The 251,668-nt window shown below is 36.8% G+C and overlaps 1 protein-coding gene across 4 annotated transcripts; it reads left to right on the top strand.

Moving 5' to 3' along the window:
• Positions 1-23,001: 23,001 nt before the first annotated feature.
• On the top strand, positions 23,002-244,779 carry KCNT2 (potassium sodium-activated channel subfamily T member 2). 4 transcript variants are annotated; one of them, XM_088153970.1, is made up of 30 exons: positions 23,002-23,173; positions 91,225-91,304; positions 105,262-105,361; positions 115,411-115,467; positions 116,601-116,649; positions 121,361-121,420; positions 125,921-125,995; positions 127,068-127,151; positions 128,439-128,533; positions 142,741-142,921; positions 148,807-148,971; positions 149,570-149,706; positions 156,553-156,616; positions 165,092-165,200; positions 172,126-172,234; positions 174,307-174,456; positions 175,072-175,301; positions 177,901-178,117; positions 180,828-180,933; positions 181,832-182,004; positions 185,491-185,562; positions 188,450-188,584; positions 205,715-205,826; positions 229,692-229,793; positions 232,030-232,113; positions 232,957-233,085; positions 237,229-237,249; positions 238,353-238,653; positions 242,011-242,095; positions 242,770-244,779. In XM_088153970.1, the coding sequence occupies exons 1-30, from the start codon at positions 23,079-23,081 to the stop codon at positions 242,879-242,881; spliced, it is 3,489 nt and encodes a 1,162-aa protein (XP_088010096.1). In that variant the 5' UTR covers positions 23,002-23,078; the 3' UTR covers positions 242,882-244,779. The 4 variants fall into 4 exon arrangements, with proteins under 4 accessions (XP_088010096.1, XP_088010097.1, XP_088010099.1 ...); XM_088153971.1 differs by lacking the exons at positions 115,411-115,467; positions 237,229-237,249; XM_088153973.1 differs by lacking the exons at positions 115,411-115,467; positions 174,307-174,456; positions 185,491-185,562.
• The last annotated feature ends 6,889 nt before the right edge of the window (positions 244,780-251,668 follow it).

The following is a 251,668-nucleotide window of genomic DNA, read 5'->3' as shown; positions in this document are numbered from 1 at the left end:
GCAATCCTCTTGGCAGTATTTTCAGAACTGGTTTTGTTGTCCCAGGAACTGGGGGGGTTCTAGCCTGCCATGCAATTTTGCCCAATAAACACACCAAGGTGGAAATAATAAAGTAGTTATTCTGCGCAGAGTAAGATGGCCAGGAATAATTTCCAGAGCAGGTACAAAAGCTCTCAGATTGTTTAATATATTCTTGCAACAAGATACAAAGTGAAAAACAAAGTCATAAACTGTCATCCTTCAGCCACAAAGCAATAAGCTATGCAGAGTGTGGCATTCTCAGGCCATAGGTACGCTTGCGTTACTCTTTATACCTGTGCTTTTTATGGATACTAAAGAGACACCTGCCTGTGCCATCCTTACCATTTTCAGTTGCTTTACTCCATTTCCTGCCTGATTCTTGCTCGCGCACATTGTTAACTCTTTTGCACACTGCCTTAGTACACACTTGTTGGTAAAGCTAAAAATACAAGCTACATCCACATAATTACCTTGTGCATTTGTGCCTAAAGCTAATTATAATATTAGCTCTCCGCCCAGGGGTGGTGCAGACTGCTGAACTTTTAGTGAACCCTTACAGAGGTGTTTTTTCCTTTACTGTGCAGCTGCCAGAAACGGTTTGTTTTCCTCTGCTTACTGCACAACAGGAGCAACTGCCTTACTGCCCTATCAGTTTGCCACTGCTGTCTTCCTAAGGCTAAAAGAGTGTGTTCCTGGCCCAAAGTTGCCTTTGGGCCAAAAGCAGGACTAGGATTCACACTCTCATAGCTGCTAGTCCAGTAGCTTTAACCACTAAACCAAACTGTCTCTCTTAAATTTGACCTACAGGTCTCTATTATATTTCCCCATTAACAATCCAGGGTGATGTCAGTCCAATCACTCAAGGCCCTGTGAAAAAAGACATGGCAGTCCTCAATACCTTTTGGAATACTGAAGTGCATCTTCAACCCAGAAGGCAGTTTGCTCAAAGCCCTTCAACCATGAACCTGTCCAAACAAGTAACTTTAAACATTTGGGAAGTAAGCAAAGAGCAGGGCTAGGCTTGCTTGATGATTTTTGGGTTGAATCCAATGCTATTGTTACACTAATAGAGAGTTTTTTGATTCATCAGATTCTAATACATTTTATTTGATTTGTAGACTGCTTTTCTGATTAACAGTAAAAACAGATGGTTTCCAGAATAAATAAAGCTAAGAACAACAAAAGTCATAGTCTCATAAAACAATGAAAGTCAATTATTAATTCAAACTAAAAAGCCCTGGCTAAAGAGGAACTCCTTTCCAAAAAGCAGAAAGGGTGTGGCTGGACCATTCCATAGCACAGCAGTAATACAAGATAGGGCCCTTTCCCATAGGCCAGTGATGGCGAACCTTTTGGGCTTGGTGTGTCAAAAAGTCAGAAAATGCCTAACTTGCCTTTGCTGGTATGTCACCTCCCTTCCTGAACAAAAGAGAAACAATTCTTTACATATTCATGTATTTAAAAAAATACAGTCCAATCAGGTGTGGTGCTATGTATTATATAAAGAAATGTCACATAATTGCAAAAATGAAATACGGGTAAAACAAACTCAGTTTCTTTGGTAACTCAAATGGAGAATAGTTGTTGGGTGTTACTGAACACAGGTGTGTCACCCAAAACATTGTGGCATGTCACCTTTGACACATGTGTCATAGGTTTGCCATCACTGCCATAGAGACTTTAACCTATGCAAAATAGGAAAGAAGAAATACTGTCAGGATCTACACAAGCAACTATCAAAAGACTATTAGAAAGTTATTAGAAAATTTGTAATGTTGACAGGCATGTACTAATTAGCTAGTAAGTGCAAATGTTAGTTTAGGCAGGAATCATAACTTGTGTAGATGCTTGCTTGTTCCTGCCATACAGGGAAAGAGGGGCGATGGAGAATAAACAACAAAGGCCAGGTGTGGTGTTATCTCGCCTCGAGGTGCCAGCAAGGCTGAACAACCATGAGACCAAAGAAGAGCCGCGAAGGAATCAAGCGGGAAAATAGAGTAGGGGGGGTTAAAAGGAGAGCCCTGGCTGGGGAGGGTTAGTCTCAGCAATCTATGGAATGCTATATGCTGCTTCTCAATAAAGAAATCTTTACTGGAAACAAATAGGCTCCGGAGGATTAACTAGAATTGGGAACTGAATGTGTAGACTCTGACAAATACTGATAATGTAACTGTGCAGCATATCTATACTTATTAATCATTGCCAGTAGTTTTCCTTGTTTAATGTTGATGGAATTCTTTTCACTGAAAGGGAATAGTTACAATAATTTCCTTAATGTCTTGAATAGGAGAGCCAAATCTTGAAAGGTAACACACATTGTTTTATTATCTACTTGTTGTTTATATTTGACCAAGGTTCCTCACATATAGATTGGCAACACAGCAGATCGAGCTTTTGAAGCCTTGCTTATTTCTGTCTAGGATTTCTAACTGGCAGATCTTAAGCTGAGTTATTTGCTTAAAGTGGGCAGCTGTATAAATTTTCTAAATAAAAAAAGAAATAATCCTGGCAAATATAGAGACATTTGAAGGAAACAATGTTAATTGTCTTCAGTTTTAGATTCTTTGAAGGAGTTGTTCAGTTAAGCTGATTGATGAGAGTTTAAGCAAAGGTCAAACTAGTGCATTCACTACCACAAAATGTAGTGGAGGTATTAGCCCATTGCAGGAAGTCATCATTAGAGAAAGTCATGAAATATAAGGCTATCGGTGACTATTAAGTCATGATTTCTATGTACTACAGTAGCAAGCCTGTAAATTCCATTTGCTAGGGCTCATCAAAGAATGATTCTATCTCAATTATTTATTTAATTTATTTATTTAAGAAATTTGTATGGCTACTCATCTTGAAAATCAGACTCCGGGCAGCTTGTAATCAGAACATCTGGTCCTCTTTGTGCATTTTCATTAGCACCCAGTTGGCTGTGTGAGAACAAAATGTTGGATTGGGTGGGTCTTTGGCTTGATCCACTACAACAATTCTGCAGTTTGTACTCATTGATAATAGGTATGTATAATTATAATTCATTTTTACTCTGCAATATAATTTTTATAAGTACATCTCTACCCCAAAGAAACAAATCTATGTTTAATATCTATGCTATTAAAAGGCATAATTACCAAAGCATAAGTACCAATTGCCATAATGATGATGGCTTTTAGCCCATAACAGATTATTTCAGCAAAAGAGATATCTTCCAATCATCAGACGGAAATGAGATATTTCCAGTCAGCTGTCAGGCTCATTTATGGAATAACATGTCCTGGAAGGTACAGTTCAAGCAGTCCTTTCTGAAAGTTTGTATGACATCATTAAATCAGAACAATGACCCATTTCATTATTTTTATTTACTTAAAAGATGCGTATTTTTAAAAAATTATAGACACTTTGTAATAAACAGAATATTAATAAGACGAATGGTAAAAAAGCAGTGAAATCAAAATTAGCCACTAGAAACAAACACCATGCACAGCATAGCTTGACTTGTGTAATTCAGTTGTAAGCCAAGGCATTCAGGACCACTTGATGGCCTGCAATGATGGGATCCAATAGATGTCAATTAGAACTTGGTTCCACAAATGCCCTTATTAGTGAGAAGACTCTTTCAGTTGGGGCTGTCTCAGTAGTGGCCTTCTGAGCTGAATCAAAACGCAGAGAGCCCTTCAAAGAGCTTAGATCCAAACCATTTAGGGTTTAGAACCAACTCCAAGACTTTAAACTGAAGGAAAAACAGTGGCAACCTGTGCAGTCTCAGAATCTATCGGTACTCAGAGAGTACATTTTGTACCCACCCAACTTATATTTAAAGGCGCATCTATATGGAGTGTTTGATAATAAGAGAGTATAGATATCCCTAGAAAATGAATAACTGTAACAAGGACTAGTCTCCTCAAACAGCATCACAACTGATGTACCTTCCTATGGTGATAGAAAACATTCCTGACCACACCCATTCTGTGATTAACACTGAGTCTAGGAGAATTTCCAAACTGGATTGCGTGCACAATGCAAACTTATGCATGCTCCTGCCCATGCTATAGTAACTTTGCCTGTTCACGCTCATCCAGCCCATAATTATAACCACACAGTAGTTTATGCATTCCGCAGTATCTTTCGGAGTAGGAAATAGTGTCATCTTCAAATTGATTCACCTCAACTGAGATCTCTAAATGACTTCCTTCATCTACAAATGTTCAATTTCATACAAGTGCTAATATGCTGATAAAAGCTTCTGGCAACTGTATGCACAAAAGCATTTGCTAAATCATGCACTCTTTCCAGTCAGAACATTCAGATCAGAATCCTATTTTCTAGCTGGTCCTATGCTTTCAGGATAGCATACAAAATCAAAGCTTGCTAAGCTTATTGTCACATTTAGCATTACTTTTGAATGCAGGCTTTAAGAGAACTGCCTCTTAGAAATTCAGTTCTAGGGTGATTACTCTGACCCAAATTCGACTGAGTCTAATGAGACATATTCCAACATCATAGAATTTGCAGAAATCAAAGCAAGAAAAGTTATTTCCACTTCTAGTAATGGTTACTCAGAAATTCAGTAGGACTAGTGAACAAACCTGTGCATATTCACTCAAGTAATTCTCATTGCAGCCAACATCTAGTCTTGCAATAGCCAAGTGTTTTCTTAATCGCTATAACTTTGGATGGAGCAGGGATAAGTCTTCCCAGTTGCAATGCTCTTTCATTCTTTGTAATGAATAGAAGAGGTGAGAAATAGCAAAAAGTTAGTTTGATATCATTGGCTGTAATAGGAATTTGAATTTCTGCTATTATGTTCTTTAAATGCACAGTGTTATGATAAAGGCTTTTCTTTATGACAAGTTATTTTTCTGAAAGCAATTTAAAACATCATTCCTAACTTATTTGGAATCAAATTCCACTGAGTTCAAGGGGCATATTTCCAAACAATGTGTGCATAACACTATAGCAGGAGGTATATGTTGCCCATTGCTTACTGAGAAATAAATTCTACAAGACTCGACATAATGTCCTTTCTAGTTATCAGATGTATAATTACAAAAATAAGACTTTTTGGGGGGATGGGTGGGAATTATCTATGTATGATAATCTGTAATAATACATTCTCTAATGGCAGACTGTGTCATTAGGAAGAACATGGCAACCACCTCAGGCAGGAAAGGACAGCCCATTCTGGCTGAATCAGTGGTTGTTCTGACATTTTTGATGTTTATTTGGTGAATCACACTATGTTTCACCTACTTAGTTTCTCCCAAGGTATCCTTAATAGCGCAACCGGGGAAAGTCCCAGGTTGAATGAATGGGCAGAAAGATAGCCAGTTGGTTAAACATTCCAGGAACTGGACTACAGAGTTGCATGTGCTCTACAATGTTCCCTGAGCACCCCCAGCTAATCTTCTGCTCTCAGGTGTGGTAGGTGTCAGTTGTGTCACTACCAGATCAGTTGATGTCTATAAATGGAATGGGATAGGGAATATTGGCTATCCAGTTAGTGAATATAGTTGGAAAATGTGTATATAAAAACAACATTGCTGGCTTTCCAGATGTTGATGTCCTGACTAAAGGAGTATTCTACCACCACTCACATACATAATAGTAAATCTGTTGTCCAAAAGTAAGATGTGCATTCTCTTCTTATTCTAAGTTTAACATTTTTGTTTTTTCCAGTCACAGGATATGGTTCCTTTAGAGGATGGGACAAAAGGTAGTAACTGCATCATAATAAAAGCAAACAAACAAATGAAAAAATGGTAATAATTCTGAAGTAGAGAAAGAGTAATAATCTTAGTGATCTTTTTAAAAGATTAGCAAGGGTCTAAGAGTTGCTCTGTGGTGAGATAGGCGGTGACAAATTTGAAATATGAATGAATGAATGAATGAATGAATGAATGAATGAATGAATGAATGAATGAGGGGTTGGTTACATCACTCTTCTTCTGACTGGTGCACCCCAACCTCTTAAATTTCTTGAGTGGGAGAGTTTGAGTGGCATCATTTTTGCTTTGTCATCTAAGAGATGTTGAGAATATTTCAACCTTTATATTACAAAACTTAAACATATGGGCACTAGTCAACCTCACTGCTAAATTTGCATTGGTTAAAAACATTCAAATTCACTGTATTAATTCTGCTCAGGCGATTGAATCTGCAGCCATACAGATAGAAAATGTATCAGAGAGAACAGGGTTAATCCTCCTATTCCCACACCCCTGACAGGGTCCCAATTCATAGCATGCTAGAAATTGGTAAAACGAACAAAACCCCATGCAATGAAGTCCAGAAATATACAGGAAGTGTAACATGTTGCTAGGATGCATGAAACTGAAATATCTACTTGTTCTGCTTCCAAATTTTGGAATCCTCTGTACTATGTATTTGATGTTTTCTTCAGCTTCTTTCCCCCACTCCCAACCCTCACTTTTCGTTAGTAATACCCTCCTATTTCAGATGGTCTATTGCTTCATTCTCTTTTAAACTTTGTCCAGCTCAAATGAAGTTTATGGTTGGTTTTGGCCGAAGGACTGCCTGTGGGAGTCTCTTCTCGGAACAGAGTGTAAATAATCTCTCTGCAATATTTGCCAGTCAAACATTGCAACATGGTAAAAGTAGCAGGGATATCAAACAATACAGTGGAAAGTAAAAGCAGGTCTTGAAAGGAAGTCTGGTTTCATATTTGGTGTGACACTTTGTCCATTAAAAGCAGCTCCCAGATTTTAAAGTGTGGATGTGGTATATCCATCACAACTGAATAGGTGTGTACTTGGAAAGGCTTCATTGATTTCAGTGGTGCTTACTTCAAAAGTAAAAGGACACAGGATTGCAGTATTAATTCCTATAGGGAAGAAAATAACTCTCTCTTGCTTCTAGAAGTTATTATACAAATAATTCAATAATCATATTAATGCAAAGAATTCTTTAATATTTTTAGTTTGTGGGCATAAAAAAATAACAATTCTTCCTAAGAATATTTTTTTCCAGGAGTCTTAGAGTTCTAAAGAAGGAGAAAGAACAAAACACATAGAAGCACCACATAGTTTTGAATCTGGCACATGAACATGCAAACTCCTTTTTTTCTGACAGTAACTAGAACTGGACTCTAGTAATTTGTATTAACAGGGAAGTTTCAAATGGAACATATGATGTAATGCGTTTCCTGTTATGCTCTTGGTATTAAAAATTATATTAAAAGCAAAGCAGGTTAATATAAGACATGAGTGTATCCTTCACTGCACAGCAAGTTCTTGATCTATCCATGCATTTGGTCTTAAACCTGCTGCGAATGCTATAGCAGATTTCCTTGCAGAAATGTCAATGAAATCCACATAGCAAAAGTAATCAGCTGATGGGAGTGGGTTTCCTTGAATTTTGCAAATGTGTTCTTTCTAATTTTTTTCACCATATATTCTGAGCTCCCAAGAGTTTATTAACTCCCATAACAAGAGTTGTCTGTGGTACAATGCATCACCAATTAAAGCACATTGTGTATGTGTATATATGTGTATGTGCATGGATGTGGATGGATGGATGGATAAATACACACACACACACACACATTAAAAAGACCAAAAAGAACATAAAAGGAGTTGAGTCTAATGAAGAACTGAGGTGGGGTCTGTCCACCTTGACTGATTGCTCTGATTTTCCAACAGCAGTTTCTGTGGATGGACAGAAGCTGCTGTTTCCAAGCAAAATGAAGGATATGCTGTGCTTTCTCTGCAATGCAAGGAAGGATACTGTTTTGCAACTGGCTTGAAAGGAGACTTCAGGTTAAGACTCTGTGAACCATCCTTTTGAAGTTCTCCATAGCCATACCAGTTACTTGCTGTCTTCCTCCAAAAATACACCCCAATTTCCACACTCCAAATTAGACTAAATTACACCAATTTCTGTGCCATGTTAGGCATATGTTATCCCTTCTGTTCGCTCAACCCTTGAGTTGCTCATGCACAATTTCTACAATGTATCTAGATAGTGGTATATAACAGTACAAAGCAATTTTAATTTAAGATTGGTTTATTAATTGCCAAGTTTACACTATGTTTAATGAGTGAGGAAAAATTGTTTGAAATGTCTCTTTATTCTGCATGAACCAAGATAAATTGACTCAGAGATTATATTGTCTTTAGTAGGCCTTCTTAATCAGTATTTTTGGCTTGTAGGAATGCAGAAGAGGTCGTGCTGCAACCTCTAGTTAAATCTAAATCTAATCTTACGTTGCCCTTGCAGTCCTTGCTCTATTCTCTTTAAAGTTAAATTTTTCAGCAGCATTAGAAAATATACACTAAAGTATCACCCCATATAAAAAAGCCTTCATGTGATAAGACAATAATTATAATCATAATAATGTGATTCAGGGGAAAAAAAAGACATTAAATTGACCATGACAAAAAGTATGCACTCACTGCATTTATGGGTGTGTGAGTAATAAAAAAAAATGGAAATAAAATTTGGAGAACACCAACATGTGGAAAGTGCAAATACAAACTACTAAAACACAGTGACTTTACTACAAAGTGCTTGACATGGGCTGTAGTTTGACCTGTGCGGGGGAGAGTAACACATCTAGTTTAACTTCTGAACTCATCCACACATCCCCCTAACTGCATCTTAAAGATGTCTTCCTAACTTTAAGGACATGTCCTCATCTCCAGTGTATAGGTGAGACTAAGTTTGTATTTGAACTACTGTTAAAAGTGGTTTTCCCATCTTCTCTTGACACAAGTCTTGCTTTATACACAATTTGTGTTGCTTCAGCAGTGACCGTGGGGATGATATAGCAGGGGCTGGGATCTTTCCAGCTTGTTTTGGCTGCTGGGAGCATTCCTCTTCCTCCAGTCCCTTTTGTGACTTCCTTCTATTAATATGTTGCTTGGGTAGTAGGTGTGATCAGGCACTGGACATCTGATGCAAAGCACCAATCAGGCATTATGTGGGCTCCTTATCTACATGTCCCAATTAACATGCAACTTGTGTGGTGCACTAGCGTTGGCTGAAGTAGAAGAATCCAGAAGAATCAGTATTTCATAACAGACCGCACCACCAGCAGGTTTTTTTTTTTACACCGAGAGATCAAGATACAACAACAGAGCCAGCAAGTGAGAGGATGAGTAAGGGAAAAAGGTGAGTGAGAATGCAAGAGAGACAGATAATCATGAGACAGTAAGAAGTAGAGTTAATGATGGAGGAAGGAGGAGACAAGAGAGCAGGTGATCTCCAAACAATACAGAAAATGGGAGAAGAACATGTGAGGAAGAAGGACAAATGGGTGATGGTGTGAGTGATACAACAGATGATTGAAGAATGAATAAAATTGCAAGGGATTTTAGAGCAAGCAATGGAACAGGTGAGTGGAGTGAATGTATGACAGAGTGAACAGGTGATAGCATGAGAGAATGCAAGAGAGAAAGATTAGTGAGGAAGTGAGAAAGGTGGGAATGACAAATGAGCATGAGAAAGACCAGCGAGGTAAGGAGGGCACAAGAGAGCAAGAAATATGCTGTGGACCATCCGACTGGTGGCATCTAAGTAAAGGAAGATAGGCAGAAAGCCCCCTCCTACCCCATGGATGAAATTCTGACAGATGGCTGAACACACTGGCCTATCAGCTCATCTACACCCCCAGTCCTAGTTCTACTAGAGTGAATGTTTTGCTTGCTGGTAGGAATCCACTGATCACTTTCCATAATTTATCCTACATTAAAGCTATCAGGACAGCCCCACAGACTGGCCTCATTTCCAAAGCAAAATAGACAGGATATTGGAACAGAATAAATTACGCTGGCATATTTCTATGCCATTTTATGGACTGGAGAAAAACATGTTAAACTGGTTGCCCCTACAGTGATCCTTTGCACTGCTAGAAAGGTCATATTCTGGTTGCTTGATGCCTTAAAACAAGCCTTTTAACCATGGTAACTTATTTATGACCCAGTTAATTCACCATGAACTGAATAGTTTGGTAAAAGAGTTTGCCATGGGGTAAAAATCAAGACATTACACATAATTCAACAGACAAAAACCTTGATTTTATTAACATTTCTGAAAAGCAGCTATGAAAAAAGTAAATTATTGACATGAGGGAAGGAAGCGGAAGCATAAATTACTAGAACAGTTAACCATAATAGGAATTAGAATCTGAAAATGACACTTCTATCTAAACCCAGTCTCCTTTATTTCTCTCCTTTAATCAAGGTTTAGAATATAACAACAATTTCAGCTCATCCTGGTTTATTGATAGTACAGGTTTCTTTTAACTTCTACTTACAGTATATCTAACACCATATTTTGCAATTCTCTCCAGCAGGGCTTCTTCAGATTCATCCTTTTGCCTTTTTTATTCTCCACCAACTACTGCCTGCTGGCCAACCTTCCTGATATTTATAATTGTTGTTCTTGTTACTTTCATAAGGTTTCTTTCTGACTTCCCCCTGAAGGGATTTTTTACAATTGTTTTCACCTTCTGAACTTCCTGGGAAAAAAAGACTCAAAAGCAACGATTTTACCTAAGAACACAGCAGAAAATGACTAAGCATAACAGTAACACAGCAACACAATTAACAGATATTGTTTTATATGTTTTTCATGAAGGGTTGAACTTTGCTTATTTCAACAAACCTCAGTTAGGAATAATCATTATGCCCATCGCTCCTACATGAGCTGTGTTGGTTGCCACTTGGCTTCCAGGTACAATTCAAGGCATCGCTTGTCACCTATAAAGCCCTTCATGGCATAGGGCTTATTTATCTGTGGGACCACCTATCTCCAGTCATTTCTGCCTCCCCAGTATATTTGGCCAGAGTAGGTGCACTCCAGGTCTGCTCAATTAAATATTGTCATCTTGTGGGACAGAGGAAATGTGTCTTTTATGTCACTGCCCCTACCCTCTGGATCACCATCTTCCCAGAGATGGTGCCCACTCTTCTGGGGTTCTGGAAAGCTCTTAAGACCTGGCTTTGTTCCCAGGCCTGGGGTTAGTGTGTTTGTGGGGTCCCTGTTGTGTTGTCGTTGTTATGGTTTTAACTATTTTAATTGTATATGCTGATATTGTAAGCCACCCACAGTCTTTTGGAGTGGGCGGCCAGGATAAATCTAAACCACCACCACCAACTCCACCACCTATTTTCTGGGTAAGCACATAAAAATTAACATGTAAATAAATATTTTCAATCTCATGAAGTCATCAGAAGAAAGGGAAAAAGGAAGCATAATAAACTATGCTTTGAAAATAGTTAACAAGCATTGTTAACAATTGCAGTTTTTCTGGATTCAGACAACATAGCAAGTTGTGGTTTAATTTAAACTGAAGCAAAAGTATTCATTGTATTGATAGGGATCTCTCTCTCTCTCTGTCCGACAGACTAGCATACTTGAAGGTCTCCCCTAATTTTCTTTCTGCATAATAATCATGTAAGGTAGATTGGGCTGAGAGTAACTGGCCCAAAGTCACCTATTTAGCTCTGCAGTTAAACAGGGATTTGAACTAGGGTCTACCTGATAAAATCCAACAACTGAACCTCTACAGTACCCTGTAATGTAGATTTCAAACTTCTCATGACTACATTAGAAGGGTGGAGTATCATGTAAGCTTGAGAAAGGGAAGGTTGGATTCATTTTCATATTGCTCAACTACTATCTTCATCAACTCGATGATTTAAGATAAAATGTCTGTGATCTTTTTCCAAATAAATTTTATAGTTCACCTACAAAACCATAGTAGGGGATTTATAATATATTAGTGTCTAGACAAGATGATGGAGGTCATGATAAGATTGCCCATCTGTTTACATTTTAAGAAATAGTGGATGCATGAAAAGGGGGAATGATTTGGATCAACCCTTTGTCACTACAACTACAGTAGAGTTGTAATTTATTCATGCCTTTTTCACCTTGTACTTGGATTACTTCAATTTGTTTTACATTGGGCTGTCCTTGAAGACAATTCAGAAGCTACAGTGGATGCAAAATACAGACAGATAATATCTATGTTGCAGGAGCTGCATTGGCTGTCAGTTTGCTTTTGGATGAAATTCAAGTTGCTGGTTATTATCAATAAAGCACTTGGGCCCTGGATTCCTTCCAGACTGTATGTTCCAAATGGAATCTGCTCACCCAGTCAGGTTGGGACAGCATACTGTGGATCCCAGCCCTTGGGGAGATAAGGATTGGGAAGTTCATAGCAGGCCTTCTTAACCATGGCCACCTTGCTTTGGAACAGTCTTCTGTTGGATGGCTATAAAGATGGTGCTTTTCCATAAAGCAGTTGGGGAATAATAGTATACCACTGGGTTGAATTGTTACCTAGTGACTTGTATGGGAGCACTGACATTGATGGCTGAGGTTGTATGTTTATTATCAGAACGTGTGCTGTTCCTTTGCTTGTTTTATGGTTGTTCTACTGTATTGTTTTGTTGTATTGTAAATTGCCTAGAGCCTAGGCTTGAGGTAGCATACAACTCTTAGTAAATAAAAATAATTCTTTCCTTTATGTTGTTGTCTTATGAAAATGGGGAAAACTTCCCTATAATTGCTAGTTGCCTCATTAATGGCAAATTAGATAAGTACCTTTAAGGGCTACAGTTCTTATGCAAACTGTTCCATTTCAGTTTTTGTCTAAGTTCATATCTCAACACAATTTTTATCCTGTGGAAGAAAATATAATGAAAAGAAAAGGAAACTAAGCAAATGGAAAGTTGACTCTGCTATTAACTTAATGAGTATATTTTTCACTGGCCAATATATCACTCATGTTGGCATATTGTGCCAGAGGAAGTAAAAACATTTTTCAGGTTCAATATAATTATCAGTGAATAATATCTGGATAGCTAGTTACCATGCTTATATTAAATCTTTCAATAAAAAGTTCCCAAAACAAGCTATGTAATAAAATCGGGAATAACAAGAATTCTAGAATCAGTTTTTCTTCAAGCTGTTCTATGGAACCTAGGATTCTATGACAACTTGATGAGAATTTTGTGAGAGATTAATTGCAATAATAAATAAAACAGAATTTAAAAAAATCATTCTACAGCAGCCAATTTTCTATCACTAGAACTTTGCTTTTTGTTAAGGGTTTTTGGATTTTGTTTTTAAGGAACAAGTTTCACAGTCTGGAAAAGCTCCTGTCCTAGAACATCTGATGTGTTGATTCTTAATAGAAGATTCTATTGAAGGGCTGTAGAAAGATCTCTCCTCAGCTCTCCTGTTGCTCTTATTGACGCAGCAGGTGTGTATTGCCCATATGAAATAGCCCACATCCTTAGTCCTAGAGCTGTGTAGCAGATTGGTGTTTATATGGGTTATTAAGGCCATATAATTTTAAAAGGCCAATTTAAAAATAAACTTTTAGTGAAAAATGATCAGCCTGGTACTAAAGCACATAGTAGAGGTAGTTCTTGCATACTGACTGCCTCGTGCAGCAACCATTCAAGGTTACAATGGTGCTAAAAAAACAACTTTGTGAAGAATCCTCACATTTATGACTGTTGCAGCATCCCACAGTCAGGTGATCACCATTCACATGCTTCACAACCAACTTGCAACAACCAGTGTTAATACAGAAGGCAGAAGTAAAATTGTAAGTTGCGGTCATGTGATTTTCCACTTAGTGACGGTGTCGCTTTGCTTAATGACCAGAGGAAGTAAGGTCATAAGCTAACGGCCACTTGATTTTCTGCTTAGCGACATCGCTTAGCGACCACACTGCCGGTCCCAGTTGTGGTTGCTAAGCGAGGACTACCTATACAGCATAAGTGGGATCACTGGCATCTGCAAGGTAGATATATAAGTTCAACTTATACTGACTGGAGAATCATTGGCTTTTCCCTGGAAACTCTGAGTATTATAGTCAAGTTAAAAAATAATACCTTTTACCTCACTTGACCACAGTTCCTACAGTTCTTTGATATACTGCCTTCTACTGATCTATTTGATATGTGGATCAATTCACTTTGGCAAACACCTGGTTGTGGTAACCACACTGTATGCCTACCTTGTTCTATATGCTAACATTCCTGGATGAATTAATACTAAATACATATTGTTTGATTTTGATTTTACATGATGTTCAAACCCAGTCTTTATGGTTTATAAACCAGAATTCATGCTTTAGTGCTTTTAATCAGCTGACATCTTGTTTAAAACCATTTTTTTCTCTTCCAGGGATATGTCTGGAAAATGACATAAATTGGTAAGATACATATGAGTATTTAAAAATTAAGATCTCACGAACTGTTTATGTTTTAATAAAATTTGTTTTACATAGAATCTGTGAACTGCGTTGTTTATTGTTAAAACATAGAGCAAGGCATTAATCAACCTAACAACACTTGCTGTATATAAGTTTGGTTAAGAACTATCAGGGCAGAATTAACAATCTAAACCTAGATGTGACTTTACGAAAGCAAGTCTCAATGAGTTTGATAGGATTATTCTTAGGTGGGTACAGGACTGCAGGCTTAAATGCGCTCATTTTCTTCCTTCATGCTAAAAGGGCCTCAGTAAATTATAGTAGAATCACCAAGCAAAGCTGTTCCACTGTGGCCTGCAATGTTTGTAATTGTTATGCCCATCTCTAACTGAGGTAATCCTTGTAGTCCCAGATGCTGCATTTGCTCAAAAACAACTCAGAACTGAATCATGCTTGTTGTCTGTTTAGATTCCTACCAAAGCAGTTAAAATAGCAAGTCAGGATGTCAACAATTAGGGTTCTGAGTCTGGCAGATTCATTAATTACCTCATCTAAATGTACCTCATGTACATTTATCTTGGTTCTGGCCCCGCAAAAATAGTCAAGAACCAATTATAGATGTTGTATTTATAGATTGCCAAGCACTGCCTGTCTCTAAGTTAATGCTATAAACACACACATGGACACAATTAGGACAAACATCACACCTTCTGTCATTTCTTCAAACTTAATCCTCATAATTTAATTAAAAAAAACATTTTGTTTATATTCTGTATATCCTAAGTAACCAGAAGTAACCAGAAGTAACCAGAAGGCATACCCCACCTAACAACAATAAACTACATCCAAACTTGCAACAGCTATTCAGCAGTTTGAGCTGGAAGGGATAGTTGTGGAACCAGAAGGACTAGACTTCCATACTAATTTATTCTGGTATCAGGGTACGAGGAAAAAAGCCACACACTCTCATTATCTACAGCCTACATTATTATTGTAGTAATGATTCTAAAGTTGGCTAAGTCCAGACTAATGTAGAGATGTATTTACTTGACAATCAATACTGTTCGTTTCTTCTGTGGTTTCAGTAATAAGTTCATCTCTCAGGAAGGAAAAGTAAAGTAAGATTCCAGTTTCCCATTTTCATTTTTTTTTTCAAGAAGTATGTTCAGAAACACAATTTTATTCAATTATAAAAAATATTTAATAGCTTTAGATGATTTTAAATTACATACTTTTTGTGAACTGCAAATATTTAAACTGCTTTGCACGGGAAATGCCCACTTTTGATAGACCAGACAAAAATACAACAGTTGAAATACGTCTTAGCCAAATTAACACATTATAAGAAATTAAGCAAAATGTCATATCCAAACCGATTAATTGGGAAATGGCATTGGAGTGATGTATCAGAAGATGGTTATTTTCCTTTTAGGAATACATTTTGGAACCTGGTTCCAAAAAAAGTTATTTGCCAACCTTAAATGGCCTATGACATGAATCCCACTGCAGTGTAACAGATGTGCGTCATAAAACTTGAAATTTCCATTGCTAGTTATACTTTGGCAGCAAAGAATTTACAAATAAGAAATATATTTCCCAGACATCTTTGCTATCCTTTCTGAAATATGTGAAATTGAGGAAGATATTTGGTGGCAACAAAAGGGGGCAAACCCACCAGTAGTCTTTCCTACAGTTTTGGTAGCTGGAGGCTGCCATTTCTAACTGCAGACTATAGTTACATGAAATGAGGGCAGGAAGCATCGCACTCACTCTGATGGACTTCATACAAGAACAATGTAGAATCATTTTAAAGTACATCAAACTTAGATTAATACCTCCTTGCCTGTATTCTAGGGCATATATGGGCAGCAGATACCCAAATTCATTTGAAGGAGACTTTAACCTATTAGGGTTAGATAAACAGCACATGGTGCTGCAAGCAAGTAGAAACAGCAAAAATACTAAATCAGAGATGAGGAATGGCAGTTTTGGGAAAGCCCCCTGCCTGGTTAGCTTCTTTCAATCAACATAATTTGCATAAATGGGGATTAAAAATGAGACTAAGAGGTTGGAGAAAATTTTAAAATGATAATTACTCAATAGAAAGAAGGGTGGAAAGGACAATTGTATGTTTTCTCTTTCTTTTCTTTTTCAATTTCTTTCTTGTACTGTATCTCTATTTCTTATTTTCTATCTTTGGTCTTGTAAAGAATTTGCATAAGAAGTTTTGAACTCAGAGAATACTTTTTCTTAATCCTGACTTTAATTTCAGGGTCATTGGTCTTGAAGAACTCTGAACTACTGAATTAGAAAGTAATTATTATTAAATATTGCCACCACAATAAGTCATTGAAAAGAAAGCTACAATTTTTCATCTTTGGTATCTGTATCGTATTTTAGCATTACAGAATGGGAAGAGATTAGAAGATTGCATCTTGGATATTGCTGATTGAACCTGAATTTCATTGTTCAGTTCTTGAATTTGAGAGAACAATAATGACTATTATTCAATCAACAGATTGCTTTTTAAAAAGTTTCATTGTTACATTGTTGTTGTTTTAACTCCACGTTGTAAATCCATCAGAAAATATTATGGTTAAAAAATAAACCACTACCACATCATAATTTTGTTTCAGTACTGATTGCATTCCAATCCGATTGCATAAGGTTGCTTCACTACCAATGCAAAATGTTATTAAGATCTAGCATAGGAATAAAAGATTAAAACACTTATCTTTCTCTGTTATTGCTAATAGAAATGAAAGTGAGGCCCAAACTGCATGCTTAATGTATGCCTGAAGAGCAAGCTAAACAGATATAAGGCAATTGCATCTAAAAGCATCACTCAATACATTTCTAATATACTTTAGATTCTCAGATAAGTCTCAAGACCAATATACAGAATAGGTCTTCTTCAGGTCATCCACTGCCTGTTTCCTCCCATCTTCTTAATTTACTGTCTTTTATGCTGCCTTTCACGACAAAGCTTTTTACCCAAGGTGGTTTGCAAATGCAATTAAAAAGATATTAAACTTAAAACAGGTTGACATTTTATTTATTTATTTGATTTCCACCCTGCCTTTGTATCCTGGCAAGCATTCAAGGCAGCTAGCAAAATTTTAAAAATAAAGACAGGTTATAAAAATTAAAAACACAGATTGAAAGCAATCATTATAACATACTCACACATTTAATAATTAAACACCTGGAGAGAAAGAAATACATCTTTACAGATTTTCTAAGGATTGAGACCTGGGTGTGGCACTCTGGTATCATTTTGAAATTGACCGTAAAGCATTCAGACTGACAAACAAAACTTTGGAGATCCTCTTAAAAGCAAACAAAAATGGGACTTTCACTACTTTCCTCCAGAAACATAGGGCCACCATTGGCAAAAAACAAACAAAAAAACCCCTCTAACATATTCTAGTCTATTAGGCTTCAGCCTTGATAAAGCTGTGGGGATATAGCAGTTATAAGTATGACTTGATTGCAATATTGCATATGAAAAATGAAAATCATAATAAGATTAATTTACTTTGTTATGTTGTTGTCAGGATTATGGAGAAAATGCACATGAAGCTTGTTAGGACTCTAAAAAATGTTGCAGCAATGCCTCATACGGATGTTTCTGGCCAAGTTCCCAGAACTAGAAGCGAATAAAGAGAATATGTCAGCTGGCAGAGATTTTGATAAGAAAAACAAAGAACAAATTATGTTATAAGGGAATGGAGCTTAGATGTAAATGGACCATGGGAGATGAGGGCTGGCCCTTAAAAGCTACATAATGACAGTGTGTTTGGGGATATCTGTATTTTAGGAAAAGCCCAGAGCCAGCCCGTGATACACCATCTCTCCTGCTTTAAGCAACTGAAGAAAACAATGAACAGGTGGACCAGAAATCAGCTGGGCAGCAATTCCACAGAATGAAAACCAATCATAAATTTTCTTTTGAGTCTTTTCAATCTACTAGAGTATTGGATAGTAGTTATGTAAAACAGCTTGGGACTAGGCCTGATCTGCATGACCAGGTTGTCCCAGAATGTGTTCAAGCCACAAACCCATTACTGAGAGCCAGAATGCACAATGTCATCCTCCAGCCACCACCAGCCTACCTGTTCTTTCCTGCTATCCATCTGTAGTGTTTTTGGACTACAGCCATTTTCTCCTGAGCTGTTGACTGGTGAAACTGCAAGGAATTCCTGGGAGGGGATGAAAAAAGGGCAAAAGAAAGCATTTGTGGGCAAGGCAGTAATGGTTCTGACTTCAGTCACACCACTCTGGATTTCTACCAAAAAAAAAAATAAAAAAATTACCCACTGAAGGCAGGGTGGTGGTGGGGAGATCAATAGGCAGGAAGTGGAAAGTGACAGCTTGCTTTACTATGGTTGGGAGATCTAAAAAAATGGCCAGTATGTGATAGACTAAGCGTTGTGTACTACTGACACAAAACTGAGTTAATTTGAAGGAGGAATGTCTGTGTCTTTTTTTGGGTGCAAACAGAGCCAATCATTTGTATAGAAGTTTTAATATTTTAAGAACAGTTTCCTTTATATGGCTTTATTTGATTTTTTGGAGGCGGGTGCATCACTTTGATGGCTTCTACCACAGACATTGCAGAAACAATGATTATAAATATTGGTAAGTAAATATTCTGCTAGTCTCTGTCAGGATAAATTATGATCACCATAGAATAATTAATGAACAATTGGTTGCTGTTTCGTGATGACCAAAATCAGTTGTCTGAGATAGCTGTCTCACTCTCTCTAATGGTAGGGCTGGCCTTTTATAGCTAGAATTTTACATGAATGTTGAAACATTTGTGTTTTGGACTGTGCTATATTTCACTGTATGATTTAGCTCCAGTTTTGTGGCTCAATTTCTGGTTCCCTTGGATTATTAGTCCATTGCTCACTTGTAGTTATTTCTATCAATTATTAGTTTACAATAAGAACCAAGTATGTTCTAAACCAATCAAACATGGGTTATTTTAAGCATCTGGCATTTAACTCAAAACATTTCCTAATCTTTTCTATACAGAACAAAGTTGGATTTTTAAGCAAAGTTACAGAACTATCTGTTTCAGATACTTGGACACCATCTGGCTTGGTAAAACCACAGCATGCTGAATTAGCAAAATAACTGTTTGGTCAGCAATTTAAGGACAGAAAAATGCTTTAATCGTCCCATATAGACCTAGAACAGTTTAATGCTAAAGCTGGACCATGGCTAACTAAGCAATACTTTACTTGCCAGAGTTCACACGACATAAAGAGCCGTAAATTAATCATGTACAAACTCAATCTTAACCCTATAAATGTGTAAATGAGGGAATGTTCAGAGACTAAAGGAGATAATATAATGCTGGAATGAGGAACTGATGATGGAATAAGGAACTGATGCATACACTTGTGCTGTTTCACATTTATTGCAGAAGCCACATAATTTGAGGAAGACATTGAAGCAGTTTGATTTTTCTATTTTTTCCCCTTTCTGTAAAATGTCAAATGCATGTTCATGAGTAAAACAGTAACCCAAACAAATAATTTGATATTAGCTAAAAAAATAAGACATTACAAAAAGTACATTGCAATCCTAATTTTAATCAATTATGGAGACAAAAACCACCAGATTCACTACCACTGATAAAGCCCTGTCCCTTAATGCAGTCTCACCATGATTTCCCTGGTAGAGGAAATCAGAGAAGGACTTTCATGCACATTATTAAAATTTAGGAATGCATGTTCTTCAGATTTGTAAATCATATAATTTTTAACTGTTAGCTAGTGTATACTATATTCAGGAGTTTAAATTTGTTTTGCTCTGGTGATTTATGGAAGTACAGTCGTATCATCAGAAAGGTTCTTACACAGAAGCCTTGCTACCATGCTTTAAAGATATCACCGATTTCCTTGCCTGCTGACAGTTGCCTCCCATGTTCTGATTAACAATTGTGGTCTGACTTTGAGAGCAGCCCCAGTCTAATGCATTATGATAGTCTAGTATGGATGTGATAAGAAAGGAATGGGCATCACATATCCTGTGAGCCAGATAGAGCCCTGAGTCCTTCCTTTTTGCCAGCCCTGTTTTCCCACCAGTTTTTAGTGGAAGCCTACAGCATAATTTTTATTTTTTTGGTGGTGACTCCTGGGGACTGTCTGGACTAGTCCCTACAGTTTCCTTGGCAAGATTTTTCAGAAGTGGCTTGCCATTGCCTCCTTCCTAGGGCTGAAAAAGAGCGACTGGCCCATAGACACCCAGCTGGCTTCATGCCTAGGTGGGATTAGAACTCAAAGTCTCCCAGTTTCTAGCTTGATGCCATAACCACAGCACCAAACTGGACCCCTGATTTTACAGCCTTAAGGCTTAAAAAAAAAAGTGTGTTTTAAAGAACAAAAATGTTCCGAGGCTATATCTATCTGCATTATGGGCACAACTGTAAAGCAGCCTAAATTGGTGAAAGATGTTTTCTGTCTCAGGTGCCATCTAACCAGCTGCAGAGAAGCTATATCTGAAAGCATACCCAACTGGTCTTAACAATCTGGACAAAATTAAAATAACATTTTTGAAGCCATTGAAACATATTAAAGGCAGGCTGGTTTTATATAGATTAAAACTAGAATAATCAGCTCTAGTTAATATGGCATGCATGCATGGTCTAGCTGCTTTGCAAATGTGGAAGCATCTGTTTAAACCAAAAAGAGTGCTTTTCTTGGTTTGTTTCCGTTGGGGGGGAGGGCTCACACTGGATCATGTCACAAGACCTCATTATATGGGGAAGTGGAAGAGAACCAGGGAATAGCTTCAAAAATTGTACTTACTTCAACCTTTTTTCACTACAAGCTCATTTAGTCAGTTCGGTAAAAGCTGTGATATCAATGCTTCCTAAAATCCAATCCATTCAAGAAATCAATGGATTTGAAGCCTTTGTTCCCAGACTACCATTGAAGAGAAATAGTTTCCAAAGCACTAAAATGCAACCATTTTTTGTAAGAATACAGTGACAATTCAAAGCATCAACCCCGGTGTAGTTATTTATTTATAAGACTTATATGGCCGCCTATCTCTTATGATGGCTAGGCGGCTCACAACAATCCATAAAAAAATAGTTAAAAACCGAAGTAGTTTCTGATATGTACTGAATTTATGGAAATTGTCAGAAAGGAGAACCAAGGTTTATTACAATGAGATTGATTTTGATGACTCTACCGAGCATTTTGATTACCAATCTAGCCAAATAACAAATCCGAATACAACCTTTTCCTCCACAATTAGGACGGGAGGAACGAAAGACAGAGTTTCACTTCGAATTGCAAACTGCTATTAAGTACAGCGCAGAATCAAGTACAGGTTGTAAAAAGCTGTAATTTCCAAAACAGCCAGGAATGAACTGCATGTTCTACTAAACGCTTTTTAAAAATAAGAAATTAATAGCTGGATGGCCCAGAAGTGGGGCTTGTAGTAACCAATCCAGTCTTCTCACTACACTGCTCGTTCGCGGTCTCAGTTTGCTCACTAGAGGGCCGTGCGGGGCCTATCAAGCGTCCCCAAAGAGTCGTTCCCTCTTCCTCGCCTTCTCCCGGTAGAAGAGCCACGAAGAGGCCGTTGGCTGCTGGATCGTTACTCCGTACCGCCTACAGCAGTCTTTCCCAAACGGGTGCCCTCCACATGCGTTCGGCACAGCTTCCTCAGCCCGTATGGCCATTGAGCTGGTATGGTGGGAAAGCAGCAGTATGCGCATACACACGTTCAGAGCACAGGACGGAGAAGGCTTCGCTAGGGGAAGAAGCCGAGAGGCAGTCGCAGCGTTCGGACGGTACGCCGAGCGAGAAATGACACGTTTTAACTTAGCCTGTTGCGGTGGGTTCAGTGTGTCGTGCGAACCCAGAAAATCGGGTTACGCGAACCGCAGTTCAGCTAACCCCGGTTAAAGCGTGTTGCGCGAACAGTCGACAAAGGCGGTAGACCCTTCTGCGACCGACTTAGGCGGCGCAGAAGCTATACGAAGCACCAGAGGAAGCGGCGCCCGCCTTGTCTTGCTTGTACTGTTCCCTCGCCCGCTGAGACGAGAGATGCCGCCTCAGACTGGGAGCTCCGAGGGTCTTTCTGGGCGAAGGGCGCGTGGCCCTTCTATTCCCCGCCCCCACCAGCCTGCGTTGCAAGGCAGAAGGAAGGAGGGGAATACTATTCACTTGTTTCGATACCTGGCCGCGAAAGCAACAGTTGCCGACCAGTTGCGTTTGTTAAACAATGGAAGCCGCAGCACTAAGCGCAGTTCAGGACGGGTCACCTGTCACTCATCTCCTGGGGTTACCTCCATTCACCCAACCGCACCCCTTCCCTGGCCTGGGAGAGAACCCTCTTCTAGCCTGCTAATATTAATGAGCAGGAAAGGCTATTGGTGGAGAAGGCGAGGTTCCCGGTACGTCACCTTATTGTGCTCCTGAGGGCCAATCCCGATTGGCTGAGCTCTCAGCGGCAGCTCCAAACGACATTTGCATGGCCGGGGAAGGATGGCAAGGAAGGCGGCAGGCAACCCTTTGTTGTCGATCCCGGCAGGCTGAGAGACCTGCGCGTGCATCTGGAGACGCTGGCCAGTTGGCTGCGGTGCGTGTGCGCGCACGCCCTCCCTCCTCTGCCTCCTGTTGCGATATAGGTTGCAAAGAAGGAAGGGGGGGTTCAAATAACTTTCCCAGCAGGTGCAGCAGATTTGCACGCTCACTTATGCGAAAAGCGAGAGCCTAGTCGCATCGGTATCCTGGGTCCTCCTCTAAGCACGGGCTAAGTCTCTCTTTTGGTCCCCGTGTTGTCTGCTTGTTATTGCTGCTGCTGGTAGTAACCTTGTGAGGAGTGCTTTTACCCTCTCCTTTTCAGGATGGTAGACCTGGAGAATGAGGTTCCTCCGCTTCCTCCAAGATACAGGTTCCGGGATTTGCTACTGGGAGATCAGGGATGGCAGAACGATGATAGGTGAGTAGGCGAGGTGAAGCATTTGTGCAAAGAAAGATACAGAAAGGGGAGGGGGAGTGATGATGCGTTTAGTATGGGATGTTCCTAGAAATAAGGAACGTGTGGCTCTATTTCTTCTATCTTGCCATTGCTCGAGAAGGAATATAATTCTGGAGTCTAGGAATAATACATCTAGGCACCTGCCATTTGCACGTGCCTCGTATAATATCCATACTGTATATGCCTAAGGATGAATTCTGGTGATATATTTCCTAACCTTTCTTGGTCCCCTTGTTCCTCGGCCATTTGCACACAAAGCACATGCTACTTCTACATATTTGTATAGGTTATCAGTTCATACATATGCTGTGGGTATTCATGTGCACAGAAGTATGTATGACATGAATACACCTGAACAAGTACCATTTTGGCTAAACAGTGTGTATGTATTATGTTGCTACTAACATGGGATTATGTAGGGAGTGCATATGGTCCAGCAGCGAGATAGCCCTCTTCTTATCCAGTGTTCTTCTTTATTTATCCAATTGCCATGTCCTCTTATACCTCACTTTTGTCTTGGGTGTTTCCTGCCTCTCCACATTCTGTTATGTCTGAAGACAGATTGATGCTCATCAGTCCTTTAATTCGTGGAGAAGACATCAATATCAGTTAACTTTCCTGTTTGATGGAAAAGGTTAATCTGCTAGTAATGATTCTCTCCCTATCTGTATAGGCTTTCTGAAATACACGACCTTGGTAAGCATGCTGCTTCTGCATCACGTGCCCCTTCTCTGAGAAAAATAATAAACATTTATATAAGTAATGCATTACTAAAAAAATAAAAGTCGGTTTAGAAGCCTCTCTTAAACGTCTTATTAGGCTTTGGTGATCTTCCAAGCAGAGGCTGGAAATAAATATGGAGAAATTACATCTACTTAGCTTTATCAGTGCTGAAGCATCAGGTCTTTCCTGACCATTCATTGGGACCGTTGGACAATTTTCCTACAGTTGCCTGATGGAGCTAAATAATGTTCATCCACACTTTCTTCCATTTTGCTATTTTTATATATTAATTAGGCTACAATTCAGTGCTATGGCTGAATCTTTTTTGCTGGTAAAAGCTGGAGCTCATAATTGCTTGAATGTATGGGCAGTTTAGTGTATTTTCCTTGAAATAAACATTGACTCCTTTTTGCTTCAAGCAGAATAGATAAGGAACTGTCCTCAATTCTCTCAGTGGGCTGCTAGGTTTAAACACATGCACCCTTTTACCTTGCCTTTTATATTATGTTAAGAATGTATATTATTTCTGTGTTTTGAATATATTTTAATACATTACCCATATAACATAAAATAATCACACACATGTTTTCTAGAAATCATGCTTACTGCATAAGTGCAGCTTGTTCCAGGGTAAGCGTGTAAAGAATTGCGTCTCAGGGAGAATTGCTATTGTAGTATTCGTCATCATCTGTAGAATATCAGTGTAGTAGTGACAGGTAGCCAATGTTGTGAGGTGGTTCTTCTGGCCTTCCTCAGTTTTTGACTTCAGGAAAATCATAATTATGTCAGACCTTTTTTTTTCTGAATGTGTTGGTTGTTGCATTTGCTAAGAGAGAAATTGATATACCAGGGCATTCAAAGCAAACTACAAAGCTTAAAGGATGGTTCTGTGACATCTCATGAAGATTATCTAATGTTTGAGTGACATGAAGTGCCCCTACGATATGCTTTTGTCTCCTGTATTCTTCATAATATCTTGATGAAGACAATAATTGCCTTTCCTCTGTTTGTTGGAGTACAAACAGCGCCTCGTGTCATGGCCAGGGACCTAAATTAACACTCACTGTGTTGAATGCCTCAACCCCTCTAGTAAGTGTGACAAGTCCCAATTTTCTTCCTGGCTTTGAAGTTGGAGGTGGCCTCTGAGCAACTTTTAAGTCCAAGCTTTGAACAGAAAATTGTTCCTGCAGTTCTACAGAATTCTGGTAACAATTCCTTCATTTTTAAAAAAAGCTATTTAAATTTAGAAAAATGCAAAATATAAACCCAACTTTAAAAAAAAATGATAGAAACCAGAAAAAAGAGAAAGGAAAAAATGCAACAGAATAAACATAAAAATAAAAATGTACCTTATACTTTAAACTTATCACTAGTCACTGGTTTACTAATAAATACCATATGGGTAATCAAATACAAAACATTATTGTAAAATATCATACAATCTCTGCCAATGTATTACATGTTGCTTTGTCCTTTGATTAGTAGAGAATATTGCCTTTTCCAAGAAGGCAACCTTTTACACATTCCCAAAAGCCATCCCTTAACCTCTGTAATAATATCATTTTTCCAATTTCTCAACATAATTCTTTTAAACAACCCTGTACATGATACAACCCTATTTCCTGATATGCAGTCAGATTCCCAGGCTTTGGTATATAATTCAAGATCACACTAACATCTTTTAACATTTAAAGGTTTTCCTATCAATTTATTTATATAAATACCATACCAAGAAAGTACCGACTGGTCATAGGACCATATCATTTAGGTCAGTGAACCCTCAATTTTTTTACACCTCCAGCTACAAAAATCTGATGTCTGTCCTTTCAAGAATTCTGGTAGCCATACGTTTAGGAGTGGTTACCAAATCCAGGTAAAAGAACTGACCCTTGTGTCACTCATCGGTTGAGTTTATACACTGCACCATGGTTTATTAAAAAGATGGTTAAGCATGGTTAGGCTTAGCTGTGTGAACTAGAGGGTTATATCATACACTGAGTTTTCTGAGGAAGAAGATATATAATTACAAAAACTCCATGTCTCTTAATTTCCTTTTGCGTACTGAAATAGGAGTCCTGAAGTGATAAAAAGCAAATTATTTGCTATTAAACAGAAGAACACTAAGGGAGGCCACTTTTTTTTTTCTTTTTTCAGTTTTGATGGTTTATGGTGAGCAAGCCACTTGAATTACAGAAAGGGCACAAATGATTCTGGTTGCATCATTAAAAGTCAGTACTGGGAAATGAGAATGGTATAAAAACAATGTTAATTTAAGGAGCTTTTACTGATGTTTATCCTATTTAAATTGTGATATATTATTGTTAGCGACACATGATCAAATGCTCTAATAGATATACTCGGTGCTTTCTTTTTTTATAGTAATTTTATTAAAAATTACAGTTAAAAAGATAAAAACTAATACAAAGTAAAAAATAAAAAAAAATAGGAAGTGCAGAAAAAGAAAAAAATAGAAAAAGAAAAAATAATATAGTAAAGAAAAAGAAAAGAAATATATAAAGAAATGACTTGGCCCTTCATCACAACAAGTATAAACAATTTTAGTAACTTATCACCTTCTCGTAAAATAAAACAAATGATCTCTTCTTCCCATCTCTTATCTATAAACAAATCCATAAAGCCTCATCATTCAGTTCTGATCAGCAAAAATCCATTAAGGGTTACCAGATGACCAATAACACATCTAGTTTAACCTTGATCAAATAAACCAACTGTATATTCCTTCCTTTTACTTTAACAATCTTGATATTAATCCCATCAAAAAATGTCCTAGAACTTGCTTTCTTTTCATTTTTCCTTTGTCCCTTCTCACAAAATTCTTCAAAACTTTAACAAGTCTCTTTTGTAAATCAAATATAGGAAAATTATTCAGGACATTCTTTTGGTTTGTTATTTGTATATCCCTTTTCATTATTAAAACATCAGCCGGTTTCATTTGTATATCCAGTGTAGCATCTTTTTCCATAACATTCTTGTAACCTGTCATTTTTAAATCCACTTTCAGATCAGTCTTAGTCTTGTCCGGTAAAAGTTGTTCCCTAATTTCTCTTAGACACGGTCTATCTATAGAGGTAGATGCTCATAAAATAGACACACTCTAGGTCCATTGTTCAAAAATATCCTTCAATATGTCTAATGTTTTTTGCTCCATTCTGTATTACTATTAATAATGTCAAATTTACTGTATTCGTAAGTCAGATTTAAGTGTTCTTCTCCTTTAATTGTAATCTTTAGTTCCTTCTGGTTCCCTCTAGTGTCCAACCTTCAAAGTCTCATCCTATCATTTTTTTTTTTTAGGAGAATAAAAACAAAAGCATTTTCCCTTGAGAAGGATTCTTATAATTAATTTCAGAATCTTATTTCAAATCCATCCGGACCCTTAGTCTGTTTATAACTTTCCAAAATCAAAGTTCTAATCACTCTTTTCTGTTTATTCCAAACTAATTTTTTTAAGTCTTTAAACTTGTACTTAAAACTTCTTTCGCTAAGGATTGAAGGAAACTCACCCAGTGCTGTAAAACCTGTTGATCCAAAGGTTCCTAATAGCTGAAAAGCAGTTAACAAACAATTTCCAAAAGTAATTAAAAAAGGAAGTATGTGAACCCAGTCTCCTTTTTCAAGGTGCCGACTGTGTTTTGAACAAAAAGATGGTTATTCCCTCACCTTCCAGAGCTCTAAACCCACTGGAGACCGCTGTCTTGCAACTGTCTGGAGCACTTGTGGGCAATCTCAAGTCCTCTTCTTGTCCAGAGAGGAATAATGAAGAGGGGAAAACTGGTAAATTCCTCATCCAGAGAGGAATTGCCAGCAGCCATTGTTGCCTTTCCTTCTTCCATCTGCTGGTGCCCTGTGTAAACCTGAGTCCGAGGATGTGCTTGTGATGCCAGGGTATTAGGCCTACTCACCGGCTCTTCGTTCTGCCGTAGTCGTGGCTCCACTTTTATCAGAGCCATCTTCAGTTTGCCATTTCTTCCCTGAAATGATGTATTAGGTGCTTTCAATCAAGCAATTTCTCAGTAGCCAACACCCTTTACAAAAATCAAAGCTGTTTATTATATAGAAAACAGTTTGGTCAAGTTTTCTGTTACTTATGTGAAACTTAATTAAATAGAGTTTTGAACTATTATACTCAATTGGGGGATCTTCAGATGCTTGTATTTCTCTGAGGATCTTATTTCAGGCAAAATGCAAGTACAGTTATTTTTCTTCTAATAAAATGCTTATGAGATAACCAGATAATGAATCTGAACTCAGTAAATAGCTATGAGAATATATTTTGTACATCTATTTGCTTACTGGCTGGATTCACATACAATGCCAAGTTACAAAGTGCTTAGTTTGGTTTGGCATGATATGTGAAACTACCCATCATGGATTAGTGATATGTCACTGCCAGACCATGATGACTTCAGCAAACCATGGTTAAAACCTGGCTTAATATCCATGAATCTGGTTGCTCTAATGCTTTTTCTGCTGTGTGCCTTTTCTTGAACCTTAAAGCCAACCGGTCCATCTATTTTAAAGAGGGCAGTTGGTAGCCCCTACCCTTAAAATATTCCAGGGCAAGACGATAGCCCAGATGCTGTAGGGGGCTGAGATCTGGGGGTGGGATGAGAAGGTGATTGCCCAATTGGAAGGAATCCAAAGCAACTTCATAAGAAAGATCTTGGGCTTCCCCTAGGGCACCCCTGCTGCTTATTTAAGGATGAGGGTAGGGCTACGTTCCATTGCCATTAGAATACATTTTGAATTGTTGGGGCATTAGAAGAAACTAGAAATACTTAAAGAATCCTACCTTGCCAAACTTTGTTTTCTCCATTATATAGTTGGGAATCGATCAAATTTTGAAGTGCATCCTACAAATGTATTCCTTACCACTTTGGGGAGAACTTAGCTCTTGGAACAGAGAAAATATTAGAGACAAGCTTTTTGAAAGGGATGCCAATAAAGATGCCGCTGCGGTACAATCATCCAAATTTTCATCTTGGTACCATCAGTATAAAAAACATAGAAGCTTCTCCCCGTACCTGGTTAATATTACTAGCGGCTCACTGAGAAGGGCTTTTACAGCCCTTCTCCTGCAGACCATGCCCTCCACATCTCTTGAAGGGAGATTTTGCAAGTGCCCTGTTGAACAACATCTCTGCCCTTGTGGTGTTGGTCAAATGGAGGACATTATTCATTATGTTTTCCATTGCCCCATTTACAATCAGATTATGGCCAAATTATTGACAGTAGGTGAACTCAAGGGCTTGGACCTTGAACAATTGAACTATCTTCTTGCAGACACGTCTCCAACTGTTAGCAACCAGGTTGCTACTTTTGCTCTGGTGTTATTTAAACTTAGAAAGAAATGCTTAAGTTCTTAGTTGTAGCTTTGGCTTTATCTTGTTTTAGCCTTACATCTAATACTCTTTGTATTATTTCATTTTACAATCTTACTATTCTACTGTTATTTTATTGTATTTTATGGTATGTTATATGTTATGACCTGTGGTTACAACAATAAACTCACTTAATTACTGGTCCATCTAGTTAGACTTCTAGCTGCCAGCAGCTTTCCATTCTATTATTTCACTAAATTAGGTATGTGATTTGTTTTGGCTAAAAATACCAGGTTATGTACTCCCCAAAATGTATTTGCAAACCTCCTGGCCTCATAACATATTGAGACTCCCAAAGTGATTTTAAATTACTTCTACACATGTTTTGTACTTTTACTTTCAATAATGCATGTCTTACAAAATGAAATTAGGGGATTCTGTTCTTGTGCCTTACCTTTAATATTGCTGATCACCACACAGAATTTTGGAGAGAGGTAAAAGGACTTATCCATAACGTATGGGATTTGATTCACCACCTTAGCTGCTAATTACACGCTATTAGCAGCATATCCTAAATGAAAGTTTGTGTGAAAGTTTATGTAGGCATCCCTGGCTGCTGAAGAAAGAATTTGTGTTTTTTTGTTGCTGAGAACTGAGAGCAGAATTGGAGAAGCATGGAATGTACAATATATTTTCTGAGTTGAAGAGCATACCATTGTTGAACTGTAGAAGCTCAGAAGAATTTACCAAAAAGAACACCAACACATCTATTGCCTCCATGAACGATTATGGTTGGTATTATGCTTATGGAAATGTTCGTCGTCTTTTGCTTGTAATAACTAGAGGGGTTTATAATGTAACAGTATGATGCTACAATCAATAAAATAAAAGGAGGAAATTGTGTAAAGCTGAAATCAGCTGGAATTGCAATTTAAATTGAGAATGGAAAATTGTTCATGGATCTGAATTGAAAAAGGCTGAGCCAATTAGGAAATAGCGTTTTGTTTTTGCTGTGATATTGCCACTTATGTGGATGACTGGTGTGTACATATTTTCATAGAAACATGATTGCTTTTAGGGAAAATTTGGTAACATCGCCATAGAAACTGTCAGCCCTCACTGATAGGAAATTTTTCTTCATTAAATATTTCCTAACATTGTAGTCCCTTGGGAAGCAGAGAGCTCAGCTATAGAGTGATGTCCAACATTGATTAATGGTAAGTCGCAAGCGTGTCACTGTCAGCAGTGACGCCTTTCTGTACTTTTCCTAAAGGATTATATGAACACATGGATAGAGACTTGCTTCTGCCTATCCTAAGGGAAAGCAGTGTTCACACTCACTGTGTTGCTCATGTTCATGCTTTGTTACTGCTTCTCCTGTTTTGTAAAGGGCCATGCATGTTAATGATGCTAAATTAACAATTGATTGACATCCCTCTACTTCCTAACATTTTTCTTTCAATGCTAAGACAATTCATGGCTTGTCCATTTTATGAAGGGAACAGGGTTTGGAGATCTGATCTCCTCTGTGCCACCGATGTGATCCCATTCAAATTTGAGAAGAGTTTGGTTGTAACAGCTTTACAGTTCATACATTTATATAGATGGGGTTGATATTGAAATTCTCTAGGACTACGCGGCTGGTGTTTTTGTTGGAATGTTTTTTTTTCCCTTCTTTCCGCTTCTAATAATTAACAGCCAATTAAAATGTTAGGTGAGAGGTAATTTTATAAGCATACTTGTGACTTTGGCCCCAGTACAACACAACATTTTGTGAGGGGAACGTGGTGGGAGGAGCTTCCTGGAATATTACAGTTGAAGTGAATGGGCCATGGGTGACAGAGATCGATAGGGGTTCAGCTGAATTTGGGGTAACATCTGCGTTTTCTGTATTCTACAGTGCTGTGTCTTTCAGCCTCAATTTTGGACATAGATGCTGTAATGTGCAAAAACAGCCCACCGGGGTGGGGGGTTCTTCTCTGCCTAGAGTCTGGGAAGATGGCATTGGCTGGGGAGAAGCCAGAGCCGGATAAAGGCCACTGGCTGCATTAGGCAGTTGGGTGCACTAGGAGGTACGATTGCAGAAGATGTGGAGAGCAGTGAAGTGGGGAATAGGTAGAATGTCATTCAAGCCTGGATGCAGAAACTGAGCTGCCCAGCAGAACCACAGAAAGGGAGATAGGTGGTCCCTGACACTAGAGGCTTATCAGTAGGTACCTGTGTCAGCGTTGCACTGCATTAACAGAAGAAAGCATTTTACCATTCTGGGTATGGGAGGTTGTTTCTTTAGCCTCTTAGCACCCAGGAAAGGAACATAGTGGTTGTTTATGCAATATGGGGCCCTTCTGCATGCAATTTCCCCTATCTGCCCTGGGTCAAGAAGCTACCACTAGTTACATACTAAATGCCAAATTGCAGAGTGTAGCACTCAAAGCATTGTATCAGGGCTTTGCTACATGAATTATTTGGTAGAGTTAAAGGTATATTCCAAAAATATACAAGGAATTGGGTGTGCAGTTGTTTCTTGTCTAGGGTGAAGATCATTTGTACTGAAGACATGTGCAGCTACTGCCAGCCCTATAAGGTAGACCAGACTAAGAACAGGACACCATGTGGGCCTACAGCTACTTTTATTAGAATAGCCATAGTAAAAGAACCATGCATCTCTGAATGTGCTTCCCCTCCTCCCCTTTTATCTTCATGTGAATGTGGGGGGGCTGTCTGAAACATTTTCATAAACCACTTTCTTGGTATGGGCTTAGGCCACATTGATCTGATCGTTGCCTTGGTAACGCATCTTCCCTGTGTTTGTCAAGGCCATCCTCTATATTCTGTACAGTTACGTTGGCTAATAATAAGCATATTATAAGAATTTTGAGTGGTCAGCTATTTTAAGCAAAGTGATATGAGGAGAACTGAAGAAATTCCACATTAGTGAGATTCCGCTGAGTTGAAAGCAGTCTTGTTAGCAGACTCTTCCAAAGGATGCATATGATTTAAAAAAAAAAAAAATACAGGAGAGAGAGAGAGACCCTGGTGGGGGGGAGGAGGAGGGTTTTCCATGGTATAAATAAAAGTAATTATACCATAATGAAGCAGTTTAGGAAAGGGGAGATTCTGTATGACATCTAAGGGTATTCTACTGATTATTCTGCTGGTAAAATACCCTTCCAAATTGTATCTGAGAAATTGTGGCAAATCCGGAAGCACAAAAACGCATTTTTTTTCAGTTTACATTAATGCTTTAAATGAGCTTTAAAATATTAGTTGTGACTCTTGAGTATAATGTGACTGTTTGTATGATTTCTTTGAATCACACATATATTTTGTCTTTTTATGTGACTACTTTAATATCTGTTGTCTTATTCTGGGATTTCTCCCTAGAACAGTGCGCTCTAGCTTTGGTGCACTGGGATGCTGCTGCTTCCTTGACTTACTAAATCGTTGGTATAAATCGAAGAACTGGCAAAATTCCAACCCAGAAGGGATTTATCTGGGAGTAACTCTCTTTGAGTACAATTGGATTTAATGAGTAGATATGCATCAGACTGAGTTGGAAAAATAGACTTTACTACTGGATTATAAAATAAGCAGCAATTTACTATATTGAGTCCAAGTTTGCCCACTCCTCTTCTTCGGTCCTTTGCTTTGCCCTGATGGTTAACTGAACAAAATGTTTTCTGAATTTTGCTATATTATATTACAGGAGGTATAAATGAATTACAGTACATATAATAATGGACAGCCATCCTCAACATAATTCTGTAATTCCCGTAGGTTTCACATCCAGGAAGTGTTAGAACAATGGGGGGGGGGGAAACGGGACAAAGTTCTAATAAAGCTTATAATATTCTTATAACTCTAGGGCAGGGCTAATGGGTTTATTTCACTATTGTATGATATTATAAAGGTTACGTGGTCTTGACATCTCCAACACATGCAAGAACAAATACTTACCTAATGTGTAATATACATTTCAGACTCATGCATTGGGTTTGTCCGCACTGCCTGCTTAAATTTATGTGCCCACGCTCCCCTCCTCAAATATAAATATATACCAAATAATTGTATAAATAGCCTTTACACAGTTGGTGCTATTGTAGAATATACTCAGACTTGATTAGAAATGTTCATTATGTACTAACTGTAAATATAATATAGACTTGTCTGTTTACTTTTATTATGAAAAGGTTGAAGAATAGATTTCTGTCTTTGTTTGGAGAAGCCAGGGTTTCCTTGGAAGCTCATGAGCATTGATCGATAAGATCAGTAACTGGGAAAACAGAAAGAGAACTTGAATGCTATGTAAGTGTGATTGGCAACTTGTAACATGTTCTCTCAAACTTAAAGTGTTTACCTACTCCCAGTGAGGGAGTATGTATGCATATATTTATTCATTTACAGGGCTTATAGGCCACTCCAGTCAGAGCTGATTCTGAGTGGCATACAATCCCCTCTCCATAAATTGTTTGCTTTGCTTTGCTTTTATTCCAATCTCATAACATCATCAAAAAAATACCTATTTAAGAGCCAGGAATAAAATACATTTGATAAGTCATAATTAATAATTTCAGTAACTTGAAGGAAGAAACATGCAGACTCCAGGACCTGTTTAAATAGCTATATTTCAATAGACTTCTTAAATGCCAGAAGGGAAGGGGCCATTCAAATGTCTGAGAGAATGCTGTTCTGTGGGAGGAAGGGCAACAACAGAGAAGGCATACTTCTGTGACCTCTACAGATGCCTTTCTTCAGGTAAGCAGATGTGGAGAGAGGCCATCCTATTTAGTCTTATTGGGCAGGCAGATGTTATTGAGAGAAGATGGTTCCACAGATATCCAGATCCTAAACTATGAAGGGCTTTATAAGTGACAATCAGTTCCTTGTATTGCATCCAAAAGCTGACTGGTAAGCAATAGAGCTCCCACAGCAGCAACGTTATATGAGAGCAATGAGAAGCAGCCATAACTATTCTAGGGGCTCTGCATTCTTGAACCAGTTGTAGGTTCTGAATGTTCTTCAAGTGCAGTCCCCTCTAGTCAAGGGGGCTGCGATAGGTCAGGTGAAAGGTAGTTTGAGGCGTGAGTGACTACTGTTCTAGGAGGGGTTGTAACTGATGAAAAATTGCTCTATCTTAATTCCTGATTGACTATGGAGTAAGTTGACAATCCATAAAGCCTCATCATTCATTTCTGATCAGCAAAAGTCCATTAAGGGTTACCAGAGTACCAATAACACATCTATTTTAACCTTGATCAAATAAACCAACTTTATATTCCTTCCTTTTACTTTAACAATCTTGATTTTAATCCCATCAAAAAATGTCCTAGAACTTGCTTTCTTTTCATTTTTCCTTTGTCCCTTCTCACAAAATTCTTCAAAACTTTAATAAGTCTCTTTTGTAAATCAAATATAGGAAAATTATTCAGGACATTCTTTTCGTTTGTTATTTGTATATCCCTTTTCATTATTAAAACATCAGCTGGTTTCATTTGTATATCCAGTGTAGCATCTTTTTCCATAACTTTCTTGTAACCTGTCATTTTTAAATCCACTTTCAGATCAGTCTCAGTTTTGTCCGGTAAAAGTTGTTCCATAATTTCTCTTAGACACAGTCTATCTATAGAGGTAGACGCTCATAAAACAGACACTCTGGGTCCATTGTCCACAAATATCCTTCAGTATGTCCAATGTTAAAGTATTTTGCTCCATTCTGTATTAGTAAGTCAAATTTAAGTGTTCTTCTCCTTTAATTGTAATCTTTAGTTCCTTCTGGTTCCTTCTAGTATCCAATTTCAAAGTCCCATCCTACCATTATTTTTTTTTTTAAAGAATTCAAAACAAAAGCATTTTCCCATGGGGAGGATTCATATAATTAATTTCAAAATCTTATTTCAAATCTTATTTCAAATCCATCTGGACTCCTAGTCCATTTGTAACTTTCCAAAATCAATGTTATAATCACCCTTTTGCTGTTTATTAATTTTTTAAAGATGTTAAACTTGTATTTAAAACTTCTTTCACTAAGGATTGAAGGAAACTCACCCAGTGTTGTAAAACCTATTGATCGAAAGGTTCCTAATAGCTGAAAAGCAGTTAACAAGCAATTTCTGAACATGATTAGAAAAGGAAGTATGCAAACCCAGCATCCATAAAGGTGCCGACCACAATTCGAGCAAAGATGGCGTTTCGTGTCTCAGAGCTGTAAACTGTCTTGTGGTCTCCTTGTGAGGAACAACTGTCTGGAGCACTTGTGGGTGATCTCAAGTCCTCTCCTTGTCTGAAGAGGAATTACAAAGAGCCAGTCTACTCCCTGGCTCTTCATTCTGCCGTAGTTGTTGGCTCCGCTTTTAGCGGAGCCATCTTCAATTTGCCACTTCTTCCCTGGAAGTTCTTCACTACAGTAGTCACACCTCTTTCTCCCTCAATTCCTTTTTTCTGAAAGTGTCCTTAAAGTAACATAGTTAAATCAGATAGGATGGGAGGTATGGCAATTGGCTGGCTGGCCAGCCAGTAAGCAAAACAGCCATGGAGACAGACAAGCGAGTACAGAAGGAGCAAGAAAGGGGACTGATGTAGCTTTGATGCTATCATCTCAAGAGGCTCTTTTAACATATCTTTCAACAGGGCTGTGAAATCTTTCATATGTGAAATGTTGACCAAAAGGCTGTAGTTCCTTGATAGTGAGCCTGAGATACATTGAACCCTGGCACCTTCGGATATGTTTGAAAAAGTTTTAAGTTGAAGATTTGGCATAATTTCTTGTTGAGAAAAACAATTCGATACTTAAAACCAATTAGCTAGGAGAATAATAATAATACATTTTTTTCCCTAAAATTTATATGAAGATATTGGACTACCAGCCATCTATGAAGAGGTTTAGTGTTGGATTTTCTGCACTGAGAAGGAGGTTGAGTTAGATGATCTGCTAAACTGATGCTTCCAGTTCTGTGATTATGGGCAAAAACATTAGTCCGTTATTATTTAAATTTATATAATTTTTGTCGTGACTGAACCTGTATGTTTCTAGTTTGTACCTGGGGTTTTTAATAACATAATTACTGTTAAGGAAGGACTGATAGTAAATTATTGCCACAAAATGTGCCTTGGTTTAGATGACATTAAAAGGGTTTAGAAAAGTTTACATTGACTATTAAATAGTGTAACAATAAGAAAGATTGCTTTATAGTGTTGGTATATTTCTAAATACTGATTATGAAGCCATATCAGTGCAATCTTCTTCATGCACTTCTTGGAATTTGTTCAGGTACTGGAATGGCTGGCCATTGCTGAAAATTTTATACTACATAGGGCACTAGTCCTGTCTTCAAAGCCAATTTAAATAAATAGCCTGTGATATTCTCTAGGTTTGGAAGTAGTAGTCATTTTAGATGTGGCAGATCAGATGTGGCAGATACCTACGATACCAACAAATATATTGTGACTAGCCTGATAGGAAATCCTTCTTTCTCTGGCTAAAATTCATGTCTGTGTTCCAACAGTTTGAAGAAATCTCTAGAGAGGAGATTTCAGCTGTTCACATGTTCAAAAAAACAACCCTTAGTTTTCAATCATGGGGGATCACTGGTTCAGAAAGGCATATTTGTGTTTAATTTTTGGCTGACTTGGTTGTTGTGCTATGTTTAGGCAATAATAGATGACCATTTAGATTTGTATGACCCTGTCAAAGCAAAATAGTTTAATAGTTGTTGGAGGACTGGGGAACAGAATGGTGGTTTGAGTACTCTAAAGATGGTAGAAATGAGCAATAAGCCATGGCTGTTTTATTAGTCTCTAGCTGACTTTCTACTAAGTGGAATGTCAGATCTTAAGCCTGACAAATGTCTTATTTTATCTTTTCCTTGACATGATAATTTGCCGTTGATTACTATAATAAAATGAAGTATACTGTAGTATCCCTCTTTAGCACTGTGATTTGGAGAGAGAGAGAGAGTTGTTTGCAATGGATTAAAAACTACAAAATATGCTAGAAAAACAATATAGTAGGCATCTATTTGGGCAATAAGAAACAGCAAATGGTCCTGTAAATCTTTTGGCAGCAATAAAAAAACAACAACTAGAGGTATAAGTATAACATTCTGTGGGAGAAATTACAGTAGTAGAGGTGTAGAAATAATGGAAAGGTTTTGATTGTTTTGGCACAAGGGTACAGTAAACACAGCTGGCTAGAAGAATAGCTGTAGACCTTGGAGGTTTGTTGTTTTGATAGTTGTCTAATGGTGAAAATTGCTTTCTGTTGCTGAAATTTTCACTTGGTTATCCAAGCAGTTTGGCAAAAGCTCATCTCAATTATGTCTGATGCCAGCTTAGTGTTTCCGCTGGCATTTTTACCTGGGGATTTGGCATAGGTTTTATTAAGGGAGCTACTCTGTGTTAATCCCCTGTACTTCTTTCTGTTCAGTTGGGAGAATGAAGTGAACTGCAGAGTCTGAGAAATGGCAACCCAGACATGCTTGTTTTACTGCCTGTCATGAGAACAAATTAGTAATTGTCAGGGATTTTGTGTGTGAGTGTATGGTATATTAGTTTGACTTTTTTTCTTCCTCTTCAGGGTTGGAAAGTGTCACAAGTCACAGCATTTATCTGGAAGGAAGATGATGCTGATTTTAAGACAGTAAGAATAGATACAAAGCACACATACCCAGTGCCAAAAATCCTACACAATGCAATCTCTGACTGCCAATTTCTTAGAGATGTGCCTCTTCCCAATAATACATACATGCATACACGTGTGTATGCATAGGACACACACACCCTAATCTGGCAAATGGTAAAACTATAACGTATAGGCAGTTTGGTGTTTTGGCTTGACAGTTTTTTGCAAATGGAACCTTTGGAAGAGGCAAGGAGAGTGGACATCATCTGCTGCTTGCTATGAGTGGATAGTTCTGTGTCTGGATAGCCCATCCAACAAATCTGTTATTCCAGTCTTCCTCTCCTGTATCATTTTCCATTTCACTTTTTTCCCACCATCACTGAGATGAGAGGTTGGAACAGAAATGTCCAATGGGAAAAAGAGATGTTCATGCTAGGAGGAAACCGTGGAAAACCAGATGGATTTTCAGCATGGCTGGATGCTGCAGGCAAAGTCTATAAGATGTATCTGTGCAAGTATGAGAAATGATTTAATAAACCAAGCTTCTTTTATGGCCATGTGGAGGGAAGAAATCTGGCAGAAAGTGTGATGTGATTTCCAGTGACATTGGGGAGTGGCTCTTCCTGTTGATGACAGTTAGTAGGGTGCTTGTCAGAGGCTTTAGGGATATCCAGTTGACCTTTGAGAAGGTGCTGAGCACTTTGCAAATCCTCGAAAAAGATAGAAACCCCTAGAACAGAAGAGGGTCAGGAACCATTTGGTAGCAGACAGGTGTATGTGGCCTAAAAAAGCAAAGCTGAGTAGAGCCACGTACTGAGTTGTTATGAGCAAACTGAGCCACAGGTTAAAGATTAGGCTAAGATCTTGTTGGTAGTTTAGAGCAGTAACTTCTTTACTATGTAATGTGGCATTTGTCTTCTCCATTTCTCCAAGCAACTTTGGATTGTGGCTAGAAGGCAGGTGAACATCTGGTAGTTGAAACAACCTTCGAAAATAAACCTCTCAGAAATGAGATGATTAAGCAAATAGTGATTTCAGAAAACATGTTGAATAAGTAGACAAATGGAGAGGAAGCCACAGCATGAAATGAAATGAACTATCATGGAAAAATATCAACTATCATCAGAATAGCATCTAGCCTTGATATGTGGTAGATCAATAATAGAATCCAAGGAAACTGTGCTAAAACTTCTGCTTACTTGCTATATGAGCAAAGGGTGTAAAATATATGATATTAAAATGAAAGAAAAAGTGTCTATTTGATCTGGTGGTGTAGAGTCTATGAGAAGTTTGCAAATATTCCAAATTCTTGTCAGCTGAGAGCTGCACAGAATGTTTTATACCTTCACAGAGATGGCACCAACACTGAAAGCTTCTTTGATGGCTAAAAGCTCCTTGTTAAAAATATAGTTTCATTGGTTTGGAACAACTTGCCTGGAAAAGCAGGTGCAAAGGAGGAAGGTGCCCTCAAGTAGAAGAGATGAAAGTTTCTCCCTCTTCCTGCAGTCTGATGTCAGGAGGAGGGAGGAGGGAGAAGAACCGAAAACAGAAGAAACAGTAGAAAACTCTTAAAAGATATATTTTTAGTATAGCAGATGAAGCCTCTGGGGTGCCTTGACAAATGAGTTTGTCCTGCATTTCATCTGATAGTCTCTTTTTAAACTGGTCTATTAAGCCTCTTTTATTCCAGCCCACATACTGAGCTAATAGCGGAACGTTTGTGGTATATTCCCACACTGAGCATTTACTCTCTGAGATTTGATGGATTTTCACAGTTGGCAGTCACTTGTTTGACTGGATTGTTGAAGCTATCCTTCAGGAGTGTCACAGAATTGGTGTACTTGTCCAAGTCAGGGCTGATCTGCATCAGAAAGGGGACTGCCCATTTTGCAATTATAGATATTATACAAGATGGGCCTATGGGAAAAACCTGTGGTCTTAAAGATATATATAATTCCCACTGAGTGAGGAAGGTACTAAATGGGCCAGGATTTCCCATTATACCTGTCAGGCAGGGAGGCTTGTGCTTGGCATGGAAGGGCTGTAGCCACCACAGCATCAATAGCTCTTCCTCTCTCATACACAAACCACAAGGAAACACACATATTTCCCTCCCTCCTTCCAGCAGAAATAGCATACTGGATGTGAAGAAGGGCAGCTGAACTGGAAAGGAAAGAGAAATGAAAAAACAAAACTAGATAGTGATCAGGTGATGCAAAAGAGTAATTGGACATGAAAGAAAAGAAAAACACCTGTCTAATCTTCAAAAGTATCCAAGCTTTTTAGGAGAGAGATTATTTGCACATTCTTTGTTTCAAGAATTTTTATTCTTATAGGAAGATAAATTGCTCGGTTCACAGATAATTCTAGACCAGTAGAGGTCTGGTCCTATCAGATAATTTCAGTATCTTAATAACTATGGATTGGCAGGTCAGCTAGTAAAAATGACCTCTGAATGATAGTAACTAATTGGAATTACAGACTTTTAATTTTCCAATTAATACATATTTGCATTGTGGGGAGGGAAGAGCAAGCAGCTGGATCCGACCCCTAAAATCATAGCTGAATTGAGTTGCACAGCTCTAAGCATCCTAATTTGTAACCATGTTTCAGTTAAATCAATTATTTTTACATACTGCTTAGTACCTGTTATGCTTGTACTCAGCTTCCTGTACTTTTAATTGAGAACCTTTGCACTAAGCAAGGATAGAATATGTGCTAGGAAATGGAATCAGGAATGTATTTTTCTGAAATAGTCTTGTGCTGTCACTTGGAAGCCAGTTTCACAGGTGGAACAGTCCACACTGTTCCTGTAGTATGCTGGCTGTATTTTATTTATTTATTTAGAAAACCTATATAGCTGCCTATCTTATGCATGATAATCTTAGACAGCTCCCAACAGTATTACATAAAACAAATATAAATATAAAACAACAAGCAACCTATGCCCCATCCACAGTGCCACAACATCTCACCAACTCTACATTTGCTGGCCTCACTTCCATCCTAGCCCAGTGCCTTCACAGCTCTCTGGAAGGCTAATAGGATGGGGAAGGTGGTTTTAAAGGGCTGGGGCAGCCATGGAGAAGGGGCACCTCCAAGATGGCAACATTTAAGGGTAGGGACCTGGAGTGCATAAATCTTATTTGACCTGGTAGGATGAAGAGATACTCTCAGGGAGAGGCAGTCCTGCAAATAACCTGGCCCCATGCCATTTAGGGCTTTAAAGATAATAACCAGCACCTTAAATTCCACCCAGAAAGCAACTGGAAGCCAGTGCAACTCCAACAACGGCATAGCATGGGAAAAAGGTGAAGTGTCCAGAACTGTGTGCATCACTGTATACTGGACCAATTGTAACTTTTAGGTAGTCTTCAAGGGCAGTCCCATGTAGAATGTATTATAGTAATCCACCTGAAAGGTGACTGAGGCATGAGTAATGATAAGCAAGGTATCCTGGTTAAAGAAAGGGCACAATTGGCAACATGATAAACTTGTACAAAGGTCCCGCAGCCACGGCTGCCAGCTGCACCTCAAGCAAGAGCCATGAGTCCAGGAGGACCCCTGAATTGGGCACCAACTCTGTCCAGGGGAGTGCTACTCCATCAAGAGTCAAAGATGACAACTTAATGAACCCCGGGGGGGCCAAAACCCCAAAGCCACTCTGTCTTGGCAGAGTTTAATTGAAGCCAGGTCCTTTTAATCCACACCCGCACCATCTCCAGGCACTGGGTAAGCACCTGAATGGTATCACTTGCCCAGCGTGGGATAGAGATGCATAACTGAGTATCATATGCATATTGATGATACTGCAACTCATGCCTTCAAATGACCTTACTCAGTAGCCTCAAGTAGATGTTAAATAGGAAAGGCAAGAGACCAGAGCCCTGAAGCACCCAACATAAAAGAGATGTAGGTATGGACTTCTCCCTGTTTACCAACATCAACTGGAACTGGCTGCTGAACAAGCGAGAGAACCAGTGCAAAACAGTGCCCCCTGGCCCCTGGAGCCAGTTCAGGATATCATGGTTGATGGTATTGAAAGCCTCCAAGGGAAGGAAGGCCAGCATAGACCCACCACCTCCATCCCGAGTCATCCAAAGGTCATCCGCAACTACAGCTAATGTTGTCTTAGTATTGTAATCTAGCCTGAACCCAGATTGAAAACGGTCCAAATAATCCACCTCATCCAGGCACCCCCTGAAGCTGTGATCCTACCATCCTCTCTACAACCTTCCATAAAAATTTTTCAACACAATTGGATCAAAGGATGGCCTCTTGAGAAGGGGGCACACCACCACCCCCTTGAAGGCAAGTGGAACCATCTCCTCCTGCACAGAAGTATTAACCTTCACTTGGACCCAGCCACATGCAACCTCCCAGGAGCCCTTGACCAACCAGGAGGGGCATGGGTCCAGAAATCAGGGGGCAGAACTCATAGTGACAAGGACCCTGTCCACTTCCTCAGGATCAACAACTGAAATGCTTCCCAGATAACTGGGCTCAGATGTGCCTCAGGTAGCGACTTTGTCCAACAGTTGTCTAGTATAGTCCTCACAGTAGTCCTCCTTATCCAGAACGGACCTAGTCATCCAAAACAGGGCCCTGACCAGCTTATCTGCTATTGCGATAAGCGTGAAGAAGTAACTATCAGCCTCTGCACGATAAACCTAAAGTAGAATGTCCAAGCATCTGGACTGAGGGAGTCAGCTGAGCATCAAATAGGTTCCTGTTTAGCTGTGAAGTCAGAAAATGGGGTTATGTTAATTATGAAATCATATTTGCAAACACATTGTATGTCTTCTGCTGTTTTTGAAACCTGGACTCTTGCCTTTGTCAGAAACTTCATGCTTGCAATCTTCTATACCGTCTTCATTTTTATATTTACTTCCATCTAATTCTGTCTCAGAGCACCAAAAAACAATGCTATGGAATACTGATGATGTTTTCTTTGCTACAGAGACTGCTTTACTAGTGTCGCTTGTCATACTATGTCTTTCCATTCCACTACCTGTTATAGAATTAATACCCATCAGACAGCCATTTTAAATTTTTGTGAAGAAGTGTGCCATTTCAGATATTACATAGAATACCTAAGTAACCGTTTGTGCTTTGTGTAACTTTCCTATTGAGGAAATGGCAGATTGCAATTTCTTTCAAAACATTAATTTCTGAGCTGCATTTTCAACATTGAACTAATTTTAATCACACCCTGAATGACCTTTTTTATTATGGAAACTATAGTGTTGTAGTTATCTCTTTCAAATTTTTTTACCTAGAATTTGAATTAAATCCCCCTCTGTGAAGGGGATGTAATTTAGGAATATGTTCTCCTCAAGTGATTCTGTAATCTTCTCTAAAATACACATCCCAACCTGACAGCATCCAAATGTGTGAAGTTAAAGTACTTTAATCTTCATCAGTTTTGCTTTTTATCTTTATGGATCCTTCCTTTCTGCCCTCAATGAATGGGGCAGGTGCATGAATTAATGCTGAAGTGGCTACTCCACATCAGATTTCATGCCTGCATACAGAATTATTCCTTTTGCTTGTAGTACATAATTCTAGACTGGTTCATGGTCCTATTTGTACTCCAATAATACTTATTCTTTGTAACCCACAGCGCAGTTGCCAAGCCCTGCTCTAAATGCACCAATATATGGCAAAATAAGGGACATCACTTGCATCTGGTAGAAATGTCCAGCCTACCAGTTGATTTTCTTCATGCCGATGACTTAGAGGAAAACACCTCTAAGTCTTTTAGTCTAAGTCTAAAAAAGTCTTCTTTTTAGCAGTCAAGAGCTTAGAGAACATTCTTATAACTAAGAAAGTGGGGGTGGGTGAATGCCATAATTAGAAAAAGGTATGGGTCTTTGGGGTGCTGAATTTGCCTTCCTGAATCATTGGCAAACTATGCTCATCCAGTCCTGACTTGTGTATAAAATCCCCCTCCTACAGTAATCAGGAGATTTTGTTGAGGACTGCAGCATAACCAATAGTGTGTGCATATTTATGAATTGGAGGAATAATGAACAGAGTGCACCGTTCCTCCCCACACCCAAACAGATAAGCCAGACAGACCTAATCACAGTGTGTTATAACATTACGATGAATAAATTATATTATTTGAATACAACTATGAATTTCTACAGTCATACGGGAGGCCTTTCCCTTCTTTCTGGTGATGTGCAGTTTTTAAGGTAATCTGACATCGTATTCTTACATCCAAGAGTTGTAATTTGCTTCAGTGGTTTAATGAGCAACTGCTAAATAAAAATCAGCCAACTTGCTGCCTCTAGATATAGCTAAGGAAAAAAGCTAACTCCCTTTTGGGGGATTCTTCTGAGTGCGTTTTCCTTAATAATAGTTATTCTGAGGTAGAACAATGGATATTTAGATAAATGTTTATTGTGCAAGGTGTGTTAAAGACAGAGCACAAAATCCCCAGAGTATTTTATTGTGCTGCTAGAAGAACCATAAACATCCTCAGATGTCAACTAAAAAAACATTTGCAAGGATTTTGGTGTAAACAGCACCGAGAACTTGACAAGCTATTTCATTGTTTTTGCAGGGAGGCTGTGCTGTGTAACTGAAACAAACTATACGTTGACTGTTGACTCAAGACCCAAAAGTGTATTATTTGGAAAATGAGATGACACAAAAAGCAATATCCCCCCCCCCCATTTATATTTTAGTGTGTTAGTAGGTTTTAACTAAAATGCAGCATAGAAATATGAAAGCAAGAAAGAAAATGATCACATTTTAAATAGATACTTCTGCCCTTTTTTCCTAGCCTTTTTTTTTTTTTTTTCTGAATGGCTGCTATTATAATTACAATTTGTATTTTATGAACAATCTTATGACCGCTCAGTTCACAAGTCCTTGCCCAACCTTGGAAGTATAAATATTCAAAATAAAACATACATCTGATGAAAAATGTCGTGTCATAAATGTTTTAAAATTTAAAATGCCCGTGCTTCTTATTTGTTCTTGCAGGAAAAGATTGACATGCCTACCTGTTTCAAACTAGTATGTTAATTCTGTGCTCTCGCGCTCTCTCTCTCTCCACTTACACTTACACACACATACATATATCACCTTTAAGGCTCATCTACCTGCACAGCATTCATCCCTGCACATGAACAGCCCCAAAACAAAACTGCTTTCTCGGTATTCCTCCCCAAGGAATTGGGCCTTGTGGATAATTTTACTTTGAATCTCATACAAGATAAGAGTGTTTGGGAAATCCTCTGATCTCCCACTAGTTTAGAACTGAGGAGGAAAAGTATTAGAATTCTGCTGCATTGCATGAAAAGAAAGAATTGCTCAGTTTGGTGCAAGATATTGCCTGCATTGAGTTACTGTAATACACTTATAGGATGACTTCCCTGCTGCTCACTTGTTTTCACATTAGTTTTGGCTCCAGAGGTTGCGGTCCTAAAGGCAAAATTTCTCCTAGGTCTGTGCAAATCCTTCAGAAAAGGTACTTCATAATGCACAAAAGCACTTATGAAGCATCTGTTTTCCAAAGCAGCCACACCTTTTCCTAGGTTTTCATGGCTGTGTCAGAAGCTATTTCTGGACGTGCATGCATGCAAAATTTCCATGCATGATCCAAATATCTATCTTGCAGACCTGCTCTATGCATGAATTCTTATTAATTTATTTAAAAACAATCCATTCTTTGGCAAAGTGTTGGCCAATTTCACACATGTTCTGTCATAAATATGACATTTTTTCACTTAACTTTGTCCTAAAATTGATACTTGTCCCTATAATTGAATTAGGATCCTATAGGCTAGCTAATTACTTTTTTTTTTTTTTTTGGTGCCCTTGAGTCATTGTTGATTCTCAGTGACATGGATTAGTCCCTGCAGTTTTCTTGACAAGATTTTGGACGTGGTTTGCCATTGCCTGCTTCTTCCTAAGTCTGAGAGACAGGGACTGGCCCAGGGTCACCCAGCTGGCCTTGTGCCTAAGGAGGGACTAGAACTCACGGTCTCCTGGTCTCTAGCTTGATGCCTTAACCACTATACCAAATTGGCTCTCAGCTGGTGACTATAGCACTGTAAAAATAGTATCCTCTTGCAATGAGAGATAGAGTGTATTTAGACTGGAAGAGTCAGCTAGAAGCTTTATTTTTTTCCCAGATAGGGAAATAGGCTGCAGGTTCCAAGAACTTCAAGGGCTCCAAGAGATCTTGACTGGGCCCGTGACGCAGACCTCTGCCCAAAAACGTTAGGAGAACTTGAACCAGTAAGATAAAATTATCAGGGAAGGTAAAGTAAGGTAAGGTAAGGTCAGGTCAGGTAAGGTAAGATAGATGCATCAGGGATGCTTTATTTCTTTTCAGTGCTGCTTAGTTGTATTCTGAGTTGTTTTACTCCCACTTCTGTTTCTCTGTTGATTAATTATTGCAAGCAGTTGTCTTAGACCTTCTATAACTTGGTTCAGGTATCTTGTCCCCCAAAGTGTGCATATGTATGTTATTATTTATTTGGGATCAACCCTAAAAGATTCATGGTAATTTCAAATTAAAATTAAAATGTCCATGATGCAAAAAAAGCATGCAGTTAAACATCCATAATAGATCTAAAATACACTGTTATTCAAATAAAAAGCTTTATTTGTTGTTATTCCAATGTTGGGTTTACATTAGCACCATGTACTTCAAAATCTGATCATCCTGATAACTTTGATTAAAAGGGGAAACTATAGCCATTTATTTAAAAGTTCTGTTCTGTTCCACCTAGATTGCAGGTGAAGCAGCTTGATGATCTATCAAGCTGCCACAAGCAGAACAATTTTTACCATTGTAATGCCACATTTGTTTACACCAACAGGAGACTAGCTGATTAGATATTTTCCTGCTCCACAAAGCAGTTTAAAGATTAAAACATTAACACATTCGTGGTGATGTTTTTGAAGAATTAAGAGGATCCAATCGTATTAATGTACTAATAACACATTATGTGAAGACCTAGTTCACTGGAGAAGGCTCTAATGCTGGGAAAGCCAGAAGGAAAGAGAAGAAGATAACCAGCAGCAAGGTGGATAGACTCAGTTACAGTGGTGATGAGTGCATCATTGAAAGAGCTGAAGGACCAGGTTAGGGACAGATCATCATGGAAAAAATCTACCTAGGTGGTGGCTAAGAGTTGACAATGACTTGATGGCATATAATCAAGCAAGCAAGTAAGCAAATTCTTTCACATGGAAATCACATGGGGAAGGCAGTGTCAGTAGTATAGATTAGGCTGTTGTGGCATGTGCTCCCTGTTGCACTTGGCTTCACTTTTGTCCTTGGACTTAAAAAACTTCCCATCATCCCTCTCTATCACTGTCACTGTCTCTTCACTATCACTGTCATGTCAATCACATGTATTTACATCTACTCCAACATCTAAAGAATCGCTTTAGAATTCTTGAGAGTAATCTACACATTCATGCTGTTTTTCCCCCTACTGCACACATATCAGACATGATGTGCCCCCTTGCTCTAATTAACGGGATAAACTATTTTCCATTAGCCTATTGGAGCAAGATTCAGTGAAGTCATGTTTCAGAATTGGAAATGATGTCCTGTTCAGTTCTACTTAACAACAGAAGTCTTGTAATCCTGTTCAGCAGATTAAATCATGTTTACTCAGCTGATCCTTTTCATAGCAATAGAATTACAAGTTAGGAAAAGGACATGAAGGTTCATCTTGAAATCACATTAAAATACAAAGGCTGTCAAAGTGTAGGTGTTCCATTAAGTCATGTACAGATCTGAAGAAAAAATAAAACTTAACATACTAACAGCTTTTCTTTACTGTTGCTAGTCGTCAAGCTCTGTAACTCCTTCAGATGGTAATTGGGAATGCTGGGTTGGGAGGTGTAAGGGACATCAGGTTGGGAAAGGCTGAATATTTAGTAATGCATAAATAAGCTGAAAGTGAACTGTATAATTTACATTGTAACATTGGTTGCTAGAATTAGTTAAAGTTCCATGCACTTTAAACTTTTAATGCAGAGCATCAGGTTTACCTTCATTTTGTCCAAAATAAATACATCTTTTTATGTAGTATTGCTCTTGTAACACCCCATTACTCTCCAAGGAACTCTAAGGAGTATACCAGATAAACTCTTTTTTATCTTTGCAATAAGGTTGTGATATAGGTTAAGCTGAGAAGTTGCCCAATAACATTTCACAGATTAAATTGGATTTTCAGCCAGGGTTCCAACATTACAAATCTCAACTTATTTTCCACTCTAAAGTAGAAACTCTCTGCTCTTTCAGTATTTCTTCCAAACAAAGTACTGTTATTTGGGAATGATTTATTCTGTAGCTTCCTGTCTTGAGTACTCTGGTGCTTTATTAATGCACTATCTAATGACAATGGAGTGGCAGTCTAGTTATGTTTCAGAGAAGCAAAGAAAACCAAAACAAACATTAGCTTCATAATTGATTGTAAGTATTTTGGAAATGTTTATCGATTTGTTACATCGCACATCTGTTCTCATGATGGAGGTATCAGCCAATTTTTGAAATGGGTCTGGCTTGCCTTTATACAATAAAGAATCACGCTGAGACATTAATGTCTTCCTTTAGTTACCATATTCTTTCCAAAGTAGATTGTATAAAAGTCAGACTTGCAAGCAGCCTGCAGGCTGTTAGGGTTAAGTAGAGGGAAATATACTTTTTTTCTTGATCTATATTGCAATGACCTTTTTTTGATGTGTCAAAGACTTCATTTAGCTCTTTTGATTTGAAAAGCAGTTTGGGAGTTGGTTCCTTTAAAGGAAAATGCTGGAGAAGAATACATTTGCTTTCTCTTTTAAGTAGATTCCCTGCCTAGTTCTTAAATTGCCTCTTAAAATTGGGTAAAGAGCAGTTGATGATGATAACCCTACTGAAAATAATGGGTCCTGCATGAAGGCTTATTAGAAATAATGGGAATTATTAATACCAATTAACATGACAGAACATCATTAAAATTACAAATGCTTCCTACAAAGAATGTAGTGGGTTCATAGGGACAACAAATTATATAGGGACAGGAGAAATTAGGAAGAATAGTAAAGACAAATGATTGCATTTGTAATGGGATGCAACACAAGAGATGCGGTGTCTTGGGTCCTACTGATTTCTACAATAAGTCTTCCAGCGGTCTTGCCACAACCCATCTATTATTGGGATGGTCACTTGACTCCTTTTAACACTTTCAGTGTTTGAACTACTTGAAGTGGAATTTCCCCATATTTGCTACAGCATCTCTTAATTTGGATCACGTCATAAATGGAGGGTTGGATTTGATAGACCTTTTTTATAAAATGATAGCTTGAGTCTATCTTTCAGCTTCTAAAGTTCTTGTTAGTGTTCCTTATTGCTTCTTCCTATCTGCCGTGCCAGTTTTTACCAAGATCTTGCCCTCTAGATGTACTAGAAGTACAGTTCTCAGAATTCTCAGTCAGAAAGTGATTTCTGGAAAGGCTTTCCCTTTAACTTCTTCTCAGGACAAATCCCTATTGTTCAGGCATTTCGCATTCATGTCCCCAGTTATGCCCAGTGGATTTCCCACAGTTTTCAATTGACATTTTGCTGTTCCTGTCAGTGCATCCCATTTACAGATTCTCAGTTTGAAATGGTAACAGAATACTTGTAAAGGAGAACTTTATGAAAGGATAAGTGGTGGTTTCTGAATTACTAAAGATTAATTTACGTAAGTAACAATAGAAATGCTAAAGCTGCCTGCTGCAAAACATCAAGTGCTTCCCTATTTTAGATTTCAGAATTGGTGAAAAGGGATTCATTCCCTCCCTCCCTCCCTCCCTCCCTCCCTCCTTTGTGTATTCATTTATTTTAAATTTTCTATCAAAATGCATTAAAGTACATTTTCTGCACATATAAATCCTACAGTGTTCTGAGTGTGTGTCAGTACACTGCATGTTCTTCCTAGTTGGTGGGGTACAGATAACAGCCTTATGGTTTGCAAGAAACTATCTAGATTAGGGATACTAGCTTACATAGAATAGTGCAAGCATGCTTGAGGTAAAACAGGGCTTTGGATAAATTAGACCAAACTGACTGGAATGGTCCTTAGCAGTAGCACAGAGTGCAGCATGTGGCATGGTGCAGTCAGGTTGGGTATGCTATTCAGTCCCTTCTGTCTCCTACTTAAAAGTATTATGTGAAAACCTCAATTGACCAGAGTCATGATGGGCAGAGGAGGTTGGTATGGATACATCTGGTGATGACATGGCATTTGGAAGATTGTCTTAGAATGCAGAAAGAGGAAGTAGGAAAGGGTAGGGAATATATGATGTGGGAACTACGGTTTGTTTAGAATGTGAAAACGATAATAATGTTCCAGAAGTTCTGTCAAATCCTTTTAGGTTAACCAATGTTTGGTAGAAACAAAACGTGGAACATTTTGGTTATTCTGTTTCAGCAAAAAAAAAATTCAAAACGATTTTGTGTGGTGAATAGGGTAAGGCTGCTGTGTGTCATCCACTCTCTTCCTTTCTCCTCCACATAACCTGTGCCCTCACCTCCTTCCCTTCTCTGCTTCTCCTTCAGCTGCCACAACCATTGCTGCCTGAACATCACAAAGTCCTCAGCCTTGGCTCTTTTCTGTTCTCACCCCAACCATTTCTGCCCAGAACAACCACAACTTGGTCTATTCATAGAACAAAACAAGTCTGTTTTATTCCATATATGAATTCAAACATCCAAACCCTGCAAGTTTTGGTTCAGGCATGGACCATCCAAAACCATGGTTCATGCATTCAGTGTTTTGCATATCCCTAGTAAACAGCATAAATTAACTAATAAAATGAAAGAAAAACAGATATGTTGTTTGTCTGAAACTAAGAGAAGGGGTATGAGTGAAAGTGATCTGATCTTCACATCAAGGAGATATGTGCATGGTACACTCCAATAAATGATGATAATAGAGAAGATGGGTGAGTTTTGAGGAAAACAATGGAACATTTGGAATTAATGCAATCTGGGGAACAAACACCTTGAAGTGAAAAAAGGATGAAAAAATTTGTACAGCTATTAAAGATGGAAATTATTACTACATAGTTCTCCAGAAGACATACATTTTTAATTTTTAAAATTTTATTCAGACTTATATAGTAAACCCAAGACCTTATCTGATGAAGATAGAGGCTTTTTAACCTAAAATTGACCTTCCACAATTAGATTCCTTATAACAATTATTTCTCATTCCTTTGAGTTTAGGCATTTTTAAATATCAGCTATGGTAAAACACCAGAACTGGATGGATTTCCTGTGGAATTTTATAAACATTTGTTGATATATTTGTTCCTAAACTCTATCAAATTTTTGAAAATGGTATTTTGGAATGTTTTGAGTTCAGACTATAATAGATCAGAAATATCTTTTGTTACCATCATATTGATTCAAAAGTTGTAGTATATTATTTGTGGGAAAATGCATGTTGATCCTTTTTCTTACAGAAAATTGACACTATGGGGTAATGCAGACCTTAAAATTGATTTTTTTTTTATTTTTTTTTTTACAAAAACCATTTTATGGAAGGTTTGGATGGATGCTGAGATTTTTATTTAGGTCAACTAGTAAATGATGAGTTTTTATAATTTTCAGTGTTAACATATAAATACCATTTTCCTGTTGCCACCCAATGGCACTATTTACAACTACAACATCTATTGACATCTTGATTTGGACCAGTGGCATTTTCAGGTTCGAAGATGTCCCTGTTGTTAGAAGGGATAATTAAAAAACAAGACAAAAAGCTACAATTTGTTTTTATAAATATCGGTTATCAGGAAATCAATTTCAATTTTAATTTATTACAGCCTTTAGATAGCAAATAAAATGAAAGGAAAGAAAAAAAAAAGACAAGTAGATAAATAACAAGCATATTCAGCAATCCATCTTATTTTCCACTACAGACTGCATGCTGGAGTTACCAATAAATCAATTTGATATGCAAATTTTAAAGACTGAATGGAACAAGGAATTGGAGATCCCTGTTTTGTCTAAACAATTGATAATTGTTTTAATCTCAATACTAAAATCTCGATAGATCCCAGATTCATCTTATTAAAAAAAACATTACAGACTTACTGATTTCCATTGTGTTTTTATCAACGAATAATGAATAAATCTGTTGTTGGAGATGCAGCAAAAATAATGCTTCAATAAAACATATTTTTGCAATATCTAAAGTGTTTATATTCTGAGAAGATGTAATTACATGCATTAATAGGCTCTGAGACAAAGTTTTATATTTTTGAATGCCCACATTCTTTTGACTACATACCTATAACATGAAAATTGACCGCTGGTATCTTTCTCCATGCCTCCATGCTTTATTGATAAAATACTACTCATCAACACCAGAAAGACATTTATGATCCCAGTTACTCAGTTAATTGAAGATCCAGTATTACTTTTGACTTATGAATGAGTTGTTTATAGACATAGTTTATGTTTATGCATCAATAATTACAATAAAAATGGTCATCCTTTATTGAAACTCATACATAAAACTTCATACACACACATACATAAACACACACAAACACACATGAGAAGCCTTTTGTGTATAATTTTGTTGCTATTGTTGTATTTCTTTATCTTCTTTGGTTGTTTTATTCTTTTTTTCTTGCTATGCTCTGTTTTATTAAATTTAAAAAAATAAGATGTGGAAACTGGAAAAGAATGAAAGGAAGTTGGTACAATATATCACAGATGTGTGGAATTACACTAATGGGAAATACGAAAAAATCAGAATCATGAAGTGAAAGAGGCTGTGGATGGCAAAAATGCATATAAGAGAATGTTGCAAAAAATAAGGATGAGAGAAAAATAATAGGTATATAGAGAAAAAAATAGTTGTAAAGAATATGGTCAAAGAGAAAGAAATTGTTAAGTTTAAAAGAGGCAGAGATAATGCAGAATTATTTTAATAATAATTAATTATTAATTAATTTAATAAAAAGTTGTTTTGGAAGTGGGAGAAAAGAACTAAAGAGAAAGCCTCCAGCAGAATGATTTTAGATGAAACCAAAATCATTTGAGGTGAAACTGAAATGAGGGAATGCCAGAAGGCGTATTTTAAGGATTTGTATGGGAATTATAATGGTATGTTGAAGAACTGAATTGAAACAGATGCTATAAATGTTAGCATCCAAGAGAAGAACAGAAGAAAATTATAAATGCCATGACAGTGTTCAAAAATGGTAAGGCAGAGGTGTAGATGTGTAACTGCAGAAATGTCAAATTATGAATGTGTTTTGTTTACGAATGGCTATGCAACTTCTTTAACTTGTGTGTGAAGGCTGCCTCTGTCCTGATGATTGGAAGAATGCTGTTAATTTTTTACAGAATGTCATCAAGAACGAATTTCAAAACTATGGAGGCATTTGCTAAGTGTGCTTGACAAGGTATCTGAGAGAATTGTGATTGAAAAAGCATATGAGATAACTGAGCAAAATATGGAAGAGCAGTGCAGTTTTAAGCTGGGGAGGCATGTGTGCAGATCGGATATTTGCTCTTCAGCAGTCATTGAAAAATGCCAGTGAGAAAGAAAGTTGATCATACATTTGTTCATTTAGAGAAAATATTTAATAAAGTGAATTGGCTTGAATTATGGAATGTACTAGGTAAATATGGAATACGGTTGGTTGCTAAAAGTGGTAAGAATAGTATATTATGGAGGTAAAGAACACATGAGAATCAATTGTATGCTTAGCAAATAGTTCGACACTAAGTAAGTGATGACCAGATTAAGGCAAGAATGTGTGATTTTCTGTTGTTGTTTAATGTATTTATGGGTAAATAATAAGGAATGTTTGTGGTGGGGACAGGAATGCTCAAGTACTTCTGTAAGTTGACAGTTCAGCATTCTTGAGTGAGAACCTTAAAGATTCGCTGTGAATTTTAGATTGTATGATGCAACTAGGAATATAGATCTAAAACTTGAAGTAGCAAAAATGAAGTTAGTTGTGATTGACAGATAAAACAGAATGAGTAATCACAAGTTATACATAAATATTGAAAAACCAAAGGAAATTTGAGTACCTCAGTAATATGTCTACTAAAGATGAGGAATGGATGGAAACATTTGAAGTCTGGAGGTCTTACCAATCAGTGAAGGCATGACAGATTGTGATCCCTTAATTAGCAGGAAGAATTAAATGGCTGTTCAAAGCCTAATCATATTCATTTTGGCTTCTGTGTGGTATATGTGTGGCTGCAGCCTTGAACATCCAGAAGACCTCTGGCTTTGGATTTGGAGAATGAACCTTTCATTTCTGGCTACCCACACTTTGGTCCTGATGCTGTGTTTATGTTTTTTGTTTAATGGCTTGACTGAATATTCAGTCTAGACATGTTAATGGTAGCCTTATAGAGGCTTTTTAATGGGAATGAAAGGCAGGGAAATAACTTTTTTTTTTTTTTGCTATGGTATGTTTAGAATTTAAATGAACATAATTATCTATCAGCCATGGCAAGAGATTCAGAATAGTTTTCAATGCCATCTGTTGGTCAGTTGCTGTCCTATAATTGAAAGCTACTGTTGAGCACCTCCCTTAATACAAACTTCAATATTCATTTTTTGCAATTGTTTACATTCATATAAGTAAATTACTGAATGGGATTTTCTATTTTGCCATTTAAGGCAGAAATTCTTAATCCTGATGACTCTAAAGGAAAAGAGGCCATACTTTTCTGTATCAAATCCTTTTTCACATATCAGGATGTAGTCCCTTAAAATATTCATTTTAAATTATTTTATTCTTAATAATCAGTTAATCAATTCTTTATTTAGTCTTTTTAGGGGGATGGGACAAAAAAGCGACCAGAGTGCTGGGTCCTATAATACCTTCCTGTATTTTTATGTTTATTCATTCTCTTTTTAGTTTTGCATTTTGGGGTGGGTGATGGTTGTGGAGGCAGTTGTACTATTCCGTGGCTTGCCACTAGCTATCGCTTTTGCTTGTGGAACTGGTGAATGAAGATAGCCAGTGGATTCATTCCTGAGGATGGCTGTTGCGGCTTACTTCCAAGAAAATGTGTGTAGTTTTTCTTCCCCACATCATTATGTTCTTGTCTGGTGTTGCTTACAGAGTTTCTGAGCACAGAAAGATCTTGTGAAGCAAGGAACTGCACCTGTCACTTATCTTCTCAAGCTGAGGATTATGACCAGAATGTCACCACTTACCGTGAAGGTATTATGTGGCTCATAACGCCACATAAATGGATAGATATTCCGTTCTCTAAGTGAGCAGTAGTGTTTGCCATTACAGATGTATTTAATATTCTGCCAATCTGCTTATAAAAGTGCTCAAGATGGCTTATATGATTAAAACAAAATGACAAAATATAAAACATTAAAATCAATATCAGTGAAATCAGTCAACAGTTAAATATTTTGTAAAAGGCTTGCATTTTTGCCAAATTCATGTTTCCCCATCCATAATGTCAGTGTATACTGTGTGTATTTGGTTGTTTGCAACATAAACAAGTAAATAATACTTATCTGAGTGATTGCTATGAGAGGAAGTTTTTGCCTGTACCATTGCATTCCTCTTGTATTTAAAAGCATCTTGCTATAATTTCCCCATTACTAATTGCATATTAGCAGTTTGCAACAAGGAGGTTTCCCCAGTAATTGCGCCAGTGTCTGAAGGTGGCTGCAGTAGCTGAAATGGAGGAGATAGGGAGATGTTTTCTAAACTCCAGAGAAGAACCAGCAACAGAATACTGAAATTTTGTGATTCAGGAGGTAGGAGTTCCTCTCATATAACTCACAAAACTTTGCAGAGCTGCGGGGATTCAAAAGGAAGAACATCTTTTTCTTTCTGTAGGTTCAAATAAGCTACTGAAGAATCATGAACAGGTCAACTGGGGTCAGACAGATAAGTTGTAAGATCAGACATCTGGAATAAATTCTCAAGTGATGCAAAGCCTCTTCCAGATGAAATTTATAATCTAATTACTGATTGGATCTGCACATTATGTTAAGCCCAAACCAAGCAAATATACTGTGTTTTAGCATAATATGTGAAATCTCATATTTTTTGGTTTAGTATCTAATTGAAACATCTCCAAATAATACACGCATACGCACACATACATATATATATTCACACAGACACACACACACTTTCTTTCCAACAAACAGCACAGAGACACCAGAAGCTAATTTGAATATTGGCATCAATACAGGCAAAATCAAAATCCCTTCCCTTTCCTTAGAACATAGAAAACCACCATTTACAAAATCATAAAATTCCTTGAAAGCAATAAGAATTGCAACCTCTTAATCAGTATCAGGTCATCATATTTTTTTGGTGAGACAAAAAGTTATATTTTAATAGTTGTATTTTTTTTTCCTCTTGAGTAAAATAATGACAGGCAAGATGCATTTCCCTCATTCAGTGAGGTCCTAATTTGCTCTTTCAGGAGGGGTTATGTTAGTTTATTTATTCACTTAATTTGTATATTCCTTCCTTTAAAAAAAAAGGATCATGTCAAAGTGGTTTGAAATTTGTCATTTTCTTTTTTATACTTACTGGTATTGAGTTACTCATTATTTTTGAGTTACAAGTTTTCATACAATGGGATGGATTATTGGAAACAATCATTTTGTAAGTTTCAGCCACTTTGGAAACTTAGGAAGAAACACTGCATATATATGAAGCTCAAAAATGTTTATTTGTGAGGTTAAATGTGTCATGTGCGGTACAGGAAAGTTATTTAACGTGCTGCAGAGTCCTACTGAAATTGAATGTTTCAGGTTTCTTCCACTTCACTACATTCTATAAAACTAAAGGAGTGTTTAAACTATTACCTGTCTGAGAGCAAGGATAGGAATCTAAAGCAATTTTATCTGCTGTCTTTTACCTACTTGATTGTTAATCAGAATTTTGGAAAAAAGGAACTCAGTTACATATGTAATAAAAATGGCCAGTGAATAATTCCATGCCCATTTCCTTTTCTTATTGGTATTATATTGGAAACTAGTATGATGTAATAACTAAATGTTGGCTGTGATCCAGGAAATTGTTGGCTTAAATCTAACCTAGGGCACAAGTAAGTTAAATGGCTTTATAGGAATTGCTCTTCTGTCTATGTTAACTAAATTATCAGTGAATCAAATATGCCCCACCTATTTTAATGGTAAATTGTTTAGGGAAAAGCTAATTTTCTTTCAGGTAAATTCAGCATGTGCTACTTGCTGTTAATATTTGACTGAGGAACTCCTTTGCACTAAGTAGGAAAATGTAAGGAAGCCCTTCCTCCATGTAGTTTTGCCATTGTCATAGCTTTGCCTTCCATATCGTCATGCCCTCCTGTGTCTCTCTACTGGATGTGTTGATTGTGAATGGATAAAATCAATGAACCTGAAACTGTATTTCATGTTAATTTTATGTTCTGGGCTTATTTCCTTTAGGGCTGCAATCTGCTGAGATGCTTAATAGTGTACTTTGTTATTTCCATTTCAGTCAGCTCTTCAAAGAGTGATCATGTGAAAAAACAAAGGAAACAGGCAGACTCTGAAGCACAGAAGATTCCCTTGAGTATCCCGGGGCCAGAAATCACAGTTACTTATGTTAGAACTGCTGACATAGATGTGAAGAGAAGCACTTTTTTTTTTTAAATGTCAGGCTTCCAAAATTCATTTGGAGGCTTTAATCCCACATCTGGCTTTGGGCTGCCAGTCTAACAGTATTGTCTTGCTTACTTCATTTCATTCCATTGGAGAAATCTTGGTAACTCAGTGAAAATAGAAAAGCAATCTTATATTATAAATGTTATCCCATCCTAGACTTTTTCAAACATTATTAGAGCTAGTAAAGTGCTTTTGGGGAATGCTTTTTGTGATTGTTTTTAATCTCAAAAACTTCTCTTAGGTGTGGGGGTGTGGGGAGACCAAATTTTACAGATATAACCAAATATTCTGTTGAAAACATGCATGAGAGTGATCCTATATTTGTCCTCTTTTATGTGGATGGCCTATAACTACCACTCTGTCAGCCAGTCTTTATCCATTCTTCCTCTGAACTGGCCAGAAATCATTGTCGAAATCTCTGCTGAACACTCTTTCCCATGCAGAGTTTTTCTTTTGTAAGCACGTTAGAGGTTGATTGGCCTAGATAAATCAAAAAGTCAAACATCTGTCCAGGACTGTTCCTACCTTTAGGCAGTGCAAAGCACCTGTCTCAAGTGATAGACAGTGAGGGTAGAAGAATTGAGGAGTCACCTCTGTTTTTACCTTCTCTCTGAAATGATTCCTTTGTGGTACTGACTGATTATTACTGACTGGTCTGCTTCCTCCCAGTGCATTGCCTACAGTGCTTGTGTGGTAAGACCCACAACTAAATGAAGGCAAAGACACAAAGAACCCAGGCTATCCAGCAGGCTTCAGGTATGCTTGTGTGTTGTTCTTGTGTGAAGCAAACTGTGAGCACCGTAGCATGTGTAGGTTCAGAGTACCCATAATGTGTTGGAGGGCTAAGATAAGGCTCATAGAGTTTCCCAGTCCCCCTCCCCCCTTGCCCTCGTATATGTTGGAAGTTATAATTTTGTCACCAGTTTTGTGCATTAGCTTGAGTTGTCAGGATAAAGGTGGACATAAATTATTTTACCCCTGTCCCACAGAGATGTAAAAAGTTGACCTAGATTCATAAGCTGCTACAATTAGCAATGCCTGACTCAAAAGATCAATTTCTTTAGAATGCTTTTTAAAAAATAAAATTATATTTTGTTACTGAATGTACATGCAGGTATAGTAAAATGAGCTCTGTTACTCTTCAAGATTCATTATAAATTTTCACTGTGACACAAAATCTTGCCTTGATCGCCTTAAATACTCTGTGAAGTTTCTCATTTCATTAATACCTGGTGTAGATGTTCTTGCTAAATTAAAACTTTGTTCACTTATCTATTCTGTTAATGCTACTAATTTACATATTGATTACCAGTGTTGATTATCCCACAATATATAGTTTTTAAAAAGAATAAAACTACAAGCCAATATAATTTCTGTTTCTTGTAGGATGCAGCAGAGAGATTTGAAAACTACCACTGTTCCACCAACCTGTGTTTGGCTTCCCCTCTCCTAAACTTGTTCATGTTGTTCATTACAATTATTTAACTAAACAAGTTTGCTTTTTTCAGTTTCTCTTTGGTTCTCTCTTCTATTTTGGACCAAGGCGTTTACTTCGTAAATGTGTAGGAAGGGATTATTCTCCTTTCACTTAGTTATGTGTGTATCACTAAGAAGCCTTTCAGGTGAAGATCAGGGGAAAAAGCTTTATATAAATACATTACTCTGGAAACATTTGAGGTTGATTTGGAGATCTTATGACTTGGTTTATTCTGTAATGCAATGTTTGCTGCTGTTGTAAATGAAACCTCACTTCTCAGCTCTTTTCTTTACATTTTTGAGGTTCTTGCTGATTTTAAGAAGAGCATTATCAAGCTGGATGAATGAAGTGATATTTAAACTATTTATATATTGCCTTTATCAATATTTTATAGCAGTATAAAATAAGACTGAAGATGGTCACTAAGATATATAATACAAGTCAGTTGGTTAATGTGCTATACTAGAGAAACTCAAATTTAAGTCCTCATTGAACTAAGGAGCCACTGACCTGATTTATTCAAAGTGCTAAGCCATAATATGGTTAGCTTAACCCACTTGTTATAGTTTGGCTTTACATGAGAACTTAACCACTATGACTTGTTCAGCAAACCATAGTTAAAATCATCCTGGCCCAGTGGGGAACTCAGCCCTGAATCACTGTGGTCCAAGTTTTTGTCTTTGTCTTTAGCTTGAAGGGTAGAATTGGGAGGATAAAATTAGGACAGATTCCCATGTGTGTTTTTTGAATAAAATATAAATAAAGTATAAATACACCATAATACAATAAAGTATATTTATAGTACAAATAAACAAACATAAATGGCAAGAACGTGGTATAATCTCAGTTTAGGGACACAGTAGGTGAACAATGTAAGCTTGGGAAAAGTTGATCTACACTGTTTATTCAAGCAGAGATGTTTGAAATAAGTTTATATATTTGAATAAATGTATTGTCATGTCCTTTTCATTGAAATTTCTGATGGCTATTCATTTTGCCCTGCAAGTTTAAGTTTTATCCCTACTTTATGATATCACCTATGACCTCTTGGCTTTCTTATGTAAGAGTTGGTAAGTACTTTTAACCCTTATGGAAATAAATAATGCTTGGCCTTGTCAGTGGACATTTTATTAGTTAATTTAGCTTGCTGGCTTTATTTTCAGCTTCTTGAATCTGAGATTCAGTGTTTTTCCACATCTGCCATATTTCAGAGTAACACCCATTTTAATGACTAGCAGTTGTTCCAATCTTACTACATTATGAGGCAGTAAAGTAATAGCTGGAGTTTATTAATGCTTGATAGTGCCTTCTTAGAGTTTATCATAAAAAGAACATGGAAATATCACTTATCACAGCCCATTATGTACAGTGGAAATGGTCATTTACCTTTTAATATTTATTTTTAGTTTAGTCCTCACTGTGTATGAAAAATATTTCCTATCAGCAGTAATGGCTTGTAGTAAAACTTTAAAAAAGGAAAAAAATGATACTGCCAGCAGCCTTCATGTTTTTTTGTATAATGATTTAAAGACAAGGAAACAAGTTCAAAATTTACTTTTTAAAATAAGTTAGTGTTACCTTTGCAATCTCTCTGGAGTACAATACGTAATCATTAAAGTAGTAGCATATAATGGCTACAGTGGAAATAACAAGCATTGTATTTGGATCAATTCAAAGAAAGTAGCTTTGCTTAAGACTCATTACAGTAATTGAATTGAAGCACATTTTACTGTAATCTTGCTCTCATATAAATATTCCTAATTGTCTATACTGTCTGTGAAGGTCTTTTTAAAGTAGGAGTGTGCAGATCAGCTGAAATCCAATTTGAAGTATTGCTTCTCTTTGGACAATTGGTCATGTGCTTTGCTTCACAGATCAATGGGGCATTGTTTCAATCCAGCACTTCAAAGAGAAGGCGGGTGGGTTGTATTGATCTGCCCCCAGCCCAGCAGGGTTGGGTTACAGGTTCTTTTGGATTCAGAAGCAATGACCATACAATATGAATACTTAAACTTACTTAAATTGTAAATACTTAAATTACTTAAATAAATAAATGACTTAAATTGTAAATACTTAAATTGTCTGCATAGTTTTAGTATATAACGTTATTACTTTTTTATTATTCTTTATTTCCTGATGCTATTCAAATACACTGAGAGCTCTTTGCACCAAAGTCAAATTCCTTGTATGTCAAATCATACTTGGCCAATGAAGTATTCTATTCCATTCCTTTCCTTTATTCCAAGCTATTGTAAAAAAAAAAAATAGTATAACAACACAACATGAGACAGCAATCAAGGAATATCCAAGAATACTGAGGAGTATAACATAACACAGGACAGCAATCCAATAATGTTCAAGAATACAGAAAAACAGTAAGGTAAAGATACAAAGTTCTTACAGCCCAGTTGCCATTCAGGGAACCCCAAAGAGTTGATGACAGGAGGACCCCTTCAAAGCTAACAGAAATACAGTTAGATCTGCATTTAGGTTCCATCCCATGGAGGTTTTTAACTAGTTTATGTAGACTCTAAACCATAATTAAACACACCTGCTTTTCAGTGATCTCATCTCACTGGGTTTAACGGAAGACAAGCTTGTCTTATCTTTTAATGCTTTGCCCTTCTGTCAAGAGTGAGACCATCAAGGCTCAGTCTCCCCTTGGTCTTTGCTGCGGTCATCAGCTCCACTTTTGCAGAGCTGTCTTCAGTTCACCATACCTCCCCCGAAGGTATGCTGGTGAGTAGACTAGTTCCTTGGAACCTGTCCTAATAAGGAAAGGATGGGAGATTGCCCACATGTGCTCCAAACAGCTGCTCCTTGCGAGGAGACCACAGGAGAGCAGTTTTGTGTGGGTTTGAGCACCAGGAGACAAAGGGGTTAGCTATCTTGCTCGCATCCGCAGTGGAGCCTTTTAAAGGACACTAAGTTCAGAAACCTCACTTTCTAAACAAAGCTTTAGATGATATTCTCTGCTGTTCTCCTGAAGGAATGTTTCTTCCCCAGGCCCTCTGAATTGTGTTTTTTTTTGCCTTCCATATATAGTTTAATAAACCTTGCTGTGGATGTCTTCTGGACAAGCCTGAGAGTTTCTTATATGCTAACCCTCAGAAGAAGAGGTGCAACATGTGAGAGAAAACACCCTTTGTTTCAGAGAAGGCCTAGAATCCTCTACTTGGGTTTTGATTATGCCCGTGTTGGGAGCAGGAAAGACTTCCCCTTCTTTCTCTCTTTTTGCCTCCCCACTCATCTCCTAGCATATCATGTTTCAGCATTTATCATTTGCTTTTTCTTCTGACTGCAAAGCTAATTTTCATCATTAAACTGCATTTTCCATCTCTGCTCTTCAGCTTAATTCTTTTATATATGTAATTGCATAGTTACTTATTCTGGTTTTCCAATTAACTTTTATTGGCCTCTGAGAAACATACCATTCCCCACTGCAATCATGGTAGGCTTTATCTTTTTAAATATGTATTTGCTTTCTCCTTCCTTTATGTATAGAATCCATTAACTTTTGGTACACATGTCTTCATTGGAGACATTTGGTAACTATCTTATTAAAACAAATACACATGATGCTTGCTTTACAAAATTCTCATTACCTGCATGTGTTTCCCAACTCCAACTATCTACTAATATAACTACATTCTTGTTCTATTTATATGCAGTTATATTTGTCTGATAGGTTACTTGCATGAATAATCTAGCATGTATTGTCACCTGCCAAATTTAAAGCAGATAAATCTCTCTTGGTAGGTTATTTGGTAACATCATAATGTTATGCTGTGTAATTGTCTTTTGCTGGCTAAGCATTACGGATAGCATAATTTTGCTGGACTTTCTAGCTATTCTAAGGTAACTTTTCAGTATCTGTAATTCACTGTCAAAGCAGAAAGCAGATGTTTTGCATTAACTTGTAGTAAGCCTTGCCTATATGCTGAATATAATTTAATTCTCTTGAAGCACACAATTTTGTTAGATTTGTAGGCCAACCTATCTCTAAAGGTCACAGCCAGAAACAAGAGCTGCCTCTCTCTTTTGTTTTGCAACAGATGTCTGAAGTATACTGCAGTTGTTCTTCTTTACTGATAAAATACTGAATAAAGGGTTAGATTGAGATTTACTATGCATCTCTGTTGCTTTAGGCTTGATTCCCAAACTTTGGATACATCATTAGTCATACAAAGGGATGCAATTTGTTTTGAAAAATTATTGGAGGTATCTAGTAATATACAGACATTTTTTAAAGCAACATTTAGATTCTAGAACCAATATGTGGGCAATGCAGTGTTCTGAAGCTATAGCTGAAATGCATACAAGAACATTATGACTACCTATAGGGCAGTGTTGTCCAAACTTGGCCACTTTAAGATCAGTGGACTTCAACTCCCAGAATTCCCCAGCCAAGTTTGGACAACACTGCTATGGGGCAATTTGGCAGAAGGGAATATTAATCTGGCTATTCCACAGTTGCAAGGATCATGAAGATTAGCCAAGCAGGTCGCCATGGTCTTGTGAGAAGTTAGTAATATGGTTAGTTGCCAATGGGAAATATGTTGTTGAAGCTCATAATCATCAATGAGTGTCAGTACTGGTACACTAAGATAGTTAAGAAGGGCTTGCTATTTGAAAATGTGATAAGATAGAAGTGAAATTGGAAAGTTCACCCTCTACTGTGGAAGAAATTCAAATCCACACTTTTATCTTTGCAAAAAAGAGTTTTGTTAGACAACAGATGCTAGCCAGTGGCAACAACACAAAAATTATCATTTTAGTAAACTTTCAAAACCTGAATATGTGTACTGGTTGTACCTTTTTGACTAACACGTTTTATTAAAAGGATAAGCTTTTGTGAGCTGCAGTTTTAATAAAATTTGTTAATTGAAAAGGTACTATCAGACTCCTGATTTTTTTTGCCACCATAGACTAAGATGGTTCTCTTACAAGGTATATATACTGTAATAAAATTGTGCATATACTATAATGTATACTTGCTTGCTCTGTGATTAATACACAACCAGGTCCCACTTCACTTGTTCATCCTTGCACAACTTCATCATGTATCCATATTCCTTCTCAAGAAATTCAGACAACTGAGCATGTCCTGGTATACTCACAGAGCAAGGTTGTTTCACCTGAGCATAAAAATGGTTCCACTCTAGTTCATAATTTCCACACTACTGTTTTTGGTAATTTAATATGAAAGTCATTGAATGGATATGGATTGTCTGCCCATATTTGAAGAATGGAAGAAAATATAGTAAAGACTGGCTTACTTTGGTTTATATCTTTCTTATTAGAAAAAAGGATTAATCCCAGTTACTTTCTGCCAACTGTAGGAATTTTGTTGATGACAGTTTTTTTGGCCTTAAGGCTGTGTAATTGAATCCAAGTCAGTGATAAAAATATGCTTGACCAGGTATCAATAATACGCTTTCCTTTCTCCTGTAGGTGATTTATTGTAACAATCTGCTACACTGACTTATGTCTCAAAAAGAAAGCGGATCTTATTGTTTTGATTCTTACAGGGATTTGGCAGGAAAAGCTAAGCCTTATTGATATTTAGAAAAATGCTGCCAGCTTTAATTTGTATGTAAAATTGTCCTTAGTAAGTGACTTTTTAACAATCAAAGAACAATATGCCGTTATCAAAGCAGTCTTGCAGTAATATATAATAATGTAGCTAGTGTAAGGTACTGTGTCTCAAAGCCCATTGAGCATAATCTAACAAAATGTATTTGGAATATGAATTCCATGATAAATAAAATACTGTGCAGTAAAGCATGCTCAAGTTATTGACTGAAGAAAGATATGTATAAATTATGCACACGTAATCATTGGTTTATTATATAATAGCTGATGATAATGGATTTCAAAGTTAAATATAACCATAGATCATAAAGGACTTTTTACTTCCAATAAGGAAACAGGGAGAAGCAAGAGAGAAGGGACAATTTCATTTACTGTACATGTGACATAAACCCCTCCCTCCCTCTGTTTGTTCCTTCCTTTGTTCCTTTGTTCCTTCCTTCCTCATTCCCTCTCTCCCTCCCTTCCACCTCCTTCCCTCCCTCCCTTCCTCTCTGTCTCCCTTTTCTTTCCCTCCTTCCTCCCTCTCATTTCCTTCCTTCCCGCTCTCCCTCCCTCCCTCCCTCCCTTCCTTCCTTCTTTCCTCCCTCCCTCCCTCTCACTTTTTCCTCCCTCTCTCGCATTTCCTTGCTTCCTTCCCTCTCTCCCTCCCTCCCTTCCCTCCCTCCCCCTTCCTCGCCTCCCTCTCTTTATTTCCATATATAATATAGGCTTGTGCCATTTGCCCTTCCCTCATGACCCATAGGATAGCCACAGTGAAGCTGCCTCCTCCCCTTCCCCCTCCTCCTCCTCCTTGGCCTACCACTTTGCTGGGAGGAGATGGCATCAAGGGAGCCATGTTCTGTGAGGAAAACTGCACCCCCGCTCCATATTCTGGCATGTCCCCAAGGACCCCCTCCCTTGAGGGAGGAAGAGGGCTCACCTGTCAACCACTGGCGCCCCCCAGCCAGCCCTAACTTGCCAACAGGCATCTAAGTTGCTCCCTCATTCTTCCCTCACCAACTGATTTCAAATTTCTGCCTCAGTTCCAAAACAAAACAATCACCGCACACCACACCCCAGCGGGCACAGGGGCAGAGGGAGGTGGGAAAGAGGTCAAGAATATGCCCATGACAATCACATGACCTGGGCTGACTGCTGCAAAGCATGCTGAAGCAGCCACAGATTTCCCAAATTTCAGTCCCACAGGAGTCATGGGTCCTTACATTCTGTAAGCCCATTTGAGGTACCTTTGTTGGAAGACTGTTGCCCTCCCTCATACCGTTTCACCCAGTTAAAGGTTACAGACAAGAGAGTTTTAGTAGTATATAGATAGATGCCAGATTAACTAACTTTATTAAAACTCCAATGATTGTCACTGTTTTTTTTTTCAGTTGTTCTGTGTCAAGCTGATAGTGAATCACGATACCTGTCCTGAACTGTTGTTGTAAAATTAATCTCCTAGTTGCGTTTATTTTTTGATTCCATATATCTGGAATATGTCTGGCTTTTCCCCTCTGCTGCTTCTGACATAGACTTCTTAAGATAGTTCGGAATGAATTTGATAGTTCTTTGCCAAATCGACTGCATGGCCATCTGGGTTTCTGTGAAATTAACATGAAACACATGATTTTTATTCTGCTGTTATTTCCAAGAGGCATTTAAAATTGTGGTGGATGTTTTTGTATGTCAGAATTCAAGGAGAGGTATTTCATTTTGAATAAATCCATCACAAATAACTGGTTAGAGTCTTTAATCTGATTTATGTATTGATATCCCAAAAACAAAGTGTATATTTTCCAGAATCCTAAATTATTTGCTTATATGTGATTTGGAGTTATATTGCATTTTTAATCTAATCTTTATTAAACAACCTGTTTAAAATTAGGTGCATCTGCTGTTTTGAAATGAACAATGTTGCGAGCTATATCACTTGAACTGGGGCATCTGAGGACAAGGTATATGGATACTAGTTTGTTCTCCAGGAAGCTTTTTGCAATTGTGTTAAACAGAATTAACTTCTTTCTACACTTTGAACTGAAATAATATATGGATTATTCTGCTGTTTTCCTTTCCTTTTAACATAAAAAGAGTTCCATTAGGGAATATAGAGAAGAATTGATTTCTTGAAAAATGCGAAATTCTTTTTTTCTCAGATTTTTGTTTCTCACAATACTATTCTTCCTTTCCATATGTTCTGCTTATTAGATTAGTTGCAAAGTCAATCTTAACCAATTAAAATCAGGCAGACTAGGTTAATTTCACAACAAATATAGCATGAAGTTGATTTATGAGATGGTAAGAAACATGAAGATAAACTATATACTAACATATTTCAGGCACATCTGAAACACTGGTATTTTCTTAGATGTATTCTACTTTTCGGCTCAGCCTTATGTTAAACTTGTTTTAAGGCTGTAGTATTCTTCTAATTACATCTCATTGAATCTGCTGATGAAATGGCATCTGTATTTTCCCATTCTCCCTCTCATCTGCACAAAAGGGTTCCTCTATTGGAATAGATTTGGGAACCACATGGATTGTGCAGGAGGACAAAAATCCATTCCAAATGTTGCTTGCATAACTGGATGTAGTCATATGTTCAGCATAATAGCCTGTTTATACCACCTTGCTTCCTCTTGCCCTTGTATAACTTACTAGAATTCTACAAATAATTCATGGGTTAAATATTGCATTGCATTCCAATCCAAACTCTTGCTCACTGCCATGTGAAAAAGTAAGTACACCTCAATGAAATTTTTGACCTTTTCAACATATTTCAACATATAGATATTTGATCTTCATTTCAACAATATTGGTTAATGGGATACAATATAACAAATATCATGCACTATTTACATTTTGTAGTCCATGGTGTAATTTAAGTAAACATAAATGCAAATTTAACATGTGGAAAAAATAAGTACATTTATCACTTCCTCAAATACCTGAACTTAGAAACAAGTACACCAGATCAGGTTAGAGAGGATCTGGGGGGGGGGGGGGGGACACCTGTCTTATTTAAACTTCATTTAGTTTGATTTGCTCTTTGTTGTTGAAGTGTGTGGTATTGCCACACCTAAATCAAAGAGCTCTCTGAGGCCTTCAGAAAGAAGGTTATAGACGCCTATGGGTTTGGGAAGGGATTTAAAAAGATTGCCTCACAATTGGACATCAATCATTCCACTGTCCAGAAGATCATCTATAAATGGAGAAGATTTCAGGCAACTGCCAGTTTGCACAAGCCAGGCCATCCCAGCAAGTTCAGTCTATGAACAGAACGCAAGACGAAAGAAGTCTTTAGAAAACCTCAGAATTTCATCACATGGCCTACAGGTAGCTCTCACCACTATTGATGTCAAAGTGTGTGAGTCTACCATTAGAAGCTGCACAAATTAGATCTTCATGGGAGGTGTCCTAGAAGGAAACCTTTGCTGTGCAGAAAGAACATCAGGGCAAGGATAAAGCTTGCTTGTGAATGCCTAGGCAAAGACCAAGACTTCTGAAACAAGGTGCTCTGGACAGATGAAGCAAAAAATAGAGTTATTTGGTCATAGTACCAGAAGGCATGTTTTGCAAAAACTAAAGATGGTATTTCACTGGAGGAACCTGATACCAACTGTAAAGCATGGTGGTGGAAATATTATGGATTACGGCTGCTTTTCTGCATCAGAACCTGGGCAGCTCACCATGATAGAATCCTCTACGAGTTCTTCATTGTACCAGGGGATGCTTGAGGATAATATGAGAACATCTGTTAGAAGATTGAAGCTCAAAGGAAAGTGGACCTTGCAACATGGCAGTGACCCTAACATTCCAGTAAATCCATCAAAGAATGGCTGGGAGGTGAAAAAAAAAAAAAAAAAAAAGGAAATGGAGGGTTCTGGAATGGCCAAGTCAAAGCCCAGATCTAAATCCTATCAAGATGCTGTGGGGTTATTTAAAATGGACTGTGCATGCAAGAAACCCCTCAAACATCAGACAGCTGAAAAAGTTCTGTCTGGAAGAGTGGAAAAAAATTCATCCTGGTCAATGTTAGAGACTGGTAGAGATTTGTAAGAAATACTTACTTGAGGTGGTTTCTGCCAAAGGGAGCAATACGAAGTATTAGAGCCAAGGACAGACTTACGTTTTAGATTCTAGTTGTTCAAAATGAGCTCTAAAGAAAGCTCTTCTAAGATGTTGAGACATGTAAGTTGTTAAATACTTTTCTAACTGGGAGGCTGATTTGTGCTGAGCCAGCCACTTCAAGGACTTAACACAGTTAACGGATTCAGTATAATCTTGGGCAGCAGCATACAAGACCCTTCATTTGAAGCTTTTCTTGGCCTTCAGATGTGATTGGACTGGGAATTGGATGGAGAATCCATATTGTGAAATGGTATTTGAAAGTTGGGCAGTCCAAGTGCAGGGAGGCATATTATGTACCTGCTCTTCAAAACATAGTTTGATGTGTTTAATCTTTCTGGGTCCATAAATAAGATCTTCAGCCAATAGTTGAATACTTTAATTACTGGATGACTTTGTATAGGGGATATACCCAACTCTGCTCTTACTGCTGGAGTTGGTATGGATTTGTCCACTCTAAAAGATGCATTTCAAAAAAGTGGACTGTATCTTTTCCAATAAGGGAGCGTTTATATATCCCCACAGTTCTGCATCGTATGTAATCATTGGGACTATTTTGCTGTTATATACCTTTATGATTGGAATTAGAGAAACTGGGTAGCTGTGATTGGTGAACTGCCTTATGGCATTGGCACAGGCTGTAGCCCTTAAAGAACTCCTCTTAAAATGTGGAGCCAGGAACCTGGTTTTGTAAAACCAATTCCTAAGTATAAATAGGACGATCTGTATGTTCCCTGGCCAGCCTCCAGTTATACCTAATCCGCCTCTTCCTGAAAATAATTACCTTGATCTTAGATTTATTGATGTTCAGGTAGTTGAGTGCACAGTATAAACTAAACCTATGCATCAGTCTTTTCATCCCTACCTGGGTGTATGACATCAAAACCATGTCATCTGCATAAAACAGAATATTTACATGGTTATTTTTAACTTTAGGCATATGGATGTCAGTTGATTGAAGGGACTTTGGGATATCATTAAGGTACAGATTGAACAAAATGGAAGCCAGTATACCTCCTTGTCTGACCCCTTTATTGGTGCTAATTATTCCTGTTAGGGAACTGTGCATTCTTGTGCATACCCTTAGGCATGATTTTGAATATAATGCTTAGGTAAGGAGAGGAATCTGGGCTCCATGCTCAGGGCCATACGATTCTTCCAAAGAAGGTCCTTATTTATTGAATCAAATGCTGCACAGAGGTCTATAAAAGTTGTAAACGGTTGTCTCCCTTTAGCTGTATGTTTTTCTGTTAAGTGACATAAAATGAAAGTTATCAATAATAGAGCAGCCAGGTCTAAATCCAGTTTGCTCTTCAGCTAACAAGCCCTTTTCAATTACCCAGTCCTCAATCTTATATAAAAGATATTTGGCATACAATTTTGCTACCATGTCAATTAGACTAATTGGTTTATAATTTGAGGGATCAACCCTTGTCACTCTTTTTGTAAATGGGAACCACAATAGAGAGCTCCCAACCAGCTGGAATTTGGGAGGAATGTTTTATATGAGTAAATAAACCTGGGAGTAAATTTGAGTAATTCAGGAGGTAGAAGATCTTCCCCAGGAGCCTTATTGGACTTTAGAGTCTGAATGAGTTCTCTAATCTCCCGTTCGTCACTGGAGGCCAGGTTGGGGAGGGACTACAGGCCTTTTGTAGATCATTTTGTGAGTCCACTGAAGCTTGAATCAGTGAAAAATTGACTAATTTTCCTCCCACATGAAGGCAGGTATAGGGATGTCCAGGGAGAACGTACATTCCCACAATATCCTGCAACCGAATGCCAAAAAAAAAAAAAAAAGACAGATGGTGAGACTTATTACGCTTGATAATTTTATTATACTCTTGTCTAAGCTCTAGCATGGCAGTGTGGTTATTAACTGATGAATGGTTCCATGCTAGACACATAGTTAGCCTTAATCTTTTTATCAGGGAATGACATTCTAAGTCAAACCAATGAGGGCCTAATATCTGAGACCTTCCAGGGAGGGCCTTTTCAGTTAAAAATTTTCTTAGTCCTGCACTCAGGTTTTCATGGGCTACAAGGACAGAGTCAGCATCTATGCAAGGTGAAGTAACTGTGTTTGCCAGAGTCAGGGTTTGATCAGAATTCTTAGATTCAGTCAGAGCCATCCCATCCACTCTGGTCCATTTTATCCTTCTGTCCTGGTGAACCTCTAGACAAAGTGAAACCTATCTATCATTTGCGGGATGAGGTCTGAAGTCTGAGTGCCTGTAGAAATTTACAGCAACTGGTTGGTGATCTCTATCTTCTGTTACATAAACCTGAATGTCTGAGAAAAAGGACATGTTACTATTTAGGACACATGTATAATCTAAAGTGCTTCTTGATTTCTCTTGATGGTAAGTAAAGGGGTAAACAAAACTTTGGTCCTTGCCCCCTAGAATTTGTAGGTTACACTTGCATACCAGGCTTAACAACTGTATACCAGCAACATTTTTTTTATGGTCCCTAAAAGACCATGATAGTAATAGGGAGTGGAATTCTTTGGGGGTGTTCATGTTACTAATATGATCTTGTATAGAAGGCCCCAGCCTCACACTGAAATCTCTTAAACAACTATAACTCTTTTAGGAATTTTCGAGGTTAACTCTGTCAAGGTTTGTTCTAAGTTCATCCATATTTCAGGGGAATAATATATAGATGTTTGCAGGGGCATATAAACATTTGACATCACAATCACAGGGGCCTTATATTGGAATTTGACAGCTAAGCAAAAAGGTGAAAAAGCACCTATGATCAATTTCGTGCCCTTCCATCCTAGCTCTTCCCCGATCAATATGGCCAATCCCCGTATTGCCCGGCCTTTCTTTTATTTTCCATACCAGGATGACCCAGGACTTAGCCAGGTATTGAAATCTGTTCATCTCCAGCTGTTAACCAGGTCTCTTGTACTGCAATCAGACCAAAACTGGACAGAAATTCAGGTACGTCACATAGTTTGTTATTCCATCCTGCTAGATTCCAAGTTAATATATGAATAGTTGTATCATTAATCATACCTGTAGGAGAGCAAGAAGAGAAACTAGTTGGGGCTGGGTTGTAATGTATCCCTTTCAATCATTCATCTGTGGGTATGAGATCAAGGGAACCTGAAGTATTCAAATATACATATTGATTAGTGACTTGAATTTTCCTTGAAGACTTGACATGGTGAAACAGCTTACCAGGACTCTTCACCATGTTGCCTCCCTTTTGTGGTAATATTTTGTCTGGTATCCATGCAAATCTTCACCTGACACTTCAATGCACTGGTGCTTGGGTCATCCATCTTGGGTTCTATGTACCTGGGGGTCTGGATGTCTCCAATATTTGGTTGAGTTTGCCAGGATAAAGATTTTACTGAACTGTTCATGGGGTGGGTTCATCTAAAGTGTTTAGAATTTTCTTCTGTGGAGTCCTTGTAGCCTGCAGTCCATTTGGTAAAACTGTGGCCTTAGAGAGAAGCAAAGCATTAGTATGCCATGGACCAGATCTTACATCAGGGGAGATACAGTTGTTAATTGGGTATACAACTCCAATCCCTCTTCATCTGTTAGGATTGCCAGATCGTCTTCCTTCTGGATGCTCTTCTGTTGAGAATCTTCAGGTCATGATGTATCAGAGGTGTCTGTAGATTGTTGTTATTGCAACCGTTTTTAGGAGATATTGTCACTAAATCAATCAGAGGTTCTGCTGCTATACATGTTGTTAACAGTGTCTGTTGTAAATTCCTTAATTTTCTCAATATTTCATCTTGCTCACTATTTGGCAGTGCTCCAAAAGAATGAATCAGCTGTACTGCTAGAGCTTCATCTGTAACCTTTCTTAGGTGTTTATCTGAGTTGCTTTTTGTCAAGGCCAAACTCTCAGGGCTATTTGCAATGGACAGGTTATCATTCCTAGTGTCTAGAAGGAGATCTTCAACTTACATAGATGGGTGAAAAAGTGAGCATATTTTATTATTCTGAAACACATGTAATGGGAATATTTGAAAGGTACTAAGAAAAGGCTTCATTTTGTGCAGCATACCAGGGATTCTAGAGCATTTAAATGTCAACAAAACTCTTTTACTTTCTTTTTTAGTGGGTAGCTGTTCCACTGCCTGTAAGTCTGTGAGATGGACTTGACACTCGAGGAGTTGGCTTAAAGATAAAACAACAGCTATTTTTTTTATCCCAACGACCCATGTTAGCTCTGTTAAGAAAAATATGTAGGGAGACCTGGTTTGTTCAAAGGATCCGATTATTCTTAATTCCCCTCTCCCTCTTTTCATTGCACGGTGTTGGGGAGTCCTCTCTCCTATTGGTGTTACAGTTGGAGTTCAAATGTTATTTACTATTAGGTGCAGGCTGCTCTCTCTAAGTGTTAGTTTGTGCTTCCATAAGTGCAATCAGTTTGTGTAATTGTTTCTGGATAAAAGCCTCAAAAGACTTTTTTAAGGAATCCACATTGTTGTTTATTGTTGTTAAATAATCAGAGAGTACAGTCTGTGCTGTTAAAAGGCATTGTGTAGATATAAAGTCTGTGGCACTCTTGTTTGTGAGATTCTTGACCTGTCTTTTCCTCGTGGAAGCTAAAGCTGTTAGAGGGACAGCAGCAGCTTCAGGAGAAGAGTGTGTTGTAAAAGAATTTTGGCGATCTTCTTAAAGAGAGGTAGAGAGATCTAACAGTTGTTGCTCGATTTCTGTTTGCAAATCCCACTCCAAAACATCCTGTTGATTCATGCAAGTCAAGTTTCTTCTGTTACTATTATTAGTTTTGCTTACTGGCAAATTGTTCGTTGACAATTTTCAGTTGCTTTGGAGGCTTTGAAGTGTTGGTCATTTCTGAATTCATTCTTTGTTGCTTCTTCTTTTCCCCATTCTCTTACGTGTTCCACAAAGCATTTAAAAGTGTTCACTATTGAAATGAACTGATGCAGCCTGTCCTACTGTCTTTAGTCAAAATAAATGATAAAATAAAAGAATAAAAGCAAGATAAAATAGGGTAAAATAAAAAAGAACTTTAAGAGCACATAGGCAGTGTATGTGCACTCCTGGCCATCTTGTGATAACAACTCAGTGAAGTGGATTAGGCTGAGAAGAGATGGTAAGACTAACCTGTGAATGAATGACTGCAAAGTCAATTTTTTATAGTTTTTTTGTTGTTGTTGTTCAATTACATTACCTTTAACTTTATACATTGTTTGACTGAAGATAACCTATTGATATATCTGCATATATTAAAAAAGAAAAAAACTTTACATGGGGTGTACTTACTTTTTCACATGACTGTAGGTCTCTAGTCAGTTTGGGAGAGGAGACTTGTACTGCTGTTCAGGTCATTCAGGGAACAGAGAACATGTTTCCTTTGATGGGCTACCCTATTTAGGAGTAAGAACTGCTGCTGTCCTGCATTAGTACTTCAAAACTAAGTAGCAGGGAAAGGAAAATTTTGTTGAAGTCTATTATAACACAAGATATGTATGTTACATTGCTAAGAGGTGTGAGCAAGCTCTCTTTCCCTGCCCTCTGTTGTGTGTACTGTGTATATGCACACTTACAGGCTGAGGAGAGTGCTTTCAAGCAATACATGAACAATCCTTGTCTAAAATTGATCTCAGGCATATGCCTGTAAAATAGACTTCTAAGAGCATTGTTCAGTCATTTTACTTATACAATTACAGATGTATGGCAGATGAAAGCAATGGTTTATTCTGGCATCCTACTCTTCCTTGCCTTTCTCAATATCTATGTGGAAAATAAGCATTGTGTTAACAACATATTGTTGATATCTAGAGCTGATCTGGAGAAAATCTGGCCCTTTAAATGTTGAGGCACAAGTTCCAGCATCCTTAGCTGACATGGCAAATAATGAGGGATTCTAGGAGCTAAGAACAGCAATATAGTATCCCTAATTCTTTATAAATCAATAAACTCAGTTGAGTTCCAATACAGATAAATTATCTATATATAGAAGGATTTCCTTTGCAGAAATTTAGCAAGGCAGTGTGCCTTCTTTTCATCTATTGTAGCTACTAATTCCATTAATTGGTAAATAAATTGGTAAATAAAATCCTCAATATTGTACTCAAATGTGACATTTTTCAGTAAGTTCTATGTAGGTCAGTAAGAATGTCACAATATCCAGATCCTGATATTTCATGATAATTTTGTCAGCTGTGCAATGGGTATATTTGGAAATTTTAAAAGATATCCATATGACCACAATTAGCTGCTGTAGAGGACTTGTCACAGATTGACTGCCATCGAGTACGCCCTATCACAACATTTGGAATGATTGGGATCATTAATTCATTATGTTATTAAATGCATATAGACTAATTTTGCTTGTCACTTTTATTGTTCATCATACAGAAATGCTGCTGTATTGCAGCTATAAATATAGGGGCTGGTAGTGGATATTATTTTCCCATTCAATTAAAACACCACTGAGATTTTACTAATAAGTATGGTTTCCCCTCAACCATCAATTAATCAAATTTTGATTTCAGTCATTGACCAGACCAAAATCAAGACATCCACACAAAGAACATGTTGGCAAGATCTAGATAAAATTCATGGCCTTGCTAACTCTCATATTCCCAATTCTTGGAGAGTCATTTGTGAGATTCAGTAAACTGCAGCCCCAAATTTGGTCACACTAAGAGTAATAGCTGCACCTGTACCTGGAGAGAGAGAGAAGGAAATGGAGGGAGGGGGAGAGGGAGAGAGAAAGAAAGTATAAACAGAGCAGATCTACTTGGACTTTTGGACAAAAATGAAGTGATATGAGTTGCACAGATATATTGATAAAATAAGCAATATGACAGAACATGAGTCAAGGTCTCAATCTCTACTGGGACATAAGGAGAGATAACAGTCTCCCACAGGGGTGTTACTAAATTTACCCTCCAAGACATCTGTTGGTAAAACCTTTTAAGGCAAGCCAGTGTCTCCATCAACCATGATATAATTAGTAATAACAGACTGCTTTCAGCTACTTCGTTTATGTTATGGCATCCATTTCATAATGCTGTGTTATTAAAAGACGGTATAGTCTCTGTGCTGCATAACAATAGATTCACCTTTCACTAATGTAATAAGCATAAGGACAATGCAGTTCTACTTTATCAAGCATAAAGGGAAATAAAGCAAAAAAAAGCACTGGAGAAACAACATGTTATTCTGTGACAACTTATTTAATACCAATGATTGTGCAGAACACTGCAAAATAATCTTATTAATCAGTGGACTGAGCTTCCTGTTTCAGTCTTCCTCCAGCTTAATAGTCTCTTCAGCAGTTGAATTCAAAGCTGTTGTTTTATATATACAGTATTCCACTGACTCAACAACTGAAAAGGCTGTGCTGATAAAGATATCTTATTAAACGGATAAAAGCTCTAAATTCATATTTTGGAATAAAGGGTGATATCTACTTTTCTTCAAAAACCCATGAAGAAAAGCATTAGGTCACCCAAACTGGTTTCTCATGGATCCATATTTGTACCTTTTCCAGGACAGAAATTTCCAAGACAGGATTCTGGACAGAGGTAACTTTGCTGGTTAATGTTTCTAATGCAGATGAAGAATCGGTAACTGTGCTTGTTTATGGTGTATCTAGTGTAATTTATACAGCAGTTACTCTGGTTGAATGCCTTCCTATCCTGTTCCTCCATGATAAGATTGAAAATATGCTGCTGTTGGAGATGAACAGAATAATAAAATACTGAGCTGTTTATTAAGATTTAAAAAATTAAGTATTACCTCTCAAATGTTCAGGTTCCAACAGATAAATTTTGTGTTTTTGGTGGACCATTTCCCACTTACACTTATGGTAATTACCTAGGCAATTTTTCTAAGTGATTTGAGCATCTGGCTGCTATTAAAAGTCGTTAAAAACAAATGAAAGACTGTATTTAGTTGTTGTTGTTTTTAATTTAAGCCATGTTATTTGAAACCACATTGTAAAACTCCTTAGAAATAAAATCTGATGTGGTAAAGAAAGTGAAATCTACTTTTTGTGATTCCCTGGTGCTGTAGGAACTTTAAGTTCCCTTTTATAGATTGCTATATTTTTAAAAAAATGATGTGGCCATGACATTTTAAAAGATAATTGCAATGTTAAACTATGGATACTTGACTTTATATATAAATATTATACTTTCATTGTATACACTTATGTGTTCATCTACTGTAAATGTAGTTTGTTGTTTCCACGGACATATATGATGCCAGTCTCTATAACAGAGAGGCAATTTGCTTTTCTTTGGAAGTATTTGTACTATAATTTGGATATAACCTATGAGGCTTTTGGAAATTAAGTGGTTTGCAGAAGACATATTAATGCCATTTCACGAAATAATTATTCTAATAGAAACCTCCAGAGTGATATATGGAAAAGTGCTGGGTGGAGTTCTTTTAATGAAACAAAAATCTGGGTATCATTTTATTGTGTAAGTAATAATCCTAAATGTCAATCCATGTTGATATTTATATGTGAATGTTTATCTCAGAAAAGTGTTCTGAAATAAATATATATATTTCCTGATTCTGAGGCACCAGCGAACATTGATCATCTTATTTAGAAAATAGGATAAGCTATGTTGAGTCTTTAAGAAAAAATAAATCATAGGCAATATTTTTATTAGGACTAGCCAAATATGTATAAAAACTGTAAACTAATTTTTGAGATTTTTTCAACATGATATGTGAAAACAAGAAAAATGTGATGAAGTCTTGTATGGTCAGAACTTTAAGACTGGAGAAGAAAGTAGGTTTAAATGGATTAGGTGAGTTTCATATTATATCTATGATTGTTGGGACAAATGTAGTGGCTGAATCCCTCTTAAAAAAAAAAAATAGCTGGCATACAGGTTACTCATTTGTGTTTTCTGCTAACCAAGGAACCTGTGAATTAAGTCAAATGTTGGAAAATGACCCAAGTAATAATTGGAGATTCTTATTAGGGTTTGTGAAATATATAAGCCTTCTGAAGTATATTATTATTTTACAGAAAATTTGCTTAATGCTTTATGATATTCCATCCTAAATATATGAATTTGTCTAAATAAGATGATCAATGTTCGCTGGTGCCTCAGAATTTGTCTTTTCTTTTTTGTAAGAAAACACCTCTTGCAGGGACATGCAGAGGATTTTGTTCAGCATCTGCTGGACAAGGTTGCTCGGATTTGAGCCCAAGTTTTAACTAATTTCTAAAAGAAAGGAATATGTTTCTCAACAACGGCTTTGCACAAAGAAAATGGAAGTTCACTGTCTAGATTTTATAGTTAATAGGATGGACCTGTTTATGTTTAAGTACTTTTTAAGTTTAATGTTTAAGTACTGTTTAAGTACTTTGTGTCCTGTAATATTAGCAATATACCTTTCAAACAGTAGGAAGTTTTGAAATCTGCTCTGCTTTCCACCCAGAGCTTTGTTTTTTTCTAATATGTAAGTAGGAGACTCAGTAGAGGAAGATCTGTCTACTTGTCAGTAACGACAGTGTGTAGAATGTCAAAAGCCCTCCTAGTCTATTGTCCACTGCTTCAGAAGTAGAGAAAGGGTTTGAAAGCACTTGTGTAATTTCTTCATCTATCTCCAACAGTTTGAGAATTTTTTTATCTACAGGTTTATATTTCCTTAATGCTTTTCCCCAGAACAGAATTTTTCTTTTCTTTTTTGTAAGAAAACACCTCTTGCAGGGACATGCAGAGGATTTTGTTCAGCATCTGTTGGACAAGGTTGCTCGGATTCACTTGCAGTTGGACACTCTTGTTGCAAGTCCAGAGGAGATGCCTGGGGAGGAGTCTTGCCTGGTTATCTGGGAATGGCTTGAACCTGTTGAACCTGAGGAAGTGGACAGGGTCCTTAGGACTGTGAGCTCAGCCACCTGCTCTTTAGATCCATGCCCCTCCTGGCTTGTTAAAGTGGCCTGGGGGGTGTTGTTTGAGTAGTTAATTCTCCTTTGAGTGAGGGGGTTGTTCCTTTACCTCCTAAAGAGGCTTTGGTTCACCCCATCCTCAAGAAGCCATCGCTGGATCTCACTATATTGGACAATTTTTATCCAATTTTCATCTAATCTCCCCTTTCTGGGGAAGGTGGTTGAGAAGGTAGTTGTGCAGCAGTTTCAGAGGACCTTGGAAGAAGCAGATTATCTGGATCCCTTTCAGTTGGGATTCAGGCCTGGGTATGGGATGGAAACAGCATTGGTTGTACTTTTGGATGACCTCTGGTGAGGGTGGGGGTTATGCATTTATCCTTGCCCAACTTGACACCTCTGTGGCTTTCAATACCATCAACCATGGTATCCTTCTGGACTGGCTCGGGATTGTTGGTGGGTGGCACGGTGTTGTGCTGGTTTGCCTCCTTTATCCGGGGTCAATTCCAGTCAGTGGTGATTGGGGAGGAGAGATCCACCCCCTCGGCCCCTACTATGTGGGGTGCCACAGGGTTCAGTGCTCTCCTATTTAACATCTGTATGAAGCTGCTCAGTGAGCTCATCCGTCGCCATGGGGTGAGGTATCATCAGTATGGTGATAATACCCAATTAAATATCTCTGCCCCTGGCAAATTAAGCAATGTGGTGAATGTCTTATCCTGGTGCCTTGAGACTGTGAGGGTCTGGATGGGGAACAACGGGCTTCAGCTGAACCCTGGCAAGACTGAGTGGCTGTGGGTTTTGGGGCCTTCTGGCTCTAGGACTATGCCATCTTTGGTGCTAGATGGGGTTGCACTGCCTCAGACAGACCCGGTGCGCAATCTGGAGGACCTCCTTGACTCATGACTCCTGCTTGAAAGCAGGTGGCAATTGTGGCTAGGTGGGCCTTTGCACAGCTTCGTGTTGTGCGCCAGTTGTGCCAGTTTCTATATGGCACAGTCACTCGTGCCCTAGTCACCTCCAGATTGGACTACTGTAATGCGTTGTACATGGGGCTGCCTTTGAAGAGTACCCAGAAGCTTCAGCTGGTGAAGAATGCAGCAGCACAGGCAGTTAAGTGTGCCTCCAGAACAGCATGTTACACCACTGCTCTGTGAGCTGCATTGGTTGCCAGTTTGTTTCCAGGTCCAGTTCAAGATGCTGGCTTTGACCTTTAAAGCCCTTCATGGCATGGGACTGGTTATCTGAGGGACCACCCCTCCTTGATTACATCTGCCTGTCCCATTAAATTTGGCAGAGAAGGCATGCTGCAGGTCCTGTCTGCTAGGGATTTACACTTAGCGGGTGCTAGGAGGCAGGCCTTCTCTACCGTGATACCCGCCTTATGGAATATCTCCCCCTCCCCCCAAAGTGAGGTTAGCACTATCCCTGCTAATGTTCTGGAAGCTCCTATGTCATCATACCTGGGGGTCCCAGGGGACCAGTGACATTGTAAGCTGGCTCCATCATTGCAGTTAATATTCACTCTCTTCTGTGCCTTTGTTATATTTTAATATTGTTTTTTTATTTTTATTAATAACTGTTTTACATATTTATTGTTTTATTAATTGTTGTATACCGCCCAGAGTCACTTTTTGTGAGGTGGGTGGCCATTTCAGTTTGATAGATAAATGAATAAATAAATTCTATATGATTTCTTCTTAATGTGCTTATACTCCACAAGAGAATATCTCCACATTTAATAGAGTAACAGTTGCTTCACTCAACTAACTCTTCCAGGAAATATTGCAGGCATTTTGAAATGTTGATGGCAATTTAATGCAGTCTGTTTTCCAAAAATGTATTCAACGAAATATCAAAGGAAAAAATAATGTTTTGCTGGGACACAGGGGATGAGGGGTGGAGTTTACAACCTATCCCCAGTTATCCAATGAACAGCTAGTTGAGTTGGAACTCTAACCTGATATACTCAGGAGTACATAAATTACAGAGGGCAGCTTCAAGTGTTTTGACATCCCCTTAACCAAATGAATAGGTCACTAATGTGAGCAACAGATATATTAGAATGTTGTGGCACAATGCTTCATTAACATTATATTGTTACTGTGACCATATTGTCCTGGTATTATAGTGAAAAAAACTATGGTTTAGGAACAGCCACCATCACTACAGGAAAATTATGTAATATTTATATTATTTTCCATCATATATATTTTACTTCAATTTGCTTTTGGGTTTCTTTACAAAAAGCCACTTTAGTTTCCAGGCTACTGTTTATTGGTTTTGCTATTTTCCTTTGTCTAATAGTGATGATATAAATGTCTGTTTCTTTGAAGCAAGAGATCTTTGAAAAATCCATAAATGGCTTGAAATGTAAAGGACCAAATTATGAGAACAGTACTCCAGACAACTAAATTTTCTACTTGTCTGCTTTGCATAGAAGTAGGGAAATACCGGTGCAGGAGTCCCTAAAATCTCCATAAGATTCAGAAGAACATATTCAATAAGAAATCTTGTATATAAACTTTCTCTTCTAGAACTCTTTTCTTTACATTTTAAAGTACTTTGATTTTAGCATATTCAGAACTTAACATCTATTCTTTCATTGTTGGCACCAGTTGACACTACCATTGAAACGTTTTAGTAAATTCACATCAAACATGAACAAGTCTGATAATAGAACCTTGCTGCAGGAAGATGGTTTATCAGAAAGAGTGGCCACTGATTATTTCTTGTCAACAATCAGCTTCAGTATAGAGAAAATAAACCATTCAAGCACTCCAGAAAACAAGATTAAATAATAGGCTGTTGTGTGTGATATGCTTAATGAAAAAACTGCAATCATAGAGTTGGAAGGAACTTCAAAGCTAATCTAGTACAGTTTATTCTTGTGCTATTCAGCTTCTGCTTAAAAGCGCTATCCAAGGACAATCTACTATCTTCTAAGACAAAGTGTGCTACTTTTAAACAGATCATAATGGATATTTCATTTTCTTATAATTTGAGTTCTTTTATTCAATCTTAATTTTGCAGTAGCAGCACGCAACTTTTCCCATTAACTATGACATTCCTTCAAATATTGTACTGTATGACCTTTTAATCATCTCTTTTCCAGGCTAAATATACCCAGTTTCTTCAGTGTTTCTTGACAATGCATGGTCACTTGTCTATTCACGATATTTGTCACTTTCACTTTTTGATACCTTGTTAAAGTGCATTGCCTGAAGCAGAACACTGAATCGAATGCATGCATTGTCCTTTTCGTATTAATGTTCTTATAGAATGAAATAATGTCAAAATCAGAGATTTCTGAAAAAGATTTCCAACTGGGCAATGAATAGATAATTTTACAGTGCCTTTGGAGAATGTGCAGTCATAGATCCTTTTATCCTTCCTTTGTACTCTTAAAACAAGAAATCCAGATATATTCTCATTTAGAGTGTTTCCACAGAAAATGTCCAAGTCCTGTTGATTAAACAGAATACATGTGGATTTCTTCCATTGTCTGCACCTGTCACCAGCTGTTACAGACCAGATTTTTGGTATGCCATGCAGCAGTTGAACCTGGAAAAAATGACAAAATTATGCCTCCCACACAATCCATCAATGATTGCTTCCTCTCCTGTTGTAAAAGAAATTCAAAAGTATGTTTTGATATATAGCTTGCAAGATAGCAACTACTCACATCAATATCAGTAGGGTTCTCAAAACATTAAGCTTTAAAACATACTTGATGTTAGTGCATTTTTGTAAGAATTATAGTATCAAACAATAAAGAAAGCAACCAGCTTTATAGCCAAAGAATTCAGTCAAGTCTCAGTTTTCCCTCATCTATCTCAATAGCTTTCATAAAACATACGGAGTTTAGGAAGAGCCAAGCAATTTCAGTTCTAATGATCAGCTGCCTGTTAAAGGTAGAACTTCAATCAATATGCAGATCACTAGGATAGTAATTCCTTCAACATGAATTGGACAGATCATGAGAATCCTATTTTGATCACTGGGAACAAATCAGTAGAATCTGAGTGTACAATTTTATCTCTATATGCTCTATTTTATATGTACATTATTTATTTTTTAATCCCTCATAGGTGTTAACTTTAGCTCTATCCGGGTGATATATTCATGTATGGAATGGAACAAGTGATGTGAGCAGTCCCTCTGCTCTGTAAATTCATGATCAAGATGTCAGTGAACAGCTGATAATCCACAGATACACTGTTATTGTTTGCAGTGGGGAGCTTTCACATGTGGGCAGATTCCCCATAGCAATCACACTGTATTGTGGAAACCAGCTTTTCAGTTGTGCAATCAGTATGTCTTAAGAGAGATGTTGCTTATAATTCTTCAGGTGTTGATCTACGTGCAAAAGTATCATCTGAACAGGGCTTTGGAAATGTGTGAAATGACTATGCTACACTGCCCCTTCCAGCAGTGCTCCATCTTCATTGCAGTGCTTGCAAAAGTATTGCCAGCTCATGGAGCATCATTCAGGGTGCAAAGTTAACTGTTAGGGCCTCTTCATGTATTTCAGAATAAATGTACACAAAAAACCTGGGGTATTCTGCAAATGAAGAGTCATTGCTATATTGTGTTGATGGATACCATCAGTAATGGTACTCTTTTTACAGAAATCATGCAGTGCTTATCGGAGCAGCAATTTCCTGAATGATATAACATGCTCTCTGCTTTCCAAATGTGTCTATTGGCCCAAACAACTCTTTTTCTTGAGTGTTAGATTTTAGGTACAAAAGAGTTTAAATACATTCTTAGTTGTAGTCCAGGACATTGCTGCCCAGAATAGGCCAAGAAGATGGCCCTGGTGACCATAATGGGGAGACTGAATAGGGACTAAGCTTTAAGGTTTGGAGCCCATATAATTTTGATTAAAATAAATTTAAAAATAGACAATAAAGACAATTTTCTTGAAATTTTAGACAGAAATTTCTACATATTGAAATAGCTTCAGTAGGCACTGTTTAACTATCACAATCAGTGATATTAAAAAGGGAAACTCATACATACCATACATTTTCTACCAAGCACCAAAATTGCAGTAAATGAACTGGAGCTAAAACCACATAAAGTATGTTAAGAAACTTTGAAATTAAAGTTACTGCTTTGCTAAAGAATAACATGTTCTTAGGCCAAGTAACTCTTTTTGTGAGGTAATAAATGGTTTCTGGTTTTGGAAGTAGGCTTGATATCCAGATCATGAAAAATCATGTTGCTGAGGCAGGGCTAGTTAATCTAATTCCTGGCCCAAGTATGTTGATGAGATACTTGGCTCTACTGTAATCGTAGCCCTGGGCTTTAACAGCAAAACCCTATGTATTCATAAGTATGCATTTATGGTTGAGTTGGGATTAGGGTTTAAGGCTAGGTATGTGCAACCAGGATACCATTAAAATACAATGTAGAAGAGTTTCAGAGTAAGCTGTCCATTTGGTCAATGTAGGCTGTGACTCATGCAAAGTGGGCTAAAAGGAAAGAAACTAGGTCTGAGATCAAAGCTTCTTCAGGTGCATAATCAGTTATATAAATCATGCTACCTTAAACTGCAAGTCTTCTTAAAGAAGCACTATCATGAATAGATGTATAAAGATGAATTTTAATATGAGTCTTATGTTGTGAAATGCTCTAATATGCTAACTGTGAATCTCAGTTTTAATGGCAAGTCAGGTTATTGATGAGTGAAGTGTTGACAGGCTTGCATTTTTAAGTACAGCTTTACATCACTTTTGGAATCTTTGAATTCAGGGTTGAAAGTTTGATCTATAATTTAATCATTGCTTTCATTCTGAATTTGGTTGCTGTCCAATCATGCTAGGCTCATACAAAGCTAATAATTCTAAATACTACAAGCTTTATTGATTTCTTGTACAGAGAGATACATGGATTTTATTGATTTCTTTTTATATTTTGGTTTGGCTTTTCTATGACTGGGGCTAAACTGCTAAAAATAGGAATCTTTTCTTAATAGTTCTGTAACTCAAATAAGCTTTTCTTGTATTTGATATTTAAAATCCAGAAACAATTCAGGAGACAGTAAGCTCCACCCAATTGTAAACTCATACAATCAGCTCTATATTCTTTAAACAGCTAGGTGTGAGATAGCTTGAATATATACTGTACATACATTGGATTTGTGTATGAAATTTGGATAGGTTAGGATGCTTCTGCAATGAAGATGATGCTGATGCTACATTTGTTGTTGTCCTGTGCAGTTTCAGGTAATATCAAAGCTCTTGTTTATAATCAGACATGTATAAATGTTTCTCCTTCCTGAAATAGTGTTCCATTTCACTTATAGTATAGTCTCTCCCAATTTACATCTTTATTTTTTTAAATTTATTATTATTTAATTTTAACAGATTGTACAGAAAGAAATAGAAAAAATAAAAAAGGAAAGAAATACATGAAAAACAACAAAAAACAGAAAAGGAGAAAATATCTCACATATTAATCAACCTTCAAATGGAAAATAATAATGATTGTCTAACATTACAAAATATCATAAAATTGATGTCACAGAAAAACATATTTAATCATTTTTGATTAATAGATAAAATTGCTGTTTCAAAAATAGATAAGTCATACTTCTCTTGAATCTAATACTTATTATTAAGAATATTATTACTTTTCCAATTTCTCAAAAATAATTCTCTTAACATCCCAAGACTAATATAACCATAACTTCTCAAAAACAGTTAATTCCCAAAGTTTTGGGACATAATTTAACATAACATTAACGTGTTTTACACTAAAAAAAATTCCCATCAATGTATTTATGTACATTAAAATATTATTTCAAAAGGATATTAGTGATTCACAAGTCCAAATTACATGAAAATCAATGACCCCTCAAAACTTTTACGTCACTGACAGAGAAAATCTGACATCCATCCTTTCAAATACATTCTTTGGAATGTTCAGTAAACTTGAAATACTCTCTTTTAATGAATTAGTTTTAATTTTAAATCTACTGAAGCAAATTTAGCATTTTTTTAAGACCTGCAACTATTGGTGTTCTTTGACTGGGTGTTCCAATTCTTTAATCCATGAACCATATATGTTCTTAATGTTGACTTTAAAAAAAAAAATAGTTTTTTATATAAAAAGGATGGGGTTTAATTTCAGATATTGATTCCATCAAGTGTATTAACAGCTTAGGTTTCTCAGACACAGCCAAAGCATCTGGTCCATACTGAGACATTAAGACATGCTTGAATTGATTATATCACCACTGTTGTGAATTAGGCAGAAAAATTCCACATCAAGTTGAGAAAAATCTTTAAAATACTGATTACAGAATAATTGATTTAAAATATGTACGATATTCCAGATTCTGCTCACAGCTCCAAATACAGATAGTCCTCGCTTAATGAACCTGATTGGGACTGGCAACTGCATCGCTAAGTGAAGTGGTTGTTAAGCGAAACATCATGTGGCCTTCCCGCTTAGGAACAGCAGTTCTGGCAGTCTCACTTGCGGTTGTTAAGTAAATCAGCTGAGGTCGTTAAGCAAGACATCACATGATTGTGACTTGTGACCTCCTGCTGGCTTCCCCATTGACTTTGCTTGTTGGAAGCCAGCTGGGAAAGTCGCAAATGGTGATCACATGACTTTAGATGCTGTGACTGTCATAAATGCATGATGGTTGCCTAGTGCCTGAATCGTGATCATGTGACCATGGGGATGCTCTGTTGGCTGTAAGTGTGAGGACTGGTCGTAAGACACTTTTTTCAGCACTGTCAAACAGTTGCTAAACAAATTAACAGTAACTAAGGAATACCTGTAGTACATTTTGCCCCCTATTACAGTTTTTCCATAAAGTTAAATATTCATGAACCTTACCCAACAAGGCCCAAACATATCTGGCTGCTCATAAACCCAGGATCAAAATACCCCATCTACCATATATTGACCCTAGCAATTGCCAGGTTGTTAATGGAAATACAAAAAAACCCCTTCCCAACAGGGCCCACAAAGAGTGATATGGAGAAAAGTCTTTTAAAAGTATTGGAACAATATAGATAGGCTAGAAGTATAAAGTAATTTAATTTGATTTGATTTGATTTAGGTGCTACACAACATCAGAATGACTCTGAAGCTCACAATATGACAAAGAGAATAAAATACCATACAGTTAAAAAAACAGCCAACAGAAACAAATAGGATAAGGACAAGATAGAGAACAAGATAGCAAATCTGGCCAATCACACAAGGAACACATATCAACAATTGCTGGAAATAATACTTTATTGTTTATTTCCATCGTAGACCAGCATAACGGGGACCTAGTCACTGTTACTCATGCCCTGTTCACCTCCCATTTGGATTTCTGTAATGTGCTCTACATGGGGCTGCCCTTGAAGAGTATCTGGAAGCTTCAGCTAGTGCAAAATGCAATGGTGCGGGCAGTTATGTGTGCCCCTAGGGTGGTACACATTACACCTCTGCTCTGCGAGCTGCACTGGTTGCCAGTTTGCTTCCAGGTCCAATTCAAGGTGCTGTTTTTGACCTTTAAAGCCCTTCATGGCATGGGGCCAGGTTACCTGAGGGACTGCCTCTCCCTGATTACATCTGCCCATCCCATCAGGTCTGGCAGAGAAGGCATGCTGCAGATCCCATCTGCTAGAGAATTACATTTGGCGGGTCCAGGAAGCGGGCCTTCTCTGCCGTGGTACCTGCCTTGTGGAATCTTCTCCCCACAGAAGTTAAATTAGCTCCATCCCTCTTAGCATTCCGCAAATCCCTCAGGACCTGGCTATGTGATCAGGCCTGGGGTTCCCAGGGAACCCGGGGAGATTTTACAATGGCTCCCTTATTAAATTTTTCCCCTCCTGTTTTGTGTGTTTTTACAGTTTTTTATGTGTATCTGTTTTTATGTATTTATTCTTTTTAATTGTTGTATGCCACCCGAGTCACCTTGTGTGAGATGGGCAGCTATGTAAATACAATAAATACATAAATAAACAAACAAACCGGTAATGTAACAATCACTCTAAAATAGAAATAAAAATAAAGTATATTGATAGAATAAAATAAAGTAAAAATAAAAATTATTGATGTAAAATTACAAAGTACAGGCATTAGAACTCAGGAGAGAACTATAAAATTACTATCCATAGTCTGAATGCTATTTGAAAGAATATTATGTTGGGATTTAGCCTGGGTCTTACCATGTTCCTGGACTTGGAAAGCAATTGATAAATCCTCCCCACAATATTTCCTCTTACACTTCCATGGTTTTTTTTTTAATTTGTTCTTATTTTATCATCAATCCTCTGAAAGCTGAGATCATGCTATTATGGCCAGGGATATACTGTATGAACTTCTTGTAAAGTCTAGGCTTCATAGTTAGCTAGCATGCAAGAAGGAGCAGCCTGCTTTATGCTCTTCTGCTGATGTGTTAATATTAGGACCTATTATAAGCTCACCATTTCCAACCCAATTGTGTTTTTATAGAGTCCTGATGGACTGGAGTGACATATAAGCCCCTGCGCTTACGTTCATAAGTAGCACTAAGTAATATCATCTAGACCTTGGCTGTTCTCCAAAAGCTGAGCAGACTAGGATCTGGTTAGTGCTTGGATTCCCACCAGGAAATTTTAAGGCTATATGCTAGCCTGTGAAGTTAAGAAAATATTTATTTCATTAGATTTAGATACCACCTGACTCCAAGTGACTTTGGGCGGCAAACATCCTGGAAGAAGACTATGGCAAACTGTCATGAATTTCCATGAAGACCAAGGAGGGAGACTATTCTTATACCTTAATGTGATTTGGTTGCTTTTGGCTTAGTGTGCTATATGAACCCAGCCACTCAGGTTATTCAGCATAACTGTGATTAAGCAATCATGGCTCAGAATGATGCCTGAATCGTCTCTATTTCGTTACTTACTGTCAGTCCCCCTTTTTTCGTTTTTGCTCTGTGTATTTCTTGTTACATTTTCTGGAGCTTAGAGGCAGCGAAAGGTGAAGTAGAACAATGAACAGTTCAACATATCCATGCTGAAAGGGTAGGAGAATGTTAAATGAGCTGCTTTTCACATCTTTTTTTTTTGTTGTTGAAAGCCATCACAGAGGTATGCCAATCTTGTTGGCAGCTGTGGTTGCTAAGGGATGGGAAGTAGCATAAAACATGGCAGTATTAGGCTATCAGCACCCTCATCATGGGAGTTCATAAGACAAAGATTAGCTCCTACACTCAACTCTCTTAATTAGCACTTCATATCTTCTCTTACTGGCAAGGTCCTATTCTTTTGTGTCACACGAATGCTATAATTTTGTTCCTGAAAATACAGGTATGGAGTTCAAACGATGTGAATAAAACAAAATACTGCTTCTTTTTGAAACTAAATTGCCTAAATCTTCAAACTTGTATGCTTTTATTCATTTGCTTAACATTTTCCTTAAAATGTTAAGTCTTTTGTAGTGAATGTGGCATTACATCAAACAAAGAGGATTTAAAATATTACTTTATTGTCATGCTAAGTCTAAGATATACAATAGCTTTGTACAAAATAGCATTTCTATAAGAGATGCATGACTATAGAAATCTATTATATTGATTGTTCTTCTCCACTTATCTTAAATGCTTTGAGGGATTCTCTTTAATTTATAGATGATGCTGAGATAATTTAGTTCTGAAAATATGTATGTAAGAATGCCATGTAATCAGGTTTAACAGCATGAGGCTCAAGCAACCTAGCAGCAACTAGAATCTTATAAATCTACATAATGTCTATAGCATTCAATTCTAGTATTAGGAACATTATTCTCCCTTGAAAAGGGTAATGTGTTGGAAAGGATAGAAGATCTCTACTAGTTCTGTCTAGCAGCTGATTTGTCCATCTCTTCATTTATTAGGAGACTGAGTCTGGGACTCTTATATGCATCTGTGTGAAAATGGGACCCTGATTGCACAGATGTTTAGCTCACTTGCAAGGCTTCAAGATGTTTTCTCTGTGTATATTTGCCTAATGCTTGGCTTTTCAGGGAACTGCATGAAGGGCCGAACTTCAAAGTGGGATGGGATAGGCTTTGGCTGGGACTGGGATTAAAAAAAAAAAAATTGTGATCATGTCTATTTTAGAAATTACAATTTCTTAATATGATTCTCATTTCAAAATGGCAGGAAGCTATTGGCAGTTTTCAGCAGTCATGGTCAGGGAAGACTCCAAGGATAGCAAAAAATGGGACTTAGGGTTCATTATAGATTGTCCATCCTTTACATTTATACCACTATGTGAAATAGCTTGGGCTGAGAAATAGGAACTAGCCCCAAATCATCCAGTGAACTTCCATGGCTTAATGTGGACTTCATGTTCCTTCCTTAAGACTTCTCATCATCCACTAATTGTCTTATAAATTGTCCAGAACATAGCAATCATGTCAATCAAATTTTCTAACTCAACCCCAGGTTTGCTGAAGTTCCAGGAAGTCAAGAAACAGCTGGATTGCATTCCAGTGAGTTATCAACTAATTCATTTCAATTTCCAGTCACTAGATCATGTTTTCAATTTAATACCCTGGATACGTTACATGTAAATGTGTTTAGGTATAGGTAGGTAGGTGTGTGTGTATTTTTTTCCCCTTAAACCTGCCAGGGACACATAATTTCTTTTAGGTAAAGGATCATATGTGGCCTTTGAGTAACATGGGAGCGACACTCCAAAAGGTATTGAAAATAAGAAAGAAGAAATCAAGACCAGGACAAAAACGTGGTATTATTTCAATTTAAATTGGTTGAATTTGATTTGATTCAATTCAGTATTTATATTAATTGAATATGATTATTCCCTATCAGGTATGTGCATATTATTGTGCATAATATGTGCATATTATGATTATTCCTTATTGGGTATATGCAAAACTAACAATTTGTCTTTCATTTGTCAGTCCCCCCTTCCCCCGAAAATGACAAATTTGGGCATTCTGGAGATGGTTCATGAATTTCTGGAAATGTATCTTCTGGAACAAGAAGCTGTTTGAGTATTTAGATCAGAGAAAGACTGCTCTGTTTGTATACCAGTGGGGTTTTTTTGGATTTTCTTGGAGGGGTGCCTTCAAGTCCCTGTAGTTTTCTTGGCATGATTTCAGAAGTGGCTTGCCATTGCCTTCTTCTTCCTAGGGTTGAGAGAGAGGAACTGGCCCAAGGTGACCCAGCTGGCTTTCTGCCTAAGATGAGACTAGAACTCACAGTCTCCTAGTTTCTAGCTTGATGCCTTAACCACTACACCAATATTTTTTTTTCTACCACATTAACAATTATAGTTCTACAGTAATTTTTGGAGAAGTCTGAAAGATACATCCAAGGTGTTCTTGGTTGCTTGTGGCCCTTGAGACCCTCGTTGTGCAACTTTGTACTCTCAGCTATGGAGCTCATTGGATGACTTGGCCTAGTCACTCTTTCTTAACCTAATCTATCTCACATGGTGGCTACATGTGGGTTACATCAGGAGCAAACCCCATGTTAAGTTGTCTCAGGCTTGGAAGGCAGGACAGAAAAACAATGATTACTTACATAAATAGGTAAATGCAAAAAGATATGTATGCAATTATTATGTGTTATAACCTGATTTAATTAGACTGATGTCTAATCATTTTATCTGGTTGTTTTTTAGAGTACAAATTGAATTCTACATGAATGAAAATACCTTTAAAGAGAGGCTAAAACTATTTTTCATCAAAAACCAAAGATCAAGTAAGTCCTTTCTTCCTATTAAGCATGTGCGTAACACAAATTCCTCACAATAATTAGTGCCTGATGACTGCTTGAAGTGGGTACATATTACATCTTCTGGGACTTGTGCACATCTGGGGAATTCATGGCCCAACAATCAGTGTTTGCTCTACCTATTTCTCTTCAGTGCTTTTTTTGTAGATGAAGGGAACGGCCTACTTCAAATGTTATACTGCTGATATCTTGGGTATAATTAATAGTACAATACTCTGATCTACCTCTCAAATACAATTTTTCTTTCATTTTTCTTTATAACCCTTTCTTTTCCCCTTCTCACATTACAGTATTGCCGTGACGCAGAAGTACTGTTTCTTGCCCCAAGAGTGAGGGAGCACTTCTTGGATAACTTAAATTCCCCTTTACCAGTTCATTTAGCTATATGATTTAAATTATTTCTGGCAAAGCTGAATACTCACATTCATTTGAACAGAGTACCACGTAATCTACGTTTTATTATTCGTATTTATTTGTTGGGTCATAGGAGGGATGGCAAGGGGGCTTTTCCATCCATGTTTGTTCTTTTCAGGCGATTGTGGTGATTTTAAGGGGTGAAATAGGAGGGCTTCTTTTAATGAAAACATTGGAAAAATTGCACTACTGAAATAGTTTTACCACCAAATTTGTGTTGTAATCTGGGGGGTTTCTGAGGGCCAGGGTGGGAGCCCACTTCTAATTCTACAAAGTTGTAGTAACCACAGCTTAAAACAGTGGTTTGGAGCTAAGTATGATTGATATTCACTTTGTCTAGATTTAATGCAGTTTATAGATTTGAAAATGAAGAGGATTTATGGAGAAGAAAAGAGAAGAAAAACATTATAAATTAATTTAACTATAGTTAAACAACCATAGTCCAGGGGTTCTCAAACTTTATACTACTGTGACCTGTGAAAATGATAAATGAATCTGTGCAGCCCCCCTCGTGAATAAAATAATAATTTCATTGGAACAAAACAAAATGGAAAACCCACTGAATGATACATAACACTCATTATACTTTCACGACTTTCACGAGTCCTCTCTTTGCATTAGGTGACCAAAGTATCTGAGCTTGAGCTTCATTATCAATCCTTCCAATGAGCAGTCAGGGTTGATTTCCTTTAAGATTGACTGGTTTGACCTCCTAGCAGTCCAGGGGACTCTCAAGAGTCTTCTCCAACACCACAGTTCAAAGGCATCAATTCTTCGGCGCTCCGCCTTCTTTATGGTCCAGCTCTCACAGACATACATTACTACTGGAAAAACCATAGCTTTGACTATGCGGATCTTTGTCGGCAAGGTGACGTCTCTGCTTTTTAATATGCTATCTAGGCTTGCCATAGCTTTCCTCCCAAGGAGCAAGCGTCTTTTAATTTCATGGCTGCAGTCTCCGTCTGCGGTGATCTTGGAGCCCAAATAAATGAAGTCTGTTACTGCTTCCATTTCTACCCCTTCTATTTGCCAGGAATTGATGGGTCCAGATGCCATGATCTTAGTTTTTTTAATGTTGAGTTTCAAGCCAGCTTTTGCACTCTCCTCTTTCACCCTCATCAAGAGGCTCTTTAGTTCTTCTTTACTTTCTGCCATTAGGGTGGTATCGTCTGCATATCTGAAGTTGTTGATGATTCTCCCTGCAATCTTAATTCCGGCTTGTGATTCTTCCAGCCTGGCATTTCTCATGATGTACTCTGCATATAGGTTAAATAAGCAGGGTGACAGTATACAGCCTTGTCGTACTCCTTTCCCTATTTTGAACCAATCGGTTGTTCCATGACCGGTTCTAACTGTTGCTTCTTGGCCCGCATACAGATTTCTCAGGAGACAGGTAAGGTGGTCTGGTACTCCCATCTCTTTAAGAATTTGCCACAGTTTGTTGTGATCCACACAATCAAAGGCTTTTGCATAGTCAATGAAGCAGAAGTAGATATTTTTCTGGAACTCTCGTGCTTTCTCCATGATCCAGCGAATGTTGGCAATTTGATCTCTAGTTCCTCTGCCTCTTCGAAACCCAGCTTGTAAATCCGGTAGTTCTCGGTTCATGTATTGCTGAAGCCTAGCTTGTAGGATTTTGAGCATAACTTTGCTAGCATGTGAAATGAGTGCAATTGTGCGATAGTTTGAGCATTCTTTGGCATTGCCCTTCTTTGGAATTGGAACATAAACTGACCTTTTCCAATCCCGTGGCCACTGTTGCGTTTTCCAAACTTGCTGGCATATTGAGTGCAGCACTTTAACACCATCGTCTTTTAGTATTTTAAATAACTCAGCTGGAATACTGTCATCTCCACTAGCTTTGTTGTTAGCAATGCTTCCTAAGGCCCACTTGACTTCACTCTCTAGGATGTCTGGCTCAAGGTCAGTGATCACACCAGCGTGGACATCAGGGACATTAAGATCTTTCTTGTATAGTTCTTCTGTGTATTCTTGCCACCTCTTCTTAATCTCTTCTGCCTCTGTTAGGTCCCTGCCTTTTTTGTCCTTTATCATGCCCATCTTTGCACTAAACGTTCCTTTCATATCTCCAATTTTCTTGAAGAGATATCTAGTCTTCCCCATTCTATTGTTTTCCTTGATTTCTTTGCATTGTTCATTTAAGAAGGCTTTCTTATCTCTCCTTGCTATTCTCTGGAAATCTGCATTCAGTTGCTTATATCTTTCCCTTTCACCCTTGCTTTTCGCATTCCTTCTTTCCACAGCTATTTGTAAAGCCTCATTAGACAGCCATTTTGCTTTCTTGCATTTCGTTTTCTTTGGGATGGTTTTAGTTGCTGCCTCCTGTACAATGTTACGGACCTCCGTCCATAGTTCTTCAGGCACTCTGTCTACCAAATCTAATCCTCTAAATCTATTCATCACCTTTACTGTGTACTCACAAGGAATATGATCTAAGTCATACCTGAGTGGTCTAGTGGTTTTCCCCACATTCTTCAATTTAAGCCTAAATTTTTCAGTAAGAAGCTCATGATCTGAGCCACAGTCAGCTCCTGGTCTTGTTTTTGCTGTCTGTATAGAGCTTCTCCATCTTTGGCTGCAAAGTATATAATCAATCTGGTTTCGGTATTGACCATCTGGTGATGTCCATGTGTAGAGTCGTCTCTTGTGTTGTTGGAAAAGAGTGTTTGCTATGACTAGCTTGTTCTCTTGACAGGACTCTATTAGCCTTTGCCCTGCTTCATTTTGTACTCCGAGGCCAAACTTGCCTGTTATTCCGATTACTCCTTGACTTCCTACTTTAGCATTCCAATCCCCTATGATGAAAAGGACATCTTTTTTTGGTGCTAGTTCTAGAAGGTGTTGTAGGTCTTCATAGAAGTGGTCAACCTCAGCTTCTTCAGCATCAGTGATTGGGGCATAGACTTGGATGACTGTGATATTGAATGGTTTGCCTTGGATACGCACTGAGATCATTCTGTCGTTTTTGAGGTTGTACCCCATTACTGCCTTTCCGACTCTCTTATTGACTATGAGTGCAACTCCATTTCTTCTAAGGGTTTCTTGCCCACAGTAGTAGATATAATGGTCACCCGAATTAAATTCACCCATTCCCGTCCATTTCAGTTCGCTGATTCCCAAGATGTCGATGTTCAGTCTTGTCATCTCATGCTTGACCACATCCAGCTTGCCTTGGTTCATAGATCTTACATTCCAGGTACCTATACAATATTGTTCTTTACAGCATCGGGCCTTCTTTTCGCTTCCAGATACATCCACAGCTGAACGTCCTTTCGGCTTTGGCCCAGCCGCTTCACTCTTTCTGGAGCTACTTGGAATTGCCCTCCGCTCTTCCCCAGTAGCATATTGGACACCTTCCGACCTGAGGGGCTCATCTTCCGGCGTCATATCTTTTAGCCTTTTAACATTGTCCATGGGGTTTTCTTGGCAAGGATACTGGAGTGGGTTGCCATTTCCTTCTCCAGTGGACCACATTTTGTCAGAACTCTCTGTCATGACCTGTCCGTCTTGGGTGGCCCTGCACGGTATAGCTCATGGCTTCACTGAGTTACGCAAGCCCCTTCGCCACGACAAGGCAGTGATCCATGAAGGGGCAGTCATCTTTAGCTTTTCTCTAATCACCCAACAAAAAATGCTTCCATTTTGAGAGGTCAGGAATTTAAAATAATGGTTGAAAATGATTAATGCAGTTTGCATAATATTGTTACGGCCTTGTTGGACCTGTGTTCTGATGAGGAGGAGGAGGAGGAAGAGGAGGAGCAAGTAGATCCAGGGCCATCAAGAGATGAGAGTCCTAGAGGGGGTGATTCCAGCAGTGTGGAAGCCAATGACTCCACTCTGGCTAGGGCAGATCCCACAAGCCCTCAGGACTCCCTGCCTACACTCCCTGACAGCCCCTCAGCCTCCCAGTCCTAAGCAAAGGCATGCTTTAAAGATACAACAGCAGAGGGCTGAACTCTGCAGGTTAGAGCCAAAAAGCAAGCCAGTGGGAGAGTAGACTGTGCATTTGGGTAGAGCTTGGCTTGGCTTATTTAGTGGCCTCCCTCCCTAACACTGAAAACAACTTTTCAAGCCTCAGTTCTCCCATGTTTACCTTGTCATGCCATGCTTAGAACTCTGGATTCCACCTCACCGTGTTTCTTGTTTTTTACCATGGATTCATTGCTAGTTTGTTGGATTCCTGGTCTCAGCCTGTTCAAGCCTATGACTATCTTTACGGCTGCTGTCTTAAGATATTGGTAATAAGGACTCTTTTCTTCTAGAATTTCTGCCTGAGCTTGCCTATCTCTGGACTGTGGCTGATATCCACCTTGCTGTCTTATTGGCTGGCAGCCAGCAGTGCTGGCATAGAAAAAACATAATAGAAATCACTAACTAGCATGAAACCATGCTCCAATCACTGCAGTTGTTCGATTGTTAGTCAAATGGATCCACGGATTTAGCCATTTTTCAAAACCTGTTGTTGAGTGCAGTGCTCCCACTTTCCTAGATCAGCTTTTTTTAAAAAGTTGTTCCTCCCCCTAAATTATTCACAACTCCCTGGGGAATCATATGTTGCAATTTGGGGACCCTTGCTTAGCATATTGTGAACTGGATGGAGATAATCTGCACAGCTATTTAGTCTATAACTATACTTAATGTGAACAAATTCATCTTTTAACTAGGGTTTGTAAATTAATTTCAAATGTCTGCTTTATATTGTGGTTAAACTAATCATGATATGCATTGATCATAGTGTGTTAATCCAGATGTAAGAGATAGAGAAAAGGAAAAAGAAGTGGGAGAACTGTAGGGTCTTTACTGTTCATGACAGAGTTGGCTATGGTGTTATATATTACCAAGCCTTTGAAGCATGAGGACTGAATACATGGAGAATTTTTCTCTTTTTAAAACATTCTAGGCAAGATAATTTTACTTCTATGTTTTATATATTGTGATCATATTTTCCTTCATTTTTCTTTACCTTTCTTACAAAATTATATTAATATGAAACTAAGAATTAAGATGCCCAGTTCCTCCAGAGAATTTCCTTTTTTAGTCCTTCTGCCGGTGGAAGATAATCTTTCAATCTTCAGGAATGAAATAAAGAGAACCTGTGGCATTACAGATGTCTAAGTGTAGTTTCTTCCTTAAACTGTGCCCCTCTCCCATTTAAAACATTTATTTTATCTTTTTTGTAAAATGAAGTATCATAGAAAAGGCTAAGTGGGAGAGGAGAGAAATAATGAATGGATTTGTGTATTGCTCTCTTCTTAAAACATCTTTAAATATATAAAGACAACTTGGCTAGGATTCAGATGAATGGGTAAATAAGAGTTTTCATTCTGGTCAACCAGAGAAACTGTTTATTAAAATTTTTGATGTTAAAAATATTTTGCTAATATTTAAGACATTGTCTTAGGAATGTTGTTAAATTTAGAATCTTTGGTTGGCTTTTTGGGAATCTTATACTCTTTTGGTTAAATCTCTTGAGAATATTCCTTTAGCTTATTATCATCTTGATCTGATATTCTAGAAAATGAAAAAATATGTTCATGCTCCTATCATTCAGGATTAATTTGCCCAAAATAGTGAGTTAATCCAGATTTCTCAGGCATAGAGCTGGCCAACTGAAACCTATACATTGCACACTCTAGAAAGCTACATATACTCTGTCATCTTTCTATTTTTAGAAGAGAAATTAAGGCCTATGCCTTCAGTTGGGGATGTTGTTCTTGCATGAATAATAATTATAGTTGTTCTTATAGGATTTTATTTTATTTTAGAATATTAGCTACCTTGAATGCCCTAGGTAGAAATGTTAAATATAAATTGAAAATAAATAAATAAATAAAAGTTTATTTTACTAACTCAACTAAGTTCTTGATTTCAGTGGATTCATTTTTATATGATTATAGTGTCTGCTACTTTTCCCCATTTTTTAAAATGTTATGACATAAATTAATGAAAAATGATGTGAATCTTAATCAATTAATTTATCTTTTATGAAACAGAGAAGCAGACTGTAAGCTATAATTATCACTTTTTCCTTTTTCATGACAATAAAATTACTGTATAAAATTATAATGGCAGCAAGTGGAAATTTTAGCTAATTAGGGGGAAATGAAGGTTGATTAAACTAAATAACAAATGTCACATTTTTTTTTTCTTTTCTGACAAAGGTTGATGGAGAATATTATATGAATGTACATGCTGGATAGATGGCAAGTCACATAGGAAAGTTAGAGAAAGAATGCTATTAATGTTATAAACAGTGATTTTTTTTCTCTTTCTTTTTTGATAAATGCATCAAGAGGAAACACTTTTCCACACACACAGAAAATGATGCTACTGTTGGACCCTTTGTCACTTTTTAGTGCAGATACTTCCAAACTTTACTTGACATCCTGCACAAAGCATAAAGTGGATCTTCTTTTTAAAACTACAATTAGAAAGATTTTATTTTAATCAATAAACATTATTTTATTTTCTGTGCAGAGTAACCCTGTGGGCTGAATTTAATCCTTCAATACTATGTCATATGCTTATGTTTTTCTGTTCAGTAAGTTTTAATAGTAATACTATTATAATTAGGATAGTGTTTATCTGCAGTAAAAATAAGTAGCATTCATCAATCAGTTTTTTTCACTTGTATAGATTATGCATATTAAGCAGTATTGTTTATTGTTGGTTCATTTACAAACTGATGATCATTTGAATCATTTCCCTGATTGCAAGAAATTTTACTATTTGTTTTGTTCACTTAAATTTATAGCCTACCCCATTCCTAGGATTTTGGCCAGCTATATTATTCTGCTGTGGCCCTTAAAATGTCACATTATAATAAGTGTTAAGATTCAGCTTTAATAGAACTCCCTGAAATTTGAATGCATTTTAAGCATTGATATTCTATAATGCAACTAATATTGAAAACAGCTAATAATAAAAGTAAAATAATGTATATTGAAAAAGTTAAATATAAAATAAATAAAATGTGATGATTAATGCTGTTTTAATTTTTTGTCCTGTTGATTTCCTCACGGTATGATGTTTTTATGCTGAATATGTATCGATTTTTGATTTTGCATTTTGATCTACTTTCTTTTAAATACTGGGTGCTTGAGCAATATCATGTAGGGAATGACATATAAATATTTGGTATATGAGTGAAGTTCTTCAGTTGGGTCTTTTTTAAAATTTTCACAATCACTTTTCAAATATATGGTCATGCTGACTTTAAAATTTCAAGTGCTGAACAAATTAGACACATGAGAATGAAGGATTGCTGTGCCCTTTCTCCCTGCCCCCAGCTATATTTAGCCAAACTAAAATGAGCTGAGCTATTTTGGAAGGATTTGGGGAGGATCAAGGCAATCAATCTATTCTACAGTGAAACATTTCTCAAGATGGAACTTAAAACTGTGCCAGCCTTCTGATAGAGGAAGTAGGCAGCTGCCTTTTCTGGCTGCCAAGAAGTGTGGGAACCCAACATGGATAGAGATGAATATTCCTACAAAAAGGCAAATGTGAATGAGTGAGTCAGACCAATCATCCATCTAATCCAAAGCCAATAATCACAACTAGTATTGGTTAACTGATATCTCAAATTTACACTCCCCCGGCTCTACCATCTCAATTATCTGGTATCTTTTAACTGGCATTCCTCAGCATTATGTCATGTTTGCTTAAATGCAAAATGTATAATCTACCACTAAGTTATGATCTGTTCCTCTTGAATAGCTCCCTTAATAATTTTTATATACTTGATAGCGTGATCTTTTTGCAACTGAACCTTTATAAACATAATTTCAAAAGCTACTATTTATATATTTGCACTGAGACATCAGGTGTATTATTTTCTTATTTATATTCATAAGGTATCATACAAAATGAATAAAGCGGTTAAAATAGAAATGCAAGAAATAGCCACAAAATCATAAAAGCCTTCATAATAGACAATAGAATTAAAATCTGCGCAAAGCGGTAGCTTCAGCTATAACATACTACAGTGACTTAACCAGGAAGTAGCCTAATCAACTTAAGCTAGGCCTGTGTAAGACTGGAATCCTTGAAACTAGGCCTGCAACTACCATTGTCGGCAGCCTGTGCAGAAGAATACTTAGCTGATGATAGTTAAGGCCTTTTTCTTTTAGTATAGGTGATCCCATCAGTTTCTTCCTATACAGCAGAGTTTCTTTGGCAACTTTAAGATGTCTGGACTTCAACTCCCAGAATTCTCCAGCCGGCATGCTGGCTAGGGAATTCTAGCAGTTGAAGTCCAGACATCTTAAAGTTGCTAAGGTTGAGAAACACTGCTATACAGTGTAAAAAGCAGCCAGAGTGAGAACTGAATACATGTGCAGTCAGTTACAGTTCTGTCTATCCAAGACATGTAACAACACAAAGCAAAACATGTTCTGGAGGCTTCTGCAGATTAACTTGATTCAGTTGCAGCATCTCAAGTCAAGCAGAAGTAGGAATGACTCCTCAAATTGCTTATGCAAATATGTTACATCAGATCTCTGAAAGTGCCTTAATTGTGCCAGATGAGTGAGATTCCTATAAACCCTGCCTGAGAAATCTCTGCTAGACAACACTGTGAGGACACAGTAGTGTTAGGAAACTGTTTACTTGTTGATAGCACAGGTACTGAGAACGTAGTCTTGAGCTTTCATTAGAGCTGGTTTGGATTCACTGCAGTTTTTCCACTACTTGCTGTTGTCATCTTCCTGGTGTTGTTATCTTCCTATTCCATTCATTAACCTGCTCCTCAAAATGCCAAGAAGCTCACTCAACTCCTTAACAGAAGAGGACACATGGGAGCAATTATTTCAGTTGCCCTGATCATTTCTAAGTTACACATGAAGTAAAAACAAATCATTGACAAAAAAAGAGCTTATAGTAAGAAATGTCTTAAGAGATCTTTGGAAATCTGTAGATTCTATAAGTCCCTTAGGGAGTACTATCCAAATTGGTTTCCTCATCCTTGCAGAGGGGAATAGCTATGTGAGTATAAAGTTCAACAGGAAATTGCCGAAGTGACTTAAAGGATTTGCATTTATTGAGTTGGGGTATTCTGTTTAGTTTCCTTTTTGAATTCATGTAATTATTAACTAGGGGGACGCGGTGGCGCAGCGGCTTAATGACGCTGAAAGTTGCCGGCCAGAAATGGTCGACGCTTCAGCGGTTCGAGTCCAGCCTTCGCGTTAAACAGGGTGAGATCCTGTTTCTTCCCCAGTTCCTGTCAACCCAACAGGCCGAAAACTCACGTGAGTAGATAAATGGGTACTCTCACTCCGGTGGGAGGAAAAATGCTGGCAGCGCCTTGCAAAAAGGAGTTGGGAGCAGTTGCCGGTAAGCACGAAAAACTGCACGCGCCCGAAAAGGGCGCGAAGCAACAGAAACCCGCCTCCCTGCGCTCGCCAGCTGGGCTCTGCTCTAGGAAGGAGGCTCTGGCAAACCACTTCCGAAAAACAATTGCCTTGAAAACTGCAAGGACTCATCCAAGCAGTCACTGCAGGGTCAGCAATGACTGAGCGCAGACAAAAAAAAAAAAAAATTATTAACTCCGATATTTTATTAAGTAGCAACTTAACTGTGAGTGAATTGGAACCAGATGGAGTTATAATTAGAATAGACCCATCTAAATTATTTAGATTTGAATCATCTCTGATTCAAATCCATTGAATTTCCATGGGTCTTTCTGAGAGTAGGTGACTGTTGGTCAAACTTAATACAGATCACCTTTTATTTTTATTTCAGGAAGTTAAAGTTGTTGCTACCAAGATATATTAACAGGTTAATTTTCAGCAAAGATTTTCAGGTGGGCTTATATCTTCTTTTAAAGCAAGAATTATGTGTATGTTAAAAAAAAAAAAAAAAAGTCTTACATAATCTTCCAAATATAGTATACTATAATTCAATTTTCATGAATGCCTTCAGGCTTTCCCTGAAACTTTTTTGGGGTGCTTTTTTCCAAAAATGTGGAAGCTATTCCTTAATTATGCTTGGTAACTAATCCAGAATCTCTAGGTAACAATTTACAAACTTTTCTTTAAAACTCTTTTGAAAAGCTTTTGAAAATTTTACTTTTTGGATGCCGTCTTAAGTATCTGTAATAAAGAGAATCCCATAGTGTTCTTTGTGGTATTTAACTCTCAATAATCTCCCATTCATTAAGAAAGACTGTTGTTGTTTGTAATATTAACTTGACAAAGGAAAACTTTCTGGGACTTAGGAAGGCAGAGAAAAAGAAAAGTAAAATAAAGGAGCTGCTTTTAAAGTCTGTAAAGTAGGAAGCAAAAATAAGTGAAATTCATATTTTAGCAGAGAGGCAGATTTCTGTAGCATACATCAGCAGAGAGATGCCAAAACCTTAAGACACTACACTCATTGACACCATCTGTTTACTACTTAAAGGAAAATTTAATGTTTTCATATGCTTTATAGACCTATGTTAATTTCAGATACACTCCTGGAACAAAATGATGAATGGCACATCCTGCCCTGAGATGGTCATAACGTAGCTTGTGATGCAAGAATTTTATAGGGTGCCCATTATCCCAGAAGGAGAGAGAGAATATTCCTCTGCATATTTGATGAGAAATATCAGAAATTTAAGTTTCTTTCATTTTATATTGCACGTATAATAGAAGAGATATACCCATGTAATGTAATTTGTATCCAAATAAGCTTCTGGAACTAGGTTATAACACAGAATGATAAAATATTAGCTATGTAAGATTATTTGACTATTGGATTAAGGTAAGTAAAAAAACAAAAATGAAGTATCTACTCAAATTGTTCACTGTATTTGCCTCCAAAAGTCTGAAACATTTGTTTGGTACAGCTTCATTAGACTGAAGTGACATTCAATCTAGTGGTGTCTTCATTCATCTTTGAGTTCATTCAGTTTCTTCAGCAGCAGTGGGCAGGTTCACATGAGATCTACCTATAAGAATTAGGCAAGATTTACACATTAAGAGGCCTTGTTATGGATGACTTGTTAGGAATAGGCTTCACATCAGTCATGAAACTCATTGTGTGATACTGTACAAGTTACTTTCCAGCCTAATCAACTTCATAGGGTTGATGCAAGGATAAATAAGGAATAGAACATATGCAGTGAAAGCATTCACTAGGTTTGTATGTTTCCCAGTCAAAACACATCTGAAATGGTGGCTAGTTGTAACACTAAAGACTGTGGGTTGCAATGGATAGGATTTTCATCTCCATTAGAGGATGTCAGTAATGTCAGCCATCATAGAACTTTTAATTTATAAACTTTAAGGTATTGCCTGTTACTTTAACTAAAGTGAAGAGTATTGACAACTTTCAAGTAACAGCCCCCTTCTCTCTTTTCCTTTAATTGGAATTTATTGTTATGAGAGATGCAGCCTCTGCATAACAAAGATATTAAAACACTGGTTCTAAAACATGTTGAAAAAACTATATAATTGTTCACTGCACATGTTACTAAAACTTCCAGTGCCATTAGCATTCGTCATTTGCCACTGCCAGATGGTACTCTGACAGAGTAGGAAGCAATCACTGAATAATGCAAAGAGAATAAAAATTGATGAATAATATATCAGAGAATTTCTCACCCTTGTTAGTGGTGGTGGCCAGTCAAAGGCAGGATCTGATATCCCTCAATGGGACCTTTGCTTGTTTTGGGTGGAGTTTCTTGCTGCCACAATTACTGAGATTTTTTATTTATTTATATTTCACATTTGTCACCACCCATCTCACTGGAAACAACTCTGGGTGATTTGCTCTGCTATGTTGATAATTTCTGGCTTCTTTTCAATCTTTTCTCCTTATAAGCTAAAACAGCTTTTTGATAATCTAAATGACAAAAGAGAGCCACCTGTTCAATTTTTAAGTCAGATACTACCTTGGTTATACTTGCTCCTCTTGTATTGATAGGAGCATTAATGATGGATGGATTGATTAATTGACTGGTTGCATTAATTGCATCTTTAAATTCATTTCAGCTGGTTTAGCCAAAAAGAAGTACATACTTTCATTTGCATCTCCCTCCCTCCCTCCCTCCATATTGTAACCATTTTTTGATAATATAATACATTTTGGCATGTAGTACCTTCCATGACATATAAACATACAGTGGTACCTCGGGTTATGAACACCTCTGTTGACAAACCTTTCGGGTTACGATCAGCTCTGGCCGCAAAAATTTACCTCAGTTTGCGAACTCCACCTCGGGGTACGAACAGGATACGCGGCCATTTTCCCTCCTGTGACCCGGTCCGCGGCCATTTTCCCGCCCCTGACACGTGGTCTGCAGCCATTTTCCGCCCCTGACACGTGGTCCGTGGCCATTTTTCCACCCCTGACACGTGGTCCGCGGCCATTTTTCCACCCCTGACACGTGGTCCGCGGCCATTTTCCACCCCTGACACGTGGTCGTAGGGAAGGGGACTCTCCCTCCAAGCAATAGCCGCCTCCCTGTCCTCCACGCCAGAACGGATTAACGGTAATTACATTGAACCTTATGGGGAAATTTCCTTTGGGTTGCGACCAATTCGGGATGCGACGAGAGTCACAGAACGAATTAAGTTCGTAAACCGAGGTTCCACTGTATTATACATGTAATCACAGGCTGTTTATAATAGTTAACAGTGTAGGCTATTAAAATACAGTGTTCTGCTCATTTTAAATGCATCCTGGAAACTGAACTGTTCCTAACTTGGTGTACAACAGAAGTGTTTACATTGCTTCATAAAAATGCTAGCTAACCTGTATGCATGAATACTTTTTTGTGTTGCATATATTATGAAATATACGTTAGTCAACAGTAATAAGTTTTTAAATAACTTACATTGTTCCCATAATGCTCCATAGATAATAAATTGTGCACCAAGTACCAGTAATCAGCTATCTTTCCTGGATTCTCCTCCATAGGGAAGTTGGTGTTCTTTGGCCTTGTGATGAAGGACAAGACAACTTAGCTTGAGCAACTTTATGTGGGTACCCTCATTTCCATTTTTCCATCCAAGGAGAAAACCAAGAGTGTCTGCAGTGGCAGGTACTGGCTTCAAAGTGATGGGTGCAACCAGGTAATCCAAGCCCCACACTTTTTTACAAGCATACAATGTCAGTAATGCACATTTAAAAGGGGTGTGGCTTTGATTGCCTAGTCATATCTGCCATTTTGAAACCACTGTGGATCCCCCTGCTCCTGTTTTTTTTTTTTTCTTTTCAAGTAGGAAAGTTGATTCTGCATGGATAAGAAAAAGAGTAGAGTTGGATTTCTGCTAATGTTTTCACCTGTCTTCTCTTTCCTTTTTTGGAAAGATAAAAGTCCAAAGATAAGGGGGAAGATGGTTTTGTAGAGACTGTAATCAATATATTCATTAATACTTTAACATTTTCATTATTTAAAACAATTCTTGATCGGCCTGAAGAAATAATTTTTCAGTCAATTTAGTAACTTGCAAATACTCTCTTCTTAATTTTGTTTGATTCACTTTCCTTTTTTTCCCAACAGGCCTGAGAATTCGCTTATTCAATTTTTCACTCAAACTTTTAAGCTGCATGCTATATATAGTTCGAGTCCTCCTGGATGAACCATATCAGCAACATGGATGGTAATCTTTACTTCTTTTAATTTTTCTCTCAATGTGCTTGAGAAATTCTTTTACTAAAATAGTCATGTATAATATATGATCTCCTAACCCAATTTTAATTTTAGAGGAGTCATTTGCAGTCCAATTTCAAATTTCATTATGTGCAGGTAGAGATGAGTATAGGACTACAAGCAAATCTTAATTAGCAAATTGTTTATATAGTAAAATATTAAGGAGACAAGAACATTTGTTATTGTTGCTATTGTATCTCACATAATATTTATTTATTAATTTAATTTCTATAGCTGCCCATCTCAACCAAGTGACTCTGGGTAGCAAACAATTCTAAAGCAATTAAAACAATTAAAAACAATACAAAAATATATGCAGCAGCCAAGAAAATTATCATAATAATTATCAATATAGCCGAGAGACAGGGCCCTTAACATGTTCAGAGCCCCAGAGCCAAGCACATAGCCAGGTCTTTAAAGCCTTACAAAAGGCCAACAGGATCGTGGCCATCCTAATCTGGGAGGATGTTCCAAAGGGCAGGGGCTACAGCAGAGAAGGCATGTCTCCTGGTCCCTGCCAGCCAACATTGCTTGGCTAATGGGACCCTCAGCATGCCCAACCTGCTGGACTGAATTGGACAGGTAGAAACTATTGGGAAAAGATGGTCCCTCAGGTAACTCGGTCCCAAGCCACACAGGGCCTTAAAGGTGACAACCAGCATCTTGAATTGCACCTGAAAACACACTGGCAACCAATGCAGCTCACATGGTAGGCAATTATATATGTGTCGCATATCTGACATCATTTACTACTTGTGCAGTTGCATTCTGTACCAGTTGGAGCTTCCAAATGCTCTTGAAAGGCAGCCCCATATACAGCATGTTGCAGTAGTCCAAGCAAGAGGTTATGAGGGCGTGGGTGACTGTGAGCAGAGCCTCTCAATCCAGGAATAGACTTGACTGGCATACCACCTGGAGGTGTGCAAAGGCCCTCCTAGCCACAGCTGCCACCTGCTCTTTGAGTAGGAGCCATGAGTCCAGGAGGACCCCCAGATTGCATACCAGGTCTGTCTGGGACAGTGCTACCCCATCCAGAACCAAAGGTGGAAAAGCCTTGTCTTTAGAAGGTCCAAGTCTTGAGGGACTTGCAAAAAGTTAACAGGGTTGGAGCCAGCTTTACCTTGGGAGGAATGATGTTCCATAAGGTGGGTGCCATGGCAAAAAAGACTTGTCTCTGGGGTCCCGCCAGGTGTAGCTCACTAGCAGACAGAACCCACAACATACATCTTCTGCTGGGTCTGATGGGAGAGGTAGATGTAATCAGGAAGAGGTGGTCCCTCAAAAAACCCAGCCCAATGCCATGAATATCTACCAGTTCCTCCATTTCCTGACCACAGGGGCAGTGAGGCCCCTGATGACAGCTGGGCTATGTCAGATCTTGACCATCATAACATTTTATTTATGGGATCTTTAGTTCTTTTCCCTTTGACTCAGTTCAGCTATTGCCTGTTAATATTGTTCTTGTCTGGTTTTCCCATGCCCATCTACGACAGGTTCCTTCAAACTTTGCTTTGGGTTTTTAATGTCCTTTGCTATCCTCCTCTATGTAGCATTACAGGTGTTTTTGGATATGCTTTGGTCTCCCTCAGAATTTTCACAGCTCAAGATATTTTAGCACCTAGGCTCTCAGCTCCCTGGAAGAAACAACTGATTTTAATATTTAAAAAAGATTTTTAAAACATTTTTTTCACAGGAGGTAATGGAAGAAGCTGCCCACAGCTGAGCAATATTGTAAAATTGATCTTTAGCTAGACAGCTAACAAGCTTTCAGATTGTCTTGTTGATGGAGTTGTATTTATCTGAATTGTTTTTAGTTATTTTTTTCAGTATATAGGACTTAATTAATTGGCTTTGTTACTTTGCTGATTATAAATTGTGTGTTTTTTTAGTTGGCTGTTGTGTCTTTGCAATTTTATTATATAAAGATTTGAAGTTATTGGCTGTCCTTCACATTATGGTATTTTGTGTTTTTTAAAATGATTATTGTGCATCTTGTTGAAAGGTGTTCTGTAAAATACTGTTATTGCTGCTGTTGATATTATTATTTATAAGAGTTACCTAGTTTTGTTTTATTCAAGGGACTTTTGCATGCGGTATGTACATATGTGTTCAGGCCAATATAATAAATACAGTATATTTGTTTTTAATTTTAAAAGCAAAGCAGTTTGACTATTGCCAACTACATAAAAAGTGTGCCTCTGTCCAACTTTACATTAAATTTTAACTAACAAAGTGAAAAGTTTGATTTTCAAGTGTCTGAAGCCAGCAGCCAATAGCCCTGTCTAAAAGCCCTCATAGATTGGACAAGTTCAGTGCTCACACAAAGTTGGTATTTGCAGGAGAGTTTTGCAATATGTCATTTGTAGACGCCTCAATCCAAATGCAGGAAAAATGTTTGACTTCAAAGCGCTACCCTGCGTAAATCTCTCTGCATAAGCCTTTGCTTTCCAATAAGGAAAAGAGACCAGTGCTTTGGTGCCTCAACTCCACAGTACATACATTTTCTTTGAAAGTTTAGTTTCATTTTTCATGAAAACTGGCTTCGTTAGATCTGAACAAGGCATTGCTTTAAATCACAGGTCCTAAAAAAGGGAACTTCAAATAATGGGATGTAACTTAGCTTGTTTAAATTACCAGAATTTGCTTCAAACCCTACTCTTTGATTTTAAAAAATTGACAAGCTAGCATTCATGAGAAAGAAAACTAAATGCTGCTGAAGTAGAGGGGAAAGAGTACCCAAGCTCATTGCTTTTACTGAATTCATTCAAGCCTGCACATGTACTGCTATACCATGGCTTGACACTCATTTTGTCTAGATGGGAGGCTAAACAGGCTAACATGCTCTCATCTCTGCCTCTCCTTGACTGTGTTTGCAGCATAGCATAACAAATGGACTACAGTAAATGCTACTGAAATTAATGACACTTACAGAGTAAATATGCAAAGGTTTCTATTTGCCTCACAGCCCAGCACATGTTCTGCTGTTGAGGTGTTCTCTGTTTTCAGATGGGGGGAGGGGGAAGGGAATGACTGTCTCTATTACCTCAAAGATCTCTTCCACATTTCTATTGCCTTCGTGTAGAATAAGCTGCGATAAACAGATCCGTTCCCATTATAGCAGAAACCTAAGCATTCCTACTTGGAGTAAGCACCATTAAACTTACTATAGAGTATGCATATATACATTTGCACTTGCTAAGCATAGCAAAATTGTTTTCTGTGAAAAATCTTTTGACTTTTCCCTCTTTCCCTATTTAGCTATTTCTTCCAGTTACTTTAATAGTGTCCTAGTTTGCTCCTCTACCTTTCTCTTCCTTTCTTCCCCTCACCCTTCACGAGTACATGTGAGCGTATGTGCATGTATGTAAGAAATAATGGTTTGTATTATTTTTATATGCAGTTGAGGAGGATTGAATTTATTGAAATGAGGTGCCTTTTTATCGGCAATTAATTTTATTCACTAGTTATTTATTCAAGTAAAAATAATTGACTTTTTTTGTTTGTCCTTCTTTTATTCTTAGAATGTAGCTTTGGAACAGTGTGTGTAGACATAGGCAAACACAGTTGTGCAGGGAAGTCTGTCATGGGATTTACTGAATTTATTGAAATGTGGTACCTTTTTATTGATAATTAATCTCATTCGGTAGTTATTTATTCAATTAAAATTAATTTGATTTTTTTGTCTTGTCCTTTTTTCTTGGTATGTAGCTTCAGAACAGTGTGTGTAGACATATACAAACACACAGCTGTGCATACAAGTCTGTCTCATGCATACATTTACAGTATTGGGAAGAAAAACATCTTCAGGATTGGTTTCAGCTGAAGTTCACAGCATTAGCTTGATATTGTAGAGAAATTAGGCATTGCCCAGGTGTTTTGTGCTGTTTATAATTTTACATCTAATCTCCCCTTCTTTTCCTTTTTCTAAAGATTTGCCTTAGTTTTAGTTATCTTTCAAGTAAATACAGTATACATGAAACATCGAAACTTTAGAAATTTACAATTTCTGATGAAATGTATCTCAGCTCAGTCTAAATCTTCACAAGCATCTAACTATAGTTCCGTTTCTTTTAATCATATAATTCCAACAGAATAATGGAATCATCGTTTGTACATCTTATTCTATAGAATTTTTTAAAAGTCGTAGTAAATTTAATGAAACAGGTAGCTTTAATAAATGAAGCCTTGTATTTGTTTTCCATAACTATTGTATTTCCTAGGAACATATATCTACAGAGAATGTCAGAGCTATTTATTTTAATAGCTGGAATATAAAATTAACTGTATACAATCTAATAATACTGAAAACATTATTTTAAAGTTGACAGTTACCTCCATATTGAATCTCATCTCTTGGGAGAGAATATCAGAGCAGACGACACTGGTAGGAGAAACCAGGAGTTGCTGCCAACTAGACAGTATGAATGAGTTTTCCCATTAGTAGATATCTTGGTGGTTCCCAGGGATATCATTATTATTCCTGTGGATAGTTGTGCCATCTTCCAGGTTAGCTTGGAAAATCTTTAACATTTAAATTTTGCATTGGCTTTTATATGGCTTTTAGTTTGCAGCTATTTCCAATTCATTTTTTTTTTCCAATGAAAAGTTGTAAAGTCAGGAGGATAATGTATGTTTAAATCACTATACAAAAATACTACTAATTGCATCTTTCTTTTGACATGAATGTTTTTATGTGATTGGCAGCTCAAAGGAAGATGTGGCAAGTAGTCCACAATATAAGTAGATTGCAAATAATAATTAAAAACAGGATTCTGCCCTATAATCAATTGTCAGGTTGAATTAAACAGTAAAAGACTTAGAAATTGAGATTGTTCATTTGTATTTGCCTATTTTCCTTTTGTTTTCTTATTTTATGCCTCTTTTAATATGAAACCAAGTTCAGATTCTTTTTTTTACTCCTGAAGTCCATTTAATGAGTTTGTTCTTTGGAGAAACAATGATTTTTAACAAAAGTGTGTGCATGCATTTTAATACATTATCCCTGTAGATGGCATTAATATTAAATCTTCATGTGGAAGTTTAATATCTAGCAAAGATGACACTAAAGTGGGGGAAATGGGAAAACAAGCATGGGAGCAGTGGTTCTTTCCCATGGCTTTGGCTAGGTTGACTTTCCTGTCGCCATGGTGCTTGTCAAGGAAAGGACTTAATTTTTTTTGGGGGGGGGGGTTAAATGCATTTTTATCCTGCATTTTTGTCAAAGGCATATTGGGTCATTGCTCATTTTATCCTTACAACCACCACCTTGTAAGATATATTGGGCTGAAGAAAAGAACAAAGTCATCTATGGACTGGATCACCTTGGTCTCAGTGCAATACTATCCATCCTAGTGACCTTAAGTCTCCTTGCTAGGGCTAGAGGAATAGTAACTTAACTAAGCTGGGTCATAGTTCAGAGGAATATATATTTTAGGTAAATGCTATAAATAAAATTGGGGACAACAGAACTAGAAATCTAGTTTCAACTCTATTTGCACATAATTGATTGTGACATGAAATGATGGAGTTATCAGAGCCATTTTAATGTTCACTGCAACCAACATTATACTTTTGGAATATTTACTGAAAGATTTTGCATATCCCTAAATTATTTTGTTACTGCTTTTGAGAGGGGCTCCTAATAAATTTGGCATCTCCTTACACAATGTTTATTTTTCTGTGCAGCAAGTATATCCGTGGGTTACATGCTAAGGATATATGTTTTTATACAAAATGTTGTAAGCAATTAAAAAAAAAATCTTTTAAAATGATCCACTGACTTGCATGAGGCCCATTTTAATAAACTGAATCTTTGGATTTTGTGCTCATAACATCAGAATATCATTATTATGATTAATATAACATTCTCAACAGGAAGAATAATTGTGGCTTCGGTTTCTTTGCTTGAGTAAAATGCATTAAGTCTAAGACTGAAAAAGAACATAAAAGTTTCAAATGCTAGATTTTAGTTACCATGGTCTCAACCTCCTCTTCCTGTACTATTTCCTGGACTTTTGCCATATCCTAATGTGATAGTTGTAGAAAAATCATCCCAGAGCAACTCTGTTTACTTAAAAGAGGATGGGATCTCATTACAACTTCTCCCTAAATTCATGGGCTGTACCAGTAATTTCCTGTGGAATGGAATAAATCTTCAATATTTATAGGACATTGCAAAATATAATGTACAGAAAGCAGATACCAGAAGTATGAAAATAATAATATTTTTTTTAAAAAAGAATGTCAACCAGCTGCTTGTCACTTCATTTATATCAGAGTGATGAATCTTTTAAAATGTTTCCTTCCAAAGGTCTATAGATTTATAATGTAGTGTAGTCCAGCTGGCATTTTTCAATTAGAAAAGTTACCAGACTAATTCCTAATTAATGACTTAAAGAAAGTCATTTGGATTTTAAATAATCATGTCTAAGACTTATCTATTGGGGAGTATGTATGTATGTATGTATGTATGTATGTATGTATGTATGTATATGTATATATAAAAAATAAATTCCCCTCGCACCTCTATGGGTAGTATGTGTCTTCCTCAATTTTGGGTATTCTACCAGAGGCCTGGGAGTTTGAGGGTTCTGCACAGTATCTTAGCTGTTCATAGCACTGCACTCTTCTGGACAGAGAGCTCTGATGTGGTCCCTGAGATCTGTTGGAGCCACTCTCCCAGCTTAGGAGTCACAGCCTCAAGTGCTCCTACCACCACTGGGACCACTTTGGCCTTTACTTTCCACATCCTCTCTAGTTCTTCCTTCAGGCCCTGGTACTTCTCCATCTTCTCATACTCCTTCTTCATGATGTTGCTGTCACTTGGCACTGATACATTTATCACCACTGCTGTCTTCTGGTCCTTGTCTACTACCATGATGTCTGGTTGATTGGCCAGTACCTGTCTGTCCATCTGGATCTGGAAGTCCTATAGGATCTTAGCCCTGTTATTCTCCACGACCTTCTGTGGAATCTCCCATCTGGACATGGGGAGTCTAGCCCATACACTGCGCAGATGTTCCTATACATAATGCCAGCTACTTGGTTGTGCCGCTCAGTGTATGCTGTTCCTGCCTGCATCTTACACTCTGCCACTATGTGTTGAACTGTCTCTGAGGCCTCTTTGCACAATCTGCACCTTGAGTCCTGTCTAGTGTGGTAGACCCCTGCTTCTGTAGACCTGATGCTTAGTTCCTGTTCTTGTGCTGCTATGATCTGTCTTTTAGTCCAGCCCTTTCCAGCCACTGATAGGATTTCCCAACGTCAGCCACCTCAGCTATCTGTTGATGGTACATCCCATGCAGGGGCTTGTCTTGCCATGGTACTTCCTCCACTTGAACTTCCTCCCTTGTCTGCTGCTGCCTCAGGCATTCTCTCAGCAGCTCATCTTTGGGTGCCATCTTAGTGATGTACTCCTAGATGCTCCAGGTTTCGTCCAGGACAGTGGCTTTGACACTCATCAGATACCGCCCGCCCTCTTTGCGGCTGGTGTACAATCTCTGGGTGTTGGACTTGGTGTGGAAACCTCCGTACATTGTGAGGAGCTTCCAGGTCTTCACATTGGCAGCCTCCATGTCTTCCTTTGGCCAGCTTGCTATACTGGCAAGGTATCTGATGACTGGTAGGGCGTATGTAAGGGGATGCGGTGGCGCAGCGGCTTAATGACGCTGAAAGTTGCCGGCCAGAAATGGTCGACACTTCAACAGTTCGAGCCCAGCTTTTATGCAGCAGAGTGAGGTCCTGCTTCCTCCCCAGCTCCTGTCAACCCAGCAGATCGAAAACTTACGTGAGTAGATAAATGGGTACTCTCACTCCGGTGAGAGGAAAAATGCTGGCGGCACCTTGCAAAAGGAGTCGGGAGCAGTTGCTGGTAGTGCAGAAGCCGTGCACGCCCAAAAAAGGCACGAAGCAACGGAAACCCCGCCTCCTTTGCTCGCCAGCTGGGAGGCACTGGCAAACCACTTCCGAAACACCTTGCCTTGAAAGGACTTGTACAGGCAGTCACCATAGAATCGGTAACGATTGAGTGCGGATAAAAAAAAAAAGGGCATATGTGTTGATGGCATGGATCTTGTTCTTCTCATTGAGCTGGTTCCTTAGGACCTATCTTATCCTTTGGTGGTACTTGGATGTTGCTGTCTTCCTTGCATCCTCATCGTGGTTCCCATGTGACACTGGGATACCAAGGTATTTGTAGCTGGTCTCTATGTCTGCTGTGTGACCCACTGGTAGTTCCATCCCATCAGTCTTAACTACCTTCCCTCTCTTTACTATCATTTGGCCACACTTCTCCAGTCCAAATGACATCCCAGTGTCCTCACTGTAGATCCGTGTCAGGTGGATCAGTGAGTCAATATCTTGTTCACTCTTAGCATACAGCTTGATGTAGAGGAGGTGGCTGATGGTGATTCCACTCTTGAACTTGTACCCATATCCAGTCCTTGTGATTATTTGGCTGAGGAGGTTTAAGCCTATGCAGAACAGCAGGGAGGACACACATCACCTTGGTATATGCCTCATTTGATGGCTACTTGTGTTCTTGAGGAAGGCTCTGTTGACTTTGTATAGTGCCAGGCATTCACAGATCCATGTATATGGCATTGAGTTGTAGACTGGGTAACTAGTTGTTTCTCAGTTAGTGTGGATGTAGGTCTTCTGTCTATCCATAGTTCCCTCATATGTTTCCTATATCCCCTCTCATTAGGTCTACTGTTGTAGTAGCATTCCATCAATTCCAAGTTCTCTTGTCTTGTCCATGTATGGTTTGTTCCAGTAGCCCACTTATCATCAGATTGTCCTGGTCCCCCAACATCTGACATGGACCTTGTTAATCTGGGTGACATCTGACCCGGCATGACTCTCTTAGTTCGTGTCACTCTCATATTTGAGGTAGGCAGATGAAGCATTAGGGGGCTTTGCCCAAACACCCCTACTGATAAGTAAATAAAATAAAAAATAAAAATGTGGTTGTTATGAGTTGAAAATGACTTGATAGCACATTATCTGTATCTAGATCTGTATCTAGATCATCTATATCTTTAGCTATATCTATCTATCTATCTATCTATCTATCTATCTATCTATCTATCTATCTATCTATCTATATCAATGGACATTCATAAAAAATGCTTTATGTGCCCATAACTTTGCTGTGGGCTCTGCATTGGTTAGCAATATACTTTCAGGTACAATGCAAAAGTAAATATGATTTAACCTAGAAAGCTCTCTGGCTTGGCACCCAGGTATCTTCAGGACCACCAGTTGTCTCAGTATGAGAAAACTCATATTGAGTTATCATACTGGATTTAGGGTTACTTTGTTATACCACATTATTTTCTTAAGCTGAAATTAGGAGAGGTTTTCTTCTAGCAGAAAAGCACCTTTCAGTACATCTGTGGGCATCCAGTACAAGCTACAATGACAGTGCACGCATCATAATGTTGTCGTGCAAATGACATTCTGTAATAATGCTAATTACATCAGTGGTGGGATTTGCACAGTGATAACACAGTGCATGTGATGTCCTGTGCTGCCCCCCCCCCATTGGCCTCCATGGATACATTCCCATAATTCTCAGTTAACCAGTTAATCTTCATGGTAATGCCTGTGAAATATGAGTACTTTTGTTGTTTGTTTTGTTTTGTTTTTGGTATATTAAAGAAATAAAATTAAGCAAAGATACACACTTTTATATCTTATGTTGCATAAAAATTAGTTTGGTTCTATGTTCTAAATATCCTCTGTTAACATCTTAAAATATTGTTTTAAAATACGTTATGTTTGACAATATATTTCTTCTATAAATAAACAACCCTTACTCACAATTTATCATCTTCCATTTTTAAATTTTAAGCTGCATGATATTTTACAACCCTTTCAAAATGTTAATATAACAAACTAATAATTATGTCTGGCTTTCTTTTTTTTCATAACCTATTTCGTTATGATATTATGCTGTTTTCTAAATGAAAATGGATTTTACATTTGGATGTCTGCTAGCAAGGAATTAAACCAGGGATGTTCCAGTCAAAACAACACTTCTGCAGAGATAGATTGGTAAGTTTAAGGACATTTTTACAACAGCAATGAAATGTTTTTAACTTAAATTATTAGGTTCTTTTTCTAAATAATGTACTTATTGATATAAGCAGGAGCTGTCCTTTTGCAAAATGGGTAGCTAGCTGATTGTAGTTACCCCGAATGAACCAAAATATGACACTGATAGGAAGAAAGGTTTTGAAACAAACTTCTTCAGTAATTTGAATTTAGGGCTTTCCAAATATTTTACTAATAATATGAAAGCACTCTGGATTATATATCAAGAAGGAAATTTCATTCAGTCAAACTGAAATGCTTCATATATTACACATTGGCTGTGTTTGCAAGATATATTGCACCAGTACCAACTCTGCTCTTTCCTCTGTGTTTCCAGGATCTATTAGACATTCTGTTACATTTTTTTAATTTAAAAAAAGATATTATTCTGATCATCCAGAGATCAAAGCAATTAAATAAGCTCCTCCCTTACTTTATGGCAGGCCCATGTCTCACAGTTCGAGTAATGTACAACCGTTGTCACCATTCCAGTGTGTTACAAGCAATACTGTAGATATTCCTTAAGTTTTCCTTGTGTTATAGAAATCTGACCATGCAGGGTTTCATGGACAGAAATTGCTAAGAACATGAAGAAAACTATATGAATAGGTGGTGTAGCTATCAAATGATAGCTACTCCTTGCAGAAAACAAAAAAATCCCATGGTAGTCTTTATATTACTACAGCCCAAGATGAAAACTGTTCCTGGTCAAGTTGCATTGCATGTTATTCAAATGACTAATGTGTGAAGAACAGTAATGGGTTTGACAGAAAGATAAACTAGTCACTCATGACGTTTGATGTGATTGCAGCATTTGATGTGAAGGTGGGCCATGGATTACTTCATATATTATCTGGAACATCCAATCTTTTCTTAACTTTAGAGTGTCACCCTTCCTTCCTTCCTTAGTTCCTTTTCTCATGATTTGAAATATTTTGAATCTATAAACATTGTAAGGAAAATAAAAATAATTTCAGGGTGTTAATTAGGATTACAAGGGAGAATGGCTTACTCAGGTAAGGTTTCTTCTTCCTAAATAAATAAATAAATAAATAAATTGGAAATTCATTCCTTTTGTTGCTGTAATTTTTCAGGTCACTTATTATTTGGGTGAATCGAAGCTTACCTTTGTGGGGACTACAGGTAACGTATAGTTTCATTTTTGTAGGTTTTGCAGATGTTTAATAATATTTCAGAGTAATGGATGGATACTTATTAACAGAATGGGGAATTAGTGCAGAGTTGGGGAGAAGTCTGTACCTTCCCAACAAGAATAAGAACCCATGTAATTATCCACATGGCAACTACAATTTCAGTTGCTCACTTTGCCCATCTTCAAATGTGCCCCAGCAGGCATGGTGTTGCTATTCTATTCCTCCAAACTCAGATAGAAGATTTTTGTTCCTCCTTGATTCCACCCTGTGTCAAGAAATTCCTTCCTCTGATGGATGATCTCAGATAATTTCGCTGGAGTTACACCTTTCAACATATCTCTTCACCATCAGTATATCCATATATGGATGTTGAGTTCATCTCTGAGCCCTCTGCATCTGGAGTACTTGGTAAGGCACAAACTTCTCATAATTTGGAAGGTACTCCAAGGGCCTGAAGGCTGTCCTGATGGCCAGATTTTCCAGATTATAAACATAATTCAACAGTGATCTAATACACAAAGTCCACAAAGAATGGTAATAGCATCAACAGCTTTCCTTCAAGGTATTATCCTATCTGGCTCACTGATAAACATTCAGCCGTGTTTCTCAGACACTGGGTTAGACTTGAACTCAGCTTTATGGCTAGATAAGAATCTTTATTGCATACTATTGTGGAACCCTGTCAACGTGAAGATGCAGCTCCCTCTTTGTACACACTGTAGTTTATTTATTATTTTTATACCATCACAACCATAAGAACTTTGGTGGTAAACAAAAAAATATCCACAATGCAATTCAGTATATAATACCAACAGTTCAAATGCACAATCATCTAAAACCAGAGCAACTTACAAAGTTTAATTATTACAGTATCCCTCTTTCTCCCCCTGCACTTCTCAGTCTTGAATCTGGAATGTTGCTTGTTGACACAACATGACTTCTCTGCCCTGAAAAACTCTGGCTTTTAACTTGTGAACTACTAGAGTTACACTAGGTAACAACGTGGACTCAGACCTCCACATTCATCCAGCTCTTTAAAAAGAGGAAATATTTAGACATAGTGTTCTCTCTTCAGTCATCTCCTTCAGGAAAGAAGGTTGCTACTCAGCCATGTATTTGAACCACAGATACAATGAAGAATTGGTAACTGACCCATAGCTGGTATTTATCACATAGTCATGTTTGAATTCACACAATTTACTTTATATCCCACCTGCTCTCAGGTGACTTTACTGTCGTGTTGGATCAGCTGTATCAGTTTTAGGAACTGAAGGAGTTCTGCAGAAGCCACAACTAGTTACCTAGTATGAAAGAAGGGCAGTGTCCTCCCAAATCATGGTTAGTTCTAGAAGTTTCCAAATGGGACTGTGTACAAGGGCATGATCCAAGTGTGCTAATTCAAGGAAGACTCCTCAAAAAGCTGCAGTTACAAATAAATAATCAGTTATTATCTAATCTTGTAATATGGCATTCAGGGGTTTCCTGTTACTTGTTCAGTGATGATAGAAGAGAAAACTTTTATTGTGCTGTTAAGTCACAATAGAAGCCTTAATAGATGAGAGACGAGGGAATGGAGATAGATGTGTGACTGCTATTTCTTGCAACTTCTATACTCTGAAAGTAATATTTAGCTAACCTGTAGAGCTAATTATAACACAGCTTCAATCTGGATAGTATTAGTAAAAACATAAGAAGATAAGATAAAAATAGGCTTGCTAGATCAGATCTAGGCCCAGTTTTGTGCAGCATTTTGCTCTCACAGTGGCCAACCAGATGCCTCTGCGGAGCTCAAAGCAGGAAGTGGAGATTTGCAGCTCTCCCACTGTTATACACTATTATACACTGTTATTACCACTGTAACTGATATTTGGAGGCCCACTATCCCAAACCCAGGTTGCACTGAATCATTAATAACCTTTGACAGATCTATCCTCTACGAGCCAATCAGTATTGACACAAACCAAGCTAGTGGCCATCATCCTATTTTGTAATATGGAACTCCAGATTAATTCTGGGCTGTGTGGAGAAATGTTGTTATTGTTGTTCTAAATTTAAGACTAATCAGCTTTGTTGGATGATCTCTGGTTCTGACTTTTTGAGAAATTCTCCCTGTCCATTTTGTCCATGTCATGCTTAATTTTTACACTTACATACTGCAAATTGAACTGTATTTTCCATTTGGTTGCCCATTCATCCAATTTAAATTTACTTTTTTTGGAGCTGTTCACAAACACTCGTCATTATCATCACCTTGAATAGTGTAGTATCATCTGCAAATTTAGGCAGCATAGTGTGATTACTCTAAGTCAAGATAATTTATGAATAAATTAAGAAGCCCTAATCGCAGCACAGATCTCTGTAGTACTCTACTTCTTATTCCATTGAGAAAATTGCTCATTTATTCCTACACTTCACTTTGTTTTTTCCCCCCACTCAGTTATCAGTCTATAAAGAACAGTTCCTCTTATCTCTTGACCACTGAGTTTTTCTCAGAAGCTTTTCAAAATCCAGCTATAAAGTGTTTGCATCACCTCCATCATGTGCCTGTTGTCACTCATAAACAACTTTAGAAGGTAGATTTACCATTGCTGCATCCATACTAATTTTCCTTCAACAAGGCTTTTTCTTTTGTCTGCTAATTATTTTTTTTCCTATGATTACATGTCTACCACTTTGATGTATTAGTACATTTTTATGTAGTCTGTACAATTGTACAATGCCGCTTAATGTCCCTTTAAAAGGATCTGGGAAGAAAGTTTTTTTTCCCTTATCTATCTCATTTACTTGAATTGATAGTTTTGAAATTGTTGCTGTATCAGCTTTGGAATACTTGATAACTAATAACTTTTATCAGTTTTTTCCCCTTAGAGTTTCCTCTGTTTGCCACCCTGAGTCACAATGGCAAGATGGGTGGCTATATAAATTGATATAGTAATATAATAAGTAATAAACAAATGCTAGCAATTTGTGAATTAATAAAATTATTTTAATTCTTTTATTTGGCACTGATATATAGAAAATCCCTGCAGCTTCTGCTATGATTGAGCACATTTGGAATGGAAAGGTACTTCCTATCAGAGCATATAGACATGTCATTTTTCCTTGATAGGAAGGTAGTAGTACTAATGAATTTCCTTCTACCTGTAAGGTCAAGGGAAATTCTTCAAGCCTAATTCTTTCACATCTTTTCTAGTGCATGAAGATAGGAGTGCAGGAACAACCCTGCTGAACAATGGGGAACATCCTCTTGATTGGATAGCAGTAGTAGTTTCTGTAGCTGATGTGACTTCCTGTCTTTAAAACTAGTGGTTCAGGAACACATTACCCATAATAAACTGCGCATGCAACTGTTATAAGATTTTATGGCCCTTTTAAATAATTAACGGAGAATGTTGAAATGATTAGAATTCTGAAGACTTCGTCACAAAATGAAGCATTCATTCATGCTAACCGCACCATCTGATTCACTTCAGCTAGAATCAGTGTTACTTATTTGGAGACATTTCAACATTTCCCCAATGTTGCTGATATTTCTATACTTTCATAACTTGTAATATCTGTGCTGAATCTTGATTATGCATTTGTTCGGTGTTCTGGTCATTCATTAATTTGGGATGGCTGTTTAAAATTAGAGTTGCTCATGCTAATCTTTTATTTAGAATTCCAGACTCAGTAATGATATATGTCTCCAAATACCAGTTCATAGAATATTTGGTAGTTATGCAGTTATTTTAAGCTGTTTGTTTGGTTTTTAATAGCAGTTTTGAAATTAATGGGGCAGTACTAGTTTGAAATGACAGAGTAAAATTCTTTTATAACATATTGTATTTTAAGACCTGGAAAGAGTCAAATTAATTCAGGAATCAAGTTATCAGCTTGGATGATGCAGCTTGGGACTTATAATGATTTTGTAAGTTCCATAAGTATAAGCCACCAAGGAATGCTACTCTGCAGCTACCATTAATTTCATTATGATACCTGGAAAACTTGTATAAGTTCCAAAGAAGTGAATGGATTCTGGGAAGCATTAGTATCTTGGCAGATGGCCCAGGTAGTTGATAAAACACAATTCTAACAGTTCTCTGTAATACATTAATGCCACTAATTCTCTGTAATGCTGCCTTTAGTTCATGTTAATTTATGTATGTTGTATAAAAATAGAGGATAGGTTTCTGAATACCGGATAACTGGGTTCAAACAGCAGTGGGAAGCTGTCATATTCATGCTATGTTTCTGGAGAGCCAGAGATATTTAGATGACCAGTATTGGAAAAAGAATACAGGAATAAATCAAATTCAGGGCAAAATCATTCTTAGTCTGATATGGCAAGACACTTCTGTGCACTGGCTTATTGTATGGATCAATACTCAGTCTTCACAAATTAGCTGTTCCTGAATGATTAATGTCTACAGTGCTGGGAAAAATAGGTAATGTTTATATGTATGTTGGTCAATCAACAGAACAAAGTAGAATGCATAAAACAGACTGTTGGTTTGAATAGTCAAAATGCAAAGGCATTTGTCTGCTGAATTATAAAATGAGGCACAGGTTAAGAAATTAAAGGATTTTGAAAATTTGAAGACTAAATTCTGTGCTCATTTTTCACCTAGTTTTGATTGCTTTTGAGTCCTATACATATATTTCTATGTTTGCTTAGTCCTCAAAAACTGCCAAATTTTACATGCATGTCATTCCTCTAGGTATCAGTGGCTTTAATAAGTCTGTTGGAAACTACACTTCTGAGCTATCTCAGTTATAAAGTAAGTACTTAGAATAATATTCTTCCAGAGTCAAAGTACATTGTGATCTAGTGTTTTGCAGTGTGATACTCTAGGCATAGTAGTAGAATTAGTCTTCAAGTATAATATTTAGATAATGGCAGAATTGTCTGTTTTTAAAATCGAATGCAGTAAAAACCCTAGCAATTAAATAAATGTAAATCCTGATAAATCTGTCTCTCTCTCTCCCCCTCTCCCCATACATACATACATACACTAGACAACCTGTGACTGGTTGGGTCATCATTTCAGAGATATTTCCTTACCTAAACAGAGAAACAGAATGACCAAGGGCAAAAAATCAGTGGAAATGTGAGCGACTTGAGACTTGTTGCTGGCTTCCCCATTGACTTTGCTTGTGGGAAGCTGGCAGGGTGTCAAAAATTCCTTCCTCCCTTTTCCTTCCTTCCTACATATAATATAGGCTTGTCCCATTTGCCCTCCCCTCAGAACCCTCAGGAGACCCCCGTGAAGCCGCCTCCTCCGCACCTGACCAGTGGAACTGCCTGCCACTTTGCTGGGGGAGGTGGAACAAAGGAAGCTGCAGACCATGAGGAAAATTGCACCCCTGCTCCCTATTCTGGGGTATCCCCAAGGGTTCCCTTCCTTGAGGGAGAAAGAGGGCTCACCCGTTGACCACTGGCAATCCCCAGCCAGCCCTACTTTACCAGCTGGTATCAAAGTCGCTCCCTTATCCTTCCCTCAATGCCCACAGCCATAAAAGAGATTTCAGATTTCTGCCTCATTTCCAAAGCAGGCAGTTGCCACTCACTGGGCCTTGCTGCCTGCTGATTGGGCACAGGGGACAAAGGGAGGCAGGAAAGAAGTTGGAGATATGCCCACGGCGATCACGTGACCTGGGCTGATCACGACGATGCAGCAGCACAGTAGTGCTGAAGCAGCCACACATTTCCCAAATTTCAATCCCACAGGAGTAATGGGTTCCAGATTTTGGATGCATTCTGTAACTTAGCCCATTTGAGGTACCTTTGTTCAAAAATTGTTGCCCTGTGACGTACCATTTCGTCCAGTTGAAGGTTACAGACACGAGAGTTTTAGTAGTATACAGTGGGACAAAAATGTATTTAGTCAGCCACCAATTGTGCAAGTTCTCCCACTTAAAAAGATGAGAGAGGCCTGTAATTTTCATCATAGGTAAACCTCAACTATGAGAGACAAAATGGGGAAAAAAATCCAGAAAATCACATTGTCTGATTTTTAAAGAATTTATTTGCAAATCATGGTGGAAAATAAGTATTTGGTCAATATCAAAAGTTCATCTCAATACTTTGTTATATATCCTTTGTTGGCAATGACAGAGGTCAAACGTTTTCTGTAAGTCTTCACAAGGTTTTCACACACTGTTGCTGGTATTTTGGCCCATTCCTCCATGCAGATCTCCTCTAGAGCAGTGATGTTTTGGGGCTGTCGCTGGGCAACATGGACTTTCAACTCCCTCCAAAGGTTTTCCATGGGGTTGAGATCTGCAGACTGGCTAGGCCACTCCAGGACCTTGAAATGCTTCTCCTTCGTTGCCCGGGCGGTGTGTTTGGGATCATTGTCATGCTGAAAGACCCAGCCACGTTTCATCTTCAGTGCCCTTGCTGATGGAAGGAGGTGTTCACTCAAAATCTCACGATACATGGCCCCATTCATTCTTTCCTTTACACGGATCAGTCGTCCTGGTCCCTTTGCAGAAAAACAGCCCCAAAGCATGATGTTTCCACCCCTATGCTTCACAGTAGGTATGGTGTTCTTTGGATGCAACTCAGCATTCTCTCTCCTCCAAACACAACGAGTTGAGTTTAGACCAAAACGTTCTACTTTGGTTTCATCTGACCATATGACATTCTTCCAATCCTCTTCTGGATCATCCAAATGCTCTCTAGCAAACTTCAGACGGGCCTGGACATGTACTGGCTTAAGCAGGGGGACATGTCTGGCACTGCAGGATTTGAGTCCCTGGCGGTGTAGTGTGTTACTGATGGTAGCCTTTGTTACTTTGGTCCCAGCTCTCTGCAGGTCATTCACTAGGTCCCCCCATGTGGTTCTGGGATTTTTGCTCACCGTTCTTGTGATCATTTTGACCCCACGGGGTGAGATCTTGTGTAGAGCCCCAGATCGAGGGAGATTATCAGTGGTCTTGTATGTCTTCCATTTTCTAATTATTGCTCCCACAGTTGATTTCTTCACACCAAGCTGCTTGCCTATTGCAGATTCAGTCTTCCCAGCCTGGTGCAGGTCTACAATTTTGTTTCTGGTGTCCTTCGACAGCTCTTTGGTCTTGGCCACAGTGGAGTTTGGGGTGTGACTGTTTGAGGTTGTGGACAGGTGTCTTTTATGTTGATAACAAGGTCAAACAGGTGCCATTACTACAGGTAACGAGTGGAGGACAGAGGAGCCTCTTAAAGAAGTAGTTACAGGTCTGTGAGAGCCAGACATCTTGCTTGTTTGTAGGTGACCAAATACTTATTTTCCACCATGATTTGCAAATAAATTCTTTAAAAATCAAAAAATGTGATTTTCTGGATTTTTTTTCTCATTTTGTCTCTCATAGTTGAGGTATACCTATGATGAAAATTACAGGCCTCTCTCATCTTTTTAAATGGGAGAACTTGCACAATTGGTGGCTGACTAAATACTTTTTTGTCCCACTGTATATATTTCTAAACACCATGCATGCCATTAACCTTTTTGTTCATTCCTAAATATTCATTCAGAAAGTAATATTAGTTGATGGGTACTGATTTACCTTTTCAAGCAGATTTCTGCCACCTGCTGTGACATAGTATTTCTTGAGATGCAGCATCTTCTTATTAGGAAAAAGAATGCTGCAATTATATAATTTTGTTAATCCACTCTTACTAGAAATTAAAATACAGTGTTGCTGCATTGATTAGAGTTGATTTGTAAGTGTAATTGAATGAGTCTATGATATGCATGTGTTCCTCTATATTTTAAATATAAGGAAGCATTTTATACTTTTAATAATGAGGATGAAAAATGGGAATCTTTCTTAGTGAGAAAAAGCATGAATTATCTATGCTTCTTATATTCAAACTGAATATGAGTTTTCTTCAGATTTTTTGCTAATACAGCTAACTGAAATAGTTTTTTGTAGTTATAAAGAAAATGGTTCTTTTCTGTTTCTATTTCATGTTACAAATGTAATGTATGTAGATTATTTTCCATTATTTCTTCTAAAAATTTGAGTGGATCATCTGTACCCATAATTAATAAACCATGTAATAGGGCTAAAAACACATTCACTTTAGATTAGGGCTATAAAAGTCCCATGCTTTATCACATAAGTCTAAGGTCATCTTTAGCTTCAGGCTTAACTCTGGATCAATACACATTCAGGTAGTCCTTGACTTACAATCATTTGTTTAGTGACCATCTGGTGTTATGATGGTGCTGAAAAAAGTGACTTATGACTGGTACTTGCACTTACAACCATTTTAGCTTCCCCATGGTCATCTGATTAAAATTTGGGTGCTTGGCAACCAGCATGTATTTACAACAGTTGCAGCGTCCCAGGGTCACGTGATTGCCATTTGTGACCTTCACAGCCAGCTTCCAACAACCCAATTCAATGGGAAACCATGTGATTCACTTACTGACTGCATGATTTGCTTAATGACCACATGGTTCGCTTAACGACTGCATCATGCCTCGCTTAACGATGGCACCGCTTAACAAAGAATTTTCCGGTCCCTGTTGTGTGGAATTACCTGTATTCCTTAAAATACTACAGTTTATAGACAATATAATATAGTAGACGTTTAAGTTTAAAGGGGGGGGGAGTTTCCTGTATCAGAAATTATTCCACTCAAGAAACTGATAGTCCCTTTTGTATCTCCAATGGAGATGAAATTACTGATAATAATACTTGTACTTCTAACTGCAAATAATATTCAGATGATACTGAGAATGTCTTTTGACTGAAACTTTATTCTGAACATGGTTTCATAGATTCCATTAATGCATATGCAAGTCTATATTCATAATTAATGCCTATGTATACCAAATACAGAGGCACACATATCTTGGCCATTTTTGTGTGCAACATAAACATCGGTATATTGGTTGTTTATACACATACATGAAATATATACATGAAATATGCTCACACACACACACACACACACAAATATGCATGAACAAACTCAACATAGACATCTACATGTAGATATCAAGAAATAGAACTCTTTGGAGAATATTAAGCTAAGCTGGACTGAAGACAGAGCTGATTGGTTTACATCTGGTTAAACTTTACATTACTACAACTCCTTCTAAAAAGGATTTGCTATGCATAGCTAATATACTCTATTTTGCATAATAAGAATTTTGAATTTTTCAGTGAACCATATATAAATATGTTGCTAAGTATCACCTATGATGAATCACAGTAGTTATATGAAAAAAAAAATCACTGCTGGTTGTTAGTGTTGTATTTCATTTTACTTTGATCTTTAAAAGGGAAACATATGGGAACAAGTTGTACGCATTCCTTTTCTGCTGGAAATCATCAATGCTATTCCTTTCATCATTACAGTAAGTTTCTATCCATTATTTTTATGTGAGAGGGAAAGAACGAGTAACTAAAGGACTGGAAAATTGTATTTCTGAAATGAAAAACCTTTGGAGCAAAGTTTTCTTTGAATCTGCAGAAAAACCTTGAGGTCCATTCGATTCTGGTGCTCAGTACAAATTTCTTGACTTTTGTTTTTGCTTTTTCATTTTAATCATGGACAGATGACTTGTGTTCTCTAGTCCTCAGGAAGCCTCATTCATTTTTCCCACAGAATAATTGATTACTTATTAGTTACATAGTAGAGATTGAGGCAACTCTTTGTATAAGAATCTGAGATTAGGGAGGCAGTTCCATTGCAGATAGGAATGCTGTTTTCTCATTGCTAGTAATAGCAAAAGAAAAAACATTTTTCATCCGCTAATCCCATTGCCATATAGATTGTGCCTTCCAAGCCATCTTTTATCATGTGTGATCCTTGAAGAATGAAAAGATTACTTGTGATACATGTCTCTTGCAGTTGATTCTGTTTGATGGATCTCAGAATTCAATTTAAAAGAAAGTAAGCCCTTGTAAATCTGAAATCTGCTGTTCATTTTGTACAACTCCTAGCATCAAATGTGCCGTATGGAACCTTTTTTTTAATCATCATCTTCACCAGCAGGCATGCCCACACACATACATACACCTATAGACTATAAATTTCTTGGTCCTAAGTCAAGCAAGCAAACTACAATTAAATTTAGGGAGGCACAAATAGCAGTTGTTATCCCGTTGATAATTCAGTTCTACTTATTTTGGCTTAGAAGTAAGCTTCATTTCAGAAATAAGTTTCTGGTGATGGTATCAGGACAATAACTTTAAGTAAGAATTGGGATTGTAAGAGAATATATCAAATATCAAAGTTGTCCCTGCTCAGGTGAATTTTTGCCTGTAGTTTTGCTAGCTTTGCTGTTGTCTAGCAAAAAAAAACACAGCTACATGAAATTTAATCATATTAGATGTATTTCCTCTTTTTTTTCCTTGTATTTGGATGCAATTACATTAAACGAATGTTTGGAGGATACATATAATATGTTGTGTCTTTTTCTTTAGATTTTCTGTCCTGCATTAAGAAATTTATTTATCCCAGTGTTTTTAAATTGTTGGCTTGCCAAGCATGCTTTGGAGAATATGATTGTAAGTATGACAAAGTAGATGAGATTTGTTTGAAGGGGAAAGAATTCATATTTTCTGCGTCAATGCAAAAAGAAACTGTGTGTTCTATAGTCCACTTAAACCATGGCATTTGCATTCAAGCCATTGTAAATTCATGGGAATAAATTGGCTTAACTTCAGATATGTTAGCTTATTTGCTTTTTGAACATTGAAATTGTTGTATTGTTGGGATTTTCAATCTTCTGTTTTATCTTCATGTGATATAGCTAGTTTAGGAATCCAAATGTGTTATCTATTTTGATAATAAAACTATTGGTCCAGCATTAATTCCTTTGATTCATTGGATTGTTTTTTTTCCAACCTCCAGCTGAGGATCTTTTCACGTCCCAGTTTGACAAAGACCAATTATACTTGGCTTCTATACTATGCTGTTATGCAGAACATGGGGGGGGGGGTGGGAGAAAAGAAAAGAGTGTGGGGAAATGGCCAAAGAACCATACTTATTTATGCTTAATATACTTGGCTTGGAGGCTTGCAGTCAATTTGAAAAATAAGAATGGGACTAAAAATGGGCAGCAAAAGTTCTTATTAAAAGGCATAATGCTGCTCCATTTTTAAAATATGCTGCAAATTTCAAGTTCGGTGCTGTTGTAATCTAGGCAAATGTGATACAAACATTAGCATGGGTTCAAGAATTTTCATTTGAATTGTGAATTTATTGAGAAGCCGATTAATTTTTAGGGTTGATTCTCCATCTACTAAGTAGGAATAACAGTAGTTATTATGTGCATTACAGATTTATTGTGACTCGGTCACAGATAAAACTATTGTTATCCATACAATGACTTCCTGCTAGTTGGACTGTTGTAATTTGTTCTATAGATTTTGCCCCTTGGCCCTCCAGAAGATGCAAAATATGCAGAATTTGTGCTCCATTTCCTATCATGTACAGATTGTAAAACTGAAGTTATATTACCCACTGTTTCTCATTCTGAATCAAAAGTCTTCTTGTTTATTTCTTAAGCTAGAATATAATTTTAAGGACTATGGTTTCATATATAGTTAGTTGATGTTTATTGACCCCCTTTCTGATATTCCAAATGAAAGAGCATGGCATGGTATTGTTTAATGGTAATGTTAGCCTTGATGTCACCTGGTTTCAGAAAGTCTGATTAACTTTTTCATTATTTAACTGCACTACCTTTTTAATTTTAAAAAATTGCATCCTTCTTGACTGTTGCCTCACATTTTATTTAATGAGCTGGTTTCACAGTCTTGTTTGTTGGTTGGGTTTTTCATTTTGAACAGAATGATCTTCATAGAGCCATCCAGCGCACACAGTCTGCAATGTTTAACCAAGTTCTGATTTTAATATCTACATTGCTGTGTCTTATCTTTACATGGTAAGTTCCATGTAGTTATATTATTACTGCTGTAATTCCTGAACTGTGCTATTTCAGGACAGTTCTAAGCTTGTCCTGTTTAAGAAAATAAATAATGACACTAAGAGGAAGGAATAGTAGGAAAGAATATGTAAATAATCTCCATTATATGAAAGCATTACAGTTCAGGTAATAATACATACTCTCTTAATCAAGCGGGAGATAAAACTGACTGTATATTTTCTCAAGGAATTGGTGCAGGAGGGAAGCTATTCTTTATACACCCCTAACATTGAGACAGAGGTAAATATTATAAATCACAATACTGAAAGGCTTAAGGAAACATGACAGATTTGGTTATTATATCTGTTTTTCAATATTTTAAAACTCATTTCTCCTTATGATTTAGCATAAATCCTGAAATCAAATATGAGTCTTAAAACTGATGAACTTTTAACATGCTTTCTTTTCAAACCTTTATAAAACACTGAACCACACCATTTTGCATTTCTAGTATTTAAGGGCTTTGATCTCACTCCTTTTATAGGATAATTGCCAAGGGCTGATACAATATTACAAAGCATGTCTCCTTTTCTTCCTAAGTCTTCCCTTTCTTGATTGCGGGAAACAAAAATATCCGAGAGCAATCTCAAATCTATGACTGATAAGGAAGCTAGTGCTGCTTGCAAGGGAACATTATGTTCAGGTTCAGCCTGTGTTTTGTAACTGACAGGAAAAGATGAAGAAAATGGCAAGTTGACCTACACCAATTATTGCTGCCTTCTGCATCTGCAGATACCAGCTTATTATGTGCCATTTTATTCTGGTCTTGTTCTAGCCCTTGTAGAATGGGGAAAAAATAGACTAAATACCGACAAAAATACCAATGACACACTTGTTAGCTAAGGAAATAAAGCAGTTTGCAGTTGTCTATAATGGTAATTGAAATCACATGCCTTAAAACAGTCCTCTGTTGATTTCCCTTTTGTTTATATTGCTGTTCCTTTGAATCTTTTAATTACTGCATTTATATCTTTAAATAATCACTAGTAAATATTAATATTTTGGATAATTGCTTACATATACTGATTGTTATAGTCTGCCAGGCAACTGTGAAATAATTTTTGTAAGAGCTTATATTACTTTTACTGCTTCATGCCTTAATACATGGGTAGCCCTGGATTCTTGCTTAGTGGCATGAACGTGTGCCAAGGCAACAAGGGAGAATCAGAGGTCTCAAGAGACAAGTGCCAGTGTGGTTGGGTAGCACTGTAGACTGGCAGTTGCTTGACCATATTCTAGTTTGTATTCTGATCACAGTCTAATCATCTGCATAAAAACAGAGGGAGATACTCTGTGTCAAGAGACCAAGTCTCCCCACCTTCCAGGTACCTTATATTTCACCTCTTTTCCATCAACTATTAATGAGGAAATAGAAGAGGATTCACACTCAGATACTTTTCTATGTCAGTTTGTTTGTTTGAAAATTTGTTGCAAAAAGCAGCTTAATCAAAGTGGGTTTCATGTGGACATTGTGCATTGATCTAGAAAACTCAGAGCTGTACTTAACACTCCATTTTTTCCTAAAATACAAACAAGCTAATATGTAAACAAATAAATCAATTAGAGAGCAACCTAGACTGATACGAATAGTCCTCTATTAGGCATGGAAGCCAGCTGGGTAACTGTGGGCCAGGCACTCTCTCTCACCCAAACACACCTCAAAGAATTGTTGTTGTGGGGAAAATAGGTAGAGGGAGCACTATGTGCACCATCTTAAATGGTATGAAATAAAGGAAGTATAAATCAAGCAAACACATAAATCAGAATAGTTGGAAAAATTGCCTGGAAAAAATGGCCTGGTTAAACATATTTAGCTTAAAAAAGAACTGTTCTCTGCCTGAAACATGATATAAAGACTCAAGAGTTCTGCCCAGTCATATTTTAGAAAAAAAAATAACTGCAAGTAAATAAATTAATAGCCAAGTTTAATTGATGACACTTTAGAACGACAACCTCATGTTTTAGCCATTATGAAATTCTACTTAGGACAATTTGTTTCAATGTCAATTTTCCACTGATATCTGGATCATAAATTCAGGGGCCCAGGGAGACCCCAACCTTTATCACTATATTATGCTCTCTCCCTCTCTCATCCATTACTTTGTTACAAATATATAAACATGAGAAAAATGCACATTTGGCAAAACGGCATTTTGAATGGAATGCCAGGAGCTGCTTTCCCCCAAAAACAAGCTAACAGATCTGATATTTTCTTACTATTTACTTCATTTTTTCCACTCTATGAGGTTCTGAACAGGACCGGAATATAATGGCACATAGTAAGCTGGGCCCAGGATGAAGAACTAGGCAGAGCTAAGGAAAAGATACAAGACCGAGTGTGGTGTAGAAGTTACGGTGTTCATTTAGGTTCAAGGCCAGTGATGGGAACTCACTGGACTTTGGGTCAGTAGCATACACTTAACCCAACTTACCTCACCAGGTTCTTGTTGTGAATAAAATAAAGGGGATACCTGTGTAAGCTATCTGGTATTCCTCAATTAAGAGTAGGATTTTAATCTAATAAAACATAATAAAAGCTAATTTTGATTTCATTTAAATAAATTAAAGTTTAATTTAGTTTAACCAGACAATATGGTCCATGCAGTACATGAAGTGATAAAATGTAAATCATTTTGTTCTTATGTCATGTTACAAAATACAATTTTATGATGAAAATAGTTGGACGAAGGTCTCTGAGGGAGGCATCTCAGTTGTAGCTACTTGCAGGTCACCAATTAACCTAGTTTTATTTATATGCTCCATTCTGCTGCTGTGTTCCATGTTTGAAATATTGTTTTAAAACTTTATGATATGGAATATTGGAGCTGACTAATCATTTCTCAATTATGATTCAACAATTATATAGCACTCTAAATTATTCAAAATATTTATCATATGTCATCTCAGGAATTCTGACTTGTATTTTTTCATTCCCTTATGCCTAATAGCATGCACTGAGGGAAAGGAAAGATTTATATGCGAAGACTGCAAGTTTGTTCTTCATTCATTACACTAGCATCTTTACTTTATATCTTTTCTGTACTTTCAAACATGTATATTCTAAATAATATACATTATTTCTCCAATATGTTCAAGAAAGATTAATATGACAAAATTTTCAAAGAATAACTGGGATTTAAAATGTTATCTGTTTTGTATCAGGAATGGGGTTTTATTTTACTGACAGAGAAAACTAGTTTCACTGTCTATTACGGTCTCTGATTTATTAAAGTAAATTATATGAACATCTTTCCTAACAATTTGCTTTGTGTTCACCCAATGTATTTATCACAGGTTTTGAATGAAGCAGCCTTTATTTTGGATTTCATTAAATGTGCATTGGGGATTAATATCTGTTTGAAGTCTCTTCCATCTTGCTTAGATTACTCAAATAATTGTCATTTATAACCATGCCTTATTTTTGATAATGTCACAGAGGAGTTGTGATATTTACATAATATACAATCCTTCATAGAATTATTTCAGATGGGGCTTCTTGGGTAGCAGGTAGACTATGGTTATAGAGCAGCTTGAGCTCCAGTGGTGCAAAATAGTGGCTAATTGATGTCTCTACACAGTTTCTTCTAGGAGAATGTGAGATTGCTGTTGGCTTTCCTATCTATTCAGGCTTGTGAACCAACATATTCACAAAATTCTGGTCATTTGGGAGGAAATGCTCTCATTATGACATAATTTTCCAGGCCTCCCCCTTGAGTGGGGGTGCTTAATGTTATACAGTATGACATTGTTAACACAGTTATATGTATAGTTTGATATAATAAAGTCATTAATTAGAAACTTCACAACACTTTATTTGTGCCACATTCATTGTCCAAATCTTAGCAGTCAGTGAAGTCATGTGTGACTCCACTACTCAGAAATCCAGGAGTTGTTTGTCTACTCCAAAGAGCAAACATGAGAATGACGTTGGAGTTCTGGAGATTCATTTAATTCTGCCTGATCTAGTGTCTGGTAAGTTAGGCACAGCAAGTAGTCTTTGCCTTGCTTGCCAAGCATCTCAACCCTTGCTTCCCAGAGGTTAGGCAACTTTGTACACCCACTGGTTGTCAAATCTGTAAGACATCATGTACAGCAATAAACTTCTTCATTTTTCCTCCCCTAAAACCCATAATGAGAGTCAGTTTGGTCTAGTGGTTAAGGCACCAGGCTAGAAACAGGGAGACCATGAGTTCTAGTCCCTCCTTAGGTATGAAGCCAGCTGGGTGATCTTGGGCCAGTCAGTCTCTCTCAACCCGAGTAAGGAAGCAATGGCAAACCACTTCTGAAAAACCTTGCCAAGAAAATTGCAGGGACTAGTCCGGGCAGATGCCAGGAGTCAAAAACTGTCTCGAAGATGCAAAGAAAAAAAAAAACCCACCAGCACCAAAACCCCATAATGGAGTAAGAAAAAGCTTCAGTATATATAGGCAATGCTAGAATTCAGCTGGTCTTTAAGTATTGGTTTAGAAGGAATTAATGAATGTAATATATGATTTATTAATAAGACACATGGATTTAGCGAGAAATTGTTAACATCTATGTACCGTACAACACAATTCAATGGAGAAATATGGTGTCATTCTTCAAGTATTGCTATGTAACAGATGCAAGTGCTACAGCTTAATGGTAAATAACCTGTTTTGCAAGTTTGAAGTTCTAAATAGGGCTGATAAAGTCTTCTGTAGATGGACCTTAGTGTCTGGCACACAATAAGACAACTTTTATATTCCTGTGTAGCCTAGAAACATAATCAGTAAGTGAATGCCAAGCATTCTGGAAAGGCTGTAGAATTCAATATTAGAAGATTACATTCTGTGCTCTGCAGACTACAATACAAAATCAGTTTGCAAAAGCCCAGTGAGCTTATTCACATAGTATGTCCTCCCTACAAATGATGACCTGTTACATTCCAAAGTGTGAGAACAGTTTATGATAGCATGTAGAGAAAGCATTGCCATGAAGGCTCCATCATGCCTTTGTTTGTTTGTTTGTTTGCTGAAGAAGAGCCAAGCCTGAAAAAAAAGCCATATATTTGCACACTGCTTGTTAAGTCTTTGCTAAGGGCTGCATTCTAACTTCACTTATGTAAACATAAGACTTTATATAAGACAGAATGATGATTTTCTGTGTCTTCCTCTCTGTATTTACCTGTGCTCTTTACTGTTAGTAGCTTACACGTAGGGTAATTCTCAGGAATACCATGGAGTTTTACTGATAGAGTTGAGAGAAATTACTTCCTCCCCATGTGAATGGAAGACCAACGTAGATTCCAAAGCAAGGGATTTAAGGTGGGAAGGGTCGCTTCTACTTCATAAATTTGCCAAAAGAAATACAAGATTTCCACAACAGATCCCATCAATGAAGAAACTGAACACAATATTGGACTGAATTCCCTACCAATTAAATTAGCAGAAAGAAAACTGCTGTTAACACCTTTGAATGAGATTCTGAAAATGGGACTAGGCGCATCTATGCATAACCTCCTCCTTATTGTTCATAACTATAACAGTGTGAACAACCTATTAAACTTTCACTTTCTGGTGGAATTTTTTGACCCTAGAGATGAAAATGGACATTTTCAAAATATTACTGAAGATGTATAGTTCAACATTTTTGTAGTAGAAATTGGTATCCTCCCCATAAAACCAACACAGTTAGAAGAAAGATCAAAGGCAATAAAAAAAACCTGCTTAATGTACTCACTGATAAAAAAGGGCCAAGATATGCACGGACAATTCCCAGGGTTCTGTAACCTAACACCTTACTCATTGCAATAAACATATATTCTGAATAATTGAAAATCTTGCTTTCTAGATTGTGAACAGCCAAAGGGGCATGATATAGCTGGAGAAAGTTTTGTTGTTTTTAAACCAGCTATATGGACTGCATCTGTGCTCGCAAAAGGCAAGCCGTTTTCATTAGTGTATATCTAAAAACAGCACATCATCAATAACGTCTCTTAAAAGTAGTAGTAAATACTATTATTTTGTACTTTTGCTGTTACTTAGTGCTTACTACTGCTGACAAAACCACAGAAAAACATTGAAGACTTGTATTTTGCTTTCATGAATCGTTTGCTAGGCAGTGAAACTGCAATTTCATAATAGTTTTAGGTCAAAATGACATACTGAATCCAATTTATATGTCTGATTTTTCAAGTAAAGCAGCAGGATAGGCAGGCAGAAACTTGTTCTTTGGTTAGAATAGGAGTATACACCGAGTGAACAGAAGCAAGATAATGCATGTAGGAAGATACCAGTTAAAAGTTTTGACTTCTACAGCCCCTTTTCTTTGCCAAATGTACACTGAAATAAAAATAGTACCAGAACAGAGCTTTGCTCTCTAACAAGATTGTCTTCCAACTCCATTTTATAGTATCAGAGTACCTAAATCTAGATGTTTACAGCAGTGCTTTGTTTTGCTGTGCCCATGCAGGGTTGCAAATTATCAAATTGATCGATTGATTATATGCCATCAAGTCATTGTCAACTCTCAGCGACCACATAGATAAACTTTCTCCATTCTGATCTGTCCCTAACCTGGTCTTTCAGGTCTTCCAATGGTGTACTCATTGCCACTGTAACTGAGTCTATCCGTCTTGCTGCTGGTCATCTTCTTCTAAATAGTGTCAGTCTTTTAACATTCCCAAACAGTATTGGCTTTGTAAGACATAGGTCTTCCTAAATATTTAGGATTGAGGATAGAATTATTTGGGAATGTTTTGGCAATTAATGTTCCAAAACAAATAGATCCAGATACTTGAGCAGCAAAGGTGCAAATTCCCTGCATGTCATGAAATCCGAAGATGATGAAATTAGTCCCATCAACCCCAGTAATAAAGCTGTCTTATTTTTAAAAAATGCCATTAGTAGGGGTTGGTTTCCTCTCTCCACAATATTTCTTCATACTGTACATGTTGTGAGATGCAGTTACAGGAAAGCATCATATATTGCTACTATTTGGGTTGCATTTTAAGCTCCTCTCCATGTTTACCTCCTTAAAAAAAAAACAAAAAAACCTTGTGGTCTTACCTTGCCAAAAGGTAGAGAGACAAAAAGTAGTAATGGGTGGTGTATCAAAATTTAGAACCAGCTACAGATGAAGATGCAAGTGGGACAACTGTAGTTCACTCACAAAGAGCAATATATTATGTCATATCAGATGAAAGGGTTTTTTTAGTATGATTTTTTTGTTGTTGCTTATTCATTTTTTGTGCCTGCAATGTGGTTGTTCAATTAAAAATACTAAAATTATGTTTCTGTCCCATTCATATTCCCCTTCATGGATCACTGCCTTGTCGTGGCGAAGGGGCTTGCGTAACTCAGTGAAGCCATGAGCTATACCGTGCAGGGCCACCCAAGACGGACAGGTCATGACAGAGAGTTCTGACAAAATGTGGTCCACTGGAGAAGGAAATGGCAACCCACTCCAGTATCCTTGCCAAGAAAACCCCATGAACAATGTTAAAAGGCTAAAAGATATGACGCCGGAAGATGAGCCCCTCAGGTCGGAAGGTGTCCAATATGCTACTGGGGAAGAGCGGAGGGCAATTCCAAGTAGCTCCAGAAAGAGTGAAGCGGCTGGGCCAAAGCTGAAAGGACGTTCAGCTGTGGATGTATCTGGAAGCGAAAAGAAGGTCCGATGCTGTAAAGAACAATATTGTATAGGTACCTGGAATGTAAGATCTATGAACCAAGGCAAGCTGGATGTGGTCAAACATGAGATGACAAGACTGAACATCGACATCTTGGGAATCAGCGAACTGAAATGGACGGGAATGGGTGAATTTAATTCGGGTGACCATTATATCTACTACTGTGGGCAAGAAACCCTTAGAAGAAATGGAGTTGCACTCATAGTCAATAAGAGAGTGGGAAAGGCAGTAATGGGGTACAACCTCAAAAACGACAGAATGATCTCAGTGCGTATCCAAGGCAAACCATTCAATATCACAGTCATCCAAGTCTATGCCCCAACCACTGATGCTGAAGAAGCTGAAGTTGACCGCTTCTATGAAGACCTACAACACCTTCTAGAACTAGCACCAAAAAGATGTCCTTTTCATCATAGGGGATTGGAATGCTAAAGTAGGAAGTCAAGGAGTAATCGGAATAACAGGCAAGTTTGGCCTTGGAGTACAAAATGAAGCAGGGCAAAGGCTAATAGAGTTCTGTCAAGAGAACAAGCTAGTCATAGCAAACACTCTTTTCCAACAACACAAGAGACGACTCTACACATGGACATCACCAGATGGTCAATACCGAAACCAGATTGATTATATACTTTGCAGCCAAAGATGGAGAAGCTCTATACAGACAGCAAAAACAAGACCAGGAGCTGACTGTGGCTCAGATCATGAGCTTCTTACTGCAAAATTTAGGCTTAAATTGAAGAATGTAGGGAAAACCACTAGACCACTCAGGTATGACTTAGATCATATTCCTTGTGAGTACACAGTGAAGGTGATGAATAGATTTAGAGGATTAGATTTGGTAGACAGAGCGCCTGAAGAACTATGGACGGAGGTCCGTAACATTGTACAGGAGGCAGCAACTAAAACCATCCCAAAGAAAAAGAAATGCAAGAAAGCAAAATGGCTGTCTGATGAGGCTTTACAAATAGCTGTGGAAAGAAGGAATGCGAAAAGCAAGGGTGAAAGGGAAAGATATAAGCAACTGAATGCAGATTTCCAGAGAATAGCAAGGAGAGATAAGAAGGCCTTCTTAAATGAACAATGCAAAGAAATTGAGGAAAACAATAGAATGGGGAAGACTAGAGATCTCTACAAGAAAATTGGAGATATGAAAGGAACGTTTAGTGCAAAGATGGGCATGATAAAGGACAAAAAAGGCAGGGACCTAACAGAAGCAGAAGAGATTAAGAAGAGGTGGCAAGAATACACAGAAGGACTATACAAGAAAGATCTTAATGTCCCTGATGTCCACGCTGGTGTGATCACTGACCTTGAGCCAGACATCCTAGAGAGTGAAGTCAAGTGGGCCTTAGGAAGCATTGCTAACAACAAAGCTAGTGGAGATGACAGTATTCCAGCTGAGTTATTTAAAATACTAAAAGATGATGGTGTTAAAGTGCTGCACTCAATATGCCAGCAAGTTTGGAAAACGCAACAGTGGCCACGGGATTGGAAAAGGTCAGTTTACGTTCCAATTCCAAAGAAGGGCAATGCCAAAGAATGCTCAAACTATCGCACAATTGCACTCATTTCACATGCTAGCAAGGTTATGCTCAAAATCCTACAAGCTAGGCTTCAGCAATACATGAACCGAGAACTACCGGATGTACAAGCTGGGTTTCGAAGAGGCAGAGGAACTAGAGATCAAATCGCCAACATTCGCTGGATAATGGAGAAAGCACGAGAGTTCCAGAAAAACATCTACTTCTGCTTCATTGACTATGCAAAAGCCTTTGATTGTGTGGATCACAACAAACTGTGGCAAATTCTTAAAGAGATGGGGGTACCAGACCACCTTACCTGTCTCGTGAGAAATCTGTATGCGGGCCAAGAAGCAACAGTCAGAACCGGTCATGGAACAACCGATTGGTTCAAAATAGGGAAAGGTGTACGACAAGGCTGTATACTGTCACCCTGCTTATTTAACCTATATGCAGAGTACATCATGAGAAATGCCAGGCTGGAAGAATCACAAGCTGGAATCAAGATTGCAGGGAGAATCATCAACAACCTCAGATATGCAGACGATACCACCCTAATGGCAGAAAGTGAAGAAGAACTAAAGAGCCTCTTGATGAGGGTGAAAGAGGAGAGTGCAAAAGCTGGCTTGAAACTCAACATTAAAAAAACTAAGATCATGGCATCTGGACCCATCAATTCCTGGAAAATAGAAGGGGTAGAAATGGAAGCAGTAACAGACTTCATTTATTTGGGCTCCAAGATCACCGCAGACGGAGACTGCAGCCATGAAATTAAAAGACGCTTGCTCCTTGGGAGGAAAGCTATGGCAAACCTAGACAGCATATTAAAAAGCAGAGACGTCACCTTGCCAACAAAGATCCGCATAGTCAAAGCTATGGTTTTTCCAGTAGTAATGTATGGCTGTGAGAGCTGGACCATAAAAAAGGCCGAGCGCTGAAGAATTGATGCCTTTGAACTGTGGTGCTGGAGAAGACTCTTGAGAGTCCCCTGGACTGCTAGGAGGTCAAACCAGTCAATCTTAAAGGAAATTAACCCTGATTGTTCATTGGAAGGACTGATAATGAAGCTCAAGCTCAGATACTTTGGTCACCTAATGCGAAGAGAGATCTCTTTGGAGAAGACCCTGATGCTGGGAAAGATTGAAGGCAAAAGGAGAAGAGGACGGCAGAGGATGAGATGGTTAGATAGCATCACTGAAGCAATGAGCATGAAACTGAGCAAACTCAGGGAGGCAGTGAAGGACAGGAAGGCCTGGCGCAATATGGTTCATGGGGTCACGAAGAGTCGGACACGACTTAACGACTAAACAACAACAACAACCCATTCATATTGTGCTGCATAATTGTATTTTGGAGTTTTGCTAAATAGCCATTAGCTTGCCTTCTTTACTCTGAAAAATAATATTATGGTGTAGTTGTTTACTGTATTATTTTCTGCCTCTCTGTGGGAATTGCATTCCAAGAAGCTTAAGTATTCCTTTGTCATTTTTTATTTTTTTTCCCTAATTTATTAATGCATTCATTAAGTCCAAAGGGGAGGGGGGGACAAGAAAAGAATAAAAAGAATATAGAAAAACAAAATTTACAAACATTAAAACATTAGTTTTAAAAGTTTTAAAAACATTAATATAAATCTGCATATTGGAATACCTTATATCAGTTTGAAATGTTAGATCAGTACTAAAATAAATCAATATTAAAGTCAGGTTATTATACAATAAACAACAAAATCCAAGCAAAAATGAAATAGCAGCCTGGCTCTTTGAAGTTTTCTGCCTGGATGAGTCATAGTAAAATAGACCCTGAGGCTGGAAAGATAATGAACAATCACAATGAAGACTGTCAGAGATGTCCTTTACCTTATACAGTTTCCCCAAAATTGTAAGACTTGAGGGCTTGTAGAACACCATGAATGTTCTTTTTATCAGAACATTTTTTGTTCCATATTAGGCTACAGAACATTCTACAATATTATGTCGTTCCATAATTTTAGACATTTCAAACTTGGAGTGCTGACCATGGAGAATTAAATGGGATGAAAGAGAAATTGCTGTAAGTTGTGCCTCCCACTGTAATGTTTAATGTATCTTTTCAGTTTTGAGATCTTCCACAGCTAGTTTTACCTTTTTAGAACACCCTTTTTAAAAATCAGTGCCATTGTTAGGTAAGAGGCTGTGAATAACTGCAGCTGTAAGGAAATCACTCTCCAAGTAGTATAGTGAAGGGTGAGAAGAAACATGACAGTCATTTTAAATTAGCCACTGAGAATCAAGCATTCTGAAATGAACAGATGGAACTTTGGTCAACTCCTAAAAGTGTTCAGAGATGGACCTCAAATGGATCTTGTGAAAAAGGAATTCCACAAGGATAGTGCAGCACAGAAGGGTGCATTTCTTACATGTAATGAGAGTCAAATGAACAGCTATTCTCCATCAGCTGTTCAGAAAGGCATGAATTACATGCCCCCACATATCTCTACTAAAACCCAATTCCATAGTTAACGCTACACAGAGGAAGCCAAGTTCTGTGGGTTGTACCAGAAGTAAAACAGCAGTTCTAAACAGGAAAGTTTTGCTGCTATATCCTGTGCCGTGATTTGCCCAACTTTGTAGGCAAACTTTAACCTTACATTCAGGAAATACTTTTTTTTTTTTTTTTTTTACGGGAACTACTGTAGATAAAAATCCAGCAAACAATGACTCAATATTCCAAAGTTCAGACAGTGACTAATTTTAGACATTAGGATTATTCCCTTTTTCATCCAATGCACAGTTCTCCAGCTTTCTCTGTTATTTCACTGTAGCTTATAATAATTTTACCCTTTATTAAGAGACAAAGTTTCTCTTCAAAATATAAATATTCATGGAAATTAAGAGGGTGTAAGGAGTTTTTCATGTCTTTTTAGTAAAATATTAGCCATCTGCTCTTTGGCCAGCCTGATTGCCATCCAGATCCTTCCCAGCTTGCTAGTGTTTTCTACTTATCCTTATTTCTGGTGTTTTAGTTTTTTGTGGTCTAGCAGCTCTTTTGATTCTTTTGATGGATTTATTATAATTGTATACCTAGGCTCCTCAAGATAGTACCATATATACCAGTGTGCCTGTAGATAACTCCCTGAACTTCCTCCCATATCTCTGACACCTGACTTGTTTTGGGATTGGTTATGGCACCATAGTTAATATTTTATGACTGGTCAATCTCTCTTCCAATGGCAGACATAGCACCTAAAATGCATTCTCAAAATTCCAAATTGCCCTCTGGCCAAAACAGTTGGGGACTTCTTGTAATAGGGCATATTGAGATGCTATTTTGTGCTGCTGTTTTTAGATACTTATTTTAAAATGCTTATATGATATTGATTGTAAGCCACTTGTAAAAACATTGTTTGAAAAGGCAACTCTAAATAATTCACTTATTAGTTCCAGTATGTGCATAATTTCTAAATTGCTACCTGATTATTGGAGTGGGGAAAGAAGATTTAGGATCCTTGAAAATACCCATTCCAGGCCCAGCTGTTTCAGCTCCACCATCCACTGAGCAGCTAAAGATCAATCTTTCCCTGTCATAACACAGAGATCTTCCACATCCTCCTGAAGAAAGTATTAACAAATAATACAGATGGAGAAGAGTTCATTAAATAAGAGAACAATTTTAATTATCTGTGAAAAGCTGTTCTTTTCAGCAATGAGAAATCCCAAGCAGGGTTCCATGCCGCTGAGTTCAGCATATTGCACAGGACCATTTGGGAAATGATCAAGTGGAAGATATTTGTTTGTTTTCCCCACATGTGACTGCCTTTGTTATTATAGTGTCAAAAGATTGAGTTCCCTTAGGTACTCTTCAAAGCGATCCATTCTAAGTCTGCTCAAGAGAGTTCTTTAAACAAAGGCTTATGATGTGCATTCAATCATAAGGCTGTTAAACATTACTTCAGAACTCTTTCAGAATATTACTTTCTTTGGGATTTCTCATTTCTTTCATTTCAAGAGGTTCATGTCCAATATATTAATAACACAACCTTTTTTTTCCTAAACTGTAACTCTTAAAAATATAGATTGTGAGAGTTATATGATGGGATGTTCAAGAAAACATTGATAGCTTCAGCCATGACTCATTCAAGTTGTAGAAAGGTCAGTTTGAGTAAGATAGAATGTCTGAATGGCCAAAAGAAGAAATGGCAGAACACTGAATATAAATGAATATTGTTGAAGAAAATAACAAAGGTGATTTGCATTGTAGGTATCCAACCTTGATTTATGTACAGAATCACTTCATTAAACTGTGTAGCACAGTATAACTACAAATGCAAGCCTATTACCAGGTTCAGACTTCGATTAAATGGACTTGTAACAGACCTGGGATAAGGATAAGATGTAAGATAAACAGTGATATATTTATGCTTGCAGCATATTTTAACACACTGTCTCTAAATACTGCCCAGAAGTGTTTAGTATTTGAGACTATGTGTTGAGTATGGTTGAATGCTCTAAAATCTCAGTTCAACTGTCTTCTGAGGTTCTTTACTTGAAGATGCTCAAGGGTTCCTGTATACAAATTATACTCTTTCCTATTATAGCTCCTGTAATAGGAAAGAGTATAATTTTAAGATTCTTTCTAGAAAATCAACTTTATGATCACTTAGTGAACATAATGGTGTGGCTTTTTTAAGAAAAACACCATACACAGCTTTCATATCATCTCAGATTACTCAGTTGTCAAATGAAAAAGTGCATTCCCCCCCCCCTTGTTACTTTCATTTTAACAGTTAATGAGGTCTCATATATTTGTCAGTGTTCTAGATAAAGGATAACATGGGTTCATTCATTCTGAAACATGCAGACTTTTGTGAAATACAAAACAATACTTTATTTTTTTTTACATTGATGCAAGTGTGAATATTAGATAATTAATCCCCTGACAAAGCAGAATTGTCATGCACTAACCCACCCAGTTACAGGTTTTGTTTTTGTGTTTATTCATTCTTTATATAGTATTTGTGGAATTCAGCATCTGGAACGAGCGGGAAACAAGCTGACTCTCTTTGACTCCCTCTATTTCTGCATAGTGACATTTTCCACTGTAGGCTTTGGAGATGTTACTCCCAAGATCTGGCCTTCCAAATTGCTGGTTGTCATTATGATCTGTGTTGCCCTTGTAGTCTTACCAATACAGGTAAACAATATTATATTCTCATTATGAAAAGACTTAGAATAACAGAGTTTTAATTTTGAATATTTTGTAATGACTACACTTGTATTTTACATCATTTCAAAATAGCCACATCTTCTTTTGTTCATTTATATATAAAATAATTGCTTTTTTCTCTACTTGCAATAAAGCATTAGTATACATTACTGTATATATATAATACATTTCATAATATATTTGAGAAAGTGTGTGAGAGTAAGAGGGTTAATATGTAAAGGGGTAAGAATCTAGAATTTAAGAAGCTAGAACCTAGACTTTGATTTAGGAATAAATTGTAAACTTTACCTATACTTAATACTCAGGGTTTTTTTTAGTATTTGAGTTTGAATTCAGTGTTTTTTTTTTTAATTGTAATAGACTGACTAAGGCAAAGAATCACCCTGTGGGGGAGATGGGCAGCATATACATTTAATAATTAATAAATAAATAAATAAATAAATAAATAAATAAATAAATAAAAAGAGGAGGATAATACATGTATAAACATGTTGAATTTGAAGCCAGGCCTGTGTGTTTGATACATGCACACAGTACTGGGTTTGATCTGTTGCAATAGCTAATCAAAATTCATTTCCATGCTTAGTTGTTTACATGCAGACTTACTAAATTCCCAAATGGAATATAGGTGGTGCATAATTATTAATATTAGCCATTCTTTTTGCAAATTTTACTTCATGATTAAAATAAAATATAAGTAATGTGATTCACATTTAAAAATGCAAATTGAACAAAATCCTAAAGCAACTCTACTTATCTCATGTGAACTTGTGGTGAAATCCCAAAGCAGGGCATAACTGAACTCTAGTTCATGTCTAAGTCATGGTCATTGATCAGCCATCCAGCATGTAAAACAGAAGTGATGTGTAACTGAAAGACAGTTATACATTTACTGACAAAATGTATTTATTGATAAAGTCATGGGTCTACTAATAGGAATTTCTATTATATCAGTAAAATTAAAGACTTGATACTTTTGAAGTTAGCGTGGCTCCACTTCTGATTTTTCACGTTCACTGCTCCATTCAAATTTATAAAAAGAACTGTTCTCAGACTTCTGTTTTCTGTAGTCTGAAAGGTCACTTGTTCTGCCTATAAGCTTAAGTAAAATGATTAAATTTCTCCATCTGTTGTTTGAAAAACAGATTAAATTATTCCCTACAAGTAAAATGCAACTGTTTCTATGGAATGGTAAATAATGTTGGGAAAATTTAATCATTCAACCTCATTTATTTGTTTGTTGTATAGGAGGATGATATTGATTTTCAAGGTTGATTTAGTCCTTGCTCAATAATTTACCCAACTACAATTCTTCACTTACATGTAGTAGAATAATTTCCATATAATCTTATGTGGAGGAAAAAGGGAAAAGCTGTTCAGTCAAGGTAAATTTATTAAGATTTGGTAAGAGATTGTGTCTCTCCAATGAGAATATATGTAGGCAATGTGTCTCTCTGGAGAAAATATGCATAGACGCAGAGTCTCTTCTAAGACTTTTTGCATTTTAAATCCCATATTGGGGTATTTTGCTTCAATGGTCATAGTATATGTTCATTTCTGATATTTGTTTATATAATTGCCTTAAATTACTGGCCCTGTGTAATTTTTCAGCTAGTTACTGTGGTCTAAGCCAACAACATGATAAATGCAATCTGATTAAAATGTTATCATATTTTTTCCTTTGAAAACGCATGCAGAGGAAGACCTTAAAGCAAAACTATTATTCGTAGTCAACATGCTTCACAGCATAGGTATCCTATAAAGACTAGTCTACCCATTCAGAAACCTATGTTAAGACGCTCATATATACCACTTGGGGAGGAAGGTCGGGGGGGGATCATATAAATAAATATTCCTATTTACACATATCAGAACTCTCTAGCTTTCTCAGGGCTGGCTAATCAGAATGTACCTAGTGTTATTTCTCATGGGTTTGCTTTCAAAAGAATTGTTGATGTAGCAAATGATGCTCCCAGCCAAATTAGACTAGTACCATAATAGACATTTACCTCTTAATTTCTTGCATGTGTGCAAACTTACATACCCATACAACCTTCATACCCCTTTCATAATAAGCACCATTATATAAAGCATAGAAGAGGAATAAGAAATAGTAGACAAAGTAGATTGAAGGAATGAGATAACAAAAGAAAACAGCTAAATCTAGATCAACACCATGTACTGTACTATTACATACCTTTGCATTTCTGCAAACCATCCTTACTTCCATCACATCCCTATACCAAATCATATACTTTCTTTTGTTCTTTAAATTTCTCATCTCTGTCTTTGTGAGGATCTCATGAATTCCATACCACCTTAATTTTCTTTCTCCTTCCTCTTGATCTTTTTCACCCTTTATATATTTGTTTTGTGATTCTATTCATATTCATTTTTGTTTTATGATCATTATACAGTATGTGACTTCATATTAGTCACTCACTTTAGTCTCAAACATCTCATTCCATTAATCATTTATACATTTTTAATCCTCTTCTTGTAGTACCACACACATTTCTTAAGTACTCCATTTCCACTGGATTTCACTTATTTTTATGTTTTGTTTTGGTTTTTTTGGCATAGCCAGTTCTCACTTCCAGATAACGGAGTGGGCAGAAGTATGCTCTTATACACTTTAGCTCCTTTCAATAAATATTAATTCCTCACACCAACCCACAATATTACCCACTCCGTTTCTACCAGTATTTGTACTTCTTAAATTTCTCCATCTGTTTTATCATCTTTAGTAAACATTCTACCAAGCTACACTGGTTCATCTACATATGTTCTGTCTTTTCACTATTATATATAAATATAATAGTAAAAAGGTGAAAAATTATATTTCACTAATAAATATAAATAATTGTATAACTATTATATATAAATTTGCAATTATTCTATTTCCCCTTTCAAAAGCAACTTCCTTGGTCTTTGATACATTAATTTTCAAATCCATACTCCTCCTTACAAACTTGACTGCAAATCGTTCAGGTTCTAGTCAACAATATGTCATAAACTCTGTGCAAAAGTACACACATATTCACATCCTGACTTCTAGTTGCATTTCTTATAATATGTCCATAACTACATTAAACAACCAAGGAGACATTGCATGTCCTTGTCATACTGTGTGCTTAGAATTGAACCATTAACGTAAAAAAAAAAAAAGCAAACATACAATAAACTTATCGACATTCATACATATTTCAGTAACTTGCTGAAGAGCAGAAAATTTTGTCACACACACCCTGCCAAGGAGAAAGCTGCATTGCATCTCTCATACCCTTTAAAATCCAAATTCTGCCAAACACTTCTTAACACTTCCAAAACATTGATTAATAATTCTGTCAAAATTGCTCTGCATTATCTATTGCTCTTTAATCTTAACTATTGCTTTCTCTCTTTGAGTACATTGTTTACAACTATTTTTATTCTGTGTACTAGTCACTTCATCATTACACCAAGAGTCCTTTTCATATTTCTATTTCCATAACTCCACAGACTTCTGGGGTGTTCAGTAATTTAATTATTTTGAGTCTGTTTAATGCAGTTTCCTGAACATCTTGCATCCATTTTCCATTCTATTGGCTCACCATCTAATAGCCATCTATAGCTGCGATGTCATTCTCTGAAAACGATGATTTTTTACTTTGATTTATTAATAATCAGAATTATTATGACAGTAGGAGCCACCTTTCCTTATTTAGGGGTATTCTCTGATACTGGATCTTGGCTCCCTCGTCATCAAAGTATCTCACTCAGAGTGAGGGCACGTGCAAATTTATTGCTCAAATGAATAAATCACAGCTATCCAGGTTTCTTAGCCCCAATTATTAAAGTATATAAGGCCAAAATTACTCCTGTGCTTTTATATGGAGCTGAAGTTTGGGGCTTAAAACATGTACCATTATTAGAACAAACACAGTCACAGCATCTGAGAAGTATCCTGGGTGTGAATAAAAGGATCTCAGCTGCTGCAGTTAGAGCTGAATTGGGAATTTATACAATTTATTCTTTGTCTAAAATCAGGACATATAATTATTGGTGTAAAATCAATGCTATGGAAACTGACAGACTCCCAAAACCCTGTCTGTTAGAACAGACAAAATCTCAGTTACAGACCTCTTGGATTGTACAACTGACAGATTATATCAGGAGCTGTGGTCTCCCTGTTTCTTGTCCAACTGTTTCTGGAAAGCAAGTTAAAAAGATTGCTGCACAAAGAATTTTGGATATTGAAGCTCAGAGGGATATATCCACCCTTAGTAAGGCTGGCACATTAAAACTGATGAGTTGCTATAAACATACCTTCCAAATTGGCAAATGTTTAAGCACGGAAATGCCCAAACATTTTAGGGGGATATTTACTCAAGCAAGATTTGAGCAGCTGGACACAATGGTTAAACATGGAAGGTTTAATCAAGCTCCTCATAATGAACATTCAAGCGGAGCCCCAGAGACAGAAGATATAACACATATATTATTTAAATGTCAATTGTATAAGAAAAAAATATCAGTATCTTGGACCGCAAATTAGACAAATGGCCTATTGGGATCCTTATATTAAAAAAACATATTTCATCTGTGGTCAGAATCCAAAAATTATATATAATGCGGCCCTTTATTTGAACAAAACAGTACAGTTGAGAACTGCATATATGGATCTGATTGGGGTAAATTGTAGGGGTGGCATGGAAATATGATTTGCATTTTCTTTTACTTATTTCTTTTATTCTATTTGTAACATTAGTCTTGTTCTGTGTTTTATATTTTGTATTCTGATATGGCTTAATGGCTAATCAATAAAGTATTACTATTACTACTACATATTCCATTCATTCTGTTAGATTAATCTATCTTGTAATGGTTCATAATTTGTAGTATCTCTTTCTTTAGTTATTCTACTTCCATTATAACAAATCAGTCATACTTTTAAATTAGTTCCATTACAATGCATGAAGAGACATATACTGAAACCATAGATTCAAACCATACCTCATCCCTAATTTTTCTATTATCACCATTCATTGAAGTTTAACATAGGAATATAAAGTATGCATTTTTACTTTCATCTACATTTGCAACAATCTCAGTGACATCAATTCATACTTAGTGACATTCATTTTAATCCTTTCATCCATAATTAAACTTCCACCTACTAGTTCAGTTCATTTTTATTCAGATCTATTACATCCTCCCCTTTCTATTACATCCTTCCCTTTCTCTTCTTTTCATTTTATTCATACTTTGTACTAGTTGCTCCTCTTACAATCCAAATAACAATTTTCCATATCATGGTCATCACCAAATGAGCCCATAAATAATGACCTCTGCCACCCATCATGGCTTTGATTGAGACAATCATATAATGGTATTTAGTAAGAGAGAGGAGTAGATTAGGGTGCCAGTGTTAGATATATCTTTGTTATGTAACATTTCCAGCTAATGATGAGGATCGTCAGTTTGCACACGTTAGCTAGTATGCCAAAAACACAACCAAAGCCCAGTGGATTTGCACACTGTTCTGTGGAAGCTAAGATCTTTATTGTAGAGATGACCAGGAAAGCCAACATACTGTTGCCACACCCAACTAACTAGGAGGTAAATGTAATATGCTAATACACTCAGGATTCAAGTGTGTTTTTTTGAAATATGTATTGCTAGTTTATCCTTCCTAGTTGAATTGTTATATATTCTGTATTTTAGATTTAAATTAATACAAACAAATAACTAGACATTTGGGCTACATGGTTTCTCAGCATCTTCTCAGATAACTTCTTGAGGCTTTGAAAACATACTTTATCTGTGTTCAGATAAATGTGTCATTTTTTAAACCTTTTATTTTATTGCAGTTTGAGCAACTGGCTTATTTGTGGATGGAAAGACAAAAATCAGGTGGAAATTATAGCCGACATAGAGCTCAGACGGAGAAACATGTTGTTTTGTGTGTCAGTTCTCTTAAGATTGACCTGCTTATGGATTTTCTAAATGAGTTCTATGCTCATCCTAGGCTCCAGGTAAGTCAAGCAAATCAGCATTTCAATTCAGGCAGAAATATTATGCAGACCATTTCCTAAAATTTTTAATTCATTTAAATACTCAGTAGTGCCATGGGTCACCTACTTATATCTGTAAAATTTAACTCATTTTAAAATTTATTAAAGGAGTATAAAACATCTAGCATTTCTTTTTACTAGACTTGTGTAGTTTCTTTAGTGCCAATCCTGAGGTTTTTTTTATGATTAATGAGATCTGTGTAGTAACCTCTAAAGCTTACATTTTCTGCTGTTGAACACAGATTCTTTTTCAGTGTGTGTAAAGCTTAACATTTTTTTGCCAGAGGAAGTTATTTAAATTCATCTCTGCATGAGGCTGAGCATTATACATTGATATCTGGCAGAGCAACTATGGCATCAGTAAAATCACTATTGAAATAAATAGCAGGAGAATTTTTTTCTTTAGAAAAATAAAAAGTTAAAAATAAGTTATCCTTCAACTACTCTTCTCTCAACCCTAATTTTTTCCAAGATAAATATTAGAGTAATAATCCATGAAATATAACCATGTATCATTTCTTCTTGTTCTTTTTTGTTTCTTCCAACATATATTTTATAGGACTACTATGTGGTTATATTGTGTCCCACTGAGATGGATGTTCAGGTTCGAAGAGTGCTTCAAATTCCAATGTGGTCCCAAAGGGTTATCTATTTGCAAGGTTCAGCACTGAAGGATCAAGATCTCCTGAGAGCTAAGTAGGTACCAAACCAATGGATAAGGATCTTAAAGAACATATATGCTTTTTATCATCTTAACATAAAACTAATTCAATAAAAGACTATTTTTCACATTTACTGTACATCCCAGAGAATGTTTAAAAAGGGCTGGCTATTAATTTTATCATTTTGGAAGTATTAGGTAGGAGGAAATTAACTCCTACTGTCACCTCATTTTGGTTACAGTTAGGGATAGGGTTTGATAATATGGTATTACAAAGATCAGTAGGATTTAAACATGTCAATGTATGTTTGAATTATATACCTAAAGCTAGAATTTATCATTATATAAAGAATGTGTTGAGCATGGGAGCAGTTGTAGTATTGGAAAAATAGGGTGCTTTCAGATCTACAACTTTGGAGATAGTTGGTATATATTCACTTTTAGCTCTTTATCAAGATAATGGAAAGCCTGATTAACATGGAATAATGTGATCATAATTTGCTTAAAAACTAGGTTAAATTATTTCTCATATGCAACATAACATGGTTTTCTTGGCTCTCCCTTTTGTCTCCTTTCTTTTTGGTATATTAAAACAAAAATAAAGAGCTAAGTAATTTGTGTTTCATATTTATAATACTAATTTTAATATATAAGAAGTAGATGGAGAATGCATGGCATGTGTTAGAAACCCTTTAACTCATTAAGATACTCATTCCTGTTTATAATTTGGATATTTATTCTTTTGAATTTCAAATATTAGGAATCTAGTTATTAATTTAATGAATTCAAGATTTCTGTTGTTGTTTGCTATTTCTTTCTTTTCTATGTAATACCTGGATTATGTTTCAGCTGAGTTAGTAGAAGTTAGTATTCTAGTGAAAAGTACAAATCTAGAAACATTTTATGGGCAACCGTAACTTTACAGCGAAGTGAACTACAATCAATTACAATTTTCTGCACATCTGTACTTGTATAATATAGATGCTATATATATTTAAATAAGTATAATACATTTGCTAATTACATTTGCATTGAAAATATCTTTATATCTTGATGCAAACTTTGAAGTAGCATTAAGACCCTGGGGTCAATCTCCCAGCCCATATAAGATGGGTTCGTATTTTAACATCTGCTAGCTTGTATTGTCTCTAACCATTCTTGCAATAAGTTGAAGTAGGTGTAACAATAAGAGTTCTAAAATAAGGATTCCTAAATCAATTTTGATCTTCATGCAAGTTACTATGGTGAAAAATTTGTGTTTTTAAGTTATTAAAATGAAAAGCAGCAGAAATTTTAGAGGTCTGTAATCTTGAGAACATCAATACTCTCTTTTTGCAGGGGCAAGATAAATTATATGCAGTTCTTACTTGAAGGAGTTAAATCTGCTTAATTGATATAAGTGATAATTTAACAAGAAGAGGAACCCATTAGTTGCAATAGATTTTACACAATTCTTGGGGCAAAATATTTTCTAGAGTCTTGTTTGATATTATAATGCTAAACAGATACTTAATCATAGATATTTCTTTGTGTGCTTTCTTATCAGCTATCTTAACTGCTTTGGAAATTTACTTCTGGACAGGACTGATCAGAGCTCATTTAGATCTGTCTCCTAAATCTTTGAGTTGTCGATCTCACCTTATTGAGGTTGACAAGTTCTGTTGTCAGAAATAGAGATTCACACATTATTTATAGCTGTCAAACCCTTTCCTTCGTTTTAAGTCTTTCATTGCAAAATAAAAATCTAATTCAAAAAGATAAATACAATTAATGAGCCAAAGAATGGCTATATAAATAATTTCTTTAAAGGTCTTTAGATTACATTCAGGTAGGCAGCTAAAAAAATGCAAAGCATCTTTCCCTTTTCCTATTCCTTTTCTTTCCCCATTCAGCCTCCTACTTTCTTTTTTCCCTAGTGAAATCCACTAATTTCCCTTTACACCACAACCTTACATCTCTTCCAAGGCTTCAAGCTATATTTTTATTAGAAGTCTGCTCCTTCTTTGAAACTCACTGGAGCAGGCATTGATTAGAGTTTCACTATGTTGTTTTATTTAATTGAAGCCCTTTTTGTGCACCTAGAAATTCTTCTTATAAAAAAGGAGAGTCTCAATATAAGCTAGTCATTCAACATCTTTTCCAATATGGACTCTGCCCTCCTGTCAATTCTCTGACAGTGCCAAACATAAAATATTGGAATCACTGTAAACCATGATATATGATATGGGGGCTTGGTTCACAGATTTCTCATTTTCATCTTTATTAACCTTGGAGTCACACTTTGATTTTAAAGAATTCTTAAAACTGAGACCATTTGAAAGACTCTTAGTTGCAGATGGATTAATAATTTCATAATTACCTTTACCTTCAATCTTCAGTCATTTTCAGTTTTAATTACATTAATTGATTTTTAAAATATCCTGGCCATTGCTTTAATCATTATTAAAGTTTTTAAAAAATAAATCATTGAATAATGAAGGTAGGAACTCACTTGACACCAAAAAACCAGCATTGCAATAGCTTTTATTTTTACCATATTAAGTATCACTTTATAATTTGGTTAAAATTTGTTGTCTTATGGCTTTCAGGATTTTTAGGGGCTGCAAAGTCCCCTATGGTGCAGTCACCTACATTCTACTCTGAAGTAGTCTTCAATGAAACTTACTCCCAGATATGTAGTTATGGGATTGCAGCTGCTTGAGTATATGGGAGTAAGACATAATCATTTTGCATAGGTTTTATAAAATAAATGTTCATTTTTCTATTAAGAGTGAATATTCGTTTGTTTGTTTGTTAAATCTGTATGATGCCAATGAATCTAGTTGATATAAAAATATAATATTATAGAAAATAATCAGGAAATATGTCACCTCAATGGAAATAATGTTGTATGCTATTTAATAAATAAATCATTACTTAACATATAAAAAATCAAAAGATTTCCAGTTATTATATCAATAAATCAATATTAATATTAATATTATTATATACATGGATGGATAACCCTATTTTGCTAAAAAAAAAAAAGTGATTTTCTCTGGGTTAGAAGGTAAACTTGAATGTTAAAAAGCTGTCCTTTAAACATAATACCTGTAGCATTATTTAGCCTATAGAAATTCAAAGCTAAGCAGCTATTAAAATGTACATTTCTCCTTAGAAATCATATAATTGAATGTACCCCTCTTATATTTAAACAGTATGGGAAGCAATTTAATAGACCATATTTAAGAAATGTAGCCCAAATGTGGGTTTTTAATAGACCATATTTTAAGAAATGTAGTGGAAGTTGCTAAGCAGCAGTGTGCCTCACTTTTTTTATAATAAGCATTTTATAAACTCATTACTTAGTAACCCTTCTAGTGAATGAAGTGTTTAGAATCTTTTGGCTACTATTAACCAGAAAAATAAAACTCTGAATTGTTTTTGTTCCTCAGTATCTCAGTTAGTATACTCTTCTCTAGCCCCTGTGAAAAACAAGGTATGTAAGGGGTGCAAGTTCATCTTTTGTTAATTAATCTTATGATAATTTTAAATCACTTATTTCCTTTTTGTAAAGTAACAGAGATAATTTCATGTTTGATAATTCCATAGAAAAGAGCAGTAAGAAAGCAGAGTGTGTAGAGCTGCTTTGGATGCAGCATCATTGACCCAGGGGGAAATGCTGTGAAGTTTGCCTCCACAGCTTGTGATGACTTCTGCTTTATATTGTAATGGTGGGATATCTAGTGGATGAAACAAGGTAGGATAATCCCTCCGTCTGCAAATGATTTGCAGGACTGCCTCTCCCTGAGGGTATCTGCCTATAGCATGTTCCAGGTCCCCTCTATTAAACAATGTCATCTGGGGGGGATTTAGGAGACATGTCTTTTCCATAGCAGTGCCTGCCCTATGGAATAGGCCCTGTCCTGAGATCTGGAGCATCTCTATCCTCTTAATCTGAAAAGATGTGAAGAATTGGCTTTTCCTCCAGATGTTGGGCTAGCATTGGAGTTGAACCCAGCACACGTGTTGTTTGGTACAGGATTATTATGGCTCCTTGGTGGGAGTATAATAGTTTTTTTAAAAAAATGTTGAGTAGACATGTTTTGTTTTGTTTTGAAATTGTAGTGATTTGATGGTTGTTAGCTACCCAGGGTTAACTTGTATAAGATGATTGGCCATATAAATCTTATGAATAATAAATTAGTCTGGACCAACCTTACTGTAAGTTAGTAAGTTACTTACTAAGTTACTGTAGTGCCATTGAAACTACCTCTAAAAGCTTTTAGAAACGAGACTGACATGTGCAAGCTTGTCAGAAGCTTTACTGAAATTGAGAGTTTATATTCACAGCATTTCCCTTGTCTGCTAAAGAAGAAGGAGATGAGGTCTGTCAAAGAAGGAGATGAGATCTGTCTTATACTATATATTTTTGACAAAGCCATGCTGACTTTTAGCGATCACAACATTGTCTTCAAGATGCTTATAAATGCCCTGCTTTATTATTTGCGATAACATCTTTCAGGTATTAATGGTGAAGCTCATTGGTCTATAATTACTGGTATTGTGTCTGTTGAATGCACTTTAAAAAAAGTGTCTCTTCTGGCATCTCTTCAGTTCTCCAAGACTCCTCAATGATAATTGATAGAGCTCTTCAGCTAGTTTCTTCAATATTCTAATATATCTCAGCAGGACAAAGATTGGTTCTCTTGTTTCCAAATGGAGAAATCTTAACAGATGACTACAAGAAAATAGATGAACACAACTCCTATTTTGCTTCTGTTTTTCATATCCAAAGGAAATGGTGTCTTGAGTAGCATAGAGTGAGTGTACAGTTCAATCTGTCCTAAATTTACTTCCTCACTGATATTGTTTGAGACTGCACTATTCTTAATTTCCTTTATAAGAAGCCCCAGCTGTTTGCAGCACCTTTGGCTTTAAGACTTTCCCCATGGCATTTTCCTTACTATTTATCTTAGTTTATTCAGATTGGTCTTTCTATTAGCTATGGTTTGCATTTTACTGTTTTTTTTTAAACTAGGCTTTTTATTAAAAACATGAACTCTAACAGCATGGTTACTTGCACCCAAAGTTCTTTCATATTTAATATCTTCAGTCAGCTCCTCTGTTAGTAAGGACCAAATCCAAGGTAGCAGATGTGTCTACTTCAGTCTTCTGAAGGAGAAAATTACCACTAATGCAAACCAAGAAATTTTTCTGACTTCTTGTTTCTGGCAGAATTAGTCTCTCAATAAATGTCTGGATAGTTGAAATATCTCATCACAGCTGTTTCTTGTTTTGTTTTGTTTTTGTTTTTTTGAAGATTCAGTTATCTGTTTTAATAAATCTTCCTCTACTTCTTCTGATTTGTTTCCTGTAGTAAATTTTTAACAAAAGAGGTCTTCTGTTAAATTCACCCTTTTATCTTAACCTAATTGGTTTCCACATCAGGTCAGTGGACTTCTATTCACAGAAGTTAATTGTTAATATACAAATCTATGCCAGCTTTTCTCTTGTGTTGCCTTTTCCTTTGAAACAGGGTGTACCCATTGAGAATATATTCCACTGCTGGAATTCACCCCACCATGTTTCTATAATCCCTATTATGTTTTACTTGCCTTGGTGCCATGATCCATCTGATCTTGCCTGTTACCCGTTCTGTGTGCATTAATATAGCAACGTTTAAGATAATGGATTAGACTTCCTGTGTTCAGTCTCCCTTTTCTTTTATGCTTTTATTTCCTTTATTTCTTTGTTAAACTAGTAATTTCCAAAACACTTTACTTTGCTGCTTTGTTCAATCCATTACTTGCCAATTAGTTACTTGCCAATTGTCTTACAATTCCTACCCCCTTGTATTGTAGTTTAAATAAGTAAAAAGCATCTGGACTTCTGTAATGAATCTAAATATAGTTTTGAGTAACGAACTATAGCTGGTACAGAACACAGTGAGCAGGCTGGTAAATATGCCTTCTATAATTCTTCATCGAAACAACCACAGTGGCTTCCAGGCAGCTTGTGCACCAAGTTCAAGTGGTGATAGATAATTTTAAAAGCTTCTTGTGGCTTAGGATTAAGCATTTGCAGATGAGTTTAAATCTGATTCATGTCCATGTTGTTAGGGTTTTATATATAATTTGCCATGAGGAAGGAAGGGAGGGGAGGGGAAAAGAAAAAGTGTGAATTTGTCCCAAATCAACAACATTAACAAATTATTTCTGTTCAATGGAACAAGTATTGTATACCATATTTTTTTTAAAAAGTGTCTTTACACATTTTTGTTATGTGCCATTGCATGGTGTGTGTGTGTGTGTGTGTTTATGTATACAAACACACACTCATACACACACACACATACATATACACACATACATACAAACCTTACCTTCTTGTCTCAAAATCAAAAAGTTGATGGAATCCACATTGTGATGTGTAGTTACTAGTACAGGTGAGTTTAAAATTGATATTTTCTTCTGGATGGCAGAGATATCATTGCAGAGAATGGGCAGTCTGAGAAAGAAGCTCTATTTCAGGAGAAAGAAGCTCTGTTTTTGGTTGATGACAAGTGAACATGCACAGCACGTCACATGATTTCATCTGATATAGGGATTGCACACTGATAGAGCCCTATCTGGAAAGGCTTCTATTTACTGAGAAAAACACAGCTGTATAATTTCTGTTTATATTTGATGCCATATTTTTTTCTGGTATATTTATTGGATGAATTTTTTTAACAGAAGTATATATCTTATTTAATATGGATTGCCTTTTTAAAAAAAATTAAAAATGACTTTAATTTGGCCTAAAGTTTACATTTAAAGCAAATGCTTAATTAAACTATCTTTAGAAGTTGCCTGGGCATGTTAAAAATGTTTTCCTAAAGGAATCTCTCTGATTTTTAGGATGGATAACGCGGAGGCCTGTTTTATTTTAAGCAGCCGTTGTGAAGTGGACAGAACTGCAGCGGTAGGTTCCATATATATCTATATATACGTATATAAATTTGTTTTATATGTGTCCTCTTTGTGTTTTTATTAAGATAATTGGTGAGAAATTAAAAAAAAAAGTATGTGGTCACTAAGAGTCGACGCCGATTAGACAGCACATGATTGATGTAGAGTGATGTGTTATTTTGAGCTGAATAAAAATACTGATATGTTTATATATACTGTTAAGTCTCTCTCTCTCTCTCTCTCTCTCTCTCTCTCTCTCTCTGTATATATATATATATATATATATAGAGAGAGAGAGAGAGAGAGAGAGAGAGAGGTATTATTAAGTCTTAATATATGATAAGTGGACTTATTTCAGCAAAGCTAATATTGACTTCATCCAGTCAATTTTACAATAAAATAATTAGAGTAGTAATTGCTCCCTTATAAGTAGACTATTTTTAAAACTAGGCTCCCAGGTTTAATACCCCTCACACTGTTAAACAATTCCATCAAGGGCAGCAGAATAGCTAAATCTCTCAATGAAGATCCAGGTAGTAGTCATTACTTGTCCTAAGCCAGTTTTTTTCTCTTCCCCATTTTTTTAATCTTCAGGAAATACTTTACATAATGTTTTATATATTGAACTGCATGTTGCAGAAAATTTTGTATCATATTGTTTATTTTACATTATATGTAATGTTTTAATGTGTTATATATTTTTATTTAATTGTTTAATTATTTGAATTTTATTGTAAACTAGCTTGAATTTTTAAAAAGAAGTATTTATACCCTAAATACAGCAAACAGCAAAAAGATATCAGAGGTGTGATTTAAGATACAGTAACCTCATATAGATTAGACTTTGACATATATTCTGACCTTCATGACAACACAGTCTGTTTTTCCCTGTACTAGGCATTGTACAAATATTAATAGCAGTACTTGAACAGTTTCTTAGGCTTGTTCTATGATTATTCTCAGTGAGAAGCCCTTGATAAATTTCCAGAGAATCCTACATTTCTCCAGAGCATAGTTTGAAAACCACTGTTTAGGCTATATTTACAGATGTTTTTGGAAGCCATGCTTAATTCTAATCTGATTTTGTAGAGTTTACTCTACTCCAAGCATTTCTGTGGTCCAAGTCAACTTGTAGAAGTAACAGTCTTAATGCCAATTTCACCAGTTTGGGCCACCTCCAGTCTTCAGCTCTCAGAATTCGCATTAGTATCAGTGACCTTCAAGGAATTCTGGACGTTGAAGTCTGCACACTGAAGTACACCCAATTTGGGGAAATCTGTCTTCAAGTATAAAATAGCCATGTCTGAATAACCCTATAATGTTTATTCAGCTGAATCCTTGCTATATTGAATAATTAATTTTATGAGATCAGTTCTGCACTGGTCTGGATTCTTTTTATACTGTTTAACCCTTCTTTCTTCAACTAATTCCACTCCTTTGTTATATCAAGTTTGTAGCCTCAATGTTCTGGTTGCTTATCCCTTTCCCATTCTGCTGGTTAATTTAGGTTTTCAGACCCATCTGTCTCTAGGTTTCTGGCAACATGGATACTTGTGTGGAAATGCTTACTCTTGTAATTCCTTGCACTCCATATTCCAAATTGTGTCTAGTGTTCAAAATGTGGGAGGAATGAATGACTGATTTCTATTTTGCTTATTCTGGTATTTACCCAAGTTATACATGCAATAACAAGTTTAAAAAGATTTTGCCATTCTTTCCTCAAGATTGAGGCCATCGTACTGAAATTGCAAACAGCAGATAGTTTGTTGGGCACTATAGCTATCATATTCCCTCATTAAGTGCTAAGTACTATTATGCTGTTTGTTGGGTGGGCTATGGGAGAACACTATAGACTTTCCTGTTAGAGAAAGGATCTGAGAAGGTTTTCACAATTCTGCTTAACGTAAACATTTCATACATTGCCGAGTGGCATATAATAGTTCCAGGCCTATGATCTTGTCCATTGTATCCCCAGCAACATATTGATGTATGGTTTCTGTAGCAGTCATAATTTCTGTAGGAGTTGGGTAATGCTTATACAGGAAGGAACCCTGGCATATGCCACATCCATCATAAGAAAAAATTATAAGACCAGACCTTGCTGTATCACTTGAGCCAAATATCATTTTTCAATCTTTCTTTTTTCTCCTCTATAATCAGTGCCTACGGGGAAGGGCCTTGTCGTGGCGGCACTGCTTGTACTAACGCTTCCCCCTTTTTATGGTATTAATTTGCTATATATGTCACTTCTACACTTAGGTCAGGAAAATAGAACTTCAGCTGAATTGCTGGTCATAAATTATGTCTTTCTCCCCTAGTCTTCTTTTGATTCTTCTGTGTCTCACTTGGCTGAGTACAGAAGAAATAGATGAAACCAAAAGGAAAGGTCATGGTTACACAAAAACCCATCATGATTGAAAGATGTTTCCCCCATTTGGAAAGAAATAAAAAATACTGTATTAGTGGTGAAATGACACTATATGGGTGTCATATCATTGATAACTGAGAGAAAGCATAAGGTTCACAGTAGACTTGTTATCATATCATTGCAATTTGCTTCCTGACCTAACCAAAACCCTTTGATCAACTACACTGGATTTTATTGTTGCTTTAACTGCTGCTTTTGGCTGTATTATCCATTTGATTACTATAAGTTTTATATCTATCAATTTTTCTTTGCTTATATTACTTTATCATAAGCTGCTCTGACAGTTTTATTGAAGGAAAGCATGAACATTTATATTTTAAATAATTCATTCAGTTCTCCACTAGTGACGTGTCTAATCGCTCAGTGTTATTCTGAATCAAGAGGCTAGATGCTAGAATTTAGGCTAAAGGCAGTGGTGGTGATGGTGGCAATGATGACAATATTGATGATTTATATGAAATAATATAAACAAGGAAAGCTGGATTTTTATAGTATTTATTATGCTGATCAGGAAAACAGAGAGGGCTAGATACAGATATCACAGATACATGTGGCTATGATTTCAAAGGAGAATTTCTAGTTTATTCCCATGTTAAGTATAGTGAGAATTATTAGAGTGTCATGAAAAGTAAATTAAATAATATCTAAAGAGGTAACTATTAGTCTTTTAGAGGAGAGAGATATTTGTGAAATCTTAAATACTAATTTTATTATTGTATATACTTTCATGGATCATATACTCATTGTTTGATGAATGGAATAAATGCCTGTGAGAGAGATTTTATAAGTACATACAGTTTGGGAGGATTGATGAGAATAGGTAGGATTGCTTTGGGGCCAGGAGACAGAATCAAAATTGCTCAAATAGTGATCTTAAATAAACTGGCACTGTTTGTTGTACAATTGTATACTGCAAAATCAACCAAGTCATATGGCCTTCTTGAATCCAAAGGCCCAGGCTGACTGTAAACGGTGTTTTGCACAAATTACTGTTCAGTCCCTTGCTACCTTCCAATCTGCCTCTGCTGCAGAAAAATGATTCCGTCTGTTCTGATAGGGAATTGTAGCAGAATTAGTAAATGCTGCTCTTTGCTTCTCTAAGTATGGCACTGTTCTAGGTTTGGCTTCTTCTACTAGAACTTGAATCCCATTCTTCCCCCCCCCCCCCAAATGTCAGCCACTGAAGAATGGCCCACTGTAAGTGGGCAATTTTTATTTTTACACTGTCTTAAAATATGCTGAGGTATGAGGATAAAGTAAACCTCCACTTTTAACTTTGAAGAGATAAAGTTTGGCTTGGTTAGTCAAATTTTGGAAATGGTCTACTTTTACAAGAAGACATTTTTGTTTACTGAAAAAAGAAATCATAGCTTCATGTAGAGCTCACTATCTCCCCCCTCCCCCCCAAAAAGCAACAACAACAGTAAAGATTCATTGATTAATTTGACTGAAAACAGGCCATCTTCTTTGTTAAATTTTAAAGTTTCCTTTGAAACAGAATTATTCAAAATGCATCGTGAGCATAAATGAAACATGCACAATATAGACAATAACAACATAGCAGCAGCATTGTTTTCTGTTTTGCTGAGCAGCAGTAATTTAGTATTATAAATCTTAATTAATTTCTGGGAAATCTTTAGAAACCCCATGTTGTCTAAATCAGAAAGTTACATATCCATTCAGTGAATTCAACCCACCCATTCTACTATATATATATACACACACATACATACATACAAAGAAGCTATCTTTTCTTACTTAGCACTGGGGGTGAGAGTAGAATCAAAGAAGAGCTGCATCATTCTAGTGCTATCATATAAAGCCCCAAAATCACACATTAAGAAGAAATAAATACTTCCTTAACCAGAATCAGTGCAAAATTATTGAAGAAATATGGATGATTGTGAATTGATTAAATCTTATATTTAAAGACCTTTTCAACAATGCAGCTATTTTACTCCCAGGATTTCACTTACAATATTATTTCCTTGACAAAAATCATAAACTTGAAAAGACTTCCAATTGTCAGGGTTAGCGTTTGTAAAATAACCATGGTGAAAACATTAATCTAGAAGCAGCTGGAATGCCTGATTTTCAAAGAAAAAGTGCACCATTTTTAATGTTTATCTTTGGGAATAATTTGTTGGGTGTTGAGAATAACTTTTGCAATACTAAAAAAAAAAAAAAAAATTAGAGGAGAACTGTCTAAAAGAGTAAATATATATATATTGCATACACACTGTGTATATATATTTTTTATTAAATTTATCTCAGCTTTCCCCAGGAGCTCAGTATGGCATACATTGTTCTAGTTCTTCCAATATTATCCCCACTATAACAATCCTGTAAGACTAGTTCTGTTGAAAGACAGTGACTAGCATTGTTTTACCCAGTTAGCTTCTCTGGAAGAGTATGATTTCTACCTGGGTCTCCTCAGATCTGGACTAACAGTAGTTTGTGTGTGTGTGTGTGTGTGTGTGTGTGTGTGTAAGGGAGGGAGATGTATGTCTATGCTTTATATGTTTAGAACAGGGATGTCAATTATAGGGAGAGAAAAGCCAAGCAAAATATGTATCATTTGAATAGATAAAATATCTATTCTCTCAAGCAGTGAGATAAGAGGATGATCATTTAGATATATCTGGACATAATTTCAGTATGAATTGAAGTTAACTAAAGAATAGTGCCAGCGAAGTAAAACTTTTTGATACACCATATTTTCAGGATTTGAAAATCATTAAATGTTAAATCATTGTTAATCTAAATTCTAGATAACTCTAATTTTAAAAATAGATTTCCAAAATATTGCTGGGGAAGACAATGTGTTGAGATATAAAGACCTAATCATGAAGAACAACATTTATATAGCAACTGTTTTTTTAGAAAATTGAGAGGAAACAGAGAAATTGAGAAAATAATGAAAATGAGATTTTTTTCAAATTCTCCCAATGTTATTAGGAAATGAATACAAAGGGGATGATTAAAAAATGGTAAAATGAGCATGTCATTGGAGGCAATATTCATCTGAAAATATAGGAACTTTGGGGTCATCCAGAAATAGCTTCTCTTTTTTATATGACAATTCAGAAAAATAGTTACAAAATGATGACTAAATGGTAGGTCACAAGAAATTAATAAAGAACACAGAGAATTGAAAAGCAGCTAAATTAGAATATTGGAAATTACCTAATCAATATTATTTCATGAAATCAAGGATTAAAGAGAAATTTTATACTATTTAATGCTATTTTGAAATTAATAAATTATACGTATGCATTTCCTATATTTCCTGAGGTTTTTAAGGGAATCTATAAAAATTTAAAAGGAATAGAGGAATGGAGAAGCTTGTTGGATCATGCATTTTCTTTAAATTTTTAATGCATTATTATTGATACAGCTGTGGGAATAGCGGTCTTCTATCAAATCAAATTGTTGGTCCATGTAGGCTATTGCTGACTATCAGCAGGTTTTCAAGATTTCAAGAGAAATGCTTACTGGATATTACTCTAGTAAAAGCCTGTTTGACTACAGGTATGATACTTTGTTTTCTTGAACAGTCTGAAGTTAAGTCAGCTCTGTATTCTTAGGTGAACTACATATTTCTCAGGACAAGTTGCTTGGAAGGAACTTTCTCTTCAACCAGTTAGAATAAAATGATGTTAATGTCTACTTCCACAATATCTGTCCATATAAGCTGTGGTTAGGCAGAGGAGATGCTCTGGTTTTTAAGCAACTGTACTTTAGCTCGATGCACTTATCATAATCTTCAGGGCTATTAAGCAAAAAGGTACAAAATAGGGGAAGTTTTTATACATTAATAAGATCCAAGGGCTTAAGCTATGAACAACAGAGATGTATGAGAAGTATTCCAAACCCATCTTAATACTACACTGGTAGTAAGTAACTCATTGTGGCTCAGTTCCTCCCAATACTACATGAGAAGGATAACATGAAATGCTCTGGAGGAGTTAAATGTCAGCTGTCACAGAAACTGGGCAATGTTCAGTTTCAAGCATCATTTATTTGGGCTCAGCAAGAAAATTTCAATATAAACCACCTTCTCCCCACCACTAAAGCTGTTTTGAAAACACCCCCCTCTGATTGTTTATTATTCTTTATAATTCTCAGCTGAGAATGAACAGAAGTTTACTAGTCAACCGAATCCATGATGATTTCTTGCTTGAAGACTTCAAAATCCTGGAATTTAGCCATGCTACGCTGTTTTTAATTCTAAGCCAAAATACTTTATCCTGCTTCTGTTGGAAGTAATAATGCTGTTAATTTGAAAGTATTAATTACCATCAATGTTTCAAATGAAATGTTGCTTTCTGTATCAGACCATATAAGTCTTTCTTATCTGCTGAATCACAGATATAAATGAATTATTCTATTCTTTTTGTCTCTTTTCTTACCCTAGCAATTTTATGACTAGACAATCCATTCCATTTCCTAGGATCATTAGGTCCTGTAAATTATTCTCACTTGTACTTTTCAGAAGACAATTGAAAAATATAAAAAGACTGATATGGGGCTCAAAAGAATAATGTCTTAGAAGCATTTTTTTTAAGCAACATTTTAATGTGCTGAAATTGTGTGATTTGATAATAGACCTTTTCAGTCAAGCTCTTTCTGTTTGCTAAGAGCAACTGATTTTAGGGTTCTGAAATGAAAGTTAAGATTTTTTAAAAATAAAATAAAATTAAATGAATTAATTGATCTATTAGTCTATTGATAATTCTAACAATTTCCATTTGAGTGTATGTGTGCGTGTGAAAATTATCTGTTAAAACTGTTTTGATTCCAAATACTTAGCAATGTGTTTTTATTATGCAGGTATATGTAAATCTCTCTTTGTGTGTGTGTTCCTCTGTGTGTAGATAGGTAAACCCCAAACAATAACTTTTTTCAGAGGCCAACTGTTTAAGTGTAGCTACTCATTCTTCTGAACTGAGTCTATATAAATTTGTAGTAACTAGTTCTTAAGTTCAGTGTTATGAGGCTTTAGGCATTGTGACTGAACAGCAGAAAAAATTTTCTTCCATTTTTTTTTTTAATTCCTAAGCTAACGATATATTTCCTCAGCTTATAATCATTGCTTCATGAGCATCAGATGTGTGGAGATGATGTACCAGAAAACATACAACAAAGGGATGTTTCCTCGCACACAAGAATATTTTCTGCTGAGTTTTTCAGCTATTTAGGATGGATAGGATAGGATAGGATAGGATAGGATAGGATAGGATAGGATAGGATAGGATAGGATAGGATAGGATAGGATAGGATAGGATAGGATAGGATAATAGAGTTTGGGATCAAGCCTTTGCTTTCTCACTTTCATTGGATATAACATCACTAGTAGTTGATTATATGGCAGTATGTAAAAACTGCAGAAAACTATCATTGCTTGCTGCAAATCTGGTTTGTCATTGCATTGCATTGGGATTCCTACTTGTATGAAAGCTGTGTGACTGGTTATGCAGACCAATTTCTCTTCAAAGAAGACATCATAATAAAACATTTAACAGTGTAGCCTTACATAATGGAATCTATAAGACAGTGGTTTCCAGTTCAAATCTTGTCCTATCTAAAAGTGCCCATATAGAGATAATAATGTTAAAAAATGCATTATGTAAGTTAAATATGGATAAAAAAGGAAGTTTGCAAGGGTAAGATATGTCTGATTCCCAAATTACTTTGGAAACATTCATGGTCTACCTGAGGTTCCAGAAGCCCAGATTGTAAGTCATTAAAGGCATTTAAGGGAAAATTTGGTCTGAATCATTTTGTGTTATTTTTAACAGCAATATTTACTTATGAATTCTGCTATAATTGGCACAACATCTATGGGATATTCTTATGGTGGAAAAATTGTTTAAAGTATAGAAACTAGAAACTAAAAGGGTCTTGTTCCTTGCAAAACCATATGTCCAATAAAGGTTGTTTTTACCTTTTTTTAAATGGTACATTGTCAGCTAAACATGAGCAATTATTTTAATTAATATGGTTAATTTTATATCTTATCTTAAACATTCTTATGTGGTGTTTTTTATTTTATTCTAGGACCATCAAACCATTTTAAGAGCTTGGGCACTTAAAGATTTTGCTCCAAATTGTCCACTGTATGTTCAGATATTGAAGCCTGAAAATAAGTTTCATATTAAATTTGCAGGTAAGTCTCATACCATATTGACTGTTGTTCAGATATAGAGCTGGATAATTCTTTCTGTTCTGATCAATGTCATATATATGTTTTCTACAATAAGAATGGGGTGGGCAATATATAAGCCATTTGTGGTCCATAAGACTTAATTTATTGCACAGCATCCTTAGATCATTCTAATGAAACTCATTAAAAAAAAATTCATAGTTTTATGAAATCTAAAATTATTTCAAGTATTTGCCTATTAATCAACCAGACATATAGATAGTTCAAGCAACATGTTAATTTCTTATAAGAATTATATTTGTGAAACTTCAAAAATTGGTGTAAACAGTTACCAGGATTTTAGCCCTCTAATTTTTGTGAAAGATATTTCATACAGTTGTTTCCCTTTGCATGCAAACAAAACTGTCTCCACTGGCAAAAAGACCCTGTCAAACAGCAGTAATTCAACACTGTATCTATTCAGTGTGTTTGTTAAGTGCCCCAAACATTTTACCTGCTGTGATCAAACCCAGAACCTCTCTCTGTGGCATCTGTTAAAAAGAAGTAAAGTTTCACGCCTCATTGGTTTTGGCTCTCATCCTTCTTAGATAAGGAAATCACACGCATAGCTCCACCATTTTATCAGCTGCCCTAGGACTATTTCTTTCTGCCACCAAAACCTACAGCAGAGAAGATACCACTCTACAATGTCAGGTATAAAACTGTAATGCCTTGCTAGCTGTTGGTTGAAGTAGAGAGTGATTCATTAGGTTTCTGCTGGATGCTGGAGGCTCTGCATTCTAAATTTGGCTTAGTAGAATGAGGACCTATTCCTTGCTACAAATGAGTGATGCCTTGTAGCTTATATTCTAGCTGGTTTCCCCTTTGCTTGGCACTCTAGATTGCCAGCTAACTAGTACAGAATGTTTCTAGAAGCCCATCACATGGTAGGATCCACAGGCAATTTATCGTAAACATAGGTTTCCTCATAAATTTAATTGCAGGGAATATTATTCATGTAAACCTATTTCACATTCACACTGAAGCAGTGCTTTTAGGTGGGACAGTTAGACCCATCTTCCATATTAGGAAAAGCATATAGTTCTCTCAGGCTTATCTTATGAAACTGTATTTCAATCCTGTCCTGGCATCTAAATGCTTAATTCACTCAGGAGGTCTGCAGGGAAATACTGAGGTGAAAATAAGTGGAAATTTTCTACTCTAGAATTAAATCAATCTTTGTGGTTCATGAAATGTACTAAATAAATGGTTTCTCTTTGTCGCTGATATTATTTTCATCATTACATTTTGCCAACATAAATCCCTTTTGTTCAAAACTCATGAAATTTCCATTAAAAGCAACTCGATATCTGCAGTAAACTCTTCCACCTTTGTAAATTCTCATAAAATCCTGCGATTTATTATCATATTCATATCTCACTCAAATGCTACAATAGGAACCAAACAACATATTGTCAAAAATCAACCAATGAATAAAAGTGCATAGAATGGTTTTAGTGCAAGCTGTTTCCAACATGCCATTCTTGAAACAGAAGTTTTAAAAATTGTTGCAAAAGGTTCTTTGAGAATAAAACAAAATGTGGTCATTTTTTCCCTCCTTATCCAGGACAAATGGTGGCCATTTCAGGCACTGTTTGGAGTGTGCTGAGCTGTTCTAGGCAATGTGATGGAATATTACCTTCCTTTTTGTCGTTTTTATGTTTATCTTTTATTTTTAAATCTTGCCTTGGCCTATAAAATAGTGCTGGGGAAAAGCAGAGCAGGTATGTAAGCAGAACATAAAGCTGAGGGGGAGTTATTCTGGTTCTGACTGCAGTTGGTAAAAGCAAGTTTAGGACTGTGGCAAGTGACCAGTGACTAGGCTGAATTTACCACTGCCACTGCTGCTTCTACTGCAAGAGTTGGTATGTATGAACCCGCCTGGCTTTCTCTACGCTGTTTCAATTCAAATGGGCATAGTTTGGGGATTTATTCTTAATTTTTAAGCAGCTGAATCAGGTAGGTAGTTAGAAAGAAAGAGGGAAGATTCCTCTTCCAATTTTCCTTTCAGCCCATTTGTAGTTTAAAAGGACGTGCATTTCCCCCCTATCCACTGCTGGCCTATTTCACATTCACTGGCTCACTCAAGCACATCATAATTGGGATGAGTCCCTGGTTCATGTCATGAAGAGGTGCACACCAAATAGAGGAGACTCTGGGTATTTCATGTTGGTGCTTCTCCAGTCCCTGAGGGTCACTTTAGACACTTGCATTGAGTGGATTCACCATGAAGCTCCCCTGAGTGTCTCTCCATTAGACTCTGAGCAGCACCTGATTGATGGTCATGCTGGATGAAGAACCTGTAAGACTCACCTGGATGACTCTCCAATTTCTGAGCAACATCTCAGTAATGCTCACACTAAAGGGAGTTCTGCATGTCTCTTTATTAGTAACTTATACCTGTGCATTGTAGTGGGAATCAGCCATCCCCTTTTCCTTTACCCCACCTTTAGCTTTTTGGCCAAGGCCTGTCTACCTTCATACACATCCCATGTCGTTGCTGGCTACCTGCATTCCTATTGTTTCCTAAAGCTAGAATACTCAAAATATTTCAAATTTTGAGCTGTTTTGAATGTTGTTTCATTGCATCATAGCCAATTCAGAACATTTTGATGAACTGTTCTAACTGGGGTCCTTTCTTCCAAACTCAGAACATATTTTCCATTTCATGAACATTCCTAGGATTAGTATTCCAGAAATGAGTTCTGCCTTCCAACTGATGTAGCCTAATATAATGTTTAACTTATTTGTTATCCTATGGGAGGATTCTAAAATATCAATCAGATGGTTCTTCATTTGTAGTCCACCTGTAGAGACTCACACCTATGGAAAGTATCCAGACACAAGGCTATTACTTGTATTATTCTTGTCATTGGTAGCCCAGAAAACTTTTGAGAACTGAGTAGGAATATTTCTGGATCTGCTGGAGCCCTAATTTGTAGCAATTTTAGTTGTGTTCCTTTAGTAAGAGCAGAAACATTAGATCTGCTTGATGATCGGTGGCAAAAAAAATCTGCTTTGTATTCCAACTTGTATGCTTACATTCAGCCGGGCTCCAAATACAGAATCACTCTGACTAGCATTGAACAGTGCAGTGATTTGTCCATAACAACAAGCCACCACAATTCAAAAGCTGTAGAGAAACTTTCTTAAGTGTATTTTATCATTCCAAATTGTTTTCCATTTGAAGTTGTTTAATGTATTTGGGTTGAGTCACCAGATGCTCAGCATTGCTGAACTAAGCTGAACCAGCTTGACCAGTCATCTGGGAATGTAACATCTGGAGAGGTCACTGATTGCTTACCTTAACCTATGTGTTATATGGGGAATGCTTAAATCCTCAGGTCTTTCACATTAATACTCACTCAATTGCTGTAAAATAACCACTGAAAAGCACTTATACAGAACAATACATACAATTGTGTTCCCATGCTGACTCATTGGGGGCATATATTTAGGGTTCAGACTTAAAATTCATAAAACTTAAAAAAGATTTATGCCCAACCCCCCCAAGATAAAACTAGGATGTATGGTCACTTTCAACATTTGTTTCCATTTACACAAACATATTCTCCTCCAAACATGATGGGATTTATTTCTCAATTGCACAAATAGGATTGTGCTATATAAAGGAAAGCACAGTATGATTTCAAATATTAAAATAAGGATGTATCACAACACAGAAATGTAATAGGTATTCAACATGAGATTTTCTCATAATTTATACAATACATAAAATGTAATAGAATTTCATATGAGAGTATTTGAGTTCATATATAATACTTTTGTTTGATTGAATATTATCTGAATAAAACTACATAAGGATAAAACAGTAGGAACTATGCAATTATTACAGCATAATTTATACAACATAAAGAGAGTATTATCTTTATGTGCCTATGCAGGAAAATTATCTTGCAGTCCATGCATGAGAAAAAAGAAATGTAACTTAGAAGTTCAGTAGTGAGTAGATTAGGTTTTCTTCTCAAATTGAAATGTGGATTAAGCCAGTGAAAATCATTTTTTTGGAATCTGAAAATGAAATAAACCTACTGAGAAGTCAGATTTCTAAAAAGCAATTTATGGATAAAATTGGGAGATTATTATGCAAGTAAAAAGCAAAATAATAAATCTACTATAGTTATCCAACCTTAAAAACTTCTTGTTATGGTGACACACATAAAAAATTAGAGACAAGAATTGTGCTTGGTGCAGAATGAAGAAATTTCAGAAAAAGTTATTGCTGCATTTTAGAGCCAAAAGTGTCACTATAGTACATAGTAGACATAATCCATTTGGGAAAGCATATTTTCAACTGATGTCCATGAAACTGTCATTCATCTTGAGAAATCTCAGACAGCTAGAATTAGAAATAATGTCTTTTTTTTTTCAGTGAAAATAAGCATGGTTGTTTATTTTGTTTGTTTCCAACACTGAATTGGAATGCACAGGAGCATGAACATAGCATCTCTTTCTTTAAGCATCTGCATGAGTTGACTGCTTTAATGAGTTGTATGAAAAACAGTCTGCTTTAATGAGTCAATTCATTAAAACATCTGCATCTTTTTTTCAGGATTGCATGGAAGCATGAAAGAAATATGGCTGTTTTGAAGAAGTGCTGTGCTTGCAGTTCCATTTGTTCCAAAGTACCTGTCCCAAAACATTTTTAAAGCATGCACAGTTGTACTATATACATATTTAAGTATATATAGATTTTTTTTCCCATATGAAGAGGGATCCTGGACAAATAACAATGCCCCTCTCCAATGTAGAAGCTCTAAGCATAGACATAAATATGCATGTCAGATCCTTCAAGTAGCTCCAAATAGTTAGCTGGCAGGAAACCCAGCTTTGACCCCCTCGTGCATTCAATCTAGAAGGGACAAATCTTTCTCAGGCAGAGATCATACATTTTAAAAGAAATTTTCAGGGAAGTTACTGAACATGGAAATTATTCATAGATGGTGAGAATGGGATAGACATTTTGCCATTTCAGATTTAAATGGGTTGGCCTATTTTACTGGGGGAAAATAACTTTGTGGTTTGATTTTGAATTTCAGCAGTGTAGTCATGGAAGACATCTTTGCATCCAAGGAAAAGGGCCTCATGCAACTTTCAGGCTTTAGTTTGTACATTCTTGCATTAAGGGAAGATATGAAATGGATCATATGTCTTTCTTGTGGTGTCACGTTATGAATATCTTGTAATATGGTGATATTACAGGTGATACAGGGCTGCATGTAACACTATGTGGTATAAGAAACAATGGTTATAACAGAAGGGAAGGGAGATGCAAGACTAATGAATTGATTATTAGTCAATGCTCTCTTGAACCATATGGGAATCCTTTTCATATGCAGATTGATTTTATTGCATTTTTAGTTATAAAACTGATACAGTTATAAAAGTTAAAGACTCCCCTGAGATGAACTCAAACAGTGATGGCTATCTGGATTCAATCATGTTGTTTTCTTTGCAACAATACAAAGAATTTGTCATTGACTTCTTCCTAGTCCAGTCTATGCACCTGAAATTTCCTTTTTTTTTTAAATAAAACTTTTATTAAGGTATATAAAAAGTACAATTAAAATACAAATCGGAAAAGACAGAAAAGAGAAAAGATAGAACAAAAGAAAGAAAAAGACAAAAACTAAAAAGGTGAGATCGAATAGAAAGATGAAACAAGAAGTGACTTACTACTATCTCGAATACAGATATAAGTACAAATTTAAAAAAAGTTAATCTCTTACCACTATTTAATCCTAATTCACATTATTTCTATCAACACAAACCATCTAATCATTAAATCCCACAATCAAAGTTTCATTGCACCTGAAATTTCCTGAGGTAGTACTCTCCATCCAAGTTCTAATTAGGTCTGAACCTTCTTAGCTTTTCAAGATCAGCCAAACTTGGCTAAATGCTGAAACTTGCCAGGCAGTACAGTTCTAGCAAGGTTTAATTTTTTTTTAATTAAAAAAAACACACTTCCATAATTTTATAATTTTGAACACTACTATAGTTATACCCTTCAAATAATGTTGACAGTGCATACCTCACAGGTTCTTTATAAATATTTCTGTGTTGCAAAGAGTATGGGTTCCCAGTCTAAATATTAGCTTTTTTTCAAATAACAGTCCTCTTGCTGATCTACACGTGACAGATTGAAATAGAAATAAAGAGGAAATGGCCCATACTACATCAGATTGAAAAATCACATCTTTAACTGCTATTAGCATTTGTAGCATCCCAGTTAAGGATTACATGTAGAACATTAAAGGAGCTCCATGCAGTTACATCTTAAATGCATTTATTTATTTATCTTAGTAAATAGTTGATCCAAATATTGCCAGGGTAGTCAGTAAATTAAGACAAAACAAAAATGGTACAAAAAAGTCAACACAAAAAGCAGAGGAGATCAAAACAGCATTAAAACCCTGTGGAAATGATTAAACTTGCTGGGAAATTTAAAAAAAAAAAAAGTCTTTGGTTAGCTTTTAAAACACATCAGTCTACTGACTTTTCCTGGGAATACATTCTACAAGTGGAACATCACTGCTAGGAAAACATTTTACTCCAATTGCCACCCTGTACACAAAAATAAGGGAGGTGTAATATCACCTTGTGGTATCTCTGTTTTCACCACTATCCTGTTCCTTTTCCTTAGGGTTTGTAAATTGTGCAGCAAAATTTTATTGTGAAAAAGTTTCCAGAGAATGCAGAAAAATGATTTCACAGGCCAGTTTTAGTCTGTGGGATACAAGCTGGCCATTCATGTCTCATGCCTCAAATAAAGTCGTCTTCTTTCTCTTCTTCCTCTTCTTCCTCTTCTTCCTCTCCTCCTCCTCCTCCTCCTCCTCCTCCTCCTCCTCCTCCTCCTCCTCCTCAGATCATGTTGTATGTGAAGAGGAATTTAAATATGCAATGTTGGCTTTAAACTGTATTTGCCCAGCTACATCAACGCTTATCACCTTATTAGTTCATACTTCAAGAGGGCAGTAAGTATAAGATTTATCTCATTGGATAGAATGAAAACATGACAAGTGGCTGTTAGTTACCAGCTTTCTTTGTTCCTGAAGGAAAATTTAAAAAAATATTTAGATCAACAGTCATCTTCCTTTTAATTTATTGTTACACTGGCAAAGCAATTAAGGTTTCTATTTTTGGTTATTGCTTGAACAGGAGAGGTAATATATTGATCCTATCCGTGGCTTAAGTGGCCTTTTCGTGCTTGATTCCACCCTCAACATTTTGTGCTTTCTGCTCCCATAATCCCTAACCAACATGGGCAATTGCTGGTAGTTACAGGAAATAAAATACAGCACTTTTGGAGGTCAACAGATTGGGGAAGACTGGGTTAATTATTCTCAGGGTTTAGAGATAGCATTCTCCTGTGTGCTTTTTCCCTGAGATCCAAGACTTTGCTTTGTACCCTTTCTTCTGAGAGACTGATGGCACAGCCTTTTCTAAATTGGCACCCAATGCAGTTTATGAAATCTGTATTCCATTTCACATGGTTATTATGGAATAAAGATTTCATAAACTGGCTACCAATGGAGAAAAATCTGCACTGCATTCATTTAAATAGTGTTTAATTTACTTTCAAGTACTAATGCATCCAGTTAAATAGATAGTGTTAAAATTGTCTGTTGGCTATGGCGAAAAACATAATGAACGCTACTTTGTATTTATTAAAAATATATTCAGGAGGTTGGTACATAAATAATGGAGCTAGTCATTTATTGAAGATACTAAAATCAACCTGGGGTATCACAAATATCCCAACTATAGTTAAAGCCAAGAAGGGAGATTTACTTCAGGAAGGTGAATACTTCTGAAGAGAGATTGGCAGATTATATAAATACACCCTCCCCCAATCTCTTAACTGTACTTGAGAATTGCTATTATTTTATCTTTCACCAATCTCTAACATCACATCCATTTTGTCCAAAATTAGATTTCTTTCCAATCAAAGCAGGTGATGTAGGTTGTTTATAATATCTGAAGAAAAAAGTTGACTGGTATTCATTGATTGAATTGTCCTAAACCTCTAACTTGTATGTCTTTATGCAACCCTATTATTTATATTTTTGTTTCTTAACTTTTTCCTCCTTCCCTCCCTCCTCCATCCCTGATGAAATCTTTAAAAGCTAGGTAGCAAGAAACAGCTGTAGTTTTCCATCATAAGAATGCAAAAGATGTAGCTGATACTTTTCTACCAGTCCTCCAGCTTCTAAACCAAAGGAGTCTGTCAAGCAAAAGGTGTGAATTTCAGTGTAAAGTTATATAGTGTGCTCAGTGAAGAACATTAGAAAGTTGGAAGGAAAATACAGCTATTGTGGTAGGAATAAAAAGTTGATCTTCAGCCACAAGGCTGTTTAGCCTTCTGTGTGGCAGTTCAGTATACCCAAAAATGGACACCCTGCCTCACACCTTGCCAGGCAAGTATCAAGATACTAAGAGTGTGCATTTTATTAACACCTGCTAACAAATTGGAAAGCAGCCTTGCCTGCCAGCTGAAAGTGGCAAAGAGAAAAAAAAAAAGTAACCTCATTAGCATTATTGTGCTCACCCAAGTATATCCAGAAGTCTGAACCAGTGAAAATTTAGCAATTTTCAGCAGCTCATGGATATTAACGTAAGACATTATGTTAGCAGAAGAATATTGTTCTGCTAATCATTTAAAATCTATTCTGTCTTAATTTTGTATTGCTTTTTTTTCCCTGTTTATTTGGACCGTAACAAAACAATTCCTGACCTTCCCCCATTGTGAACTTTCCCAATAGTAAGTTTGTCCAATCATGCAAAATGTTTTAAAGGGGAAAAGGGTAAACTGCAGATGAGGATAAAAGAAAACGGTCTGTATTGGGGAAAAAGTAGTCTCAATCATTCCATGCCGTACTCCCTGTGACATAAGCAGACCAGAAGCAAGTGCTTAGGTATTGCTGCAAGATGCCATCTCTGCTGTGAGAGTAAATATAGTTGGGCAAAGGAGCCTATTCATGTTACATATATCCACCACCCACATGTGCAGAGTGATACTAATTCACTATATATATCTGTGTTTCAGAGAGGGCCAACAGTCACCAGAACAGTGGCAGAAAATGTATGGGAGATGCTCTGGGAATGAAGTATATCACATTAACTTGGAGGAGAGTGTGTTTTTTGCTGAGTATGAAGGAAAGAGTTTCACATACGCATCTTTCCATGCACACAAAAAGTAGGTTTAGTTTCTTACAGTGAAATGTAATCAACATTTTTTTAGAAATTCCCCTTTTGCTCCACTGGCATTGCATAGTATTGTTTGGCTTAATGGAAGAAGATGACCCTACAATTGAGGGGCTGTTGGATTGCATCTGGATGTAGGCCATAGAAGTAATCTTGATCAGTTGGGACTTTGAGACTGTTAAGTTAGCCTCTTTTCCCAGATCAAATGCTAAAATGCATTTAATCACTGGGCCCCAAAAGAGAAGAATAAAGGCCAAGCTTGACTGAATATTAGCTGTGATTATAAGAGGCCAAGATAGATGGCCCAGCAGTGAAGTATCTTTAATCGGAAGCTGGAGTTACAGGGAAGGGAAATCCCCCATAATTCAGGATAGCCTTTCTTTGGGATGTTTTGCACAGATCCTATATTTTCTAAAAGCAGAATAAAACTTGCTCTTAGGCTGAATTGTATACAGAGTCTTACATGGCTAAAAATGGATATAAAGTATTTTCATATTGTCTCTCTTGATTTTATTATATTATGGGATATGAAGGAATGGATGTAAGCACATATCCTGTATGCTGTTCAATTTTTGCTGACTACATTTCTTTTTACTTTTAACATTAGGTTTGGTGTTTGCTTAATCGGTGTTAGGAGAGAAGATAACAAAAATATTTTGCTGAACCCAGGCCCCCGGTATATTATGAGCTCTTCAGACATATGTTTTTATATTAATATCACAAAAGAAGAAAATTCTGCTTTTAAGAAACAAGAGCAACATCGGAAAAATCACTCATCAAGGTTGTTTTATCATGGTCCTTCTCGACTGCCAGTGCACAGCATAATTGCTAGTATGGGTAAGCAACACTAAGTAATGTTGCCTCATTAAGATATAGAAGAGGATGTAAAATGTAAAAGAAGTAAAACATACAATGTTTTGTCTTCTTTAAATACTATACACAGTGAAGTAGAGTTGGGGTGAACAATAGAAATGGAATATTGAACCTTCTGTTTGAATAACTGATATGTAAAGATTCATCATTCACAAGCCAGTTGGACATGAAATGGTGCTTGCTTTTCGTTCCATCAACCCAGAGTTTCCATGTTACTGGATCAAGTATGAAACTGATTTTTCTGCTCACCTTTCCATTCTGAGAAATGCCTTAATGATGACCAGACTCCCCAAAGTCAAATGAAATCATAATAACAGTGACTGTTGCAGTCTTTGCAGTGACTGGCCAAATGAAGGAGAACACTGCTGTCAGCATATTGTCCATATTATGGCAGATTATTTCACAAACAGTTCAATAGAGAGCAGAAGTGGTGAATAATCCCATCAATGGGTGCCTTTATTTGTAAGACTACTCCCTTTCCCTTGCTCCTGGAAACATTCCCCCCATCCCAAATTGCCCCCTTTAGGCTTAAAGGCCTTCTCTAAAAATGGATTAACTGAAAATATAATATAAATAAAATGTATTTTCCTTTTTTTTTATGGGGTTACTGTCTCAAGAATAGATTGTCTTCAGGACTGTTACCTAACTCATCCCCTGACCTAAGTCATTTAAAAATAGCATACTCTCTTGAGTGAACACACTTAAGGATAAGAATCTTTTGTGATAATACTGTCAGGGGATTGAGTTCAGTTTTACGTTTCTTGTGTAAGATTTCACTCTATTGCTGACCTGTCCAGAAGCCTATACAGTGTGATCTTCTGTTGGCTTCTCCTGGCACCAGTGTCTTCACCCATCCACATCTTGATTTTTCCTTGCTTCAGTTCTTGGATGACTACATGCTCCTTCCTGAAAGCCTCTGTTTCCAGGAGTTCTCCAGCTTGTTCTTCCTAGTTGCTGTCTCTCATGCTCCATTCTTCTTCGCACTGGTGTTGTAACTGCTCCCCTTGGAACCTTCCTGCCTGTCTGATGCTATGTCCTCTGCCATCTAGTTGACTGATCCAAACCAGTGTTTGCTGCTTCTGTGTCAGTCTTTATGTGCTGACCATTCAAGTGAGAGGAGGATGGGGTCATAAAAGAGAGGAAGAGGATGGAATTTGCAAACAAGCAGAAGGAAAAAGTGTTGTCAGTGGCTGTGGCCCAGCAATGCCACCCCCTCCCCTCTAATAATGCTTGTTCATCAGCCAGTAACTCTCCAGGCTCAGATGTTGCACCTCAGAGAGCTCTAGCCTACCTACATGGGCTTGGAGACCCACTCAGCTGGCAATGTACCCTGAGCTTCAAGGAAGAGGAAAAGTCCTGTACCTTGGTCATCATTGCCTCCAGGCTTCACACACTCTTCTTCTCATGCATTTGATGGGCTATGATGAACCTAAATATTTATTTAGATTTTTAATATTGATGATGATGATGATGATGATGATGATGATGATGTTACAGTTCCTGACCATTTTTTCTATAGGTTGGGTGGTGGGTAGCAATCAACATGGTCTAATATTTCATCCCAACTACCATGCAAAGCAAATCCCTTTTTTGTTTCTGCAGCCTGTTTGTTTGCCTCAGAGGGCCCAGGCCTAGCCAAAAGCAACTGGTATGGTGCTCTTTGCTATGACTGTGTGTATACCTCTGCTGTGTGGCTGAAAAAAAAAAGGTGTGACAGCTTTACTGTTGCACAAATAATACTAGCATTACCAAAACAAAAAACAAACAAACCCACACACCACCCCGATCCAGGCTCCACAAAGCAGCAAAATCTACGCTTTAACACATTACAGTAGAACATGCATAAAGTGCAACTGTGCATCAAACTCTTGTAAATACTAGACCTTCAATCTAGTACTGGTGGTGAGCTTTGAATTTACAACATTCGGCCTTTGCCACACTTTTCAGTGAAATATTTGAATGCATTTCCTTTTCCTTCCTTTACCTGTTTTCTTTCATAGGCTGTTTGGAACCCACCCATATGTGCTCTTCTTCTTAGCAAAGGATTTAAAAAGACAATAATAACTTTTCTAAGGCAAGCAGCTGTGGACAGACTTTTCCTGCCTATTACAATGGCTCTTTTTTCTGAGAGCCATATGCTTAGTAATTGTTGGTCTGCCACAACATTCCGCCCTGCATATCAAACCATTCAGTCTAAACTGATAGCAACAGGCACTGACTAGTCTTTGCTGCTGTACTGATGAGGGTGGGGGATGGGGTAAAACTTAAAAAGAACCCAATCACAAGCAAAAAATCCAAGGTCCAATCACATTGTTCAAAAGAGCCCATAATGCTAGAAACATCACGTTTTGTTCTGAGCTTGAAACAGAAACTCTCAGATGTAATTTGCTTCCAGCTCTGAATATTCAAAACAACAAATTTGTTAGCATTTGAAGTCTCTTGCACACCCTTCCTTGTTAGGCCCTTTAGTCTTCATGGTCACATCATTTACAGTATGTTGGGATGGTTTTCCCCCTCCCCCCTCAAATCCTAAATCATTTTCATTTTCTTCTGTTTCTCCCAGGTACTGTTGCTATAGATTTGCAAGATACAGGCTGCAGATCTCCAAATGCAACTACCTTAACTCTTCCTTCAGAAGCCGCTAAAACAGGCAGAAGGCCCAGCATTGCACCTGTTCTGGAGGTTGCAGACACTTCAGCACTTCATAGCTGTGATCTCTTAAGTGACCAGTCAGAAGATGAAACCACACCCTCTGATGAAGAAGTTTTGAATGGTCTGGAGTATGTAAAATGCACACTTTTAAATGAATATGTTTACAAACACACCAAAGCAGAAAAGGGAAATTAGTTGCTTGCTATAGAGTTCACTGGAGGCATCTCCAGATTGTCCCAAAATATATACAGGTAGTCCTTGTTTAGTTACCACAATTGGGACTGGCAACCTGGTTGTTAAGTGAAGCAGTTGCTAAGGGAAACCACAGCTTCAGCTTTCCTTTGCTTTACAGGTACTCCTTGACTTATGACCACTTGTTCAGCGACCATTTGAAGTTACAGCAGTGCTGAACAAAGGGACTTATGACTGGGACCCAAAGTTATGGCTGTTGCAGCGCTCCCTGTGGTCACATGATCAAAATGTAGACACTTGGCAGCCCACCCACATGACCACAGGGTCACTTTAATTCCATCCACCTGCCTATCTATGTTCTTTTGGCCCCCCACACACTGCGGCCCTGCTGCCCTAGCTGACCTTCACCATCTTCTTGCTCCTGCTGCTGACAAACATGTCCAGCCTGGCCCTTCATGAGGCAGCTGCTGGCCACAAAAGTTTTTCTTCCCCAGGTCACACATGGCAGTTTCCTCGCAAGGAAGGGGAAGATGGTTTCACGTGGCCAGTAGCTGCCTTGCAAAGGGCTGGGCCAGGCAGGCCTTGTCAGCAGTGGAAGCAAGAAGATGGCCAAGGTCAGCTGGGGCGGTGGAGCGCAGGGCGACAGGGGCCTCAGAGTGCAGGTTGGTGAGGGTAACTTTGGCTGAGACTGGGCTGGGGCAGCTGCAGCTTTGCACTATGCTGCTGGGCCAGGCTGGGGCTGGGCTTCCACTGCGAAGGGCTTTGCATTGTATTGTGGCTCAGGGGCTTATTGCAGCCCCAGAGCCATGGTGCGCCAAGAAACCCCTGAGCTGCAGTGTGGCAAGCAGCCCCAGAGCCATGCAGTTCTGGGGATGCTTGCTGCCCTGCAAGGCAGGGTGCAGAGTGGCCAAAAGGGCAGAGATGAGGGGAAATAGGCAGTTGAGGGGAGTTGAAGGGGAGGCAGTCCCTTACCTTGGAAGAACCAAGGCTTGGGGCTGGGAGGGACCAAACCTGGAATGGCTTGGATTAGGGTGGGTCCTTGGCTAACGACTGGTAGTATTCAATTAACAATGGCAACAGAGACTGCTGGGATTGCTGTCACTAAGCAGTGCAGTCACGTGACATCGCACTTTATGGGCATATTGCTTAATGGAAATTCTGATCCCAATTGTGGCCATAAGTCGAGGACTACCAGTACAGACCTGCGAAGATTATAAATGCTAGGATTGGTTGCAAAGTTACTTTTTCGTCACCATCATAATTGTAAACGGTCACTGTAGAAGGCAGTTGCTAAACAAGGACTACCTGTACTTGGCTTAAACCAGGCCTACACAACTTGTAGTGGGGAAAGGGCCACATTGATAAATTAAAAACCAGTCTCAATCTGGTGCATAGATCAGCTGTTCTGTGACTAGCAGAGCGGTGGCAGCGCCAGAGCTATGACAATGAACTTACTAGTTTTTAAAAAGCACCAGCAGGCCACGTGTTGCGCAGGCCTGGTCTGAAGGGTCAGATGGTAACAAGAAAGCTGAAAACAAACAACAGGAAAGCCATTCAATACTTTTATAGTCTACAATATATAGCAGAAATTAAAATATAAAGTGAAAAGGCATTGAAAGCCCCATATGAACATTTATTTCTACAGTACAGCTCATGGCAATGCCCAGAAACAGGGCATTTAGGGTAACCCTTACACATGTGTAGATATTGAAGAAATTGTTTTAGTTCAACAAAGGCTTCAGCAAAACACCTCTAGAAATATCACTTCAGGTGATGTTGCTGGAAAGCCACTTTTACAGCTTCCCCTGGTGCTTGCAAAAGCTGAAGGAGCTTCTGTGCATGTGCAGAGGGTGCACAAAAGATGCTTCGGACGGTTGCATGTGCAGAAGTTTTTGCAAGTGCTGGGGGAAGCTGTAAGGTGACCCCACATACCCTTCATGGAGGCAAACTGGGTTGCTTCAACAAGACACCCACATGGCTTTGATGCGACCTTTGCAACCCAAAATGTCTCATCAAAGGAAAGCAACTTTGACACCTTATATTTATTTTATTTTTATTTTATCTATTTATCACATTTATATGGCTGCCCATGTCAGTCAAAGTGACTCTGGGCGGCGTACAATAAAACCAAAATTAAAACATTCAATAGAACCAGTTAAACAATAGACGTGGATAAAAACAAAATAAATAAAACAAGGTCACAAGAGGGAAGACTTTATGTCTAATATAACCAATTATATAACTTAGATAACCAGTAAGAGAATCAACGCCCACATTTGGGCAAAGTGAGGCTTTCTAGGAATAGAGCTGAAAAGTACGGTAAATGCCAAAAAAAGTAACAATATTTATTACAGAGAGACATAGACACACACATACACACACTATCCGCATTTGAGCCATGGCTGAAAATTGGAGAGTTCAAGAGGAGAGAAATTTAAGATTGAGAAACGATTGGCCTTTTGAGAGACGTTGTGCTGCTTTAGAGCTGTAGGATAGTTTAATATTTTCCAATTGCTATGGAGTGTCTCTCGAGTGTCTGCTTAAAAAACACAAGTTGCTGTGCATCTCAGCCAAAAGAAACAAAATAAGTGGGTGTGCATGTGCTCCTAAATGCAAAGAATGAGACCAGATTCTTCTTCATTTTAGGTATTTAAAAGGCTATCCCCCTTACTCACCTTATATAGGAAGTTCTCCTACCTTCTGCCATTTGCTCCATGAAAAAGCACCATTTTGCTGTCTCAGATTAGATAAGGTAAAGTGATGTTTTATGTAGCTATAATACTTCTTCTGGGCATATATTTGTTTTAGAGATAAGGCATTCAGACCATGTTTATGATTGCACAATTAATTCAGTACTGAGTCATTAAGGGTTGTGGTGTTCACCGTTCTACTTGACAAACAGATTGTCTGGTGGTAGAAACATTGTGGTTTTGGCCACATCAGATTTAAGAGGATAATCTAGCCACATCCTGAAATGTTATCCGTATTTAACCTTAAAATATGGGCTGGGTTTCAGGTTTCAATGACTATTGTAAGTAATAGGATTGCAACACGCAGTGCTCAGACGCTAGTTTTCTTTGCTTTTCATATGCTTCTGTACGGCTGAGCCTAGCCCAATTTTATTTCAGCATGAGGTGTCACACGTTCAGAAGGTGAAACATTTTCTGATCCAAGATCAGAAAATGCTTCTCTTGTTTGGTACGCCAGACTGTATGAACTTCCTATCCTTTTCCAATCCCTCCGTGCAAATATAAAACCAAAACATTCATGTTTTTCAGGGAAGACTGATTGTAATGAAACTGTTGCCAATGTAGCATGGAACGCTGACTCTTTTAATCTCAGAAAATACACTAGATATACTCAAATATCTTCAGCAACAGAAAATTTCTCAATATCAAAATTGAAATCAAATAAACATCTTTATGTAAAATATGAGGCATTCCTTTAAAACTGACTTAATGAAAGTTTAAATATACCTTAAATGGTTAAAAGCTGGGCATGAAATGCTACAAATACTTTCAATATAGGTATACTTTGGGGCCAAAAATTTCTGAGAAGCAGGAAAATTTTACATCCAGCAGGTGATAGGTATTGTGTTGTCAATTTTTTTCCTATGATTTTTTGGGCCTGTTCTAATTTATTGATTTTAGGGGTGCCAGCATAACTACTATGAAGATGCCAAAGCTTATGGATTCAAAAACAAAATAATTATAGTTGCTGCAGAGACTGCTGGAAATGGACTCTACAACTTTATTGTTCCTCTCAGGGCTTATTACAGACCAAAGAAAGAACTCAATCCGATTGTGTTGCTGCTGGATAATCCGTAAGTAGGATTTTTGTCCTTTTATCCCAAAGATACAAATTCAGATTTGGAACTCTGTATATATTACATATTGTTGATACCAAATTTATTAAACGTGTTTTAATTCAGAAGGATTATAACATCAATACAGGTAGCCCTTGACTTATGACCAGAATTGGGACCGGAACTTCCATTGCTAAGTGATGCGGTTGTTAAGTGAGTTGCACCTGATCTTATTACCTTTTTTGCCATGGTTGTTAAGCGAATCTGGCTTCCCCCATTACTTGGGAAGGTCGCAAATTGCGATTCTCTGACCCCAGGACACTGCAGTTGTAAATACATGCCGGTTGCAAAGTGCCTGAATTTTGATCACGTGACCACGGGGATGCTGCAATGGTCATAAGTGCAAGGACCAGTCGTAAGTTACTTTTTTCAGTACCGTAACTTTGAACAGTTGTTAAACAAATGGTCGTAAGTTGAGGACTACCTGTACTTGGAGACAGGAGAAATATCAGATTTATTTTATGCATCAAAGGTGGACTTTCAGGTACCAAGGTATAACTGCATTTGCTACAAACAAATTACTTTGGATGTCATAAAAAGTTAAATTGTTCATGGATTCTTCTTCTTATTATTATTTTACTTGGAGTTGGAGATGCAGTTCTGAGGGGTTTTGCCTGAAACATTTAAGTAATTTTCCAGGCTATGGGCATTATGCACTTGATTATTGTTATTGGGAATAATTTGTATTGGGGATAATTTTCCGTTTTAGACAGCAAAAGATCTTGATGCAATTTTCTTGAAAAGGAAATTAATTTTGACATCATTGTAGCATGAAATCATAAAAAAATATGTAAAACTTAGTTTGATGCTTGAGTTGCTGGATATTTAAAATATTCCAATCAGAAGGGGGGGGGAACCTCTCTGTTGCTCATCCCTTCTTGGCAGGCAGTCATGTTAGATTTTTAATTTGCTTTTTTTTATTTTGGTCCAATAAAAATAGATTAACAAATATGTCTCTAGTGAAAATGATCTGAACACTTGAATGTGCCTAGTTGCTTCACATTTATTGTTGCATAGATTGGATTATCCTTCCTTTAACAAAAACCTCTGGCAGTTTAAGCGATTGATTGACTCAGATAAACTACAGCAAAGAGATAGGTTTTATTTCTTATTCCAGAGTTGCAAAAAATGCAGCCTATCAGCTCCTCTTTTGAAGTTCCTAGAGTTGGTGGGGCCATTTTTTTTTTTTCAGCCTTTGTAATGCACCTATTTCACCCTTTAAAACCCCTGAAAAGTCAAAGATTGGATCAGTACTTCTGGAAAGTAGTTGTTGACTTGCACAAAACCTGGTATCAGCCTGAAAGTTGCTCATTCCTACTTTATGTCATATAGTGCAGAAAATTCAATCTATGCTAACAATGGTATCTTGAATCTATCAACTCTTGTAGATGTTTAAGATCAAACTTGCATAGGAGAGACTGTGGGAACTTTTTTTTTAATATCACGTCAAATTTAACTGCAAATCTCATTGTGGACTGATATTTTGAGTGTAGAACTATAGCGCCCTCTAGTGTTTGAATTGATTTTTTAAAGGCTCATATTTTCAATACATAATTTTAATATATCATTTCTCTAATATAGTTTTATTTACATTTCATCATGGTTCCTTATGGCTTCCAGCTGTGTTTCCTTTTTTATTTTTATTTTTGAAGGGAATTTATCAGCATTTCTAGTTATTATGAGGTCTTCCAGCATAACAAACATTTTATGGATCATTTTTCTGATTGTAATAAATACAGTTTACATGTGGGTTCTCTACTCATCCCTGTAAGCATAGGAAATATACATTTGTGTGCTTCACTAATGCTTAAATTCCACTGATCTGATATGAAATTATGCTGACACTTCTGTGGTGGTGTTTGCTATACCACAGCTAAACTCAGTTTCCTGAGAAAAACCAATTAAACCAGTTTTATTCAACCACATGCATATGATGGATGTCCACATTTATTTCTAAATGATTATTAACATATTTTGTATGTTACTATGCTGTAAAGTAAGGGGGGTCAGCTTTTTTCCACTACCAAGCGCTTCATTGGACTTCAGGTGTCATCATATAATTAAGGATTTTCTCCTTCTGTCACATTAAAAATTGCACTTAGGTAACAACTGTTTGGAGAGATATACCCTAGGCTTTGGGGTGCATTTGTGGCTCTGTGACCTCAAGCACACCGCTGCATTCAGCTCTTTTTGCACTCATCATACTACGCTGTATTTTGAGGCAAGAAATACTTGTAAACTGTAGTATAAGCTCTAAAAGAAGCTGAAGGGGAAATTTTAAATTTAAATTTTAAAGGGGAAAAACATCTCCAATACCTCCCCATACCAAATTGAGATATAATGAAAGATCTAACCCTGACAATGTGAATAATGTCTATTAAGCACAGTGGACACTGTCCTCTTTGCCTCATACCACTGCCAAATTTGTACTTTCCAAATAACTATGCAAGGCCAAATGCAGTTTTATTTGCATATGTACATTGTTCCAAATTGTCGCCCAACGCCCAACTCTGCTCAGCTCAAAACAATAAAAGAAATTACATCAAAATCAATAAAAGATAAAAGATGGCAAGCGGGACAGACCAGATGGAATGAAGCGAGGGGTCTCACTCTCCCTCACCAAAGGCAACAGCAGAGTGGGGGCCATCTGGATCTCAGGCGGTACCTTATTCCCAAGGGCAGTGCTGCTACAAGGAAGGGACATGTCCGGAATCCTGATAGATGACATTGTTTAATGGAAGGAACCCAGAGGGTGCCAACCCTACAAGATCAAAGTGGTCAGGTAATGTCAGCCTTATCAGGTAGACCAGGCAGGAAACCTGACCAGATAAGCTAATTCTACTTTATTGTAAAGCTACATTAACAGAATCTTGCAAGTCTGAAAGTACAGTTCTCCCACCGTTACCTTTTCAGTCCGAGAACTTAGGGAGGGTCCCTCCTGAGCCTTTTGTTCTGCCCACTATGCAGCTGAGGGCTATGCTCTTTCTTATCTGACCATTCCCTAGGCAGTATCTCTTTGCCCCATCTCTCAAGGTGATTCCCACATACTGTACCATTACAGGCAGAATGTGTAGAATATTGCTTATTTAAGGCAGAAGTGTGCACAAAATTGTGTTAGAGAAAGCAGTAAAAAAAATTGCCATATATATGTGAAGGTATTGTTTGCGAAAAAAAGCTTCACAATAGGCAAGAATGTTGCCAGAAATGTGTCACTTAGAAGAAATGTGCATGAAAGTCAAGCAAAATTTTACATACTGTAGAACAGTTTTCAAATCAATGAAGAAACAGGAAGAAGCAAACATATGGTTATAAAAATGAGACACTAGCAACATTAGAGATTTTTCCACTATTTAAATTGTGTTTGACATTATTACTAAATAATTGCCAGTACCGACACAATGTTTGTGATACTATCTTTCACTTTGTGACCCATCTGCTATTTAGGCCAGATATGCATTTTCTGGATGCAATCTGTTGGTTTCCAATGGTTTACTACATGGTGGGCTCTATTGACAAGTAGGTAAAATGATCTTGGTGCACTAAATATTGTACTGTATTGTAGTGTGCAGTACTATGTAGTTGCATGCATTTATGTAGTGCTAGTGTTCTGAAGTTGTATCATTGCATGCTTACTTGTTTTTCAACATTCTGAACCTTTATATTGCTTATTAAGATTTCTTTTTTAAAAAAGGCACTCCTAGTTTTATACATGGTAATCTACGGTTAAATAGTAGTTGATATACAATTCAGTCTATATTCTGACAGTACAAGCCATTCAGCAATGTAACCTCAGAGGGACATGGGCTCTCCATCACTGAATGAGTTCAGCAGAGGCTGGAGAAATATCTTTTTGGGATGCTCCAATTTGCATGGAGAAGAGGGCTGGGCTAATGGACTGTTTTTCCAATTTCATCCACTTCTGAATTATTTCTGGAACCTGGTGATCTGTTGTTTGGATGTATAGTAAGGAATTATCATCTCCAAGTCCTGTTCAGCCTGATGAAATCAATTAATTGATAAACCTTATATGCAAAATACTCAGCGTACCTGTGTGCAAGTACACATATTGGCTGCTCTGCAAAGGTCAACTTGTACATTGGGACCTCCCTGCCTCCATTAAGGACTATCCAGACTGGAATTGCAGTCGCTGCAAACAGTTAGAGCTTCCAATCCTACATTCTAAGGTTTTTTTAAAAAAATACTCATTTTTTAAAAAAATGCTTGAATCTTAGCTGAACCAGCAGCTACCGCTTTAAAATAATGTAGAGTTTGATCCTAAGTCAAACAGGATGCTTCACTTTGAGATATTCATTTTGCTTTTATGATCCCGAAGGGGAAAAAAAAATCCTTTAATATATTGCCAGTTGATTTCTGTTTATCTTATTTTGCTCAGTCTTAACTTAGCATGCCTCAGACTTTAGTGTCTTTTCTGCTTTTGTTTATAATAGACCGTAGTACAATGTTTTTAAAGAACAATATTTTATCTTTTTTATTCTTCTCAAAGGTGGGGAAGATACTATGTACGAATGCCTATCCTAGTTTTATTAGAGAATATGCTGGTTATATAAAGGTTGTTTCATATATTACATAACAACAAGCCAAGATTTTAATTGGTTCACTCTACACCCACAGAGTGTCCACCTCACTACCTCCTCAAGGAAAATATAAGAAATACAAATAAAATAAAATAAAAAATAAAAAAAAATATAAGAAAAATGCCTCTTAACATATTTATTGCAATTCATACTTTATTTTATACATTTTAGATACAGCACAAAGAAAGTTGGGTACCCATATTAAATAATGCCATACATGGAAAAATGTGTGAAACAATTATCTTGATAATGAACAAAGCAAGAGAAGCAATGGGAGGCAGGTATAGTTCAAAATACTTTGTCACCTAAAGTAAACTATATAATATGTCCATCCAATTCTCCTCCCTCATAATGCTTCCTCCCGTCCTTTCCTGGGCACTTGTAACTGCAGCCAAGGCTCCTTATTCTCCTTTTCCTTGCCATCCTAAGCCAGACATTACTATATGGTGCTATAATTCCTTCCTCAAATTGAGGAATAGTAGGTGAGATAATCCTAGAGAGAGTGTGTGTGTAAATAATGGCTGAATATCATTTCGTCTAAGTAAGAAATATATGGAGATTGAAATCATAAGAGATATAGACTAGCTACAGTGAGCAGCCTATAGCAGCAATGAGAATAGATGGCCTATGATAGTAGGAATGTGCTTTGTCTGCCGAATATGTCACCAGAGTCAAGAAGCTCTAAATATACCAAGCCAGGACCAGCCCTGTCTGCACTGCATTATGTGAACTAATTCTCCATTTTGTCTCCCTTCTTTGATGCAGAGTAATACTGTGTAGACAAAATGTTGTCATAATGATTTAGAATGTAGTTTAATTAAAATCCTTAGGAAATACTATTTTAATATAAATACTCAAGCAAGCATTTAGTAACATGTAAAAATTGAAATGTTTCATTGTTTCTAGCAGGTTAAGTCATTTCTGTTCAGTGGCAATATTATTGTCCAGTAGGTAATTCAACCATCAGTAGAATTACTCAAAGTGAGCAATGAAATGCATAATGTAAATTATAACATTCCTTCCTACAACTTCTCTCTCCTCCTTGAAGTAATTTCTTTCTCTTCCTCACTTACCTATGGTTATGTAGTTTATGGAACTCTAAAATCCACATTTAATAAGAATTTGTGAATACATTCTGAAGTAGATTTCAGAGCTTCATTTAAAGGGAATTTAAGGCTGCACTTATCTGGTACATTACATTGTACATTACATTGATAGCTTACTTTTAATTAGTAAAGTACAGAACCTCACTGTTAACTATAAGCAGATTGTTGTAGATAAACTTAATCATAGTTACTCCTGTGTTTGGGATTGTGCTTTCTTTCTGAGAAGAAAGAATATGCATACTCAAACTGCTCCTGCTTTGTTCATTACAATCAAAATGGAATCAGATTTATGTATCTGCTCATCTTTTCACACTACATGATTTTTGGGAACAAGTTAAAAAATGGTATACATTTGTTCCCTTCTCTCTATTTACATGTTCCTACAAATTATGGGGGGAAAAACCTCTGCTGCATCATCATCATCATCATCATCATCATCATCATCATCATCATCATAACAACAACAACAACAACAAGAACAATAATAATAATAATAAGGCTTTGGCATGCCAAGAGGTAATATGGGATGAGTCCTGTCAATTGAAAGATAAAATCTATTCAAGCAGCTACTAACTTTATGATTACAGATTGGTCCCAATTGTTCAATTTTACAAATCACTGAGCTTTTTTCAGAATATATGGCTAACTTATTATGACCTATATATATTTGATTTCATGTAACTTTTTGTTCTGTTGCAAAAGTCTAGATGATCTGCTAAGGTGTGGTGTGACATTTGCTGCCAACATGGTTGTTGTGGACAAGGAAAGCACTATGAGTGCTGAAGAAGAATACATGGCAGATGCTAAGACAATTGTAAATGTACAGACCCTCTTTAGGTAAGTGTTTGTGCAATTATTTACTTTCTTTGTTTTTATGGAAATGTAATATACCATTTACATTCCATAAAAATGTATAATTTTAATAATATAAATAAACCTGGACAAATCAGATTTATTAGTGACATTAGTGACTAATCTGTCCACAAAGCTTTTCACCTGATGTAATATTCTATAGTATTATATAGAAAAACTAAGCAATAAGTCAAATGGATTTATTCCCAATATTGCACTGGAGTCCTAGTGTATTTAGTTAAACCCTAGTTTAGGAGGAAACTATAGTTTCGATTAGGTGTCAAGTGTTATGAGCGAAATCATCTCTTACTGATGACCATAGATGATCCATCTCCATTGAACATATAATATTCAAAGTAAGTAAACAAAATATTTTGGGCATTTTGCCTGGTATGTCCTACAAGTGAATAATTAATTATCAAAAAGTAAATTGTATTTAACCTCTTGGTAATCTGTGTGGTAAGTCACAGTGAAACAGATGTCCACTGCTGATTAATTATAGTGTTTGTTCCTTTGAATGAGTTCCTGGTTACTAAGTAGTCCTGTTGCTGTTCATCCAAGAACACAAGCCGATTAGGTTTGAACTATATGCTGTCCCTGATTTTTGCAGCAATGAGGGATTTGTTATGAACTGGGCCTTCATAGAGCCAATTCTATTGGGACAATATAGATTATTAAACAGGCTTAGGCATTCTCAAAATCCAAAAATGAAACTATAATTAATAGCCAAACAATAACTAATAAATAACTAATATTTGGGACAATGAAATAGAAGTCAAATAAGAGCAGTAATAATCCCTGAAAATTTAGCATATTATTCAGTTCACTGAGAATAGCAAAGTATTCAGAGAGAAGAGTGTTCTGTTCAATGGGAAAAAGAGGGAAGTTGAAAGAGTAACACATTGAATTCAATACATTTAAAGACTGACAAGGAAATGGGGAAGTTTGAAGAAAACATTCGCTTTGTGCAGCTCTAAAAGGAGAAAGCAGGAAGAGAATCATAAAGATTCTGTAAATAAACAGCATTTTGGATTTATAAGAAGCAACATTCACTTACACATACAATATATGCTAAGGGATAGTACCTTTTGGACAGATGCTACTTCATTAGGAAGGGAGAAGGAGAGAAGGATTCGGGATTGAAGAAAGCAGAGGGGAAAGGGAAATCCCCTTTCCTTTGCACCATGTTCAGAGTTTTGGGCCATGAAGATCAGTGTTAGATGGATTCCCCAGCAACTGGAAGGAAAGGAAGATATAGGACCCTATCAATAACTCCTTGCCAGTGCCCTCTGGCTGGATCTGCTCAGTGCACCCCCTGGCTTTCTGAAACTATGGCTCTCCTGGAGCTGGGGATTCAAAACAGTCCAAAGGTGGGGTATTGGTGTGCTGGTTCTTTGTCTGATGGCTTAGCTGGCTCAAAGAGTTCCTCTAGGTTAAGCAAAAGGCTGGCAAGGGAAGAGCTCAGAGCTGGATTGTTTGTTCCTCTCTGCAGTTCTTGAGAGTGATTTCAGCTATGGATGGACATGAAAAGAAAATCAGATTAATATAAGAAAAAGTGAAGGTTTTCTTCTCCTTTTTTAGAAATTTCTGTCCTGAGAAAAAAAAGTATTGCTAGTACCAGTCATCCTATCAGACAAAAATATGAGACAAAAAACAAACAAGGAAGAAAGAAAAGAGCAGGGTGAGATTGGAAGGTGCTAGGCTGGATTAATGGCTTTCCTCCTGGCCTGAACAAGAATTGCCAAAAGGCTGATGCCCCTAAAAGACAGGCTCCACTAAAGAACCATTGTTTACCAAAAGGAACGGCCACCAAAGAGTTCCTGGTCTGACAATATTACCTGATGCAGATGTCCTCCATTACAGATATTGTTGTCTTATCAAGACCCAGCAACCAGTGATGCAAATAGAGTTGAGGGGGATGTCTGTTCTGCCCAATTTTAGTCTAGAAATGTTCTTTTACAATAGTAATATTTTCACAGTTTTATTTCATGCCTGCCAAACCTCTTCTAGCACAAAAAGGACTGAAAAAGGGAACTGTTCTCTGCAAGCAGTATTTCTGATTTCTTGGCTAAACCACTGCATGAAGTTTCTGCAAACCTTGTGCCAAATCAGGGATACAATTTAGAGTAGGTGAGCAAATCATGTAACAGATTGGTTCAGATGGTCTGTCTCTCATTACTAAATAGATCCTGAAAAGGGACCATTCAGGCTGTACAGATGATTATTCCCAAATGTCCTGAATCAAGCTTCAGAGTCATCTTGTCAGTATTTTGAGGAACTGAGGACGAGGAGCTAGTAAGGCCAACAACTAATATATACCTGGTGGAAGACTCAACATGAACATGTTTCAGTTCAGTTTATTTTAGAGCTTATTTTGTGGCAGAGATGGTTTAACGTTTTCATTACCATTGTCCCAGTATCATTTTGACCAACAAAGTCAACAGGTAGTTGGAGGCCTATTTAAAGCCTATTCAAAAAGACAACATATATAAATCTCAGAGGTTTGTTATGATGAAGTTACATTATACTTCAAGGACAAAATCATTTGTATCTATGGAAGTTCAGATATTTGGTTCAGGCAAGGTCTGCATACCAAGGATATGCTTTGTTGTTGGGATATGCTTATAATTTCAATGTATGATCTTCAGATCAAATATTTCAGAAAATACACAATATTCCCCCCACATACACAAGAGGAAGCCACAAGATTAGCAGAACTACAGAACATATGTAAGGGGGGAAAAACCCTAAGGGAACAAGACATCCATGCAGTCTGTGAGAGGTGAATTTATTTAATAGTTACAGAATACTAATGAACTGTGGAGAAGTAACAGAAAATCAAATAGGAGGGAGATGGAATGAACATGAACCTTTTGTCATAATGTGCACAGTGGTTTGTTCTGATTTGGGAAATAGCTGTCTGAATTAATGTTTTGCTGGGACGTGAATCATCACCCTTACCCTATCATAACTAGAATCAAATTATGAATTCTGTGAATTTCAGTGGGGCTTAATTTCCATCTGAAGATGTTGGGTACTGAGAGAGAGGTAGTAGTGGATCATCTAATGCAGTGCCATGTATCCTACCTGGCAATTGTTTTGCATAATTTTCCTACTCTTGCTGCATGTGATGATTTTAAATACATACCCAGACATACATACATACCCATCCCAGCTAAGAGATACTATGGAGAACACAGAGGAGTAAGAAATAATAACAAAAAGAAATTAAAGACACATAACAAAAAGTAAAGGAAACATAGCTCAAATTAATTACCACTGTTTCTGAAAACAGTTTAGTGTAGCAGTTAAGGCTAGAAACCGGGAGACTGTGAGTTCTAGTTTCGCTGAGTGACCTTGCACCAGTCACTCTCTCTCAGCCCTAGGAAGGAGGCAATGGCAAACCACTTCTGAAAAACCTTGCCAAGAAAACTGCAGTGACTTCTCCAGGCAGTCTCTGAAAATCAGACACGATTGATTGGATTAAAAAATAAAAAATTACAACACCATTCACTAGATTGCCTTTTCTCAGCTATCTCAGCAGTGAGATATGGTTGGATCTCTGCAGTGGTGTCAGCTTCTTTGAGGGTATGGATGGTTTGGCTGGCCTTAAAGAGGGGGTGGAGCACCCCTTCCTCCAGAAGCTACTGCTGGACCCAAATGAATGACACTCATCCAGTCTCTTTTCTTCCAAAGAAGGTGATTGTGCTGTGGATCCAAAGGGCCCTGGAGGAAACGCGTTACCTGGACTATTTCAGTTGGGTTTCATGCTAACCAAACTAGATGGACCAGATCAGAAAACCCACTCCACAGGAAGCCAAAAACTACTTTTATTGAGATTGACTATAATAGAACCTTGCAAGTCTGATTGTGCTGTACCTCCTCCTCCTCATAATTCAGTGAATCAGGGAGGTGTCTGCCTGAGCCACTTATGAATGTTATCTCATTGTTCTAGACTTAAAAAATGCTTCAGCCCCTTTTGCCTAATAACAGCTCCTGCATTTCTCCATCAATGTCATCTTCCTTATTCTCTACATCAGGACATAGAACTGAGAGAGTATTGATCTTGTTTGTTGATTATATCTGGTGGAGCTGGGACAGCATGGTGCTATCACCCTAGTTCTGCTTGATCTCAGTGGCTTTCAATGCTATTTATTATGGAGTCTATTGGATCACCTATGAGGACGGGGGGGGGGGGGGGGCTGTGTTGCAATAGTTTTCTTCCTTTCTGTAAGAGTAGTTCAAGTTGGTGGGGGGGATAGGATGACCTGAGGCCCCTCACTTGTGGGATGTCTCAGGGCTTGACACTCTCACCCTTTCTGTTTATTCTACATGAAAATGTGGGTGAGGTCACCCATTAGTTCAGGGCCAATGTCATCAGTACGCTGATGATACCAGGCCGACCAAGCAATGCAGTTGATGTCCTAGTCTGGAGGATATAAATAGGAAAGAATAGACCCAGGCTCAACCCGAATCAAGACCAATGGCTGCCATGGGTGCAGGCCATCAAGGACAGGCACACCTATCATGGATAAGAAGATGTGCCAAGTGCCTTTTCACTGCCCGGCACTCTAAGTGACATGCTCTATGGCTGGGGGAAAGTCCTGGATCTGGCCCCCATGGCTGATGCTGCTAGCTACCCTGCATGATCCCCAACTGTGTTAGCTCGAGGTGTCTGATTGCTAGGCTCCTCCTGAGGCTGCTCTTCATCTGGGGCTTTTGGAGCAGTGTCCTCCTGTTCATCCTGCTGTTTGTCCAAGGCATTGGAAGCAGCATGTTCCAGCTTGGACTCTTCCATATCCGAGCTGGCCATGACAACCAGTTGGGTTCCATGTGCAATTCAAGAAACTAGTTACCACCTATAAAGCCTTTCATAGAATAAAGCCTGATTATATGAAGGACCATCTTGTTTGGTTTCTGCCTATCCTGCCTATCAAACAGAGTGGCTGTACTTCAGGTCCCATCAATCAGACGTATCACCTGTTGGGAGCCAAGAAGCATGCCTTCTCTGTCACAGCACCTGTCATCTGGAAGAACATCCCCTCCAGAGACCAAAAGGCCCCTACCCTGATGGCATTTAAAAAGCTGGCTGTTTCCCCAGGCCTTGAGTCAGGGTGAGTGGTGAGTTCCTTATAGAATTTTATATGTTAGTTTGGTTGTTTTCTCTATATTGTTATTTTTCTTTGTTTTATTGTTCTTACTGTTTTTAACATATGCCACCCAGAGTCTTTATGGACTTGGGCAGTACTCTAAATTAGACAAACAAACAGGTAAACTACCCAGCCACTCTATAGCAAATAACATTTGCTATAACAAATAATAACAAATAATAACAAATAAAATATTTTAATATTTCTGTAGTTACACTCTGTAGTTATATCTGCAGCCTTACATTCTTCAACATTTTCACAGTATTAATTCCTTTTCATCCATGCCATTTTTCATTTCATTTCCAGTCTTCAGTATATCACTACGTTCCCATACAGATATTTAAATTTATTTTTAATTTATTTATTAAACATGCTTATATAGCCACTCAAAATAATTTCATCCCAAATAATTTCATCACTTTTATTTTTAATGCCATTGTCTCTGCTAGAGGTTTCTAATTTTTCCGCCTTTAGTGACTTCTAAAATAATGTTTGATCCATCAAAAATACTCTGCATTTTCTCTCCCTATTTTGATCGTAAACATTTGTTGCTCTCTTTGACTATATTCTTTGAAATTCTCTTTCCCTGTATATGCATATTATACATTATCTTTGTCATCCTGATTTTTTTACAGAAGACATTCTCTTGCATGCAGTTTTTCCTTAAAGTCCCTTTCAGTTCATCTACCCATCTTCATTCAGATATATAACATTCTTCCCTTTTTTTCTTAGTTTGATGGAAACATATAATATCTATTTTTAGTTGTTCCACTTCATTAACTTATGTTCTTTACTCCTTTTACATTTTGAGTTGTAATCTCTTCTGTGCTATGGTTATCACCAGATGGGCTATAGATATAGATGTTTGCTGCCCATCTTGGCTTTGCTCAATCAAACTTTTCATATCATGTTTTATAGTAACATAGAGATGGTATACACTAGGTTACCAGCCTTAGTTGTGCTCAGTCCACATGCACATTCCATGCTAATGATAAGGACAATAAATCATTTTTGGCAAATTTTGCCAAAAGTATGCCACAAGTGGAACCAATGTCTATTTTTATCCCAAGCATGCTCACAGTATTCTATGCAAGCTGGGCTCGCTAATCCAGAAACTACTTTTCATACTGCCCAAATTCCCATCAACTAGGAGGTATGTGAAGTCTGCTGACACAGTTAGGATGCATTTTAAATACAGATGCTAGAAACTGAATTTTGGCCCTTCCAGTTACATTTTCTCTCCCACATGCCTCTTGATATCTTTAATAATTGAACTCATTCTTACCTTCCTACTACACATATTCTATTTTACTGACACATTTAAAATGTATTTGTTGTTGTTCAGTCGTTAAGTCATGTCCGACTCTTCGTGACTCCATGAACCATATCGCACCAGGCCTTCCTGTCCTTCACTGCCTCCCAGAGTTTGCTCAGTTTCATGCTCATTGCTTCAGTGATGCTATCTAACCATCTCATCCTCTGCTGTCCCCTTCTCCTTTTGCCTTCAATCTTTCCCAGCATCAGGGTCTTTTCCAAAGAGTCCTCTCTTCACATTAGGTGACCAAAGTATCTGAGCTTGAGCTTCATTATCAATCCTTCCAATGCGAAGTCAGGGTTGATTTCCTTCAAGATTGACTGGTTTGACCTCCTAGCAGTCCAGGTCCTGGAGAAGACTTAAGACTTAAGAGTCTTCTCCAGCACCACAGTTCAAAGGCATCAATTCTTTGGCGCTCAGCCTTCTTTATGGTCCAGCTCTCACAATCATACGTTACTACTGGAAAAACTATGGCTTTGATTATGTGGATCTTTGTCAGCAAGGTGATGTCTCTGCTTTTTAATATGCTGTCTAGGTTTGCCATAGCTTTCCTCCCAAGGAGCAAGCGTCTTTTAATTTCATGGCTGCAGTCTCCGTCTGTGGTGAAATATAAATTTATAAATTTATAAATATAAATTTAATGTATAATTTTATAATGTATAATAAAATTGTATATTTAAAATGTATAACATTTTAAAAAAATAATCATGCAAGTTTCTTTTTTTTTTACACTCCTACTCCTACTGCTTAACACTTCTACAGCTTATATCCATGTAAACGAATTAGGGATTTTCATTCCCCACTGATTCACAACAGGAGGAATACTAGCAAGAATGAGTCTGATTAACATTCATCTTCTTTGTGGGGTGGGCTTTGCCCATTTTTTTATCTGTATGAGTTCATTGGCATGTACATCTTTTTTTCTTCCTTTTTCTGTAAAATTGTTCTGCATACTCTTTTCATCTGGGGGCTGCTTTCTCCATTAGCACTTTCTTCCCCTTTTTCCTCTCACACAGCCTCAAAATTTTCTTCAGATTCTTTGATTAAAAAAAATTAGAAAAAAGAACATACTCTGGGAACTTGCTCCCAAAAGTAGTCAGATATATGGAGCATGACTTAAGCTAGTCTGTTCATCTGTAACTTGGAACATTAATAGTGATGAAAACACTCATCTCTAATTCTGAATGCTAATAGAGGTAAAAATGCTTGCTATCCTATTGTCGTATCCATAATTACTTCACCTCTATTTTTTTCTACCCAAACAAAAAAATGCCTTCTAGCAGTTTATTTGCAGTTATCTGCAGTTCAGTGCTCTCTTTCTCTTCTTAATTTAACACAGATTTTCACATCACTAGAGAAATATCCAACAGATACTGTAAAAATGTAATTTAAAGCTTGCTTTGACAATTCAGAAAAGGTACTTGAACAGCTAACAAAAATTACATATACTTAATGTAAACCCATTTGCAGGCTTGATTGTACTTTGTAATGAAATTGTAAGAGTTTGGATTATTCATACTTTAACTACTGTGTAGCATATGCTCACTAGATGGCAGCGTTTCCCCATGTACTCCACAAAATGTATTTAGAAAAATGTAGGAATTTTGTTTGTAGGAAAAAAAGAAGCAATTAAAAACTAAAGACTTTCATTCAAGTTTGACATAATAAATATAGTTCACACTATTAGAAAAAGAAATATGAGCAATTTTGAAACAGAAGTGTGAGGATCTAGCCAACAAAAAAAAGTTTAGAAAGATGGAACTTTAATATGCAAACAGATTTACAGGATCAAAGACAGAAAATGCTGTTTAAATAGTCATTTTTTAATAGTTTAGAAATCACATATTTGGGAACTGTTATCTATATATTAAAATAATTTCATATGCATCATTGATCAAAAAAGTGTTATTTTAAGGACTGCTGCAAATTTCCTGTACTTTGAGCTGGGTTCATTTATTCTGGCTTTGGCATTAACTGCTGTCAGTTGAATTAAAATAAACTATATAATTAAAAGTAAGATGCAGGATAAGCTCATAATAATGTCATTGTGGTCACCAATATACAGTAGTTAGCAACGTAATCATTTCTATAATGGGGAAGTGAGGATGGAAGAAAGAGGGAAATATTTCATATGTTTCTATTACATTACTTTTGTATATTTCTATTACATTATTAACTATTACATTAATAGTCAATAATCATGTTTAGTGTGCTAAATCTAATCCACACTGAGGGTGAAAATAATATGATTGTGTCTTCTAATCTTGGAATATTACAGGACTTCAGTCTCTGTTTTTAAGTGACTTGACCTTATTCACACTTCTCAAATTCAAATACATGGATTGGAACCTTTACACTATATTCTTCTGCAAACTTTGCAATGTGGTTCTCATCTTAAAATGTACAGTAATTTGTACTTGAGGAGAAAATGCTCTCCATTTTAATGCAAATCTTCTTTAAAAAAAGTTACAGACTGATATGAAAAAAGGATAGATTGGTTAGGAAATACATTGAGTCACCTACTCCTTATCAGAAGCTAGACCAACAGCTGTTATAAGCCCTCTGGGTTCTTCATACTCCCCCTCTTTTCCCAGCCCCTTGTAGGTCACAATTTTAGTAAACAACTGAGTAAATAATCAATGTGTTACACAGTTTGAGCTGGATTCTTTTAATATCTGACTTAGACTAGCAACAATTAATTTTAAACATAATACCATCCCTCTGAGTTTGGGATTGGCCACAAACAGTGGTCACCAATTTATTATCTCCTTGGTCAAACCAAGGAGATACCAGCCAAACCAGAGGCATCTCTTTTGGTGCTACAGACTGCAATAGTAGAAGAACGATCCTAGCCACCTTGACTATCCTTTTCCACAGTTTCCACAAAATTGCTATTCTAGTTCTGATAGTGACAACTTCCATCTTGGCAAAGCCAAAAATACAAAGAGGAAGAGGAAGAATCAATTTATACTCAAAGCATAGCCACTACATGTTATCAAATCAAGTCTAAAGAAGCATTTCCTACTGGGACATGGTGGGAGAGATCAGCAGTTCCAGTGACTTTGGGTGAGATGCTGGTGGAGTCAAAAAAAGTTCCCACTAAATGGCAGGATCCCTTTTAATACTAAGGTCAAAGGAAGATGGGGAAAGTGGTGGTGGTGATGATGGTGGTGGTGATGATGATGATGATTTGTTATAGCAACCCCACTCCAAAAGTCTCTATTTACAATGGAGATGGACAGGTACACTTCTAAAGGCATGAGAGAAGCCAATCCAGGTAGAAGAACAACTCCAGAATCAGATCTGGAAGAATTTAGTGGCAAATCACTTCTGTTGCCAAAAAAGTTATATAGATAAGTCTGTCACATTTAGATTGGTTTATATTATTGCTGTTGTTGTTGTTATTATTAGACACCTGACTCCCAATGACTCTGATGACAAAATGAAAGTTACTCAAAATTCAAAGTCAGTTGTGGAAGAAAAGTTCCTCACGTTACAAGGACAAATAGAATCAGAAAATGGAATGCAAGAAGCATGAACCAAGGAAAACATGAAATTGTCAAAGTAGGAATGAAGCATAGCAAACTGAATGTTTTAGGATAATTGAACTTAGATGGATTACCTAAAGTTGTTAATCCTTTTTTTTTTCTTTGAGTCATTATTGACTCCTGGTGACTGCCTGGACTAGTCCCTGCAGTTTTCTTGGCGAGGTTTCTCAGAAGTGGTTTGCCATTACCTCCTTCCTAGGGCTGAGAGAGAGTGACTGGCTCAAGGTCACCCAGCTGGCTTTGTGCCTAAGGCAGGATTAGAACTTACAGTCTTCCAGGTTCTAACTTGGTACCTTAACCACTACACCAAACTGGCTGTGTTAATAGGCATATAACATTGTTAACCCAAAAAACACTAGGATCTTAGCTGTCAGAATCAGTGGTTATACAGTAAACATCAATTTTATTCAAGAGCATGCTCCTATATAAAATGGAGAAAGCCATTAAGGAATTCTATGGCAAATTGAAAGAGATACTAGATCTAGAAAGAACATAGTCGCTAACAAGAGATCAGAATCCGAAAGCTGGAGAAGAGGGAGGGCCTGGAATGATTGGAAGATTTAGTTTGAATAAGTGTAACAATGCATAAAACAAGTTAATAGAGTTTTGGATATATATGTATGTATGTATGTATGTTTGTTTGTTTAATGTTTGATTCAATAAAAATAAAGACTCTACAAAGGAGCAGATGAACAACATGGAATCAAATTAGCTACTAATTCACTCTTTCTAATCAGAAAGAGGTGAAGAAGTGCAGTCTAGTCAGCCAAGACACTTCCAGGTGCAGATTAGGTAACAGACCATAAAATAATAATGAGGCATAGTGAAAAACAAAAAAGAAAAAATAATCCCCAAAATTAAAAGAGGAAGAGTGCTTTCAGAGCAAGCTGTTAACAATAGCCAAGGAAAGACAAAGGAAGGAAAATCTCCACTGAAGATGTCAAGAAGGAAAGGATAATGAGAGATGCTTTTGAGATGATCAGAGAAATTGTAGGAGTGTTCAAGAGTAATCATGGAAGAGAAGTAATGGAGGCAAATGATGTTAAAAGATAGGCTATTGAAACTTTATTAAACAAGATATTAGAATGACAGGAAAAAAAATATAAAGTGAGGGTATACTCAGGAACTGATTCTTCTAGAAAATAAGCAGGCATTAGAGGAATTAAAACAAAGTGCTAAAGCTCTAGTTCAGCAGCCACAGAACAAGAATAGTGATGAAAAAGTTTGATACATATATCTATACTGAACAAGGGAGATGCAGAAAAATGTGCCAATTACCAAACTAATTATTTTCCATTAATTTCTCACCCCAGCAAAGTTTTCCTTTCCTTTCCTTTCCTTTCCTTTCCTTTCCTTTCCTTTCCTTTCCTTTCCTTTCCTTTCCTTTCCTTTCCTTTCCGTTCCGTTCCGTTCCGTTCCGTCAGTTTTTAACTCCTGGTGACTGCCTGGACTAGTCCCTGCAGTTTTCTTGGCAAGGTTTTTTGGAAATGGTTTGCCCTTGCCTTCTTCCTTGAGCTGAGAGAGGGTGACTGGCCCAAAGTCACCTAGCCAGCTTTCATGCCTAAGGCAGGACTAGAACTCACAGTCTTCTGGTTTCTAGCCCGGTGCATTAACCACTATAGCAAACTGGTTCTCAAAAGTTTTGCTTAAGGATTTAAAAAGAAGGCAAGAGAAATGCCAAATGAACAGACAGATTTTAAAAAAGGCAGGGAGACAAAGATCAGGTAACTCACATAATATGTATAATGGAAAGAGCAAGAAAACACAAGAAAAATTTAACTTTGCTACATTTATTGCAATAAGGCTTTTACTATGTAGATCAGGGGTTCTCAAAGTACAGTCCGCGGGCCGGATACAGCCCGCCAGGGTCATTTATCCAGCCCGCCTGCCTGATTGGCTGCCGCTGCTGTCTGTCAGAAGCAGAAGTGTCGGGGTGTGTCGGGAGCTGCAGGCGATGCACGAGGAGGGAGATCGCAGAGCTGGACTATTCTACATGACAGGTATGCTGGGTCCAGCGGCTCTCCTCCTCTCCTCAAACTATAGTCCAGCCCTCCAACATTCTGAAGGACCGTGAACTGGCCCCTGTTTAAAAAGTTTGAGGACCCCTGATGTAGATCATATCAGAATGTGGAACATATGTTAAAGCTAATGGTTGTGTCAGAACACCTGATTATAGAGAAGTAGTTTGGAATAAGGAAGTGAGAGAGACAAGAATTGGTGTGTGTGTGTACGTAAAATCTATCCATCTATCTATCTATCAATTTTATGTACCCAGCAAATATATAGTTAGAATGGCAGAATTGGAAAGATGGCAGCTGGTATCAAGATAGGAGGTCAAAATACAGTCAATTTGTGATATGTAGATGATACCAGTTTGTTAGCCAAAAGTAAAGATGATGATTTAGAACTCATTAAGAAAGTGAAAATGGAAAGTGAAAATCCAGGTCATTGTTAAAAATATAAGAAGACAGATATTGTTAACCTTAGTAGTTTTAGAATTGATGGTATAGAAGTAAAGCTGGTAGATTTTTTGTTTTCTTAAATTTTTGAACAGATAAAGATGACTAGTGAAATGAAAGGGAGATTATTCTAAAGATGACAAATTTAGACAATATCATGAAGAATAAGAACATTTCAGTGACAACAAAGATCTAAGTAGTCAAGGAATTACCTTTCCAGTAGCAATGCAGAGCTGTGAAAGAGCAAGAGAAATAAGGTATTATGGATTTTGAGACTGTTACTAAGAGAACCATGGACTGAAGAAGAACCAATCAACTATCACATTAGACTACATTAGACTACATTACCTAGACCACATTAAGGCTGACTTCTTTCTTGAAACAATTATCAGCAAGCAGAAACTCATATACTTTGGGCATATGGTACAAGTAGATCATGATATACTTTATTTATTTATTTAAATTTATTGGCCACCCAACTCCAATGGACACACAACACACACACACCCATACACACACACACTTGATAAGGTTGGGGGAAGTAGAAGAAAAGCCAGACAATGAATAAGAAAGATCAAAGAGATTGCTGAAACTGGCCTTGTAAGAGCTAGAAATTAAGACTAAATATAGTTCAAGATCTGATTGTATGCCACCCAGAATCATGTTTTGTGAGATGGGTGGTCAGATAAATATGATAAATAAATAAAGATAATTAGCATTTGTTCATACAATCACCAGGAATCAAAATCAGCTTGATGACACCTAACTAGCTAAAGGTAGATTCAGTTTACTCACTGGAACAAAATCATAGGATCAAGGTGTAATGATTAGCTAAAGTTACCTTTCACATGTTACAATTGGAAATAGTTTCATCGAGTCCAATGGATTTACTCCCAAGTAAGTATGTAAAGAATTCCATTCTATTCCCATTTAGGTTTTCAAAATCATTATTGGCAATGTGCTCCTACAAATACATCTGCAAGAAGACAGATGATCTGATACTAACCTTTATTGCTCCTATATATAAAATACCTGCGAAACTTCTCCATTTTATGTTTTTAAAGTCCACAAGAGTGCAGTGTTAGCTAATAAACAGCAATTTATTTATTACAATTGTACGGAGTTAGTGTGGTGATTGATTAGCTTTATTTTAGAGCTTTGATTCTTTACGGAAACGTAATGCAGATGGCATATTATTATTACTGTTACAGTTAATAATCACAAAAATATGATTTAAGTGTTTTAAGGATGCTGCGTTGGATACCTGTCTTATTCCTTTATTTTCTAACACGTTGAGCTTCCAGTGTCCACATTATGAAAGCTGTTCAGGTATCATAGTCAAGCCAGCAGTCACAAAACACAGAAGAGGGTCAGCTTGTCCTCAACTTCAAGAACAGACAAAATGTAGACACTTCCTATAAAATATATCACTGCATTTTTTCCAGAATGTGATAGATTCCCAAATGCTCACAAATGTTCAGTATGAAATTTAATGCAGTAATTATTTGCCACAGAGGAACCAGAAATGCTTCTAAACATGTACATTTGTAGTCTTCATTTTGATTAAACAAACTGCTGAAACCTTGGTTCAGAATTTCTTTCTATTTTTTTGTTGTTGTTGTTCTGGAAAAAATGAACCAACTGGGAGAAATTGGTAGAACAACCAAGGAAGACAGAGCTATGATTGGTATGGCTCAAATAGCTCTGCTGTTCATTGAATTAAGGAGAAAAGCATAATTTCCTCCATTAATTAGATTGGAAGAGAAAAAGATTCCTGAACTTTGCATTGCATTTCTGGTGCACAACCATTACTCTGCTGGTAAATACATAAAGTGAATTTTGGACAATCCAGAATGCTGTGAGAAAATATGATGCCTTATTTACAATCTGCTCAAAACTTCTGGTATAGTTAATAAATGACATGTTTGATAATGGAAAAGGAAGCCTATTCTTTTAGTTGAGTGTGGTTGAAGAATTTATCCTCTTGAACTTGGCTGCTTGTTTGAATTACTTATTCAGCACTGAGTGAATGTCTCTTAATTTAAAATTAGAATTGGCTGTTACATGAAGAAGAGTGTGTAAATATTGGTAGCCACTACACCCTATGGAAGATCCTAGCAACTGGTCATATATACGTACACATACAAGTTTACAGAAGCATGTGAATATGTCCAGCAATAACCCTCCATTATTTGGTTGCCAGATACTGTAAATAATGCAGATATTAGTTGTAATGATTTATTGGATTTTGGTTTTTTATTGGGCTAGATCGTTATAGCTTTATGAATTCTGAAATACATTATTGGAATTTGCCTTGAGTTTTTAAAATATTTTAATACATCCATACATAAGTAAGAAAACATAAATGTAATCTTGATGTTTCTTATACTAGCATAATGTAATCTGAGTTTTTAAATACAAAATAAAATGAATGTGAATATACTGAGCCTCTCTGGAGATAATTCAGAAACTACTGTAAAAGAAGATCCAAGAAAAAGGTTTTTTAAAGAAGAGGCTTTGGCAATTATGATGAAGAGACCCAGCATAATAATAATTTGATTTTTAAAAACATAGATTTATAGTGGCTAGGTACTTTAACATGGCCTGGGAATCTAGATAGCAATTTCTCATAACTCCAGTTGCCTCATTTGATCATCTGTTAGCAATTCACTGTGTAGAACAGGCTTTATTTTAGACACTCCAAATCCATGCTTCTTCAGGGAAAAAAAGAAAAAAGTATCTTTTTGGAAATGTTGCTGAATTCTCATTCAGTATTCTTGTACTGCTATAAAATTCTTGTTTTGTAAAGATGTTACTATTTAGAGAACAACTTTTATTACCATGGTTGGGGAGCAGACCAAATGGAAAATAGTATATAAGCATCAGAAATGCATTTCCCTTAATCAAAATAATTGCCCCTTACTATCACAACATCTTCTGCCTTGTTACAAAACCCTATTTTCTTCTCTTTCTACACATAGTACAGACGTATTACCCCAAAGACCTTATCCATCTGAGCTTTGATACAAATACTTTTAAATGTCTCTCCAGATAATGAACAAAACCTCTCAGTGAATGTCTGTGCAAAGTGCTGGCTGATGTTTTCAAAATACATAATTGCAAGTTAAGTTCTCATTATAGTTATAATGTTATGTATTGGTAAAGGTATTTTATAGCCAATTCAGACAATCTATGTATTAGTTCCTCCATATTTTCCTTGTTTGAAGTTCTGTCCCATTACTGCAAACAAATTATTCATCATTGTTACAGTAATTACTATTCAATTATTTCTCTTTCATATTAAACTGTTAATACATGTTATATGTTTTAACTTAGTATAATGGTTCCTCTGAATCTCTGCATGACATTTGTCCCATTATAAGAATTAGTTGGCTTCTGCCAACAGGTGGCATTTCCAGGAGGGCTTCTAAGAAAAATGACAGAAGTTGAAATACTCATACAGAATCAAGACCACTTATCAAGATATGTGACACAGGGACAGAACAAATCAAAAATTGTATGATAAAATGGATGCAAATACAACAAAGAGAGGAACTGTGGAACAATTCTATATAATTTACACCAAGTTATAACTTAAGAGAAAACTGGTATAAAATATTTTATAGATAGAATACAACTCTGACTATAATTTCCAGGATAGACAAATCATATAGTAATAAAGGCTGGAAATGCCATGATACAGAAAGACCATTTTGCCACATGTGGTAGACATGTAAAAATAAATAAAAGTACTGGAAAGAAATACACAGCACTATTCAGAGAATTTTAGAAATAAAGTTTGAAATGAAATCATTTTCTTTTTACTAGGCATACTTCAACATATCAATAAAATATCACAATATATGAAGGTACATGTTCGGAGTCACAAGAATAAATTTAGCAGAACAGTGGAAAAGAGATATGTTACCAATAATATCAGACTGGAGACTTAAATTTAGAGAAGATACAGTAATGCTATAATTAAGAGCATATATTTATAATAGAAATTTGACCAAATTTAAGCAAGAATGGCTTCCATAAATATATTACAGCAAGGCAAATTTCAATATTTAGGGAATGGTTTTTAAGGGGAAAAAGAATTGACCAAAGAACTGAAATCAGAAATACATGAATATTTTAAATGTTTATAAATATTGTATATCAATTGGAATACAACAAAGAGGAAGTGAGAAACTACATATTTACCCATAATGTTTTTAGTACTTTTTTTCTCCTTTTTTAAAAATTGTATCTTTGAATAACACAATAGTGGAGACTTTGGCATTCACCTCAAAGATTAAAAAAGATCTTTTAAATCCTTTTTCTTATTAACAATAACAATGTGTTTTGGTTTTTATGGTTAATTTCTCATCTTAATACTGAGTACTAACTGTACAACTTTTGAAACTTCTTTGTCCACTTACTGATATTATATCTTTGCATCAAATATTTTTCTTTTCTTTTTTTTTCCTTTCTTCCTTTTTTTCCCCACTTCTTGGTTTTCTGTGTGTGTGTTTTTTTTTTAAGTGGCATTTCCTTGCAAGTAATTATACAGCTGGAGCAATATAGAGGCTGTATATGTTACCATGTTTACCCACCTGATATTATTAGAATAACTATATTATCTTCTTGGGAAAACACAGGTTATTCTCCAGTCTGAGCATAATTACTGAATTAACTCATCCTGCCAACATGAGATTCATGCAGTTCAGGGCCAAAGACTGCTATTCTCTTGCTCTATCAAAATTGGAGAAGGTAAGAAAACTTCAATGAATTGTAATAAATATGTTATTTATTAATTCTCAGATGTAGTTGACTTTTCTCATTTGCTCTTGAAATTGATAACACAGAAATGTTCTATTCTTAATCATTAAAACTATTGATATAATTGTGAAATACCTATGAATATGATTCAAGAGGCTGCTGGATGAGATTAGTGAAAATTACAGATGGAAAACAAAAGAAAAGTGCCAGAGAATGAATCTGTAACAATTTCTTCCCCAGAGAGGAAATTGTAAGAAAGCAATCTGTAAATCATGTTATAGTGTTGGGTATGCTGGATTCTCCACTAGCCCTAGTAAAGTCATCAGCTTTATTCTGAGAATCTTTTAATCCCCATCATTGTGCTGAATTTGTAAGGACTAATTCTGCCAATTTAAATACACAAAATATCATGCCCACTGCAAATGAGGGTCAGGAAGCACAACTAAACTAAAATTGAAATGGTAAAAATAAACACAGAGCAATGCTTGTCAACAGCAATTACAGCAATTCTCATTGTCAAACAGCTAGCAATTCTAAGCAAAAAAAAAAGGGGGGGATTAAATATAGTTTAAACTATCCATTGTTGTATTTGTTTTAAATCATGATGAAAAAATAAGTTCTTATAGTGAAAATAATCAAGACAAGTATAACATGATTCTTGTTGAGTCCTGATACAAACCTTTGTTGAGTCAATGAACACCACCCACATACAGAAAGGTACATGTTCCTTTCAAAAAGAAAGTGAAAAGGTTCTATAAAATTTGCAGAATAATATTGATAGTACAACCTAAATGTTGCAAATGAAGTACATAATGCTGAGAATTACTAAAAATAACTAACAGGAGACATCTCAGTTATGATTATAAATTCAGTAGTTCAAAGATTTAAGTGCCAGCATTAGCACGTGGCTCTAACTATGATAGAGTGGCTACTTCACAAGAAAGGATGGGAAAAAAAGATTTCTAACTTTTAACATTCCCATATGGCACTGAAGATGAAGATGATAAAACATTTCATTTTAATGTCATGCCTTCAGTCTTTTTAATTAGTAGCCAGTTAACCCCTTCTCTAGCAGAGGTTTAACTTGCTAAATACTACATGTAATCTGTAGAAGCCAGTAGTACAGTATACTTCCCTAGTCCAGGATATCTTCCCCAATTCTGTCAAGGCCAGCAAATAATGCACACGTGCTATAAGATGCCAGTATTGGAACTTTAAGAAACTAATCTTACTGGGCTACTGCAGGTGGAAGTCCAAAAGAACATAACTTCTAAGCTGGAGGAACTAAGACAAGTGTTTCAAATTCCACTTGCTTTAGGCAAATTGATTGCAGTAATCTTCCCTCTGAGTTGGATAATGCAAACTTTAACAGTCCTGTGATATTGTCACCGCTCCTCAAGGATAGAAGTATTGGATAAAAAAAAAAAAGTTCTAACACTGGAATCTGCTGTTATTGATTTTCTTATAACTGTACTCTTAAGCTAGATGATTCACTACTGAAAATATAAAAACTAAAGAAACTTCAGGTGTACAGAATAGAAAATAATGATTATGTTTCTTTTTTGGTTATCTCAGTGGGTAGCTACTTGGAAGATCTGGCTGTTTTTACATCTACCAAATTATGAGTCTCTATAATCAAACTTAATAAAAATGTCCAGATAGCCCTTGCTGTATTTATCGGGTTTAAGGGATCTACTAATATCTATTCTCTCCCCTCCCAGCAGAAAACATAAGCAGATTAGTAGGTTTTTCACCAAATCAGAAATATGTATACTGAAGTTATTGCACTTCCACTGTAAAGCATTGATTATTGTACCAAGAGACTTCAATACCTGGTGACCTTTTTATTCAGCTATTTCCACCATATCCCTTTCTATGATGATATATTGGGATTTGATGAGTCAACAGTTTAAAGGTAAAAGAAGTATTTGAGCTAACAGCTTTAATATATGTATTTCAAGCAAGTTGGTAGAGAGTGATGAAACAGGACAGAATATATTCTGCTCTTGTCAGGAAGCCATTATAATTAACTATGTTACTGTGTCAAAATATTACTGAAATCATCATGTAGCTAAGAATAGGATGCAGGCTCAACAGAGACCACACGCTACTGTAACATTGAAGTTAAATACCAGTGAATTACATACCTACTTCAAAAACAGAGCTGTATGATAATCCACTATGGACATGGAAATAACAGAGATCAAATGAAGCACACTTCAATATATTGAATATAAATGAGATTCTTAAGTTTCAGTCTTTTCTAACAACTTTAAACCCACATAAGGAGCTGTACCAAGTTGTTGCAACATGTACAAAAACACCTTCTTAGTAATGAAGTTTAAAATCCAAGCATTGATTTGATAGGGAATGTGTACTAACAAAAAAAGCACTTTTGGAAAATCAGAGTTTATAGAATTAATAACTGTCCATCCTTACCAATGGATTGGTGTCTATATTTTTTTCTTTCTTTCTTATTAATGCTTTACACTATGCTTTAAATAAGAAAGAAAAAAAAACATAGATTGTCACATTGAAACTGAAATTTGAGAAAGACACCTTAAAATATAGTCAAACGGAATGCTGTGCTGGTTCCTGAGATAATGTTGGATGTATTGTTTAAACAGGTTCCAGTCATTTTTACTGAAGTTCACAAACTGATATTCCAAATGAAAATGGCAAATTCCCAGGTGGAGATCATATAGCCTCTGAGCTGATTAAAAGAAATGATGACTGTTCAAACTTAGCTTTAGATGCTGTTTAATGTAAATGAATAGAATAGCCTGTTTCTTGAAGAGATACTACCTGTTATTTTCTCCATTCATAAGAATGGAACAAAGTCTAACCCTGCCAATCATACTTTTAAGTACAATTTGTAAACTTATAAAGGGCATCTCTTCTGGAAATTATTATGGTAAATTAAATTTTAAAATATTTTAGAAGATGAGTATGCTGGCATCAAGAAAGGAGAATCAGCTATCGACATACACTGTATATTATACTGCGTGGTTTAAAAATGGCCAAATCCAGTGGTATAATGCATGGGGCCTTTATTGACTGAACTCAGCCTTTGACATAATTTCCAAAAATAGACTTTGATGTAAAATCTGGCCTTTTACAATTGATAGACCTGCTTATTTGAAATTTCTATGAAAACACACACCTTCAAATAACAAGTAATTACTCATGGCAGCTGATTAGGTCTACCCCAACTTCAAAAAGGATTAAATCAGGGTTTATTCAAAACAGTTGTTAAAAACTTGACCTGCCTTGAATTTTCCAAACTGCCTAATTCTACACCTAGGATGTTCATCTAATTCAGACTGGGGAGAAACAATTATTTAGCTGCTTCTCCCAGCCTGAATCCTCTCCATCTCTAAAAGATTACTGTAGCTTTATAATATAATGTAATATAATAATATAATGTGTAATATAATCACCTACCACTTTAGCTTCTTAATCCCCAACAATTTATATGTGTGCTTCTCATGTACTACCATCAGCCTTCTTGATGGAAGCTTCACATATGCAGATTGTATCTACTCACATGGTCCCAGTAAGATTAAACTTATAATTCATGTGCTATTACACTGCTTGTATTATAGAAATGTGTGATTCAAAAGTTTCACATCTCTCTTAGCTAAGACACCAGGAATGACTAAGGCCCATTATCTATAATATATATCAAATTCTTCCAAGGAGTTAAATGTCCAAAAGGCAATTTTTTCTGCCAAAACATGATCAGTATGTAAATTGATTATAGGTGCATGATTTTTGTAAATATATGCTGCTTCTCTGTGTTATATGTACTGATCAATTATTGTAATAAGTTGCTTACTTTAAAATATTGCTATAATAGCAACCAAATAATATGGACAATTTCTTAATAGTGAGCAAAAGAATGGTGTCAGTTACTGTACATTAATATTTGCAGATATTAGATTTGTCAGTTTTGCATATTCTAAGAGAAATTCAATGTGTTGATGTGAGTTTTTAAGTTAGCAATTTGAATATAAATGCATCAGCTTTGTTGGCATATCAGGATATTTTAAAGAGCTTGATAGGATCATCTCTGATACTTCATGAATTGTCAGTGGTCTAATATTCATTACTATTCTATACTAGGTATGATATAAAAATATTATTTCTTTCCAGTGATCAAATATTTACAGTATACCAATTTACAAAATACTTAAAATACACACACACACACACCAAACACGCACATACATAGTTCTCCTCATAAAGACCACAGTTAACAACCTTTCCTTCATGATAACTTGTACACTACTATTTATTTATCTGTACAGTCTGGACTCATAAAAGTATTAGAGTTGTTTCAGTTCAGAATGATAATGATGAGAAACTCCCTATGTGAACTAAATGTGTATCTCGGAAATATCCATTAGAACTGTCTCCAGACTTCATGTATAAAGGATAATTTTAACTATAGAGAAAGGGGAAAAGTTTTCTTCCTAAATTTAGAGTGTTTGAAAACCACTGTCATTAAGAATTGCTGTAGTCCCAATGTGCTGATCTAATAATATGTTCATATAGAATCTAAACTATTTTAAATTATATCAATGTACAAACGTGCATTTTCAATAATAAAGGCTAGAAAAGATGGAAGTCAGAACACATTTAGCAGTTAGTTGTTGGACTGTATTTGTTGGAGGATTATCTTTAATATTTTGACTTGTACATTTTTCTTTCAAAGTTAATTACACTTGGCTTTTCAAAGTAAGTTTTATATACTTGCACGTATATATTCATACAACCATATTAAGCCTATATTTGTACATAGTATTGCAATTATATATATATATATATATATATATATATATATATATATATATGCCTCTTTTTATAGTTCCCTCTGCTGTTGTCTTCAGTGTTTATCTATCCTGTTTATATGTTTTCATATCAGGTGCATATCTGAGACGATGTTGTACTTTACTGTGGTTTTTGGATTGTTTGGAACAAGCTATTATTGTTATTAGAAATACTTTGCTACCTTGCTGTATTTTCACTTTTCTACTCAACAATCTGGGACATTGTTGTTGAACAATTGTTGATTTTTATAGTCTCCCATCCAGGATAGTATCTTGTTCATTCTGTAGGCTGCTATCTCCCACAAGAAAATGTTGCTTTATTAGTGCAGATCTCCTGATACTGATTGCTTCCCTTTATTTGTCCAGGAGCTGGTCAGCACTTCCCAAAGAACCTGACCCTTATCTGCATTGTTTTGATATTCCTGACCATTACTTTCTCCTCTCAATTCATGCCCATCATCTTTCTACGCTTTCAGCCTTTCCCATGTCTCAGTCTGGCTTTGTTTCAGCTCCTTTTGTTTTTGTTTTTTAATTCATTCTTAAACTCACACACTATAAAGATGCCTATAAATCCAGGCCTGTTGCTAGACATAGCATATATACAATTATACAAGATGGCCCCAAATTTGCCACATTGGCATCAGTAAGTGTGTCACATGGATAAAGAGCAGAGACAAGTAACCATGTACAAGGAGAAATCTGATGACATTGCTGGCCTTAGGGGAAAGGACTGACTTGAGTTTTATTAACTGAATTCACAAGAGATATGATTTTGTACCTGGATCTATTTTCCATGCTTTGGCCAGCCTCCTTGTTGGCCAAATAACCCCTTTATCCCATTAAGCAGAAAGCATCACAAAGTTTCACAAACCCTCATGGGTTGGGGACTAGTCTGCCAGCAACTAAGCCAGACTAAGCTCTGATTAGGCCAGTTAGGTTCAGAGGGGACAAGTGAGCAGAGAAGGCCAGCACTCAACAGTTAAGGGTCTCTTATGTGCCAGTAGCAGACCTAGACAAAGCATGGAGGCTCCATATCTGGTTACCCCAGCTGCAGTTTCCAAGACAGCTGCTAGTTATTTCATTTCAGTGGGAGATGCCCTATCCTTGTTTTTGTTACCTCCATGGCTAGCCCAAATTGCATCTCTCCCCCTGTAATGGTCTATAGGAATATCCTTGAGAGACAGGAGGAGGAACCACCATCAGATAAGAGACATTTCAGTCCACAGAAGGAATGGGAGCATGGAAAGCATCTCAGAAGGGACCCTATCTAGTTCCCACGAAAGGAAGGGAAGGAAAGGAAAGGAAAGGAAAGGAAAGGAAAGGAAAGGAAAGGAAAGGAAAGGAAAGGAAAGGAAAGGAGGGGAGAGATGTGCTCTCAGAGTGGCAAGATTCTGTTATTGTAACCTTACAATAAAGGTAGTGTTAGTACTCATGGTTTGTGCTTCTTGTCCAGACTACCTCAAAGGGCTGACACCCCTCCCCCCGACCTTTCTGGGAGTCAATTCCGAGAATCTATCTTTTGAAGCATGTTTGTGATACACCATGAAACAGATAATTTCAGTACTATCAAATATTAAATAACTTACATATCAATTGCTAAGTCTTAACTATTGAAATCAAGTTTAATGAGTTGTGATTTATAGTTATCAAAATGTGGTGGTTCTTAATAAAATATATATTCAGAAAATTCTGATGAGAATTTCTGAGGCCATTTAAATTGTATGTATTTTAAATGCTTAAATTAAGCTAATTTAAGTATGTCTTTTAAATGATAATGATAATGGAAGTCTGCTTTGCTGCAGAAGATCCTGGGCTATGGTTAACTGTATAATTCAGACTCCTGGCTAGGTTTATATTGAAACTCACTGTGGATCTATGTACATTGAGAGTGTGTCCCCTGTATCTACTATCAAAGCTGACTGATGTGGAGATTGGAAGATTGATACGTGTGCCTGATTGTTTCTAAGAAAAGCTTACACTTTATTATATTATCTCTAATGTTAACTGAAGCACAGTTTGAATACAACTGTGTAACTCTTTAGGGGCTTCCTATTGTAACTTGTAAAACGAAACATGAAAGTCTTGATACTATGTGGTTTTTCATAAAATTAATGTAGGTAATTATTTTCACCTCATTGATAGAGACCCAGAGGAACTACTATATGTAATGAACTTAAATAAGTTGTTAAGAATGAATATGATAAAAGACTTCCAAAGATTTAAAAAAAAAAACAGAAGAAAGCAAACTGGATGTCAGAACAAACCATAGAAATTGCCAAGAAGAAAACAGAAACCAAAACCAAGAAAGACAACGACCTCAGGAACAAACTTAACAAAGCATTTCAGAGACCCATTAATACAACATATGTAAAGACAGTGAAGATGAAAACAGACATAGAAAGACAAGGAATGTCTTCCAAAGTATCTCTGAATTCAGAAGGAGGTTCCAACCTCAAACTGGTATGCTAAAGGACACCAGTGGACAGATAGTAACTGATTTCAAGAAAATCAAACAAAGATGGAAGGAATGTACTGAAATGTACAGTAGAGATGTTGACATCCAAGATACCTTAGAAGATATTCTCTGCATACAAAAACCTCCAGTACTAGAATATGAAGTTAGGTGAGTACTCCTGCCATTACCAAGTTGGAAAGCTACAAGAATCAATGGAATATCTTCAGAAATATGGAAAGCAACACAAGAATAAAGGTTCTAACCAAGCTATACCAGCAAATCTGGAGAACAGCACAGTGGCCAATATACTGGAAGAGATCAATCTACATTCCAATACCAAAGAAAAAAGATTTAACAGTGTATGCAAACTATAATACAATATCCCTAATTTCACATGCTAGCAAAATAATGCTTAGAATCATCCAATGCAGATTAGAGCCCCACATGGAAAGGGAGATGCCAGATGTTCAAGCTAGCTTTAGAAAAGGCCAAGGAACATGAGATGACGTTGTTGGTGCATGCTTGATCATTGAGAAAGCCAAAGAATATCAAAAGGAAGTCAGTGTGTGCTTCACTGATTATAAAAAAGCCTTTGATTGTGTCGATCATGTCAAACTGTGGAATGTACTTAGGAAAATGGGGATTCCAGAACATCTCATTGTCCTCATGTAAAACCTATACACAAGTTAGAAGCCGCAGTATGGCCAGAACATGGCAAAACAGTGGTTCCAGTAAAGAAGTGAAACAAGGTGGTATATTTCCCCCTTATTTATTCAGCCTATATATGGTGTATATATTGAAGGAAGCTGGATTGGAAGTAGCTGAGTGTGGTTTTAAAACTGGAGGAAAAAAAACACATCAGTAACCTGCATTATGCTGAAGACACCAATCTAATAGTTGAAAGTGCAAATGCAAGCTCCATTAATGAAAGTCAAGGAACACAGTGAAAAAATGGGACTAAGGCTATATAATATAATATTAATATATTATATTAATATAATATAAAGTAGCTCAAACTAATGGCAACAAGTATTAGCAACAGTCTTAGAACTGACAATGAAGATATTGAAGTGGTGAACAGCTTTTTTCTTTTAAGTTCCACTATCAACAGTAACGAACCAGTGGTCAAGAAATAGAGTAGCAATGAAGGCCTTGAAAGAGATATTCAGATACTGGGAAGTATCTAGGCTTACAAAGATCAGAACTGTACAGATAATGGTTTTCCCTGTGATACTCTATGGAAGCAAAAGTTGGACTTTGAAGAACCAGGATTGAAAGAGTATTGATGCTTTTGCACTTTGGATCCCTGAAAACACCATAGACAGCCAAGGAAACAAGCAAATGGATAATTGAACAAATCAACCCTGAGTCCTGACTCAAGGCACAAATGACCAGACTCAAATTATCATACTTTGGACACATTATGCAAAGACTTAGCTCTCTGGAAAAGTCCATAATGTGTAAAATGGAAGGAAAGAGAAGAGGACGACCAGCAGCAAGGATTCAATTATAGCAGCAATGCGTGCACGACTGGAAGACCTGAAGGACCAATTTTAGGATAGATCTTCCTGGAGAAAATCCATCTATATGGTTGCTAAAAGTTGACAGCAAGTCAGTGGCACATAATCAATCAATCAATCAATCAATCAATCAATCAAACAATCAATGTTTTTCCAAAATGTGTGGTAAACTAAAAATATCAGTTTTACAGTCTAAATATGTAAGCAAATGTTAATGTGTGCTAAAATAACTTCAGAATGGCTATTAGTTGATTTATTTATTTGATTGATTGATTGATTAAATTTATATAGCTGGCCATCTACCAGGCAAATTCTTGGTGGCAAACAAAAATGAAAACAGCACCAAACTTCACAAATCCAATTCAAAAGAAACTGGGTTGCAAAAATCAGATTATAAGCATATCAAACAAAATCCCACCCCCATCAGAGCTCCATTAACATCCTGGCCCCATGCCTGAGGGATGAGCCAGATTGTCACAGCCCTCCAGGAAGCCAACAAGATCAGTATCTCAGTGGGGATGCTGTCCCAGAAGATAGAGGCCACGCAGAGAAGGCATACTTCCTATGGCTCACCAGGTGACGATGCTTTATCTAAAGGACCTGAAGCATGCCCACTTTGCCAGATGTAGTGAGACAGGCAAAAGCCGTATAGGATAGATAGTCCCATGACCTGGTTTCATGCCATGTAGAGCTTTAAAAGTGACAACCAGCACCTTGAATTGCATACAGAAACCTATTGGGAGCCAATACAGTTCATGAACCAGAGGCGTTATGTGATGCATCCAATACTGCATATGCCACTGAGTTCTGGACCAACTGAAGCTTCTGAATGCTCTTCAGAGGCACTCCCACGTAGAATGTGTTCCAGTAGTCCAATCAGGAGGTGACTAAGACATGACCCTCTGTGACTGTGAGGGACCATGATTTAGGAATGGGTGCAACTGGTACACAAGATGTAATTGTGCAAAAGCACTCCTAGCCACAGCTGCCCTCTCTCCTCAAGCAGGAGCTGCAAGTCCAAGAGAAGCCCCAGACTGCGTACCAAATTTGCCTGGGGGAGTCCTACCCCATCCAGATCTTTGTACGTGAGTCAATTGATTGGAAAAAAAAATATTGAACTTATGCACTGTATTTGAATGAGAGGGACAAATTTAATTTCATTCCCAGTGCAAAAGTTACAGGCTGTGACCAGCTGTTCTCTTCATAATTTCATTAATTGTGTTTATTATCTGTCTATCTATCTAATATTTCTTAAAACTTAAGAAGATAAAAACTAACATAAACTAATATAAAGTAAGAAGAAAAAAGAAAAAGAAAGACATCAAAGAAAGAGCAAAAAGTGCAAGAAAAGGAAAAAAGTTGAGGAAAAATAGAAAAGAAAGGAAAAAATATATAAAGAAGAGGCTTCCAATATTCTTCACAGCAGTTATAAGTACAAATATATTTTAACCTTTCTCTCTAAAGTTATATCATGTTACTCTTCTTTCTATAATTTATCTGTCTAATCATCAAAATGATAGATCACAAACTCATTTTTTTTCATTTTTACACAAAAAGTCCATAAGGGGGTTCCAGTCACCAGTAAATGTAGATAGTGTCTTTTCTCTAATCAAAGAAGTCAATTTATCAATTTCAGCAATATCTGTGAACTTCATCAACCATTCCTCCATAGTGGGTAGTGTCAAATCTTTCCATCTCTGTGCATATAGTAATCTTGCCATAGTAATCATATATTGAAATAATCTTTCATGGTTTTTTTTCTGTTTATCCATTAACCCTTAAGAGGGAAAATTCTGGCTTCAATTGAATATTGATCTTTAAAATCCTCTGTGTCAAAGTATGTATTTGAATCCATTTTTTTTTTTTTAGCTTTTTTACATGTCCACCAAACATGATAAAATGTCCCTTCATGCTGTTCACATTTCCAGCATACATTTGAAGTACCTTTATATATTCTAGATAATTTCTCTGGTGCGTCATGTACCAACGATGCAGCATTTTATAAAAATTTTCTTTGAGATCATAACACAACATAAATTTCAACTCTCTTAACCACATACTGTATTTTCCCACTGATCCATCTGTATATTATAACCAAAATACTTAGCCCACTTTATTGTACATTCTTTAACCTATTCTTCCTCTGTTCCAAATTTCAACAAAAGTTTGTACATTTTAGCAATTACATGTTCATCATCAGTACACAATTGTATTTCAACCTCTGACTTACTTTGTTGCTTACCATAAGTTATTTTATACATTTTAAATCTTTCAAATAACTGTCAGTGGGAAAGCCATTGATAACTGTATCCTTCTGCTATTAATTGTTCTCTTGATTTGATTTTAAATTCCCCTTGATAGTTTTCCAATAAGTCCCAGTATGTCAACCTTTTATCTTTATCTACCATTTCTCTTCTAAAATACGCTTCTTGAGCTGAGATCCAAAAGGTGTTTTCGGGCACATCCTGGGTTTGAATCTATTCCATATTCTCAGTATGGCATGTCTAATAACATTATTTTTAAAGTTCACATTAATTTTAACTTTATCATACCATAAATATCCATGCCACCCAAACCTCAGGTCATGATCTTCTAACTGTAAAAGTCTCTTGTTTCTCAGCAACATCCATTCTTTCATCCAGACCAAACAACAAGCAGTGAAATACAATTTCAAATCCAGGAAACCCAATCTTTCTCTAATTGTGTTTATTCTCCATTTGAGATGTACTTATATTTGATTTTATAGAATGCATCAGTTGGAAGGAATGTATAAAAAATATAAGCCAACCCTATTATCAGTGGAGGAGTGCATTACACTTTCCCTGACAAGTGGCCATCCAGCCCTCTTCTGAAACTTCTGATGAAAGGAAGTCCATCATTGTTCAAGAGAGACAGTTCTACCACTTAGCAAGTGTTACCTTCAGGAAATTTCTCTTAATATTCAATCTGAATCTTCTTTTTCTAATTTTAAGCCAATGGGTCTTGTCCTAATTTAAGTTAGCACATCTGCCCCCTCTTGCAAGTGATAGCCTTTTTAATTATTTGTAGAGTGCTTTCATCTCTTTTCCTAGTCTTTGCACGTGCAAGCTAAAGATGCTCAACTCTGTTAACCATTTCTCCTAAGGCTTAATTTCCAGACCCCTTATCGCCCTGGTAGGGTTTTTTTTTCTGAACTCACATTAGTTCCGCTATGTTATTTTTAAAGCACAGAATATCAAGGGCCCATTATCAAAACATACTGCTTCTGTTCACATAGCCAAAAATTGCTTTGGAATTTTTATCTGCCTCATAATACTGATTGCTGATATTCAGCGGATAGTCCACCAGTACTCCTTGATCCTTCTCATATGCTCTGCCACAAGGCTATGTTCCTCCAATCTTGTGCCTAAGCATTTGATTTTTCTTACCTAGATTCAGAAACTTACACTTGATACAGTTGAACATAATCTTGTTGAGCTATTGGGCCTGATATTCAAGCTTGACTAAGTCATTTTGGATTGTATCCCACCCCCCAAACATATTAACTGACCTTAGTAGTTTGGTGTCATCTGCAAATTTGATAAACATTCTTTTCATTCCATACTCCTGGTAATTTGTAAAGATCTTGGATAGCATTAGGCCAAAAAGAAAATTGTATTGACCAAGTATGGTGATGGTGGCTATCTTTTCTAATTGCTCACAGATATGCTGCTTGACAATGTGTTCTAGTACCATGCACAGTACAGATGTTAAACTGCCTTTAATTTAGTTAAATTAAACCAAATTAAACCCAGGTCTTTACTTTCCAGGGTTCCCACTGCTCCCATTTGTGAATGTTGGGACTATGCTTTTCTACAGTATTTTGACACTTCAACCAGTTATCCAGAAACTTCCAAAGATTAGGGCTTCTGAGATCACCTCTGCCATGTCCTTCAACACCTTAAGACATAATGTTTCTATTCTTGGAAGTTTACATTTCTTTAAGAAAGCATGGTAGGTTCTTACTATATCTGTATTAGTCTTGAGCTACTCTCTGTCTGCTTTCCTCAGTCATGTTAGAAGGGTCTTTGTTTTTCTGAGACAATACAGAGACAAATAATGTTTTAAGCAGTTGAGTTTCCTCTCTGTTCTCCATTATTACTTCTCACCTTCCCCAGGCGTTCTCTTGATATGCCTTGCTATCTCTCTCCCAATTTCTCTTATTTGTTTGGTGAAGGTTATTTTCATAATTGTTTTTGTTTCTTACATATTTTAATATTAATGAATGCGTTCCACAAGACTTTCATATTTAAGGTCATGATTTTTAATTTTTTTTAAAGAGTATTTTTACTAGGTCTATTTCTTTCAAGTTCTAAATTTCTATGATACATATGTAGTCATATTTCCTTTCCTCATGTTCATTACTCATACTCTCTGTGCATTAGTGTGGAAACCCTGGAAACTGAGGATGCCCCAGTTTACTGGTCTGTCCACTGCCATATGTCTGAGTCTTCCAAGAACTCTTTTGTTACCTCATTCCTCCTCTATTATCATATGCAGCAATGTTCACCTAGGTGACCACCTGATCAATGAGGAAGCTGTGACTGTAAGTCTCTCCCCTCAAGCCATGTGCTGAGCAAACAAGCAAACCTGTACAGCCTGTGCCAGAAAAATGAACAGCCTTATACAGTCAGCCAAAGAACTCTGCTCAAAATCCACATCTCATCAACTCTCTTATTTCCATGTTCCTATTTATTCTTTTGTTTGCTCACACTACTCATGAGCTCCCAGTGCCTGCTCTCTTTCTAACGAGCACTGGATGTGACGCAATTTAATTCATTATCATCCCTTTAGTGCCAGTTGTTATATTCTGTAGTGAGAATATACAGAAGTCTTCCCCAGCCTGTTGCCCTTCAGGTGTGTTGGTCTTCAACTCCTGTCATATCTAACAGGAATATATTGTATACTGTACAAGCAACACAAAATATTGAAATAGCTGTTTTGGATGTGAGATGATTGAGCAAGTTTTGTCCAGAAAAGGTGTCCTGAGGAACTAGCTTTATAAGCTATACAACCCTGGAGCCAGATAAATGGATTCATGGCAAGACAGCAGCTTTCTTGGGAGTGGAAACCAGCTTTTCCCATGTATTACTATTTTCAGATATAAGAGTGAGGTGCATAATGTAGGACAGCAGAGGGAGTTATTTTGCTACTGCTCTTATTAAATACTTGGGAAAGTGATAAATCATTCAGACATTAAGCAACCTTATTTCTAAAATGAAGTGGCTGAGGACATTCCAGGTTTGGTTGATAGTGTATTTATGTGGACATGTTTTTCTATAAATGCTGAATGCCACATCCTCTTCCATTCTTCTAACTTGTTAATTTTGCTTAACAAAAGCAGGATGCTTTACGTCTAAGGAAGAGAACCACACATGACATTAGGTTCTTAAAGCTGGGTTTTTCTTTCCAGTCATTATTCTACTCAGAATTAAACTCCCAGTTGGGTTTTTGTTGTTGTTTTTGTTTTATATCATACCTGTTTCTTTGGTGGCTGATGACTGAGGTTCATCTAGGAGTAGTCAGCAGGAGCATTTTGGAGTAGAAAATGGTTGGTGAGGAGAGGGTTAAGCAATCCTTTTATTAACTGACATTTTAAATAATACTAAAGGGAAAGAGTACATATGTTTAGATCCAAGAAACAATTTACATTTCAGTGAAGAATGGGGATTATTTTTATTTTATTTTTGTGCTTTATTTATATAATAAAACTGAACAAAGAGAAAAAGAATAAAGCAACAAAGAAAAAAGAGAGCAATGCAACAACACAATTTAAATATATGTTTTGCATAACAGTTTCAATAAATAGCCACATTCCACTGTAATTGTCCATACATAATCTATTTCTATAAGCAGCTCATTCATAAGTCACAAGTAACATCAGATCTTCAATTCATTGAATAACTGGGGCCATAAATTTGTCTTTCTAGTATTGAAGGACAAAGATATTATAAGTGTGACTTTGAGGAACATGTTTTTAAATTTCTGTATCATACCCACATTCAGAGCTGTGGTTGACTACAGTTCAACAGTTCAGTTAAACAAAGAGGGAATTCTGTTTCATTTTTTTGTAATGTCAAGGGAAGTTTGAAAATTAATAAATACACTGAAAACACTAATAGGCAAAAAGATTATCAGGATCTACAGTTAAATGTCTGAATTCTGAAATCAACAAAATGACTTCTGCTGCTGCTTTACATTCTTCATTATGGAAATGGAGAAATGAGAAACTGTTTTTGTTTCAGAGGACTATGAAGTCTATTCATATTCAATTTTCAGGGCTTAGGAATCTGATAGCTCTTTTATTATATCTTCTATGATGATGATTATTTACAAATTATATATAGGCAATTTTTCAAATGAGTCCTTTGGCTCAAAAAGACTGGAGACCCTTCTTCTAAATAAATTGAAGAAATTGGGTCAGAGACGTTTGGTGAAAAGATATTTCCTTTTCCTCCTCCCAGTCATCCCTGGTTGGAAAGCAGAGTTTTGGTCCCACAAATGTTGTCTAATTGTAAACTTAGCTTCGAAAAGAGAGTTTGGGGCAAACCAAAGGGGTAGGTAGAGATGTGGATGAGGAGGGAGCCAACTATAACATACATTCTTAAATTTAAACAGCAGGACTTGTATTTACTGGAGATACTGGCCATCTTTTGAGGCCACATGTTGTTACGTGGGTGGCTTCAAGGAAGAGCATTTTTCTGTGACCCCATGCATTTTTATTAATCATGCATCCTTTTGGTTGTTTTGATGATTTTACTGTCTGTAATCTTTTAAAAATATATAATCCAGCCAGAGAACTCCAGTTAATTAAAAAAATTGAAAGTATAATTAATTAAGAGTGATATCATATCTTTGTTACTCAAGAAGCCCTAATATATATCACTTAGGGAACTCAACATTGCTATTTGTTTCATGCAAAATTATTCTGGTCTTCAAATAAATACCACCCCTTTGAACAAAACCCTTTTTAAAAGGTTTTATTTATGTGTTTCATTTGTTTGTTAGATTTATATCCCAGCTTTTCTCCAGGAGCTCAAGGGAATTTATGTGGGGATCCCCCTTCATTTTACCCCCATAATAACAATCCTTTGAGTAATTGAGCCAGTCAGATTCTTCCCTGGTTGAAGCCAGACTTGAATCTCCCCAGTCCTTGTCTACCTCTTTAACCCCATCACAACACAGGCTCTCAATTTTCCTTTCTCATCTTGTTTTAATATTAGTGATGATACAAAAAAAACTGGGAGTATCTGTTGGAAATGAGAAATGAAAGTGAATTATGCATCATTCTCCATAAATGTATTCACCATTCTTGTCTTATTCATTTGAGTTTAAACACACATGGAAAATAACTTCAGTTGTCTAGTAATGTTTAAGAGATTACCCATCTAGTACCACTGAAATTATTTATTCCTTGAAACTACTCAGTTTGAAAGATATTTTGAGATATACTTAGTTGTTTAAATATTTTCCTATCAGCATACAAGCTTAAGTATCATTGGACTTCTATAGGCTGTAGGCCAGAATTGACAACACTCCTCTTTGCACCTTTGAAAACTGTAAACCATATTCTATCTGGCTGAAGAATGCATGGGGCAGTTCAACTGATGGCTGTGGACAAAAGAGTGAATGCAATGGCCTTTCTTAAAACAGTATTTTACTTTTCAAAGATACTTATGACTGCAGTATGGAATTTTATCTCTAGATAGAGTGTATTTTCCAAAGCTGTTTATTACACCAGTGCAGGGTTTGGATTTTTTTTACCAGACAGAAATCCAAGCTAAAACATAATGACATTCTATTCAGTTCCTCACATTTGTGCAGGGGGCAGATTTTGAAAGCCATGATCCAGAAAAGGAAATATGTATGCCTTTCACAGTTTCACTGCAGTGCTCATGTGTATTGAGACATGCATTGCTTAATCCGAGACAAGCATATGCTCCTGGCAGAATCAACCAGGTACTTATAATGCCCACAGTGGCAAACTCTGCTTCAGCCTCACTTAGTTATGTCTTAGTCTGAACGATCTATTCCTTTATGTCTTGAGGGGCAGAATGTATGTTGGATGTGTATTTGCATAAATCCATGCAATTTTGCCCACCATTCATAATATGGCATGTTGAATACTCCCTATTTCTCATTCCAACATATTGCCAGGTATGCATATGCATAAAGAATGTGGCCTTAATGTTCAGGGGTGCCCTCCCTCCCTCCCTCCCGTCCTTCCTTTCCACCCATCCAACAGGCAGACAAGAGGGAGACTGATTGAGCTTGCCACAGGTCCGAACTGATTACTTGCAGAAGGTATTTCAAATTAAGCTGGGGGCAGCAGATGGCCCATCCTTAGCCTAAAAATGGGAACCCTTGCAGAAAAGCTACTGAACAGAGCCTAATTCCACCTATCCATAAATTGAAAAATTAGCTCAGTTTTTCTTGTTTGGGGTTGTCTTTTTTGACCTATTCTAATTCATCCCAACTTTTCCAGTTACCATGGCACATTTTTACAGGTGGAATTGCAGTTCATTAAGCTTCCCAGAATTCCCTTGTGCGCAATGAAATGCAATTAAAGGTTTGACAGGAAATTGCCTTATGTGGTATGATGTATAGCTGACTGTTAACTCCTGAGGTAGGCTCTCCTAGCACAAAGGCACTCCAAAAATGCAACTGTTGCCTGCAGCAAAAGTGTATAACCATACATGGAAAATTGACTTGGTGGCTTAATGGGCTTCTGAAGCAAGAATTCCCTGAATCACAAGAGAACTCCATCTGCTGCTACAGCTGTAACTTCCCTTGTTTTTCTCTTTGGAAGTAGCTAAGCAATCGCAGTTGGCATCTGATCAAGCAAGCGCCTTTCGTGCAGCAGAAAAATGTGTGGATGAAAGATACGGGTGATCATATGCCCCAAACCAAACTCTCTCCTTTCTGGTTGCTTCGTAACAATTAAAGTTCAAGTGAGCCTCCATTCTCTCTATGTGTGGCTAGGAAGGTAAATAGATTCAAGGAAAGATAGGGATTTTTATTTTTAATTTTCTACTGAAAATAGGGACTGGCTACTATCCTACGCAGAGCTAAAGCACTTAAATCCTATTGTGTTCAATAGGATTAAAGCAGTGAAGGCCTAGTTCACAACAGTGAGTACATCATTTGATTAAGGTACACTTGATGATGAGATTCTGATTGTGTGAAATAATTTCAGTGAAGTGAAATTAAAGATTCCCCTCTATTTTCAGCTCTGTGTTGCTTCACTAACACATGTGGGAATCATAAAGTGATGAGCATATGCATATGAATCAACCTTCACTTTTGCAGGATTTTTAAAAAAATAGTTTATCATGCTTTTGGTTTAGGATGGAAAGCCATTTCCATAAATATGAGGATTTATTTGATTGTTTTAAGTAATTTCTGTGCCACCCCATTCATAAGACTCTGGATGACTTCCATATGTAAAACAGCCATAAACAAGCTGTTAATAAAACCATTAATTTTTTTAAAGTGTAAACTCAGACAGTAAAGCAGATCTAATGAAATTTTATGAACCTGGAATGGGAATGGCTATTTGCAAAATACTGCAGAACCCTAACAGTTGTACATTCCTTATATAACTGGCAAGCAGGGGGCAACATTTCCATCATGTCAAAGGGCAGTTAAAAAGATGATCGAAGAAGCTTTAATGTACTCACAGATAAATGGGAACTAAAGTACATATATCCAGTTTTCAAGATTTTTTCCTTTCAATAAATCTGACTAATGAGCTTTTTGCATTCTAGGTTGTGAGCAATTGGTATGGGCTTGACAGCATCAGCAGTCCAACCAAATTAATACAATATTTGTTGCCTTTGCACAGTCTGACAAACTCACCCTTCTCCTCAATATTTATCTATTTATCATATTCTTGATCCACTCCTCTTTGGACATAGAACCTACAGATTGAAGAATAATAAAGCATAAAAAAGCTGATTTTCTCCATTCTGTTTAAGCATATATTTTGAGTATTAAGTCGTTTTAGGGAATGGAAGGTTTCTATCTTTATTCCTCTTTATGTCCATCCTCCTCCCCTTTTTCTTAATCAAGTAGCAAATATAAAAATGAACTTGCTGAGGACTTGGATGATGTCTTCCACCATCCTTCAATCATAAATATCCATGGTGGTGTCATTAGGTATGACAACAGGAAGAAGGGGAAATATTTTGTCTACATCACATACCAGAGAGTAGACTGCAGCTTAAATTATCACACAATTGCAGTCAGCTGGAGGAAAATACTCAATCATAGAAGGTCGTGTTCAATGCTGGTCTGATTTTCAGGTTTATTTAAAAGTTTCAACTATTGGGTAGTTGAAAATAAGGACCCTTGGGGGTCCTTCGTAACATCAAGACAGACAGGCAGACAGACCCATCATACTATTCCCTTTTGGGATATGTAACATTATGCAAAGTGCAGAGAAAGAGTGAAAAGATGTAAGCAAAAGAAATTAAAGATAGGAGATACGAATTAAGAAAAGGAACTCTAATCCTGCAGTTTAACATTTTCATGTCTTGTTCCAACTTTGTGCAACTGAGCTAGGAAGGAAGGAAGGAAGGAAGGAAGGAAGGAAGGAAGGAAGGAAGGAAGGAAGGAAGGAAGGAAGGAAGGAAGACCTCTGTTTCAGATATATGAAATAGTACCCTAAGATTGTGAACAATGAGACAGTGAACCATGAAATACAAGTATTCACGGGCCTGCAGTGTTATTCCTGTTATTGAGGGGGAGGGAGGTGTTTGCAACAAATGTTATACTAAATTACATAATAATTAAAGAGGTTCCAACCCATACTTTACTGCTTATAAATAAAGTCCACAAGACATACAGAACTGTTAAAGCTAGCTAAAATACAATTCATATTTACTGGAATATAAATCTAAAATGAAAACTAAGTCCAGTAAAGGTTCAATCCTATGGTCTCAGGAGTGTGGCTATTCCAGGGCTTTATGTCTTGGTATGCATATCTTTTTCTTTGGTCAGAGACACATACAGAGAGAGAAAGAGAGGTCTGCTCTTAGAAAGGAAGTTCTGGTCTCCCCAGCTCCTATCAGTTGTTAGCAGAAAGACAGTAAATAGGTGCTTTTCCCACCCTGGAAGTCTGATTTCAGAACAAAAGAAGTGTTGTGGGTTTGCTATTGGGAGAGACTGAGTATTTTCAGGACCCCTTCCCCTCATTATGCCTTTGAATGGAAGAAAAATTACACTACCCCTGGATGGATAATCTCTGATTACTTTGCAGCAGTCAGAGAAGACAATATTAAAACAAAACAAAGCAGAACAACCAGGCATTAACAAAAAATAAAGAGAACCATGTCCATATTTTACCAGAGCTATTTTGCCTCACTTTTACCTTTTTTTACCTTCATAAGGTCTCCCTGCTCTTTAAGTATTGTAGATGGGATAAAGAGAAGCTAATTGTGGAGAATTAAATGTTACTTTGAAATCAGCTGATAAAAAAGAATAGAAGGCAATCTGAGCTTTTGGATTAAAAGAAAATACTCTGCCATGTGATCCTAATATTTGTAACCATTAAAATTGGATTACTTTTTATTATCAATTAGAACAAATGAAGCATACATTAAACAGTAGTTTCTGTAAAGCTCATTGTCTGGCATTCGGTTTCCAACTCATTGATTCAATTACATGTATGACCATCTTCTAAAAAGCTTGTATGAATAATAACTCTAATGAAAAAGATAAAAAAGAATTGCAACCAAAATGTATGAAGGTACATAGACTTATGCAAATATTTAATCTTTCACTATGTGCATGATAATTGTTTTTATTTAAATATGAGTGAGGGGGAAAATATTCTTTAGCTGTCTAGAATGGTAATAAATGCCCATTTAGAATATGTGGACATGAATCTTGATACTTGCATGAAAACCTCACATGCCCTAACTTTTCCTCATCTGATCAGAATTTATATTTTATGAATGTGTGAAAACTTCATTTGTGGTTTGATATGATTTAATTTATATGAAGTTTAACTAACATGGTAGTCTAATTTGTTAATCCAAGTGGTCCCTGACCCTAGTCTTCATTCTTCAACTGTGATTAACAGGCAGGTTCCCACTTTGTTGTATGGTGCTAATGTGACTTTTTTTTTTTAAATTTATAGTAGTAAATTACGGTAGTAGATAAGAAAACAGATCTTCAAGCCTTGGCTTTTCTCTGCTCTGAGGGAAAGCTCACCATCAATGCTTTTAAGACCATAGTTGGTCTTCTCTAAAAGCTTAACAAAATATAGATGGCAAATTGATGGACATAAGCTAAAGCAGATTAACATGCATAGTTCTTTGGATGTTATTTTCTTGTGCCCGAATTCCTGGGGAGGCTCAGATAGTGCATGTTACAGTCTGCCCAAAAGTGTGTAGCTGCAATTATCATTATCTCTTTGTCTGTCTGTCTGTCTCTCTCTCTTTCCCCTTCCCTCAAACAGGGTTTCCATATTCTCTTTGAGTCTTCCAAGTTGCTATATACATGCACGCTTGCATCTGCAAGGACTTCTCCCTTTGGAACCAATTCAATTCAAGTTTTTGAAGGCTATCTTTGGAGTCTACTAATCTGTACTTAGCTTGGAGACAGAATCTGTTTCAGGGGAAGCACAAATCTGCATAAGCAAGATCACTTATTTAGCCCCTATGATTCTATTAGATAACTTTCACTCAAGTTGAAAGAAGACCTTGGAGAGAAAACAATACAACCATGGTCTGTTTAAATTAGTCTTGCAATCCTTGGATTTCTCCCGAGTTAAAGAGATTGCAAAATGGCAGATAATGGATATTGATTTATACAGAGATAATTCTAATAATGCCATTTTGTTTTAAGAAGAGAAACCTAAAGAAACCATTTTTTCTTGAATAAATTTCTTTATAATATAGAGATTGCAAAATACCACAAGGCTTTCATCTTAGCTTGTTTCAATACTCTGCCTTTGGCCTTACTGGAAGGAAGTTACTGTATTCTATTTGCAGAGGTGTTTTCTCCCTGCATTTAGATACAGTTAAAATTGTGGATCATAGGCTATTATATCATCAATTTTATAAATATATCCATCACTGTTATATAATACCAGTTCTAAATAAGTTTCCTGGTAAATCAGATATTTTTCTATGTCAGTTATACTCACAGATTCTAATAATGTTATTTTTAAAATTGGTAAAATTTGTTTTAAAGCAATTAAGAAACAAATTATAAAACCTGGTTTGTTTAATTGTATTTTATATCATGTCCATGAGAGCAGTTAATAGCTATCTCAAGATTATATAAATGTTTCAGTTTATTAACTGTTACAAATTGATTTTAAGTTGGGATCATATTTTGGAGGGACTTGTTTTCTCATCATGGACCATTATAAATTCTCTGATCTAATCTGAATCTGTTAATTTAATAGAAAATGAAATTATATCCCTTTATTCTAACAGCTAATAGTAGATTTTTGTTTTGTAATGAGGAAATTTGCTTTATACTCTTTGAAATACTACAACAACAACAAAGTCTTTTATACTGATAACTTTCAGATTTGGTTTTGTAATTAATAAAATGGTTGAACATATTAATGGTTACAGTTTTGAGCCGTTTTCATGTTTTCATTTTGATTTATCCAAAGTCAGTGTCCATCTCTGGGTGTGAGGCTGCTTTTGTGCTCAGCCCAGATGGATGGCTAGCTTGGTGGCAGTGAGCTAGTGCTAGTGTAAGTCAGTGCATTACAGCTGCAAATGTATCTTACCCTGTAGTTCTTTCATTTCCAAAAGTAACTCTACCACAAATTCCAAGGCCAAAATTAACATCTGGTGCTATGATTCCTTGTTCAGAAAACAGATATAAACTGGAATGCAAATCAATATATACGTTAATATTACGACAACATCTGCAATATTGTAACAATGGGCAGCAATTTTTCTTTAAAAAAAATTATACTCAATTTTCTTTCTCACCATTTTTAACAGGAAAACATATTTAATATCATACAGTAAGGAACTACAAAATATTGGCCTTGAGAGCAAATGGACTGAAATTTAAAATTGCTCAGTGAATGATCCTTAGGGAAGTCAACTTGGGTTTTTTTCTTAGTCTTTTAAATAAATTTCTCACACTGTATAGTAAGTGTCAATTCAACTGAAATGTCAAAGTATAGAAAACAAGCCCCCATTCAGAAGACCATTAAAAGACCGTTGTTTTGTGCTAATAATAGGTAATTAACACAGGAAACCATAATCCTTGCTTATCCTCAAAGGAATTCCTTGGTGGGAAAACTATAACTTTAAGTCAATAGCTGGATAATGTCTTAGGAAACTGAAATGTTTCCTCATTTCTATTATTAAATGTATAGCCATTTCAAGAAAATGGTAAGAAAGCTTATTTAAGAGATAGCTTGCCTATCATTTCTGGTCTACCTTTCAGAGGTATAGGTGCCCTTTCTCTATCACAGAGATTGATTATGAAGGCTTGTGTGTCTCATTTATAGCCCAGATGAACTGAAATAGGTAATCATCCTGAGATGCTATGTAAGCAAGGATTCTCCTGTGGATTGGCAAGTATTGAGAAACAGAAACCCCTGCTCATAATATTAAAAGTTTTTGGTAGCTCTGTGCATGCTGGAAAGAGACAGACCCTCATATGTTGAGACTCACAATGCATAATTTATTTCACATTGGAATTTGGTTTGTATCACACTGGTGGCACAACTTCATGTAAGTGTGCACAAGTGCCCTATTTTGTTGTTGTTTGTTTGTTTCAGAAGACAACTCTCAAAATGTTGGGCCCCTGAAGGAAAAGAAATGCACTTGAGAATCACCATTATTGTCTTGAGTAGTGAATTAATGAATTCACAGCAAGACCTAAGGAGATGTTTACTGTGGCAGAATGTTTCCTATGGACCCCCCAATGTGCAATTTATTTAAAGCATTAAAATGTTGGCACTGTCTTTTTCTCTCTCTTTGTTCCTCCTCTCCAACCACCTTCTCCCCCCATTCCCCTCCACGCATACCACTCTGATGTGAAACAGAAAGAACGAGAGAAAGGTTCCAACCTGGCATTCATGTTTCGATTGCCCTTTGCTGCTGGCAGAGTTTTCAGTATCAGCATGCTGGACACCTTGCTATATCAGGTACTGTGAAGGGCAGATGTTTCCTTCCTTCCTTCCTTCCTTCCTTCCTTCCTTCCTTCCTTCCTTCCTTCCTTCCTTCCTTCCTCCCTCCCTCCCTCCCTCCCTCCCTCCCCTCTCTCTCTCTCTTTCTTTCTTTCTTTCTTTCTTTCTTTCTTTCTTTCTTTCTTTCTTTCTTTCTTTCTTTCTTTCTTTCTTTCTTTCTTTCTTTCTTTCTTTCTTTCTTTCTTTCTTACACACATTTACAACCTAACCTTCTTGCTTTTCCAAAGTATCACCTGGGTGCCTGTGTTCTTAAGAATAGCTACACAGCCAAGTTAAGTCAGAAGGGAAAAACAATTTGTTTGTTTACTGGACTGATATCTCTGCTTTCATCAGGAGCTCAAGGCGATATATGTAGTGTTCCTCCTTCTTATTTTTCCCCACAACCACAACCCTATTGGGCTGTGAGCGAATGGCTGCTCCAAAGTTACCCAGTGAATTTTCTTGCCTGAGGGTGGCCTTGAATGGGGTCTCTCCACTCCTAGTCCAACACCTGTAAACCACTATACTGCATAGCTCTCAAAATGTATAAATGCTGTACTGTATTTCCCTATTTTAGAAGTGTAACTCTTAAGATTTTCTAATAGTATTGAATATTGCCTAATTTTCAGTCATTTAGTAACATTTCCATGTTGCATATTTGTTTAAATATTTGAACATGCTGTGTAGACACACAAGTGCACACACAGAGACATTCATATATGTTTATCTTTTTTTAACTTTCAGGATTGCTCTAGATATAGCCCAACATATCTATGCCATTAAGATTGCAGCCAAACAGTTATCTCTTCCTGGCATGTGAACTAGTGCTGTGGTTGAATCAGATAAATGGGAGACCATTTTTTAAAAAATTAGGGTCAAGGGAATAAAAGCTGGGCATGCAATAAAGACAATTTCAAGATACCCATTTTTCATCACTTCAGAGTACTCACCACAGAGTAACAAATATCTGCTGCTGAGATGTGAATAGGGAGCTATGAGGTTTCAAACAAACCCATCATAGGATATCTCGGCTTTAGATGTTTGCTGCCATTAACAATAAAAATGTTGCTGAGTTTTTTCTGACCTGAGTTTCAGCTCTGAGCAACTGAACTGTGTTATTGTCATCTCCAAAGCTGATTGTTTGGCTTCAAAGAAAGATTTTGCAGAAGAGTCGCTCATCAATGTAAAAAAGCCTGTAGATTTGAAAACTGGGGCACATGTTTTGCTGCACAGAAAGACATCTTCCTCTACACATACATCACCACCATGAGTCTGGGCACCTCATTAAACTGCATATCATATGCAGTTCTACAGCTGGAGCACATAGGTTTTATCATCATCTTTAAAAAGTACAAGAAAAAGAAAGGTATAGGGTGTAGGATTCAATTGGGGCAGCAATTCAAGGTGTTAACTATTTGCCCATGTATTTTTCCCCAACTTAAAAATAGTTCCACCACCCTAACAGGGAAAATCCATCAGGCTTTGCACTTTGAAACAACATTTTGTAACATCCTTGTGAGCCAATCAAGTTTCTATTCCCCTTGTCCATTTCTAAATTATTTGTGTTTTCTTCCTACTGGTATTACTATCCCGGAAAATACATACTTTATCTAGCAGTTTATTTTCAGTTGCATAAACATAATTGAATAATGAGTCAAAATCTTATAAGTGTGTAGAAGCCATTTTGGGGGTTATTCCCCCCTTGTTTTGCTTTTTGTCCCCTTTTCCCTGCTTCTACTTTTTGAGCCAAACTGCCAGTGGATTCTCTGTAATGGAATGCAAAATTGTTAGGGTGGCTGACTAGTTCATTAACTAGTTCACTTTTGTCCATGCACAGAACTAAGAACTCTCCAAAGTTCTGAGTTAACTGACATTGTTAGTTATTATGAGGGCCAGATTAGACCATCCTGTATGAATCAAAGGATGAACTGTACTATTTGGTACAGTGTACTGTTTGACCCTCCCCCTCCCCTAGAAACCTGGAAAACAAGTAAAAAAAATTGCCAAGGATGGAGAAGAAAGTCATTATATATAGCAGGTGTGTATAGCTTTCAAAATGCAGGCGTAGCATCAGTTATAAACCCAAATCTCTCTGGGTCAAATGAACATCCACTGTGCAGAAAAAAGGCAATTTTGTGTGTACACGTTCTTTTTGTGAATATGAATGCCTTACATGATGTTTTACAACATTTCTTATATTCTTTTACATTTTTAGTCATTTGTTAAGGATTACATGATCTCTATCACTAGACTTCTGCTGGGACTGGATACTACACCAGGATCTGGGTTTCTCTGTTCTGTAAGTTACCACTTTTTAAGTCCTATATCCCAATACTATTACATGGACTTCTTTTTTGCTCTTTTTTCTTTGCAAGGGGTAATTGGTTTTTGTCTCTATGAAGGAATAGTTGCCATTTCTTTTTGGACAGAAAATGTGTTCAAAAGAACTATTTGCAAAGCATTTATACGTTGGTTGTTGGGAAAACAAGCGATAGGAGGGAAAGCAGGATAGTCTTAGTAACAGTCACTGAGAGGATACAGACCTGGACAGGAGTGGTAGCAACATAAATGGAAGATAGAGATGTGTGAGCAAAGCAAAATGACTCTATTTGCAGAGGCAGACTGAAGCAGCTTTCTAAGCAGCCGAATGAGGCTGGAAAAAGCAGCTACGTTACTGATTCAAAAGGAAGTGATTCCTATAGGCTTTTGTACAGTTCAAACCATCTTTTCTGAAGATTTGATGGCTCTAGTAGATAGGGCATTCTACAATAAGTTGTAAACATAAAACTAATATGTGTATCACAGTTATGTGCTGCTATAGTTTAATTTAAATTTAAACAGTATAACAATCAAAGCACAAAGTTTGTGATGATTTTTATAGTCACAAGCTGCACTTTTCCTTCTGTACTTTGGTTGCTTTGTGATATATATGTAATATTTGCACACTTCTGAAATTTGTACCTGGATTGGTATCATGTATTATAACCAGGAAGGACTGAAGTACAGCACAATAAATAATGCTCCGTCTTGTGAGATATGTAAGCAGACAGGCTTTTGTTGCTTACTGTAGTATTTTAGGTGATTCCATCTGAATAAATAAATCAGAAATTTGAGCTGTTTTGCTCATGTTGTTATTGCTTAGATGAAAATCACAGAAGATGATTTGTGGATCAGAACATATGCCAGACTTTATCAGAAGCTTTGTTCTTCGACTGGAGATATTCCTATAGGAATCTATAGGACTGAATCACAGAAACTAGTAACATCTGAGGTTTGGACACTTTAATTTTCATGCAGACATTTGTAAAGAATGTGACCCATGAAATATTTGTAATGATTTGTGGTGGAGTGATCTTACTTAGCAATATTTGACTTACTTTTCACTCATACTGATTCATATTTCGTTATGGGATTGACCTATAGAGTGTGTCTGTTTCACAGCAAATGTAAAATATGAAGGGGCATCATATGTAAAATACTTGTTGACAGGCCATGAATATGCTTCACAGAGCATTGATTTTAGCCTCTGGCATCTATCCATTGTGTGCTTGGGGATCACCTACATATTCTACATTAATAATTCCCAAATTATTCTGCTGAGGAAGAACAGTGTGGTGCGATAAATAAATTGGTTTAGGTCCAAGCTCTCTGTTCCCAGAACAGTATGTCTACATGATTCTCCACTCTGTCTTTCCTTCTTTTCTAGCAAATTCTGCTAGAAGAGAGCTATATCCTGACTCTGTATTCAGAATCACTCAACTCACATTCAGTCACTCACAAAACCAGGCACATTATTTACAGATTCTACAAGAATATTTGAATATATAGAGAAACAGGTCAAAGCTGGTCCTATTCACTTTTGTCCCCATGAACATAGTTATCCCTACAAATTGACCTAGCAGGCAGTCAATGTAGGAGATGGACAACAGCCAACCTACTGAGATTAGAATACAAATTAAGTACATTTCAAATATATTTACAAATTACCAAGGAAAACTCAACTCAGGGCTTCATATTTAGAAACAATCATGCATTTCTGAGAAAGTGTGTTGCTGCTCTAATATGTCTCAGAATTAATTAAACTGCAAGTTGCCTTGTATAGTGAACACACTAGTTGCCACAGTATTCCATCTTAATAATTTAGGCATTGCTTTTATCAGTATCTAAACACCTATGGATATTTAATGTTGGGTTCTTTACATAAAAAATATTTACTTCAATATGCTTTCTCTTACAGTCAGTGGTGACTCTTTCTATGGATATCACTGCATGGATAGTTGTTATGTACAAACAGTTCAGTCTTGGAGTATTCTGACCTTTCTTTTTTTGCATGAGGGGGGTGACTTTGAGTCATTGTTGACTCCTGGAGAAGTCCCTACAGTTTTCTTGGCAAGGTTTTTCAGAAGTGGTTTGCCCTTGCTTCCTTCCTAGGGCTGAGAGAGAGTGACTAGCCCAAGGTCACCCATCTGGCTTTGAAACTAAGGCAGGACTAAAACTCACAGTCTCCAGGTTTCTAGCCTGGTGCCTTAACTGCTGCACCAAACTGGCTCTCATTCTGACCTTAGTAGAATTCTTTTCCACAAGATTTGATAATTTGAAATATGAATATTTATTTGTCATAATTTGTATGCCATCAATAACTCTGCGTAGCTCAAATACATATTTAGTTCATATGTTACAAGTGTCCATGAATATATATATCTATGTAAATGTTCCACCCATTCATATGAGGATTAGAGTAGTGGGTACATGGATACTGATGCCAACATTGCCTCAATATTCTTATCCCTCTATTCTTGGTCTTCCCTCGCTGAGTAGGAAGGGTTTAATATAAGTAGAAGGGTTAGAAACTCAACAGCTTCTTTTTTTCTTTTTTAATTTTTAATTCTTTTTTTTTGTCTTTTGTCTTTTTTTTTCTTTTTAGTATCTCAGTTTTGTTAAGCTTGTTTTGTTCATCTATATTTTTCTTTTTATTAATATGTATAAAAACATAAACATGCATACACACATGCACACACACACACACACACACACTGAGTAACAACATGATGGAGATTTCAATATCAAGTACAGGTAGTCCTTGCTTAATGACTGCCCTGTTTAGTGATTGTTTGAAATTTTGATGGCACTGAAAAGTAACTTTACGACTGGTCCTCGCACTTATGACCATTGCAGCATCCCCTCAGTCATGTGATCAAGATTCGGACACATCCCAACTGGAAGGCATTTACATCCATCACAGTGTCCCATGGTGATGTGATTGCCATTTGTGCTTTTCACAGCTGGTTTCTGACAAGCAAAGTTGGAAATTGCAAGTTGCGGTCACGTAATGTCTTGCTTAATGACTGTGTCACTTAGCAACAGAGTTGCTGGTCCCAATTGTGGTCATTAAGTGAGGAGTACCTGTAAATAGCTTAAGACCAAAACCTTTATTACATAACAAATACCTTGAGGTATACTCTTCCTTCATCTTATTTCCAATTTTATGCTTAATTTGAATGAAAAAGCGAAATAATCATAATGCTTGTAATATTAATATCCTAAACAGTAACTAATATTGATAGAATATCCACTTTTTCTCTCCTCTTCTCTATATTCAATATTCTAAGGTACCTAAATAATGCAATGTTAAGAATTTAAGTATATTATATACTTAATATTCAATACCATTGTACTGAAGTAACACATTATATCAAGATTTATACTGACACAATAAAAAGAAAAAGTATATAAGCAGAAGGGCAAATAGCAATAATAATACTGACGACAATAATTTGAAATTGGGTTCTACTTGTAGCTGCTTGAAAGTACATAGAAGTTCCTCAAAGTTAAGAACCCTGATAAAATAAAATTCCCAATGTGCACAGGTTTCCGTTCAAGTTCCACTGAATGTGCTAGACCCCCATCTTGAGCAAAAGGAAAGTCTGGATTTCAATAGACTGGGATACAGACCCTGGATAATGATTATATGCACCCCCAGGTCCCTCTCTCAGTTCTACACAAGAAATAAACAGGCTTAATGTCTGTATAGAATAAGGGTATGACAAAAAAAATTGGAACTCCTAGTATGAAAGAGCATACTGTAAAGCAGTCCCGGTCTAAAACAAAACAAACAAAGGAGGTTTTTCCCAACATTCAGTAGGAATCTACTTTGCAGGAACTTAAATGCATTCTTCTGTGTCTTGTACTCTGGGATAACAGAGGACACACACCCTGATCTTCTAGACATAATAACTCCCTTCCTGTGCACTGGCCTAATTCATAATCCCAGAAAACATCAACACGTAATATCATAATTTACTGAGATGCATCCTCACCGCAGCAAGAATAATTTTTGCCCAATACTGGAAGAATGAGACAATTCTGACGATATCTGATTAGGACCTTAAACTGGGAGAATATGCAGCAATGGCAGATTGAAAAATTCGGCCTGATTCAAAAGAACCAATGTAGTGGGGAAGCTGATTATGCCATATATATATAGTCATAGGCAGTCTGGCATGTCAGTGGATTGCCTGGCTAAGTCTGTTCTGGGTAATATATTTTATTATGAAAGAGCATTCAGTTATATGAACCCCCACCTGCAATCTAAAACACTCCAGCCTGGGAAGAATTTTATTATCTCAACAATGTAGCATAGTATTTAATTTGAATCTGTTATTTATGTGTGAAATAGGCATTATTTGCCTGAGTTACCATTTTAAATTACTTGCAAATGCATAAATTGCATGACTGGACTGTATTATAACGCTGAAATGTGGAAACATAGAATAACCTCATCTATATATTAAGTACGGGAATAGTTATTCTTTTATCAGAACACAGTTCAGCTGTCACAGAAGTTAATTCCAGGATGTGTTTTCTCAAATGCTTAAGGAAATTTTGAAGTAACTCTATTCTTCAATGGTCCATTCAAATATTATTTACTGAAGCAAGAGACATAGGCTATAACGTGAAGGCCTCATCGGTTTATGAATTCACTTTGTTAAGATGGAATGTAAAACAAACTCTTTGATGTTAAAATTGCTATAAACATTTATTAGCAAAAAAACACCCCAAAACCCAGCATTCAATTCATTACATTCTTGTTCATTTTAAAGTAAATTCTAATAGGAATTTGACCTTTCACCACTTTCCCATGTCATCTGTATAACTTTGTTTCTATTTAGAATCATATCATAGCTGATAGGAAGCAGAGGAAAGACACTTAAGAAACTTAGTTAATCAAGTGCTTTATTCGATATCCAAACTGAAGTTGCATCATGTAAATTTCACACTACGCAAGGATTTAACTGCATATTTCCTTGTACCACCACGATATCATGAAACTGTCTATGTGTTTTCTTCGTTTGGAAACTGTTGTTTGAATGGTGTTTTGTTTTCTTCCCTTCTTCTGACTCCCATCTTGTGTCAGTCTCGAGAAATGGCTTCACAAGTAAGTATTTGTCATGTGTTACCATTTCCCTCGTGTTGGCCTAAAAAATAAAATCTCTAAACTGTTGTACAGGGAAAGGTTGTACGCTTCTAATCCCTGCCAGTAATCTCTGCCAAATAGTTGCATTTAGTCAGTAGTACCTACAGAAGAGATCACAGTAATAGTGCCAGATGAAATATTCCAGTCTTTTGTAGAGGTCAAAAGATGCCACTTGCATAGTTAGACGTTCGCAGAATTATGTGTTTAACATGACTAAGTGGTTGGGCAGGCTCATGGGTTTTATGAGCCACTCCATGGGACACTGATTCTGTTAAAAGCAGGGATATGATTTAACTTCCCTGAATGCATATCTTTACATATACAGTACTATCATATCGGGGATGGGGGGGATGGAGCGGACCAGGTAGTAGAATGGAAAAATTCATGAAGCTACATCTTCAGTACTTGGCTCTGTGTGTGTGTGTGTGTGTGTGTGTGTATGCATGCACATGATTTAGGCACAGTGTTGAGTGCACAAAAGTAAAAATGAAGTTACAAATGTATATTTGTATACATACATACATACATGTATATATATTCATACATGTATATAACGTATAAATGTATTTTATATATAATTGTCTAATATTGATTAAGCAAGTATTAAATAAGTAAACACATATTTTCCTTTGCATAATCCATGCTGTGAATTCATGGTGGTAGGCATTGGCTACACTAATAAGACTGGGGGCTAGGAAAATGATGAGGTTTTTTTTTTTTTTAGATTTTTTATCCCGCCTTTATATTATTTTTATAAATAACTCAAGGCAGTGAACAAACCTAATACTCCTTCCTCCTCCTATTTTCCCCACAACAACAACCCTGTGAGGTGGGGTGAGTTGAGAGAGAGTGACTGGTCCAAAGTCACCCAGCCAGCTTTCATGCCTAAGGCGGAACTAGAACTCACAGTCTCCTGGTCTCCAGCCTGCTGCCTTAATATCTAGACCAAAGTGGCTCTTTAATAGTGTAATAGTGTAAGAGAACCTAAGGCAAGATTACTTATTTGGTGGAAGAGAAAGTATTTCCCAAAGAATTTAATTTCCATCATGATTTTCTCTTTAAAGTCTCAAATTTCTATCAGTGTGGAAGAATGGGAGGACACCAAGGATAATAAAGAACAATTTAACTACCGTAGCAATCACCGTAACTCAACTTCAAGTGATCAGTCAGATCATCCTTTGTTACGACGAAAAAGTATGCAGTGGGCTCGGCGGCTGAGTAGAAAAGTGCCAAAGCATTCAGCAAAAACAGCAGAGAAAATAAGCCAGCAGAGAATGAATCTTTACAGAAGGTCAGAAAGACAAGAACTTGCCGAACTGGTGAAAAACAGAATGAAACATCTGGGACTCTCAACAGCAGGATATGGTAAGATACTGTGACACCCACCTCCCAGCAATATACATATAGGGGAGATATATAACTGCTTGGTAACAGTTCATTGGATCAAGACTAGAATAGTAAATATTCCCTCATCAAAGGTTCCTGAGAAAATTTAGCCATCATGGGTGAAAGTCACACACTTATGGATTAGTAAGTGTTCAACAATTAGAATCAGAGTGGAGGTATAAACTGACAGTTCTCCCAATAGTACAAAGTTAGGAGTGGGATGCTCTATGGAATGGTATATTGAGACCACTGTTGCTAATTACTTTTCAAACTACCAGGAGTTAGGAGTGAAGAAGAAAGTAGATCAGAAGAGGTTAAGCACTTCTACTCTTAAGAGCAAAATATGTCTTATGTTGGTGGGATTAACCGGGAAACATCAATTATGTTTAGCAATTAACTTAGAATTGATTACAATGTTTATGACATCCTTTAAAACTGAGTTTTCACTTAGTGGCTTACAATATAATCCATCTGTTTATGGTATCTCTGTATCTGTAATCAGTACCTTCAAGAGTCAGTTTAATATTTTGCTTGCTGTACGCCTTAAAGTTTTAGCAAATCTTCCTGTGTCAGACCTAGAACAACCGATGAGTATGAAGGTGATTTAAAATAGACAAAGTGCAGGAAAAGTTGGCATCTAATGCTAATGCATCTTCCTTTTGATTTTAATATTGCATGCTTTATAAATTAGATGTATCTGTTCTCTGGATTGTATACATCATACTGATATTTATTTTATGCATGCATGCAAACTTGTCCCATTTTTATCAATAGCTGGAAAATCTTACTGTTTTAACTTAGCTAATGGCAGGAACAGAATGCATAATGGCCAGTAGGAAATTACTCTTCCTCCACAAAATATTGGTCAGTCAGTATTGACAAAGCTGCCCATACTTCCATTTGTGCTGATGCCGTATCTTATTTATGTTCCTTACACATTTTTTTTATCACACTCTCCCTTTGTATAAAGCTCTGTATGCAGAAGTATTTTTCATACATTTATACATTCACCTCTTGCAGAATTAGAACATATGTCTTTCAAGATGCATAAATGATTGCTGCAATGTCTATGTATGGTCAGCCTTGACTTCTGGCAACTGCCTGGATAAGTCCCTGCAGTTTTCTTGGCAAGATTTCAGAAGTGATTTGTCATTGCCTCCCTCCTAGGGCTAAGAGAGAGTGACTGGCCCACGGTCACCCAGCTAGCTTTGTACCTAAGGCAAGTCTAGAACTCATGGTCTCCCAGTTTCTAGCCTGGTGCCTTAACCACTACACCAAACTGGCTCTCTTCATGCTATAATAATATCATTTTATTAAACTTAATCTTTTGGAGTGGTATTTGAGCAATAATAAGCCTCCATTAAGAAGACACCACATGAAAATACTTCACCAAATTATTAGCAGGTAAATGGAAACAATTATAGCTTTTGACAAAAGAGATTAAATCTTTCCTGGGTAAGATTATCCAAAGATCTGAGGTGAGGTGTCATCAGTATGCTGATGATACCCAGCTTTATATCTCCACCCCAGGATGCCTGAGTGTCTCAGTGCCTGATGCTGTAGAAACCTGGATGGGTTGCAACAGGCTTCAGCTCAACCCGAGCAAGACCAAGTGGCTCTCAGGTTTTGGACCTCCTGGTTCTGGGGACCTTCCATCTTTGGTTCTGGATGAGGTGGGACTGCCCCAGGCAGACCTGGTGCACAATCTGGGGGTTCTCCTGGATTCATGGTTCCTGCTCAAAGAGCAGGTGGCAGCCATGGCCAGGAGGGCCTTTGCACAGCTTAGGGCTGTGCATTAGTTGCACTTGCTCAGGGCTGTGCATTAGTTGCACTTGCTCCTGGACTGGGGAGGGGGGGTCTGCTCATAGTCACTTATGTCCTTGTGACCTCCAGATTGGACTACTGCAATGTGCTTTACATGGGGCTGCCCTTGAAGAGTATTCAAAAGCTTCAACTGGTGGAAAATGTGGCAGCACAGGCAGTTACTGGTGCCAGTTACTCGGCACATGTGACACCACTGCTCCGCAAGCTGTATTAGCTTCTGGTGTGCTTCTGGATACAATTCAAGGTGCTGGTTGTCACCTTTAAAGCCCTTCATGGTTTCAGACTGGATTACTTATGGGACCGTCTCTCCCCAGTTGTTTCTACCCATCCTCTCCAATCTGGCAGGAACGGCATCCTCCAGGTACCATCAGCTACAGAGTGTCACCTGGCGGGGCCCAGAAGAAGAGTTGTTTCTGCCATGGCACCTGCCCTTTGGAACATCATTCCCATGAGATTAGATTGGCCCCGTCCCTGTTGACCTTTCATAAGGCCATGAAAACTTGGCTTATGCTCGAGCCTGGAGCCCTGGATATGCGTTAGAGCCTGTCCCTTAGTTGTATAGATGTTAGGTTAGATTATGACCAGCTGCTATGCATTTTTATTTTTGTTTACATTATGCATTTTTTAAAATTTGTTTTATTGTAAGCTGCCTAGAATCATGTAAAAGTGAGATGGGCAGCTATATAAATCAAGTAAATAAATAAATAAATAAATAAATTTGAATTAACCCAAGCCAAGGCTTAAATTGCAGAAGCTTCTAGTATTCCCCCAAGCATAGTTGATATTGCTTAGATTGCTTCTGGTTTACTCAGAAGCTACTCCCAAGGCAACCACTATTTCTGAGCTGTTCTGCAAGACAATCTGGTACTGCTCCATCTTTCACACCCTGGTGCTCAACTCAGAAGCAGCAGCCCTTCCCCAGATTTTAGGATCTTACAGATTAGTCTCCCCAGACTCTTAATTCTCCTGCTTTTTCTAAGACTTATTTGAGAGGGCCATAACTTTTCAAACTTTGAAGAATAAAGGAGCCAGCAGCAACATCAGATTCTGGAAACAGATTCAATTCTTTTTTTTTTTAAATGATCTGATTGGAAAGAAATGGGGTCATACTAAGAATTTGCTGGACTTTTGTTCAAGTATATTATATTCTTTTCAAGGCAAAATTTAATGGAATTTACCAGGTATAAAAGTTTTGTACCTAATTCTTTAAAGATAATTATAATAAAAGTTATCATTTCCCCCTATTTTTGCCTGTAATTAATGAAACACAGTACTTTTTTTATTTTTTTCAGGCTATAGCATGTAACATAACCATAAACTATTGGTCATATATTGCTGATCACCTATGTGCTTCTTTGCTTTGCTGTCTTTCCTTATTTTTACAAAAATGCAATAAAAATATAATGTTGCTTATGATTTGGCCATCTTAGGTTAAGACATGACCTTTTCATTTGAGTGATGTTACAATCAGTTATTCAAAACATCCTTTATTGTCTCTCCTCCCCCTTGTAGATGAAATGAATGATCACCAAAACACTCTTTCATACATTCTGATCAATCCTTCTCCAGACACACGACTTGAGCTGAATGATGTTGTGTAAGTACATAGTATTTGCCAGACTTCTGCTGTATACTTTCATGTAAGAGAGATTTATTTTTTCAAACTGACCTTTTAACTTTGAAAATAAGTTTTCCAAAGAATAAAACCGTTCATAGTCTACTCCTCACTTTTTTGCCATTTTTACTTGTTTGGATGATCCTGGTGATTGTGGCAGTCATAATCACTGCCATTGTCCACCATTTTTCTTATTCCAGATTTTTTGTTTAATCCACACATCCAGCTAAGGAAAGGACACACTGTGTATTCTGTATTTCAATAATCTTTGGAAAGTAGGCAGAATAGAATTTGGATTAGAGCCAATTAAGGAACAATAATGAAGCAGGAGATGTTGTACTGTTCTCTAGTTCAAAAAAACATACAAGATTCTTAATACTGGGCAAGGCCTAGCTTAATAGGATATTTAGATTGGAGACTAATATGAATTGCTGGATCTTGCTGCTTGATTATCTTCCTTTGGTTTATATTTTTTTAAAAATGTAGCTTATAATCATTAGTTACAAGAAGAGTCTTTTTAGTTGGTTCACAGTGAAGAGTATTCTACATATGTTTAAAGTAGATTTGCAGAATTTAGAGTAGAATATTCTGTTCATCTGTAATTTTTTTCTTGTTAAAACTGATGAATGAGAATGGTCTTTCTTTGTTGTATTTAGATACTTGATCCGCCCAGATCCATTGTCATATGTTCCAAAAAGTACATCTAGCCAAAAAAACAGCTTCTGCAATGCCATTGGGCAAGACACCAGAGAAGAAACACAACTTTGATGCATCACTCGGTTCATTGATGGAAAGACATTTTTATACAAATAACTGTTTTGGAATTTAGTGATGATGAATTTAGTATAGCTGGACCTTTCTGAGAACTGGCTTATAATGGTCAATGAATGTTAATAGAACAACTGCTTTATTTAAGTTATAGGAATGATTCTGAAAAGCTGTCTAAGATTTTTCAATAATTATTCAGATCCTGGAACTAAAACTAGCAGAACTATGAAAAGTCTAAGCAAGTATGCCATGGTTTACTAGTAGAAAGTAGAAAAAGTGATACTGTGCTCAAAATCTTGTTTCTTATCTTGGTTTCAATTAGCCACTGTGCAGCCATAACTTATTTCTGACCACAGTATAATAGTGCATATTGTAAGTTCTGCATCCCAGACTTATAAAGTTCTGGTTCTTGCAAATAAAATGATAATATAAGGAAGGTTCAGACAAGTTCCTTTTTTACTATCTTAAAACTAGAATTCCAAGTGAATGCTCAGTAAGTTTGTTGTTTGCTTAAGCAACACTTTGAGCAATAATAATCAACTGTGTATTTTTATTGCCTCCTTTAGTCCATTGTATTTTTATACAGCACATATAATTTTTCCAGAATTTTTAATTCCATTATTTTTTCAATCTTTGTTTGTTTAGATTTGACACCTCTTCCCCACTCACTATTAAAACTTTTACAGCAAGTATACATTCCATAAATGGAAAAGTGGAAAATGGATCCCAAATACTAAGAATCTAAAGAAGATGGTATGGAAACCAATTGTCTTTAAATATTTATCAAACCTGTACATTAAAAGGGAGGAGCTTGGAAGATTTTGTAGGATTCATTCAGAACACCAAGCTATTTTGAAAAAAACTTTTATTTGTGAGTGCAATACCTATAACTAAATTAAGGAGTACTAAAGATGGCGGAAGAGCATTGGGCTATCTGAAGATATAACATTGCAGGTGCTTTGGGGATAATTACCCAATCCATTCCTTTGATGGCAGATCACTTGGGGTGTCAAAACAGAAAATAAGTATTATATATCTCCAGATTTCTGGAGTAAAAGAGAAGACAGTTTCTCTGGGAGAAAAGACTTGGATTCCCAAAGCAATCCATAGATTTTTTTGGTTTAGTGTAAACCAACAGTTTTAGTCTTGAATAAGAATTCCAGTGTGTATTGTATATACATGAAGAGTAGTTAGTTTAAAGATTCACTAGCCTCTAATCTTATTAAACAAGAGGTCAAAACCTGGCAAGCAAAAGAAGGAAGGCAAAAACATGGATCATGCTTTTGACTGAGCTTTAGTGATAATGTGTGTTATGGTGGAAATGCAGGAGTCGTGTCAGATGGCCAGTGATATGTAACACAGTATCTTGGTTTTAAATGAAGCCATGTGAATGTTATCATCCCTCTTTACAGATCTACATAGAATCGGGCTGCACAGAAACATGGGTCAGCCCTCAGCCTTTTTAAGAGTGCCGTCCAAAGTTTCTAGTGTAAGTAGGGATGTTTATATAATTTTTACTTCCGTAACGTTAGTTAATATGTAAGCTTATTTGTTTTATATTATTAGTTAATATAAAAGCTTACACACATTTGTTGAGATAGGACAAAGGAGTAGGTTAGGAACAATGCTGAGAGTTGTTTTAACTTGTTATTCGCATTAAATGTACAGGTTATATTTTCTATATTATTTGAAAAAGCTGCTATCAACTTATGTGTACAAATTAAATGATGCCAAAATTGCTCAACAAAACTATTCATGCATGTGATGATTGTCTACTGCATTTGACAGTGTTTTAAATGGTTGTTATATTCATTGTAAGGAAGCAGCTATGATTCCAGCCACATGCACTAATAATTTCTTTATTTCTCTATTTTTCATGTGTCAACTGTGTGAATGAATAAAAGCCATTTTCTTATGTAGAACTTGCCTACTAATCTGTAATAATTTCTGCACAATTCTCCCTCTGCCTCCCAAAATGCTCACATCCATATAGAAAAGGACTGAAAAGATTATGTTTTAAATTAGTGGAAGTTTTCTTATTTTTCTTGGAAGATGTGACTCTGTTGCCTTTATCACAAAATGCTTTGGAGATTATCTGCACTTTCGAAAATGCTTTGTCTGAAAGTCGAATCCCTACATGGAATTATGAAACTACAGAAACTTTGGACTGCTGGTCAAAGCATTAAAAATTGGTAACTGGATGTCAAGGGGGGAGGGGTAAAAAAAAGTCAAGATGGCGATTGCAACCATATCCTTGACAGAACTTTATCCCACATCCTTTTTAGTATGCAGTTTTTGCATACCACACAAAGGCCAAGTGTAGTTCTTGGCCTGAAAACCATCTGCACTCTTAGTGTAGCAGCGTGTATGATATGCAGTCTTCTTGATGCCTTGAACAAAGAAATGATACTGCATTGTAATGGGTAGATGAGGTGAGATTTTTCTGATACACTGTTCCTGGCTGCCTCAGCCAGCATCATAATCATTCAATAATGTGGTTAGATGTCTCTCCTTGTGTATGTTAAATCCTCAATTAATATTTTCCATTGACCATCACTAGCCGATATGGCTCCCAAATCTTTCCTGACTGATGGAAAAGCAATACTATCTCAAATTAGGCATTAATGGCCTTTTGAAATTCTCTACCAATTGTGGGGAGAGAAGTTGAGTGGATGGTCTCATTGAGCTGCTTCAGGAGAAGGAGAAAATCCTCAGCAGCTTCTCAAGGGTAGGACTTTCCCTTGACGTTAGCGTGACTGGAAAAGCCCAGCAAGGTTTTTCCCTGAGATTTAATTGAAGTTTGGGCAGTTGAGATGAAAGAAAAAGCATCCATACATGTTTCCTGGTCTTGTACCTAAGGAATTGCAAGAACACCATATTCAAGTCAGGGGAATTTTTCAGAAATTATCTTCTCCTTTCAGCTAAATACCCAAGTAGATTGTCACCAAACTGAATGATAACTAAGAGAGAAAAAAATGCAGGAGAATTAATCTACTTGGCACTAAGCAACTGGTAAATTACAAACACATAGAGTATGTATTTGGGCTTAGTTCAGTTGAACAGCTTAAACAAAACTTTATGTTAGCATTTTGGACAATAATCACTGTACTAGACCTGTACCTGGTGTGTGACAAATTTTTAATACTACTGACAAAGTACTGTATGGATTTTGCTACCCATTAGGTGCAGCTGTGTTGTAAAAACAGAAATCAAGGTTGACAAATAATTCCAGTTAGACCATCTGTGGTTGTTTATATCCTCCCTTTGTTTACAAGCCTGATGGTTCTACATCTTCCTTCCACAATTTTCTTGTAAACAAGCAACTTCAGATTGGACTAGAATGCTGTAGCCAAAAGCTGTTACATAAGTTATTACTGAAAGAACTATTATGAAAAGAAATATATACATAAAAATAACTCTAAAACTTTGGCATTAGCATACTACACAACCTACCTCATTAGTAAACCCGTTATAACTATGTGCTGCTTATTTTATTTTGTTATGAGTTCTAGCCACATGAGATTTTCAGAATGAACAATACAGCTGTTGTCGTTGTTGTTACTATTATGTTTATAGGCCACCTAATCTTTAAGGACTTTCTTGTAAGGCAGTTTGCAAGAAACAATATACAATAAAAGTATGTAAATTAAAGATCAAGAAACTAATGAAAACATAGAATAAAATTAAATTAACCAACCAACCAACCAAAAAGGGAATCAAGTCTCAAGGGTCCTCTGGAAGAACTCTGTTCTGAGCCGTTTCTGGAAGGCAGTCAGGATGGGAGCCAACTGGATGTCCACTGGGAGACTGTTCCAAAGGACTGACACAGCCACTGAACAGCAGTGATTTTTATTACATTCCCTGCAGTTAGTGCACAGATAGATTCTCGGAAGCTTTGTTGAATGTGCCAGGCCTAAAGGGTTGCCTTGGACTGGACTGGTGCATTGTCTTCTATTGAGATATTGATTTCATATGGAGCAGTATTCTTCCTTCCTTCCTAACACAGCACAACTCAAGCAGACTAGGGTTTACACTGTCATATTGATGATATGGATGAGCTTAAGAATATGGTCCTCAAAGTTTGATGAGGATGGGTAAATTTGACAAGTTTGTGTCAATGTGCTTTCTGATGGCCTTCTTATCTAAGCCATTCCAATCCCTGGTTTGCATTACAAAGGATCGTTTTTGATCATATGTTGGTCATGGAGAAACATTTATTTACTTTGTTTAATATGTACAAGTTGATTCATAGCTCAACCCACTTCTATATTCAGAGGGTTCTGGGGGAGGAAGTTAGAGTTTTCATCTTTTACCATGCCACTATAGTTAGAGCATATTTTTCAGTTTGTAGCCATGTAAGAGCCAAAATACTTTGGTACGTGAACTTCCTTGTTTTCTTGACAACAAAACCCAGACAGAAATATTTGTTAAGTGGTTTGGCTTTGCAAGCCCCCTGTTACATCTATTACATTGGTGTATATAGATCATGACAATTCAGATAGTGTGGCCATTGAAATACATCATCACTGTAATAAATGATGTATTTCTAGAGATGGTAGAATTTTCAGTAATTTTTTTTTTAAATGTAGTTTCTAGTTTTAGAACTGAAGTTGTCAAAGTCTGTCAGAAAATCAGCATTCCAGAAAATTAATGGAATAAATGGAATACTGTGATTCAGGGCTATAGTTCTACATGTAGCATCGTTCTGTGCCTCTTCCCTTAAGTAGCAAAACTAGAATAAATGGTGAATTATGCAAAAGTATGTAATGTATTTGCATAATATATACAAATCACAGATTTTAGCCTTTTTTTGGTACATTTGATTTTCTCTTAAGTGAAAATGAGTACATTTCTTCAGTTTCATTGTATAAATTGTTCTGTTTTTAGTGGAAAAAGTGCACAAATATATAACAAAGCTGCAAACTCCAGAAATGAAATCTTCTGAATAATTATTCATTTCTTATACAGCATTCTAAGTTATTCCATTACTTATAGGCAGATAATAAAAGACAGCAATAACGGTGCTTCTGTACAACAGAATAACTGCAATAATATAATGAAAATATAACTGTACAACATTACATAGGTATGTATTACCAGAATTAGAAAAATGTAGAATGTATCATGTTGGAACAACAACAACAAAAAAACCCTGCTTATCCTTTAAGGATTTTCAGAAGTTTTGAAACACTCCAAAGTGCTGTCCAATGCCTCTTCAATCAATTATGCCTTTAAATAGCCTGCAGACATGTGGAGTATTATTTTAAATTATGTAATTATAGGTGTCAAAGTGACCTCTGCAAATGATTTACAGATTTGGCTTAAAGGGAAGAGAAATGTTTTATAAAATGGGAACAAACCTAAAAAAAAAGTCTCTGAGCATCAAACTATTGCTATGTAATTGTTTAGAATAAAAATCAATCTTTTTTCTGAGGCAAAACATTTTTAATTGCATACTCCAGGGTTGTGTGTGTGTGTGTGTGTGTGTGACTTTGAATGAGCAAAACAAGTACACACAGCCTCCTGCATCTGCGGTGCCATTTGATTCTCAGTCTAGAAGCAAATGAATCATAAATTGGATGTTAAAGCAAATGATTCATAAATGTGGCTGTCCTGGGCCACTTCAAAAGTTAGAAATGTCACTGAGACTAACAGACAAACAAATGAAGAAATAAATAATGCTGGTAACAAAGGCAATGGCACACACAGGCTGAATTTGAAAGACTTGGATATGTCTCTGTCTCTTCCATTGATGATAGGCATTTAGTTTCCTTTTTTGCTAGTCGGGAGGTTCATTATCTGATCACATTTGCATTTGTTTTTCTGGCTTGAGAGTAAGTGGGAGATGTCATTCATTTTGCATTCAGATCCTGTGTTTGTCTTCTTCAGGTCTTTCAGTTAATGTATGTAAAGAAAGCTTATTTGGGCCATTTCCTAATCCTTCAGGTATTTAGCCTCACATGTTAGTTTATGGTATCCATGATGGCTGCTAAATGACCTTGTCTAAGATTTTGTGATTGTTTGTATACTTCTCCCCCTACAAGATATATGCAGTGGGGGAAAATGTACCATTTAGTGCACTTTTGTTTGCACATCTAAGCAAATCATATTGTGACAGTCATCAGCAAAATGTCTTTTATGCAGGTAAAGTTTAGAATGTGTATTTCTGCTTACTATTATAAACTATTTCCCTGTGGGCATTATACTTTATCTTGCTTTTTTATTTATTTGGTTTTTTGGAGGAGCTCAAGGCATCATATTTGATTTTCTTCATTTTATCTTCATAAAATCAACTAATTGGGCTGGGCTGATTATGACACAGGGCATAATTAATCTATGGAATTCCTGGGCCCAAGATGGGGTGATAGCCCCTCATTTGGATAGCTTCAATGGAGATTGGATAATTTACAGAGGGCAGGTCTGTCAAGGAATGTCCATCTTGAGGATGATATTACCTCTGGCTTGGGAGCACCACACAACCATATAGTGGAAAAAAGGTAAGACTCTACCTCCTGCTTTTGTGCACCCTAGACTTATCTGGTTGGCCATTGTGAGATGCAAAATGCTGCACTAAGATGGACCCTGGACTTATCTGGCAAGGTAATTCTTTAGATATTATGTTCTCAAGAATAGCAAGAGGTCAATTCAAAGGTCAAAAAGTGCATTTCATGGTTTAGGGTAAGATTAAACTGTTCTAGTCCAGCAGTCTTACCACTGCATTAGACTAGCACTCAAAATCTAACAAGGTATAAATTGTGATAGCTATCTTTGTTGGTAGCTGAATTGCCACTACAGTACTAGAAAATGAGAAGACAGTTTGACTCTGCCCAATATGTTACTCTTTTCATCAGTCCAGCAGGAGAATTAATGGCAAAAGGTTGTGAGTTCTGAATCACACATTCACAGGATGCCATGTTGCTTAGCTTTCTAAAAATGAAGATTCTGAACAGATGGGAGCATGATCTATTGTCTGTAGATACAGAACAAAATGAATCCACTCTTTGAGTTCACAGATCTTGTTACAATATGGTTTGCTTAGTCATGGTTTATTATAAGCTATAAAACATGGTTTACAAGCCACTATGTATACACAATATACACAGCCAGAATCAAACCACATTAAGGCATAGCTTAGCATGTTACATAAATCAGGCTTTTTATTATGTGCTACTTGAAGAAAAAGAACTTTCAAAAATATGAAGATAATGGTACACTTATGATATTTTTATAATTACAACTATTATGATGCTTTTAATAGAATGAATACTTCCATTATGTTATTGGAATATTGATATATAGTATTAATAATATTGAAAGAAAAACTTGATGAATTCTAGTGATATGCAGTTTGTTCCCTTCTAATTAGTTTTATTTAGTAATTTTACTCCTAAATATTCCTAGAACTATAAACGTCAAACACATATGAAGGTGATGGTATGATACATTGATTCTAGAAATACTTTTAAACAGGGAAAACAAAGCTTAATTAAATCCTTTGTGAAATGAGAGGAAATTAGATTTTAACTGTTGGTTTTAAATAATTTTGGGGGTGGTTTTTTCCCCTTCATTAGCTGGAACTTCAGAAATAGAGGAAACAGTAACTGTCTATTGCAGTGTTGTCCAAACATGGCCACTTTAAGATGAGTGGACTTCAACTCCCAGAATTCTGAGGTGAAGAGAGGTGAAGTCCACTCTTCTTAAAGTGGCCAAGTTTGGACAACACTGGTCTATTGGGATCCATTGGATCCTCACTGAAATGTTAAGTAAATGAGAAAGGGTCTAGATTGTCTAGATTGTCTCAGTATCTGTCAGCCCTTGGAGGTAGATGAGATCAGGAAATATATCCTGTGTCCCTTCTTAATACTATCCCAATTCTTCTGCCCTCTTTGTTCACATAATGATTTCTGAATATTTGCTTCAAGGCCATCTTGCTGGCTGTCTACAGTTCCCAAGCTGTATTTGTCTCATCTTGCCTGTCATTTGCCAACTTTCTGCAGCCCTGAACAATACGAAAGCCTTTGTTAGAAATTATTTTTTTTAAATGGCATGGTAGAACTTAATCCTCTTTATGAAATCTCATCAAGCATCACTCATTCCTCAAAGCCTCCATTTCTCTTCACTGTAAAAGGCTCCATGGCTTAATGAATATCTAAATCTCTTTGAGGATTACACTCACGTGGAACTCTATTTAATTTAAAAAGAGAGAAAGAGAAAGAGAGAGAAAATGGCAATCAAAACACTATTTTGAAGAACTGACTGGGATATGTAAATCCCCTCCCTAAATCTAAGTGTCAGGAGTTTATTCCAGTTCTGTACTGCTGAAGAGATCCCAGCATGTTTGGTAACATTGTTGTACTTTTTAAGCTCTTTTTGAAAAATGTAAAAGTTGAGGATGAACTGAAGTGGCTTTCTTTCAAGTGTATCTCCATGACAGAGCAATGGAGAAGAAAGGAAAGGTGAGGAGCAAACATCATTCTTCTTATGCCTCATCTGCACTAGTGAAGTGAAAGGCATTGACAGCCTTCCCCCCTTCCCATGTTCCAAGTCATGGAAAAGAGAAGCAAATTTCATTCATCCATCCACCCACCCACCCATTTATGCATGACTCTGGGCATCTCACAATCATTAAAAACAAAAAAACGAAAACAGATTAAGAAAGAACAAACATTATGCCCAGATAATTGTCAGATTCAGCCTACACAGCACAGCGAATGCCACTGTTCAGTTTCACCGCCCATAGTCAGTTTCACCGCCTCAGGTGCAGGCAGCGGAAAAGAGGAAGTTGGG

This window comes from Python bivittatus, unplaced genomic scaffold (genome assembly GCF_059951505.1).
Source record: "Python bivittatus isolate LINGU-HERP-01145 unplaced genomic scaffold, Pbiv_v1 ctg000700_np1212, whole genome shotgun sequence".
Classification (NCBI taxonomy): Eukaryota; Metazoa; Chordata; class Lepidosauria; order Squamata; family Pythonidae; genus Python; species Python bivittatus.
Note: the sequence above shows the minus strand (reverse complement) of the source record. Positions and strands in the feature narration are given on the sequence as shown.

What these genes read in the sequence shown, in the direction of transcription:
- KCNT2 (XM_088153970.1), top strand. Translation starts at nt 23,079, where the DNA reads ATGGTAGACCTGGAGAATGAGGTTCCTCCGCTTCCTCCAAGATACAGG. An exon ending in AAGTGGACAGAACTGCAGCG is followed by an intron (nt 156,617 to 165,091) that starts GTAGGTTCCATA and finishes ATTTTATTCTAG; the next exon opens with GACCATCAAACCATTTTAAG. An exon ending in TGGACACCTTGCTATATCAG is followed by an intron (nt 229,794 to 232,029) that starts GTACTGTGAAGG and finishes TTACATTTTTAG; the next exon opens with TCATTTGTTAAGGATTACAT.